Here is a 288,358-nt window from a genome sequence, read left to right on the forward strand (position 1 = left end):
GACGGAGAGGAAATCAATGGCCAGGCCAGAAAGACAAACATTTAGAAATGAAGTGCAGTCGCCCCCCCCCCCCTCCTCTGTAGCGACAGTAAAAAAGCCAGTCGGCCAGAACTTCCGCTGACATTCACAGTCCGGTCACACAGCGAGCTGCAGCAGATTACACAACAGTGAGGAGCGCTGTCATAACACGCCGAGCGCTGAAGAGCTTCTTACTCAGGTGGATGTAAACAAATATCAGCAGCAGGATGCGCTGAAGTATTCAAAAGGTAAAAGTTTGTAAGAGTTTGTTTGAACAACTTCCTGTTAGAACATCACTTTCTTTTACACCGAGGATCAACACAACGAGCACGACAAGAGAGGAGGTGTTGGAAGGTATCGCAACTGTAATGTAGCAAACCAACTCGTAAACTAAAGATGGAAGGACTCATCTATCAATACGGTCTTATATAAAAGTGTGAGCTGGCTAGAGGGAGTCTGTCAGAAAGCTGAAAGTAGGAAAATAGGTCTTAGCAAACATCTGATCTCCAGTGCACAGCTGGCAGGCACGTCGTTCACGTTCAGCGGCCGACATCATGTCACATTGGACGCTCACATGCAGTTCGGACAGTAACTGTAGCTGCTGTTACCTCAGTTAGCCGTGCAGCTAACGCTCCGGTTGAGGAGTATGGAGTGGCATAAAGAGACAGGACTAGCTGGTTAGCTAACTTCAGTAGACATTGACATAACACCAAACTTTGGATACGATATTGCACCTTTAAGCATAAATTAAACTGTCTAACATCTCATCTGGACTGAATTCAGGTTTGAAATACTTTAAATGAGGCCATAGCGGTCATATTGTACCCGTTGAGGTGTCCTCCTTCAGCCCTTGTTGGCTCATCACGGTGCCTAAAACTTTATAAGCAGCTATTTTTCATTCGGGCTAAGTTGTGTTCAAGCCACTCTCTCCTAAATTGGGACGGACCAGCTGCCCAAACAGGGATCTGTCCCCACAAAATGCTCAGAACTTCCTCCTCTGATCAGAAGAGTCTGTTCCCGCTCCTGAAATGAAAAGTGCAGCTGTGAGCTCGGCGCTGCAGAAAAGCATTACATCACTCTCCGGTAACATCAAGTTTGAGAGGAAACTTGCAAACTTTATAATTAGTGTCAGACCAGTTATCTGAAATCACAAAAGGATTATAAGGTTGTCCAAAATGAAATTGGACCAGAGGATTTTTTAGCAACAGCTCTGTTTGCTCCTACAGCCCCTGAACACCCCACGATGCACCGCCACAGGTGGGCTCCCGTTATTTGGGCTGCTTTTTTTCTCAGGAACATCAAGGTGTGAAAAAAAAAATTAAAAAAAAAGCCTGACTGACATCTCTTTAAATGCACTGGAAGATTTGCTGCACCTCTTGCGTCAGGCAGGACAAATAATTTCTTCAGACCTCAGCAGCCAGGACCGGGCCCAGGTTTCAGCTGAAAGATGGTCTGATTAGCTGAACACCTGCAGCACCTTTCGCAACACATCCCGATGGATTTCATTGTAAACGCGTTTTATTCTACGTTTTCTCACAAATGCATTTACTACCTTGACATCATACAACATCAACCCCCTCAAGCATTAGGTTGTTTAGAGAGAGACAGAGATTTACGTGTGATTTGTTTTTCTTCCGAGCGATATGTAAATGCAGTTCTATGGTATGTTGTCTAATAAAAAAACACAATGCTTCAGAACCGCTTAATATTCCACATACATACACAAGCTCAAATGTGTTATGCAAACGCTGACTCACGCTGTAATAAATGCACCATAATGCATCTAATTTTTCTGTCCTGCCATTGTTACATAAGTATCAACATATGCAAATATGTTTGTTGATCTAATCAATCCGTGACTCATTTTCTAACCTATTCCTAGTCGTGCCCCCTTCATCTCACACACTTTCCAACGTCGTCAGCCGGGTTAGTCATACGAATAATAATAATAATACAATGTGAACTACTTGAAATGAATCAACTAATATCAGTTTCTGTTTCTGTTCTCATGTGCACCAGAGGAGCCGTTTGAGTAATTAGCGGGTAAAAATAAATCTGGAACAGAGTTTGAGCGCCTCTAATGAAGAGCAGCACTGTGGCCCTGATGTATTTCTCTAAGTGCTTAAGCCATGTAGTTAATACAAAATGAAACAATTTAATCGTAATTAATTGTAGGGGGGATTAATTGAAAAGGTCAAAAATACCTCATGTGCCCCACAATGCATACAAGCAGTGACACCATCATTTTACTATCTGAACATGTGATTAATTCTTTGTTTAATAGAGCTCATGTGCACTTAGACTATTAGGCATGACATTAAAAACACTTTTTTTTTGCTCTTGTGTCATGTCCCCGCCCCTTTTTGGGTGAATAGTTGCATATTGCATATTGTGCTTTTTCGCCATTAGGAGCCCAAAGCCTACCATTAAGACACTTTATTTGGCTGTTTTGGTAATCTTACTATAAACTAATTAAATCACTGTGGCAAAGCAGGGCCACTGTCTTTTTTTTTTTTGCCGTTTATGCAGATTTCTTGAGCTTTTACTACGAGTCAAGACGATCAGGTGGGTTTTAGTCCCACTTCCTTTGTTAACTTAACAAGGTCCATTATTAGCAGCATTACAGCTGAGTTTATGTGAATTATTATAAAAAATAGTCTTTTGAGTGGACAGACCAAACTCCATTCTAAAATCATGTATTTTAAAGTAGGAAATGTTTTTTTCACATCAAATTCTGTAGTTACACCATCATAAGACTTTTATCAGATTATTTACGGTGTACAAGCACAATCGGCTCACACGTAATTTACTCAACATCATTAACAAACTTTTTATGAAGCCACAGACAAGTATTGACACAAGTAGTGTCGTAGTGTTACCCATTTTCATCCTCTGTGCGGGCAGCCTGAAGCCACAGATCTCTTCTAATACGGTCCTTTGTTGTTTTGAAAAGGAAAGGAAACTGTGAAGTGTCACCCATAATGCAACACAGGAGCTTTTAGGCACAGTATTTCTAGCTTTTTTTCAATTTGAAGACAGCACTTTCACTGACCATGCTGCCTTTTTGGGTGAAAACAAGTGGCATGCCTCCTCTCATCTATAAACTGCCATCACAACTTTAAGACGTAAGTGATTTTGAATTTCCCGTGCATTCAAAACCACTGCTTGAATTCCCATGAGTGTGTGTTAAATGAAATAATATGATAAACAGAAATTAAGCACAGGAAAGGCTGGAACCAGGCAAGCTTTATTGGCTTCAAACTTAACAAAACACTGCTGGCAGATAAAAAAAACACACTCCTGCAAATAGCTTGTTTGCCGGAATGATGAAAACAAACTCTATTTAAACACACATGAATTATATGGTCTTTTTTTTGACAGGTATTGAGTCAGTCAAGTGTCATTAGACTCATAACATATATGACCATGTAAACTTCTCTACCTTTATAGTGTAAACACGTCTTGGCGGACTGCGTACAGCGTGTTCAGTATGAATATTTACACCTTTGATTCACAGTTTGAAGAAATGTCTGGAAGCAAACACTTCAGAAATGGTTCACTGCGTCAGAGCGCTGCTTCTCTGCTGTGACGGCTCTGATTCATTTGTATCAGAAGTCGGCTACATAAATATATCTCTGCGTGTGTGTGTGTGTCTGTGTGTGTCTGTGTGTGTGCTCACTACACAGCATGAATGCTCAGCTTTGGCAATTAAAATAAACATCTCAAAAAACATCAGCGAAAGCTCTCATACTCAGCTGCTAAATGATTCCCTAGTTAATTTCCACATAGCAAATATTCATAAAAGATGCTAACACCGCAGTTAAGTTGCTACACTGTGTTTTCTTTAACAGTACCACAGGTTGTAAGCTTAAACACTGTTTCCCTCTATGTCTAAAAATGGCTACAAACAATGCCCTACGCGGGGCACCATTTTATTATGCTACAAAAACAAGCAATCTTTAAGTTTGTCACGTTAAGTCACTGTGCAACTGTGAACTTCATGGGAGTCGAAGTGAAAACCTTGTGTTGTCTCTCTGTGGAGATATATGTTAACGTATACAAAAGTATTTTCCAATGTCATTGTCAGTGTCAAGTATGACCTCAACTTTTGCGTTAACAAGGACAGGAGGTGCCAGGATACATTTTGGCATTTTACATTTCTGTCGTTTGTGTTGAAAATTGACATATTTTTCGTTAAAATTTTATTTTGTTACAATGACAAACTACCAAAGGTTTGGAGATGATCATGTGTCCAGGAAGACAGCTGGAAAACGTGCAAACGGTTTTGTAGCCGCACACGCAACTGGAAAATGGCCTCATGTCTCTCTAAAAATACCCGTACCTCTGTTGTCACAAAGACGGCGGGCAAAATGTCCCGGCATCATGCTACAAGATCCAGTTTTTTGTTGGGACACACACACAGCTGGAAAATGGCCTGACATCTCGCTAAGAATACTCAGTTTTGTTGCCACAGAGATGGCTGTAAAATGTCCAGATGGTCGCTAACATCATGGTCTCGAACTGTGTGCTCTCGCTAGCTGCCACGGCACCTCCATCCCCTCCTCCTGATCAGAATGTCAGCTCACATAAAATGTAAATGTGAAATGTTGAATTTAAGTTTTGATTGAGCCGTGGTTTACGGAAATGTAAAATGCCAACATTTTTTATTCTAGCGTCTGGGCTGTGAGAATCAGAATCATTACACTCCATGGAACCAAAACTTAACTTGCTAATGAAGGCCAAAAAAGACTTAACGACTGTGTGAAATTTTCTGGAAAAAGATGCATAATCTTACTCTAATTAATGGTAAGCTAAGCTAATTGCATTAATAATTAATAACAGGACGTAAATTGGAATGCAAAGCCATCTGTCACGGCGCACTCAGGTTTTCAGTTTGCCTCCCATGTAAGCTCGTGTTCATCAAAGTGCTGTATCTCTACTTCCTATATAGTCTTTATATAAACCTTCTTTTAACTTGTGTAAAAAAACCAGGAAGAATTGGATTCCATTACGAATCTGTCAATTCAGGAAGCACATCGTCACTCAGATAAACAGAAATTAACTTTAGTTTACGCTGCAGTGCTCAAAACCTGAAACTTTTCACCAACACTCTACTTTCACTCTCATATATTTTGTCTTCTGAGCTGTAGAGTAACATGTAAGTCAGGTTAATGTAGAATTTTATTATATTTTCTGACCTGAACGGATTCAAATGGAATCAAATCTGAACCTGGCTTTTCAAACGTCCGCGCTCCTCGTATCTTCATATATCTTTATGTACACGTGGCAACAACATCACAACTCCAAAGGCATCCATTTTGATTGTGCATGGGGCGGAAACAGACAGTCCCTGCTCGGTCAGTGCTAAATGTTACAGAAACCTCCTGAAGCTTCCCACCAGAGGCGTTTTCGAACTGCACTGGAAGAAAAAAGTCTCTCCGTCACGTTTTTCCCGTTTCATTGCACGAAATGTTTAAACATTCATCCCCGAAGCTTCCCTCTCAAAATACAAACAGCTTAGAAAATCCAATAGCTAAAACACCTAAAACATACTGTAGTATTTACACCCCATGATAGTCGTACAGGATAAAGTTTTTGTAATATTCTTTTCAGGAAGAGAGAGAGGCGGGAAGGAGAGTTTCTATACAGCTGAAGTATAAATCTCTATGCATGTACAATTCACCTCTGGTTGTGTATATAGTACTTGTGTTTGTAGGTCATGGTACATGGGCAAAAGTTGTAAGCAATACTGATTATTCAGAATATTTATATCATATTGGTATTTTTACCGTTTCTTTTCGAACACGGTTTTCCATGAACAGGGTTGGGAAGTAATAGTCACACGGGGTTAACTTTGAACCACTGAATATGTGCTAATTTGTAAAAATGTCCGGGACAGAAATTTGAACGACAAATCGACTAAAAACTTTACCAGCACATGAAAAAAAAAAAATTATGCTTTCACCTGCAGCGTCTCCCATAAAAGTTAATTTTCTCGTGGTTTTGCGCTCTCACTTACTGAGAAAGAAATACAAAAATAATGAAAATGTAGTGAACCTTCCCAACCATGTCCAGGAATCACAAAAAAACAACTTCTTAAAATTATTTCCCAAGAAAAGTAGGAACTCTTAGTCCTTGTTTGATGACAGGATTATACATTAATATCCAGATATACAGTTTAACTTGTTTGTTCTTTTTTGTGAATGGACGGCGTGTTTGGAAATGATTCATCTTCCTGTTTCCCGCGCTGCTTCACACTGTCGCCTGTGTATCACGGCCCTGATGATGAATGTACCCGTCAGAAACCCCACAAACGTCTTGTTGCTACTAATCATCGTATCCCTTCACTCCTCCCCTCCCATGTTCCCTCCCAGCATGTCAGAAGTTTTGTTAAGTGTCTGTCTTCGTCTCGGCCTCGACATCGGCAGTGAGTCATCCCTCCGCCCACCCGCCTCTCCTCTCCTCCCCTCTTTTCCTTTCTCCTCTCTCCTCTTTTTGATCTCCATAAACCTCTCTCCTTCATCCACTCTGCTGCATCCCTCCTCCCACACACGTCGAGGATGCAGGATTTGTGTTTGTGTGTTTGTGTGTGTGTTGTCTTGTGGTGTGTAAGAGCTGTAACGGAGCCAATCTAATCTCCCCCCCCCCCGGTTGTGTTTTCCCTCCCCTCCACTTGCGTATGTAGCCTAGCATGGCGAGGCGCTCATTCGCATGTGCGTGTGATAGCGGGGAGGAGGCACGGCTGAGGGCGGCCCCGCCATGGGCAGGGACTGGGGCGGGGGCCCGCTCGGATGAGGGTGAGGGTGGGCATGGGCATGGGAGGCCCTGGGTAGGGTGGAGGTGGCGGCCATGTGGAGGGGGTGTGGGTAAGAGGAGGAGGTGGAGGAGGAGGAGGCTGGCTGGAGCTGGTAGCTGGCCGCCGATGAAGGCCCAGAGGAAGAGGGCGTCGGCTGGGAGCTGCTGCCCCCCTTGGGTGGAGCCTGCGGCGGCGTCTGGTTGAGCTGGATGGAGATGTCGGAGGAGACTTCAGAGGCGCTGCGGCCCCGCTGCGGTGGAGGCCAGGAGTCTGGATGGAGGAACTGGCCGCTGTAGTCGCTGCAGTCGGACATGCGGGGGCGGTAGAGGGCGGGGTGAGGCCGGTACAGCTCCTCCTCAGCGTAGCGCTTCATGAAGAGGTAGACGGACATCACTCCTGCACCCTGAGACAGAGACACAGCACAACATGATGAAGATAAATGGTTACTGCAATCTTACATAATCAGCTATACATGTCAAGTTTGGTTCCTTAGCCTGAGCATTTCCATTTTTAGTCCAATTTGTTTTGCTTTTTGTAAATATTTCTCTCAAACTTCCCATGAAAGTGCTGGTGGAGTGCTTCCTGGTTAATTGGCGGTTACAGTAGCCAATAGCACTGATTATGTGTTAAACCCCCCAGCGTGGAGCTAGCGGTGCGCTGACTCTAGCCGGTCTGCCGGCTCCAGTGAACGGGGCCGGACCAGGACCGAACAACACAGCCTCTGAGAAGACAGGAGGCCAGTTAGATGACAACGTGGTCGTCTTGTGCCGTTTGGCTCCTGGCAACCTTGAGACTGAGACCTGAAGGCGTTCACTAGGCGGCTGCTGGTTAGCAGTAGTTAGCAGTAGGTACTTTAGCAACAAGTAGAGCTATCTTTCAAGGGTCGGGCAGACTGAAGACATCCGAAGATCAGTAATCTGTGAGGTTTCTGCCCCAGATACACTCCGACTTGGCACAGTCCTTTTTATAAATGCGTAGCGACATCTCACAAATTTAGAAAGCGTTTACTGGAAATTAAATGAGTTTACGCCCTTGAGTGCAGGATGAGTCATTTACATTTAAAAAACAATTTTCCAGGAAATTGCGAACTCTAAAATACCATTAAGAATACATTCAAATGGCTTCTTCTGGCCACAGGCGCCAGGTGAGCTAAACATAAACTTCCTGGTAACAGATTAAGAGTAAGTGCAACACACCTCATTATCCCCTTACCCTGCAAACTAGAGCTGACAACAGGCTTTTTTTCCATGCTACTGTAGTTATCAGCAGCTGTCGTTGTGCGCCAAGAAACGTAGCAATGTGCTTACAAAGTCTGTGAAGAAGACTGTTAGCCAGTGAACGGGCATGTAAACAACTGAAAAAAATGTTTTTTGTTGCTGAAGGAAACTCGGTAAGAAACTCTGTTGTCAGGAACGATCCACAGGGCACCTTTAAGGACGATTTGGCCCTTGTTGCATCATCTTTGACCGATCGTTTTCTAACTCTTCACTCACAGATTGCCCAACTTCATAGAAATGCAACACTCATTTGCTGGAGTAACACTTTCTAATAAAATAAGGTGCTGACTTGACTGAAAGAAATCAGCCAAATTTATGCAGTCATTGCATTTTATCTGTGTATGGTCGAGCAGAACCGGATCCAGATGCAGATTATAATTTTTCATGAATAAAAAGTTAAATATTTCTCAAACATTTTTCCGTTAATTAAGAAAGCTTAATGGATTATGAAGCCCCAGGGACGGTCTGGGCGCTTTCTAGTTTTTATTGCTAATTTCGTGTTGCTTTTAATGTGTTTGGCTGTACGCCTCTCGTATTTTATTACTGCTGGCAGGCGCTTCATCTTTTACAAAACATTTATTGCTATGTCGTGCTCTTTTTTTGTTTTATGTATATTGATAGCACATTGAGATGCAGCATGGGCGGATACTCAAGACAAATTCCCCAACATGGGGGCCGAGAAGTTATCTTCTTTGTAAGAAATACACATGCTGTCAAATCAAATAAATAATTCGACTCGTTTTATCTTCTGGCTACAGTTTTATTTGTGTTTAGACATTTTTAAACAGATCTGGTTACATATAGTTTCTGACGGACAGTCGTGCAAATAAAGTGGATCCGACAGATGAATAAACACATCACACAGGGCTCAGAGTGTCTGTTGGGAGACGGAAATTGAGACGTAGAGAGACGAGACCGTCCATGAACATTCAATTTGTGTCACCAGAGGGAATCAAAACGAGGCTTTTCAGCAAATTCTCCGACGCAAAAAGCTTTTACAGAAACATCAGAATCAGCACCGTCCTCCTAAACTGCAACGCGGAGCCATTAGGAGGAGACAAAATTAAATCAATCTGTAGTAATTTTTGCAGCGAGTTGACAAAAAAGAGCTTGGCACTCCTCGGTGGAATGAGCCATTATCAGAAATGTATTCATGTTTTCACTTCGGGCATCCGCCGGAGCGCTCGCAGCTCATTCACTATTCATCCACAACATCAGCGCGACAACCGCCTTTAAACTTTAGGATGCTGATGAATGTGAGTGTGAGTGTGTGTGTGTGAGTGTGTGTGTGTGTGTGTGTGTGTGTGTGTGTGTGTGTAAAACCCCATGTTTTGCAGTGCTGGTGCAGATTAGAAACAAGAGCTGGGGGAGAAAAACAGAAAAGGAAGGAGGAAGAGAGAGGAGGAGATACAAAAAAAAGGACACGAGAGGACAGGTGGGAAGAAAAGGAAACAAAAGGATGAGAATAGGACAGAGGAGATAAGAGAGGAAGATATAATAAAAGGATTAGAGAGGGACAGATGAGAGAAAAGGAGGAGGAAGAAGGGAAGAGAAATGCTACAAGAAGAAGTGGGAGAAGAAGAAACAAAGAGGAGATAAGATATGAGGACAGAAGCCGGGAGAAGAGAGGAGGAGATCAGACGAGAAGGAAAGAGAGAGGGGAAGGGACGACAGCGGATTAAAGAAGTGAAGATGAAAGTGAAGGACAGATGCAGAGAGAGAAGAAGAGGAAGGAGAAGGAGAGGAGTGAAGGATGGAGTGGAAGGAGCAGCAGAGCCCCTCCCAGCGAGGAATATTTCTGATGCATATGAAGCTGTGCTGCGACAGAGCTGCTGCCCTCAAGTATTCCAGCTATTAACATTTATGAATATTGATGCAGGCAGGATGACGGGCTCCTACGCAGGCACTTTTTAAATGTGTGTGTGTGTGTGTGTGTGTGTGTGTGTGTGTGTGTGTGTTTAGCTGAATAAGTCTGCATTTCGGTAAGCTACAAGCGATTTGTGCGTCTGTGTTTATACACATGCTGGAGTGTGTTTAGCTAAACGGCGGTTTGGTCGACATCCAAGACCGATTTCAAACAATCTGTGTGTGTGTGTGTGTGTGTGTGTGTGTGTGTGTGTGCACATGAGCTCTATTGCCTGTTACACACATCCTGCAAATGTTATGCATCAGTACATATTAGTGTCACTATGAACTCTGTGTGTTTGTGTGTTTACTTGAGTACATCAGTGTGTGTGTGTGTTTGTTTGCATGCTGGCTTCTGCCTCTTGTCTGTGTGCAGTACACTCAAATGTTTCAAGCACGACTACATCGGAGTGTGTGCGCGTTGGTGTGTATCGTTTTTCTTCGATTACCTCTTTGAGCAGGAAGGAGGAGGCGGCGAAGGCGAAGGACCAGCCGTAGCGGTAGTGGAAGAACTGCTCCGGCTCTCTGGGTCGGTTCATCACCTCGTCATTGATGCTGGAGATGTACAGGACCAGACCGACCACCAGACTGAGACCTGCACACACACACACACACACACACACACACACACACACACAGATAATTTATTACCACAAATACATTTACAGTCATATACTGGCTTTAAAATGGGACACAAGTTCAACCCAACCACCAGAACAAATGCTGGCGATGTACATTTCTGCAAAACCACAGATAATTTAAACTTTATGTTCTTAATGTTGGAAACTTTTTGCTTGTTAAGGTACATTTATCATTTTTTCTCTTGTCGTAAGGCTTTGCTCATGCTCTGGTTAGGTTTACGCACAAAAACACACTTAAATAAGATTAGGAAAATGTCATGTCTTGGCTTAAAATACCACAAACGCAGCTTCAGATAAATCAGATTCAGATTAATAATCGTGACTCCACTGGCATCCAGGAATTAAAGAGGGGCACTTTCTCCAAGCTTTATTTGAGGGAAGGCACACAAAGAGGTTTTAAAGCCAAAGACAAAACAGATACAGGAGACGTCAGACCAGCTCAACGGACTGAGGATGACATTTAGTTTTATTGTGTCCTCCATCCTTCACAAACGTCTGACAGTCCTACAAAACACAAATAACTAGAAAAGCAGGAGGTGCGAAGCTAATGTGGCATTACCCCCGCTACCCTGTAATACCAATCCTGTTTGAATGGGGCTTTAGTCTCTTTGTATTTCTGTATTATTGTGTGTGTGTGTGTGTGTGTGTGTGTGTGTGTGCACTCTGTAGCTGGAAAAGCTAATGATAACGTGTCCTCGTTGTACAGTAAATAGGCTGAGAAAACCCCAACAACAGGCTGTGCTGCGGTTCAGAGATAAACAAGGACATCCACTCAAACACACACACACGACATGCACTTCTGCTCGCGGTCAAATTTGTGCACAACACACACATAAATGCACACATCCTCACTGACACACACACACTGTGAACCCTCATTAGGAGTGTGTCAGTGCTTCCTCCCCTGTCGACAGACTAACCACCGCAGCTGACCTCCAAAATCCTCCAGCAGTGAAACTCTGACACTAAACACAACCACGATGCTCCCCTATACAACTCACCACACACACACACACACACACACACACACACACACACACACACACACACACACACACACTGATCACTGACACGTCAACATACACCACTGTGCCGAACAGAAAAAAGAAATAATTAAACGCTGCTCTGGTCGGACTTTCATTCGAAAAACGTGTTAAGCCGGATTTAGGCTTCTGTGTCAGGGTGTCGCAGAGGCTCTGTGGCTCAGCGGAGCTCCTCCTCAAACATGTAGCTACGAGTCAGAGCTGCAGAGATACGACATGTTCACCGCAACGAGGCCGACTGGTCAGCCTGCTGCTCGTGGTGCCTCCTGTTCCTGCGCCAGTAGAGGCAGCTCTGTTCACAGAGGCTATTTTTTCTCTACGGATTTTAATTTACGATCCGGAAAAGCAATTTCCAGTGCAAACTTTCCCTCAGCACCTGTCACTCTCCGACAGAACTGAGAGAAAGGATGTGATGATTGCCGGCAGTCGTTATTCAGGAGGTAATGCGGTGGCGGCCCTCAGAGAAGTGATCATTTCTGATAACGTGCAGTCTGTACAGCTGCATCAAAGTTATCTGTGGCCATTTTTCAGCCTCTACATTGAAATATTACAGAAGCTGTAGGAAGAAGACAGTCCTGCTCTTAATCACACCTCTCTACAAGACTCAGAATGCAGAAACAGCCACCAGTGGTCAAAATACCGGACCTGCAGCGTATGGAGCCGACATTTCTGCATCAGCTTCAGTTCAGTCGGTTCCCGAGGAGCTAAATCATGTTGATGGAGAAACATCTGGTGTTGATTTGTTAAAGAGTGACGTGTGCTTCAGGATATTTTTGATACTCAAAGTTAAAGCACCCATAGGATTTAGTAGCAATAAGGGTGCAGATTGCGACCAACTGAACACCCCTCATCTCGGCCTCTTTTACAGTGGCAGCAAAAACACGAAGGGCGCTCTCTGAAGCCAGTGTTTGGTTTGTCCTTTTACGGCTGCTGTAGAAACACAACGATGCATCGTGGCTGACTGGTTTTTATCTCATTACCGACTGATCTGATAAAGGCCCTGAGGTAGGTTCAAATATCCCTGCATCTAGTTTTGAAGCCTGTCTTGTTCGAGATAAGTGAAGCATATGTCAGTCTAAATTTGTGTTTAGTAACATGACCACAAAATAATTGACACACAGCAAACTGGGGGCTGATATTTGATCGACAACAACACAGAAAACCAGGAGAAAACACAGAGCCCTTATCTGCAAACAGACCGACAGAGCGCCATCTGCTCCTGATTGGAAATACCTGTTCAACAGTGAGACTGTTTGGTATCACAGCTGTGTAAAACTGGGACTAATCAAAGCAGAGAGACAGGAAGTCCTCGAGGAGGCACGCAGGAGGATTTGTTGGAAAGCTTCAAGTGATGGCTTGGAGAGACCTGGCAGAGGATACGGACACATTTCTATTGTTCTGCTCCAAATTCAGACAATGTGATGTGCTGAAAAATACTGAAGTGGTGCAGCAGATATACAGCTGCAAGAAAAAAGAAAAAGCCTCCATGGTTTCTGGCAGTAAAACAAATCCTTTGCATAGGAAGGACTGAAGAAGAAGAAGTGGGACAGCTCCCAGCCTCTCGAATTTTTGGCCCATTATAAAGTCCTTTTTAAAGATTTGTTTTCTTGCACTGTGTCTTTAACATAATCTACATTTTATTTTTCCTTTCAATCAACGTTAGACGATGTTACAAATAGAAAACCAGGCAACAAAAAGAGTGTTATAATAATATATAATAATATAAATAGGACTATGTAATAAAAATGTAAACGTATTCTCACGTCTACTCAAACTCTGTGTAATTTACATCGTAGAAACTACAAAGAAAACATCAAACTGGTCGATCTAACTGTGAAATCAGGGACAGAACATGAGACAGAGTGTTGTACTTTCCCATGTTGGCCATCAGATGGCAGCGTTGTGGCTGAATGCTCATCTCAGCGACAGCCGCCTGGTCTTAGTTGTGTGGACGGCACATGTGTGTAAATGTGGCACACACACACATTCACACAGAGGGTGAGGGGGAAAATAACCAGAGAGGCAACAAAAGAGACAGAATTGCAGGAGAGAAATTACTGGAGGATGGACAGACAGCTGGTCCACGGCCTCCATGTTGTCACCTCGGGCTGCACGAGGACCAGCAGTTTTTCCACGATGGGCAGTTTTCATGCTGACTGAACCAAACTGTGCTGTGTTTCTCCTGCAGAATCCCTCCACTGATTCCTGTTTTGTCCTCTCCCTGCTGCTGCGTGACATAATTGCAGCGTCTCTTTTATGGTAAACAAGAATAGAAAGAGAAGAATAGAAGAAAAAAGTGTTTCAGATGTGAAGACGCCGATCATCGATTTCTCCGTTCAATTCTTGTCTTCGCGCTACGATTTCTCCGACAGCAGCTTTGTGACTGGGAGTCACAATACGTTTTTGTTTTTGTTCTTTTATTCTCAGAAGCTGCGCACAGATCTGTGAAAGATAAAAGGTTTATCCTTTAATTCTGTTTTTCACTTCATCTGTAAGAATAATGCTCCCACATCTGTTATCATTTATTATTGTCAAACTGTAACCTTCATAAGATTTCTATTATTTTAATTAAGCTTTTTAAACAGAAATAAAAACACGTTCCTTTTTTTTTTCCATTAAATGTGAAATGTCTAAAATCAATGTTTTCACATGGGATATAACTGTGATACTAATGTTATGTATTAACTAAAAAATATGTAACATAATAAATAAAGTGGAATAATTTGGAGTCCGAGGCCTGTGAGTCACTCTTGAGGTAGTTTGTGCTTTGAAATATAAAGAAATGTCAAAGTGTTCATATGATTACATTCAGTCTGAGAGGAGTGAGAATGTCAATCTATTTTTGGTTTTAACCTCTAAACATGCACTTGACAAAAACCTGTTTTCAGAAGTGCCGAGATATTAGAAATCCACATATTTGAGCTCTGAACCATGTAAACAAAAGGTGTCAGCTACACGTTGGTGATTAGATCCTTCAGAAATGCTCCTCGTATCCAGCGACCTCACAACACGTATTATGAATGAGGTGTCAGCACACTGTGAATGCTGCAGGACGATCACTGTGCTCCTGTTTATCAGAATCAAATTGGACGTTTTCACACATTTCTGGCCTCATAATGACCCGGTAATGATTTCTGTTATCATGTGAATAGCTCTGTTTGTAAATGCCTTCAAGAGCTGCTTCCTGACTCTCAGGCAGAAATGCTACAGTTGTTCTCTACAAAAGAAATTCACTTCCGAAGTGGACTCTTGTAGGTTTCGGTAGATTTTTTGCAGAGGTTTCAAAGCAGTTTGTCAAAATTATTGTTTAATACCGCCGGCAGGACTGCAGACCCCAGAACTTGGATGTACAAAACAAGACTGTAGATGTTGAGTCTTGATGGTAACACAATGTGAATCGATGTGTTCATCCCTGGAAACTGAGTAAATGTGCATCGCACGTGTCTCTCCGTCTTGGCTCGGTGACATTTCTATGACACCATAGTTGTCACGTCTGTCCAAATGTCCAGTCAGCAGTCCACCATGCGAAGCTAGCATCTGTGAGGTAAAGCTCCCTCATGCAAAAAAAAAATAACATGGAAGGTGAAGTCATCCTGTCTGCTCAGAGGAAGAGAGGGAGACTAACGAGGTCCAAAAAAATCCCAACGTCCGCTTCATCAGCGAAACGCTCGACCCTGCACTTGAGGTAACCGACCGGAAAACGTCACCCCGCCGCGCTGCAGCGACACGAGGGAGTGATGTCACCCTGTTGGCTGCAGAGACTCTCCGTCCCAACGTGACTCTGACGAGCTCGGTGACGGATATCACAGCTCGAATGTGACAGGAGGAGACTTTGTTTAGCTAAATGTTAATCCTCAGCGAAACAGGAAGACGGATCACAGGTGCAAACTCTGACGCGAGAGACAAACTTTACTTTCTTTTGTCGTTTTCACTGAGCATGAACACATTGTTGTGACTAGAGTGAAAGTCCAACCTCAACAAACGTAGCTGCAACATAAAGAAATGTTCAGTTTTAACATAATGTGCCAGAAACTCACTGTGGTCGGAGAGAATTCAAAAAGCTGTGCGCAGTGAATAAAACTCATCCCGCAGGATCGGACCTGAAGGATTCTGATTTGTGCAGGACAGTCAAGTTCATCCTCAGCAAACTGGGAAAACTGTCTCTGCACAGAGCTGCTTTGTTTCGTGCCGACGTTGTTTTGTTGAAACAGGAGGGAGACAAACACAAGAAGCTCAACTGTTGTTCAGGATTCAAGCCAAGAGACCAAACAAACAGCGCTCCTGATCAGTATGTGGACGGGAGCGTCTATAAAAAGAATATGATCAAACATCCCAGCCGGTAACTTTCCACTTTCAGCTACGTGTCTGGAATAGTGTGTCTGCACTGAAGCCTGGTGTCCGGTCCACTTACTGCATCCGGAGTATGGGAGATTTTTGGGGCTCAGACCAAAAAGATGTCGTCCTGAAGAAAAGCCGACCTCCTCATTACAGACTTTCTGATTGATATGTCAAACTTACAACAAAGCAGCTTTCCAGACTGTTTGGTTTATGTTCAAACTTTTTTTTTTTTTTTTTTACAAAAGCCTGCAGCGAAACATCCAATCAGTGCTGCCCTGCAGCTTCCTCGCAGAGAGCAATTATTCGGAATTAAATCCCGTTTCACTGTTCAGCTAGCAGTGAGAACAAGGTGAGGTCTGACAGGCCGTCAGCTGGGAGAAGGGAAGAGGAGCTGCTCCATCCACTGAGCTGTCTTTTTATCATTAACCTTGAAGGATGTTGACTTTTAACAAGCTCACTCCTCTTTCCTCTGCTCGGCTGCTTCTTTAACATCTTATTTAAGCCGGCAGGTGAGGGATGAGGTATCCAGTCATACCTCGATCCTTTTGTCTGCTCCTACAGTCGTGATGAACCGACGTCCTGCAGCGACGGTTGTTTAGGCAGCGGAGAGAGTTCATCACTCAGACTGACAGCGTTCGATCCAGCGAGTTCTCATGCATGACCGGCTCTGTCTCCTGCAAAATACTTTCATATATTAATTTGATGTACAGTCTGGAGGAAACAGACTGCCGCCTGGCAACGGTTCCTCAAATCAAGACAGTGTGACCGCCTGCACTGCATAGAGGAGATAAAGAGGAGGCTGAGCTGGACGGGTGGATGCACACAGCACAGACCAGAGTCTGAAATCAACGAGACCTTTTCTTTATATATTCTGTTGAGTTGTGTTCTTACACTATCCCGAATGTGTCCAGCCATGTTTAAACCCAGAGTAATCCTACGTCAGAGAGTGAGGAAGGAAGTCAGCAACCGTGGTGAAACATAGAGATGTAAAACTTCTTATGTGAACATTTTTGCCTCAGTCAAATTGTCATCCGCAGTGGTGGTTGTCAAACAATGAACACAACAAATCCCATGATACCTTGCAACATAATCAAACTACGTCTTTTGTTTTCAGTTTGGATTGATCGAGGACTACCGGCAGGAATGACTCGCTGTACGTCAACGCATCCCATCAGAGTGAAACTGTCTTATGTCCATGTGCATCCCAGCCTCACTCTCACTGCATCAAACACAGCCACACACTTCGAAGTCTGACGCTGCAGGTACCCCGCTAGTGTCAAGTCCAAGTTTGTGGGGAGGTTGGGTGGGTCCTACGATGGAGTCCAGATTGATTTGTTTTGTAGTTTTGTTACTTAAGTAAGCAAATGTATGTAAATAACTAACGTTTACATCATCTTACGCAACGTGACGTGGTTCATGTATCTTTCATAACTCACCTTACGAAAGTTTCGAGATTCAACGTAGTTATTTTAACCCAAAGTATGATCTCTTCCTGAACCTAACCAAGCAGTTCTGGTGCCTGAACGTAAACCAAACAGTCCAAAAGTCATAGCGTCATAATATTTGAACTGTTCGTCAGGAAGCTTTATTTTAAATCGGATGTTGCGTACGTATTAGTGCTAACTTTCACTGCGTTGCAAATCTGAATTTTTCAAAGTTTCTGATGTCTTAATGTTGCTTGACAAACAACTATTGCTTTTGTTTTTATCTACAGACACTGACTGGACAGTATTTATGCTGTAAAATAACCTTTTATTGCATTATAGTAAGACTAGTGTTCCTGTTTGACTCTGCGAGGTGTTACGAACTTATCTTTGCAGACACATTGTGGTATTAAAGGAGTCAGCTGTGATGTAATCTGCTTTTACTTTTTACAAATACATCCTGTTCTTCAGGGACGAACCAGCTTTAAACTTTTAGTGTTTGTGTTGCTGCACAATGTCAAAGAAAATACTTTTTTTCAACAAGGCAATAAAAAGTTTGGGGACATGAAGGTCAAACAGTAATAAAAGAAAGTGTAACCTCAGCCGTTCTTAAATCTCTGCTGCAACGCTGTTCTTTAAGTTTTTTTTCATGTTTTGAGTCTTTCATCGTCGCCGTGCCGAACTGTAAAGCCTGCAATTTAAAAGCGAGGCAAGAAGAGTGACCCGAGAGCAGCCGAGGAGAGTTCGCGGCCGACTTTTTAATCACTCGCTCATAAACCTTCTGAGAGCGTCTGGGAGAAAATACTCCTCACAGGAAGTGCACCTGTCCCATTAATTGGACGGAGCTCACTTGATTTTGACTTTTGGCATAAATATACTGAGCAAGACGCATTTTGTATTCCTGGAAAATGTGTTTGTTTTTCCACAGACCTTTCATTTCACAGATTCTCCCACAGCTGAGGTTTGTCTCCCAGGCTGCTTTGCTGCGACTACAACACGCGGCGGAGTAATTGGAAAATATGGAAACAAACCGTGACAAGAAAAAGCCTGGAGACAGAAGTTGTTCCACAGGAGTGTAATTTGTGTTCTGTGAGTTTTTGATTGTTTGGAAAAACCTTGTCCCTGTGCACAAAAATAAGTACAACTCCACTTAATTAACAAGACTCGCCGTGCACGTGCTCACGGTACCTGACAGTATGAAGAATATCCCGGAGACGAAGGCGAGGATGGTGCGCTGCGGCCGAATGTGTCCGATGTTGCTGATGACGAAGGCCGTGAAGACGAAGAGCAGGGACACCATGGGGAAGGGAGTGGCGGTTCGGACCATTTCTTTGATGAGAGGGAGGATTGTGGGAGAGCACAAAGACAAGGACGGACATGATTAAGAACAGGATGTAAAGACAGCTGGACTCATCTCAGAGAGTTTTCCAACGATTCAAATAAAACATTTCCCCCTTCAAAGAGTTTCTTCTTCTCTGCTGTGAGTCCAACGTGCAGGAAACACATCATGAATAATTCAAATTGTTATCAGCTCGCTTCTCGAGTTACTTCCACTGTGTTTAAACAGTTGAAGGCAAAGATGTAAGTCTGATATGACAAACTATGACTATTAATATTGAATCTGCCTGCGTTAGTGAGCAGAGTGCCAGGAAACCAGCAAAGTCTTTGCTTGTAATCTTTTATTTATTCATTATCTTAAAAGGCATTGAGATGGTTATTTTGTGTTTGTGGTGCAGCAGGTGTTTTACTTTTACAATGTTGTTGGATTTATAATTATTTGCCTTCACTGGTGGTCAAACCCAGTTCTTTGTTCTAGCTCTTGCAGCAGCGATAATTCAGGTTTTCTGTCTTTTTCTATTCGTTATTCAAAAAGGGGAAACTGGAAGAACCCAGTAAGTGGCTATACAAACCATTGTCATGATGAAGCTGCGTTTGCCACCGTCGTCACCACTCTGATCGCTGATGTAGACACTTCTAATCGAGACAGTGTTTGATCAAAGATTAAAAATGTAACTGGCGAAGAGGTGGAGGTGAAGAGCAAGGAGAAAATGGTTTAAATCACTCCTCTTTTTGCTCTGTTTTGGTCTCCACCAACTCCTGAGGTTATATCAGCTCCCTGATAAATGTTCCAGCTAGTTGCTAATGTTTTTTAGCCATCATTAGGGCTTTTTTTTGTGCCTTAAAACACTAACGAGAGAACAAAGACTGAACTGTAAAGTTGCCGGGACGTAGAAAAACCAAAACAAAGGACTCAAAAACACTAAAACCTTCCAAAAAGCTGATGGGAACTGATCATTTCCTGTGGGTTTATTACTACAAGGGAACACGATTCACACCACACATACTCATTTGATCAGTTATTAATATGAAAATATTCATTAGTGCAGCTTTAAAGTCAAACTCAGATCAGCTGCAGACATGTTTGGTTTGCTGTTGTTGTATCTACATTATGTTTTCACAGTTTTTGTGTAAATCTGAGCTTTCAAACATGAGGATCTGTATGTTGCTTTGTCCTCCGTTGGTTCTTAGTTTTATAGCATGCTTGTGTGAAGACACTGACCCGTCCTTGTCTTATAATTCTTGCTCTTACTCTACGAAAACACGTTTTGTTTCTTACTTACCCGCACCGAGGGACATCCCAAGTGTTTTTCTTGCAAATCATGAACACAATATATAGACAATCTAACAGCGTACCCATATTTCAACAACAGAAGACGTATTTTCTGATGAAACACTCGTTATAAATTCAAAGTATGTTCAGAAAAAGTTCATTTAAAATTCTCGCTGCACACTTCTAAATAACCTGCGGCCTGCTGGAGCCCACGCAGGGTTATGCTGAGCGAGGCGGTGTGTATGATTTATTCAGCGAACCTCTCCCACTGTGCCACTACAGTGTTATGACTTGTGCACTTGTCTTGTGCACCTGAGGACATTTATCTAGCATTAAACGGACCAAATGTCTCGCCCCCTGGTGTCCCCAACAACACTCAGTGTTTCACTTCAAAGAGACAGAACAAACGGAGCACTTAGAGGCCGGTTCGCAGTGTCAACATCTTAAATCATTAAAACAGCTCCGAGACTAAATAACTCTGTGGGGAACTTCAGCCAACTCGACGTTCATTTACTGTTCGAGCAAAGAGACGTATGTTCAGCATTCACAGGGCTCCTTAAAAATAAATACGGCTCATCACAGGTTCTTTGGCCTTTAGGAAAGTTCTGGTCGTGTTGATACTTTATTCAACTTATTTTTAGTCTGGGTTTCTTCTACGAATATTAAGATTTTAAGCAAATGTGAGCAGAATCAAACAGGGTTGGAGTAGATTTGTTTTTCAGACAATCAGAGACACCTGATCCTTATTAAGTCTCACCTGCTAGATGCAAAGTTCAGTCCTGTCAGTAGGTAGAAGATGGACGAGGAGTAAAACACAAATACTTCGGTGTTTCCAGCTTTCATAAAGCTCTTCACAGGTGATTTTATACACAGAGAACCTCAGTCTTCTTCCTTATCATCACTTGTTTGTGTTTTACATTTGTGCTCATTACGAGATCTTTCAGGTGTTTGTTCATTCTACGTGTCTTGTATGTCTGATGAGATTGTATGAAATTAAATGCGATTGTCCTTCCAGCACCTTGTAAACACTTTTCAGGTTGGGCTGCTGATCAAGAAGGCATCAAGAACCTCACTGACATCGTTCAAGAGGTGAAGATATATTGTGTATTTCTTAGGATAACAGGTGACGTGCAAACATTCAGTTAACAGGTAACAGGTCTGGTGGACCTTCCAACTGCTTGTTTTTCGAGCGGCCTTTTTATTGTGACCGGTCCAAAGCACACCTGTGCACTAATCATGCTGTGTAATCAGCATGTTGATGTGCTGCACCTGTCAGGTGGATGGGTTAACATGGATTTTAATATATTTCTCCTCAAAATTTGAAGGAATTAATCCTGATCTTTTACTTCATGTGGTGAAAAATGGGAAGTGTTTTTATATGTGTAATGATTTGTATGTATGATTTATCGTTTTCTTTCATTTTAGATTCTACACACAACATTTTTTGTAAGTTTGACTTTCCAACTTTTTAACTTTCCCTGCAGACATGAAGCTGTTAATAATAAACCTGTGTAGCTTCCCCCCGTCAGTGACATTATCTTATTCAGCTACAAACAGTGATGATAAAATGTAAAGCTGAAGGATACAAACTTTAACTTTTTATTTTGTGTGCTGGCAGTCGAGCAAAATCTTCCACAGGAAAAAAAACAATTACGTATCAACGTTACATTGTGAGAGTATCACAGAGAGATCCACCATCTTCTGTATATCACATTTGGAAACATTTAAAGGAACAGTTCATCTCAAAACGAGAACTCAGTCGTTATTCACTCACCTCCATGCTGATGAAAGTCTGAAACTTCAGAGTCGCAGCATTCCCCTAAACTTCAGTATCTGGGGGCCTATATATATAAAATGGCTGATTTGAAAAGACGTTATTTGCATCTTTTCAAATCAAGTTGGGCATCAGGAGACATTGATTCAGCTTTATGGAGCCATTTTATTACATTTGCATTTTAAAGTCTCCAGCTGCTTCAGTTGTTGAGGAGTTTTGCAGGACTACGATGCCTCACGCATGCAGGTGAGCAGATGATGGCTGCATTTTTTCAGGTTTGGGTGACCTGTTCCTTTAACTCTTACATGCACACACATGTTGTTTGCATCTTTAAGTTCGCCAACATCATCTTCTATAAGTGCAAATTGTTAGAAATTGTGTGGATGTGACTTACTGAGTATGTTGGCCGTGTTTTCTGTCGTGATCTCTATCTCTGGCTCGGTGAAGTACTCTGACGCCACACATCTGCCCTTCTCTGGTCCTGAGAGGGAGAGAAAAGAGAGAGCGGACTGAGAAAGAACGAATGGACGACAGAGGAAAGCAGAGTGATGAGAGCGAGAAGTTCGGGTCCAGCTTTGGGTCAAAAGCAATATGGAAATGTGAGCGTATGAAGAGGAAAAAGCAGAATAAACAAACAAACAAACAGACAAACAAACCAGAAACAGAGATAAAGGGCAGACAGAGATGGAGCGACGACAAACAAAGAGGTTCAGAAAAAAAAGGACGAATGGAACGAGAGGTGAGAGACGATGGAGAGACCCCGAAAGAGATGATGAAAGAGGAGAGCGAGCGAGGCGGAGAGTGGAAGTGGGAGAAAAAGTGAATTAGAGGTAGAGACAGATGGAGGTCAGGAGGGTCGGGAGGAAAACAAGGTCTGAGCCGAGAGACGGAGGAGCTGAACACACAAGACGATTAACCTCACACACACACACACACACACACACACACACACACACACACACACACACACACACACACACACGCAAACACACACACACACACACACACACACACAAAACACAAAAATGACATCTATATATACACACACACAAAAACATGTCAACAAATTGATGCATACATGTACAGACAAACACGATTCCCCCCCTCGCTCTCACCCACACACACACACACACCCACAGACACACACACACACACACACACACACACACACACACACACACACACACACACACAGAGCCCGTTCCAAATGCCACCAGCGTTTTCCTCCAATGACCTTTTGTACCAGGCGTCAGACAACAGGGAAACACAAACATGGCCGCCTCCCCAGAGCAACACCATCATGACCCGAGACACAGAGACAGCCACTGCAGTAAGGACAGTTATTTGTATCTGTGCTGTCCACCCGCCTGTGTGTGTGTGTGTGTGTGTGTGTGTGTGTCTGAATGCAGGCATGAATGAAAACCTTTTCATCTTTTTTTGTTTTTAGGGCTCCGGGATGTTTAAACGTAAAAAATCCAACCACGTCTTCACCGACTGTCTCACTGTCTTTGTGTTTAAAACATGAAAAGTTCAAATTTAAACACAATCTTTGGATATTAATCATCCAACATGAGATCTGTTGTTGAGGTCAGGGGTCAGGGTTACAATGACGAATCAAACCAGTGCAGAAAATCATTCAAAATACAGAACATCTTCACACAATCACAAAGTCGGTGACGCTGAACAGTTCCCGACCTGCCACGAAGCAGACCCTCCAGAGGCCGGAGTGCAGCGCCATCTTGACCTCGGTGGTCTGGTTCTGCTGCAGGACGATCCCCTCCTCCATCAGCAGCCAGTAGTCCGTCGAGACGGCGACGCCGACCAACAGCAAACCGCAGGCCCCGAAGATCGACGAGAGCAGCGTCAGAGCCCTCGTGCTGAACGAACTCATCTGAGGAGAAACAGAAAGAAAACAGCGAACCTGTCAGACGTCGGCTCAGCCCGGCATGCTGACGAGGACGAGGGAGTTATTTCAGTAACCAGAGGACGGACGGGGACAGCAGGACAGACGGAAAGTGTCCGGTTTGTTTGAGGATCAGAGAGAAGAAGAGGCGACGTGAGGACAGACAAAGATTTAATTCATTGATTTATACTTCTTAAAATATGCAGCAGCAGATCACAGAGGCAGGAAAACAAGGCTGAAGGGCTTTTGACTGAAATCTCTCTTGACTTTCATTGACTCGAGCTGTTAAATATGTATGTTATATTGAACAGGAGAAGAGATGAAAGAAGACAGGAGGGAGCAACCTTGGACCCAACTGAACCATTTTCATGTTGAAAATATAAAACTCAAAAAAAAAAATCCAGCTCACGTCATCATTTCAAGTATAAGAGCGCTGAACAGCCTCTTCATACCAGCACAGAGGACTCAAGATGTTTCTCTTCACGTGTCAGGGGATTCAAGCTGAAAGCTTTTTATAAGAAGCAGGAGAGACCAGTAAAACTCAAGGACTGGGAGAGAAGATAAGAAGTGAGGCGGGAGCGAGGTCAGGAGTAATAGAGTACAGGCTCTGACATGTCCTCAGAGTAAAAAGTCTCCCTCTGAAGGACATTTGTGGTCAAAGCTAACTGAAGCTCACGTCATATTAATATAATTCAAAGACTATTAAATTTAAAGGTAGAAGGATAGTAGAGTAGTAAAGTAGGATTTGTCCCAGCTGTTCCTGAACGCACCACAAAGATAGTTGATTGTTGAGTCTCATTCCCAGGACGTCAAATAGCCACATGTTGGGTTGGTAAAGCGTCCCGAGCAGCAACAAAGAGAGAGAATAAGAAACTCTCTGCAGATACGAGACACTAACACGCCTTTTCTCCCCGTTCCAGCCTCCCTCTCTGTCTGTTCACGTCTTCTCACGTCTGCCGTGCGTGACGTGTGCTGATAGGCTGAAATCAGTCTTCTGATGTTGGGAAATAAAAATAATTCAAACTAAAGTTACGAGCCTGTTTTGAAAAATGTGAGGGGAGAAAGTTCAGATGTTTGTGTTCAGATGTAGAGAGGGAAAGTCAAAAGCTGTCAGAAAAATAAATACTCAAGTGAAGTACAGATACCTGGAAAATGTACTTAGTTACAGTAATGAGGTATTTGTACTTTGTTGCTTCCCACCTCTGAAAAACAGTCAGCTCAAGCCCGACCTTCAACAGGACATTTGGGAGGTTTCACTGAGAGAGGATCAATAATATATATATTTTTTAATAAATCTAATGTAACTGAGCCTGGAAGATGGGAAAAACAATAACAATGTAAAACTGTACAGGCTGGTATGCTGTGCAGTAATGTAAGGCAAACAGAATGTCCATTAAAATGAACAAATTATGAATGGACCCTGGTGTAAAATATCTTAAATCAACAGGAGAGATTTTGGCCGTGATCAAATATCAACACGCTCGTCTAACGAGCTCCTGCTGAGCTCCAGCAGGCGACACCAGCTCATCAGAGCTCCAGGTAACATGCAGTGCAGCTCGACACTCACTAGGTGGCAGAAACGCCGCCTCTGCTGTGGCATCATATCAGCTGTTGACACACTGAGAAACATCCTCTCTCTCTCTCACACACACACGCACACACACACACACACACACACACACACACACACACACACACACACACACACAAACGCACACAGAGTCTCATCCATCCAGTCAAAATGGAGGTCACATTCAACCAGGCTGTGGTCTCTGTGATGTTTCACGCCTGCTTCACTTCCACCCTGCTGGAGACACACACACACACACACACACACACACACACACACACACACACACACACACACACACACACACCAAGACGCTGCTCTGCTGGTTAAACACAGGCGACTGAACAGAAACCACAAGTCTCCTCTCAGACCGTCCTCTTAACTGTCTCACATTAAACCTGTTTTCATATGAACACACCTCCGCTGTGTGTTTACAGCCCCTCACCTGCAGCAGCTGCAAACTGTTCATTAAAACTGGAGCTGAAACATGTTCGATTAAACCTGCTGCTTCATGTGCATTTATAAATACTGCACTGAGGTGAGTTATGTACGTTGTATGTTATCAATATGATGTGCTGAGATGTGACTGTGAAGTCATCTGTTCCTTATTTTCCTGTTTTTTGTCTTTCTGTGTCTCATCCAGGTCACTTATATGTAATAACTGACCTACACCTACAGGAGAGCGGAGGAGTAAAAACAGGAAGCTGAAGATGAAGAGAAATCATTATTGTTGAAGATTATAGGGCAGATTTTATGTCACATCTGTAGACACAACCTTTCAACGCTGCTTTCTTTAAATGAACTTCAACTTCCAATTTTTCTGTCTTTTAAAAAAGACTGAACCTATTTCAAAACACTAATCCTTGATTTAATGTTAATGCAATTATCCTTTTCATGTAAATAACTAGAAATAATGTATTATTATTATTATCATGACAATGTACAGAACTGATCAAGCTCAAACCTTTCTATCATTTAAATACAGTTGCAGATTTGTAACATTCGTCCAGGATGTGACTTTATAAAGCTTTAAAAAAGATACACAGCGAAGAAGTGTTCTCTAATACGTCTCTGTGTTAATTCAAACATTTTAAAAACCTCCTCACAGACGGACGTGAAGGTCAACTTCTTATCTTGAACTTAACTCAATGTGACAAAAGGTCCCAGCAGGAGAAACTGCGTCAGCTTAAGTGCTTCAGGTTAAAACTTAAATGATTTATAAAGAAGCAAATCTGCTGCCAGCTAACAGAAATGTTTTTCTTACTGTAACGAGGGACTAATGTGGAAATGTATCACAGATGTGAGTAAAAGGACAGAGGTTATATAAATAAACAGCACAAGATCATAAATCATGTCTGAATCAAAGAATAAGTGACAGAAATATTTGCAGTTCAAGGATGTACACATGTGAATACATTTAAAGCACAGATATTTATCCTTTAAAGTATTTATACAGTTGAACTGATGATTGTGTTTTACCACCAATAACTGACATTTAAAGCAGGACGTTGAAGGAGGTTCAGCGACTTTTAAAAACCGTGTTTATGAGGCTGACAAAAAAGAGGAGCGAGGGGCCGATAAGAGAAACCGCCGAGAACAAAATGAACTCAGCAGACAAGATCAGAACCGAACAGATAAGAAGCCAAAAAAGAAAGTCGCTGTCAGGCAGGAACGAGAGCGAGCGAGTGACCTCATCACTCAGGCGAAAACGCTGCAGAGCACATTCAGCGGTGTCACAGACGATCCGCTCACTCACACATGAGTCACACGGTGCACATCTTTGATAGCTGTGGTGAAACACCTCTCGCCCCGGGTGAGCCCCGGCCAATCCAAATCCCCCCGCGGAGATGACGGCGGACGCGTCAGGTATGTGGTGGCGTACGTGCCAAAACTCAAAGCGCAGACGGAAAACGAGGCCTGATCCCTGACAGAGGGTCCTGGAAATATTTGAAGTTTCTGGTCCGACCTCGACCAGAGACCGTGCATTAATCTCCCAAAACCTGAGCTTGTGGACGAGTTATAAATGTTTAAAACTAGCAAGAAGGGAATGTGTGTGTGTGTGTGTGTGTGTGTGTGTGTGGAGCCAGACAGTACAACTTGTATTATTTTTTCAGGCAACACATGAATTTTAAAGCAAGGGGCCTACAACTCAACCCCAATCCCCTGAAATATATCAGAACAGCAACAGATCATTCAGAGTTTCACAAGTTGGCCCGGAGGAGGAGGAGGAGGAGGAGGAGGAGGAGGAGGAGAGAGTCCCTCTGCAGTGACTTTCTCACGTCTGCAGAGTCAAACACGAAGACGTCACCGAGAGACGTCCGACACTCTGAGAGAGACGTCAGCGCCTCAGGAAAGTCGCATCCTCCGAACGAGACAAAGGTGATTTGTGCTCGGCTCGTGTAAATAAGCATCAGTCTTAGTGCTGGAAATGTCAGGGCTCAACGTGAGCGGCAGTCAGACGCCGCTGAGTCAAAACACACAAATCCGTCCTCCACTTAGACGAGAGGAGACAGAGCCGAGTACCTGCAGGACTCAGATAACTGTCTCGCCCGGCGGGCTCTCAGATTGCTTCATTCACGCTGTTTCTCTTCACTTAAACAAACATAAATCTCAGAGCGACTGAAGGACACTGCGGACGGAGGAGGCTGCTTTATTTTGAAATGTTAAATTCAGAGATCCAGTCGTTCCTTTAATTACTGTAGTAAAAACTAAAGACAGAGCAGTTAATTACAGAAGCGGTGACTTTGAGGAGAAAAAGGCTTTAAAGTTTCTTCACGCTGCAAACTGTTGAACACATAATCAGGGTTTAACGTCTTATTTTTCAAGATGACTGTTTCTCTCTGAACAAATCAATGTCATATAATCAACACGCTGTGATGCAGCCTGTCTGTGCATCATCGGGAGGGAATGAGAGAAGAAAATACAACATCTACAAACAAATTACATTTTTATTTAATACATTACATTATTATTTGTGATTAAAAAGTACTTTAACACCAACAAACTGCGTAAACATCACTACTATGCAGTCACACGTGCCTGTTCTCACCCGGACCCCAAGAATCAAAATTTATTTTTAAATTATGTAACGTAAATTAAGCAAATGTATGTGACTGACATACATCACGTAAGCGACAAAAGTACATCACGTTACGTTAGTTACAAGACTAGTTATTTTAACTAAAATAAAAAAGGAGGATCTTTCCCTAATCCTAACCGAGTAGTTTTTGAACCTTAACCTCAAATGTTTAAAACATAAGGGAACGTAATAATCAGAATGTGTCCTAATATGTGAACTGTTTGCCCACAAGCTCTTATTTTGAAAGGATACCAGACCAAGCTGCTGTTTTTGAGGAGTCGGGAGAGAGGACGTGTTAGGAGTTTAGCTAGCTCAGTCTCCATCATGATTTAAGTTATTTGGCCTTTCAGTTCATCAAAATGGATATTTTTAAATTATAAATCACAAAGTTAATTTACCTGTAGCTTCACCTGAGGCTAGTGGTGGCCAGCTAATTTAAAATTAAAACTTTACCCTGATACGGAGCCATTTCTCTAACCGTCTTGTTGGTTTTCTCAGCAGCAAAGATTTGGATACCAGAGAATACCAACATTTTCTGGGTCAGTTTGATTCTTACTTAAAGTGTTTAATGATCACTGTCAGTTTCTCACAGAGATCTTCAGTTATTAAAATGTGTTTGGCCGACCTGCTCCCCGTTTTCTTGTTCACAGCTTTATCTTTTTGTAAAATTACAGATAGTTTGTCTCGGCATGTGGTGAATGACGCAATATCTGCATCTACAAACACCAGAAATAATCTCCAGTCCAGATTCAGTCTTTTTAAAAAAAAAAAGAGTTATTCTTAGAGCTGTGGCTTCGTGACTAATGAGAGACGGAAAGGCCGAAGAAAAATGTGGGTTTGGAGGACAAGAACTGTTGTAATGGGTCAGCGCACCAAATGTTGTAGAGAGCTTTCTCTCTCTCTCACACACACACACACACACACACACACACACACACACCGAGGCAGGCCTGTGTTTGCTGAGATAGCTAACAACAAATGGGCCGGGATGAGGTTCTCTTTGTAGTTTAAGCCTTGAGAATATAACCACAATTCCCAGGTCGCACCAGCCGCTAACTAACTGTGTGTGTGTGTGTGTGCTGGGAGCGTCCGGGAGCAGAGGCGATGTAATGAATTACAGATGAATGGAGCGCCGGTGCTTAGGAACAAACAGTCAGAGGTAATGATGTGGGGAAGAAGAAGGAGTTAGTGAGGGAAGGTGGGACGAGAAAAAAAGTAGAAGGAGAGGAGAAGGTGAACGCTCGCAGGGAAGGATTAGGAGGAAAGAGAGGGGAAGGAGCGAGACAGTGGTGAACGAAATGGAAAAAATTGGGGTGAAAGGAGGTGAGGAGAGATAGGATGATTGAGGGAGTAAAGAAGAAGAGGAGATCAGCAAGAGAATTGGCGAAGGATTTAGGAAGGGAATGTGGATAAATAAAGGGCGTGAGGCAGAAAGGAGGAAGGATATAGGACGAGAGGATGAAGAAGGGTTTGGTGAAAAGAGACCAGAAGGAAGAGCGTAAAAAAGGTGAAAGAAATGAAAGAAGGGAGGAGAAAATGGGCGGTTGAAGAGCTATTTTTGGCATTTCAAGGGACTTTGTGTCAGCGCGCACCTCCACCAGCGCCCAACAGTCCCTTTTATCCGGATCAAATTGCTCTAACTCAGTGAAACCTAACAGACATAAAAATATACCAAGATCCACGTGTTATTCCCTGAGAAGCACCGCATCTCGCAATGTTGAAGAAAGCGAGGTCCAGGATCCGTCTCCTTATCCGTGTCCACACCAAACGTTATCGGGCTCTACTCTGGGCCGAGACACATCCGCCATTCAAGTCTCGTGAAAATGCGTTGTGTAGTGTTTGTGTTATCCTGCTGACAAACCAGCGACCGACAAACACAATGGACACATTGTGAAAACAGGAGGAGCTGTCCACCACCGTGGTGCTGAAGCCCTCACTACACCCAACAGCCCTGACAAAGACACACTGCCTCTGTTACTCATTCATCTTCTCTCTTCACCTCCTCCTCTTCAGGCCTTTTTTTTTTTGTTGGTGTTTTACACATGAGTGTCTTTCAAAACGTCCCCTCCTGATGTTTCTGTTGACCCAGTTTCTGTACGACGTTGAGACTCTGCACTCTTAGAACAAACAAGGTGGAACAAAGTGACTGTTGACGCTGAGAATAAAGCAGATGTTGTTACAGCACCATGAAACCTCTCATGAAGTATTTTTGGGGGGTGGATAGTTAGGTCAACAAAGCTGCTGACTCCAACACAGGAGACCACGAGAAGCAAACATCTGGTATTTACACTCTTCTGTAACAGGCTCAGAGAGGAGACGAGTCACTTTAAGTATTCTCTATAGAAAAGTCTGCAGCTCCAATGATTGGGGAACATATCAGCCAATCCTGTCGCTGCACTGAAACCTGCAGATGGACTGGACGCTGATACACAGGATTACCGAGAGAGGTGAGGCGATTCAAACACTTTAAAACACTCACGTGTTGTTTGGGCATTCAGGGGCTCCGTAGTGAACGTGGTTGTGCCATCATGTTCAGCCGTTACGTTTCTTTCTCTGGGCCAGCGGGCAGTGGCTGTAGTCGAGGTACTGGATCATATGTTGCTTTCAAATACACATCTACATGGTCAGTAAATTAAATATAGGATTACACCTGATTACAAACGTCCGCATGGTGTAATAAATCGTTGAAACTTGCTTAGGAAAGGTCAGATCTGGAAAAAAGAGTGTTTTAAATCTTTCACAATGAGCAGTGAAAATGAAGTTATGTCTCTCTCTCCATCTATTACGACGGGGACCTTTGTCTTCCTAAGCCGAATGAAGAACTGCCTTGGGCGTCGCCAAGATGGCTACTGAGTGGCAAGACTTGCATAAAAGGACTCTGATTAGCTGAAGGCGAGGAGGGACGGGGCAGGTCGGAGGTTGAGGTCAGCTCCAGTTGCTGCGTTTTCTTGAGATAGCAGTGCTTATTTTTTCCCGCTCAGAGGCACCTCAGCAGGGCAAACACACGCTGTCACTGATTTCACTTGATTTATCTTTTATTCCCTCCGCTGCCTGTCATCTCGTTTTATATCAGGGTCTGAATACGTGTCTGTTTTCCCTGTTGAATGACTATAAAATGGAACATTTAATGACTTTACATAATCACAGACCTGAAGCGTTGTGCGTCGTCTGCGCCCCTTCAGCACAGTTTCCAAAAGTAAAAACTCAACAATCGCCGAGGGGTTAAATTTAATCCACTTCTTCATTACAACACAACAGGCTCGACACGATAGTCTCCCCCCCCCCCCGCACGATTTAAATTTTTTATTTGGATCTATTATTAATTCTGTTTAATTTTATTGGAGGCTTAAAAGCATCCTCAATGAAGTCCAACTTAATGAATGAGTGTGCGTTGCTAATTAAGGCATTAAAGCAGGGGTGTCAGAGTGGGAGTGATAATAAGTTCCCTTAATCAGGAGCTTTGCACGTATGAATTAATTTCCGGAAATAGGCCATTTACTTAATAAAGAGCCCATTGTGCGGTATATAGTCTGAGAGATGGTCTTTATCTGCCATCAACAAGCCTCTTCACTGGTGATCATTGTGACGGGTTTGCGTTGGATTATTCTGCGTCTCACTTAATGAATAATGACACAATTGTAACTGTGTCTGTGGCAGAAGAACAATGTGGACTGAATTAAACTGGTAATCAGATAAAATGTAGAAAGGAGAGAAAGAATTTGGACATATTAAACAAACTGTGTCCTTTCATTAAAAGCCCCTGACATGTTTTATCTTAATCAGCTTACAATGAGTGAAGTGATCCGACTTGAAGACACTCATTTCTGCAAAAATTTAAACATTTATGTATTTCTTGGTTCTTCATGCTCTTCTCCAGGGGTGACACATGCTCACACATTGTTTCCTCCAGGAGAAGTACAGATATTTGTGTAAATAAAGACTATATCAAAAGTAAAAAGTCTTCCTCTGAAGGACATTTTCTGAAAATGTGAGGAGGAGAAAGTTCAGATATTTGTGCTCGGATGTAGAGAGGAAGAGTCAAAAGTGTCAGAAAAATAAATACTTTTCGTTATTCCCCTCCTCTGCTCTTCTTCTCAGTAGTTTGGATTTGTTTGGGCTCAGCTGGAAAGAGTTTTAAACTTTTGACTCATGCTCCCAGTATCTCTAAAATCTTGGCTGCCGCCTGCTCTGCTCCAAAGGAAGCCAAGTTTTCTTAAAGGAAAAAAAAAAGCCCGACATTAATATGGATCAATATTTAAGTACATCTCCTGCGACTTCGAGGAAACCAGCTATACCATACGCACTTCAAGATGGTTTTGAAATCTTGGCTCCTAAAATTAAGAAAAGTGGCGAAGATTCAAAAAGGTGAATCAGATGAAACAGAGATGAAAGACTCTGCAGCAACCACGGGTCAATATGGAGCGGCGCAGAGCAACTGCTGAGCATCACGAAAACTACGCGTCCCATGGTGCCGGGCGGGGCTCCACAGATGGCGTTCCCAGGTTAGCTTGCTAGCGTTGGGTGGGTGGGGGTGATGAGGGGGGGGGGGGTTGTTTTCTGTTGAGAAGGCAATATGTCCCTCTGTCAGCAGCGAGAGGCTCGTGCCAACTGGCAGGAAGAGAGATGGATATTTAAAGATGGGAAGAATGGAGTCATGCAGGAGGGGATGATTAAAGGGAGGACAGAGGGAATAAAAAAAAAAAAACGATGGAGAGAGGAGGGGTATGAGGTCAAATACATGCGCTGGATTAGATAACCCCCGAAAATCATTTGTAAAAGGGAATGAGAAAGGAAGAAAAGGAGGGGAGGGCAGGACGGCGAGTGCCATGACACATAAGAAAAAGGGATTACGGATGGAGCGATAGAACGAAACGAGCTAAACGCTGAATGCAGTTAAGTTAGTAAGGAATGAAAGGACGAGCAGAGAACGAAGAATTGAAGGACATTTAGCTCTTAAACACCAAAAAAATAACAAGTTATCTTTTTTAAAAATAGCATCAAATTCTCCAGACGAGAACTGAACCACGTTCTGCGTCTCCGGGAGCCGCCAGAAGACTCTCGTTCCTCAAAGCGGTACTTAAGACGATGAAAGCTTTGGGAAACAAACCCTCGTCCTGTAGTCTGTAGAACGACTGCTGGACTGATAAAGATAATTAGCTTATGCGGCGCGTAAGAAAACACACACACACATGCACACACACACTGGCAAAAAGGAGGGAATGCCTGTGTGTTAATGTGCCGAGGAGATAAAATAGAGGGAGAGATAAGCAGAGATACAGTCGGAGAATAAAGGAGGGGAGAGGAGGAAGGGGAACGGGAGCTTACAGGGAAAGACCTTGGCCCAAAAACAGAGGAAAGTCCTTGTTCATACGCACATACTGTACGTCACACACACACACATGCACCACGGCTGGCAGGCAGGCAGGCAGTGTTAAGTGTGACACATCCTACACGCCTGTTCATGTGCAGTATTCATAAAAACCCTCCACCACCCGGTCTCACACACAAACACACACACACACACACGGCTTCATTCACCTTCACTCAGTTTGAATGTTGTGTAATTTGAGGTCACATTTGGCTTCGGCCAGAGGGGGAATCGACCTTAACTGTGCATGATCCGAACACTGAAAATACATCACTGCTGCTGGGTGGGAAGCTTGCATCTCCAGGATGTTTGCCTGTCAGGAAAAAACAGCTTGAATGCTTTGATTTTTTTTTTTAGATTCTCCGCTTTGACCTGAAAAGACCCTACTCAATTTGTGAATGTGAGCTGGGTTGCAGCAGATTTTGAATATTGCTGTTAACCAAGTGAGGCTGACAGTAAACATTTCTGCAGACCTCAGATACGATCACATTTGTACATGTCATACATATCGAGTTTTATGTCGAGGGAATGGTGCCGGTGTTACAGCTTTGAGTGATGGCTGCCAAACCAGAGACCAATGGTCGAGATGGTGTTTAGACATTCGTAAGTGTGAAACCACTGAATGGTTTACGTCAGGGTAAACCAGATATTTTTGAGAAGACGTTGGGACATCTCCAGCCTTGTTTGTAGCGACAAAACCAGTTATTTTAAGGCAAAACAAGATTTTTTCCCGAAACATAACCAAGTGGCTTTTGTGCCTAAACCTAACCAGAGCATTGTCACAACATGGAGATATATTTGCTTTTGGCAACGTGTTCACGTATGCATGATGGGTGCCTCGCGTATCCTGGGTCAGTTTGGAGCGTTGGTTGTGCATATCATCAGAAATTAATGCTACATGTCCGAAAGATGTGCATATGAACAGTAGGAGCAGTGTCGACCAGCATACGCCCTTTGGCGACTCCTCAGTGTGCTCAGTCGGCCTCCTGGATCCACACTCTTCACGTATATTTCACAATCTACTTGCATCAGAAACTTGGTAAACTTGTAATATGTATAATCTGTGATTTGGTTGGACTGTTCTGTTCAAGTTTGTCCGTCCTCGGAGAGGGATGCTGCCTTTATTGCTCCGCCTCAGGTTTCTACAAAACAGAGTAAATTCTGGCCCAAGTGATGTCTTCAGAAAGGTCTGTGATTGAAACACTGACCTTTTTTAACAAATCAATCAATGCTGAGGTGAAACGTGTGCAGGAATTTGCTCTTCCTTGGGGTCCTAATACTTTCCCAAACCAACAGTCCCATGAGAACATCCTCATCATGCAGTGACTGACCATCTTTTCACTCAAGCACTCTTTTTACACTCCTCACACAACTACTTATGTCACCTTTTGCACGAGCAACCGAGTGCAACAGCATGAAAGCCTTAGAGGAGATACTGCACGAAAGTGTGTTCCCTTGTCCTCATTTGTAGGATTAATTGTGCTGAGACAACAAACATGCAAAACACACAGCTCTTGGAGAGAGATCGGAGAGACGGTGTGCTGCAGCCGAAGGGAGACGGTGGTGACGGGCTTTGTGCCTTCAACTGCCATTCAGAGCAAAAAACACTTTGCCTCTAGATTTAGTTGTGTCAAGCGTACTGAACCACTAAATCCAGAAAGTACTTCAACGTTTGCAGCAAAACAGGTCATCATGAGTTGAGTTTTGGCTGAAGTTGCTGTAAATCTGCAAATCTGAAGTCTGAAGGAATTAACATGACAGCAGAAACGTGTTGTTGTCTCTCCGCTGGACAAATGTATCTCAAGGACTTCACAGTACCTCCAGTAACCCGAGTGGGAAATGAAGCACTGACCCTGCCATCGTCGGTGACTCACACCATCAATCAGCCGTTTAAACAACTGAAGTTAGTGTGTGATTCATATCCCTTCACCTCAGAGGGCTGCGCGCCATCTGACGAGGATGATACTTCACGTCTCATACGAGCAGTGCTCAGATCTGTAAACAGCTCTGCAGTCAACTAAACGTTTGTATATTTTATCAGAACCTTCTAACCCGCTGTGCCGGGGATTCTGAGCTTTCATAATTTCGCCCCCACTCCGACTGTCGAGAGGAACTAATTATTAATACAAGGCATACTGCTGCATTTTAAGAATGGGTCTTAAACGGAAACCCGCTTTCCCCTCAACCGACCTTGACTAATTCTACCTCGGTTTATGGTTTACTACGTTTCCTTAATTGTACTTTTGTTGTCATTGTGCGTTTACTGCAGCTGGGCTTCATGCTGCAGCTGTAGCAAAAGAAAGTACTGACAATGAAAAGCGGGACAGCAAGGAAGGTTTTATTTTCAAGAAAACCCAGAAGTGACCTCTGTGTTCTCGTCTCAGACAGCTTTGGTCTTTTTGTTGGATTGGATCGTTGATTGTGTTGGATTGTCTTTTTGTTTTGGAGGGCCGACACCAATCACTGACGGTTTGTTCTCTTGGACATACAGTTAAGGCGAAGAGTTTTTTATGTCTTTGTATCGCAAGTGGCATTGGTGCAAAGCATTTTCCAAAGGGATAGCCTCTCGACAATGTGAGCCGGACTATAACACGGAGTAATAGAATCTCCCATTGTTAGAAAAGCTTTGATAAAAATCCAAATATGTTTTTAAAGCCAACGGCAACAACTTTAATGCTAATGTAAAAAATGTACACCATCTTACATCCGCCCGTGGGACCAACTCTGCCCATCATCGAACCACAGCTCAGTGATTAAAACACTTTCTACTGGTAACACTGACAGTCCATCATGAAGGTACGATGGCTTGAATAAACTAATCTTTTCTGTCACTGTGTTTCAGTCCACGTGACATGAAAGCTGCATTAGAACAACTAATGCTGAAGCTTTCACACACTAGCTGAAGGTAAAGTCATTCCAGGGTGATATACAACATCTGTAGGTGGGTTTCCATCCACCTGAATAAACCTGAGTGGAAACAGAAATATCGCGAACAAGGTGCAAGCAGATAAATCATGACGTAGATGAAACGTGAGTTAAGCGCCCGCTGAAGACTTTCTTAAACTAATACGTGAAACATAAACAGCGTGTTTCCATCGCGTTCTCAACATGTTTTTTTCTCCACCATTTGAGGTTCGAGTGTTGCTCCTTCAACTACGTCATCTCATTGCACTCTCTTCTTCTACGCTTGGATAACGGCACGACAGGAGTTTTAGCTTCACCTGTTGCTTAAAAACAAATCAGAACATGTGCATGAAACACTAGTGGATGAAAATGTGCATACATTTACTGATTTTCGTAAAACTTTGGTCAATTAAGTTTTGTTATTCGTGCTTTAACGAACGTCAAGGCCGCAACCACGGAGTCAACGTTGGGGGCGGAGGGCAAATTCTCCCAACTCGCTTGCTAATGCATGAAGTGTAGCTAGATAACGCTCTGAGAGGAATTTAGCTTATTGAGACCGTTCATTAGATTAACACTTTCATAACTAGAATGGCACGCAGTGGAGCGCATACCTCCGCCAAGGCACAACAGTCCACTTAAATCCAATCAAGCTAATCCAATATCAAACTCAACAGCCCTGTATCACTCTACATTTTAAACCACCCATTATTTATGCTCTGCAACAGATTGTACTCGCTCATAGATACCAGCCACCTGAACACATCTGAGTTTTTCATCGTTTATCTTGCAATTTTATAGAAAGCGAGATATAAATTCCTGCACCAAAGGTTAATGGGGTCTGTTCTGGCCCGTGACCCATCCTCCATCCAAGCCTCGTGGAAATCTGTTCAGTGGTTTTTGTGTAATCGTGCTGACAAACCAACCAACGGACACGGGCACAGGTGAAAAACATAATCTTGACATGTGACAGTATATACAACTGTTGTATCATCATATGCTGCACTGATTCTTCCTTCCAGGAGGAACATCTCTGCAGATTGTCCTCCGTCTCTACAGCAGCAGCAGCAGCAGCAGCAGCAGCAGCAGTGTGTGTGCAGCGGTTCACAGTTATCACCAGATGCAGGCTGGAAAAAAATAGCTGGAAATGAAAAAGAAAAACAAGGAGCTTCCCCTGTGTCTCACTCCTGTCAGCTCGTCATCCCTTTTTTTTCCCCCCTTTGCTACAACACACACACACACACACACACACACACACACACACATTATGCATATGTATGTAAGTAGAGAGAGAGAGAGAGAGAGAGGGAAGGGGCGAGGGAGAGAGAAAGATGGACCCAATAAGAAGTGCTGCAGTCTGCTGGAACAGTATCACAGGATGGGTTCCCCAAGAAGGAGCCAAGAGTTTTTTTAGAGCACGCACACACACACACACGCACACACACACACACACACACACACACACACACACACAAATGTGCGCACTGTCTCACCCTCACACGTTTGCCTCACTCCGGTGTCTCCTCCCTATCCTCTCCTCTCTCTCTTTATCTGACACACACACACACACACACACACACACACGCGCGCGCGTACTGTAATGACACAATCACATCATCCACACACACTTCGCCCCCCCTCCCTCACCTCACCCCCCCTCCCTCCCTCCTCCCCTCCACGCGCCGCTGGGAGCGCAGCGGCTTCACTGAGCTCCTCTCCAGACTCTGTATTAACTGTACGGTGTTTCAGCGCGCTGCCTCCCAAATGCGCCACACTAATCACTGTACAGTACATTCCTCCGCTAACAGGCCGGGAAACAGCCGTGCAGACACACTCATCAGCGGCTGTCAACACAACAAAATAAAAAAATAAAAACCCCAGCGCACATCTCCTCCCTCCTCACACCGAGCGGGGAGCAGGGAGACTTCTCCTCCTCTCTTACACAACATCCCTGGCTTTCTTTTTTTTAATTACATTTTCTTATTTAATGGAGGAGGACTGAGGCTGAGGCGCGTGTCAACACACAGCCACATGCATGATGAAGCGTCGTTTCCTCAAACAGAAAGTCCCTGAACGTGCGCAGCCAAAAGAAGCGGAGCTCGCCTCTCAACAAGCCCCAAAGAGTGCGAGTGGCTCCGAGACAGATGCGCGGAGGGGAGGGGAGCGGAGCGGAGCGGAGGGGAGGGGAGGTGGAAGGATGAGGGATCCACGGGTGGAATGAGGAGCTTGTTGTTGTTTTCGTGTGGTTGCAGTAAAGAAAAATCAGGCAGCAGAAGCTTTACTCACCCTGCGGAGCGGAGAGCTGCTCGGACGGTGCAGCCGACGAGAGATCTGTGCGCACTGGGAAGCCTGGCCACCAAAATCGCAGTTTTCGCCTTATCTCTCTCCCTCTCTCTCTCTGTCTCTCTCCCCCTCCCTCTCCTGCTCTCGCCCCACACACACTCTCTCTCTCTCTTTTTGCGTGTTTCCCCGTACTCCCCTCTTTCCTCTCTCCCCCTCTTTCACTCCTCCTTCTCCTTCTTTACTTCACTCTGCTCTTCCAGCACTGCGGAGAATCGGTTGAATGGGCTTCACTGTAGTTTGGGTATAGGGAGGTGGGACTGGTGTGTGTGTGTGTGTGTGTGTGTGAAGGAGGGAGGAGGAGGGGGGGGGTTACAGTGATGTAGGCTAGAGGGAGAAGACACACACACACACATACACGCACGTGCACGCACGCAAGGCAGCATGGCATGAGAGCGTGCATGCTGGCTGGAATTGAGGACACATCATGAAAGCTGACAGCATGACTGATTCAAACATACAGCAACAATTAGCATCGTGTAACTCGTTAATGAGCAAAACATCCAAACAGGGGTCTGTGGTGGGAGCGTGCATTCAAGTCTTTTCCCACATTAATCTCTGAGGGAGGAGGAGATGACTGACAGCAGCGAGCAGATCTCCAGCAGAGAGCCAGAAGAATGAAACGAACTCCGATTGGTTTTGATTCGACTGTTTTTGTATCCGCGTGAAGCCGCCGAGATCAAAACTTGACAAAGTGCTGGAAAATGGTGTGAACCCCCTCGAGATGGACCGTCACGTTTTCAAGATCCGCACAAATGTACACAGAATACATTAGGAAAAATCAACGTGAGTACATTCACACGTTGGGGTTGGGCCGATAGACGAGACCAGATCGCCAGAATCAACTACAGATAAGTTAGAACTGAACGTTTCTTTACGTTTGTTTGGGTTGAACGCTGTGTTTATGCTCTGGTTGGGTTGAGGCACAGAAACATCTTGGTTGGGGAGAGGAAAACACCATGGTTTGGCTTAAAATACCTGATTTGGTCATCACAATCACAGTTGGAAATGTTCGCAGTTCTCCTTAAAAACACACCCGGTTCGGATGCCAGGAACCAGCAGGAAATGTCCCCAGGTCCCCCTAAAAAAACACTCGCTTTTGTTAGCGGTGTGATTCAAACTGTGGTCGGCCATTTGGCAGCTTTGCCGGCTTGTAATAACAGCGCCACCATTTTCCTGTCCTCCTGAGGTCCATTGCCGATGGCTCACAGTCGTCGACTGCTGAGCCCCGCGCCATCGCAACATTGTGATTTAAATTGCCTCTCGCTAGAGAGCACAGACGGAAGTGTGTCCCTTCTGAGTTGCCGTGCAGTAAGAGTTGTTTGTGTTGGCGTGACATGTGGGAGAGAATAAAAAAAGAAGTAGTTGCTGCTGGTCGATACATTAACGTTACCTCTCCATGTCCCGTGTAGATCTGCTCAGGTAGACAAACCAAAGACACTCTGAAACATTGATGACAGTGTTGCACCATTATTTGTGTTCTTAGCTTAACTTCCTCTGTTAAATTAGCCGGCTAACTTTGTTTCAAGCTTCAGAGGTTGAATATCATAGAGGTTACGGACACGTTTGATGCGAGGGTTTATCTGTGTGCTCCCTCCACTGGTGAGGGGAGGCATTTTCTCTGCTGGGGAAAACACGATGACCACAGTGGTTCGGCTGGTAAGCAACTTAAACCACTACCTCATATGCAGAAAAACATAGTAACCAACCCCCTCCGAGCCTTAAATACAATGTCATCGTCATCACAATGTTTCACTGTGTTCACACCCAGACACACATACAGACAAAAGCTCTCACAGGCCTTGTTATATCTCTAATTAGAAAAAGGAGCAGGTTGATTGAAGATAAGTAGAAAGAGATGCATTAAAGAAATGGTGAGAAACAGATCTGATGGATAGTGTGAGTTCAACTACATAATTTTAGATAATAAGCGATGTAACATAATAAGAAAAAAGTGATGAATAATGCAATCGTTATTCATAACGAGGTATGTACAGGATACATGATGAGAATAATTGTTATATGAAAGTCCAATTTAATGGACTCTAAACGGACGTCAGAGAGCGCTGGCTGGTTCTGATAATACAGTTAATCAGGGCTCTACAGCAGAGGAACACCACGACTAATTGAAAGGTACAGCAGTAATTAGCATTGTTTAACTAATTAATGATCAAAACGCCTTGAAATCTCTCTGTACCATAACGTACCTCATGAGAAAAGATCGATCTATTCTTCTGGAAATAATGAACAGAAAGAACTTTATTTTAATTATGTCATTTGAGGTGTTTTGCATGTTTTAATGTGATGATGTTAAAATACTGAACATTAATGGAATATAGTGAAAGAATAAGCTGAGAGTAATACCTCACATTTGTTTTGTTATTATTACATCACATGTTCAAAACATATATGAAGGAATAATTGATTATCATAGGATTATACAAAGTATTTGAAAGGCAACCAGGCAAAGCACCGGTCGTCCCGGCTTCAGGTTCAATCTCAGTCTGGACCCACGGCTCATCTTTGATCAGCGAGTTAATCTGGTCCGGTGAGGTATGAGTTAAACCCAGTCGGGCTGCTGTATAAGCAGACAGCATGGATTTATAAAATATTAAGGGAGCGGTTTGATTCGAAGGCTCCATAGTATTCGTTTTCAAATCCTGGCAGTCTTCGACCCCGACTGGCCAACAGCAGAAATGGAGAATTTCAAGGTAAAGTGCCTCAGACTGATCGGACTGGACAGCTCCATCTCCCACAAGATTTGTTCATATACCACTAAGATGCTTTTTTCCAAATTATTGCTGCCTGGGTAAGATAGAGGTGGAAGACTGCGGCACCAGGGACCAGAATTCACAACCTGCATCCTGCCTGTGGTGTGATGTTGCGGCCTCATTCTCACTCCCAGCAGTGGCCCTACAATTCGGAGGCTGACGCCGTAGTTATCCCTCCAGCGTCACTTCTTCAGTGACCCCCTAGTGCAGTATAAATAGAGCAAGAAAGGTCCGAGTCAGGGGGTAGGGGTTTATTTGACATACACTGGACTTTCTCTCCAGAGACCAGGGTTCCTGTTCTGTGCCTTCAGGCCATGTCACCTTCACAATACATGTTTATTGACTGACTTGACTTCCACCTCACAAGGTCCAGAGGATGATGGCGCAATTACAAACCACGAGGCTGCCGAACAGGTGAGTGCAGTTTGAGTCTGCATTGCGCCATTTGTTAGCGTGTCGCCACTGGTTATTTGTAAGGGAAGCTGACCGATCCAGAGGTATTTGTGGTGACCAAAACCGGACATCTATGATGGGAAGTCTGGCCATCTCCAGCCGTGTTTGTGACGACAAAATTGGGTGTTTTTAATGAAACCTCAGGACATCTCCCGCCCTGAGTATCAGCACAGCGCTGTGGCAAGGGAGAAATACAAAATTGAACCTAAACAAATGAAAAGTTGCAATATAAAGAAGCTGTTTTGTAGAAACGTAACATTTTATTTTATTCTGTCGATTGGGTTGGTCTTTTCCTGAACCTAACCAAGTAGTTTTGGTGCCTAAACCTAACCAAACCTCAATTGTTTCATAATGTTTTTAACAGTCCAAAGGTCATAATATGTCATTATGTGTTAACTGTTAGCAAGGGGTACAGGGGTAGAGTCATTGTTTGAAGCTTAAAGTGGGTTTTGGTTAATTGTTGGAAGAATGAACACATCCAGTCTTGTGTTTCAGGTCAGCCACAGGGACCACAGACGTTCCCTATCCCATTAAAATGATCACTATGCTTTAATTACAAGGGAAAACGCAGCAACTTCAAGCCTAATTATAGACATAAAGCAGCGTTATCACAGAACAGCTTATGTTCACGTTTTATAGACATTAAGAAACAATCTCAAAAACACACATGAGAGAGGCAGAGAGAGAGAACAGGATGTCACATATTTACTTGAGCAAGAAAAAAATGCATGTGCATGTGTCTCCCCGTGCTTTTGCATGTGATATTGTGTTTGTGTGTGTGTTTGTGTGCTTGTCTGTTATGCCTCCATACCCTCTTTCATGGTTGAGTGGCCCCATCAGCCCCTGGCGACCCACAGACTGATACAGTAGGCTGTGCTGCCCTGTGAGTCACTGTGTGTGTGTGTGTGTGTGTGTGTGTGTGTGTGTTTGTGTAAATGCAGGGGTGTATGTGTGGGTAACAAGGGAATTCACCCCACCTGCCAACTTCACACACTCACACACATTCAGAGGGCCTACTGTTTGTAACCAGACAAAGATTGTTCACTGGTTTGTTTGTTGGTGTTTATTTAAGCAGCATCCCCGGCTAAAACTGTGATTGGCTGATTATAGAAGAAAAATCATATGACAGGAGCATCCTTGAAAGTGTCAGTCGTTCACAAGCACAACTCCTCGTAAAAACACATGATTGTAGAAAGGATATTGCTATGGGCGCACGGAGACTTCATAAAAATGTTTTTCAAAACACGGTTCATTTTGCAAATGACTGCATTCGGTTTTTATTCACGTTTTACACGTGTCCCAACTGTATAATCAGGGTTTAATGACTGCATGGATGCTGTTGGAGGACTCCTGCAATGAGACTCCCGTCGAAAGCAGCCAGTGATGTAGTGGAAAAACCATGAGGAAAGATCCATATCATCTTAAAAAACTGCATGCCAGGGTCTGTATATCATCATCCCTTCAAGTGCAAGGAGAGCCTAATGTGAGCTGATGTGTGCCATGTGGCCTCTATAGGATACAGAGTCAATCCCTCAGAGCATGTTGATGCTTGCCGGCCACTGGCCTACATTCTCACTCGCGCTTCAATAATATCTGCCTTCCAGGAAAACAAAGATCAGTTCAGCTTGGAAAATGGGTCGTCCCAACTTCAGGTGGGCTCTCATCCCTCAGTGCTACAGGACGAATAATCTGCATCCATAAATCCTGTTTCCAGGGGAAAACTCTTAACTTCTTATCCAGGGCTGGAAAAGTGCTTGAGGATAAATGGCTTCATCATCTGCATGGCTCATGCAGTAGGTTTTGCACAATGATTTATTTTCTTTGATTGATGATTTGTTTAGACTACATGACTTGGAGTACCACAAGTTTCCAGTTTAGGTCCCATTTAGTTATTTAATTTAATTATATTACTTTAGTCACTGGAATTACCTTTTCACTGTTACGCTGATGATACTCCGCTGTACCTTCCACTGAAACTGAGTGATGTTTTATGTCCTGTGGTGATCACCTTGAGGACTTTAAACGTCAAATGGCTGAAAAACTTTCAAGGCTGAATGAGAGTTAGTCCAAAATCTTCACTTTGAACCCCCCATAGATTCCCATCCAAAGTTAAAAAAAAGTACAAATGTTTTTGGGATCATTTGAAGCTTCACATCAAGAAATCAAGGTTGAATTTTTGAACTGTGTTAACAAATAACTAATTACTATAAAGGTCTGTAAAAAGTAACTAGTGTTAAACATTTAAATTGTTTCTCCTATGAGGATCTGATTTGAGCAGATATGAGCCTCCATGCCCGCCCTACAGCCTACAACAGCAGATAAGTGATCCGGTAGACAAGTGACACACCCTCCCCTCTTTATCCGCCCTTACACACCAGCCTCCAGATGATGATTGCATCATGTCGCCAATGAGATTTAATAGTAATATATAGTTTATATCACTTTTTAAAGCTCCAAACTTTATGCAAGTTTATGTAGTTTTACGTGTTTTGCTCTTAATATAGGCTTTTTTCTTCACCTAAGCACTTGGTTTTGACTATTTTATATGCTAAAGTTAGTGTAAATAAGGAAATTAAGAACCCCAATGAGTTTTTACCCCGTGACTGTCATGCAGGGGTATTTTTAGGGGGAAAAAAGTCTCATCGAGGTACCTGGATGATGTTTCTCCAGAAAAACATGCGGTAAGTGTTCCTTTTTTTAGTGATATTGTTATTAATTTGAACTTGTACCATGCGAGACTATAAGATGTGGCCCCATTGTGTTTTCCATTTAATAGGGGCAGTTACAGGTCATCTGCAGGCTTATTTTTGCATTAAAAAATGTTAGGCTAGAAAAAAATGAATAATTCAGTGTGTTCAAACTCCTAAAGATAAACGCCAGAAGCACTTACAGAGCTTCTGACAGCCTGGTAGAAAAATTCAGCTTATAACCTTTCAGAAGAGCCAAAACCATGCCTGTGCTCCAAGTGGTTCAACAACTGCAGACTCGGATGGGCGTTTTAGGATCATTTTACAAACATTTATAGGACTGAAATCAGGCCAGAAAGTGTTATACATCCTTTTATCAAATCTACAAAATATAATTTGTGTTTGTATTTGATCACATGTGTTTCTGTTCTGATCCGTCTGATCTTTCTATGTATATAATGTCAGTATGGGAAGTACACTTTGATTTTTGTTTCTTATTTTGGAATATATTACTTATTGTCCTTTCATTGCGACCTGCTTTGAATAGAAGCATTAGATATAGAAGATTATAAATAATGTAAACCTCAATGTTTTACAGTGTCCTAACTTGAGTTGTTTCGTGCTTTCATGGTGGAAAGCACACAGTGGAACATAAAGTGAAACTTCCCAGTGAAAACATTTCTAATGAGGCCCAGAAAAACAGAGGGTTAAGGAACCTCCTGCCATTTATGGTGTAATGTGTGACTCATAATCACAAACATAGTAATAGCGAGGGAGCACATGGCCTATTTAACTGGTTATTCCCGAGTCAGGCCAACTGGTCCTGAGTCAAATTGCCTTCTGCTGCTGCACAGATCAGGGAAAAAATAACTACTGATGCAGCCATCACACTTTGCTGCAGTCTTACTGTTTCACAACTGCCCCAAATCCAACGTACCTTCACTTTTATGGAGTATTTCGATATAGCTGAAAGCACCCAGCTTCTTGCAAGCAATTTTGCAAACTGACAGCCAGAAATGGAAGTGAGAACTCATTGTTTGACTTGCATTTGCAGAAATAATAGCCAGTGGTGTCACTGAACTGTATTGTGTTTTAAAAGGCTCTATTTCAGTTTCTAGGGATGAGGTCTCAGCTGTTGGAGGTGAGTTATTTCTCTTTGGATCTGCTTAAAACAACATGCTTCATATCAAATATATAGAAAATATCATGATGCAAAATACAACATGTTGTTTGCTGTGTTGTATTGAAAATCTACTTATTGCCCCTTTAGTACTTCCATTTTTCCTTTCCTCAGGCTCTCTTCTGTACAGTTAGAGAGTTAGAGAAAGGGCTGCTGTCAAGTGCAACAGTAAATATCACTGAATCAATACTTATATCCCTTCAGAGAGGCAGAAGTCTATTTTGAAAGACAGAGCGATAATCAATAATTATACAAAGGGTAGAGTTCAGAGCAGGACGCTGTATTGGATCAGTGGGAATCTTAAAATGGCTGTTTACAATCGATGCGTTCATCGATCCAAAGCTAATAAAATCAGAAATGATACATGAGAAAGGTAACTAACATGTCAGCATCCGGAGAACTGGTTTCCGGCAAGAAAGTGCCCCACTGTTTGAGAAAACATTAAATGGATTTAATGTTAATGTTAGTTAGTGACTTTCATTTGTCTTTTTGATATTTAACATTGACTTGTTGATTAGCAGGTAAAAAGATGCCTGAATGTTTTCATATCGCCCAGTTTCAACAGTATTTTAATTGTAAATCCAGCAGCAGTATTTAGACTTACCTTTAATTTTAAACCAAATTCAGCCCAGTTGTAACCTTTACTTGTCTGAGTCTTCAAGATGAACTCTGGGTCTAAACACAGTGTGATGGCCCTCTGGCCTGCCTGAGTATACCTTGTTGGTTCATCCTTTCTGTCTTGAAGATAACTGGTAGGTGTGGTTGTCCATTCAGTTTAATCTTTCCTCATCTTTGGCCACTTTATTATTGTTTTCTCCATTCAGAGCCAGTCAGAAATGGAGTCAACTCATGGCACGTATTGGAGTTATGGTAATTATGAGTTTAAATTGTAATTATGGTTGGGAAACAGATTTTTCTGAAATCTCTGAAGATCTGTCTCAACACCAAATGTTGACGCCTCACATCAGTCAGAGTCTTTCCGTGTAATTATACCCAGATTAAATGGATGTTGTGTCGTATTGTTAAGGCACAGTTTATTTATCCTCATCACCAACTCTAATCAAGGAACTTTCTTGATGGTGTGTCACAAGTTGTAAACATTGAAATCTTCCCCACATTTACCATCAACACGTTATGATCAGAGTTGCTCTTTATAGGTTGATGTTGCAACTTTCACCTGAAGTAGCTTTGAAAATATTGTTTACTATTTGTGTATAACTATTTAATATCTCGTTACTGTTTCTACTAATTATTGGTAAGAGTTTCTGAGAATGTGTTTTTCAGTGAGGCCTCTTGTGATCCACTTGTTGAAACTGTTGGTCAGATTGGGTTGTGGATCAACAAAATAAAAATGTATTTCGGGTCCAACTTGGAACTTGGGAGTAGGACAAAACGTATGTTTAAATATTGTCACTTTATGCTCTGTAGAAATCATGTAGCCTATAAACCATCACAAAATATAGCCAAGACTATAATCTACAGATTAAGTGATAATTAAAATAATTAGTTACAGGCTCAATCTTTACACATACGTCCACGTCAAGACAATTTGTCTCAAAGAAATGATACATGGTTGACTATCACTTCTGAGTCCATGTCATCCTGATGCCCAGATGAATAACATGAAGCTGAAACCCTCGACTGGCAGACAGGGAGCCTCAATGCTGCGGCAGCAGCAGCTCGATCAACGCTGAACACAAGCTTCTGCTTAGCACAGCTCGTAAAAAAACCTCCCAGTGGACGCAGAAACCTACTACTTCTGCCTAAGGCATCGCTTTAAGAGCTCCACGGTAGAGTAACTGAAGTAAAACTCCCTCAGCACCGAGGTGCTAAAGGGATAAGTGGCCACCGATCCACAAATGCGACTCTGTCCAGGGGTTAACAGCCCCGTCACACATCAGTGTCATTCACAATTTTATTGTTTTCTCAGAAAAAACATCAATGGCAGACAAGAGAGGAAAACTGTGATGCTTAGATTTTTAAAAACAGGCAGTTCTGAACTGTATTTTCACTGTTTAACTTCCTCATATGCTTTGAACTGAAATGTATCAACAGAAAATCTTGGCAGGGAGGAAAAAGGTAAAGTAAAAGCTGCATAGCAAGCACAAGAGTCCATATAGATCCTCCCCCTCCTCCTCCTTTATCCTTCTGTGTGTGTCTTATTCCTATGGGGTCCCTCTCGCCCCCTCTTTCCTCGCCCCTCGCTCTATTTTTAGCTCTCTGCCAGGGAAATCCAATACGCCAGCGCTGCTATATATAGCCTGCTGTACATTGATCTACACATGTGAGCGATTGTGCAGAAATGAGGGATTTCTACATCAATGGACTGCAGACACTGGTGGTGTGGTAATGAGGGACGGCTGCATCTGCAGTTTATCGGTGTGGTGCAGTGATGTACGTTTACTTGTGTGGGGTTTATTTTTCGAAATGCTACATGTATGTTGTATATTACCCTGTTTCAGTGGGTTTTAAGCTTTGTTTGCCATCTGGAAAGAGTTCAACAAACACTTAATCGTCGGTCACTAATCACTCTGAGTGGTCATTTACGTGTTGTATTTAGAAATCCATTTGTCTTCTCTCGTTTTCAGACTGTTAATTTATTACTTTGCTGGCTCGTTTGTCTACCACCATTTACATATTCATTCATATATTGAGTTTTATGTGATATTGCCATCTCCGAATATCCTTTTTCAAAAATGCAGATGTAATGAAAAACATGCACTGAGGAAAGATAACATTTCCAGCAGAATATGGGATCATAACAAAAAGTAAAAAAACAAAAAAAACAGGCACACACTCCAATTATTGAGAATGATTAATGTTAAATATTTATTCATATTTCCAGCACTTCTGAGCCATTATTACTGTAGTTTGGGGTCTCAGTACATGGATAGCAAATGTCACGCTAAGCTACATGCACACACACAAAAAAGACGTGACAGCAGGATAATTTCACTAAATGTCAGATGACTCAAGTGTGCCCGTGTTGGTATTTGCATGTGTACAGTATATGAAAGGAGGCTCACACATCTTTCATATTCATACTGCTGACTCCTTTCCCCACAACAGACAAGTCCTGTGATTTTCAGGCTGATATCTTTAAATTTGACCATTTACAACAAGGGGAACGCATCCTGACAGCTTGTAGTATTACTGTCAGATACTGTTCCCCCTCTGTTCAATATGAAAGGAGGCTCACACATCTTTCAAATTCATACTGCTGACTTCTTTCCCCACCACAGACAAGTCCTGTGATTTTCAGGCTGATATCATTAAATTTGACCATTTACAACAGGGGGAACGCATCCTGACAGCTTGGAGTATTACTGTCAGATACTGTTCCCCCTCTGTTCAATATGAAAGATGCTCACACATCTTTCAAATTCATACTGCTGACTTATTTCCCCACAACAGACAAGTCCTGTGATTTTCAGGCTGATATCTCTAAATTTGACCATTTACAACAGGGGGAACGCATCCTGACAGCTTGTAGTATTACTGTCAGATACTGTTTCTCTCTGTTCTACTGTACATACCGCTCTCAGTGTCTACAGTATTTGTGCTGCACTTTCGTGTGTGTGTGTGCATGTGTGTGACTGCCTGCACGTGGCATTAACATGCACCCTGTGGGTGATCTGACTCTATTCAAGCGGAACAAAACGCATTAGATCCTTATGTTAAACCACCCAGGCTCGAATGGTTTTTACCTCCGTCAGATAGCATACATTTCCCAGAATGCTTTTAGAATAAGTCAAAATAATAAAGGGTTTCGAGAAGCATTCTGTGCAAGGTTTTATTTGTTGATGCAGAAAGAAAACTGAGGGTTGTTTTTAAGCCATAGCTCATCATGTCACACAAACCCTCCCTGTTAGTGTCTGCACTGCATTCTGGTGCGTTGAGGTTTCTGTTGGTGTGGAAATGAGTCTCTTCTATCTATGCAATAGTACTTTAAAATCGAGTAGAGTGCATACCTCCACCAAGGCCCAACAGTCCACTCTGACTCAAGCCAGAGCCATTAAAAATTTTTAAACCATCCATAACTCGTCAAATACGACGCTTTGGGTTTCCCAACTTGTCAAAAACTGAAACTGACCTACAAGCCCAGTTTGTCAGTATTTGACCAATTGGGAATGAGACTCAAAAATCTTACGAATAGCATCTTTAAGCATACAAATATAAAAAATATATAATTTGCATTATTCCCTGAGAAATCAAGGAAAATGTGGAAAAACATGATGTTAAAGAAAGTAAGAAAACCTTCTTGGATCCATCCTGTTATGCGGATCTGAAACAAAAGTTAAGGTGGTCTATTCTGGGCAGGGTCCCATCCTCCATTCTGTTTTGTGGAAATCCATTCAGCAGTTTTTGCCTAAACCAACAGACAGACACAGGCAAACACATAACCTCTTTGTTGGAGGTAATAACTCTTCAGCTTTCAGGAGCTTTTTAGCCTCTTTACGTCAATTGTTTGTGTTTTGTGTGTCTCAGCACTCTTGTGAATCCCATTTTTAGGAGAAGCTGGGAGCTGTTTTCAGCCAAACCACTGCGTGCGACCTGTCCAGCACCAAACAGCAGACAGACAAAATTAGCGACTAGCTGGTAAAGACGTTCTGTAACATTTAGCAGCTACAAAGGCTAGGTTTGTTTGTTGTTTGAAACCAAGAGAGACCTAAAAGGAGAGAGAATATGCATTCATCAGGCCGGCAACTGTCTTTTTTATGGTTCTCTTTATGGTTCACACAATTCCTTGGTAACACGTCATCCAAACAACTTTCCAAGGGGACGGAAGACGTGTCAGATGTTTGTGATGTCTCAAAAAATTCAGATTGATAACTATTATAAATATGGAAAATAGCACTTGAGTCTGACGCTGCATACTCCAGACGTAGTAAACCTGGGTGCAAATCACAACCTTTGCTCCTGTAGGAAGCTTATTTTGAAAACTTCCACTATCTGGTTGCTGTGACAACAGCGACTTCGGAGAAATTTCCACCAGGAAAAATAAGACCGGGTGGAAGAGGTGAAGGACGGAGGGGAAGAGGCAGCGAGGGTGAGATTACTAAATCAGAGGGAGAAGGTCTGACAGTGAGCGAACAAGGTGTTTATGTGATTACGGAGAGGAAGGAGAAAATTATGTTAAACAAAAAAGGGAAGTGAAGAGTTTAGAGAGAGGAGAAGGAGGTGCTGTGTACGGAGGAGGATGAAGTAGAAAACAAAGAAAGGAGGAGAAAGAAAAGAAATGGGAGGGAGGGAGGAAACTGAATTAGAGAAAGTTGAACAAATGAACGGAAGAAAGTCGGGGTGATGCGAGGACAAGAGGAGGCTGATGAGGAACAGTTGGGGAGGAGAGAAGAGCAGCGGGAACAACGTTCAACAAAACGCTGAGATGAAAACATGAGCCGAATACTAACAGAAGAATTAATTATGTTTATTAGACACGAGTGAGGCTGACAGACAGATGTAGAGAGGCTGAGTGATAGAAAGATGTAGGAATTATGAAAAATCCATTTTCTCGTTACTGTGGAGGGTGATGTGTTCTCAAAAAGTCTTCAGTCGTAGTTCATGAGGTTAAATAAAGATTATTAACTTTTCTGAAACCGAAAGTCTGACAATCACACCGATTTCACGCAGGGACCGGCCGGGTTAGCTGAGGTGAAAGTTTGCGGGATTCAATTTTACTTTTCTGTCTTCAAAGACCTTCTTCTGTGTTCTGCCGAGCCCGACACGGTGAAAACCTCTGAGGAGAGACGGTCGGCCTCTCGCTCCACCGTTCAGTGTGGCCATTCGATCAGGTGTGAACATTTCTGTCTTTAGATGCATCGTAGTTTGTTTCTAGCACACTGAAATCTCAACACTGAAATGAATCTCCATATTGTATCAGATCAAATGAGGCGACGTCGAAAAAAAGCTCCACATCATCCTCCGTCCTTTTTAAAATGCATACTGTACAATCCTGCACTGTACTTTCTGAACTGGCAAATGAAGTGAACCGCTTAAGTACAGGACAGAGAAATGAGATCAAGGGGAGTGAGGGATGACAGCGGCAGATTGGGAGGGATTCTGCTGCTCCGACAGTCTGAAACAGGAAGGTCAGCGTCTTCAAAGGACGGTCGGGGGGAAAAAAAAGAGAAGAAACGTGGAGGAGGAGAGAAGATAAGAAGAACAGAGGTGCAGGACAGGGAGGTGGTTCAGTGTGTGCAGATTACACCATGTTTACAAGCACAGACAGGTGAGACTGTGCAGGTACAACTACTACAGTACCTGTAAATACTCGATCGAGAACAACTTTGTGTCGCTGCCATTTTTTTGTACATCGAAAGTAAAATTAATCTTTTTTGGTAATATCCGTTAAAATACCCTCACTGCACCTCGTCAGCGTCTTGGTCATCGACTGTATAAAATATCAACGGAGCTTCTGGGTCTGAAAAGCAAAGCCAATGCAGAAGTTGGTTACATTTTTTTCTGGTTGCAAAAAGAAGTCGAATTATCTGGAAGCTTATGAGAAAATGAGCCTACTTCTCCTCAGTAAACAGTTTCCTCATGACTTTATGGACTCTGGTCTCTGAGTCTCTGGTTTCAAGTCTTGTCAACACTTCTTAGACTTAAACAGACGATAGAGCAAGATATGCTTTCGGGCGTGGCCTCCTTGTGATTGACACGTTCCTACCTGTCTTTTGGTTCTCCATCGGATCCAATCAGGATATCAGGATATCCTCCCCAGCTCCACCCTCTCGTCCAAAAAGGTCACTTCTGGCTCCAAAAACCAAGATGGTGGCGGCAGTAAGGGTAGTCCACACACTCAGTACAGGACTGTCCTTGTTATGTTACACCCTTTGCAACATTTGAGATTATGTAAGTGCACAACTAAAAGAAAAATATATATGAAAAGGTCATTTTCAGACTTTTTAATGCAGGATTCTTACAGATTATATCTTTAAGCATTAACATCACTTCTTATTGTCAGAAAAACACCAGTTTTAATGGAGCAACCAAGCTGGAGTCGATGGAGTCGACGTGTTGGGTCACACAGATTTCTTGAATGTTACCTTGGATCACCAGGCTGTGATTGGCACCATTACTGCACCATTAGAGTCATTGAAAACACTCGGGGACACGGGGCAGTGTCACTTCTTATGTAACTACGGCCGCGTCAGCGCGCCTCGTCTCTCCCTCCGGTCTGATCGCTGCCATATTTCACTTCAAGTGTTTGCAGGCTCTTGGACAGAGGCGGCCCGAGGCGGCTCGCTGCCGTCTGTGACAGCGTGTCCTCGCACAAACACACACCCAAAGTTTGCATATTAGAGCTCCAGCAGTAGGGTATCTGTACATGCTCCATGCTTTGACTTTTGCACCATTTTTTCTCCTATTAAATCACTGCTTTATCAGCGAGGCTCCTAAGTTATAAGATGATAAGAGGCGCCGACGCCATAGTGTGAATAAATTAAGAAGAACCTCGCTGTTGTTTCTGCAGAGACCTTCCCCGCTGTGATACAGTACATGCAAGTTGGAAGGATTAAGAGAAAGAGAAAAAGCCTGAGCCAACACATAATGCCTCTTTGAAATCCTCCGCACCCTCTGCAGACGACTAATTTCCCTCTCTGCTTAAATCCACTCACCCTCTGTGTGTCGTCCTCCCTCTCCATCTTCCTCTCCCTATCTGTCTTCCTCCTACGGCGACTCCCTCTCTCTCTCTGCCTTCATCTCCCTGCGCCGCTTTTTAATGTCAATGCTAAATCGTGTTGACATCATGTATATGATGTTTGTGTTCCTGTGACTAAGCTGATCTCGCCGGCTGATTTCCTTCATTTAAACTGTACACAAAATGTTCTGCTCAGTGAATGGACGAGGATTTGTCCTGAGAAACGTGTGACATCTTTACACATCAGCACATTTAATGTAATTATCGCTTGAAAAATAATGGATTTTCTTGCTCTGTGAAAAGGCTTCGAGACTTATTAAAGACTTTGGGGGATGAGGAAAATGAAAAAAACACTAGATGCTGTTCTGCCAATGTTTTTTTTCTTTGGATGATTTAGCCTCACCTCATCTCTGCCTTCATTCCCTCTCTCTCCTGGCAGCCATTCTGCCGTCTGTGCTTATTGTTCCCTCCGTCCTTCGCCACCTCCCTTCCCATCTCTCCTCTCGTTCACCTCTCCTTCATCCTCCCTCCTCTCCCGTCCTCTCTCCTTCGCTCGACAGCAACAGTCATAATTGGCGCACGGACGTACGACACGGTATTGACAGCTCACACAGTGGCAACAATGATGCACATTGCTGACACGCATTTTTTCAAGGACGGCCGGGACTCTACATATGAATGTATCCATAGATCTGACGTTCTCTGAGGAGGCAGACAGTAAGTAAAGCTTATGCTTCACTAATGTGGAGAAAATGACTGTGAAACTAAAAAGTCAAGTCATATTGATTTCCATTAATCTCTATTGGCCACCAGTAGAGGTTGACAGCCAAAGTTCTGACGTCACTTCAGGGTTAATAGATCCTGTAACCCCGATACGATCTTTACTACATATTCTTTCACAGCAGTTGTTCTTAGAGTTTCAGCCTTTAACATCGATTAATTACGTCTGAAAATCTAAAACAGTTTCTTCTGTATCCTCTTTTAATGTCATCTAACTTTGCAACTGTAACATCTGCACCATTCGGCCCATCACTGTGCACTAGTGTCTCTTAACTCTGTACAGCTGCTGACATATAACACACACACACCGGTGACATGATTGAGTCTGCCTGATATGTGAAATGTATATTCATCCGAACAAATGTAGTCACCAGGCTCTCCATTTGAGGTGACGGTGTATAAAGGAGACTGTGAGATGTTAAGTTAACTCAAAGCTGCTGCTTTAGCAACATCTTTATCAACTGAGAATGACTTCAGTTGAAGAATATGTCAACGCTAGTGATCAGTCAAAGGTAAAATAACCCACCTGCTGATCAAAAGAGGAGGTAAGAGGAAGCTTGTGTTAGTGCCGTTGTAATAAAAGGGCAGTTTAGTCTGAATGTCATCACTTCTGGGTTGAATCGACCAACGAGTCCATCTCCACAAAACGTGTGTTCCTCATATTCTTGAGAAGGAAAAAAACAGTAAGCAGATGTCCGTGTTTTTATGTTTGTCAGAGTGTTTTGATTTACATGAAGAGAGAAGTCTGCTAAACAGCAGCTTCCTCTTCCTCGCTGCTTCCTGTGAGAGAAACGCCGTGAGCCGCGTTCAGTCGGCAGACGCTGCCGAGGCCCGAAGGGACCTGAGTCCTGCTAACACACACAAACACACACACACACACACACACACACACACACACACACACACACACATACAGAATGACAGACCAACATAAGCTATTCATATTAACATATATATAAAACTAAGCTTGCTAATGCTAACATTCATACTAAACCATGATGACGTGCTGTTATCTGCCTTAAATTACATGAGAATGTTTCATCAGTTCTGCAAAAATAAGACTTCAAATGTCTTAAATGACAAATGATGATTTCCAAGGTCACCTCCCGAAGAAAATTATGAAATGTGACCTATGAATACTAAAGTGTGTGTGTGTGTGTGTGTGTGTTCAGGTCTGTGATGCCTCTGACCCATTTAGGGCCTCCTGCTCAGCCGGATGAGAGACTGAATGTCTGAGCAGCTGAATGTTTTTTTACCCTTCGGCCACTGAGCTCTGGCACATCTGTGACAGACTGCAGGACTGGAGGCTGGACCTCCAGTGTGTGTGTGTGTGTGTGTGTGTGTGTGTGCATGTGTGAAGTGTGTGGATGATGTGAACTTGAACTTTTGTGAACTCCTGTCCCCTGTGTCCCCTTACGTTTACTTCTGTGAATGTTTAAAGTATTTTCGGCCTAAACGGCTTCTCATAGATTTCTGTACATTTGTATGCATGCTCTTTTATTTACAAAAAAAAACGCTGCATATTTAATGTGTGTGTGTATAAGTGTGTGTGTGTGTGTGTGTGTGTGTGTGTGTATAAGTGTGTGTGTGTGTGTGTGTGTGTGTGTGTGTTTACCTTGCAAACAGAAACAACCACCGTCATTCACATTTCACATGCATTAGGGGGAAAAAAAGTTAATAAAAGGTGTAGTAGCAGTGTGTTACCACTAGCTGGCAGCAAACTATTTTCCTCTCGACGTGCTCGTCATGTACAGTGTACAGTATTCTGTCTCATAGCGAGCAACACTTTCATTATTTATACACCTTTTTATTTGAGGTGCAAACACAAAGTGCTGCACAGAGCGTGTTGCTGAATGGCAGCTGCAGCCACTAAAGTCAAGTAGATACATCAGACACAAATAAACACAGTTATACACACATAAATACTACATGTGAGTTTAAAACCATTAAGAAAACAAATTAATGAGACTTGCAACGGAAAAATGGGAATTAAAACCATTAAAAAGTAAGAAGAAAATGAAATAAATGAAATAATAATTACATCTAACAGTGGAAAATAAAAATAATAAGACATGTGACGGCTAAATGCACCTTGTGGATGGATTCTTGTCTCAACTTTTCATTGTCAATGAATCTGTTGATTATTTTCCCGATGATTTGATTAGTTGTTCGGTCTATAAAATGTAACATAATGGTGAAACTGTCAATTGGTGTTTCCTCAAAGCCCAACACGACGTCCTCAAGTGTCTCGTTTGTTCCACAACCTAAAGATCTCCAGTTTTCTGTCAAAGAGGAGGAAAGAAAGCAGAAAATATTCACATTTATGAAGCTGGAATCACACAATTTTGACCTTGACAGATAATTTGATAAACAAAAATATTTGGTGATTAATTTAACAGCTGACAATTCATTGTATAAGCGATTAATTGTTGCAGCTCTACATTGAACCTTCTTTTTATTTTTCTCTTGTGTTTTTCAATGATAAATTTTACATAAGTCAATTAATTTCAAACTTTTTATTTCAGACTCACGAGAGGCTCCAGCCCATAATTATCTTAAATGAATTAGTGAAAGAGTGACTGCCCTCGAGGCTTTTAGAAAGAAACTGAACTTCACTGCATGTTGAATAAAGTCCACACAGACTCTATTCAAACCTTCTGCCTGCCTGTTCCTCCTGCACCGTCTGCACCGTGTTCAGATTCATTTCTTGACCCTCTGAACTTCCCCTCAGGATGTTTTTTACACAAACAGACCAGGGATCAGGTCTCCGGTTCACAGCAGACCTGCCGACACTCTAATCTCCCACTTTCATAGTAAAACAAATCAAAAGGGTGTTTCACAGTTTCTGTGTGGATCCAGTACATCAGCATGTCGTGGTTACCTGGTACGCAGAGGCAGAGGTGAACGTGCACAAACGGCCGAGCCTGATGTGCATCGCTCTGAAACTTGGACTGATCTGCTGAAATGATAAAATTGATTTAAACGTACTTTAACTTTCCTGTCGCGTAGAAGTTAGGGAGAATCCAGTTGGACACTGAAAATGGATGAATGAAACTCTCTTCCTGTTTTCACTCGTCTTGATGCGACACCCTCCCATGAATTGAGATGAATTTTAGATGTTGACCTCTGATCACTTTTTGGTATCATTTAAGACTAATTAAGTCATTTTACTTTCACACCATATTTATTCTAATCTGTGGTGTCGGGTTGTGGGGGCACTGAGGGGAGGCTGATTTGCTGATACAGCAGAAAATCTCCCTCTTTTGCAGTTATGAAATCAGTCTGCCCACCAAATCTTAAACTATGCAGCTGACAGACAGTATAATGAAGCTCTTGCAGGTCCAGAAGCAGCCCCCCCTGGTGGTCAGAGCCCACGACACTTTACCTTCTGTCAGGTGTCACTGCGAGCACCCCGCCATCTGCTGCTCCAGGTGAGGGTGATCATGTATGATGTGACGTGTACAGGGTGGCCGTCTTATCACCCTAACGACCTTTACACCCTTTAACACACACACACACACACACACACACACAAGCAAATGCACACTGAAATAGCAAGTCAGTCATTTTTTACTGGCCCGGATGAGGCCGGTTAACGACCCCGTTATGAAACCCGGAGCTTGTTAACTCGTCCATTAATTAACATGTTTTAATTGCTGTGGTGATGTATGGTCGTGTCACACACCTAAAAGGCAGGCCTGCCCTTGAGATGAACTTTCACAGGAACATTCATTTATTAGTTAAAGCTGCGACCCGGTGCATCTGTCAGCAGTGAGCGGATGATGAGTCGACTCCGTCACACACTGACGCCGCCGCCGCCGTCGTCGTGCTGCTGCAAATTGGCATCGTTTAGTGTTGGAAGTGTTTGTTTTTCCTAAAACTGCATTCACAAGAGGAAATCTCAGCTCCATTCTCTTCCAGGTTCGAACAATAAACCATTAAAGCAGACGTGAAGCGGTATTGAGTAACTGCTGCCTTCACTTCCTGCCATTTTGAAATCATTATCTGTAAGTAACGTGTCTGCAGGTCTTTTGTGTGAAGAAATTCAACGGGCTTTGTTGAGTTTATCAAAATACAGACAGAACAACAACGCTTGAGTTCATCGTGTGTCTGCTCGTGTGCTTCCTATTGTGAAATTGTTTTCCGACGGCGTCCAATCAAATTGGTTTGTATTCATCACCGAGGACGAACAGATCTTGAAGTTTGTTTCCCGTCGTCATCACAAGTTTCCTTTCTTTTCTTGTTTCCATCCTTTCTTTGAGGAGGCCCTTTAAGAAAAATGACAACCTCAGTCGAGATGGAAATGGGAAATGAAAAGTGGCCCTGTGCTCACTTTTGGTTTTGTCTTGTCATTTCCGAAATGTCTGATCATCTGACTGCTTGTGTTTCCTGTCCCATCGAACGAGCAGCGATGTCACGTCTATTTCCAAATCCCAGCATTTCTCTCGGGTGGTACAGCGTTGTCATAACTGATAAAGATGAAGGACACAAAGCAAGAGCAAAGTTATAAGTCACCAGAGTTATCCTTTAAATGTCAGAGACTGTCAAGACCGTCCCCATGAGAGGAACAACAGCATCATTTCACTGTATAGCCAAACCAACACCCAAAAATGACATGTTGAGTAACGACCAACTCTCGGACATCTGTAGGTTACAGAGTCCATCGTTCCTACTCACGGTAAACACTGGTTTCTTTCAACAGCCTGTCCTCATCAGGAAAACAACCACATATATACGAGTTGACTGTGAAAGGAGCTTATTACGACCCATTTTTACGTTTCTTGTTAGGCAGTGACCTCTGGTGGTCGTGGTAATTATCCGGCAGCAAAGGAAGAAGTCAGCTGAATTAGTATAAAGAGCAAACTCCCGTCTAGGGACGAGGACGTGCATCGACGGAGCACAGGACTTTCACCCAGGAGTTACTGAGTGTGTCCAGTGTGCAATCAAAAGTCAACGCTGAGTTGACGTTTACATTTACATAAGTAATATAGTTATTTTAACCCAAACCACGATGGTTTTCCTAAACCTTATCAGACGTTTTAGTGCCTTAATGAAATGTCCAGCACGCTGAACTCTGCAATGGTGATACATGTTGTTAGGAGTCACTGGCAACCTGTCAGCTGGTATGAGGATGTGTTGCTTTTACATTAATACAATGATCAATCCCTGACCGTCACCAAGAAGAAGCTGTGCGTTTGTTATCGGAAACACGTCTTTCTGACGTGAATGCCGTCTCGAGTCAGATCAACAACAAGGATAGTCAGAGAAAATTTTGGTACACGAGTTGCCGAGACATGGCGGATGAAAGTAAACACTGGTTTCTCATCCACACACACACACACACACACACACACACACACACACACACACACCTTCACCCCCCTCCATCTTCCTCATTGCTGCTCGGCTCCTCGTCTCTCTCTGATGGAGTCGGGCTCAGAGGGGGAGCTGGATCTCCTGCAGACTGTCATCAGGCAAGACTTCACCTACACACACACACACATGGACACACACACACACACACACACACACAGTCTCTCTCTCTCTCTCTCTCTCTCGCCCTCCTGCAGACGCCTATATTAGGCAGCCAGCTCTGACTTTATTACCTCACCATGAGATCAGATTAAAAAGGAGGTTTATTGTCCTTCCTCTCCTCAAGGTCCTTAAAGTCCTGATCTCCGTCTGACTCTGCTGCATATTTTAAACATCAGTTAGAGATGAGAACGAGTTGCAAACTGACAGCAGCTCCTCGTAATAAAGACCGAGCGACGGCAGTCACACTTCACTCATCTCGGTCGGGGAAAGGCTCGGCGGGAATCTGTTCGGGACGGACATCGTTTCGAGGAACTCATGATTGGAAACATCAGCGCGAGTCCCCTCGGTGTGATTGGACAAATGCAGTGCTGGCCGGACTGTCATTGGTCTTTGCTTTAGTCAAGTTTGTGAACAATAAGCTGTTCAGACACATGAAACACGGCAAACGTTTGCATACATCTTGATGTTTATAGAAGAATCGTCCATATTGAAATGTTCCTGAAGCGTGATGCATAGAAGGTTGTGATGTTCTCATATTCATGTTGAAACTCTCAGGTCCTACAAGGTGACTGGTGGTTTTCTGCACTGATCCATCTCCTGCTCCTCCACCTGCAGCCTTTTTTTTTTTTTTTTCAGTGAATTGAGAATCATGAGCCTCGTTAACAGACGGCTCCATCGATGTAGCAGGGAAATTTACCTAACCCTCTCCTCCTAATTGACATTTAGAGGCAGGAGTACCGATGGCAGATCAGTCAATTTATTCAATAAATCAGCGCAGCCAAAGCAAGGAAAACCAATTTCAGGCAAGAAAAAGTGGTTTATTACGACTCAGGTTTTTATTTTCATCAGATCGGGGGCGACAAACTCGAGCAGTCTGACATTCACAGAGGTGAAACAAACCTCCGGGTTAAACACATTTATTCAGAGGAGAAAACAGAGGTGAAGATTACAGCCCGCTCCGTTTGTAAACAGCTGCGACTTGAGCTGTAATAAACAGTAATCTTCCTTTAACCTCTCTGTGACTCATCTCTACCTGTCTGAGGATCTCTCTCCCTGTGTCGGTGTATGACTCAGCTGTCAAAGCCTCGTGTAGACTGCACGCTGTGGCATCGCTGTGCTGCGGGAAAGTGATGTTTCTACGGGTTAAATCTGTAAATTAAGTTTTAAGTTCGGGGACACACACACACCGTCCTGTTCCCCCTTCACATCCCTCAGTTTCAAACCTCTGTATCTGACCAAGACTAAGGGTAAAACACAGGCTTTAATACACAGGGACTAACTAAGAAACGAAACACAGGTGTACACAGCGGGAAAGCAACAAAAGGTGGGAAGGAGGTGGGAAATCACAACAAGACATACAGTACGAGGATGAACCTACAAAATAAAATAGGAAACGACTAATAAAAAAAGACGACTCCCCGACTCAGACTCTGTTGGTTCCCTGCTGTCGTCCCGACTTCTGCTGACACCGGTCCATCATTGCATCCATCCATCCATCCATCCATCCATCCATCCACCCTCCCTCAGGTCCCTTAATCCCTCCCTCCTACATCATCCTGGCTCATCTCATCCAAAACACACGATAAACACTTCTATCTTCATGTTTTTATTGGTGTTTTTATTGACTGGTTTTATTGTCAGTGAAGTCTGGCTTTGAAAACTAAGTGAGTAAGTAATTAATTAAGGAATGGAGATGTTGGGGGGGGAATTAGTCATTTGAGTCTTGATTATGAAGTTGCAGGATATTTGTCGGTAAATAGTAATTTATGGTGGCAAACTATTATTATTTAATTATTCCGAAGTTGGACTGATCTGCTTAAATGATGAAAAAAAAAAAAGTACTTTAATTTATTGTCGTGTAGAAGTTAGGGAGTCGATTAAGTGCTTATTGGAAAACAGCAGAATATTATTTAAAAAAAACACTTAGTTGATTTTCAATAAATTTTGAGGTAATTACTGTGATAATTTGGGAGTAATTTAAAAGAAACGTGACGAATATGTTACTAATTACTGCCAACTAATCATGAAATTTGCAGACCTGTTACCAAAAGTATCGCTAAATGTTAAATTTGAGGTATGAACACATTTAAGTGCTTTACCAAAGGCCCATTTTCTTTGGGGATGTATGATGCTGCAGGTCTTTGCTCATGTCTGATTCATTCACACACACACACACACACACACACACACACACACACACACACACACACACACACACACACACACACACACACATACACACACACTCACAGTGACAGCACAGTGCAGCAGTCATCTCTGCTGTGGAGCTGCTCATTCTCTCTTCATTGTGACAAACCTGCATCCTGCTTCAGTCCGCTCCATTGGATTTCTGTCCGTTCCACTCGGCTGCCTCTCCTGCAGTCCGGTCCGCACAGTCCGGCCCCAGAGTTAAAAAAAAAAAAGAGACGCGACAGCTGGCCAGTAATTACACTGCTGGCCCCGGTAATGTGATTTATTAGGTCAAGCTGCAGCAGTGAGTAAGTCACTCAAGCAGGTAGTCAGACAGGATTCATCTCTGGCTGGGAAAAAAAAAAATCACTGCAACTGGCACCCTCTAGTGGAGGGAACGCTGGAGTGCAACTCCCGGTGCCTTTGAATGAGAAAGTGCCTTTTAGGTAAGGTGGTGACATATTGATTACTGATCGGAGTGAGAAAGCTGAGCTGCTACAGCAGTCAACATTTCAAATATACAAATATCACATGAAGGATGAAAAACTGTAGAAAAAAGTACAATAATAAACCAGGAAAAAGGAGAATATACCACTGCAGGGCCGAGGCTGACGGTATCTGTACACACAGCATTAGTTTCTTGTGTCAGCAGCTTTCCTCAAAGTGATCTGGTTCATGTTTTGGTTTCATACCAGATGCATGTTTTAAAAAAAATCTTTACAATATTCTCTTTGTTATTGAAAGATAAAACTTCAAGAGTTTATCGTCTCGTGGATGATGATCAGGATTCCTGTAAGTCAACAGAGGACGACTTTACTGATGTAAACAAAGTGAAACAATGAAGTTCTGCACGTTTATGCAGCTTTAATGCAGCTTGTTAAGCAGCAGTGCTTATGCATTGCTCATCTGTCTTTGTTTATAGCTCTCTACAAGGTCTCATCTTTGCTTATTCCTGAGAATTACCCCTCGAGCGTTGTTTCTGGAGGCGCCCCTCTAGTGAAGTATATAGGAAGAGAAAAGTTTATATCAAGGGTTTCTACCCAGGAGACCTGAGATTGAGTCCCGTGCCACCAAAAGTCAAAGTTGACTTTTTTCAAAACTTATGTTATACAAAGTTGCATACAGATTTTACTAAACCTAACTGAGTTTATCTTTGTGAGGCAGACAGATTTGCTCGTGTTTTCAGAGAGTGCCTGTCCTTTTCTGAACCGTTTACAGCTGTGACCAAGTAGTTTACCTGCACTAAATCTGATCAACATGCCCGTTTTTCAACGTTAACAGTCCAAAAATCATAATATGTGAAAGCTCTGAACATGCAAAACTGCCTCTGGAGGGGTGGGTAGAGCGTCGTAGTTTGAAACTTAGTGCCACTGACCAAAGCTGCTGTATGTGAGTTACGTTGGGAGTGAGAACACGGTGGTTTTTTCAGCTGTGTGGCAACAGTTTGTGTGTTCGTCTCTCTCCTGTCAGACGTGATGATAATCGAACAAAGCAGCTCCATTAAGAAGTGGTTTTCCCCAGTTTGGTGTGGAAGAAGTTGACCTCAACCCCCGTTCAGCACCTCTGGGATGGACCGTGAGCTGAACCACTGTCAGTGTTGAGTAATACTCCTGTGGATGAATCCCTGCAGCTCGGTTCGACCATCTGGTGGAAAAGCGTGGAGGCACTGAGGGAACGGCAGATTAATGTTCGTGCTGATACGTCCTGAGTCTCTATTTTTTCTTATTGTTTTGTTTCCCTCGGGCCTCTCCATCATCGCATGTTCATTTCACGTCGCCTCGCTGTAATTAGAGATGGATCATTCATGGTGCATTTGCTGTACATCTCAGGCCACCACACCCCATCAGCTGCGTGATACTTCAATCAATGTTAAATCAGCTCGTAGCTTTCACGGGAGCGGCTGGGGTCGGAGGTCACGCTGAGCTCAGTGCCTGTATAAGGTTTTCAATCACAGCCGTGGGATAGGTGGCCGTGTATGATGAAGATAAGTATGAAGCGCGGGAGGCTGTTATTCATGTGCAGCCTGCGTGTGGAGGTGTATCATGAGAGGATTTCAATTACAGGTTTGAAGGAGGATGTCTCATGAGGTTTTTCATCAGTACATGAGCAGGTGTGTGTGTGTGTGTGTGATGAGTCTGTCACTAGATGCTCTTCTTCGTTTCACATCCCTGCTGCAGCTGTGTGCCGTCACCCAGAGGCCAGCGAGGAGCTGATAGGGATCATGAACTCAGAGCACGCTGCCCTCATCTGGTCAGTGTGGGGATGATTATCTGGTCGGCTCAGTTAAAAGGGGAAAATGTAAGGTCATTATTGGACCGTAGCTCACAACGGCAGTGCTATTATATCTGCAGCAGCTCGATGGGTTTATTGATCACTACAAATGCTTTTGAAACTGCACAGCATGGTTTACTGTCCATGTTGGCAATAAAAACAAAACTGCTGTCATGAAATTTCTTTATGGTCTATTCCTATTAGATGCCTGCTGTAATGGGATTCATTAGTTTCAGACAATGCCATCTGTCAACTCAAACACTGTTTACGTTTTGAAAATATAACAAGTACATTTTCCCTCAAAAAACGACAAGAAAATAGAAATCAGTATGCACGAGGCTGTGAGAGCCCCGAACCTTGTACACCTTTTGTCTTTGTCCGTAGCTCAACATTCAAGTTTTTTTTTGTGGCGACTCAAAAATGGGCTCAGGGACGGAGCAGGTTGAGGTTAAATTCGAGGTAGAGGCAGACAATCAGAAAAAGCAAACACATCCAGAGAGGCAACAGATATAATCTAAAAAAACAGGCAAACAAGAACAGAAGCTGGACCGCTGTGGCTAACAAACAACTGAGCCAGGTGCTCGTGAAAGACGGCTCAGGGATTGATGAGTGAACGAGGTGCAGGTGTGCAGGTGAGTGTGGGCATCAGGCAGCGGTGGTGACTGGAAGTGGTGGGAACACACTGACGGCTGCAGCCAGCTGAGAGTGACGGGAGATGTTGGAGACGGCACAGATGGAAAATGGAGGGAGAGAAAAAAAAATGCTGCAATAAAAAACAGAGACTTCTCCAACACAGCAAAAATGGAGGGTAAGGAAGGTGAAGAAGCAGAAAGTTTAGTCGAGTTTTAGATAAAGTTATTCTCACCATATTCCCACATTAAAGGAATTATCGCCTTCGCAGGATCCCTGACACACAGAAAGGAGCTTGATGTTTTTGAGGAAGGAAACATTGTGAGAACGCAGAGAAACTGACAGAGTTGACAACTTTCACTCCAAAAAGAGCGATCCCACTATTTAACAAATGTAACACCTGCAGTTGCTGTTATGAAAGTCACACTTGTTGGAGTCATCTTCAGGTGTTTGCAGATTAAATACTTTAAACACCTTGGAAGAAAACCTGTGCTGTCAACTCGAGAAAGAAGAATTTCCTCACGCTGTTTTTTAATTTTTAATTTTAAAGAGAATTATACCATCTGAGCCCTTTAAAGACATAAAAACTCCTCTAAACACTCTGACTTTGACTGTTGTTGACTTTTGACTTTGAAAAAGGAAATTAAGCAAAATTACACACCACTGTCTGCTTCATACTGCGTTAGGTTAAAGTGTTAATGATACAGCTTGGAAAATATTTCTGCCATTAAAAATATCAATAAAATGTTAACAACTTGAACCGACAGTGGGATGAGGGTCATATTAGACCGGACCTGGATTTGTTCAGGGTGGTTCAGCACCATGGAGAGCTCCTGCTCAGAGCTGAGGCTGGAAAATCAAATTACCAACATGACGGACTGTCTGTCTGGTAGAGATAAGGATCGCACTGGGGATAATCTGCTCAGACATTCGTGGTCCACAGAGGATGAATCCTACCGACTTCTGTGATACAAACTTTTCCACCAGTTTGACTAAAACTTTAGTTTATGATCAAATCCCTGCAGACTAATGAGATTCAGCTCAACTGTGCATTGTGCTGAGTGTTAATTGGCACGCGTTAACATGCTAACTTGCTGAACTAAGATGATCATGGTAGACGTACTAGTCTGACTCACAGGATGTAGATTGTTGGTATATATGGAAACAACAACCTGCAAGACAGCAACCGCTGAAAATGGGAAGTTACTCGAACAATAACATGGTCGCAAATAAGCTCGATGTTACCTCTTCTTTTTAGATGATTAAGTCATTTTAATGCTAGCGCACGGACACTGTCTCGCGCGGGGCACCATTGCTGCATCCTGTATCCTATCCCTCAGCGTCGCCCAAGATGATCGTGATTTGTTTAAAGAAATGCAAACAAGCCGGAGTCGTTTTCCCTCATACCGGATGCAGTGGAGGTCCGCCTCATTTTGAGACTAATTTCGTCCTCATTTAGCATCAGTATGTTAGCATTGTCATTGCCAGCATTAGTATGCAACCATTAGCATTTAGCTCAAAGTGAGACGGTGTCACTGTGCAGCCTCGTAGAGTAGTTAGCACGGCTATAGACTCACTCTTGTTCTTATCTCGTTAATTAACTCACAACCCGTCAGATTTATCTCATGACCGCGGGGAGTAATAGTCTATATTATATTATATACATGGAGACTGATGTACTGTAAAATAACTCTTTTAGGTTCTTTCTTCAGGGACAAATTAACAGGAACATCAGGGATAACATGAATTAAGGAATTATTATCTGCACAGGCCTGGTGATCGATCTGACCTTCGTGGTTCTCAGCCTAATAAGGCCCCTCGATACACATTTAATAATATATCACATTTCTCTATATATTTTTCTTTCTATTACAAAACTACAAATACTTCACAGCCACTCCGCACACCTTGATAATAAGTTAAAGACACAACCTGTGTGGTATGAGACAGCAAGTTGAAGTACACACTTCTTTATTTTAAGGATACAGAAGCCAAATGGTCAGAAAACTGACTCTGACAGGTACTTTCCTTCATGCCAACCTCAACTCACTCCATGTTGAATGCTAATCAAACAGTAGATATTGGATGAAATCTTTCTTAGTGCAGAGGTTATCAAGTGTTTGTCCCTGTCTCAAGAGTCTGACGAACTTCTCTGAGAGTGTCCAGTAAGTAGGACTCAGTTAGTGAAATGCAAACCTCTCGTCCACCAGCAGGCTCACAATGTTAGTCATTAAACTCAGGTAGAGGCTCTGACTACAGCACTCTCCAGACATCATTAGTATTATCAGGCGAGGTCAGCCATTTGGTTTCGGGTCGCGCACATTAAAAATTACAAACTGTCACGCAGACGATGAAATAATTTAGCGGACGGACGCAGTAAACCGGGGACGAGAGGTCACGTCCCCTTTTAAATTTATATGACTTGTGTAATCACGCTGGGTGATCAAGTGCATGAAATACCAGATGTTTATCTGGCCCGGAACTAACTTTGAATTACTGAAGGTCACCAGTGAGTCATAACACAGGAGGCAACGCGCCGTAAATATTATCCAGGTATAAATCAGTGTTGTAGAGGATGTATTCATGTGTTTCTGGGAGCATAAAAACAACAATCAAAAGACGTCCTTTTCTAGAAGTGGTGTCAAGACAAGGTTAAAGAGAAAAACACTCAGATTAAGTCCATCACAATCAAAACAAGTCGAGTAACTGTTCTCCTGTGAACAAACCAAAGGTTTTCTGGTATCAGGGAAGAAACTGGATGATTCATGTCTGTAAAAGATGCCGCCACTTGCTGCCACACAAATGGTGATCACAGTTGACCATTTAATGAAGAAGTAAAATAAAACAAAGTCGAGTTTTCAACTCGTTTTCAGGCAGATGCCGCAGAGGATTCAGTGGAAAAACAGAGACAAAATAGCCTACAGGTTAAACACCTGTTTCGTCCTGCACCTGAATATTTTGCCTGGACGTGCGCACACTGGGTCCCCACACGGACATGCTAATAAATAAAGTTTGTATGCTGTGCAGAATTAATCACTCCTCTCACTTGTATAACACAGTCTTAAATAAAAAATATCGTGTAAACAGTAGCAGAGACATAAAGGTGAAAGAGTATCAGAGATCTGAAACATCTTTGGTCTCCGATCCTGTTTAAACATTCAGGAAATCAATCATGGGAGAGTGTTTTCTCGACCCAAACATAATAACTTGAACACAATCATCACTGGATTGACAACACAGCACAACACAGACGTCAATGTTCATTTAACATCTCTTCTCTCTGCCCCTCCAGGTACCACGAGAAAAACCTCAGCACTTTCAGAGTGACACCTTTATTTGACCGTGCACCTCGCTCCTGCTCGGTGTTTGATTTATGATCTCCTCTGCTTATCATCAGCCAGCTGCCCCAACGTGAGGTCCTGTCACCCCCCTCACCATGTGTCACCGCGTATAGTGCTCTGCTGTCGGATCACTGATGTGTCTCCGCTCTCCTGTCGCCTGCACTCGGCGAGTCGAGTCTTGCTTTGATTGCTGGTTGTTCAGACTTCAAAGATTGTGAGTCATTTTTTTTTTTAGCCTGATACTTTCATAGCCATTATTTCAAGGTGGAAAAAAAAAAAAAAAAAACTGAGAGTGGCCAGAAGATGAAAATTTAAATTGTACTGCAGCGAAGAATTGGGACATATTGCTCAATATGTATTCAGTGTTGTTGAATGAGGCAGCGCTGTTTGTTCTGCTCTGAATTTAAAGAAGAGGAGAAAAAGGGAAGAACTGAATAATCTTAAACAGAAATAGAGCTCAGATGTCCAGCCTTTAAAAAAATATTAATATGTAGTCAGAAAGACGTTCCACCACAGCGAGCTCTCCATAAATGATACAGCAAAACATGTCATTTTGGCCACTTGAATACAATTTATAAAAAGAAATGAAGTGGTAGAAAATGCAGTCGTGATTCCAGTTATTACAAACAACAAGGCCAGCTGCAGATTGAGTCACACCAGTGGATCATCTTGAGGACACCTGGGTATATTCTCAGCCCTTTAACCAAGTTATTTTTCACAGGAAGTTCGACCGTCACCACCTCACAGACGCTCTTATTTTGCACATTGCAATATCAGTATCTGCTGCGACCTTGAACAATCTAGGTCAAACTTTTTGCACCACTGGATAAATCTGGACACTCTATTTATGGTTTTATTATGTCTTTTAAGTATTTTTATGTATTTTAAGTCAAACCATGATCTGTTCCTAACCCGAACCGGATGTTTTTGTGTCTGAACCTAACCAGATCAGACTGAGCTCAAAGAGGATGGACCCTCAGTAGATCTGTATCTCAGCATCCTCAGTGGAAATAAAGATCAAGACATCTTTTGATCTACTGTTGATATTAGAAATATATCTTAAAACATGATTCAATGATCTTAATTGCCTGCATTAAGTATCGGACTGTAAAATGTGAAATTCAGATACGATTATTTTAATCCGTACACGTTCTGTCTTTCAGAAATACCTCAGTCGGGCGTCGATGTTTGTCGCTGTCTGTCTGCGGTGCTGTTTAATGTTCAGATCAGGTCCTGGTTCAACAGAGTTACCATAGAGACTAATAGAAAAAATAAAAAAGATGAAAATCCAATGAGGCTGAAAGAGTGCATCCAACCCATCGCTCTCTCTCTGAGTCTTAACCTTTTCACTCTCCGTCTCATTCCTCCTTTCATCTCATCCAGTTTTCTGTACTACATTCATCTTCTGCTCGGCACCCTGCACTCGCTGACCCTTCACCGTCTCATCTCCTCTGCTGCAATAAGTTCAGTTCATTTTCCAGCTCTTACCGCTTTAGTTGAAAACTAGCTCTGAGGGAGCACTTTACTTCCCTGGTCGTTAGGTATTTGCGCCAACAGTCCGACTCAATTGTGCATTTACGTGACACCGGGTCAAGTCGAGCGATTGCTGGCAACTGGGAATCGTATAAAAAAAGAGTTTGAAGCTTTGAGCCGTATGAAAAATATCATTTTGACAGGAAAAACAGAGAGTATCTTTAATGTTTACCCAACACATATTACATCAGCTCTACACAGAGCATACATTTACTTGACAACGTTGACAAGAGATCACAGAAAAAAAACCTATTGATGAGACAAATGATTCACCTGCAGATTTCGTTGACAGTGTAAACCTGGTTCAGTAGTAAAATATGTTTAAACCAAAACTGTTCCACTATCGCAGTGATTTTAACGTTTCTATTATTGCAGTTTCTGCCCGACAGCTTTTGGATATCTCAGTTTTTGTAGATAATATTTTTTAATCACCATTTTTTTTCATTTTCATACTACAATAGTGAAGTCTCAAAACGATATATGTGCCAAATTGCCTCATTATTGAATTATTTTCTGGGTGGACCCTCGTGCCCCTCTTCTTGAGCTTATTAATCAGATCGCAGCGCTCGTTTCCTTCGGTGGTGCAAAATGTTTCTTTCTTGTTCAGGGACCATGTTTTTTAGAGCAGACTATGACATTTGCCATATTTTGTCTTGAGACTGAGACAAAGACCCTCAAGGAGGACTCATGACAGGTCCTCCAGTTCGAGTGGTTCAGGACGTGTTGTCAACTAGCGAGTCCTTCAACCCCCAGGACCTGCCGACCGGCCCGGCACTTGACGCTGACACCTTTTTCTTGTAAGTGGTTTATTTTTGGATGGAGCGAGAGTCAGAGATAAAGATTTACCTCCTACAGTAAAGAACAACTTCTGCACACCATGTTTCTGTAGCTTTATTATGACTATGGACATTTTTAGTGACCTGTGAAATGTTTTTCCTTTATTTGATGATTTTCTGATTTGAGTCTGAGTCTCATTCCCAACTCGTCCAAACTGACGTCTGAGTTCTCAGACTCAAAAATCTATTTTTCTTACAGCATCTTTAATGTTTTTATTGTACATCCATGGTGCCGTGAAGTTATCATATAGCCTATAGTGGTATTGTTAGATATCAGTCATTGACCTCATTGGTCCTCGTGGGTCGACCAACCTTATCCAAGTTTCTTTTCTTGTAAAATAACCTGATGAAGGTCTGTGTACCGAAATGTTCTGATTGAAAGTGGAGGACAGAGGAAGAGGAACTTTTTTTTGTTCTGACCTTCTTCTGTAAACAAATTAAATCCTCTCACATTCCTGATGATCCGAGGCCTGCAGCGACGTCTGTTCAATCCCGTCTCGAAATGTCCCTTTTGTCACTGCGAGCACACTGTGGAAACTAAAGCAGCTGCAGTGTGATGTTTTAGTGAATGACTCGCGACGTGACGACAGGATGAGTGGCTGCTTGGTATGCAGGGACATCTACGTGCATTATGGCAATGTTTGGATCATTATTGCAAAAATACACCTGACACGTGTGTGTTCTCAGGTGCATAACCTTAAGTTACGCCTCTAAATGTGCAGTTTAGAGCAGTGCTTCAAATATTTTCTGCTTTTGACACCTAAAACAGAGAAATGTCTCATGGCCCATTGTCATAATTCACATAAATCAAGTATAGAAAAAGGCAAATAGAGAAATGTCTGAAGAGATAAATATATACGCTTGTGTAGCGTCAAGATGTAATGTACAAGAATTCATACCCCAAACAAAAAAGGGGGCAGCATATCACCAGAGTAACCACTAACTGCTGCTAGCTGTAGCTGCCGGTAGTTAGTTAGCACAGTTAGCTTTGCAGCTAGTGGTCTGGACCAGGAGCTGAGAATAGTTTTGCAAGACAAGACAGGCGGGACCAGCTGGCTTACTTGAGTAATACACGTCTTTGAATTAACATCAAACCTCTTCTTTCTTCTCATTCTGTTCATATTTGTGGTTAAATTTAGATTTTTTAAAAAGCTCTTTGTTACGTATTGCACATTTAAAGGCTTCTTTCTTTTTTCTTCTCCTGTGCATCATTTTACAAGCCCTCACATTGCTCTACTTACAACCTAATCCCCAGAATAAATGATAAGTTAAGACAACATTTTTGGGTGTCTGGTTGGGTTTATGCACCAAAAACCACCAGGTTAGCGTCTGACTTCCCCTGAAAATATCCCCGGGTATCCTTTAAAATGTCCAGGGGTGTGACTCAAACTGCGGTCGGCTGTTTGGTGGCGTTGTCGGCTTGTAATAATGCCACCGACCATCCCCTCCACCTTCGATTTGAACGGTGACACTGTGGATCAATTCCCACATGATAATAATCAACTTGGAAATATATGAAATCCAGGTTATGAAAAAAAGATTTTAAAGTTTCCATCTCTTTCGTCATTAAAAGGACACAAACAGCGGATACTTTCAAAGTCATTGCTGACATTTCATTGATTATAAAGGATAAAGAAATAAAAATGCCGCAAGACAAATAGACAGAGACGTAACGGAGAAGATGAGAGGAAGGGCAAAGATAAGGACAAATAATAGCAATAGTGGGAAAAAGGGTTTTAAGAGATGATGAGGAGAAAATACACGTCTTAATCTATCAGCCCTTTCCTTTTTCTTTCCGCCGTCCTCTTTTCCTTGTGTCTCGGTCTACCTGTCGTCCTTCTCACTTTGCCTCAGCCTATCTGTCCATCAGCCATTTCTCACAATCAAAAATATCTCTTTTCACTTCCCTCTGACTCTCCGGGTCTATCTCGGTCTCTTTATTTCTGCTATTCCCTTTTCTCCCGTCGCTCTCTGACTCTGTCGATCTATCTCAGTCAGTCTCTCAGTCTCTGCCGTGGCCTGATTTCCTCTCCACTTTGTCTTGCAGCCGTCGTAAAAACAAAGAACAGCATGTTTTCTTTGTGTTTTTTAAAAACTCTTTGCTGTGGCACCAAAACCATATCCAAAAAGAATACATAATATATCTTTGCCAGCAATACATAATCTCAGAACGGCGTTCATACGCTCAATGAAGGGAAAAGTGCAGCACGGTAGTTGTCGTCTGTTTTTAGCTGCACATGTTGTCGTTGGCAGGCAGAGCCACGGCGGCAGAGTCTCAGAGAGGATGTGACAAAACTGACAATCGTATTTTACAATGGTTTACCGAGGTCTTGTGTACTGTATGTGCTGAGGAAGACTTGGTGTGGAGCAGTTTGGTGTGTTAGTTATACAAACATGTTTAGAAGCAGAACTAAAGAGCTGCAGATTTTTCCAGGACAGGTTTGTTGTTTTTCTGTTTTTTGTGATTCAGGAGAAAAAGTTGCTTTGTGATCCGAAACAAAGCGTGTTTTTGTCTTTTCTTCCTGAGACCACAATTATTTCCTCCTGACTGCAGAATAGATTTTCAACTCAGGATCACGTTTTGTTTTGTTTTTTATCACAAAGGAACTGAGAGAGACAGAAGATGCAGGAGCTGATTTTCGTGATCACAGAAAAGAAAAATACATTTGTGTCCATTCTGAGCTTCTGCAAGGAGGTAGACTGCCGACTGTTTATTGGCAATATGACACAATCATAGCAACGTCTTTACCCGATGGGGTTGAGTGGTGGGTCACATACAAGTCCTTCACCCAGGAGACTGAGGTCCATGTCCTGCATGAAACAAAATGTCTTAACTTTTCTTGAACCTAACCAAGTACTTTTTATGCTTAGACCTAGGCTAAGTAATGATTGATGAAATCTGTTTCTATCAGCGAGGCTTTGCACATTACACACAGACTCTAAAGGTGCCTTATGTGTCTGTATGAGATGCCGAGGGGCATGAACATGCAGGGTTGGTATTTGAAAACCTGAGATGAGAACGTGTTGGAGTATGACACCATTTCAGAGGATTCATTAACAAAGCTAGCTAACTGGTCAAGATTTACAGCGAAGTGGGAAGCATGAGGAACAATCTATTTCTTCTTAATTTAATTATTCATCTGGCATGCATGTTTTTGACAGCTCAACTTCAAGCTCAGTTTTTGTAAGTTTAAACGTTACCATGGATAATTCTAACTCTGGCAGTGAGCTAAAGTAGGAAATGGAAACAGGCGCTCTGTTGTGTCCGGGTGGCCTTGGCATTAAGGTGCTGACCTTGAACAGGAAACATAAATTGCATAATAAATCTACATACGTCACTGCATGGGGTCGTTGGAGTAATATTTAACGAGGTTAGGGGTCGTCTTGTCACTGAAATCTGAAACAATTGGACTGAAAACTGTATAGATGATGTGGATCAGTCACTATCCCAGTGTTCGTCATCCTGCCCTGCACATCTTAAATGTTTTGCACCTGATTCAGATAAACGGGTCATCATGAGGCTTCAGCGGTGTTTGATAATAAGCCGACGGTAACATCTACAACATGCAGGGCAGGGGGAGGAACACCGGCCTATCGGATCGGTGCATACCCAAGCGGAAAAGTCTGATGCACCTGACGACTATTTAAACCTACAGAGAATGGATGATTGCTTCTGCCAACATCCTCGTATTTTCCTCTTGGAAGCTGGAAACGAACACAGATTGGACAAACTGGGAAGAAACAGAGGCAACACACCGAGCGATAAGTAGTCTATGATTGCAGCGGCTTCACGAGGCAACGAGCGTGAAAACCTGTCGGAACATAAACATTCATACATTTCACAGAAACTCAAAGAGACGCAGAATTGCCAATTTTCTGTGTGTTAAAGGGGAAGAAACAGAGGAAACATCCGCTGTACACACAAATGGACTGTGTGAAACAGTCGCTCCTCTCGCAGTCACAGCACATTGCACCAGTTTTCCATTTGCTTCCGTTTTGTTTTTTCACGTCTGTCACCTTCACTTGTTTTTTTTCTCTGTTGCTCATCGTTTACATCTGCACAATCCTGAAGGAACAGACTTGATCCGATTAGTCATCATGATCAAATCACGCTTATAGTGTAATCAGCTCAGCGAGCGGGACAAAAAATAACAACATAACAAGCTTTAACTGCATCAGTATGGATACCGGAGTTCGTTACTCCTTATTTCTTTCTTGCTTTTTGTCTAGTTCGTTACAAAGCATCCTGTTCCTCTGCCAACTGAGATTCACACAAACCCAAGAAACAAGTTTATTTTGCCTTCACAGCATCCAGGAGCGCTTCTACAGCTGAAACCTCGATGGTCAACACATCTGGAAGGTGACAGCGAAGGTGACAGCGAAGACCTGATCTGTTTAATATTTAACTCTACAACCTAATTTAATATTCAGGTCCACGAGCACCTGTGGAACTGTAGAGGTTTCCAGGATCTCGATGACGAGATATGAAATTGTGAGTTATGACTTTTAATGAATCTGTAACGACTCGATCATAAAAAAGTGTTTTCTCCAGGATTTGAATTTATGACTTAATATCACGTTGAATATATTAAGGTGAAAAATCAGAGGAATTTGGAAGAAGTGCTGCAACACCTGAACGAGAAGGGAGGTAACAGGAAAATCTACTTCTTTTATGATTAACTGCTGTTGAGGTAAAATGCATGCAGGGAATATTATAACTTATATCTCTTCCGATGAATCGGACCTCCAACAACTTTTTCTTCTATCTGTTTCCTCAGTAGAAAGTTTGACTTCAACTTTTATGCCTGCAGAGTTTTTTTTTGGTCTCCTGTGTGAATCTAAAACTCCTTGTTAAGTTTTTGAATTATTGTGGTGACAATCAAATGTCTCGCTCATCAAAATCTGAATGCATTTACAGACGACGTTCTCCTCCAGGGCTGAGAAATGAAGCCCATGTGGTTAGTACCAAACACTGTCCAGCTTTGACTGACAGCTAGCCACGAGCTGTTTGTCAGGCCTCATCTCAGCAAATTTCAGTCACTGATCTTCAGTTGTTGTCGGTGCCTTCTCTGAGAATTTTAAACAGAATATCGGATCAAATAATACGGCTTGCTGAGCGGTTAATTGTACTAACAGACGGTAGTGGAGGGACAGGCGCTGTTGTTTTGGATTAACTTTGCTGAGAGCAAAAAAGTTAGATGCAAATGCAAAAGACGGCAGATCAGTTGCAGGACTTTATTCCACAATAAACCACAGGAACACTGTGTACTAACTAAACTAAACTAAACAAGGGGGTGAGGTGGTGATAACCTGGGAAAAACACTGGGAGCAGGGCGGGGCTAATGAAGCTGATGGTAACTGGTAACACAGGTGAGCAGGAAAAAGGGCAGGAAAACAGCCAAAGACAGGAAGTTGAAAGTTAAACATGACACACGAGGAGAGAACCCACAAAATTGAACAGGGAACTAAAAACCCAAACCTAGACACCCTGTTAGCATTGACCAGCAGACAGCTGCTGGAGCTGGCGAGCTCTGGAGGAGACAGAGTCCAGAGCCTCTGGAGTCAAGGGCCAGCACAGAGGATTAAACTTGTGGGATTAAACAGTGGATTTATGTACTACATGGTTCTCCTTCATAAGCATCAACCTGTGCTGGAAATACTGACTTGAGAAAATCAGCTGCCACTATGAGGGAATTATTCCTGGAATTGGGTCCAATTAGCACGAGCTTTCAGAAATGTCTTTGTTTTTCTTCCTTCATCCCTCGTTCAGCCGGGCTCATACTCCCACTCTCGAGTCTTGTCATTGATACTGATACTTCTGCGTATGCGGCAGCAAACAAGGTCAAATCTTCCAAACAATCCAAACAGTTCCTGAAAACATTTCCTCCTCTGTTCTCCTCAACTGTCAGGACAGCAAACAACCTGACATCAATTCACCTGGAAGTAGGACGCAGCGGAGGGACAGAAAAGGGATTTGCGGAGCTTTCAGACACACCCAATGGGTTCTCATTTGTCAATGTGATCCAGCTCGTATCCTCAGAGTATAAAGTGTTGTAGTAGTACCACCTCAGTCCACATTCGTCAACCGTGTGACGGCTGGGGGGTTTTGGGAGTTCGGTGACAAAATGAGACATACAGCGTTTCAAACAGTTAAAACTGACTTTAAGGGTGACTTTTAGTACTTTTTAAAGTCACCTTATATCTCCATCAAATAGAATAGATGTATTATAGCTGCTTAACCTTTACTTTTGTTCTTGTTGTTAATGGAGATAAAAAAAGTTTATCTGCAGTTTGAACCTCAATCATTGTGGTCCAATACGTAAGATTCAAGCCGTGTTTCCCTCCCCTGTTTGGTGGATCTGCTCTCACGTGTACCGGTGCAATCGTTGTCTCGTAATCAGGATGTGTGCTTTTAATATATATATATATGCTCTACAAACAGCTCACACCGAGACTTGTCAGCTCATTACTTAATGAAATGTACCACTTGAAGTTAAACTCGTTTGTTTTCTTTTTTTCGGGCGTACGACAACATTGCTGTCTCTCCTGGAGGCAGATGGTCCACCTGAGATGAAGTGCAAGAGGAGCACACTCATAAACAACTGTTATTTGAATGCATTTAAATAATTAGCATGTCAGATTTTGGCACAGAAAGACAATTTGTTGATACCATCCCCCGAGAGCCTGAAAACATTCGACACAACTGTTTGCTCTTCTGCACTGCGGTTAGCATGAAACATGAATCATTTGTCAAAATGAAGTTTGGAGATCAATGAGAAATGCGAAATTTTAGCCTGAGCAAAACAAGCAAACTGTTTTAATCTGAGAGTATAAAGTACAACACTCACTGTTTAAACATTTTAGATATTACATCACGTTCACGTTACTACAAAACTTTAGCAAAGATAAAATTGACAGCCGAACCTCCTTTCTAAATACTTTTTATATTAAAGACCGTATCTGAACTATTCCTCACACAAAACTCGTGTAAACCTCCCTCGTATCTTGTTTTGATGAATGAGATTATTAATATATTGGGAGACCACAAACAAAACAAACACAAATGTTGTGAGATGCATTTCAGATGACCTCTGGGACGTTAGCACCGGCAGAGGAAGCACTGAAGAAAAGGGACGCTGCAGTCTATCAGCTGATATCACAGAACGCCAGATGTATTTGTAAAAACGCGGGAGTAGGAGTCTGTGCACCATCCAGACGTGGGACTCAGTAAGTGGGACTTTAAATTTAATGGGCAGTGTCGAGGAGCTTATATCGAGCTGTAATGTGATGCAGCGATGTCTTCGGTAAGCTCTTCGTACATTTCAGGACAGAAAGAAAAAAGGCCTGATCCGGTTCACTTAGGGTCAATAATTACTTTCTCCGTTCCCTTGAAAATTGAACTAATGAGCTTTCACAAGAAGGTAAAAAAATTGAATTTAAGAGACGAGGATGAAAAGACAGAGAAGAACAATCAAATGCATTTTTCATTTCGAGACGATTCCAACTGTCTTCTGCATCAAAGAAGAAGAAGAAGAAGTGGAAAAGGAGAATAAAAGAGGAGGACCATCTCTGTTTAACAACTCGGGGGACACGCTGGGATATTCTGAGGACGACTTCCTGTTCTGACAATTAGAGGAGAAACTCTGACTGCTGTATTAATCCACAGGTCGTCTGGTCCGGAGACAGTTTCAGTGATTGACTGGAAAACACCTGAAGGGTCATTTACGGAGTCTATTCAGGACAAACCAAACACAGTGCTGTTGTTTTATAAGTGTGAGCTTTTTTCCGACAGTGATTAAATCTATCGTTTCCTGCTTCAGATCGAAAAATAATTACTGCAATTCTGTGTACGACTTTTGCATTTCTGCAACTTTGTGCACAGTTTCACCTTGATGTTTGGAAACCTGCGAATCGATGCTCACTGGAACGCGTTCGCTCCCGCGGGAGGGAAAAGATTTTGTGTTGAGTGAGAATCGCTACGAATTTATGAAACTGTGTCATTACCGCATTGTTTATGATTGGGCAATCATGTGTCGCAAAGTGACAAGAATCCTCAGCTTTTTAAACTCCCAACTCATCAGACCACCAGGTGATTTCACTGATTAACGCATCGCCAAACCAGACAGGATGAACTAATCAGTGAAATCAGCTGCCGGTGTGTGTGTGTGTGTGTGTGTGTGTGTGTGATGAAAACCTGTGTGCAGACACCGTGGTAACCGTTTTTCTCCTCTGATTTTATGCAAATCTGACAGACAAATAAACCTTTTTTCATTACGTGTGTGATGCAATGTGTTTTCACGAAGCTGTCAGGGCTGTGGAAGTCTTCCAGCGTGTCCCGAGGCTTAAGGAACGCAGCAGAGAGGCGTCCTCCGAGTCGTCGTCGCTTATCCTCCTGTTACCTGCGTTGCCCCTGGATACGGGAGAGATCTCTTTTCTTCTCCTCCCATCATGCCCTGCCTCGTATTCCAGGCACGCAGGAGTGTGTGTGTGTGTGTGTGTGTGTGTGTGTGTGTGTGTGTGGCAAGACAAGGGTGTGCACACACAAACGCAGAGACAGTACAGTCACATACGCACAAAGGTTTAAATACACACACTCACCTGAACACAAAGACACAAACACACACATACAGAAAAGAGGACATATAGTTACACACACACAAAAACCAGTGTCAAGACTGTCAGGTTGTTGCATCAGAACAGAAAAACACCCCCTCCTGCAACTCATGCTGCTGAAGTTAACTACATTCAGATGAGGGAAATGTGTGTGTGTGTGTGTGTGTGTGTGTGTGTGTGTGTGTGTGTGTGTTTGTGTGTGTGTGTGCGTGTAGAGGCTGTAACTGCTGAAAGCTCAGAGCATGAATCCTTGATGGGCACACATCACATGTGTGTGTGAAGTGCTGGGTTGTAGTTGAAATCCCAAACCGCAGGGCATGAGTGTACACAGCAGCTTACACGTCTTACACTGTGTGTGTGTGTGTGTGTGTGTGTGTGTGTGTGTATGAGAGAGACTAAAGTTTAAAGAGCAGAAACATGAGTATGAGCGTGTGAGATGAACAGATCATAGACATGAGTGATTCAGATGTCATGTTGTGTGTCAGAGGTGGTTAAAAGCAAACAGCATATTCAGAGCTCATTATTTTCCTTTTCATGAGAAACAACATGATTGTGAATTGAATGCTGATGAATTCAACTCCTTCTTATTCCCAGGTCGTCACATACTGACAGTGTTTTGTTGACGCCCCCTCGGTGTCTCATGCAGACAAACACGGTATGAGACGTTCACATAAAACAGTCGCAGTTTGGTTGGGTTTAGGAAAATATCATGGTTTGGGTTCTTACTTCCAACTCATCAAATACAGCAGCTTGGTCAACAGCCTTAAGCTTCAAAAGTATGATACCCTAATGTCACAATGACTGCCTACTCATACAGGGTCAGTTTCTCAACTGAAGGGCTTCGTGGTCACGTTAGTAAATACATAATATTCAACTTCTGGTTTGTCTTTCAAAGTAAAGCTTGCAAACTGAGAGTTAACATATGATGGCATTGAAGACTTTTGGACTGTTGGTCAGGGTTAGGCACCAAACTACGTGGTTAGGTTTAGGAAAAGATCATACTCAAGTTAAGTAACTGCGAAACTTAGGCAAGTACAAAAATTACAAGAGTTACAAGTGATGTTAAATGACATAAGTACGTCACTTACGTAGCGTAAAGTAGTCATTTACATGCCTTAGCTCAATTATGTAACGCAACTTTAAAAACGTGAACTCTCCAGAGGGAAATTGCGACGTAAGACCAATCGAATGATCCCAGCCTCCCCTGACTTAGACTTTTCTCGCACTTTATACTACTGCAGTCGAGGGGCGCTTCAAGAAGTGACACTAGAGGGGAAAGCTACAGCATCAAGCTCAGAAGCATACAGCCGCTGACCAGGCTGCTGTATTTGACGTGTTAGGAGTGAGACTGGCCTGGTTTTGTGACGTTGCGTTATGTAAGTAAGCAAAAGCAGATGAGAATGGTCTGAACTTATTTACTTCAAGTGAGTGAAAGTAGAATAATAAATCAATAATACACAGAAAAACTGTGGTAAACAGCAGACAGAAAACAGTTTGACTTCAACCATTTGTTTTGTAACTCATATTCAAAGGTTCATTTGCATTTTTGCCTAATTTTTCTCAGCACTTTCTATCACCAGCAGGATTTTCTTACACGTCAGCTTCAGAAGAAGGCTTTGTTGGTTTGTGATCAGACAACATTAAATATGCAAAAGCTAAATATCGTTTTGGCAACGCTTGGGGCTGCAGAATAAGCTGTGAATACAGCCCTGACGAATCATCGCCCTCTAAGTAGGTAAGTTGAGACGAATAGATGGGTATAGTTACACATCCAGCAGCATTTGGAGGCCCATTTGAGCCCAGTATTAACTCGCTTTTAGCTCGGTTTTTGGTCTCCGCAAACTCCAGAGGGAGATATCTGGCTCTTTAGCTGCTAAACGCTCCACCATATCTTCACTGTCTAGACGCTAACTTGTGTCTGTCTGCTGGTTTCTGCTGAGCAGACAGTGTGCAGAGCTTTTTCACTGAAGAGAGTAGCTGCCTGCCGCGTCTTTATACAAACACTGATACGAATCAACTGAAACACGCTGTTATTGCAGTGACCGCAATAATAAACATTAGTGAGAAGAAACACCTTTCTGACAGTGCCAACATAAAACTGAACATGTAGAAGTGTCATAAAGTTAATGCAAGGCAGAGCTGCTGTATCTGATGGCATTACATTGTGCAGATGTGCCTAATCATGTTCCCAGTGAGAGTTTATTGACACATTTTAGACTCAAAGTTACAACATTACGAAATGTCCAGTTTTAACATATCCGTGGTGTTACAGAAACATACTTGTCTCTGGTTGGGTTTAGGCACAAAAAACACTTGGTTCGGGTTTGAAAAACACCTGTTTTGGTCACCACTATCACGGATGGAGATGATCCAACTTCCTGTGAATAATGGTTTTGGTCACAACAAAAATCCTTGAAAAAAACACCCACTTTTGACGCAAAACGGATGGAAATGTCCTCAGGTGTCCTTAAAAATACCCAGTGACCGTTTTGAAGACTTGTTGGCTAGAGAATCGAATCAAGTTGTGCTGGTTTGGACAACATTTGGCTGCACAGCATGACTTTAAAGACCAGCAACAGGTCAGTGAGGATTGAAATCTGTTGTAGAAGTCAAAGCATTGACTGTGTCGTTATTAATGTCTGTGAGAACGTGCAAAGGGAAAAAAATATAGATAATAGATGCACATGTGAACATTTAATGAGCTTGAAGACATTTCCAAACAGCTGGCAACACAGTAGCAATATAATTTAACATGTGCTGTTTTCATCAAACAGTGTGCGCTCTTATTGTGATTGCACCTATTGAGAGAAGATGGCGGTTTATTAGGCCCTTTGGGCGCATCACGGAAAATGCATATAAAAGGGACGAGACACGGTAAAAACAGATTTTATGTGTGCAGACATTCAGATAATCCTCACATGTGTTTGTGAGAATGTGCACAGAAAAGAAAAACAATAGATTATGAATGCATGTGCAGACGTTTAATGAGATGGCTACATTTACAAACAGCTGGCATCACAGTGGTTTTATAATGTGACATACGCTTTTACCATCACGCCAATAATAAGTGTGTGCCATTATTGTGATTGCACCTATTAAGAGAATATAGCGGTTTATTAAGCCCTTTGGGGATGCAGTGGGAAAGAGTAGAGATTTTTAAAGGTAATGCATGTCGTGTTTTAACACCAATACATCATTATAACAATAATTATGGTGTTAGTATGATTGAAAAGAACACATTAAACCATCATCACAAACCTTATCAGCCACTAACGACCACTATATTGCATTTACAGCACAGAAATTGTCTCCCGTTTAAGAGGGAAGGCAAAAAATACAGGACTATTAGCTTGATTTTATTTCTGAACAGACCACACTGACCACCACGGTTTGTTTCCATCAAACATTTAATAAATATTTTTGACAAAAAAAAAAATCCTGTGCATCTCAAAGTCTTCCCCCGAGACCGCCCTCCCCAAAAGCGTCCTAATAGTCTAATCAACTCCTTAGAGCATTCACCCATGCACACACACATTCAGACGCTGAGTCCACCTGCTCATGAGGAACAATAACCATTCATACACACACTCGGGCTTCGATGGACGAGCCACCGGAAGCAATTTGGATCCAGCATCTTGCTCAGGGACAGTTTGACAAGCAGGTGGGCGACCACACAACATCCCGAGCCACAGCTGCCCCACTAAAATCTAAACTAGTTTTATGGTGCAGTGGTGAGGGTGAATTAAGGAGTCTTGTTAGTCAGCTGGTATGGTACATCTGTAAAGCAAAGTTTATTTACTAATGTTTCGATCCGTCCACTGAGGCCACCAGAATCAACAAATAAAGACAGCACCTTGTAGCAGCTTTAACTTACATAAGCTTACTCGTGTTTTACTTATTGTCATGTACATACTTTAAGTAAGTTCGGCACATAACTTAATCTGAACCTAACCAAACTGCGACCACTTCCCAACGTTACCCATGTGTTTAAAACTGTGACCGTTAAATAGTAGTCACTGGATGTAACTCCACTTCTACAAGTATGAGCGTCTTTGGCGTCACTTCAGTCGTTGTGGGAGTCACTGGCAAATAACCTATTCTGTCGTTAAGGTATGAGGACGTCCAGCTCAGCTGTTTTTCTCAGCATTTGACCTGAGTAGGGAACTCTCAGTAAAGAGCGTGAGGTGGAGGACCTCGAATTAAGAATATTTTAAGGTATTTCCATGGTCAAAAATGAACGTTCATGCCTGCATTTCCACATGTTTGTATCTTATGGCTGACATCTAGATGATTGAATATGCTCAGCTACATCTTTGTGGCGGTAGTAATTATGCTAAGTGCAGTCTTGGCTTTGAGGACCACTGCTGCTCTATCAGGATAAAACCTGGACTGCAAAAGAGAGCACAACTCAGAGTGTATTTATCTCTATTTCCTGACCATCTTCATTCATTATAAAGCCTTTATTAATATAAACCTTTATAAATGTAAGCTGGAGTACCATCTGTCTCAATGATATAACCCCACTGATCACATGAAGGCGTTAGTGTTACAGGCTCAGGTCATATGTGTTTGTGTGTGCACATGCATGTGTCCTCAGAGAACTGGACCTGAACCCACCACACACAGCAGTAAATCAATATGACCCCAAGATCTCGCCTATAATATATCAGACACATACACTCCTGCTAATGTATGACGCTCTGAGAGGTGTTTCATACATCAAGTTAGTGTGTGTCTGTGTATATGTGCGAAGCCATTTTTCTCAGAGTGCGTCTTCTGTACCAGTGTCTATCTGACCATTCTTCACTTTAACTTACACTGTGATAACCGACCCCTCCTGACACTGATGGCAGATGGGAAAACGTCCTCTTTATGAGTGTGAGTACGTATGGTGCGAATTGCTGGTGAGCAAGGTCGATACAGGAATATCACACGTGTGTTCCTGTGTGTGTGTTGTAAAGAAACCTTGATATCTACCATAATGCCAAAAAGACATGCGTTAATCTGCCGCTCGAACGGCTTCTTGGCCTCGTGATTTGAGACTCGACAGAGTTTTGAACCTGGCTGCAGGGATTTGCTCCCATCCAGCCGCAAGAGTATCAGTGAGGTTGGCCACTGATGTTGGCTGATAAGGTCTGGCTTGTAATTGGCATCCAGTTCATCCCAGAGGTGTTTGATTGGATTGAGATCGGACTTCTGTGCAGGCCAGAAAAGTTTTTCACAGTAAACTTGGAAAACCATATTTTAATGGAGATGCTTTGTGCATGGAGGTGTTGTCATATTGAAAAAGGGCTTCTGAGGAATATACATACACATATTTAGTATTTTATATTTGTAGCTAACTTAGATCCCAGAGTTAATGAGTGTGTGCTGTTATTGTGATTGCATCTATTAAGAGTAGATAGCAGCTGATTGTGCCCTTTGGGGATGCAAGGTGCTACGTGGCTTGTTTTAACAACAATTAATCTTTACGACTTTAACTTTGGTGTTCGTATGATTGAAGAGAGCACATTAAACCATCATCACAAACACTATCAGCCTCTAATGACCACTATATCGCATTTACAACACTAAAATTGGACAACTCTCCCAGTTAAGACAGGAGTAGAAAATACTTCACAGGGACTGTTGACTAGATTTATCTCCGGTTGTTTTAGCAGTCTGAAAATCATAATCAGTCTTGCAGTTATGTAGCCTAATTTTAGATACTAATGTCTCCCCCCTTATCGAATTGTTACTATTTTTTTTCATGAAACGTTCTTCAAATATTGTTGAAAGTCAAAGAAACCTGCATCACAAATCAGCCGTATGTTGGCCGTCTATACAAGCAGCTTAATACAACTCATATTTTAGTTTACTGTGAGTCTGTGACCTCTAGTGGCTGTGGTAATTATTACGGGAGCAAAGGAGGAATTCAGGTGACTTCATATAAAGACGGACAAAGTCAGCATTGGGGTGAATAGATGCCACAAACGTTCACAGAGGAGACTTCTGTTTGTTTCCTGTGTGAAACTTAAAGTCAGCGTTCTCACTTTAACTGAACTAAGCACTTATCTCCAAATTTTGTGTTTTTGAATTTGTGAGTCAATGCTACGATTTACTTACGTACTTTTCTTTTGTTGTACTGCAAACTGTATTAGGGGGTTGAATACTTTTTGACATGTGCTGTATCTCCTAAAGTATATCTTAAATAGTGTTTAACTGATGAAAAGAAGGTCACATATACATTTTGTAAATCTTTTGGTCCCGGTGTCCAAACATCTGCTAAGGTCAGCAGTGAATGCATTATCTCAGGGTGGCATTTACTGTATGTGCAGTATAAATGACTGTCCCAACACGTCCATTAAGCAGTTTAACGGTGTCGCCTCGTAAAACGTGACACTGAGTGCTCCGGGGGAAGGAGCTCCCATCCTGACAAACTGTAACCCTGACATTCACATGAACACAGGTATATACACCCCAGGAGAGACATTACAGGAGACATTAATCAAAGAGATCACGACAGCAGGGACACAACGAGATGCCTTTCATAAAGTGTGCTTTGTGGTAAAAGCTCATTTAGAGTTAACACGTTTGAACTCCTGAACCGGCCGTCTAATTATAGGACTGTAAACCGGCAGGCAGAAGGAGCATTAGAAGGTAATTCCTGCTGTGTGAGAGGGAGAAACTGTGTGTGTGTGGCTGATTATGTGGCCGCAAGATGTTGGAGTGAGGGAGTGCAAGTGAGAGAAAAGCGGGAAATAAAGGAAAATGTGTGTGTGTGTATGAGATTTATCCATATCTGCAGTGTTCCTAATACAGGCGGCGCTCAGCGGTGGCCTTTTGTTGGCAGAAATGACAACCGGCTCTATCTTGCCCTGCAGACAGCACGAGAACTGAGCGCTGTCTCCTCGCTTTTTATTTCCTCCTCCACACCTTTCTTTCTTTCTTTTCTCCCTCTGTCTCTTCTCAGAACTATCAGTGACGCTGTCTTTACCCGACTCTTCTCTTCGTCTCTCCACCGTCACTTCTCGACTCTCTTACTTTCTCTTTTCTGCCTTTTGTGTCCCTCTCTTTATTAATTGCCTTGTTTAGTAGCCGGAGCCCATTTCCTCTCTTTCCCCACTTGATTTTCAGCCTTCACATCATTTCTTGATGGTTAAATTTGACTTCTCACTGATGTTCACTTATAATGTTTGTAATGTTGGATTTTAAAAGGCATCCATCTGGAGTTTCATTAGCTACACTGTACAACACATCAGCTTCTAAAACCGATTGAAAAAAAAAAAGTCTCATTACGTCTAATGAAGCCACCATTCACTATAATTGGGCCAAATAAACTTTAATTAACAAGTAATTGAATGATGACCTTTTTCTAGTTCAGAAGTTAAAACGGGTCTGTGTACTTAAAAAGTCTGTTCTGTGTGCTACGAAAGGCGAGCGAAAGCTTCAATAACGTAGAGAAAATAGATTGTAAAAATCCCAATTATGAATATATATGGCACCGTATTTTGTTCACAGCTACAATAACAAGTTATTTGCTCCTCTGTCTGGCTTTGTTTTAAAGCTGTTGGACTGAAAGATAAATATTATTTCTGAGAAACAAACATTAAATAACTGTGGTAAATTTGAAACCAAAATAAATGTAATCACCAGGATCAGTGGATTTGCTCGAGGAGTTAATACACGCAGACGTTTCTCAGACTAAACTTGATTAACTCTGACACCAAAGTCTTTGCTTTGACCAATTGCAGCCTTGACAGTGTTGACATTCAACAACGCTATGGTCTGATTAGGTTCAGGCGCAAAAAACGCTTGGTTGCGGTGAGGAAAAGATCACGCTATGGTTTAAACACCTGGTTTTGTAGCCACAAACACGGCTCGTCAAAAATACCCAGTGTGCTAACATTTACGATCATTGAACAGGACAGTGGTCACTGGCTTGGCAGCCTTCTCCTTAGCTGTAACGGCACCACCATTCCCGCAACTTTCCAACATTAAAGTATACTCATACACATGTTATATGAACCTTATATGACACGTATTGTAGAAATACCAATACGGTACATATGACGCTTACAAATTTGAACGTAACGAGTTGACCAGGCATTTTAGTTACTTTCCTTTACATCTTGGTGTTTTTTTCTCTTTTTTTTTAGTCTCAGCAAAATAAAACTCAAACACTTGTTTCAGTTCTTTATTAAAATCATCTTTTTATTTCTGTCCTGCTTGCAGTACAGCACAGTATTGTCACGTCCTCACCGGTGGTATCCACCATCTTACCTGTGTGTGTGCGTCTATGTGTGTGTGTGTGTGTGTAATCATGTGAATCTGTCAGTGTGTGCATGGGTGTGAGGTGCTGACAATAAAGTGTAGCACAGCTAGCCATTATCTCGTACAGTCAGTCAATACAGCAGTATTAATACAAGGCCTTGAGACATTGTTCAGAGGTGTACAGGCAGAAACTGTGAATGTGTTTCCACTGGAGGCTAAAATTGGGCTCAGGGCCACTAAATGCTTCATATATCCCCTAAAGGCTTCACTGAAAAAGACTGACCTCTTACCTTACCGACTTACATTAAAGTATCATGAGCACGTAAAAGTGTGAGTTGGCCAGGAGTGTGGCTCTCCTATCTCAGGCAGTGTTGTTTCCATGTTCTACTCCGTGATGTGTGCAGGATCATCGTTACACATTTAGGCAAAACGAGGGGATGCTGACTTTCATTTGTTTGATGTGATTATCAAAAAAAAAAACAGAAGAAGAAAAAAAAAGCCCATTTTTGGCCTCAGTGGAAACCACACTAGCGAGCAGATTTAGCCCGCCCCTGACATGTGTCATATTAGCTTTACCAGTTTTGGAAAATTAAGAAAGAAACAGTGTGTTTGTTGTGTATAATTTTTTTTTCTCTTTTTGTTTTACAGCACAGCAGCTTGGCAGATACAACACACTATGTACGTATATCAAAGTCCTTATATATACCGTATAGGTTGGTTGGCAGGGGTAGCTGTGCATGTTTTTGTATAGTAATACAGCTACTAAGAGATGCAAAAAAAAAAAAAAAAAAAGCCTGTGCTGCTCGCTACATTGTGTTTCAAAGAGGTCACCTTACTCTACACTGTGGTATAAACTCCAGGGTCCGATATGAACCTGAAACAGGTTCGAGAGTGTGACCCCTACACAAGTGAGAGTTGTGATAAAAGCTGCTGTATCCATAAAAGGTTTAATTAGTCGTTGATCTGTAGCCCAAACCAAAAATAAAGGCCCCTCTGGGTAGACAAACACACGCCACCACTGCTACAGTGACATGGTCGTAAGACACTCGCACACCCCTCCACTTTGTCACTTTGTTGAAATCTTAGCGTTAGCTACAGTAGATAGCTAATGGAGGCGGATGGTTGGTCTTAAGTGAGCAAAAACACAGTTACATACTGGTCTCTGTTTTCGCTGGGGGGTAGGGAGTTGGGCAGGAGGTTTCGAGACAAGGAGAGACGGACAAACGGACAAAAAAGACATATTCATTGAGATAAATAGCGAAAATTTAGTAGACAAACTTATATAACATAGATCTTAGCGCCTTGAAATATACTATCATATATATTTAGATATGCTATTTTTTTTTTAAGATGAAATAAATATATCCACAAATACTCTTCTTTTTTAAAAACAGACCAGCTTTACAATAGCAGACACGCACCAACACAATGGATAGACATGAGGAAAAAAAGGCGAGGGAAGAGAAGGAGAGAACGGTGGCTCATGTCTCTGATGAAACACCCAAGCTTTGTGTTCACACCGCTAGCAGCTGCTGTGCTGCACGAATGTACAATTACCTGTTTATGCGAGCTCACTGATGCTGCGGTGTTCAGGGAACAGGTTCAGCACACAGCAAGACAAATGAGCCCAAATGGTTTAACTGCAGCCAAGTTTTCAATGGCAAAAAGCATAATTTTCTTATGTCATGGTGATTGTTTTGGGGGTAACAAACGTGAGTTGCTTGCGGTGTGAATGCACAGAAACATGTCACACTTCACGCTTTTCCTGGTTTTATTGAAATCTGTATAAGCTGTTGATTGCTGATTGTAAAAAGAAAAGCACTGACCTGCCTCCAACTTGGCTTAATACAGTCAATCATATTTAAAGTATATTTGAACAAAATATTTCCCCTGCTGTCAGGAGATATGAGGGAATAAGTGTTTTAAACACATGTAATACTTATTATTACTGTAATGGACTTGGAATGAGAAAATATATCCCCAAATATCAAGATGCTAAACAACAATTTTCTCTAACGCTACCCACCGCCACAAATATATATATATGATATATATATATATATACTGTATATAGAATTTTTCATAATGAAAGGCAAACAAACTTTACACAACAAGTTAATGTTAAAAACTTAAGTTCTCTTTTTGTTTTCTTCAGCTGAAGTAAATTATGGCTCAGATGCAGTTCCAGGCAAACAACGAGAGCTGACCAGACTGTTATGGGAAGGATGGCTCAGGCTTTATGACCAACTGAAACACACAAACAGTGTTGTGCCAGTGGTTCTTGCCTCTTCTCCGAAACTTCACCGATGTCCAGTGTCCTGATGCTAGATTCTAATGTTGATGGATAAAACTAGCTACTCTAGCTAAGTGCTTGACATCTGAGTGTAACTGCTGGTGTCAGCTCGGTCATCATGGATTAAAAAGCTATAGCTCTTGGTTACACATTTACAAGGTGAGAAATACCTTTTAAAAAACAAGATTGCACAGGATGTGCTACTATGTCTTTCATACACCATCACTCAGATCCAGCACTTTTTCCAAACTGTCTCAACCGCTAGCTAGCATCCAACATAGGCACAGTCTCTTTGACATCAAAACGGCACTCGCACTAGATCTAATTTCACTCCGATCAAAATCCTCCCATTCCGATCATACTGTCTCGTTAGCATGAAGCTAACCTTAGGCATGTTGATTCAAATACATACTCATACTTTACACCAAACATATGGCAGGAGCAATTAGCATAAGGCTTTAAAATGTATTTCCCTGCAACAATCACTTTTACTTTCACCTTGTCTAACTGTGTAGCTCCACCTAGCGTGTTAGACACACATCTCCTGCTTGACGGCAAGCAAACCTGGGTTGATTGGTTTTAGTTTTATTCGGCTGTATTCTCGTCTTGGCACCAATTAGATCACTTGAGAAAAAATGAATAAAATGAATTTAAACTGTATCCCATTACAGACCTTATCCTTTACTGAACTTACCCTGCAAGGGTAGCATACCTCTGCTTACGTCAGGCTACATAAACAATGAACTAAAGTTAACGCTCTTCAAATGCCTTTACTTAGTTACACATGCTAGCCATCAGAAATGCTACAATTTCCATCTCCAAGTGTCTTAATTGGTGTTTTTGCAGCACACTTGTTCGGCGGCTGACTTTACATTCAGTCAAATACAGGAAGGGAAAAGACACTGCCTTCGTTGTCGTAGTTAGGTAGTTGAGAGAACGTTTCGTGTGCAGCTCGAGTAGAATGGCACAGTGCTTACATTGTATTAGACTTAATACATGTTTTGATATATAGAACACCATCAATAACAACAAGAACAACTACAACACAGAAGTAAAATAAAGGTTTCAAAGTATAAAATCGTAACATGAACAGAGGGTGAGTAATGTGTGGCTCAAGAAAGAGAACAGATGAATGGATTGTATGCAGGTTTTTGTGTGCACTTTTATGTGTGTGTATATATTCGAATGTGCGCATATTTGGGAGATGACTGCGAGAAAACAGGAAACACAGCGGCTAACGTTGTACAGATTGATGTCGAGCTCTACTTAAGTTTGGCACTCAGCTTTTCATTAAGCCAGTAGAATATCAGTCACAGTTGACTTACCCTGTTGTCAAGAATACAAACACAGAAAAGCACAGACACACAGAATAATCACATCAAGGAGAGGAGCCAAGAGGGGAAGGACAGGAGAGGAGATGACAAGGGAGATGAGAAGAAGATAGAGATGTGAATAAGGTGGGAAATGAGGTAAAATAGAGGAAAAAATAGCAGGAGAAAATAAGGGTTAGGGGAGGTGAGAAGGAAGAAAAAAGAAGGTAAATAGGGAGAGAAATAAAAAGAAGAAAACAAGAGAGGGTGCATGGATAACAGAGAAAACAAGGTGGTTATCACCTTCCTCTCCCTCAAAACAAGAAGGTATTGATCATACACAACAAACGTGCCTCGGGTGGGCGTCACAGTTCTGCGGGGGTGTAAACAGTTTGTTAAGGGAAAAGGAAAGTAGGGGTAAGCGATTTGTTTAAGGGAAAAAAAATAAGAACACTGTTCTGTGTTAAAGGCTTCTGAGAGCAGCAGGCATACAGTACTACAAAGTTCCTGAGCCCTCAGTAAGCATTAAGAATCATCTGAATACAAACTACGGCTCTGCTTCAACATCCAAAGCCCTTTACTGTCTATAGCAAAGGAGTCTCCTTCGGTTGTACCACTTGTAATGTCTGATTTGCTTTTAGTGTGTTGGTTAACCCAGTTCAGAATGCAAGTTGTTGCTGTCGTGGTAGTCTTTCACATACTGAGAGGAATCGAAGGAAACAGTAAGCACAAGGTTGCTCCTGTTTTCCTTTGACCTGCCTCATTGGGTTTGTTTGGCTTTCTGGTTTGTTTGTTTGTTTGTTTGTTTGTTTGTTTGTGCAGAACTTTAGGAAAGGGCTCAGTGCGTATACTGTACTGACTTGGCTGTGCAGCTATGATTGCTGCCAGGCAGATTCAGATCCAGATCACCTGCTTAGGGGTCAGCCTTGCAGGGCTCTCTTATGACTTTTGTTACCTTGTTGAACTTCAGACCTCACTCTCCACACTGGAAAAGTGGGCTGAGCCCCTTCGCGAGCAAAGGCTCTTGGCTTTGAGGGGTAAGTGAGGAGACTGAGGAAACCTCTGGGGCTGAGGTACAGAGCGCAATCTCTGGTACTGTAGTTTAGCACTTGCCGAAGCCATGGAGGAGGGCTGGGGTGCTCCCGGAGTGGATGAGACCACAGAGGGAGAAGATACAGAAGAGGAAGAGGTAGGGGGAGGAACGTGGATAGGATGAGATGAGGACGGAGGGGCTGGAAGGGCAGGGAGCGGGGGTGGCAAATTAGGTATGAGGGTCGGAGGTGGGGATGATTGCCGTCCTCGATCTCGATCCCTATCTGTTCTCTGTGTCCGCTGTTGGATACTGAGGTTTGACTGGCTGCCAGATTTGGATGGATTTTGTGAGCGATCAGGTTTGGAGGAAGATGAGGAGTCATGTTTGGGCTTGAGGGGACCACCAAAACTCTGGCAGTGTTGGTACAGCTCTTCCTGGCTTCGAGATGTTATGCGTGCCCATTTGGAAGAATGGGAGTGCGGATGGTGTCTGGGGGAATGACAGGAGGAACAAGCTGCGTGCCCTCTTCCCTTGTCCTTTGACTTGCGTTTACTCTTCTTCTCATCTTGTATGTGGAGTTTGTCCACCGACCAGTATCGTCGAGGAGGGGGTGGCGTGAGAGGAGGCGGGGGCCAGTGTGAACCTGAGCCCCAACCTCTATCTCCATCTCCTCTTCCTCCTCCACCACCACCTCCGCTAGACCCCCATCCACTTTCTGCTGTCCCCCACCTCTCTCCTCGCTCGAGGAACAGGTCATCTCGACTGTTGATGCTGCCGGCTTTATCTCTCGAGGGGTAGGTGCTGAAAAACCAGCCTCCCCCTCCAATTCCTCCAACTGCCCTTCCTTCATGATCCTCCCAGTACCTCTCAAACTTCCCAAACTCTCCTGAAGAACCATCATCATCAGAATATATACCGACTACCTTATCACGTTCCCGCTCCTCATCGGACATTGTCCTTCCTCCTCCACGCCTCTTTCCACGCTCAGCTTTCCGTCTCTCAAGCTCAGAATCTTCTTCCTCACGCTCCACTTCAGACTCCCATTCATGGAAGGACAATCCCTCCTTGGAGAGCATCTCACCTCTCCCGCTCCGTCCCAGCAATGGCCTCCTCTCTCCTTCCATTCCTACAGCATCTCTGTCTGAACTTTTACTCTTCCTCCTTTTAGAGGAGACAGGCAACAAGGGCAGAAAGGCAGATGGAATAGTGTCAGAGGACGGGTTGCCCCCTCCCCAGAACTTGACAGATGAAGAGGGCTTACTGCTAGAGCTCTGATAGTGCTTACTGTTCCTTCGCCTGTGGTGTCTTTCTTTCCCTCTGCTGTCTTCCCCATCATCCCTCTCTTTTTCTTCTCTTTCCTTCCTGTCGTCTTCACCGGGGATGTTCCATCCATAGCTTCTGATTGAGCTTTCACTCTTTTTCCGAAAAGACTCTCGTCTCAGAGGCGGGTATGACGGGTAGTCTGGTGTCCCTGACTTGAGTTCCTCTCTCTTTTCAGCATCTCCTCCCTCCTGCTCAGACCTCTTCCGCTCTCTCTTCCTTGTCTTGTCATCTTTTTTCCGTTTCTTCTTTGTTTTGCGGCGCTTTCGCTCCCTCTCTCTTTCCCTTTCTTCCCTTTTCTTCTTCTTTCGGCCCTTCTTCCTCCTCTTCCTCTCACGCTCCCTCTCTTTGTTGTGCCTTTTCTCCTCTCTACCCACTGCTCCATCTGCCCGGCTTGTTGTTCCTCCTCTCACTCGTTCTCTGTCGCCCCATGATGCCCACCACTCCTGTAGTTGGGCGAGCTGGCTGCCTGTTCTCTCTCTGCCAAAATCTCTCTGAGGGCGTGGCTTTCGGGGCGGGATTGGTGGAGGCGGTGGGCTGCATGGCAGTGAGCGTGATGACATCCGGCGTGAACGAATCTTCCGCCGTGACCCCAAGAGGAGGCTGGACTCCTCTGTAAGCAGATCTGAGTCATAATCATCATCCACCGTAAAATCCCTATCGCCTGGTCGATACCGGAAACTCAGCGAGGAGTTGTAGGAGCTGTCACTGGAGCAAGAGGAGGGGGAATTTGACCTAGAGAGCGAGACAGATGATGAAGAAGAGGATGAGGACGATGTAGATGAGGAGGAAGAGGATGAGGCACTGGTGCAGGAGGAGTAGAAACGGCATGGGGAGGAGGGCGTGGTAGGGGTGTGTGTTGGGGAGGAAAGGGGGACAGGCAGAGGAGGAGGTGGAGGAGGACGTCGCCCTCTCCTTCCACCTCCATCACCTGCTCCATACCTCCCACCTCCTCGCCTCCCTAGAGGGAGTATATTCTCATACAGGGGACCTCCTGAGCCTTTTCTTCTTGCCTGAACTAGGCTCCCTCGTCGCCAGAAAGGTGGCCTTCGTGGGGAGGATGGGAGCGGTGGAGGTGGCTTGGCGATTAAGTGCCCTGGGCCTGGTGGGGGGCCTTTTGGAGGCAGACGTGGCATGCCTGAGGCTTTAGGGCCTCGAGGATTAGCTTTGGGAGTCTGCTGGGGGCCAGCTGCCTGTTGGTCTGAATTAGCTCCCAGCCCCTCTGGATCTATAGGACCATAGTAGCGCTTATATTCATCTAGTCCCGTGTCACCTGCTCCACTTGCAACACCTCCTTGCATGTTCCAGTGCTGTCCAAGGTTTTGCTGAAACTGCTGCTGAGCCTGGAGTTCAGTGATACCTCCTGCTATTCCCCCAATACCCACTCCTCCACCACTGCCTGCAGCCATGACTTTCTCTGGCTTTGGCCTGTTCCAGCGATCAACCACAGCAAGTCTACGGTCATGCCGTGGCAAGAAAGTGGAGCAGGGCATGGGGCCTTCCAGTAAGGGGCTGTTTGAGGGTCCCAGAGCCATTGCTGAGTGTCCTGTAGTTGGTGGCGTTCCAGGTAGCATGGTTGTATAAGTCTGCCCCTGTTGCTGTTGTTGGTGGTGCTTCTGCTGCTGTTGCTGTTGCACCATGGCAATGGCAGTCGTATTATTTATCGTGGCTGTGACGAGGTGTTGTTGGGGTGCTGTAGGCATGCTGGTCATTGTGTGGTACTGGGGCAAAGAGCTTCCCCCTGGTGCTGTCTCATCCTCAAACTGGCAGCAACTATACATCCCCTGGGTGGAGAGATAAAAGAAAGATTGTAATTAGACCAGCAGGCTGCCAAGTATGATAAGCAGGAACTGTGTGTGAGAGACAGAGACACAGAAAGAGAATGCCCAACATCCCCAATTTTGAAAAGAAAACCTATAAAGCAGTTTTGATCTGATACGAAAGCTATCATCAGAGAATTGCATGTGTACTAAGCAAAGTATATAAGCCTCATTGTGTCTGATTTCACCAGTTTCGTAAATCAAAAATCCAGATCTTTTGACAGTAGCAGATCCATTCAAACACTCACTTTCACTGATTTTATTACGATTTTCACGAAAAGACACACTTGGTTTAGAGTTTAAAAAAATATTATGACCTACAGCTAAGTTTCAACATATCCATGGTTTACAGAAACATACATTGCCAACATTTATGCTGGCGATTGGGATGACAAATGTCAAGATTTGGATTCATACTGTTAGTTAGTCTTGATGAAAAACAAAAAAATAATATGAATGCTGTGCTTAAGAAAGTCTGTTTAACAGCTACTATGGATACCGTTTACCATCCAGAGAGAGAGACTTAAAATTTGTCTCGACTACAACTTGTGTATTCATATTTTTCTTTATTCAGTGCATTACATAACCACTGACTGTGTCGCTTGTCGGCTCAATATGTTTCACAATAACATTTTGAAAAGAAGAAAATAATCTACCTTTACTCTCTCTCAACATGCTGGGAAATCGCTCTAGGTGGTTTCCCCCTACTTCAGGTTCTCTGAGTCACCACATCTCCAATGAAGACAAACTACAAGGAGTACTGACCATTAAATATTGATGAGAGTTTTGGAGAAACTTTGGACTGAGTTTACTAAGGTGCTTGGAGTGTCAGTTTTCACACTATCAAACCAAACAAAGCTTTCAGCAAACAAAGCATCACTCAGCTGGAGCAGGACTAGGTTTTTCTCCGAAGACACTGTGAAAAACAATTGTTGAGAGCACACGGAGTATAAAGCTTCTGGAGAAGAGTCAAAACAATGGGGGAGCAAAGCAACAGAACCTGTTTTGTCACTGTGCAAATAAAACAACTGGTGACAGATGGTGCATTTTAAGAGAAGCACCTCTCCTCCTAGCTGCCATCTTACATACTTAAGCAAAACTCAACGAGCTTCAACGTCTCCTTGGACTGCCTTTCCCAGTGCACACATCACAAATTAAATAATGAACAATGATCTAAACTAAAGTAGAGCTCTCCTATCACATGAGGTTAGAGATTTTAGTCACAACAAAAAAACAGACCCATTTCCAGGCCCTTTGGGTGGACTGCACCATTCCTCACTGGTGTTTATATAGAGAAACACTTTCCTCTAGTCTTATTTTCCAGGTGATACGTGATCTGCCAGTCAAGTAAGTATATTCAACACAGCTCCAATAGAAATCTACCTGTTTGAGGAATATTCAAGAAATGAGTGTCTATATCTTGAAATAACAAAAACAAGAGGTCAATGTACACAAATCAAGAAAAATTAAATCTGATCTTAAAAAACACAGCACTTAAATACATATTTATTTGCTTCTTACTCCACTAGTGAAACATATTTTAAGAAACTGATACTCTGCTGCGTTTTGCTCGCTATCTTTGGCTATAGCCTTACTACCGTTAGCTAATTAGCTCAGTTAGTTTGTGGGTAATGGTGCTCAGCTCAACCGGGCTCTGCAGACTCCCAGTGAACACAGCTGGACACCAGACTGGAACTAAACACAGACCGATGAAGGCCAGTTTGACAGCAGGGAACACAGTACAGAGGTGATTTACAGCACTCTCACCAGGACTCTGGGGCAGAGACAACACAGTGGGTGGGGACGGGAGAGGCGTGAAGCGGGAGAGGAAAGAGACAGTTGGGCATCTGCAGTGGGCGACAATGGTTGACTGTTTTGATGAATTTAATATCATTTAATTTAAGCTTAGATTTGGTTGAAGATGAGTTAACGAGACAGTTAAGCTTGTCTTAGTTCGGTGAAGAGAAGCTTGAATTCAGATGGTGGATGGTTGTATTTTTCTTTTTAGCATGGAAATCGTCATAAGGGTATTTACTTTCATACATTTCGTGAGTTTATTTTGTTCATTAATTACACTAAAAGTCAAGAGAACTTGTAAAATGTACAAGAGTAGACATATCTGCAAAACAATATGAAGATAACTTTGACATAATGCCAATGCTGCTGATAATGTGAGTTCATTTTTTTAACATTTGAAACCAAAATTCTGGCCATATCTTACAAACTGCCTCTAAAAAGAGCCATGCAGTCCTTGAAAGGGCAATTTCTGTAGTGAAAGAAAACCTAATGATGCAGAAGAACTACTGTTTATCTGATGTCAAGATTTTGTTTCCAGCAGTTGGTTCTGACGAGGACATATCAGGACAGAGACTCTCATTTTCACATTCATGTTTCATGTTTTGGTGGTGTTGTTTGTTACCACTTGAGTTTAAATATGATCGTTCTCACTTGGATTTAATGAACTGCTCCAACCATGCTCCTGTCGAGCTTTATACATCTCAGCAGCAACTTTCAACAATGTTTGCTATGAATAAAACATGAGCTGAAAGAGTTGGGAAAAAGAGAAGATTACTAGCTTCTTGTGACATAATTTTATGTTTTAAACCCCAGGCAGGAGCAGTTAATTTAAAATCGTGTCACAGAAGCAAATCTGTCTCTGCAATGCTCCCTTACCTTTGTATATTTACACCTCCCTGTAGATAGATGGGACTCAATTAGCAGTACTGAGGAGAGCCATGTAAATCACAAAGACTCTATTATTCCTCATACGTGAAGATGATTCATAATATCCATTGATATCTGTCACATCTTAATGACTAAATGTGTGGGGCCTCCTCTAAATCTCTGTTCCCAGGCCGTGACACAGATCTGATGGAGAGACTGTAATAATGGCCCTTCCGGACACATGAATCAGCAGTCCCAGTGGCAGAAATGCTATCACAGCCCCCAGAGCATGGGGTGCAGCATACTGTGAAATTGAAACTTGGGTCAGTCGCTGATTGGGTTAAAGCAAGCCACAGAGGCTAGCTGCAGAGGCTTTAAGGCAAGCACAGCACATAGCTTGGGAGATAGAAGCTAACTGGTCTTGGGAGTGCCCTTTCCATGGAATTGATGTTTTTACTCTAAGAATGGGGAAGGCTACAGATAAGAGTTGTGTTTGCCCATGCAAGAAAATATGCTGCTATGCTCTGAATGTGTGAAGAGAGGTGAAGTTGCGCTTAAAAGAGTCTACAGGGAAGCCCGTTGGGGAATATCTGGATATCAGACACTGCAGGGGGCACAATAGGTTTTCATACATGAGCCATAGAAATTATACAGTAGTGTGTTCAGTAAGCCAATGCGTAATGCAGGTTTTGCTAGGCTTTAAGAATAAATTAGAAATTACTATGAAACATTATCACATTGTTGTGATTGATGATGTGATTGAAGTAGATATTTGGAAGAAAACCTGCAGCCTTAAAAATTTGAGTGACGTGTTCTTTGAAGTTTTCTATTTTGTGAAACCAATTGTTAACTGAACTTGAGAAAACATGTTCAATAATTAAGTTATTAAGATATTAAGCTGATTCCACAAATTAATCTCCACTGACAAAATAATTTGATTTCCTCAGTTTGAAAACAAGCAGAGAACAGTCGCAGTGCTTTGTTCCACCACTGGCACAGAGACAATTTGTGAAACTGCTCCCAGTTTAGCTTTTCAATTTTAAGCACAAGGGGGTCCAGACTGAATTAAATGAATTCAATTATTGTCACAAGTTTGTGGTGGTATCTGTAACTGCAGAGGCTCTGCCATCTGCCTACATTTTCTTTTTTTCCAGTATTTTGCTGTGTTCAGGAGGTGTCTGGGCGTCTATCTTGGGGCAGTGGTGTGAAGCCCCCAACCAATAACAGCACAATGTCTGGACATTAGCGACCAGGTTACATCGCTGTCTCTGTCTTTCTCTTCTGCCCCCTATCAAGAGGTAAATGTCTGTTTGACCGGGAGCAGAGCTGAGCTACAGACACACACAGAGCAGAGAGGCTGACAGCAGACAAGATGAACTTTTGTATTCACACAAAATCCAGCCATGTGACTGCGGTGTTGTGCTCTGCCAACACACCATTCAAATACAACTCAATGAGCAGACAAACAGTAACATATCCTGCATTGTACACCTTTAATTGACTTGCAAGCATGTTGCATGTTTCTCATTTTTCCCCACTTTATGCTAAATGTTCACTCATCTCATACTTTTATTAACTTGTATTGAAATGAATGTCTTATATTAACTATCAAAGTAATTATAAACACTAAAATGTGCTTTAAGATTGATAGCTGAGGTTCTATATAGTGCATAGTCTGAACTGTAAAGCAATAATTCTGTTTTTGCGGGTAAATTTACAGTTTTTCATTTAGTTGTACTGGAGCAATTTCCTCATACGTTGGACGCATAAAGTCAGAAGTAAGAGCTGTAATGTTACTTCCTCCCACTCCTTTTTAATAGTGCAATTAGAGCACTCTTCCGCTGTGCATAAATTTGCCATTTTCCCTGCTTTGTCAGGCAGGAAGGGGTAATAAATCACAATCTTCTGTCATCATTCCAACACGATGGTGTTCCTCTCACAGCTACTCAGCAAGTATTGTAACACAGCGCCTTCTGACAAACAAGGATATCTCCCTTACTGCTCTCTGAGGCTTGTTTTCTACTTCAACAGTCACCCCGCCCCTCCACCTCGCCTCCATCCTCCCTCCTCCTATCTGTCCCCGTCGTTCCTTTCCCCCCTGCACCTCCTCCTGGCCTCTCCTCCAACACCTGCTATACTCCACTGCCTCCGCCATCCAGACCCACAGCTGTCTTCTCAGCCAGCTCTCTTCTCTTCTTATCTCAAAGTTTCCCTCCCCTATACCTTCCTACTTCTCCTTTCTTTCCCTCCCCAATCACAGCATTCATCTCCTTTCTTGATACTTCCACTTCTTACTGTTCCATCCCCACTCTTTACTCCTTACTCTCCTCTTTGTTCCTCTAAACCCTCCTTTTTTTCATGTCAACCTCTGTAAGTCTCTCTTTGTACCTGTACTTAATTATCCAGGACCCCAAGCCAAACTTTCAGAAACTGTTGTCACTGTAAAAGGGAACAGCTGCACATCAGCCAAGTGATCAGTCTAGCCTGCAGCCTTTGGCCTTTTCCTGGTGTGATGCCAAGGATACTATTGAAGTCCCTCTTTTTGGCTCTACCTCCTTGTCCCCCGCTGAGTGCCAGAAACAAATACCAATATTGAGTGTCACTTACTGTTGTGCAATGCATACCTTGATTGTATCTGAAAAAGGTTCATCATTATCCATCTTTATTTTCCTGGATGAAGTGGCCTTCTATGCAGCAATCAGTAAGTTTTCAGTTTAATTTCACACAGGAAACAGGAGACCCTAACAACTTTTCAGTCAATCATAACATCTGCTCCAGCATAAATCGTTTACCAATGCTCCTTAACCACCGCAGGTTATTTCACTGATTGCTTCTCAGGTTGAGAGAGTGCAAATCAGGGAGATCAGCTGCTGTAGTGTTTGGTTGAAATGAAAATGAAGATTTAAAAGCTGTCACGCCTCAGAGTTCACGTCCTCCAGTTCTCACCAGCTGGCAGAACTTTTGAATTGTTTTATATCTTTTGTAGATTCTGTGTACCAACATAACGAACTACTGCCCTCGACTCCAGAAGATGGTGTGATGTGCATTCTCAGTAAGTGTTGTACAAAAGCATCCATTTCTCCAAGTGATCTATGTTTTAATTATAAACATCTTGCCATGTTGCATCCACTCTGATGAGAAATGGCTTCATAAACCTAAGAATCAGAGATAGTACACATGGTTTACTGGAGCATACACTGTTACTGCTTGACCTCAAGAATTCATTTACAATGTAAATAACAGTTTTTTTTAATGAAGGGTTGGCAGCATTCTTCTCTGGCTCCACAGGCTGCCATTAACTTTGTGCATTTGCATTTGTTCTTATGCAGATGACATACAATTCTACATTTCTTTTCACATCTGATTGACAGCCTTGCTGACTAAATTTTATTCAACAAATGAGTGATGACAATACAGAGATGTTACAGTATGGAAACACCAAATTATTGGGGAAGGATTTAAAGTGAGAACCTCCATTTAAATCTCTTGTTTCATTTTGTCTGGCTTAATTTTTAATGTATTTCTGTTTTTTTTTTGTTTTTTTTACAAGGATAAAATTGATTTTTTTCAAACGTGCGGGCAAGTTTGAGAGGCATGTTTTCTTTTTAAAAATATCCATGAACTGCTAAAAAATACTCATTTTCAGATTTTCAAATTTCTGTTGGTCCCTGAACGAACTATGGCCATGTACTACGAACGCTTCCAGCAGGAAAAGTAAATAAGTCTAATTCAAAGAAACATTATATTTTATCTGAAATCAGTGTCAAAATTTCTCCAAAAATAAACCATATGCACCAATCAGATACTATTCTGCGTAACAGGGAGGCCACGATTTACTGAGAGCACCAGTGACACAATGAGAAGTCAGTGCGTCTAGCTGAAGTGCAGGATGGCGAGCAAGCAGCCAGGAAGAGTCAACAAGTTCAGATGTTTCTCCATAACCCTTACAGGTACTTGGAACAGTGTTGTGTATATTTCATTTGTTTTACTTTTTCAAAGAAATACACCATGATGCTTGTTAACGTGTTTGTGGGGTCTTTGTTGCCTTCACCCACCCTGCTGAGAGCCAAGAGGAAGTCCATCCCACCGGATCGCTTCACACAGTGCCGCAGCTTCCAATACACCAGGTGCTCCCAGGCAAATACCAGGAGGCTGAGGCCCATGGCCACCAGCAGCATGTAGAAGACCCCGGCCATGTTGTCTATGTCCAGCTTACTGCTCATCACCTGGAGGGGAGAGTGGATAAATAGGGGGAGACAGGAGGGAAGGAGAGTAATGGGAAGCATTATAGGAGGTGAGAGCAGAGAGAAGAGCCGAGGAAAAAGAAAGCGTGAAAGTGAAAGGCAGAAGAGGTAAAAGGAAAGCATATGAGAAGGGAGGGGCAGAGATGAGACAGCAGAGTGTATTTATTACTAACGAGGGCCAATTTGTCTCCTAGACAGCAGATAAAAAGTTAATTACAACCAGCAGTAGGATAGAGAATCCTTTGCTGTCACTGGATGTCAGAGCACCCATCTGTGATATTTTAGAGCCCCTGCACTCAGAACACTGATGCAAAGACCAAAACACGTCAGTCACCACAAAATATCTGGTTGGGATCAAACAAAAAGCTTTTCAGGCTATTTAATTAATTCAGTTTCAACATAAATAGCTCTCATCTGCAGCCGGGCGGCATTCGCACTTGAATCAATAACTATTATTGTTTTGTATCAAGGGTTTTGGCTCCTGTTGGGGCATTTGAACCCAATATGTGTGCAGACATTTATTCTGAGATGTGTACGGCTTTAGTTTGGTTTGTTTCTCCAAGCGGCACCCTTCTGCAAGACCTGCAGTGCAGTTTTGTTCGGTTTGTCTTTGAAACCAACTTCACAAAACAACCTCAAAATGCAGGGTGATGTTTGAGAGGCAGCAGTTATTTGTGTTTGGAAATCTGAGCAAAACAATATTAACTGGCGGGTGGCAGGAGCGAGGATATAGAATAGAAACATGACTCAAACCTGGAGAGATGACTACTTTTTGATTGCATGTAACTACTGCTGACAAGCTGTGGTTTGCTCCGGACTGTGTGACAACTATTTTCCACAGGAGAAACCATTCTCTCTCACACTGTCAATATCAGTATCAGGTTTATCAGTGAAGTTGTTCATAAGCTGGCAGACGAGAACGATAAAATTCACTCTGCAACCACAAACTGAAAATTGGCTTCATACACTGAAGTACTATCACTTTAAACCTGAAGATAACAAAGAAGAGTATAATCTGGTCAATAGACTTGGTTGAAAATGTTTCTCAACTCATCCGATCGGCCTTGTACTTCATGTCTGAGGTTTTGTTATCAAGGTCACTGATTCATTAGTGCTCCTGCCTGTCGTAACAGCAGTCGGAGTCAGAGTCGTTGGAGTCACCTGAGGCCAAGTGTGAAAAGGCAGTTGGAGTAACATGAGGGCCACATAGGGCCAACTGTGAACGATTACAGTATTGTAGGTGAAGGAGAGACTACTTATCTCCCTTTATTCACATTGGCCAAGTCAAGTTGCCCTAGATTCAACCACCCCTGGATGGAAACGTCACTACTCATGGCAATGGCAGACTTGTTGATTGTGTGTCATCGCCTTGTAATATATGAAGGATATAGAATTACAAGGACCGGACTGGAGCCCCAAGACAGGCAGCTGAGCCCTGGTAAATGCGTCATTGCTTTTCAACATGTTCTCACTCCCAACATGTCAAATTCGGCAGCTCGGCAAGTTCACTTTAGCTTCAAACGATGACGCGCTACCTATCACTATTGCATTTTGCACGTTAAGGGCTCTGTGGTCAGGTTCACAATAATACATAATATGCCACCGGAAGGTTTGACTTTCAAGTATGACATATTATGACTTTTGGAAATGTTATTAATGTTGTCAAATGGTTGCAGTTTGGTTAGGTACCAAAACTACTCGGTTAGGTTTAGGAGAAGATTAACTTATACAACAGTTTGGTTGGACAACTATTTAGCTTATTCAGAAAACAGAGCAGAAGCTGATTGTGTAACAGGTTAATGAAGAAAAGCAGAGAAAGGTATAAGATGCCATACCTCGATTTTATCATTGTGGCAGATACCCGACAGCCAGAGACGCTCCAACATATCGATCTCATCTGCAAGAGAAAAGATGGAGGGAGAACAAGGAGGTCAGAAAGAGGAGAAGCTGAAAGAAATAGAGAAATATGGCAGAGAGAAGCAAGTTTATGAGGTACGTAGGAAAGAGAGAGTAAGATTATGGGGCAGAAGAGCTGATGGGACATAAGAAAGACATGGAAGCACGAAAGGAGAAGACAATAAGGGAGAAATAGTGCAGCACTGGAGGAGAATATAAAAAAGAACAATTTTTAAAAAGGGGATTACCGCCCCTTTGTTATGAGAGCGAGGTTCTTGATCCCCCGAGGGAGAAAAAAAAAGGAGGAGAAGGAAAGCTTAGGAGGTGAGGAGAGAAGGAGGAGAAGGGCTGAATCTGTTGTTTTACACTGAAAAAAAGAGAGGGACATATGATGAAATGCAGCAAGGAGGAGAGAAATGAGAGGAGAGGGTGAAACCTCATTTGTAAGATGTTAAAATAGAAGAGAAAATTAGATTGTTAGGAGAGAGACGACCAAAGAAATCGATACAGCTGAACCAGAGATATCACCGTTTTTATTCGACTTGTTATTCTTCAGCTTCCTCTGGAGCCACAGAAGGCTTTATACTACTTTCCTCACATATGCAGTCGTACTTCCCATCCCAAGACTTGTAAACACACTTTAATGCGTACAACTGGTGGAGCTCCCCTTTAAATTTAAAGTGGAGAGTAAAACGTTACAGATGCCATAAATTACAAGCACAGCAATATAGTGTATGAATGGAAATTTATGAATAAGAACACAAGAGAGAGGAAGAGGATGCGTGACAAAGAATAAGAGGCCATTTGCAGAGAAAGTTGTGAAACTGGGAATTATAAGCAGTGACTGGGAGTGAGAGAAGCCCTTTGAAGCAGTTTGTGAAATGGTCTGGCATCTGAGGCGGGCACGCTGAGGGCAGAGCGTCGCGACAGTGCGGGGGGAAGATGAAACGCACGCAAATATCACACTTTGCGCTCAAACTGTCAGAATCACACGCACACATCTGACACACACTCTCAGCTGCAGCGTAATGGGACTCTCAGCGCTGCCCATTAATGCATTAATCACAAAGAATGAGGCAGTGGGAAGGAAAAGCAGGATCAAATGCACAGAGAGACTAATGTAGACAGATGTGCACCGACCCGGTCGCAGAGGTCTTTTAACACCAGCGCACACACACTGTCATGCACACACTCTGAAGATGTCGCCGTCAAAAGGAAGATCCAATTCCCATAGCTCGCAGTTACAATATTAATCAACCTCTGGGTTAATTATTGCAGTCTGGAGTCCCCTTCCGTAAAGCCCCGCCACACGGATTAGACCACCACGACTTGGCCATGTTGACTGAAACGTCAAATCGGTTCAAACCAAACACAAATCTCACTCCGGCATGAATCACTGTGTGCCACATTTCACTTCCTCAACAGTCATGTGTGGGAATTCAAACGTTCCTTGACAGCTGAATTATATCGGGCTGCACTCCCTCCCGCTCCCAGCACAGATCCTGACAATAGACGCTAAATACGCATGTTCATTCTGCGTGCCGCTCACTCCCATAATCTAATTCATCTGGTTTCAATGAGCACTCAGTTGATTTCTCTCTCCCTGTCCGGCTCTCTGCCTCCCTCCCTTTATCTCCCTGTAAATACGTTAATCATGGCAGTCAGTGGCGCGTAAAGCTGCTCTTTGGGAGAAATCTTTCCCCACAAAGAGCTGACAGACAGGCAGAATTTCAGCTATATCCTCTCTCACCTGCTCCAAGGAGCTGAAATGCCATGGAGCAAAGAGGGGACGAATGCACAAATGAAAGGAGCAGATGTGCAAACATGGAGAGGGAAAAAAAGCCAGAGCTTACAGTTAAATTTATATTCCATTCTGTTGATTTTTGACAGTTTAGTAGAGATTTGGGAACATTTCTTTCGGGTCTATTGTAACCCCGAGAATGCGCCCGTCAGCCCTTAATAGCTTTACATTGGTCAGCAGTGAGGATTTAAAGCCCTCCAATCTTCAGTCCTCTCTGTGGCATTATAAATAACGTCTCCTTTATCCAATCTGTGCAGAAAAAGCAATAAGGGAAAAGGTATTACGACCTAGAGCAGTTTTTTTTACATCACCTGGAGTACGTTCACATGCAGGCGAGCAGATAAGCAGATGGCATAAGCACCTCAACGGCTGTACAGAACATAAAATAGGATTTGTAATTTGTTCAGAAGATTGAAACCTTCTTTCCCTCTCCAACAGCAGGAGCATAATGTTGTTATGCAGCTACATATACATCTCTTACTGTGGAGGTCAATGTGGATGGTTTTCCATGACAAAGCATGTGACTGTGAAACGAGTCCGCTTCTGTACCAACAGTGAACGATGTGTTCTTCCAACCAGGATCTTTACCGAACATAAAAGGAATACATCTTATCTGACCACACTTAACCAACGTCGAACCCGTCTTCATCAGAAAAACAACCAATACAGGAATGACTGTGAAAGCATCTTATTGCATCCCATACTTATGTTTACTGTTCGGTGGCGACCTCTACTGGCAATAGAGATCACTATGGAAGCAAAGGTGGGAATCAAGTGAAGTAGTATAAGGAACAACAAAGGGGGAGGTTGAGTTGGATGGATGTGTCAAACAGACATTGGACTTTCTCCCAGGAGACTGCTGTTAATGTCCTGTGTGAAACCAAAAGTCAACGGTACTAACCTTGTTCAGTTACATCACAAACAACAAACGTACATACTTAACCCAACCAAGTAGTTTTCTTGCCTAAACCAAACCAAACTGCGAGCGTAAGACGAAGGTCTGGTACACCTGTCTTGTTATGGGAGTCACTGGCAATCGATCTGTTGTTTAGGTAAAAAGGATGCGTTGGTTCAACCACAGGGTTCAGAGAAGACTAGTTAAAGTTTATGACCAGTCACATGGACACACAGTTCACTTTGAAGAGTTTTTGCATTTGTTGTTATTATTGAAACCTCAAGACTACAGGTGAAGACTGAAACCATGAGCTCACCACCCTCTTCATCAAGCCTGTTCGGTGGAGTGGCCATGTTGTGTTGGTCTAACATAATGCTTGTAATACTTAGGATGGGTTGACTTCTTAAGCTTGCTGACAAAAGAAAACCCGCGCGAAACCACAGACTGATATTTAATTTATTAATGAATTTTATATGCAACACAAGAAAGCTTTTGGCTACCTGTGCACCAAACTCTGTCAGTCGAACTTCCAATAACCATTTTGTCCTCACTGTGATCAAGAGCCTAAGCTACCTTCTCTCCTTCTTCACTTGCTCCCAACCTGCTATCCACAATATCCCCAGACTGACTTCATGCATACCTGGCCAGAAACCCTCCACACAGCACAAGTGTCACCATCTGATTAAACAAAAGATCATCATCAGCAAAGAAGCGAAAGACATGATGGCGAAGTCACTGCAAAATGTTTCACAGATGGAGCCTCACTTGCAAGTAGATTGTCATCTGTTTCAATTTCTATCAACCAAGATGCACAATCTACAAATGTTATTCAGGAATAAGCCTTTATTGTACTTTAAAAGCTTTTTATGTATAATGGAAATGGACTTGCTTGTTAAACAAAGACTCTGCTTTGGTCTAGTCCTATTTCCTTCAGAGTTGTTCAATTTCATATTTCATAAAGTTTATTTTACCTGTCGTATTTAAATTGGATTTTTCTCAGTGACACTCTGAACAGCAGCAATATTCAGTATGTGAATAACTGTAGATGAAGCAAAGCTGAACTTTGCCGGGAGAGAAATATTGGACGGGACAGAAAACACAGCAAATCATTTAAAGATATTGAGGCAGCTGTTTTGTGAGTGACAGAAGTAAATTATGAGTTTGTTCCCGCTGTCGTGTCGTTGCACAGTTCCCCTATCTCTGAAAGAAATTGTTTTGTGCGAACTGAGACTGTAAAAGCACAAATAATAATTGGACAGCGAGCCGGAGAGATGGCGCATGTTTTCATGGTGGGAGAGGTGGTGTGCATGTGTGTGGGAGGTGAAGAAGTCTAATTAATCTCCGAGGAGATGGATCCCTAAAAAATATTAATCTTTTCAAGGGTAGCTCTGCACGGCACTTGGAGTTATGAGGGTTATCAAACCTCCCGCGAGCCAGTGCCAGAATATTTTGTCCAACTGCCAGAGCAATTTAACTTTAACAACCCTCCCATCTTTTATTCTGCCCTCTCTTCTTCCAACAAAAACGCTCTGTGAGAGGACCAGAGTGGAAGAGGCTGACGAAACATTGACGACTTATTAAAATCATTTGTATCAAACGAGCCAGCGGAGGTTAATGCCTGAGGCCTAGGAGTCTTTTAAAAGGAAATTTCTCGTGTTTATTTAGTCGTTCTTTATTTGTTTCTAGACGTTGGTCCCAAATGATCGGTGGATTTTGTTTGACTGTGGAACTAAACATAAAAAAAACAAAATTGCAGGTTCAGAGAAATATCCACAGCTTTGTTCTCAGTCTATAAAATTAAAATCAACATCTGGGTCTCTGCAGACTTAAAGCCATCCGAACAAAAAAAGGATGTGAAGAAAAATCAATTTCCCGAGGGTTTACTACGCTGCAGCAGTATGTTCCACCCTCGGCGCCAAAAGCTGTTCGCATTCACATTTTCCTTTTTTTATCACTCTTTTGTGTGCGAGGTGTGCTATTGGCTTTGCTCAGTCAGCATGAATCAATGTGAGTGACACAAAGGAGTAGTGGAGTGGAGGCAAACTTTGGATACACGCTGCTATGGGATTTGAGACTAGGTGCAACATCAGCAGTTGTATCAGTACATGTTCCTGCATCTCGGCCCTTTGCGGCGACACTTTGAAGACGGTTTGTTCCTTTGCGAGTCTGTCGGAGCCAAGTGGGAGTTGACACGCCGCTGCCTCTTCTTCAAAAGCTTTCCTTTATCAAAAGTGCTGCCGTGCGTCTGCTCTGCAACTGGGTCTCTTCTTTATGTTTTAGCAAATAGGGTCAGCAGTGCTCCAAAAAAGGGAGTTCAACATGGAGTAATGACTATTACAGCTGTTAACTAGAGAAAAGAGTTATCAGTAGAGAGAATTAATTAATTTACTTTTGAGGATAAAACCAACACATCCTCATACCTTAACGACAGGAGTTTTTTGCAGCCCATAAACTGGTTCATTTTCTATAACAACACTAGGCTGGTCCAATCACATCTCTCACTAGGCCGGGGACCACCCCTCCCCCACTGTCCTCACTGTCTCTCTTGTCGGATGCAGTGGCTCAGAGCCAAACACCTGCAGATGCAGGGTGGTAGGCATCTATGGATCAATCCATGCCAGCCCAGAGTTCAGAACTTTAAAGAGTCACACTGTGTCTATAACGCTCCGTTAGCTACGGAGTCAGACATCTCGCCTCTGTTCAATCTTTGGTGAGGCAGGATGCAGCCAATCAGAAGCAGAGTAGGGCGGGTCATGCCGAGCAAGGTAGTGTGATCCAGAAAAACAGCTGGTAACTATGGCTGTGGTTAAGCCGTTTATATTTTATGATAACATGGTTACATAGTGACGCACATCATGCACAGAAGTAAAGGCTCGACTCTGGACTTTGGACTTTTTCCCTTTGCAGAACTTTTACAGGCATAAAAATGCTTCATGACACAATAAAGGAAAGGCATCCAAAAAGCAGAATATGACCTCTTTAAGAAAACAACCATCTTAAAACATATTACAGTCAGTGAGAAGTGGAAAAAAGTAGTAATAAAGCATCTTTGGATATTTTTTTTTTAATATGTAAAGAATATTAACACAATACTGTGGCAGTACTGGCAGAAAAATTGCCTACAAACCACAAATCATAAAAAAATATAAACAGAAAATATTTATATTCATGGGAAATGCCAAAGGTCACTAATACTTGGATAAGAATCAAAAAATGCCTCTTTGGGGAACAATGAAACTGAAAATATATTTCCCCCCATGAAATGAAATGAAATGAAATGGGTAAAAACCGAAGGTGTATAGAGGACCTTGAGTATCAAGACGTTCAGTTAAGACAAACAACAAAAGAAACCTGCAGGCGCAAAGCTATTTGAAGCAAGCAACACTCGCACAAATAAAGCTTCTGGTCGTCACTCGACCAGGTTGTAGAAACACTCACAATGTCCCTCAACTAGAAAGAACAGGGACAGCAAAGAAATCTCAACGGGGCCGAGACGGAGCAGAGGTTCTGGCTGACAGTCTGTTCGGATGAGGTCCGCAGTGAGTCAAGGACAGAATCAGGATGAGAATCAGACGGACGTCACGAAAGTCACATCCTGATTGGCTGAGAGGGGAATGCCCCAAGCTGCTTTCATTCATAAATCAGGAGCCAGTCGCCACAGCCTGCACACAGGTGATCTGAACCCACCGCAATCAGTCCAGACAGGTTCTGAAATTCAGCCAATATAAAAAAAGATAGCGAGGACTACACGATGGGACTGCTTCAATGTGATGAAAATATTTTCAATAAAATAGAAATAATCCTTATTCGGAAAAACACAGTTAAAATATGATTTCAGCTCCAGCTTCAGCTTTCACGCAGGACCAAATAACTTCTGGCTGTGATTGAACCATATTAATATTTCACAGAATCAAAATTTTTCGAGGAAAGTGAAAACTGGAGGAGATATTAGTTTTTGAAAATTAAAGATTCTTTATTTGGGTAAAAAAAAAATGATTGAATTTGATTAAACATTGTGCAATAACTATTCAAATGAATACACGTTGTGTCTTTAGGGGTTTCTAGGATGTTCAGGACAAAATTCAACCCAATCCAGTGAAAAATAAGTGATTAGTGAGACACATAAAGATGATGAAATGCAGACCAGAGGGGTCAAACTTAAAAAATAATTAAATTTGGAGATTTTTCTGGGTCCAATGAAAGTTTAAACATGATTTTCTTCCATGGTATGAAGCTGGTTTGGAATGAGCCTTAAAATTGATAGAAGGTTGGTGCTGAGAAGTTGTGGGCCATAAAAACATGAGGAACTCTTCTGTTAATGCTGCAAAATGTGCAAAAAAATATTGCTGATATTTTGCACCCGCCATTATGCAGCAGGTGAAAGTGAAGCCAAGGAACAGAGCGAGCAGGAGGATCAGCGGGGAGTCAGTCGAGAGCGAGGGTACACCGGTCCACGGCACTCGCTTCTCAGCTTAGTTCTGGTTTGAGGGAATGGCACAGTATGTCTATTTAAGGGGAAGCACAAGAATGATGTGGTGGTGAGTGGTGTTCAACCACTTTTGGGGGACAAAAAAGGTGGATTCTCCCTTCTCTGATGAGCGATGGAAATACCAGCGACAGGCTGCAAACATGAGGTTAACGTTGTGTAACAGCTGGAGTTTGGTTGGATTTAGGCAGCAAAAACACTTGGTGAGGTTGAGGATAAGTTAATACTTAAGTTACATCAATTCAGTTATGTATGATTAAATTAGATTAAATAAGTCAGTAGTACTATGGCCCCTAGAGGTCGCCTCCTAACAATAAATGTAAATATGAGTCTTAATATCTGCTTGCACAAATGATGTGTGCATCTGCTGTTGGTGTCACCCTATAAAATAACCAGATGTCTCATTTTAAGGAAAAACAAAAACAAACCTCAGTCTCTCAGTTTTCAGTCTGAACAGTGTCAGTAACCAGGCGCCGTGCTCCGCTGTCGCTGTCGCCACTGAGGCATTTTCCACCTCCACTAATTGCGAAACTGACTAAATTGCTCCCCAGAGGAGCCAATTTTGTGACTGACCAGTCGAGCTAAAAAAAAAGAAACGACGGCGCTCAAACAAAGAGACGTATTACGGGGAACAATTACAGGACCTGTTGAGGGCCATAGTGCATGGGCTGCAGATAATGAATCCATGCGATGTCTTCGGGGGCTCAGTGTCACCGTCTGGGTGAACAATACAGAGAGCACGATCGGACTGAACAGTATTAACCAAAAACATACAATGCTGTTTACAGCAGATCATTCTGTGTCGTTCAAAATAATTACTTAATTGAGTTTGGGGATTATCACATTGAACAAGGAGTTCATTCACAGCTGCGTAATGATCACAGCGTTATCAAAGCTCCTGATCACTGTGTGTTTCAGTACAGGTGTGTTTCTGTCCTCTTTGTCTCCTCTCTGTCCTCTCTGAGCTGTTCACAACGAATCGATTTTGTTTCATGGCTGCCTTTCCAAATGTCACATTTAAAGGGACAGTTCACCTAAAGATAAAATCTACTCACCCCCATGCTGATGGAAAGTCATATTTCAGAGCATCACGATGGCTCCATGCAGCTCGTCCAGTTTAAATCCAAGTCTCAGGAAGCCCAGAAATCATTAAAGCTCCCAAACTGACTTGAAAAAACATTATGTATACCCTTTTTTTAAAGCCGAAATAGCTGTAGCTGCTAAGCTAAAAGAGTTACAGTGTTGCGAGATGTCTGATGATTTGAAATTGCTTCTAATTTAGTCTCAGTGTCTTTGTCTTTGAATGCAGATTGATCACTGCGGAGCACTGATGCCATCAGACGTTAAAAAAAGCAGCTGCCATTATAAAACATGGAGAGTCCCTCTGACTGCTCCAAACCACATTACTGGAAGCTGTCAAGGTCACTGTGTAAAAGTTATTCTCCATCTCTCTCGGCTGTGTGTGCCTCCTCTGCTGCTCCTCCTCGGTTCAATAAGGGCTTCTGGCATGAGTGGAGGAGGGTAAAGGAATATAGCCAAAACATTTCAGTCGATCAAAGGGAAATCTGAACATTGTTACATTTGCTTTAGACGTTGGCAGCAAGAGAAAAACTTAAATCCTTTATTAAAATGACTTTTATTCATTTAATATTTGTATTTTATTTGACAGGTTTTTGAAGGTTTGATGTGCGACCTTCCTTTCTGTGGATACAATTAAACAACGCTCACCTGTCTGTGGGATTTAGTCAACTTGTATGCTGTACTGACATTTATAAGCACTGTTAAGAGACGATATGCAAAAGATTCAAGCTTCTCCTGTCTCATATCTGCTGCCATTCAGTCTGTTTCAATCTGTTTTCAGCCTCCTCTCAGACGCATTAGAAGCAGGATTGTGAAGCGCTTAGAGACCATGATTGACACGAACCGACGTAAACAGACTGGCGAACAATGCCATCTAGTTAATTATGCTATTAAAGGAACCAGAAGGAGCTGTGAGCACCTTCACTCTGTCTTTGTCACACCTCCTGCTCCTTTTGTTTTACCTCCTCCTCCTTCTTCTTTCTCTGACTGATCTGAATCATATTTCTGCACATCTCTTCTACAATTACTCACCACAGCCATTACCGACTGGTACAGACATAAAAATGCGATTTACGTAACTTGGTTCTTTGAAAGGAGAATAACCCCCAGAAGTAATATTCAGGCAGAAACAGTGCTGTAAATGACTGAAACAGACAGTTGAAAGAAAAGTCTGGGTTTGTATCATTCAGAATATGTGACGTGTGAATGGACAGTACTTGTGTGTTACGCATGTAAGTCCTTAACTGTGTCCATTTTCAAAATGGCAGCCTGCTAAGAAACTTTCTCATATTAGAGACATTTTAAGAAACAAATAGACTGTACAGTAACAGAACTTTGAGTCTTTGCTCAAACTTCATTCAAACTTTACTGAGTGAACGATGTTTCGTTTGGTCCAACCCAGCTGCCAGGATAAATATACATTGTTGCAACGTACATTTCTGCAAAACACTTTTATGTTGCAACTTAATATTCTTATGGTTTTTTGTTTTGAGCATCTTTGGCTCAAAATCCCTGTTTTTAGTTGCCCCAAACACGCCTGGAGACGTCCTGACTTCTTGCTGAAAACATCATTTTTTTGTCGTACCAAACATAGCTGGAAATCGTCCTGAGGTCTCTTTAAAAATATGTCACAAATGTTGCAGTCAATAATAATAATAATAATAAAAACTTTATGTTGAGTTTATGCAGTACTTTGACAGAAGAAGAGCAGGACACTTAGCGGCTCCACCACCATCCACTTCACCTCCTGATGCGAAAGTCAGGACATAAACAAAAACAGACAAAACATTGAGTAAAGTAGCTCTTTAAGGACCAAGTGGGTCATTTTTATTAAGAATTATTGGGTGATACAAATATAAATGACCTCACCATCAGTCCACTATTATCATTATTTTATAAAATGTTACCTGCCATTGAACCTTAAGGGAAAGTCCCTATTTTCTGCATCTACATTCACATAAAAATCTTGAATTCTGTATGAACACAATGTACGTTTCATTTCCCACAGGTTGTGTGTGTTTGTGACTCTGTGTGTGTCTATCATGCTACCAGCTGCAGCTTAGGATCATAATCTTCCAGCACTTTCTGACATAGAAAAGCAGAGCTGAAAATGACTCTGCAGCTCTGTTGTCAGTTTGTTCTCGTCAGTGGTTAGATAGATAATCATCGCTGCTCATTGTTCAGAGGCTGAAATCTTTTATTTTCTGGTTTAAACTAAAAAAAATCCATCTGACTCTATCAAAGTTTTCTCGGATGATGGATTATAAATAACGCATTCAACAAATAGACTTTTGTATCCTCCAATCGAAGAAACCCATTCTTTGAGACCCATTGTTGTTGGCACTTTGCAGCGTTATGTGATGAAAACAGCCATTACTGAACTGCATTTTCTGTCTCTTCTGAACTCAGTGAATGATAAATAAATGTAACGCTCACTTTTACAGAACTTTGCTGATGTAGAAAGTGCTTCATACTTCTACAACGTGAATATATAGCAGCGCCACAGACAGACTTACTGCAGTCACCATGCACACTTAAACTGAAGGAAATCTGCAGCGCAACGTTAGAACTCAGCTCGCCGGCAAATCAAACAACCTCATCTCGAACGGTGCGCACAATTTGTCAGCAGAGTTGTGACATCAGTCGGGAGATGGAAGAAGGATGAGGTGTGGAGGTGAAACTGAAGACCTCTGAGGAACTTCTAAATAAATCTCAAAGCTTCAAGTCATAACACAAGTCATAGCTCTCAAACAGAAGGTGACTGGGACAAAAACAGCGACATGCATAAAAAAACAAACAAGTTAATTAAATTCAGAGGGAGTCGGGCTGTGTGAGCAATCAGAGACGTGCTACTGAGTGTGTGAACAAAGAGAAAGAGAAAGTGTGTGTGTGTGTGTGTGTGTGAGTAGATCACACCTCCCTTCTTCTTCCTCTGTCTGCTCTTCCTCCCTTTAACCCTTTGTACTGATCTCCCCACTGATCCTCACCCCTCCCGTCTCACCCCACCTCCTCACCCTTCGCAGCTTCTTTCCTCTTCCTGGTGCCTCTCGCTCCACGTCTCCTCCTCATCTTTGACTCCAGCCTAACTTTGAACCTTGTCCTCTTTTATCCCACCAGCACCTGCATCCCACCACCGGCTGATAAAATCTACCTTTGACCTCGTCCACATTAATATCAAATGTTTTCTGTCTTTACTGGCATCACACTTGCTTTCCTACAATCCTGGAACGATAGAAGGTACATGAAGCTTCCTATCAAGTGGAGGAGACATTAGCGACGGCTTTACACCTGATCATGAGACAAGTATTAATGATTTGTATTCGTCCACATTGCAGAAGAGGACCAGCAAAATAGTTTTGTGAAATGAGCACAGCATGTTTCCCCAAGCTAGTTCCGGCAGGTTCTCACCATCACTGATCCTCCTCCGTCCTCCTCCAATCCACCACTCGCTCTCCGAAACTTTCCCTCACAGCTGATTTGGTTACACTCTCATTCACAGACACATGCTCTCGCCATAATGTGACAGCCAGACGTATTTTTTATGTAAGTGCATGCACCGAACCATGATGGTACATGCGCCGTTACACCCCTGCAGTTATCACCAGCTGAGACAGTGTCGGCTGGCGATGCTTTCCTCTTCTGGGTATGTATGTGTGTGTGTGTGTCATAATGGCAAAATGGCGAGAACCACCACAGAAGCACCCCGTAAAATGGTCGGCTTAGTTATGTGCATAAAAATGTATATATTTTTGACTAAATTGCAAAAAAAGAAGACCAGGAAAAACCCCTCCACCTCCACCTCCACCTCCAGCTTAGTCATGGCACACAATGCCAAATGAAATACAGTATTTTTCCACCCCAAAGAAAGGTTCACATGGAAGAAGAAAATAAGAAAAAGGAAATAATTTGAGGCCCATTACTGGAACTAAACAACCTTCAAAGATGACCCTGGTTAAATTTAAATATCAGATGAACAAAAAAGTTTGTTGAGTTGCGAACATTTTTGTGTAGCATACATTTCTGGGGCGCATGCGGCTGGTCTTCTCTGACCTTTGCGGCCTTTGGTAGATTACAAAACGTACTTTAAGTCGACCGTTGCAGCTCTACGACGTGAAGATTTCAGGGTGAAGAACTCGCATATAAAAAAAGGTAACGCCTGCACACAAACCTTGCACCTACGTGATGTGTGTATAATTACTCCTCTTCAACTGCGGAAGTCACACGACCTTCAACCCCGACCTCCTTCATGAGTGGTTTTCTGCCTGACAGTATAATAACATCACAGACATTCTGCCTGTTAATGAAAGAGTCCATCTATTCACCGCCGCAACACAGGATCCACAAAGCAGCGGCGTACAGTGACTCGTGGGCAAATGAGTCTTTTTTCTTTCTACTTTCAATTCAGAAGTGTAAAATTGAAAAATTATTTTCTGAACCTTGATGAAAGACTTAATGACTCATGACTGAAACCTTCCTTTTCACTCAACCACAGCGTTTACTTGAGATGACCTAAAGATTAGACCGACTTCCTCGAGCAACAAAGTTGAACTGCTTCATCCTCCCCCTCCACCCTTTTCCGCCTTACCGTCTCCAACCAGCTGCAGCAGAGCCAGGTCTAGTGGCCGTTTCCAGCGGGAGTTCTTGTGCAGGGCGATGCCGTAGCCCGTGGTGGCGAACACCTTACCGGAGCCGATGGTCATCACCTTGTGGAGTAAAACGCAAACATGTGAATCACACGTACACACGCAAACACATGAATCCCTGGACGAGCTCAAAGAGACCGATGGCGATGAAAGATGAGAAATTTCTGCTGTAATTTTTTCTTTCCGCCGTCGCTGTCGCATACATGCAAAACAGTTGGCTGGGCTCTAATATCGACGTCCCAGAAAGTCCCAGAGCGGGAGCGCAGGATATTGTTTCGGGATTAATATAGATCCACATCAGTTGTAATAATTACTGCAGCAGTGGCTGTTGTATGAGGCTGCTGGGAGCTCCGGCCTCCCACAGACCTTATTACAAATGATCACTGGGTAGGATTTTCATTCTCGCTGGGGGAGCCGTATCAAATGCACCCTTATAAATAAATCAACACCGGAGCTGTCCAAAAATGACAATATTAACTAGCTACAGGCCGCGAGGGACAAATATGAATGCACTGGACGTGTTTGATTCATTTAATGCAGATGTAGAAGTGCTCATTTGCCATGCGTGTTGTGCTTCTGCTGCAGTTCCCGCAAGAAGAGGCCGAGTGCGCTGCAGTTGATAGTTTTGTTGCACTCAGTAGCCGCAGGGTGCAGAGACTTCAGCAGTAGCTGCCACTATGTATGAGCGTGTCACTGCGCAGAGCTGTGAAATGACAGAAATCTATTTCTTACCTTGCAGCCTTCGTCCTTTCTGGCCATATAGTTCAGCACCGCGGCGTCATAAATGAAGGCATCCAGTTTCCTGCAGGGAAGGGAGAAAGAAAGGGAGGGGGAAAAATTACAACAAAGAAATGGAAATCATTGACCTGGAGCTAAATGACAACAGAGGAAGTGCAACTAGTGAACAAAATGACAGAGATGATGGATAAACCAGCGGTGAGACAACGACGGTCTGAAGAGAAAACTGGGAGCGGGGGAGCGTCTTTTCAACAGTCGCACAGAGAGCAATTCATCACAGTGGAGGCAGAGATGTCAATGTTCCTCCTGCAGGAGCCTCAGCAGAGCAGCATACAATGCAGCAGCAGGGGAGGCTGTGGTGCAGGGAAAGGTGTGATTCTCACTTCTGCAAAGCTGGAGCATTTTTACAACTTCTGTCACCGAATGTTGTTTCTTAATTGCAAAAATAAAGTAATAGTGAATATTCAGGAGATTATTCAATTAGCTTATACAAATATGTGTCATCCCCTCGTCACACCAGAAACTGAAGAGAGAGACACCCTCACCTCCACCTCCTGACACTGATTGAATGTGTCGGTCGTTTGCAGAAACATTTTTCACATTTGACGGATGAAAAAATAATGCAACGACTGAACCATAATTGAAAAATATATTAAGTCCCATCCGTTGATTTCATTTTGCGAAGTAGAAGCAGAGAAGGCAGGGTGAAGGTTGTACAAAAGTGAGCTTGAACACCTCATCATAAAAGAATAATGGGCTGAATGTACCGGCTCAGCTCACACTGATGATGAATATCTGAAGATCTGATGATGAATTTGTAAGTACACCTGCTCTTCCACTTCATATTCATTTAAATTCACACTTGGGACGCTGCGCTGTACAACCAAAGTCTTCCCAGAAAAAGAACGAGTGGGGGGAACGACTGGTGAAACATGAAAGATTGAAAAGAGGTGAAGAGGAGGTTAGATGGTGCAGGAGGGGAGGAGGTGGGAAAGGAGGGGCTGGAGATAATGTTAACACAGGAGGGAGGTGCAAAGCAGAAGCGAAAGGGAGCTGATGAGCCAGGAGCGAGGAGTTAATGAGGGAGGCTAGAGAGGATTATGGAGAAAGAGGGAGTGAGGAGAGACCAGACGGAGATGGAGAGGTGACGTTTGGTGCCTCGACAGCCAAATCAAACAGGAATCTTCCTAACGCTTTGCTTTGTCGGTGTAAACTAATGTTTCCTTGGTGAATAATGTCAGGATGAGAGGTGGAGAGAGAGAGAGAGAGAGATGTCGATAGACAGCGATAATGACAGAGAGAGAGGGTGAGAAGAGACGGAGGGATTGAAATGAGATAGAAACTGATGTGAGAGGAACCAGGATGAGTAAGGACGATAAAGAGGAATGCATCAAGGGAGTTTTAATAACACGGTACGTCAAATCTGCTAAAGACTGCGGCCGCTGCTTGTCTGGATGCCAAAGTGTGAGTGTGTGTGTGTGTGTGTGTGTGTGTGTGTGTGTGTGTGTGTGTGTGTGTTTGCTTGTCCCATTAAACATTTGAACCCGTGTGTGCATCAACTAACATCACCCCCCCACTCCTCCTCCTCCTCCTCCTCCTCCTCCTCACCTCCCTCCCACTTCAAACTCGATGAGCAAGTGTATATTTTATGGCAAGTGCTTTGTGTACTTTGTGGCCCCACAGGCGGATAATAACCCCCACAAACCCCCCCGGTGAAGACAAGAGGCGCCTGAGTGGCAGCCGGTGCTGAGGTGGCGGGATTTCTCCCCCCCCCCCCCCCCCCCCTCCTGCACTGCAGTTGCTGCTAGCATGTATTATTTAAAAAGTACTTTCTTTTTTCCCCTGCTCCTCTCTCGCCTCGTTTAGTAGCCGTGATCCTAATGGGACCGCGCAGATTACAACGGTTAGCCGGGGCTCCAGAGGCGAGGCAGATCAATGAGCTAACAGGTCGAAAAGAGACAAGGGGGTCCTGTAATTGAAACAAGGCGTAGATGACAACGTTGCCTCAAGTAAAAGAAATTATAAATAAATAAAAAGCAGAGGAGAGAGTGTGGGTTGTCAAAAATGTGCACATCTGACTTGTGAATTTCAGGAGAAATGCAGCAGAAGGCTGAGGGAGAGTTCGGAAAAAGGATTGTGCAGCTTTCGCGGACACTAAACCTGCCTGAATAAAGGCCTCGGACCGCATAACGTTTCTTTTTCTGAGCCAATGAGGAGAGAGCGTTTACAGAAGCCGCCCTCAGAGCTGTCCGTCGTTTTTTGTGTACGACCACTCCGAGCGTTTCTAATTGAAAATCTCTCAATTTTTCAGATCAGCGACGGGGTCGTCGCCGTAGCTCTTTTTTCAGGCAACCAATAAGATATTAGATTGAGCAAGACTAATCACCCGTCGCCCTGGTAACCAAGAAAATGGAGGAGAAGCTTGTTCTGGCTGTCTTTCCTGAGCTTTATCAGACAGAAAAAGCCCATTTGTTGGCGCAGATCTGCCTTACACCGATTGTTTCTGGTGAGTCACCCTTCAAATTGTGAGCTTGTTATCAGCTGTGTAGTCAGCCCTCCGTTACCATAGCGTCCAATCAATCCCAGCCAATGTGAAGCGTTGTCTTCTCTCACTGCACAAGTACCTCAAAGCGGCGCTCCCGAGCGCACTGCCAACGCTTTTCTGCCGGAGAGAAACAACATGTGGACACGTGTAATCCTCAAAGCACCTGCAAGGGGTGAAACGTACTCTGACTGTGCTGCCGAGCAGAAAGCGTCCCAGTCCTCCAGTGCTATTTGCATGTTTTTAATCTATCTACGCTGTTCTCCAGCTGTCTTTTCAGTGTTCGTGTTATACTTTGCTACATGGATAATTGCAATCAGCCACAAACTTTTGGGGCTGCCACATCTTTAACAAATATCTTCTGTGAATCGGACCTTAACACAGGGCAGAAAGCAGCTCCAAGTGATGCTCCATTCATGGTGCTATCAGCAGCCTTTTTCTTTTCTCTTCAAACTACAGCAGACGACAGTTGAAGTTTATTCTTAGAAACAGGATTTCTGTGGAAACAGCCTCTGGTTGTCTGACTTCTTTTACTTCAAGGGCAATTCACAGCGCTTGCAACTGTTTTCAGAGTGTTTTAGACATTTTTTTTATATGTGATATGCCTCTATTGCAACTGACCAAGTTCAGGAGATACATGAGTTGTAATCTCCATAAAAGACAAATCTACTACTGTCTTTATGTTGAGACATGGGTGACAGACTTATTCTTATGGTGTTTTCCCACCACGCAGTGTTGTAGTCAGGACCACACAAACTGAGAGGAAGTCATGACCGAGACTAGGGTGTATCAACACCGAAACAAGACCAAGACTTTGAGGGTTTGAGACCAAGTCGAGACCGGAACCAAGGCAGGGCGAGACTGAGTCAAGATCAAGAACAGACCAGTTCCACACTCACGTGACTCACCGACGTTAAAATGTGGACAATGGAGCTGAAATCAACATGACCATCTTTATTCAACACGTCTTACCCATAATTTGGACACAACACAATTATCGTACAACCTTCAGGTTTTCCGGGTGAAAAAAAAGCATCTTCAAGTACAAAATACATCAAACAATGATTGAAGTCTCTTCAGTTGCGGTCTTGACTGTTCTTGAAAAAAAGACCTCTGTTTTTTTCTCAGATCGAGAGAGACCGAGTTAAAATGCAATTGATTCCACGATGAGACCGAAACCTTAAAAAACTACTACAACACTACCACTGAGAGCCTCCTCAACAGTTTCTATGCTCACAGACTCTGAGAGTCTGTTGAACTCAGGGTTATTATCAGCGTAGAAGAAATTTCTACCATCTGAATAGAAACATTTCATAGCGGGAGAAAGATTAACATTCAGGGTAACTTTGCACTGATTTCCAGAGACCATTCTCTCTAAAGCAACAAGTGAACCCGGACTATGGCAATAAATGTTTTCCCCCATGGAACGATCTTGGATCGTCATCTTCCTTCACTTCTTTTCTTGCAGTATTTCCCATCCGTACATGTGTGATGATCCCAGAGGGCCTCCACCATCCCTACAACCATGTACTGCAGAGCTACAGACAAGACTATTTTTTTGTCCGTTGAATTTCTGACGTCAGTCAGCCGGGGAAGATAGTTTGTCTGGAGTGACAGTAAATAGAGTTTGAAGATGATGTACCCTAGATTGAATGGATGGATGGATTTTTTCGGGGCTTTGAGCACCACAATCCGCCGGGCATCTAGTTCCATCATATTCGAGAGCGAGCCAGACATCTCCACGGCTGATATCTTCAAAACTCGGCCACCCACACCAAAACAATCAAACCTTTAATTCCTTTTACTTTTCTTTCCTTTCTTGCTTATCGCTGCTGTTCCCTCCGTTCCCCCTCATTTTCTTTCCTTACCCAGTCTTGAGGTTGTCGATGGCCTCCTCCACACCCTTCTGGTTGTTACGGATCATGTACTGGTGCATGTTGGGATAGTTAGAGCGGATGTTTTCCTCCGTGCTGCCGTTTGGCACCGTGCCGAAACGCAGCGGCGGGTACTGCTCTGTCGGCTGCTGGAACTGTAAAAGACGGAGAGGTGGGTGGAGATTAAAGCAATAGAAAGGAAAGAAGAAAGTTAAAGAGAGAGGTAGATGAAAAAGGGGGAGGGGAGCTGATCCTCGCTGCAGGATGAAGTGCGACAAAGACTCACAGTCTTCACTTTCAAAGAGCGGCCTCTCTTTTCTGAAGAGCTGATAAAACAGAAGATGTTTTAAATCGTCACAGCAGCAATGACTCAGGTTTGTGGGTTCTGCTGAAACTGCACTGAGAAATAAAAGTAGGCAGCAGGGAGAGAACATTTTGATGGAGTCTATAAAATATTATACTTCTTTCTTTAAACGCAAGGTTTTCTGAAGTTTGACACGACAAGATACAAAACAGTCTCTGCCTCTGCCTCATCTGTTTCTGTTTATTGTTAACAAAAGCTTTTCATTTGACATGATGCAAACTAACACGTCATTCTGAAGCCTCGCTCAGCTACATTTGTTCCTCATCAGTCCATCTGGCCATCCACCTGTTCATGCATGCAAGCATCAGTCACCCCATCCATCCATCCATCCATCCTACCTTCTTATCTGACAGCCCTGACACCGTATCGATGTACTCCTCCTGGATCATGAAGGCAGCCAGGTTGGCAGTGTAGGAGGCCAGGAAGATGACAGCGAAGAAGGCCCACACCAGCACCTGAAGGAGTGAGCGAGATCAATGAGGGCTCGTTCTGACAGGTGTGGAAGTATTTTAAGGCTCCAGTAACACTGTTTCCACTTCTTGGCATTTTATTGCTAAAGCCACGGCTGAGGCCCTGTCTTGCCTGGAAGGTAGAGTTGTATTTGTCAGAATGACATCTCAGCCTCCCAAAGAAAATGTCACTGCAACCTCGACAATTGTTCTTTTCTCACTTTTAATGTTGAAGTGACACACTGATGAGTTCTGCTCTTCTTTTTTTGGTGCCTTCTCCTTCCATCATTATACCTCATTATATCTGTCACACACACACACACACACACACATATGAAGAATGAAAAATAATGAACGTTTATGCATGCACTTGATTTCTGTACCATTAAATGTTGGTTTCACACTGGACATGAACAGTTGTGTTTGATCCTTTTGTCCAACCTAAACTCCTCCTTACGAGGCCTTTTTTACTCTTCATACAACATCACCTGACTTCCCACTTTGGACTTCCAGACTTGAGGTCACCGCCTAACAATAAATGTAAATATAGGTCATTACAAGCCGCTTGCAGTCGACCAACATCGACGTTTTTCTGATGAGGACGTGCTGGATGCTGTAGTTTCTAGCGAATGTTATTCAGACAGGAGTAAAAACCTTTAATTCCTGGGGACTATTTCCGGCTGCGGATGAAAACACATTGGATGGTGTTGTCTTGGCAACAGTATTGTGTGTTGGGGGATTTTGTCGAAAGAAACTACAGTGTGTGCGTGTTCATGGTAAAGAAGCAACGTGTCATCCAGTGCAACAGCGTGGCTCATCGATGTGTTTTGGAGTATCAGGGTTCCTCTTTGAATCGGTTAGTTTTTTGAGAACCGGACCTTTACCTTGGAGCCTTTTTACACTGCACCGTTAAGAAACAGATCGGAGCACAATTCCCACTACTGCATAATACCAGCTGACCCAAATCATCGCAGCACAAATAAAACATCCTTTGAAATGTGATTTAAGGACTTGGCGTGAAGACATTCAGCTGTTCAGAAGTGCTCCTTTTATTGCTGTGAGACGCTGCACTGTTGACATTCAGCCAGGGAGCGAGTGAGCGATGGGGATTAGCCTTCGCACTAAATTTGCACTTGCAGTTGGTGATGAACGGGGCTATTCGCTTCCACGGTACTCTGTGTTTATGCCAAAAGTTCATTAGCATAATTTTCTTAATGAATAAGATGAAAAATGTACTCTGGCAACTGAGGCATAATTTGAAAAAAAAAAAAAAAAAAGTAATCTCAGTGAATGGGGATTAAGGGTTTGTCTCAGAGACGCTGCGGCAGGATGATTTGTCCTAACGGGAAGGTTGAAGGACGGACTCCTCGCTGACGATGACTCACCGGGGAGCTTCATGACCCGTGGGTCAATATAACACCTATTAAACCTTCAATGTATTATATCAATAATACATGGTTGTCAATTATGCATGCAGTGCATGCTTGGATAGACACTGATGACCCTGAATGGGTTTAATAAAGTATAATAAATGAAAAAATGAATGTGGTTTAGAGAATAAGCCTTCAATTAAGATCAACTTTATCTTTAATTCCTTTTGTTGTTGTTGCTTCTGATCAGTTGTCGTTGTCTGATAAGGGAACAGACCGTGGACCATAAATCGTGCTCTGTCTGCAAGGTGATGCACAAATCCACAATTTAACGAAAAACTACAACACTTCCAGAGAAAAAGGACCAAACCTCTCTCCTCTGACCCCCTTTTGTAAAGCTTATTGAGCAGCTAATGAGCTTGTCAGATGATTCTGGTTTTTTGTCAGAAACACTCGGGCAGAAAAGTGAGGAGAAAAAATACACCTTGAGTTTTTAACCTCCTGTTGCTCTTCACTCTGCAGTATCGGGGGCAAGCCTTTCACTGATTTTATTTTTTTTCATTTCACGCCGTGAGGGCAGAGAGTAGGTAACAGCAGGTATTAAAAGGACCACCGTGGTGAAAACAAGTGAATGAGCACTCTCAAACTGATTGCACTGGCTCATAAAGCTCACAAATTGTAGTTTTTTTTCTTGAAAATGCAAATTAAGGGTGTGCCATTGTGTGGGGAAAAGAGTCAAGATAAAGTTGTAGATAGAGTGGAAGTGTATTTTATTTTCTACATATCATAAAGTTCTCCACTCTTTCGTTGGCACAGTTTTTGCCCTGGAGCTGAGTTAGCAGATAGGGCTGCTAACTAGCTAATAGCAGCTACATTGAGCATCTTTTAGCAATCAGTTTAGCAAGAAAGTCCATCAGGAAACTCCATAAATGACCTCAGTATTACAGCTGGCCTCCGTTGTTCTCTGAGGTTGCATATGACCCCGGTCTGGAGGTGTTCATTAGGAGGTAGCCGATTAGCAATAGCAGCTTCTTTAGCAACAAGTACGTAAAGCTATCTGTTTTCATTAAATATGAGCCAGTTTCACTCGAGTCTAAAGTTGAGTTTTTCTGCAATATCTAAGTTGTGTTTTTGTCCAGAGAGTATCCTTCTCTTTATTCATTCATGGCAGCGTCATAAAAATTAATAGAGCACATGTTGGACTTAATATACGCCCCAAGCGCAGGATGACTCATCAACATTTTTTAAAATTGTTTTTAAGGAAATTACAAACTCTGAAATACCAGAAAAAAAAGAAACACATCCAAAAGACATCAATTCAACATCTTTGACAACGTTGAAAAGACACACTAGAGACCCAGAGTGAAAATTTTTTCAAAGTTCACTATTGATGTCCAAGTGACGTCCTTACAATGTTCAAAATTAAAGTTTTAACAATGTATTTTAAGACTTCTTTTCAACTTCAGTTACAGATTGCGGTTCAAAATTAAGGTTTTTACGAAAGCCAAATTTTAGTCCATGCAACAAAAGCTATTGGGTGGATTTGAACCCCAAGCCTCGATCTCAGTAGCCTGCATGAAGCATGCACTTTACCTGGTGAGCTATTAATCAGCTTTATTAAATATCATTTTAATAAAGCTGATTAATTTTGGTCGTCTAAAATTCATCAGGAAGGCTAATAATCCAAGACTGGATGACCAAACTCGAGATTCAAATATAGCCTGTAGCTTTCGCTGCATGTAGTAAAATTTGGCTGTCAGAACTCATTTTGAATCACAAGTAGTTTTTTAGATGTCTGTCACTTAAAGGTCCCATATTATGAAAAACAAGTTTTCTCTGGTCTCTACATATATAAACTGGTCCTCCCTGAGCCGACCAACTCCCAGAATGAGGAAAGCGAACGAGTCCTGCATCGTCTCTGCAGCCCACCCACTGGTAAAACAGGGCTCCTACAGGCTGTTCAGATTCAGCTCAGAGTGATTTTCATTGGCCGAAAACACTCCCCCCTCTCCCCGGAGATATCCGAGAGGGGGGCGTTCATCCCGGAGGTGAAGCTCGGTGTGTCCAGCGGTAAGCTAGCAGTGTTTCGCAATGTCGTCGCTCAGAGCTAGACACGCACATTGCTCTGTTGTTGGTTGTAAAAATCAACGTAAGTGCCTTTACTCTGTCCCAGCTACAGAAGAGACAGTGGTTGCGTTTCATTTTTAACGACAACGTGCCGGCTACGGTTCGTGTAAGTCTGTTAGTGTGTGCTAACCACTTCACACCGGACTGCTTCAGTAACGAGGGTCAGTACAAAGCTGGCTTTGCCTCGACACTGACCCTCGTAAAAGGATCAGTCCCAACCATACGGACCCAGCAACTGCACCCGAGCCACAGGCGAGTGTCGCCACGTGTTGATAGTATTTACAGTTGCCTACGAGTTTGGTGAAGTCAGCTTGAAACTGGCCAACTAATTAGCTCCGCTTCGGTCCGCTATGCAACGGCGTTTGAAGCGAGTTTAATGTTGATAATATTACGAGGGAGCTTGGTTGTCACAGTAAAAAGTCTGGAAACGTGCAGACTGGAGACAGAGACTATGCGGACAGTGTCCAAGAGTTTGGAGACTGTGTTGGAGACAAACACAGCTTTCGCTAGCTGTTTTTAGACGTTACCTGTTGCAGGTCAGTGGGGGATGGGAGCCGGGTGGTTGTGTTGGGGAGTCCTGCTGCAGCCGCAGAGTCTGTATTTTTCTGAGCCTCTTCTTCTGGGTCCGATTCTGGGTCAAACTGGTGCGGTTGAACGACAGCATCTCGGCGAGCCACAGTGATACATCCACCGTAAACATTAGCGCATGCTACCGACGGAGCTCATTAGCATTAAAGGTGCAGGCACTGAAACAGCCTGCCCTCAGCAGAGCGACTTTCAGACAGCTGAAATGCAGGACCACGGATGGGTTTGGGGCAATACATTTCGAATACAGTGTTGTTGGACCTCTGACAGCTTTGTGAAATTGATGAAAAACAGTATAATATGGGACCTTTAAGTTGAAAAGTCAACAATGTGTGACGTTAACAACGTCACTTGGAAATCAATGGTGAACGTTCAAGCGATCAGCCAGTCAGTCATCTAATCCGTCAGTCAGCGAGTCAGCCAGAGTGCTCACCATGATCTTGCTGGTGGTTCCTCTGGGATTCTCCACCGGCACGGAGTTGTTGAAGACCAGCGCCCACAACAGCCAGACGGACTTCCCGATGGTGAACTTAGATCCACCCGACTCTGAGTAAAAGAGACAGACAGAGTGTTATAGTGTGAAATATTGACAGTAAGAACACTTAGCACACATGTGAAGAGTGATAATAGGCACAGTTGGCGCCTCCAGAGCGTCAAATCTGAATTTAGAAAATGAGAATATATTGATAACAGCAGCCTGTGTGCTCTAGGTGCTGGATGGGGTTGAGATCAGGCTTCTGTTCAGGCCAGTCAAGTATTTTCACATCAAACTGGGAAAACCATTTCTTTCTTTGTCCACAGGAGCAGTGATACGTTGAAACAGAGAACAGACCTGCACCAAACTGTTGCCACACAGTTGGAAACTAACTATAGTCTGAAATATTATTGTATGGATGTTGCAGTGATCGCAAGGACAAACTGCCCTACAGTGATCTGAGAGCTGTCTGATGTTGAAAGATCAAACGGGAGTTAAAACGGAGTTGCAGGGAAAGACCTATATGGAATTATTAAAGATTAAAGCTGGCGGCTTGTGTTGAGGACAGAATCATCAGAAGAGGGAAAAGGATTAGAGACAAAACTGAACAACGAGAGGAATCTGGGATGAAAGGTGGAGGTGGTGGCGCACTTCTCACTGGAAAGCCATCAGACTGAAAGCATAGAGCGGACGGTTGTGGGTCGAGAGTTTTAACAATTTGAGTTGTCGACTTTTCAGGCAGTTAAAGTGAATGTATGAATAAAAAGATGGAGGGAAAAAATGAGTAGAATAATCTATTAAAGCCAATAAAAGACTTAATTTAGCTCGACAGCAAAATTAAGAATAAAACTTTAAACTAAAAGAGAGCTGGACTGATCTACTTTTACTTCCCTAGAAAGTAGTCACTATTACAACCGGACCAATCATGTTCTGACATATAATGGAAACTCTGATATATTAAAAATGTTCAGAATAAATTTTTTTGAGAATATATTACAAAATATAATGAATAGACATTTTTAAAATACACTGGTGATATATTCTAATTTCTATTTTAATAAAAATATACCTAAGATATATTCTGCATGTATTACTCGATGATGTACTTCTTAAAATATGGTCATATTAGATAGCGAATATATAATTTGATGTATTCAATAATACATTGCAAGTACATTTTAAGCCTGTGTCAACCCTTCATATCAGAGTAATATGTAATTACGAGGTGAAAATATTGTCGTGACGCTGTTTAATTGAGCCAAATAAAGAAAAGACACCCCAGAATGCTTTTATCCAGGCACAAATCAAACGCCACTTACCTCCATTATTTTGTAGCAGTGGGACAAATCTGAGATAAATGGGCGACTTGACCTTTAAAGGTATTGATTACCATGACTAACAGTGCTAAAGTGTTCATATCAGGATGCTTTGGGGATGATTTCCGATACCTGATGTGAATGAGCACCTTCAGCTTCGTCCGCCTTCTTAGATCCTAACAGATTGTGATAAAATGTGAATATGTTAGCACTGATTTTATCCTGTTTAATTTAAAAAGTGCGGGTTTATTCAACTTTGAGACGAGGACTGGAGTGGTGTATGAACTTCCTCACTTGCTAAAATCTTTTGATCACCTACCTCTGACTCTTTTAAGTAGTTTATTACAATAAGTAGAAAAGGAAATGATGATCAGAGGATAATAAGCTACGGACACCAAGTGATGAATAAGCAGCTGCCTATCACTCCAGTGCAGTACGACTCCACTTGTGTCAGTTTATTAAAAAGTAATGAATAACATTTCCCAGTGATTATTTGAAATGAATGTAGCAGCAGAGAGAAGCAGCGAGGAAACAGTCGGAATAAATGATGAACTGACGAGTACTGTAAAGATGTCAAAATCACCCACCACCACCGCGCCGCCAGTGTTTGTTTCATTAAAAATAAATAGGCTGGATGGTGGGTGTGGAGTGATTGTTTTGACTCGTGCGCAGACAAAAAAAAAAGAAAAAAAAGAAAAGTGGGACGTTTTGCATAATTTGAGCAAACACCCTCCTCAAATCAGCCCCCCCTCGCTTACATAACTGGTGAAGTGACAAGTTGGTAATAATGTGATGAAATGAGCAAGTGGCGGTCGGGTTGATTGGCGCGCCGGCGCCGGAGTGACTCCCGTCTCTTACTCTTGGCGCTCTGCAGGCTGCGGTTGTATCCCACGGGGCTGAAGAACTCGAAGATGAAGACGGTGACAGCCACCACCGACAGGCACATAACGAACATCATCACCCACACCGCCGGGCTGTAGGGCTCTGCAACACGCACAGAAACACACACATGCAAATATCAGATGAAGTTTTCAAGAAGTGTGCCCGTCATCTGTAAAAAAAAAAAACCTGACAGTCACGACTGGACTGTGAACAAAGACTCTGTGTTCTGAAAATAATGCTGTCACGCACTGTGCTGTTAAATAATTGTCGGGTAGGAGTCAATCAGAGCTTCCACTCAGCGCTTCCTGGAGGCCAATCAAATCAGGGCCTAATGATAAGCTGCCTGTTAAACTGTGTTCAAGTGTGCTGACGCTACAGCAGGAAAACAGAAGCCTTGGGCTGCCCACTCTGCTTTGGTCTTTGCAGTACTTTAACCACTTTCGCTACGATGCTAACGTTGCATTAGCAGTAGAGTGCCATGTTTAAGAGACTCAAACAGTGGGTGAGGGTTCAAGTCGACCCCTCTCTGCTCTGAGTCATTGCAACACCCGCATACTCATAAATGAGGCGGCACGCACATAAAACATGTTTACCGTCGCTGCCTTCAGAGCGACCACTGTTCGAGGCCCCTTGAGACAAAATGTCCTCTTCGACTAACAACTTCTTGCCGGCTAATTTCTAAGGACCATTGTGACATTTTGCAGCCACGTTTGCCGATAAAACCAGGTAACCGGAGACATCAGGACACTTTTTAGCTGTTTGTGGCAACAAAACAAGGCGTTTATAGCGAAACTTGATCTTTTCCCAACACTTACCAAGTGGTTTCTGTTTCCTTACAAGTGAAAAATGATTTTAACAATGTTGTATATTACAACACACTGTCATGTGTTACTGATGAACTGTGCTTTACATGACTGATTTCACACAATCTTACAGTCAGTGTATTTCTGGCAGAAAGGCCGATTAGTTGCATTTCATTCACGAGACAGTGATACTCAGTCATTCACGCTTCGTTTCATGTCGGATCAGATTGAATGTTACCACAAGCTACTGAATGACACAAACACGACTCAGAAAATCCAATAATTCATTTAACTTTAAAGATTTTGCGGTAGATAATTGATTAATTCATTGATTTTTCTTTAGTTTGACAGCTGAAAGTATGTTTTAATGGGACATTGGTCCAATGTGTAGAAGATGAAAGACCAGCTAAGAATGAGGAAATGTTCCCATGTCCGATGGGAGAGGCAGAATTGCTTTTTATTATGCCAACTATGTATTTCACGAACAGCAACACGTTGCCAATTATCTTAATTAAGTTCATGCAAGAACATGAAAAACTACATCAGTAATAAACTGTGCTCTTTTTGGAACTCAATATCTCAAGTTGACGTTCATTTGGCTTTCACAAAACGAGTCTTTGCTCCACGACGGTCCAAATGAGCGTATTAAACAGTGGAGGTGAGAAGCTCTGTGTGACGACAGGAGGAGATTGTCTCTCCACATCTCATCCGTCTAAAGAAATGGCAGCGCCGGTCTAACTGCTGTCTGAGGAAATGAGCCGATACTTCTGAGATTTGCCAAATTAGTGAGGGATTTTCTGTCGACACTGACAACAGCAGCGGTGGCAGCTGTAACGCTAATCGAACAGCACCGGAGAGACGAGCCGAGCTGCCGGGTCGACTCGTCAACACCTCCGTCTCTCAGTGTTACATCCAGGAAGGGACGCTCGAACCAGCTCGACCGTGTGCTGATACACCGAAGAGCGGCGGGCTCTGTTTACATATGAGGCTTTTAGCCGCCGCTCCCCTGCAGAGAGACGCACGGCGAAGGGCGCAGGTGGAGAGGCTCGGGATTTATCCATTAAACTTACTGTCAGACAGGGTTAATATGCTTTTAAGGCTGAGCTGTCAAACTGTACTGCACCGTGAGGACTGAGAGGCTGCAGGTTTTTATCTCTACCCACGTTTGTCGCAGTGGAAAACGATAAAAAAACAGATATTGCCGAAAATTGTTAATTTCTGTTCACACATCATTTGATTTTATTCTGTTTCATGATCAATTGTTTTATTAATCTACCGTATTTTTTTACTTTAATAAAATGCCCCCCAAAAAGTGTTAGTTTGAAAAATGCTGACTTCTCATGAGGATTCACAGAAGACGTGTCATCATTAATGATTAACGATCATAGTGATTCAGAACAATGTTAACAGAAGAGATACAAGTAGAAGAGAAGTTAAGATTTCAGCTACAGGTTGTTTTTGCTTCTTTCCGCTCCGTTCTCAAAAACCCAGCAGAACCAGTATGTTGGCTGGTGTTGACTTTCTCGGATTGGTTAAGAAAGATCTCACCTCCTCCTCTACGGGTATCAGTTAGAGTTAGAGCGGAGGCGATGTCAGACTGAGGATGTGAAGAAGTGTAACAAGTTGACAGTTCAGTCTGAAATCAGGCAAGTGATGGACAAGACCATAACTCCTGATACTGATTCTGGTTGATGTGGCCCGTTTCAGGTGACTGGAAACAGCTATATTACCATCCTGTTGTTCCATTTCTCAAAAACGGTTGATTATTTTGTGCCTTGTGCTTATTTTTCTGTTTTTCAGCGTCATAGAAACAAGAAGTGGGTCGACAACAAAAACATATTAAAAGGCTTTTTCCGTCTTTGGGCTCCATCCTTCAGCTCTCGCAACTCACGAGCTTTGCGCTTCCCAGAATTTCCACCTACAACGTCAGAAGTACCACATCACAATAATATAATGACCGCACTCAATGCTGCCGACTGCAAATAGCTGTTTCTATGATTTATTGCCATCCACTGGAATAAAGCAGTTTAATTCAACTTTATGTATTATACTAAAAGGTCTATTTTATGTTTGTTCAGCCACATTTATACACACGAGGGGAAGTAATTTAGGAACACTTGTGCGGTCCAATAAAACATCCCCACAGTCAACAATGACCACAGAGTTAAATCAACATCTGTCTCAGCACAGTGTGAGCAAGACATAAACAGTGTGTGTCTCCTAGGGCTTGTGTATTAAATTGTACAAATACAAGAACAATTTATAACTGGCTTCTGGTCTGGAGCGGAGAATTTGTGTTGCCAAAAATACACAACTGCACCACTGTGGAGGAAAATTAACATTTTTATGGCCTGTTTGACATTATTGTCTCGAACTTTGTTCTTAGTCCTTAACGACATTTTGTATTAACTTTATGATCAATCTAAAATGGTCGTGTGTGTTTTTCGTATCTTTTCCTTCCTCTGTTTGTGTAAAACATTAAAGTTTGAGTGCAGTGCCAAGCTTTCTTGCTGCAGTGTAGCCGGAGGGAGGTCATTTAAAAGTGATTTAAAATGTCTGATTCTTTTGGTCTAAAGTTTCCAACCAAAGATTACAGCAGCTCACTGAATAACACAACATCAACCAGAGAGCAGCAAAAAAAAACAAAAAAAAAACACCCCCAAAAGGTCCTTTTTTTCTAATTTACATCATTTTTTTGTTGAACGTTAATTTCGCTGAAGGATGAAGTTTTTTACGGTGGCCCCCGGCTCTGGACACAGCACTGATTTATTGAATTTCTCTGCTCATTCTGATTTGCGCTTCATTTAAAATTGCCTTGGCAGAGAAAGTGTGTAAATAATTACATCGTGCACTCAAACACTGGAGGTTGTGTTTGATTTATCTGAGGAGCGTAAAGCAGCTGCATGTTGTTTTCAAAGTCAGCCTTGAGTTAAGATCTGAGGAGCTCTATTGTGTGTGTCGGTGTTTGGTTTTCCAGCAGCTATATATCCATTCTGGACAACGGCGGATCTATTTTTATAGCCACATTTAATCAGGGAGAGTCAAGAGAAGACGTATGCTCTTTGTCAGTTCATCAATTCACACCTGGGAGATGCCAGGTCCAACCACAGTGTGCATGTACTGGTGCCAGTGGGCAGATCCACTGGAGCAGACGGGGGTTAAGGTCGGGGTTAATGAGCTTTACGTGCCCTTCCTCAAGGGCATTTAAGCAGCATTTGCTAAGTAAAGCGACAACATTACTTATTCGTTGAGCTTGCCAACATGTTCCCGGCAGGTCCGGGGGAAATCAAACACTTTGAGTCCGACCTCGGTACTCAGATACAGAACGTAGCAGCAACACAGAAGTCGACTGATGTTCATAACCCTAACCCTTCAGAGAGAAGCAGAACCACAGGACACAGTCTGTACGACATGTCACTACAGCTACAGCTTCATGAACATAATAATGTGATTATGGACGGTAATTACAATGAGGTTTTCTCCAATTAAGACGTCACATGAACCCTTGAGTATACAGTTTCTTTATGGAATATGACAACATGAGTATTTCCACACGCAGTCTCCCTCCTCTTCCTGTCATAACTCCAGCATAGCATGTGCTTTGAGTCCTTATTATGCAAATATTATGTGCATATATTACATAATCTAATGCACACCTGGAAGACATGTGCATAGGAAAATGGATTGTGTTACTGCACTTAGGTCACGGGCGCTTTGTGAGGCGCTGATGAAACCATTGAAACGTAGCCTCTTGAATGATTTCTTTGCAAATATCGCTGTAAAGGTGCAGTTGTTTGTCTGGTGGTTCGAACACAGTACGGCGTGTACAAATGTATTCACCCATAGAAAAACACCTCACTTGTTAAATGTCACCACTTTTTTTTCACACCCTCCTGAAAGCATTTTTAAATGAGAATTCAGTGGAAGCGAGAGTGAAGCGTTTTATCGTGAGGACAGAAGATCTTCGGCGTGTGTTGAGTGCCACGTGAAGTGCGAAATGTGGTGATATCATTGTTAGACTGAGTAGTTTTACACAGAGCCCTTCAATAATGTGACTATAACTGAACTATAACACCATCATACTATACGAGCGTATGATGTTTAACTGAGCTTCACTTTATTCAGCACAGATACACAATAAAATGTTGGCAGTTTCTGTGTCGGCAAACCACGGATACATTTACATTTGTACCTGTCGTACCTACAATATCGATTTTTCAACAATGCATTTAATATCACATTCAGATTACACCAAGGTGGAGGGGATGGCGGTTACGTTACAGCTAGCCTAGAAGGGACCGCTGTTTGAGACTGAGTTTAATCATTTATAAGCATGAAACATTTAAAACGAATTATTTATTTTTCGAGGAGACATTATCATCTGTGTTGTGGCACGGACGTCCGCACATATCCAGCCATGTTTGTATCGACAAAAGCAGGTATTTTAAACAAAAACCTGCTCTTTTTCTAACCCTAACCAAGTAATTGTTCCGCCTAAACCATAAGCACAGCACTGTAACAACATACAAATTGAAAAGTGAACATAAAGAAACACTGAGCTGCAACAGAATTTACTGTACATACGTTTCAACATGCAGAAATGCACACTGCCAACATATACTCTTGCAACGTGGGTGCTTTGTTTGTTACATTGTCTTAACTGTATTATGTGTGAACAACTCGTGTTGCTCCCGACAGTTTTCAGAGCGTCGAACAATCTAAATAGCACTTAACGAAAAAACACTTTCAATCTCACAAAGTTAGTCACTTAATTAAATGTTAATAACAATGTTAGTCACGCTCATCTTAAGACAGAGCGTTCATTTTCACTCATAGATATTGCTTTTAATAATCCCAGAGTATGATCACAGCAGATGGCAGTTTGAAAGATGTTTTTACCTTCTGACTGACGGCAAATTAGTCAGCAAAGGTGACGAAATATTGACTCCATAGACAATGTTTTCACCGGCTGATTACACCTCTCAGTTACAAACATTTTATCCCTGACGTATCCATCCTAGTTGGAAGGTTAACCTGTGAGTAATCTCTTTTGGTCTAAAAGGTTGCACTGACTCAGACACAAAACATGTGGGGTACGAAGATTTGGATAAAATGATGCAAACTGTGACCCGACATCTGAACAGTCCTCTGTTGTGGAGAGAGCTGGCAGCCAATGAGAGCCGAGTCTGCTTGTCTGCTTCCTCTGTTGTTCTGATTAGATTCATGTCGAATCACATCAGTTCCTGTGAGATCAGAGGTCCGGCACAATATTATGTTGTTTTGTTTGATCCTTTTATTACAGGGTGAGTTTATTAAGAGCAAATTTGTTTTCACAGTCCCAACATTACAGGAGCCAACACGCTGCTGGATGATGACACGAGGGAATGAGGGGGAAAAAACTAATAAATAGAACAGCAACAAATACAAGAAAGGAAATAGACGGAAAGGGTGCGGGTGTATAAATGTAGTCTGGCACATTAAGTTTTAAATGAAAACAAAATACAATCATGAGATTGACAATAGGTCCTTTTAATAGACGGCATTTTGACATGTCACAACTGGAAAAGCAAATGTGTGAATAATAAAACATTGTTCATGCCGGCTCTCTCTCTCACTGTCATGACTTTCTGGGACGCTTGAGTAGAACAAAACCACCATGTTGTCAGCAACACCTTTTGTTTTTGTGAATTAATATGTTTCCATCTACTAATGTTATGCAGCTGTTGGGGGTCGGTTCATTGAGATAAACAGCTGGAGGCGCTAATTCAGTTGGGGGGGCAATTAAACCACGGCAGAGGAAGAGGGCGCAAGAAGATGACATCATTTGACGTACTTAAAGGAGTTTTTATCTGGTTATAAAACGGTCTCAGTTAGTACTGATGCCTCTGTATAAGCAACAAACCATTAGCGAGATTTTTTTTTTCTTTTTTTATTCTTAATACCTGTCGCTGGGTCGGACTCCTGGAGAAAACCCAACATTATTTGCAAATGTAATAACTTTATTCTCTCAACAAAATTACTTCTACCGGCAACTGAATCTGAATCTTACTGAACAGTAATGAAAAGTCCTTGTAGCTGCTTTAAATGAGCATCCGTCAAACCTAAGATGTTGAAAACCAACAAATCCTTACATCTGAACGACTGAATAGGTGGATTACCACTCGCTCCCAAAGCAATATATATGACCGTTACCAAAATAACACGAGCTTCGCAACCTTCACCGTACTCTCGCAGTTTGGTTTGGTTTAGGCGGGAAAACGACTCGGTTAAGTATGTTATGTACGTAACTTCAGTTACATGATAGTAAGTTAAAAAGTCCTGTGCTTGTTTGACCCAGTGACCCTACTTTTCCTGACTTTTCTCCTTTGCTGCCGTAATAATTACTACGGCCACTAGAGGTCGCCGACTAACAGGAAGCCTAAATGTGGGTCCTAATAAGCTGCTTTCACAGTTGAACTACATATTTGTTTTTCTGATGAGGAAGGGCTGCAGAAAACACAAAGGAAATCTGACATTTATGTTTGTTTCATGTAGTAATTTGTACATATAAGTCATGATTAATTAAGTCTGTTTCGGTTGTACTTTGTGCCATTTTGCTTTTATTTTTTATGGTGACACCAAATTTTCCATATCTGCTTTTGTATGATGTTATAAAATATTTTCACATTTTTGCTGTTTCAACTCTGAAGTTGACTGAAAATGAGCACAACAAAAGGTGGATGGAAGGCAAACTATCTTCTGCTGTGATAAATATGCCCCAGTCCTTAACATAACATTAAGAGCACATTTTATCAATCTACCACAGACTTACTGACTGGTCACGTGCCACATTGACCACAGCTGAATTCAGAAGGGGCTCACAGAAACTCTCGTAGAGGCACCAGTCGTTGGTTTGGCCTGAGAGGTTTTGCTGCTCTCTTTTGTTGGCAAAGGCTTTTATCTCTGAATTGCCAATATGAGTGACAGCCCTGCTCCTGCAGCTGACCATCCCTTCCAACACACACACATACGCTGTCTCTCTCCTTTTTACTTCTCTGCACTTGTTCAATTTTCACGTCCGTCTTTACTGGCCCCCTTGACAGTTTAAGTGTTTGTTATCATCCAGGCTTACACTTTGTGTCCTGCCTGGCTCGCCAGCTCCGTGCTCCGTCTGGCTCGCTGTGTTTTGTGACAAGGAGACTCTCCGTCTCTGTCTCTGTCTCTGTCTCGCTCTGTTTCTCATTCACTGGGTGATCCAGAGGGGTCAAGGTTTTGATTGAGCTTGAATTTTGCAGCAAGTTTAAATAATATATAGAGATGCATAATGTTTCAATACAACTAGTCTGCACATTTTCTGATGGACACAAAAACACAAAACAACCAATGTTGGGCAGGATCAAAGTCTGATGAACTTTGAAAAGAGTTCCCTCGGCTTCCACACACATTGCTTGCTCTTGATTACTACATTTCGGTCCATGTCGGCATTTTGCCAGCACGAATCTTCTTCAGGGATACTTTTCTGGTGACGCACTGGTGGAAGTGACGTGGCGCTGATAAATTCTCACAGAAAAACATCCATAAACACTTTCACTAAACCTGATTAGAAAACGCGCTGTATAACTCCATTATTTAAAGTAATATATTACTGTAACAGGTTACTTTTGTAGCACAACACTGAAACAACAGAATTAGTACTTACCACACTGCAGCACACACACAGACTCACTCTTGAGCACAAAGCTGAAGGTTGAGCAGCAAAGTAAACACACAAGGCTTGACATGGATTACAATGTCTGAGCGTCGGTCCTTTGTCTCCTATTTTTCTTCCAAATGCTCGATGAAAAACTGAAGGAAGACTTCATATTGTTTAAATTGTACTAAAAGTAAAATGATGCAGGACTGACTGACTAGAAACAGTTAAAAATGTGATGATGAAATGGTCCTTTTTTAGCTGTGCAACACTGTCTTTGATGTTTCCGAATAAATAATTGTGTAACCTTTTTTTATACTTATTCAAACTGAAAACTTAATATAATAAAATATTGATGCTGTGCACATTTCTGTGTGTTCCCAGTAAGCCCAGTTCAACCTGCAAGAGTTAATGGGAACTAACATGTGTGACATGAAAAAAAAAATGTCCTTTGTTAACAAGCGTCCTGACGGCAGAACAAGACCAGACAGAGTCATCAAACGACTATCCGTTGGAAAAAAAATACAGTGTCACAGGATGTCAAGTGAGAAGACAGGGAGCCGAAAAAGACAGTTAAATATTTAAACAGTCATGGAAAATGTTTTCATGCTCCGAGAGCTTGACAGGAGAGTATGCGACTGAAATCAGAATCTGAACCAACGAACACTCGGTACCAGAGCTGCTCTCCAACTCAGTGTGGACCACTAGGTTCAGTTTAGATATTTACAGTACGGTAAATACTTCTATAAATACAATGACACGTCTGCAAAATAAGTTCAATCATGGTATATCTGTCTACTTTATCTTTATCCATAAACAAAGGAAGTTTGTCTAATAATCATTTTAAAAATGCTGTATGTGTTTTGTTTCCTCGGCCCGTTAACGCAGAGAGCTGCAACAGGATGCTGCTCGTTGTGAAATAAACCCAGAAAAAAAGATGCTGATGTTTCCCACCACTACTTATACAGTCCAAAAGGTGTTGAAAGGAAAGGTTTCCGCTTTATTTAGATGACCTTTAATGCACAGGAGAAGAATATCAGTGGTGCCTTTTTTCGATCATCAAAATCTGAATAGGAAAAAGAAGATTCATACAAACTCAGTTTCTTACTTTTACACCTAGTGTTAACTTTGTCAACAAAACCTATCAACCTATTTCAATGACAACTAAGCTAAAAGTCAATATAATGTAACCTTTGACAATGAGTCATGACAAAATGCATTTTTTTTCAACCAATTAAAATGATGAATCAAAGGAACTGATAACTGTTAATGTTGCCTTATTTAACAACCTGCATGCATCTGCAAAATCACATGTTGTAGCTCACGATGAGTACAACAGTGTCCTCCACCTCCAGAAACACTGACAGCTGGAGCCAAAAAACCTTAGATAGACGCAAATAAGACTAAAATTTCACTGATGAAAACTGGATTAAAAGGTCTGCAGATTTCTATCTCATGAACAAAATGTGGCTAAAACTTGAAGTGTACAACTTTGTGGCCTTCAGCAGAATGTGCTCCTCCTTGTCTCAGTCTTTATTCTTGATGCTTTATGTGTAGCTGATCAATTCCTGTGAACATTTGAGCATCACCGTGCGTATCCATCGATTCAAACCGCTGTGTTCACGCTTGTTTTCTTAATATCTCGCCCGTCTTCCTCTTCTTCTGTAACCAGCTGTAGTTAAACTGCTGGGAGGTTTTTTTGGACGCACCTCCATCAGAAACGATTACTGCTTCCTCTCTTGCTTCACTTGATTGTTTCTTTCACCTTTTAACCTTTCTCCATGTTTCTGTTGCCTCATGCCTCTCTCTGGTCTTGCTTACCTTTTATTTTTCCATCCCAACAACCCACCCACCCATTCACACACACACACAATCAACAGCTACAGTACAGAGTCAGCGCCGGCCCAGTGGCCCGGCGGTGTTAGGATAAAACGGCCTTGGGAGCCCTGCTCCTCCGACCAACCGTGACGTGTTTCAGATTGTCTCCTAAATCTCCTCTGACAGATGGATAGATGTACTACTGCAGTTGGTGAGTATGAAATAGACCCCTTAAGGAGTACAAGGAAAGATCAGGTCCATGAGGTGAGAATATGTCGGCTGCCGGAGTGGACTTCGACTCACGTGCCTTAAAGATACGTTTCGTTAGGGAGGCAAACATGCAGGACGCTTCAGTCGGCTTTGATTGTATGAGGAGTTTCCAGGTTTGAGGCGACTGTTCAGGCAAGAAAACAGCCTTTAACAACAGCCAGTCTATACATAATCATTCAAAATAAGAGTCTGACATTTGGGAAGTATTCTCATTTGCTTTCCTGGTGAGAATTTGATGAATAGATCAATATAAGTGTCATGTCTATTGAATATCAAGCTACTACAGCAGCCAAATGACTTAAACACAAGACCGCCAACAGAGGGGGAACACCAGGTCACCTGGGCACAAGTAAGACCATATTGACGACCCTGTATAGGCATAAAATCCCACCCACAGATTGAACCAACTATTTATTTATTTTTTTTAACTTTTGGACCGAGCCCCACCAGCTGTTTCACACTGTTTAGAGTCTTTATGCTAAGCTAACTGGCTGCTGGCTCCAGCAAAATGCCAATCTGTTCCTTTCAGCTGCTTAATTCTTCTGAAACAAAGTATAACACATTTTTTTTGTGTGTGTTTTTTCTACTGATATCAAAACAGCTAGTTTTTACTTGAGTTGCCTTTTAGCTTTCATATTTTCAGCAATCTAAAATTAGCACTCAACATGAGCCGGAGAGTCTTTTTAATTTGATTCAAGATTTTTTTTTTCCATATTCATTGTATTTAAAGGTCACACATTATGCTCATTATCAGGATCATGTCTCATTTTAGGTGTTTAAAAATTAATGAATGAATGAATGAATGCAAACTTATTTCGGACGTGTGGGGGAAAAAAAGTTAAATTAGTTCGACAAATAAGCATAATAAAATATTAAAATAAGTATACACTTATTTAATCGTTCTGCACAACTTCTTTTTTTCAAGTTCAGGTTTTCATTAGCATTTTCTACAGGAAGAGCAGAACAGATACTCAGAGCAGGCGAGCGTGTTATATAACATTACAAACTGTTGAACAGGAGACTTCTTATTACTGCACGAGGGTTGAAGGTAAATGTCACTGAACTTAATTATTCGAAAGTTTCTTTTCAACGAAAGCCAACACTCGATTTTTCAATTTTCATTAACTGCTATAAAACTGTTATATAATAGTGGTACAATATATCTGAGCTTTGGCATATTAATAATGTATGTGGGTTCATTTTCTATATTAGTTTTTAATCACTTTCTTCTGCTATTTCAGTTTTTCTCCATATCTGTGTTTAACAAGATCTCTGATGTTAAGAGAATATTTACTTTTTAGTATAAATAACAAATATTCCTCTATTAACTTATTATCACGGGAAATCGGGTCAACAAGTAAAACGGAAATCAGGATTCATGACAATCAAGCGCTCTAATTACAAACTAATCCTGCCGATTTCCTGATGTTTTCTCGTCTTTGATTGACAAATTCAAACGTTTGAGGTTATGTCACAGTTCAAAGAGGCAGCCAGCGTGTCCTGCAGCAGAATGTACTCTGTGGTTTATTCACACCGGCAGCTTATTTTACAGCCCAGATGGAGGGGTTCAGAAAGTAGTCGCCCGAGACGCTGCTCTGTGCTAACAAGTCATTTTGCTACGGGTTATCGTCTCATCTGGCTGGTACAATACATACACAGAGAAACACACACAGACACACACACACACACACACACACACACACACACACACAGCAGCAGCATGTCAACCAGCCGCTGCTCAGATTAAAACATCTGAGAACGTCTGAAAATATCTGAAGCAGCCCTATCGCTCTCTCTATCAAAGCCACTCAACCTCTCCCCCAGTTCTTTGTGTTTATATTGGTACATAACAAGACTCTCTCTCTCTCTCTCTCTCTCTCTCTCTCTCTCCCCCTCCAGCTCTCTCTCGCCCTCATCTCTCCATCTCTTCATGCTTGGAAAATGTCTGGAATTAGTCTAAGACGATTTGTAAATTAAGAGGTGTTATCTTTAGGAGAGGCCAACTTTTTTCTGGAGCGTATACTTTATTAAAAAAAAAAAGAAAAGAAGCCGCTTCACTGCGGGAGCTCGTTTGGATACTGAGAATATTAAATCTAAAGTCCGGGGAGGCAGCACTTTTTTTCTTTGAGATGCAAAGTCATGAGTGCGAACCTTTTTCAAGTGGGAGACAAAGCAAGTGGGAAAAGGCCTTTCACATAATTTAGGATCATTTACACACACTGTACAGGGTTATGTAAGTCATCCGGGCTGCTGTCGTACTACTGTACCCCTTCAAAGGCCTACATCTGCAAATTAAAGGACCGAGATCCAATCTCTAACACTTCAACGCTGCTGATTAACAGCTAGAGATAAAAGTTCTTCCATTTTTGGGTCAATTTTGCTCACAAGTGAAGTGTACTCTATGTGCGTCTCTACATCTGATACCCTTAAAAGATATTTTTGATGTGAAATGTCAGAGATAACAATAAGCAGTTTCATGTCACGGCAGCTCACACAGATCCATGTGGTTTTTGGATATTTTTAATGTGTGCAAACATTTAGCATTTGTCTTTTTCGTTACAGCTGCAATGCAAAAGGCTTTAATGATTTTGAACATGAATACAGGCCAGATCCTGAATTTCCACTCTCTGTCTCCTCCGTGTGAAAACACACAATCGTGTAGCGTTCAACAAACAGAAATCCGTTGCAGAGACCATTTTCCACAAATGTATACTAGAATACAGAAGAACCAAAAGACAAGCCGCATTTTAGGCGAGGGATCCGCTTCTTTAAAACCCTCATTTAACCAGGGACACTTAGCTGAGAACAATGCTGTCTTTTTTAGGAAGGACTTGTTCACACTCAGCTGCACATTTACACCTGGGAGCTGTCCTGTACACCACAGTCTGATGTGTTGGCCACTGAGCAGCTCCACTGGAGCTGTTTAGGGTTGAGCGTCTTGCTGAAGGGCATCTTAGTGGTGATAACCGACAAGGGGCAAGTGTTGGTTTTACTCCTGCTGGTTCAGGGATCAGGGTCAACTCACACTGGACATTTTTAACACGCTTTTCTGCAGACAGGATCCTGCAACTTTTAGCAACAGTCGAAAAATATGGCTGCTCGCACTGAATTTAAGAACTCAGCCCAATAAAGTTTATTCACAGAAGAAGCTCCCGTCCTCAGCAATGTCGACTAGAGGGGGAATGAGGTAGCGTTACTCCGTGCAGTTCTACTGTGAACACAAAGCAATGAGCAAAGGGAACAATATGGAGCTGCAGATGGCTGGAAGATGCAGACAGTGTGGTGTCTGCGCTGCACAATCTCAGCCAAGGCTACAGTTAGAGCCACAGCATGTCAGATAGAAACTCCAATAATATTAAAACAAACAGAGTTGTGACAGCAGCCAAATCAGAGCATGGAGCCGCTCAAACTGCAGACAGGCGGCCAAAATGTAATGTGATCCGACAGTGAGGTCGTTGATCATTCAGGCAATTCATTTAGGCTTTGTGACCCCTTTAAAACTGCATGTCCCAGTTATAAAAATAGTCGGGGGGCGACCAATTTCAGCTAGACTTAATCCGAACACTATCTTTCGGTTTAGGTTGCCACTGTGAACTGCTTGGAGGAACAATCACCGTCTCTTAAGGATGATATTTCATTAATAATCGAATCTGTTAAGTCTGAACCACCATGAATGATCGCCTCATTTAGACTTTCACATTTACATAATTTGGTTAAATAGAAAGACAGAAACCCTCTGCATGACCGGAGGACGCTGCAACTCTTTGGTTTGGTAATGATACAAGTTGTTTTAGATATAAATGTACAACAGGTTGTGATTTTAAGCTTGTTGTACTATTTTGTACTTAGAAATCTTTGGTTCTTGTAAATACTTGGGCAATAAAGTGGATTTGCAGACAGCAAACTATAATAACAGCAGGTCATCTTTTAGAAATAGACAGCAACTACATCAATTTAAGTTCAAGTTGACTTTGCAACATGTATTTTTCAGTAAAACTGTCTCCACTGTGCCAATATCTGAGAGATAATCCATGTATCACAATATGTTATTTTAGTTGAAGTAAGTTTTGACTATGTACCAAAGCTGCATGGGAAAATAACAACAACCAGGGAAATAAAACCATGAAACTCCCTTTTGGTTTGATTCAAAAACACAAACACTTAAAGTAGGACAGCGAGAAAGAGAACAACATGTGAATCATCTGACTGAGACAGAAATCTGAAATAAATACACCTGGATCTATATCAAGAGTACGTTCTTTGTGCTTTATATTGGTCATATTGTATAGAACTTATATTAAACCTTATACTGAACTATCGTCCATCGACATGTTAGATTGTTTCACATCTGTCCACAGCTTTTATTCCATCCACAGGTGACTATGACTCTTTTATTTTTTCCATTTAGGTTTTTGGCCGAGGTTCACCTCGCCTCAGAGAGCCTGACGGGGGTCGGCAGCAGTTGATGTGTCAGTAAATCCATTTTTGGTACTTGGAAAAATAATGTTTTCTTTGAACTACTACTGACCAATGTTTGACACACAAGCAGCTAAACTAATTACTGTACAGGTGCAATAAGATGTATGGTTTTTTTTTGTAACTACACCATTTGTACATTTACCCAACCATTGAATACTGCCGATTCGAGTCTCTGCAGATAAACATGTACTTCATTAAAAGGTACAGTGACTCACCAAGGAAAGCAGAAGGGGATACGGTGCCGTTGCTGCGAGAAACCATGACGCTGATTCCCGTCTCCACGAAGGGAACGGAGAACTCTACGACCTCCGACCTCTCCTCGTTGATGGTGAGAGAACCGATGGCCATGTCTGCCCTGTTGTTCACCACCTGGAAAACAAGACGACAATTTATGATCTCTACACCCTCCACAAAGCGTTGCCTTAAGACTGTGTTGTGCATAGAAGTGGCGAACACAGAGAGAATCTTTGAAAAAAAATAAATCCAAAGCACTCGTCGTCAGTGATGTTTGAAAATAAACACTTCATAGGCTTTGTCAATGAACTGGATGAATGACTGACTGAATAAATCTGAGTGGGTTTCACTTTTATTTTGTCTCGGCGTGTGGCGTGAAACTGGGCTACGTTCCTCCTCAGAGCTCCTCTGACAGCTGTAATTGAGGCTCAGGTGGTCAAGAGGTGAGGACGTGAGGGGATTCACAGCTCTGTCGTGTTTCACCTGGCAGGAAACAGAGGTTACTTGACTGTGGCTGAGGGACTGTGGAGGTTAGAGAAGCTGGCTGCAGACCAAAAGTTCATTAGTCTGAGTCCTGGCCTGGCCCCAAATCTCTGTGAAGACAAAAGACTCTGCGGTGCCTCACCAGACGCCACTGAGACGCCTTTCAGCAGCTCTTAAAGACACAATCCTTTAAGTCCTCTTTTTCTGTTGACCACTTAAGTGTTCAGCGCTCATCGATTCATTGTTGTGTGTGATGTACTGCACCATGCAGTTATCAATTGTCAATCAAAAAATAGTAGCAGCGTGGTGATGTCTTTAACTTTGGATTTTTCTGTTGATGCAATTTGGGATGAAGGTGCCACTTTTTTCTTTGTTCAGCCATGAAAGCATCTGCTGCTCAAACCTGTGCAGCCACTCAATAGATCAGATATGTCTGAAATACGGCTGTAGTGATGGCAGAACACAGGGGGACAAAATGGTGCAGTCATTTTCCATAGAAAGTTGGAAGAGTTACAGAACTTAAGCTCTCTATGACTGCCTTCTTCTGCTTTCAATCGCAATCATTACACGCGGCGCAAATCCCAGGATGTAGTGATGGTGACCCTGCAAAATAGCATTGGGGACACTTGTTTTGGTAGAAGATTTAAGTGGAGAGGTGAGTTGTGGCATTAAAATGAGCTAAATCACCAGAAAAGTTCAGGGTTAGGGTTAGGATAACTTGCCATTTTCAAGATTCAAGATCGTAGGTTGTTGCTTTTTCCAGCAGCACACAGCCTGCCATCGTCCACGTGAAACAGGCGGCCAACGGCAGGCTTGTAACCATATCTGTCGAGTCAAACTACTCTGTAGTCGACAAGGAAGCCAGCTAGACTGTTAAGACATCAACATTTTACACTGCACAGATGTTAAACCACTCTGTGCTCCAGATCTCTGAATCCCTGCAAGTGTAAGTGCGAAGACATCGACTTACTACTGGCTGTCATTAGCTGAATTACAGGAAAAACAACAATTAAAGTCAAGAGTAATGTTAACTGCTCCCGACAGCTGCCACTGCAACTTAGTGTCAACTGAAAGTAATGGCCGTGTCACAGATCAGGACCAAAGAAAAGACAATATTGCCCATTCTGAACATGAAATCAGCGAATGGGAACACATCACCGATTTCATCACACACTGAAAACCTCAATAAGAATAATTATTTCTTGTGGAACATTTAAATTGTGGTGGGAATCTCTAAAAGCTAAGCTAAAAACTGTTGCAGTAACAGGCGATGTTGTTAACCGAGCATGGTGAAATGGATTATGACCAGTTTGATTTTCTCTTACCATAAAGGCAGTGTTGGGGGTAACGAGTTACAAAGTAATGCATTACTACAATCACATCATACTGAGACCAGTAAATTCAGTAATCACATGACAGCTACTAATCCGACAATTATACCATTACTTGTGTTACATAAATTCTTCAGTCATCTGCGTAATGGGAGGTAACGACTGTCTGACACAAGATCTGAGAGACTTCGTCGTCTGCTGCTGCCTTCTGACAGTGACAGCAGCATGGGTAAGAGGAGTAAGTCCAGTTTTTTCCAAAGTTGAAGTTTGCCACTATTGATGGGGCAGCTAAGAACGGCACAGGTTCTTCAAAGATTCCTAGACGTCACTGTAAATAGCATCATCAGATAGAAAGTAAAGGTAAAAGTAGAAAATGGTGCACTTCTCAGGATGTCAGAGCTAAAAGTTTCCTAACAAATTCATACTTCCTGGTACATTGCTATGAAATGACATCATAACATAATTACATTATATAATTAAATATATGTTCAACGTGATGGATGATCTATATTAAGCAGGTTTCAAGTCTTTGCATGTCATATCATTATTCATTATAATACCACAACATAATACAATCATGGGAATTAATGGCTGGCTGAGAGGCAGGAAAGGAGAAAGCCGTGCAGCTGAAACTCAACGCGCTCAGTTAACCTTCTCATGATGAGCGCAGGTGGAAACTTTTTGTGTTTACTTTGCAAAATCAATAGTTTGTCTTTGAAGCCTCCAGAGACGCTTTAAAGTTTCTACAAGAGTGTGATGAAGCACACGTTTTCACACTTTCGGTACCGTGTTGATAATTTGCTTTTCTGCCTGTTGAGATCAATCAATCCATGATAATTATTCCATTTCATTCAACGAGGTAATTTAAATTATTTGAATACAGTCTGAAAGCAACACCTGTGACACATTCAGCAAACGCTTAATCACTGCACTTTATACTGGGGACAAAAAATATAATACCAAGGTGATTCATATCGTAGGAGGAGAAAATGTTAAGGATGGAAGAAATTACAACCTCATTGGGAGGCATTCATGTGATGAAGAAGGACAAAGAGTGCAAGGCTGAACGACATTCTGCGAAATAGCAGAAATGATTGTCCAAGCGTAGGGTTTCACTGCAGAGACAAGGACACGGCACAAGTCTGAGGAAGATGGGCCCATTAGCCTTGGAGAGATTTTACTTTGGATGAGACAGGAGTTTAGCTAATAGAAAAAAAAAGACAATGAAGGTAAAAAGAGGAGGGCAGTCAAAGGGAAAAAAGTGCTTCTTTTTTTCTGTTCACAACAATTACTGCCACAGGAAGCAACAACAAAACAACCAAGGACTGGAAGGGTGTGAGCTCTAAATTATCACAAAGACTCAGCTGTCCATCAGCACACATGATCGTCTGCCGCCACGAATGAGTTACGAATAAGAAGCTGGGCAAGAGGTGGAGACACACATATATTACCTTCATGCAAACACACATAAACCTCAAACTTCCACACATACATGGTTTCACGTAACGTATGTGACCCTGCAAACCTCTAACCCTAAAGCTGGATTTAAACTTCAGAGGTTACGTGCTTAGCATTTCTAATATACACTATGCTTTTGCTAGCTAACGCTCAATCCAACTATAGTACCATCTGGGTTATGGGGACTAAGCTTGGACTGTGATCTCATAGACCTAATCTTCCTAAGCAGATATCTGCACATGAATGATGAATATGCAGGAACAGCATTTGGTATTGGAGGCATTTTTGTTTGCATTTGTAGTCTGAGTAGTATTGACCAATAATGTTTGAGCGGCCTTTGGTTGCATGCTGGTAAACAGTCCGTGTGCACACTAAACATAACGTCTGAACCCATCGGCTATGTCTGATCCTGATTTAGCTTTGGATTAGAATCAGAAAATCTTGGTCCAGATATCCGTTATCTGGATTTCCACTGGCTGCACCAGAAGCCCTCAAACATTGGCCGTGGGCCCCAGAGGCTAAATCGTCATTAGATGATAAATGATGAGCTCCAAGATTGGATATGTTGCAAAGTCATTTATGGTGAATGATAGAATGTAAACCAGATTATGATCTTATTAAAAGTTGTTTGTGAGAAAATTGATTTTTAAGTCTCATTTCCAACGGCCACCCTCCCAAAGCGTCAGTATTTGATGAGTTGAAGATTGTTACAGATTGGATTTATGATCATTACACAACAAAAGTTTATTGATGTGGTGCAGATGAGACATCAGATTTGATTCAGGACGTCCAGGTCTGTGCTACAGTGGAGATTTCAGTTTGAGAAAGGGTGTAAATAACATCTTCTCAATTCAATCTGGGATCGTTGGGCTTCCTGGGACTTATTAGGGTTATGCTGGACAAGCTGTATGGAGCAATTTTATGTTTTCTTTCAGATATTTCAGATTCTTTCAGAAGATTTAAAACAAGTCCCCACCCAGCCAAAAATGCTAGTGGAAAAACAGCATATAAAAATAAAAATAGTAGAAACTCAGTAAATAGAGTTTTAAGTAAATTATTATCAAATAGGAGGCAACCATTTGATTTGCCTAATCATGACCTAAACCTAACTTTAAACATATCCCTTAAACAAAGTCTGAAACCCTGAACCGTTGAGGAATCGAGCCCCTCCGTCACTGTCCTCTCCAATAATGTCTCCACTCTAAAGGTCAAAAACTGAAACTGGTCCTCACAACGCTAGAGGCACAAGACCACGCACACACACACCATTTGCATCCCCCGTCTAACCCATGTTAAACCAACTCCATTAATCCAGCCACCAGAGGGGGATTGGCATCATAGAAACAGCAGAGGATCTGCCAACACACACACACACACACACACACACACACACACACACACACAGTCATGTACAAACAGTCTGTGTTGTCCTCTCTCTCTCTCTCTCGCAGTTTCTCCAGCACTAATCTTTCTGACAGCCTCTCTCCATATTTCCTCTCCTCTTCTTCGATTCGGGCCCAATCCTCTCTCGCTGGGTCGCGTTTTAAAGGATTTGAGGCGGGATAAAAAGAATTTCACGGGAGCACTTGAATCAAGCCCCCTTTTTTGTAAACACAACAAAAGAAAAAAGAAAAGCAGAATGAGTAAAAAAAAAAAAAGACAATACTACTGTACAGCGAAAATGGAGAATTAAAAACATAGCTACAATATCTCACTGAGACATGCGCCGTAAAAAAAAAAGGGGTCACGGTGTGTTTGTGGTCTGAACACGAGAATAAACTCCCAGAGGAAATGTAATATGCAAGCTGTGTCTTCTTTCAAGACCCAACTGAAAACAGCGTTTAATCTCTCACCCAAGCTGCTGTCGCTGAGGTGTTTATTTGTTTGCTGTGAGTTCTGTGTGGCTTATTAATGTTTCATGATGGCATTTTTTTTGCATTTATCTGTAACTTTAAAGAAATTGCCTGACATTTTGGGAAATATGCGTGTTTGCTTTCTTATAGTGAGATGCTTGATGGCAATCTTAGGTGTGTGAGCGTTAAGTATGGAGCTGGTCCGTCTCTGACACCATGACTTGTTTCTGCACTATGTACATAACTTCAGTGAGAGGGTTGGATCACAGTGTTACATACATGTTCACTTCAAGATACACGTTTTCAACACATTGTTATGAGGTAATGAGTTGTGTTTGTAGTTAGCACCTTCATTACATCTGACAAATAAACTGTGGGGGGCGCCAAACTGCAATGTTGCTTTAATGTATGGAATTAGAGCTGCAACCACTAATAGCTTAATGGATAAGTTGTCAAGTATTAAATTAAATGCCATTTTTTTAAATTATTGATTAATTGGTTTGACACATTTTTAAGAAAAGAACGTCCAAGTTCTCTGATTTCTTTTATTTACCATATAATATGTTTAACACCAGATAAAACCTAGAAAAAAGCCCCCTGAAATACAATCATAGTCCTAAAAGTACCAAATTGATATTCTTACAACAACTGTCATACCATGTTCAGTTTAAATGTTTGACCTGACTTTCAAATCAGGAGAGATAGCGAGAAGGCTCCCAAGCCGACGGCTGCAGTTCAACACAGCTTTCATTTGTAAGCGTAACACCACTGGACATTTTTAAGGAGACTTCGAAACATTTTCCAGCCGTGTTTGTGCCGTCCAAAACAGGTATTTTAAGCCAAAACATGATCTTTTCCTAACTTTAACCAAGAGGCCTTTGCCCCTAAACCTGAACGTAAAGTTGTAGAACGAAATTTATTCTTTGGGTTGAAGAGAAGGCATTTTTATATTGCATAGATATGTAATAATTGTATGTTATTAAAATATCGAAATGTACATGAAGATCCTCACCTCTCCGACCATGCCATTCCACTCCCCATCAATGTTCTTTCCATGCCTCCCGTTGGTCACCAGGTAAAGGTCGTAGGTGAAACCCACAATTTTTGCCAGTCGCTTGAGGACGTCGATGCAGAACCCTTTGCAGCAGTGCTTCATGGGCCCGGTGGCATCCACCACCAAACTGAGGAGATGATGTGAGAGAAAGACAGATGTGCAAAAGTAGTGAGCGTGATTTTTTAAGATGTGTTATCAGGTGCGCTCTGACCTGGATGGGCTGTTCGTCTGCTAGGAGAGATTTAAAAACAAACAGATGAGTACAGAGGAGACGCAGGGAGAATGAGCAAGAAAAGGAAGGAAGGTATGAATTATGGGCCAGGGACTGTGAGTGGATCGATACTGACAGTTTGGGCTGTTGGGTTTGAAAAGGCAATGCTTGACAGGTCAGAGAGCTCTGGGGGAAAAGGGTTGCTTTATTAAAACCGCATTTTGTTTGTTCTTTTGGACGCCTTCTAAATTTGAAAAACTCGTGCCCTGGCCTCTGACTGCCTCGTTCCTGTGAGAATTCATCCGGTGAACACTTCAGCCTGCGAGCCTCAAGAGCAGGTCGCACATGCAAGACATTCAGATCGCTATCAGTCAAGTGGCTGCAGTGTCCTCCATCAGCTGTCCACACCAAGTGCCTGTTTGAGACGTAGCTATGACAACCTCTCGCCTCTGTTACCTAGCAACACAACACACTTGCTCTTTTGGTAAATTGTTTTTTCTACTAATAAACTTATGGGAGTGGGACACTTAACTCCTCCGTACTCATTAAACATATTGTTCTACACATGAAGTCTGGTCTTTTTTTTTTTTTTTAGCAAAACAACAGGAAGTAAAAGTTGTGTTAATGTGAAATTTAGATTTTTCACGGTTGTGATTTTTTTTTTAACCATAGTCTTGATTCTCTTCTCGGGTGTGTGCAATTACATTTTGCATTATTGGCATAATGTATTTCTGCGACTCAATCACGTTACGTCTCCATGTCTGGTTCGTTATCGTCTTATAAGTGTTTTCTTTTCTGTGGGCCGCTGTGAGTGTGTTTCTCTCAATCATGCCGTTAGAAAACAATTTCTTGACTTTGCGTTCTCATTATAGCTAGCCAGTTAAGTCAACTCTGAGGGGTCACACTATGTTAAATTCAGAAACACAGTTATTTCTCTACAGTGATGTCGTCCCCATCACAATGTTTCACTGTGGACATTATCATTTGCCAATTCGGTAGACATAGCCCAACTGTAACAGTAAGCGGATGCATAATATCATAACATTTCTTGTCACCACAGAATAGATGAAAGCAGGTAAATCTGTTAAGTCTGCTATACTGTATTTTTCATTATAAGGGTATTCATTTCAGTTCTGCACATTTGCACAGGATGCCTGGAAGTTTGGATTCATACAATATATGAACTCAGTTACATTTGAAGCCTAAGAGATTAGTAGGGTTTTTTGTGTTATCGTGTGGTAAGTGATCGTTTGAGATTCAAACACAGCACATGCATGTCGTGGTCCTCATCAAAGGTGGTAAATATTTATAGCAAAAGGCTCAAAAGGTTTAAGTGCCTGGTTGTGTAACAGTAATTTATATGCATGTTTAATTCAAGCACTGAACAAACAAATCATGACCTTGGTTGTGATGACAGGAGGAAATAAAAACAATAACACATCTCGCAACATCAGAGGACGCACGCGGTGTCAGGTAAAACAAAGACGGCAAATCAATTAAACAGAGCAGCATAAAAAAAATACAAGTCATTTAATTTTTTAAATAGAAAAGGATGTCAAAGGAAGACGAGCACCACAGGGAGACACGCGGGGTCAAAGTCGGTTGATTAACAAGAGACCAAAACGTCTGTCTCAGCCAATGAAATTGATGGAGGATGAACTCGTTATCTTCCTATTGGCCAGGTCATGTGCTGGCAGGAAGGAAGCTTATCTGGGATAGAGCAGGAGCCCAGAGCGCACACACACATGCACACACACACACACACACACACACACACACACACACACACACACACATGCTTTGTCTCTCTTTCTCACACTGATTTATTTCTCCAATGAACCTTATAAAAACATAAAACAGGAGAATAATTGATAGAAGATTCTAGTAATTATATCAGTTATTAGTGTCATGTTGTTCCTATGGTTCGGTGTACATCATTTATGTAAAGTCATGGGGATGCAGCAGGGATCTTTTGCTCCATGATTAAAAGTACATTGATAATTTATGATTATATGGATTAATTAAAATACAATTAACCTTACTTTGCTGTGTGGTTTCAAGTTTCTATAATAACATTATGGTCTATCATGTTCATAATTGCATGCTTTTAAGTGGCAAAATAGGATTTTGCCAGAATACACACTGAAGAAGGGTTAGATTTCTTCTGTTTATTCGCTACAAGAGGGACTCAGCACCCTGTACTGAAGCTGTATACGTGAGTTGAGTGCGTTGTCTCTTATTTGCATGCTTTTCAGTGGCACCATGTAACTTTTTAATGTGTAGCTGCTGTGGGGAAATTTCCTCCCTGAGATAATTAAGTCAGTTTGTGATGTTTCAATCTATTGATCCCACACAGGGAGTCTTTCTTTAAGCCTTCCCCTCCCTGGACACTGCACCTGCAGATGGTAAAGATTTAATGTCTTGGTCACGGATGCTTGGCCAGACATTTCAATTTCACAAAAGATCAGAGCGGGCAAGTTCTGGTTTCAGGATGTTTTCTATTGAACTACTTTTTGAAACTTTTTTCCCACTTTCCACTGAGGTTTACAGGCTGATAAGGGTTTAAAGGAGAAACCAAGAGGAGACATCAAGGCTAGAAATCACTTTTATACCAAACCGACTTCTTTTATGCGAAACTGCTTCAGTCCATTCTCGGACAGAAAAATGTGACAGATACAGTATATTATTTTGTTTCTGTCTGCTTGTGGCCATAATAAACTGCAGGGCATTCTGACCTGCCACTTTTTTGGGGGAGTAACAAAAACAAGTTGTTAACGCTCACTTTCATTGCAAAATTCCTTCTTCTTTTCTGTTTTTTCTCTTATTTTTGCTTTTGCTGAATGATTTCAAAACTCTCATCATCCTCTCAATGAGTCAGATCAAAATGGATTGTACAGATGTGTGCAGGTGACAGTTGATTTGCTTTGATGGCTATAATAGACAGATTGGCTGTCATGAAAAGCCAAGAAGAGCCAAAGCTAGTGTTGTGAAACTCTCAAAGGAGCTCTGCTGTGCAGAAGTGAAGGAATACTTTCTGTTACTAAGAATGCAATTTCCTTTGACCATGTGCTGTGTCTTTCGGAAGGCATATAAGTGTATTAATTCCCCAGTTTCACCACCAATCAATAGACTGCCAATCAACTAGTGGTCGGCATGTGAGTGTGACAGTTTGCCTCGTCTTGAGGCAAAAAGTACACGTGTGTATGAAGGCACAGTACCTGCAGGGGGTAAAAATGACAGGAACAACAGATGAACGTATTATAAAGAGCTAAAGTCTGTGTCGGGTGGAGTAGAGAGGAGAATGGCGGTTCATTCATAGGACTTTAAAGCTGTACAAGTGTAAAACCTCTGGATATCTTTAACGCAAAGTGGCTGTTTGTGATCATTTGTCAGTATTTAAACTAACCTTGCCGTGTTTGGATACAACAAACAAAAACAAAACAAAACAGAATGCGAGGTAAAACAACTCCATGTTTTTTCCTCCAAACTTGAAGCCTGTGGCGTGTTACCTGGTGTTGACAGGCATTCGACAGGGTACAGAGTCCCGGATGCAGGAGCTGGTGCCTGGGTCGGCCGGTTCCACGATGACAAACGGCCTCTCCTCCAAAGTGACCACTCGGAGGTGCTGGGCGTCATCCAAAGGCTTCAGGAAGGAGCCGTAACGTGACCACGGATGGTAACGCAGACGCAGATGGCCGTTCTCCCACCAGCCAACCTGAACGGATACAATGGAAAATTTGGCAGTTTTAATACATATCTCCAGTTTCTTATGTTATCACTAGTCTATGTTTGAAAATACAAAAAACAGCTGGTGCAACTGGACCCAGCACCTTGTCCCCAGATGTGAGGTCAGTCCCCATAATGTGCTGCGGAAAACAATGTCCCCGCAACGTGATTGACACAAGGACTCACACACACAAAAGAACAGACGTGAGCATTAATACTTTAACACTTCCCCAGCACAACTGCATTCACACAAACACACACATAAGCAAGTCATGAGAACACATCAACCCACACAAACTGAAAAATACAAATAGGTTCACACACACACACACACACACACACACCAACATTCATGATTATTCATGTTGGCCACTTTAACACATTAACACAAGGACCTGAGATACAAACAAGAGAGCGCTGTAAATAGCAAATTCACAGCACCTGGCACTTTGGACCAGACCCACTGTATCTTTAATGCACTTTCTGTCTCCCTTCCCTCCCTTTTTTTTTTTTTTTTTTTTTTTTTCCTGTGTTGCTGCTCTCCTCTTTCACTCTCTCTGCTGCATAAATAATAATAGCCAGAACCAACAGTTCATCCTGGAACAATATGATAATTTGCTCCTCTATGCTCATTTGTCCTTCAGTTTACCCCTCTAACCTGTTTTACATTAACTGGGATAAATGCTTTTCTGCCGCTCTTTAAACACAAAAAAGATATTTAAATGCACACACACACACACATACAGAGATCCTTGTTTTCATCATTTGCAGGGACATTAAATAGACATATTAATTTCCTGGAGCCTAACCCTAACTACTACTTCCCTAACACTAACCTTCACCCAAGTCTTAACCCTTAAATCTAATGATATACGTTGTGGGGTCCAGCATTTTGGTTCCCACAAAACTGTTGGACCCCATACCGTGAGTGGGCTCCCAGTTTCTTGACACCACAATTATAGAAAAACAAGACCACACACACACACACACACACACACACACACACACACACACACATATACCAGACAGGGGCTGAATCCCTGGATTTTCAGGTCAGCAGAAAGGCAGGAAAATAGCATGATTTGGTATTTTCTGGTTTTTGTTACCATGGAGCTCAGACAGACCTTGGTATTTTTATCAAAATTTTCAGACTCAGTCACAACACCAACATTCAATCCAACTTAAAATTATATATTTTTTAAATCATATTCATCTATTACAATGTTTATTGACCACCTTGCCAAAATGTTGCAGTGAAAAACCAAAGGAAGCTCCGGCACAATCAAAATGCGCTTAACTTGCTTTCGATAGTTAGGGATGAGGCATTTGGAAGAATAAATAATGTCCATTACTTTATTTTTGCTCTCAAATTGTTCTGTATGATCAATAATCTGTTCTGCTACCCTCCATCTGTCAATAATTCAATATTAGTCATCCCAAATCAGCCAGTAGCTGCTTTACAGAATCCATCACTTTGAGAGGAGTATTTGATTTTCTGTGTATTTGTCTTTTCTGTTCTGCCGCGGTGGCTGCGATGGCTCATTGTTACGCAGCTCCTCTTCTGTTTGTTACAAACACATCTCTGCTGCTGCTGCTGCTGCAAAGCTAAAACCCATCACTCTCTGAGTACCAGAGGACCTTTTCATACGAAGAATAAACACTCAGTGATGAGAATGGCAATAGTAAGAACTGTTCTATCCGAGGAACATGCTGAATTACTGTTACAATAGTTTACTTTGAGAAGCTAGCAGAACAGATTAATTCATAACAAAAAGTACTTTGAACAATGTTCTTTAGAAAAGTTTTTAGTGTCAGTTTCAATCACTGTGCATACGTCTGCCTCTGTAGATGCACCTTTATTTTGTTTTTCCAAGTACAAATTTTCACAGTATATAAGCTTAATATAATGCAAATTTTCCTTTTTTTCCTTATTTATTATCTGTGATCTTTGGATCGCTTTTAGTTGAAGGGCATGCTGCAAATATTGTACTGTGAAAAACGTGTATGATTCGTCTGTGGTCTCCAAAATGTAAAAAAATTAATAACCCCAGTGATGTAACAGTGATATCATTAATGTAATATCATCATTGATGTTACAAACTGATGGCATGGAGTTTGAAGGACATGTTTACCAGGCAGGAAGAGACGCTAATGACTGATGCTACAAGTAGCATTATGGCGATTGTATCAAGTGTTTTCATATCTAGTCTCTCGGCCTATGCTGCTTTGATTTTGGCATGTTTCCCCTCTTTCTGCTTCTTGCAAGTCCTCCAACCTAATCAAAATGCAAAACTAATTTGCTGCAGTAGCCCTTTAAATGCATTAGGATGATCGTATGCAGTAGGAGGACGTGGAGAGCAGTTTACCTGATTATAAAGGTTGAAAACAAGACATCAGAACCCCCGAGTTAGACTTTTCTTCAGTCTATTCTTTTTTGTTGTTGTTATTGGTTCTTTTGTAAAAGTTAAATTAATTTGACAATAAAGAAATATTTACTTCTATGCCATTATGATTTGTTTGTTTTTTTTCTGGCTGATTTATTGTGCTCACTTTCTGGCCTCTGTACCCCTGAGACCTTAAGTTTCCAGTAGGAATGATACATTTTGCTCATTATTATTGTGAGTCTTCGTCCGTCTCGACTTTCTGTCTGCCTCTGTCCTTCTCAGTTGTTTCATTATTTATTATTTTGCTCAGACTCGGTATTTCCTTCTGTTTCCGAGGAAGAGTCAAGGCTCTTTAAGTACCGATAGAACTAATACACGTATCCGACCTTGTTGTTTTCCTGAATGCTAAAGTCACTGCTCCAGTCTTAACTCCAGTATTAAAATGTCAGGGGGGAGAACCACTGGGAGTTGCAGCCAAGAGTTCCTTCCAACAGAAAGAGCGAAAACACAGCCGTCCTCACCTGTTATAATTACTGCGGGACTGGCATCCATTTTATGGGCGGCTAAGTGTCAATAGGTGTGCATTCATCCATGCGACTCCTGCCAGCAGTGGATTCATTGCTACTTTTAAGTGAATTCTGGCTCCATTTTCACTCACTGAGTGTAAAACAGTTGCAGATTGTAGTAAACAACTGAAGTATCAAATTGCCACAAAAGCCTTTTAAACTCCAGCTAGCTGCTGAAATTGAATAGCTCAAAGAGCAGGACAAAAAAATGGTGGCAGCTGAATCGGAACAAATAAAGTTTGTTTAATAGTTTGATTCAACATTGACCTCAAAAGGTTGTTCCTCACACCATGTAGCACCAGAACCAGGGTCCAGCCTCAACCAGGCTTAGCATCCGGCTCAAGTAGAAGCTACCAAATAGTTTTATTCTTGATAAATATGAAAACTTGAGTTTAACGAGCACTGGATGTGGACTTGGGGAGGTATGGGCAGTTTAAAAACCCAAGGTCGCACCCTCTGGCTTAGCCCCAGATTAAAAAATGTGGAGCAATGGACGGGATTTTCACAAATTAGCATACTCCAAAAACGTTGTATGATAGGGATTAACTTTGCTCATTTAACACCAATTTAAAAATCCCTCCCACACTGCAGCTTTAATGATGTGATGTAATGAGAAGATAAGCTGCTCAATTTAATATATGTGTTTAATATACAGTATGTCTCAGATTATGTCTGATCTCTGCTGATTACGTGTGTTATCATTGATCATTGAAACCATTATCACGCTGGCTCATCTATCTTCTGTTTTTTTTTTGCAACCTGACTTGGTCTCCATGATATTCTGATATTTTACAAAAAACAAGCTTTTTATATTAATATTGATCCTTTTTTTAAAAACAAAACTGTGGATAACATCTACAACCATGGTCGATGCAACAGTTACCTTCAGAAAAATGATCAAACAGAAACTTAGAAGGTAAAATGCTGCAGAGACTGACTCACTGCTCAGTCAAGATTTTAAACATGAGAATGAATAGTTTTTTTGTTCATGTTATTTGCCGGTAGAAGAGTCTTCTATTGGAAACTACAGTTGGTTGGAAAGTGAGAATTGAGAATTGATCTTTAAAGCCTCCCTTCCTTGTGAAGTACCTGCTGAATTATTGTAATCGATTAACAACTCTCCATCAAACTCTTCCTGAACATACTATGTGATTATTCTGTGTTGTTAAGTCGTAAAATCCTTTCTGCGTCTTTAAACTGAACTGAAATTGGATTCAGCTTTGTGTGCTTTAGGATTCCAGCTCTCTTGTCATGATGATTAAACAGACGCTGCAGCTTTCTTGTCTTATTCGCTCATTGATCGACTGTGTACTTCTCTGCTTACACTCGAACAACAAACAAATGGAGGACGACTTGCTGTATGGTTGCATCACGTAACATCTAACTTAATAAAACTCACAGATGTCAAACAGGAGAGATGAGTTCAAAAGCTTGTGTGAAAGGAGGCTCAGTTGGCGGCAGAACAACAAAAATCAACACAGGGAAGAACCCCATAATTTCCAGTATGATCTGAAGCGCAGTTACACATAATAACAATCTAACGACAACATAATTTGATGCAGGAAAAAATGGCATCAAATCGTTTAAACAACATCCTTTTATCACAGCCCGATAGCCCGGATAAATGTTAGCAGTTAATGTTTCTGCATAGCAGAGACTCGTCAAGGGTTGACATTATTATATGTATATACGCTGACTTTCACATTTGGAGGTGGAGGGGGAGGTGATGCTGTTAGCACAAGTCAAAGGCTGCCGACTGACGCAGTTCGACTCCATGGGGAGACTTCCAGACGTTTTTGTGGTGACCATTTTTGAGGTGAAGGCGGACCGTCTTCAGCCGTTTTTGTTGTTATATAACAAGGTGTGTTTTTGTGGCAGCCAAAACAGGATGTTTTCCTAACCCTGTAGTTACTTGTTGCTGATATATTGGTGGCACACAAAATTGGTAACAGCTGTGTATGTTTCTTTACCGTCTGCTGGGTACTCCAGCAGGAAAGTGTGGTTAGAGTTATTCCAATTCCTGGTAGAGGAAGGTAGGGAGGTAGGAGGAAATTACAAAAGCATGCAATTTGCCTCAAGACCAAATTCTTTGCTGGACCAAACATTCATCTCTCTGTGAATTTTCTGCCTCTGAGAGTCCTGACAAATACAGTACCAGATCTCCCTACGAGCGCTACGGCCAGCGCTCGTTCCGCTGCCCTAAAGGTTGCTGTGCACGGCAAATGCACTTCATGATTCAGCTCAGGAGAGGTTAATTCAGCAGATATACGCCTGGGAAATGGGATGTTCAGATAAATGAGGTTGGAAAGAACCACTGGGCAGTTAGGGTCAAGTGCTGGTCTCTCAGGGAGAGGTACCGCACTGTCTATCCTGTGCTTGGCCATTATCCCTCAGATCAAAAGCAGCCGTACGACATTCACTTCAAATGAGGCTGAATTAAGGCCTTTGTCCATTAAATATGAGAGTCCTTGGCTCAAAGAAATAGACTAAATGTTAAATGACATAGCCCAGGCCATTGTATTTATTTTCAGTGCTCTCATCCTTTTAAAAGTCTATGAACCAGAGAGGGATCATAAACACTGCAAAAAGTCTAAATATTGTTAAATCCTGCAGCGGGATTTCATGTTTGAAACATGACATGGGTATCCTGATGACTTCCTCCTCGTCTCACACGAATGTCAGACATAAAAGAGGAGCCATCTTTAGAGAGCAGCAGTGCAAAGTGAACCCTTATCTGTCAGTTTTTCTGCCTGCTGTAGCCAATTTTTCCTCCTCTATCTTTCCAAACCTGTGGAGTACAAGACAGCAACCTATCTCCTCTGTCAGTATCTCAGGCTTCATTCAGTACGAATTCAATAGAGTAATGTTGAGGTGCATCAAAAGCCGGAAAATGGTAAAATGGCACTATGAATCCCACAGACGGAGTAGCATGTGTTGCTGCTTCTTGCACCAGGCTCTGCTTTACCTCCCTGCTCCTCTGTGAGGTTAACTACTGCCAGAGGAATCACAGCCTGGATGTGTTGAACTCAAGGAAAGACTGAGTGAGACATGAATAAAAGAGCTGACACGCTCCCAAAATAAATGCCCCTTGTTCCGCAATCAAACGATAAGAGGCAGCGCTTTTTATTTTTCATGAGCGCTGCCGATTTGCCAGATTTTAAACTAAAAGTATCACCAGTAACTTTAATATTTCCCCTGATCTGAATCTTCGCTCCGAGGCGTGTTCATCTTCTGCAAAACAAGATCGGGGTCAATTTTGGATCATAAGCATGCATGATGTATGAAACTCTGCAAACAGCAGCATTCAGTCGAAGGGTTTTCAGATGCAAATTGCCGACAGTAAGTCAGAATTTTATAGAAAGTCCAGAGGGAGACACATTATGCAGCGCAGTGACAAGTTAATGTGTTTCATCATGGATGTTGACAACTGAAAAAGGGGGATTTAGAGGCCGATTCAGATCAAAGATTCACTGTGCGACACTGAGAAGGATTGAAGCTGGTGACAGCAGAACGGCAAAATGAGATTTTTAGGTCAAAAGTGTCGAGCAGAAACTGCTGTAATGTTACTAGTCTTACTACAGTAGTTCCCTTCTGACTGATTGTTCACCTTATACATGTGAAGACACTGCAGCCTGTCTGATCATGTAATCTGCCAAAGAGAAAAATGTAATGTAATCAAAGTATGCCATTCTGCTTTTTAGGATTTAATCAAAAGTGAAGAACATTGTGTCAATTCATCTTATTCTGAAACGATAGCATTAATTTATCATCCTGTAACCGTCTCTACTCTCCTGGTGATCCTTGAACCCTTTCTTTATCCGCCTGGCTTTGTTAAATCGAAATAGAAAAGGGGCTTCCACAGTTTGATGGCACAATTACTATATTTACATGCACAAAATATTCAGTTTTTGCCATGAATAATAAAAAAAAACCCTTCAACCATTCAACCACCTTCTTGAAAATGTCATTGTGATAATTATGCATGTCCAAAAACCAGTTGATATCCAAGTCTTTTATTATTTTTAAAAGTAGGTGTGTTTGTCCTTCTGACCAGAATTGTGGACTTTTCGTTCAGTAAAACATCTCCAGCTTTACAAACTGTTGGCTAGGTGTTACAGCCTGTGGTTAAAAACCCCTTATCAAATTGGGTAATATTGTCATTTTCTCAACAATGACTATTAAACCCAATCACGATCCACCCCTTGTCCCCACCACTTAGCACTTCCCCTCTGTTTTGCACGTTCAAACCTAGCGCTAGGTTGTTCTGATCCTTGTTACGATAGAGGGGTTTTTCAGAGGTCCACAAACCAAGGGCTATAAGAAATCTCTGTTGTTTCAGTGTATGACGAGCATAAAATACTCCCTATTAGTTTGCTGATGTCTCCGCTAGCTAACGTGACATTGTTCTGGCTTATTTGTGCCCGACAGTCCCACATTTTGATGTATTTCACATTTGAGCCTCAGTGTACATGTAAATGTTGGAAGAAAACGAGTGCCCTAAATACCATTTTAGGATGTAGCAGTATGATGTAACTCATCTGAAACTATCCCAAACCATGAAAAACAGCCCCGGAGCGAAGATACATCGACAGGGGCCTCCACATAATTACACAGGTGTAATAAATCCTGCTCAGATTAACTTCTGGCAATAATTGAGTTTACTTATTGCTTAAATCCAGCTTAATGCACTTTAATCTGTGTCCTTCATCCATCTTTCTCTTCCAGAGCCGAGCTGATAAACTGTTGAGCACTGCACCTTTTCGGGAGGAAGTTCAGCTTTGACAAGATGGTGAAGAACTAACACTTTGAAACTCAAGGACTCGTAGAGATGGTGCATGTTTAATGCAATGCTTTCTCTTTTTTTCCCCCCAAAGGTCGATTTTTCGTCCTTCAGATGAGTGAGGCCTTAAAGTCTGCACTCACCAGTAAACATATTGAGTCAGGAAAGGTCAGGAGCAAATGGAGCACAGCGGGATAGAACAAAAAGGTTTGCTTGTTTTTCTCAGGTCGAACGAAGTCCTGAGGAATTGAAAGTGCCCTCACAGGGCGGCGTTGTGGATTTGGAGCTATTACTGTACAAATGCTACACATGGCCCCCGACAGAGAGAATATCGGACTGTGAGTTAGCGCGGGCTACCAAGGCTGACAAACCCTAACGAAAGAGTGGAGGGTGAAGAGGAGAGGAGGAGGAGGAGGAGTGGAGCGAGCTTTGGGGGAAAGTAATTACATCTGAGGGAGAGAGACAGAGAGAGAGACAGTGAGATAGCAGAAAGGTGAAACCGAGCAGTGATGAGTTAGCATGTTTGATGGGCTGTGAAATTGCAGTTAGCCAGTCTAGCCGCTGCGCTGTGATAATTAGTGCCAGTTGCACAGCTGCGTACTGACCTCCTCCCAGCCTCTCCCATTGGTGTAGGAGATGACATCCAGCAGCGGTTTGGACAGGTAGCCGTCATTGTTGAAGGAATAGTCCCGCCCACCGATGGATATGTTGGTGAAGTACCTGTGAGAGAGGAGACACGAGAGTGAAGTTATTTCATGGATGGAGACCATGTAAGCGGAAAAGGAAACAGGTGTGCCGGGATCTCTGTGTGGTTATTAGGGCACCATGTCCTGCAAAAGTAGCTCAATTTCAACTGTGGATGACCAGTGGTACAAAAATCTACTCATATCATTCTCCTCATATCAGCTGGTTGTATGTTACTAAAATTCATTGGAGTTGCTGTGTCTGCCGAGCCTGATACTCCGACTGAACTTTCTGTGTTTATTTCATCTACTCATCCTGATATCAGATGCATGTTACTGGGATTTATTCTGTTTTGTTTTGCCCTCATGACTCAGTTCCACCTACATCAACTTCAGTAAACGCAGGAGCTGCATTAGCGGTTCATCAGAGCACACAACACAACACCCTGTGCAGATATGTCGCTCTCATCCACAATAATCACCATTTTTCCAGATGCTATTTTTCATGGATATAGCTTAGTGAGGCAGCTTTGTACTGTAGAAATATGACCCCCCTTTATTAATCACCTGAGCTCTGATCGGTTGACTGTCCCTCCCACCACTGGAGTCATCCATCAGTGAACACCAGCCTCATTTGAATCATGCGAGCAACAGTTCAGAGGTCTGTGACCATGCTGATGTGCTACACTAACTGTCCACTGGAGTGTAGCTTATTACTTTCAACTATATGCATTTGGTTGAATGCATTTGGTGTCTTGTATAAATTCACTGTTGGACAGAGGCTTCTTCCAAATGAATATGTAATGCATGTTAATTTAAAGACATAATATGTAAACATTTCTGCATCAAAATGTCTAAAATCGAAAGTTGAAAATCCTCCTGATCTACTCGTCCCTCACCTGTCTTATGAAATAGATGTGCAAAGCATTTTTTCTATTTTACATGCATCCCAAAAGTTTCTAAAAATGTTCAAACCAGGAGAAAACATCAAGTCAAGAGAGTGAATGAAACTTTCAGACATGACCTCGTCTGTTAACATTTTATCAGTAATGGTGGCTGTTTAACAAAGAAGAACAAACTCCCATGATCCCACACTGCTTACATCTTTCTGTTTTGTTTTGATTGAGAGACCTCGAGCAGCTGAAATGACATACTGTGTGTTTAAGCCACTCTTATATGATAATGACGCCCATTTTATTATTTACAAAGTCAAGTGAAGTCTTTCTTTACAGAGGCTGCTAATTTTGACAGCTCTTTTAAAGGTAAGACGAGGTCGGCTAATTATCTCCCTGCTTTGTGTTTAAATCAATAAACTCTCAGAAGAGTTGAACGAAGGCTGAGAGCGGACAGCAGAGGCTGATGTGAGCACGGCTGAAGCTAAAAGAGTTGAGGAGAAGCCGTTGGACGCCGAGCTAAACCGAACCAACCTGATCTAAGTTTAGGCTAATGAAAGAGCTGAGCCTGACAATCTGAGTCTGAAGTGTCCTGCAAAATCCATGCAACACCGTCAGTAACTCTTACTGGCTCATTTCAATTAATTGAAATTATAATGTTTCAACGCACAACCATAATACTTAAATACACCACATTATTATCTAAAATATATACTTTTACTAAAAAGAAATTGTGCCGTTTCAGACAAAAAAACAAATGAGAGAATAAAAAAAGCTCGGGGAAAAAAGGAAATCGGGTAATCAGAGCTGTGGAGGTAGAGCCGAGACCTTCGCTGCAGGGAACGAACATCAGGGGCCGGAGACAAAACACATTTCTGTTGATATGAGTGGAAATCACATCAGGGGTGTAGAGACCGAGAGGTGGGAGAAACAAAGAGCTGAGAGGAGGTGAAGCAGGGAGGGAGAGATGAGATAAAGAGCAGGATTCACTAAAAAGTGTTCTTCCACGTCTTCAGCTGCACTCTGGTGCCACACAACAGCGGGAGGTTTGCAGGAGGAGACGAAATACAAGAGGAGAGACGCTGAAAGAGGGTCGACATCGCAGGACGGATACTTGAGAATACTTTTAAAACCAAGAAAGACAAAAGCAGAGAGAGAGAGAGAGAGAGAGAGAGAGAGCTTTATCTTTGATGTCTTTTAATGAAATATCTACCTTAAAAGCATCGGGACCAAAAAGCACATCAAAGCTTCATAATGAAACCATCCCAGACACAGAGGCGACGGCGCTGAGAGAAAACCTCAACAACATCTCAAATAACACTTAATCAACCGCAATCAGACTTCAAACCTCCTCACACTGCAGAACCCAGCTCAGAAAAAAGAGATAAGCTCCAGTTACTGCGGGGAGTAAGCAGCTAAGAGCACAATTAAAGACTTCTGAAGTACTAATACATCACATTTTCATATCAAAAAAGAAAGATTCATCATTTAGATTCTGTGTCCAAGTGCTCAGATCTTATCCGGAGGTAAATGTAGCGATACCTCAGGGTAAGAACACAAGTGAAGATCATTCAAAGTCTGAAAGTGCAAAAGTATTTATAGTAATATCAATCATTATTATTGATGCATTGTTGTGTCATCACTTTGATGTTGTCGCTGGCAAATGTGGAGATCATTTTATCTACTGTATATACTGCTGGATGGTGTAACTCAAATAATACATCGTATGTATTAAGTAATTATGTAGTAACAAATATCTGAACTCAGCTTCCAAACTGTAGTAAATGGAAGTAAAAGCTTAAAATGGAAATACTTCCAATCCTGTCAGTAAGATAGTTGATTTTCGAGTCTCATTCGAACTTCAGAATTATTATCTTTTTCGAAAAAGGGGCTTAAAGTAAAGTACAAATACCTCTTAGTTGTACCTGACTTCATGGTCCAAACACAGTGAGCATCTCAACACACTCTCTGACAGCTCATCTGTGAAGCGGTCGTTGCGTCGCACCTGGTTTTACACATGAAGAGTTGTGGAATAAGTTGCGTGAAGAATGAAAGAAGAGAGCCGGAGTCAGTGGCTGCGTAGAGACGGTGTGATGGTTCAACTGTCTGTTGCCAACGTAAATGCCACAACGCCAAACTCATCAACCCGACAACTGAAACAAAGACAACATCGCTCAGCTGGAACGTCACGATGACTTGATTTGTTGGCAGGACAAGCGACAAATAACGATCTATACACACGGCTTAATCACAAACCAGTGGAGTTGGTTTGTACGTCTGCAGGTTCATCTCTCAGTCTGTCATTTCACTCTGACTCATATCAAATAAAGGCGGTCAGGGGTTAGAGGGGTGAGCGTGACACTTCTTACACACACCTGTCTCTTTTCTCTACTGGCAACACCCTGTCCATTAATGCACCATTGATTATAAATAAAAATATATTAAAGTTGTCAGACACAGTCCCCTCGTAATGTGTTGGGACAGTGTGCACATCTGCACAACGTACAGTAAAACTATTCTACTGTATTTACCATCATAATCCTTATTGGTCCGGTCATATGTTGGCTTTAAGGTGTGTATCAAATGCAGGATAAATAATAAAGCAGCTTATAGATTATATGCATGCTCCAGTTATCATATTCTGCTTTCTAATCATAAGTACATTAGCTCTTATCCCTGCTACTGTAAATGAAATATGATGTTAAGTATTTTTAAAGGTACATTTCTGTAAGAGGCGTCGAGCAGAAGCTTCTCCTCAGAGTTCAGCTGACGGAGCTGCAGCCGACTGGAGAGTCGCAGTCTTTACTGCACTGTTGATTCACTGTGGCTTCAGCTCCCAGAGGGGGAACCGGTGGGCTCACTCTGAATTTAAAAATAAATGGTCAGCTCACTAATTGGTTGAGAGAAAAAACCTGGCTTTCCTTATAGTATGCTAATGCGGAGGGGAGGACTCACAGCGCCGCTGATGTGCAGGCGGATGTGAACAGTGACTGCTGCTGTCGTTACAACAGTACGATCCAGCAGACATGATGAGGCGGAGAGGCTGAAACTGCAGCACGAACGCAGCATCGACAGGAGAGCTGAACCTGAATTGCTTCCAGGTTGTGTTCATGTACATTTCTACTCTATAATCATACTGCGCGTCTCTCCAGCAACCTCCTGTAATCCAGCGATGGAGCGTTCAGTAGGTAAGCAGTGCGATGATGAACACTACAGCAGCCATTATATCACAGTGTTTCTAATCATCTCGGGCTGCAGCCGAAATAAAAAAACAATCCACCATGTGAGTACAGATGTAGCACAGCATGCAATCCCCCAGAGGCACTCTGACATAAAAGGTACTCGCACCAACTCGTGTCCACCTCCATCGTGGCTGGAAAGTGTTCGGCCTCCCTGGCAGCAGCTTTGTAAGAGGTGACCTGTGACCTGCGCACGCGAGCACCTGATGCTGCCGACATGTGGGAGGTCCCTGAGGACTCCAGAGGCTTTTCTTTCACCTGGCTTCACCTCTGCAGAGAACAGAGAAGTCTCAGCCTCGAGGCTCAGAGCGCCTGCAGGCAGGAGTGTCTCCATCCCTTCGGCCCGGGCAGCGCCAATCTGCAGCTGAGTGCAGGGTTATATCCATCCTATCCTCCCTCGTTTCCTCTCACCTCCTCTACCCTTTTATTCTTCACCCACCCTCTCTGCCTCCCTACCATCTCAAAATCCGTTTGATTTTCCCCAGGCAGAAAGTACAGTTCAGTACGGGAAAGCAGCGAAGCAGAGGCCGACAGTAGCGAAGGAGCTGGAAGAGAAACAGCAGGAGGTGGGGGAGGAGGCGGAGAGAGCAGAGGAGAAGGTGGAGGAGAGAGAGAGAGAGAGACGGTGAGACAGCGAGGGGAGAGATGGTGGCATACAGAGAAGGAGAGAGGCAGAGTGAGCTGCATGGCACAGAAACATGAGCTGCTTCACCGAGAGGGGAGGCTTCAAACAGCTCGACAGCCGCTGCTGCAAGGAAAAACCCAGCAAACACACAGCAGAGAGTGTTGAACAGCCAGCGTCATCACATTAATGCTAAATAACTGGTCATAAACAGACAAGATCACCAGCCAGGAGTCGTTATTGTGCATTGAGAGGTTTTGTGGGACTGAGTTGTTCGTGGTGAGATCACTAACAAAGAGATCATGATGATACTAAATACTAACTTTGGCAAACTCCATCTCAGAGAAGCTGTTACTGTTAAAACAGACGGACGGAGCAGGTGGAGGTGGAGACGGTGTTACAGGGATGGAAAACTCAAGAAAAAGTTGTAGTGTCAACACAAATCACAACATCTGTCCACAATTTGCTTATGTTACCGTAATCAGACATTCAAATATACATATATCCAGTATATTAATGTTTCAGACTCCAGCCTGGGGCATCTGCCTGGCAGAAATATGAAAAACAGACACGTAAGTGGCAGTAAACTTGTTTTTCCTTCCTTCTCATCAGGAGGAGGGAGGTGGTGGTTTGTGGCCACAAAACCTGTATTTTGAACCAAAACATCATCTTTTCCTGAACTAAGTGGTTTATGTCCTTAAACCATAGTTTCAAGTATATCTTTCTCAAGTTTTCAAGTTTTAACACGTCTGTTGTTGGCTGATATTAAATGCACAGTCTCGACTACACGATGCATTTTGTTGCATAAACGGATCGAACGCCGACGTCGCCTCTTATCCAACACAAGCAGCAGCCCTGCTTCTGTGGCAGGAAGCAGCAGGTTTTATGGGAGACTTTAGGAGGTGTTTAATATCGAAGTGTCGTTGTGAACTACGCTTCTTTTTTTGGATATTTTTAATTGAAAGCTGTCAAGTGTTTTTTTCTATTAACCCACCCACCTGTCAACCAAACAATGAGCCCACTTCGTCTGAGTTCCTCGGATCATTTCTATATTATTAACAAGTTTGAAGTTTCTGTCAAGTTCTTCTGCTTTTCTTAAACAAATCATTATTCAAACATGTTTATGAAGGCACTGAATAATGAGCTCTGTCCTGTTATGGTTAGTTTATTCTCACCTTTTCTTTGTTTATGGCAAGAAGTGGTTGTTGACAGTGGACAAGTAAAACTCACCCACTGTCAATGAGAAATGAGTCTATTTCTAGCAGGTTTACCAGAGTTTATAAAACCTAAACACACTTATTTATGTGTAAAATGTCATTAAATCATTTGTTCTTGACAACATGGAGCCGGCTGTTGTTTAAATGTTGGAAGAAATACCCCTTTAATTCATGAATGAAGATTGAATTGACATCAAAATTGCTATCATGTCTGCAGCAGAGTGAAATAAACCCAGCAGTGATGTGGGAGGTTTTAGTTTTATTCAGACGGCACAAAAACACACGATGCGAGCCTAAAAACGAGTCTGTCTCAATTTTAATCAGTTCCCTGCTTTTTTTTTTTCACGGATGGTTTTTCTGGCTGGATTTAGGGACTGTGAGACATCGCTGCAAATTAGAGAGATGTGAGCAGCAATTAAAAAAGGTCTAACTGTTGAAATGCATCACTTGCTGCAGTGTGCAGCAGAAGATGTTTCCCAGAGAAAAAACCTTTTTAGGGATCCACTGCTTCCAGTAACACACGGAGGAGTTTTCACCAGCTGCATAAAGGTCAAAAACCTACTTTTGGCTGCATGATCATTAACTAAACTTGATGTATATTTTTGTGAAAATGTCACAGATTATTACTGTAAACTCCAGCTGCAAACCAGCACTGTAACAGCAGAGAGCGGCGGGAGGGGCGAGCGAGAGAGGAGGATAATACAGGGTGAAAGGGTGAGAGAGAGAGAGTGAAGCAGGAGGGTTAAGAGTGCCTCTGTGGGAGACGCTGCTCTCCGTCTGTATTATACCTGCACAACAGCAGAGCCGAGGCAGAGCCTGATTTAATCAATGAATTCATTACCGGGGCACGTGGCAGCCGTGCATCAAACGGGGGGAGTTCCCTGTGGAATTACTACCTGTTTTATTACTTTATAGAGCGCGAAAGAAGAGAGACGAGAGGAGATGAAAACAGAGATATCAAGAGGAGAGATAAAAGAACAGAGAGAGGCAATAGAGACCGGAGAGAGAGAGAGAGATGGATGGACCGGTTTGGGTTTGAAAAGCAACGATTCAGAGATACAATTGAGGGTAAAACTCAGCTCACCTCAGTTAATCCACCTTTTCATCCGCAGGAATAAAGTTTACTCAGCCCACAGAGTCCCTGGTGCAAAAACCTTGTCACAAAAAACCTCGGATAATGAGGTCTGTGGGAACCTCGGGGTGGTCGCAGCTGGGTGACACATACAGCTGGAAATAACACATCTGACTGGGTCTGAATACTTCTTCTTTCAGTTATGGCCGACTCTCTTCAACACTCTTTTTTTTGAGCAGAGTTGCCAAACACAGATTTTATTTTTGGAAAGCAAGAGTTTAAAAAATGTTTTTAAAAAAAGAGTTTGGTTGAGTCTCCAAATATTATCCCTCTGCAGCAGGAGGGTTGACTTGAACCAGCTTCATACCTTCCTCGATTACAATGAGCTGATCGATATCATATCTAAGGAAATTGATGTTATATAGAAGCAGTGGTGCCCACAGGGGGTGGCCATGGGGGGCACAGCTACCCTGACATGATTGAGTTAAATGAAGTTAAATATTTACTGTCCTTTTAGCTCTTCTCTTTTAGCTAGTGTTTGCCATCTTATAATAAAAATATGTTGTTGAGCATGTAGCATACAGCTGGATTTAAGAGCTTGTTTGCTGAAAACTACTGAAAGCACTGAGATTGAGCCATAACTGCATCATAAAACCAAAACTATGAACTAAAATAGGCTGAAAAACAATATAATGTACGTAATAATCTAAATATCAATTAATCAAGCTTTAAATAACTCTTTGGATTTGGAGTTGGTGGGTGCAGGCCAGCTGATTGGTCAGTCAGTTTCTATTCTCCCTCTCTTGGTGATAAGCCTGTTGTTTCACCTCGCTGCTCTGCCATTGGCCAACTCTCCCCTCCGTTGTGTCTCCTTTCTAACCGATCACACCGAAATGCCCCCTCAGCCTGGAAACTCCGTGTGGAGCCGACAGCAGATACTTCAAAGTAGACACGAGGAGAAAAAAAGCCTGTTGCTTTTTGTCGTGCGAGCAGCAGATTCATCGACATCTTGTGTGGAAAATGAATCGATTCTGCGTCGTGCTCGCTCAGATTATTGGTGATTTCAGAAGACAACAAACAAGACTTGGGCATGATAATTTATTTATTTATTTTGTGCTAGCGCTGATGATGATTAATGACGAGAGCCAGCAACACTGAGCTTGTATGTTGGCAAAACTGTTGGCTGGCCATCATTTTTATTAGCTCTCATTAATGTGATGTGATAAACAGAAACAAATATAAACAAACAGACGAGCGGCGTGGATTCCCTGCAAAAGATTTTAGACATCATACATTCATCTCGTGAGTGCTAAATTATTTTAAAGTACTCAGTTCAGACCAATCAAACCATACAAGACCCTCTGCTCCTAATATAAACAACATTTTTATATGAAAGGGGGAAAAAAACCCAAATATTTCCATTACCTTTTGTAAACAAATTGAAATGTTCTAGCTATGAAGAATCTACTTAAACCGACCGGTAAAGACGAAATGATTAAATAACATTTTCCATTTCTATTAAAAACTCCATAAAAGACTCTCAGCTGCAGCAGAGATACAGAAATCTGGACTATGGACACACGGATAAAAGATCCATCAGGGCAGAGAGGACGGAGAGTGCATGTGTGCATGTGTGTGTGTGTGTGTGTGTGTGCATGTGTGTGTGTGTGTGCCTGAAAGTCTGTCTGATAAGTAGGAGTGTGTACTAATGGTTTACAGTCCTGCTCCTAATAAGCACCAAAGATCTCGCCGGCTGATGTGTGTGTGATTTTCCATCAGTGGAAACATTTCAGCCTCTTTGCCGGCTGCCGCAGGAACGCTTCCTGCGTAACCATGACAACTTCTTCAAAAGGGGGAAGAGAGACGGGAGTCGGAGAGAACATGATACAAAAGAAAGAGAAGCGACGGAGAGAGAAAAGTTAGTTCGATTGATCAAGAAACATTTCACGCTTCTGAGAATGAAAGTCTGGGATTTGTCAGAAATGATCCGCCATCTCTCTCCGTCTTTCTATCCTCTTACCTGTCACTCTATTTTAAATGCAGAGATGCTGCATTAAAGTTAAAGTATTTAGTGTTGAAAGAGAAAATAAAAAGAGAATAAATATACGCAAGATGGGTGCAATCCTCAACAGTGGTCGCCAAGCGAAGACCACTCCTCGTGTCCACATCCTGTAAGTTAAGAGAGATCTCATAATCACCTTTATCTTTATATATTTTAACTGCATTATGCTTTGACTGTGGATACTCAACATCTTATCGAGAAGAAACTGCAGCAGTATGAAATTAAAGACTATCAGACCAGTTCAAATGTGACGTTTGAAAGAAAAGAGCAGATCTCAGGCATGGCCGCTCCTGAGAGCAATCACGGCGTATGAGTGATTTTCCTGTCAAAAGGACGGAGCTTTAAAAAGGCACCGTTAGGCTTGATGACGTGTGAAGGTGTGCTGTTTAACCGTAAGAGACCAGTCTACCAGGCCTCCCTACAAAAATGGAAATGTCATTTGCTTTAACCAGGTTGAACAGAATAAAGAGAATAATGACGGTTTTGGACTTAAGTAAAGGACTACATTATGATTGTGATCCCTGCAAATCTAGTGAGAACAGGTGGTTTTAACTTTGCTGCAGGTCGGCGCCGGCAGTCCAAAAAAAAACTAAAAACAGCACGACCTGGGATTCAGCTGGTGCTAGTCTGAAGGATGGAGTCAACAGCTGCAGTTAAAAAGATCCCAGCAGGTCGTTAGGATACAAAAGTAAAGCAAAGGCAGGTCGAACCTTCGGACGAATTTCTTAGCTTTTCCTGACAAAGATCGATCGCAAACTCAATGTTGTGCTGGTTCGAAAAGTCCGAATGTTTGCGGCTGGAGGCAGAAATCCAGCGGTAAATCCTCGCACAGGACTCTGGACCAAAAGGGGAAATTCAATCATTTATCATCAGAAAAACTAAGCAGCAACAATTTTGATTATCAATTATCAAGAGAAATGCCAAACATTTCATTCCTTCAGCTTCTCCGTTTGCAGATTGTCTCCGTCTGACACCACTGTTGATTAAATATCTTGTGGTTTCTGACTCTTTTGGATTATCTCTCTTATTCATTTTCCATGCACCTCGGGCGTAGGTTAGTGGTGCCCTGAACTCCACTCTGGTTGGATGAAACAAGAGATTTAGAGATTACCTTGGGAAAATAGTGACAGCCAAGTAGAAAATAGCATAAAAAAATGAAACAGTGGTTCCAATGCTACATTTAAAAATGTGAAGGTTTAAAAAATGTCTCCACACCTTTAATTTCCACCTCGCCATGTTAAAAGAAGCAGGATGTCTGGCCTTGGCACTAAACGTCGAGGTACAGAAGGAATCCAGTTAATCCGTATCCATCCACTATGGATATAATTTACCGAGCAGTTCCTGTAGCTGCTTCGCAGTAAACATTTGTTTTGCCAGCAGAAAGCTGTTTTATGTAGGACAGCGACAGCAGGAAGTGATCACTCATTTTATATAACACATAACACAACACCATTTTATCTGCAATTGCCATTAAATATATTAAAATCCTGTAATTACCTCTTTATATAGGGGTCTTTATTGTTAGTTACCTCGTCTGCGAGGTAAACAACTGCACTGTGCCCTGCTGTGGTGTGGAGGACTTCTCACTGTGCGCAGCAGGAAGTCAGATCACAGCTGTAATTATTATTGACAGACCTCTTCATTAAAACAATGTCAGTGTGGTCGGCTCGTCTGGAAAAGAGACGCAGCTGCTACTCTGTGGTAATCCTGACAAAGTAGCTGCGTTTGTGTTTGCTGTAGTATTAAACTTCTTGCTGGTACCATGGTAACCACGCGTGACGCCAAATCAACCAGTACCGAAAGCTTAAGGATTTCAACTTTTGCACAGCTCTGATACAGAGCATTGATTACATTAATGTACATTAAAGTACATTGACAACTAAGAGCACATTGAGCGCTCTGGTACAGTGTCAGCGTCCTGATTTCAGCCGGGAGTTCGTTCCACCACCGTGAGGCCGGGACACTGACGAGCCCTGACAAAGATGACCTACCACAGACCACAGCGTTCAATTCTGATCGCTGACAATTATCGAATTATCTTTCGACTGAAAGGTTTTTTGTAATCGACCTGGAGCCACACAAAGATCTGTGAGTAAACACTGATCGATAGGCTGGGGGACCCCTGCTGCAGAGGCAAATTACAGAACGAAGGAGCACCAACGAGAATAAAGGAGGAGGTCTTGTGGGTTTTCTGTTTGTTGTCGGATTTCTGGACATACAGTACAGCTGACTTTGTGCTGGAACTGCTCTCTTAGATCAGTCTCAAGTCTTCAAGCAGCGACGTTTGCGATCATATGTTAGGAGCACTAAAGGAAAAGGCTGACTTTCCAAATTCAGACCATGTTCGGGGGATCACAAGCATTAAACTGAGAGGGAAATGGCCTCAACAATCCTCTTTCTACTGATCATCGGGAGGCTGGTTCTGTTTCTATAAGAGGTTTTGACAAATTATACTCACAAGATTGTCAATATGGTATTTAAATGTACACTTCTCATATAGCCAGATGCCGAGGTATTTTTTATTCAGTTACTCTCACAATGTTTGATCCATTCGCGGTGGTTGTATACACACTGCTACGATCAATATCTCCGATTCTGGTGAACAGCATGAAGTTTGTTTAGTGTTTAGTACTAGATTTAATAGAACGTCTTGTAAAGGGAAGCTGCTGTGGTTCGATGGCTCGTTGTACAGACTGACTCACTGTTGATTGACTGATTCAACAGGCTGACCGACAGAATAAACAGTACAGCAACATAAAGACAAGACTAAACTACCATTACTGGATAGGATTAAATAGTTTCCCAGTCATTGCGAGGACCTTGCTGTCACATTTCCATTTAAAATAAAGTGAATCCACTGTGTCTGACATCCTCAGATGGGAGCAGATGAAGACCCGTGTGTCAAATCTTGCAGACAACAACAGAGCGTATGTTTATGACAGCAAGGCTGCCAAACGGACGACTGCAGTTCGAGTCACACCAGTGGATATTTTGCTTTTGTGGCGACAAAAGCAGATATTTTCAGCCAAACCATGATGTTCTCCTGAACCTAACCAAGCGTTTTTTGTGTGTGAACCTAACCAGAGCACCAATCACCATCTGCCTCTGTTATCTGCTATAGGGTTATTTACATCCCAACAGTTTGTGTCATAATTGTGATCATTTCTGTCCGATCTGTCTTCTCTTTGAAACGGCCTGTTGGTGTTTTAAACTGCTAGCTGCTGTAAAGTGTGTGAATATAACTCTCCCACTCCATCTCCCTCTCGGCTGCTCTCTCTGTCTGTGTTAGCTTGATGCAGTGGATACAGCCGATTCAGCTTCCATTTTTAAATTTCCCCCATTTTCCTTCATTTATAACGAGGCTAACCCATTAGAGAGTTAGATAAATAGATGGATGAATGAATAAATAAGAGCCCTCTGCAGCGGATAGTCAATGGGCTTCTCGTCAGCACCCCTTCCCGCTCTCCCTGCCTCTCCTCTTATTGACTACGATGATTCATAGTTCATCACTTTCCCGGACGGAGTCGCAGCGACTCTGAGGCCCGTCCTCTGGAAAGGAACGCACCGGCAGAGCCGTCTCTGCTCTAACACTGTGAAGAATAATGTTCGTCTCACATGCTGTCGAACACACACACACACACACACACACACAACGTATGAAAGAGAGAGAGAAAGGCCTTTGGCTGAATCACACAACAGAAATGAAAGGCTTGGAACCACGAACACCAACGGGGGGGAGGGGGCGGTCTGACAGCGATGTAAAGGCTATCATGACTCCTGTGTGACTCATAGATTCTGCAGCGAGGGAGCACAAGTCCGCAGTGTGTTTTAACCGGTCTACATATGGCTCTTTAATATTCATAAATCATTACAAGCTCCATCAGGAGGCATTTTAAGTTGTTGTCAAGAGGACTGTTGGTCTGTCCGAGCCTCAAGTGCTGCATCTTTGAATAGCAAGTCACTGGGGGGAGATCTGAGGAGGCATTTGTTGGAGGACCACGGGGATAGAGGAGCTCAGTCCAGTCGAAGACGTTGTCCCGACTCTGTATTTTCAGGCCCATAGAGCATGAGAGTGTTTATAGATGAGATATTAGCAGCATGTACACATGAAATGTGCAGAAATATTTTAGCAAAACAGTCTTTGAGAATGTTTTATTTGATTGAACCTGATGACTCAAGTTTTGACGATAACTTTGGCGCATTTGCAAAACTTAATAGAAAACAAACTTTACACACCATAAATGTGTATGAGAAAGTCATGTGACCTACAAAAGATGGTGAAACAGTTGTTCTGAAACAAAGGAGGAAAGTATAAATGTCTTTTGGGAACAAGAAACAGCAAACGTGAAGCTACTACTTTAATATAAATGACGCTGTCATTTGCATATTACATTATATGTTTTGTTTTTGTTGTTTTTTTTACTACTTTTTTGAACAAATGAGCAGTGATTCGTTGGAAGCCTTTGTGGGTCAGTTCTGGACCATTAACGGCCACTGATGGACAGTATGTGTCCACAGTGGTCAATAAAAAGGTTGGAGAGCCTTGACCTTCAGTCAGTAATTCTCCTGAGTCATCAAAGGCCAAAACAACAGCAATTGTTGGAAAAGGTTACTCAGAAAAACATTTTCTCCCTCAGAAGATCCGCCAAGAAAGTCCAAGAAAAATGAGTACATACTTCATGATAAACAGGCGTTCTTAAAGATGTTGATGAAGGTTGGCTGTCGAGTCTCTGCGCTCAACACAGCCTGTCCTAACAGCATCCCTGCCTCCAAATAACACACTCTGATCCCTTCAGGCTGTAAACACTGAGGCAGTGGATGTCTCTGTCCAGTCAGAAACATAAACCAAAAATCCACATCTGTTCAGTCGCTCCCTTTTCTGAAGGCAGTAATGGTCAACATGGGTGCAGAAAGAGAAAGAGGGTGTCCATCAGAGAAAACACAAAATGTGTTTTGTTGTTTTCAGTTTTTTGGCCGTTACAGCTCAGAAACTCGATCAATTCAAATGGAGGCACTCTAGTTTTCTACTTGAAGCTCAGTTGGTATTCTCCCTATCGGGGTATGTAATGGTGCACACAACATATTCAAGGACGTCTCGCTGACTACAGAGGTATTGATTGGAGTCATTTTTTAGTCGTCATCATCAACAGCCTTCAGTCTCCATCGCAGGGTTGGAGAGCTGTTCATTGGACACAGAACTGGGGGATATTGATGAGAAAACACACATGCTTTCAAGGGTAACCATTTATCTTTCCATAAACCTCCAAGGATTTCCAGACCTGTGTGAGCTTTCACAGAATAAATGCGCAGCATAAAATGTTGGCATTGAACAGTTCTGCAAACTTCAGGTGTATTAAAATTTGTACACGTGTGAGCTGACTTACATGTCAGGAGGCGGAAGGGATGGTCGGGGCCTAACAGCTAGGCAAGAAGACTGTTAAGCCCGTGGCCACTGGTCAGGTTTTGCATTTAAGTATTTAGAAGTGTGAAACCACGACAAAACAAGGACATTTTGGGTAACCGTCGGGACATCTCTAACCATTTGTATGGTGATAAAACATACTATTTTTGAAAGAGGAGTAAAGGAATCCATCTATGTCAAACCGGGACGACCGTCTTTGAACAGAGGAGGTGGTCTAAGACATTACTAACCCACCTACAAGGAGTTCACTCCCCAGACAGCTTAACAACCATCCACACCTGGGCTCACCTAGCCCTAGCAACCCACATGAAGGCCGGTTGGGTCAACGACCCACCAGTGGCCCTAACGACTCTGTAAGGACACTCCCACACAGAGTTTAAAACCCTGCGACTCCCCTCCAGTTAGTGAGAACTGAAGAAGACTCTTGGATGAGAGGTGAAACGTCTTCAAGAAACTGAGACTGATGACTGAGAACCTTCATCAATTTTTTTTTTTGGGGCAAGTTTTTCCTCACTCGAATCGAGGGTCGAAGGACAGAGGGTGTCGTCTCTGTACAGATTGTAAAGCCCTCTGAGGCAAACTGTGATTTGTGAATTTGGGCTATACAAATAAAATTTGATTTGATTTGATTTGATTTGATCAACAATATTTTTGACAAGACATCGGGACATCTCCAGCTGTATCTGTGGCAACACGACCATGTGTTTTGAGCCTTAACATGACGTTTCTTTAGCTCTAACCAAGTTGTTGAATATGTAAAACTGACTGACTCATTGCCAACATTTATTCTGGTGAAGTTTGACTTTGCTTTGAGAATATGTTTCTTCTGCACACATGATGCATGTGTGTATCTTGTAAGCCCGTGAGAGTTGGGCACTGACGATGCGTGACACTGGAATGAAATCAGTATGATCAAAGATGTGCAGCTCACTGCTGCAGCCCTCACAGTCTTATGAAAGAGGAGGAGGAGGAGGCGCAGAGAGGAAGCTGTGCTCGAGAAATTAAAGGGAGAGAATAGAGAGCAATGATGAAAAAATAAAAAGCGGAGATGTTGAATGAAAGGAATATGCCCTTGGTCTCTGGTCCGTAGCAGAATAATTATTTCATGCTCTGGACTCAAGTAGAGATGGAGGATAGAAAAAAAAAAAAGATTCCTGCTGACAAATAAGAAATTATTCATCCAGCCGGGGCTTTGATTCCTCTGTGGAGCAAAAACGAAAGAATTTGGCTTTTTCAAACAGGATGAAAAAGGTGCAGCGTATCAATGGACGCTCTCAGTTCGGCGTGCTGCTCTCTTATTTTTCTGATTTCGACCTCAAATTCTCTTTTCTCTTGCTCACGCTCTCCTCTCGTCTCTTCACCCCTTAGTTCTGAAATTTCCCTCGAAGTCAACCCACCTCTTTCATCTTTCTCTCACTCGCTCCCCTCCTCTTTGAATCCCCTTGATTTCTCTCTCGCCTCTTTGCCCTCCTCCCTCTATCCGAGTCCATCAATCTCCCTCTTTCTCCGCGTCGTTCGTTTCCGTCTCTCTCCCTCGTCCCGACAGGGTTGTCATGGTGATGTGGGCAGCTTGGCATTACATGTGTTTTCATTAACGCCGTACATGGCCGGGGCCTGCAGGATGCTACAGTGCAGCTCCGTCCTGACGGCGACGTTACAAATGGGAAGAGATGCAGTGAAGAGGGGGAAAGTAGGGATAAAGTGAGTAACAGAGGAGGAGAGGTGGATGCAGGTGAACAGGTGATCGTGAGTGTGTTCAAGTGCATCTCCAGCTGTGACAGCTAACAGGCGAGTAATCTGGAGAGCCTCGGCAGGAGGCACTACAATATTTTGCTGATATCAGCGGCGGAAATCACCTGAGGAGCTGCAACAAAATGTCATTTTGTGATTCGATCTTTCTGAAAGGGATCACAAAGAGGTATGAATGCAATACTTACGACAGAGAGGTAGGAAGGAGGAGCGTACTCATGAAGAAATGTTAAAGCATTCTGTAATCAATATTTCTTTATTAATAATCAGACTACGACACACACACGACAGTTATTTCCAGATTTTGTGGTTCCTCTCAGCTCATCAGAGCGTCTCAGCATCTTTCAGTGTGTTGGTTCTGGTTTCACAGCCATCAACACTTTATTTGGTTCACTCTCATCTCTCTCAGCTGGACCATTTTCAGCCACAGCAGGCGCTGCACACTACCACAGCACCAAACAGCTGAGTGGGAACAGCGGAGCCCCCCCCCCCACATTTACAAATGGTAAATCGAGCCATTCATACGCACTCACACACACCAGGAGCAAGTTGGGGTTCAGTATCTTGGCCAAGGACACTTCGACATGAAGACTGCAGGGGTCGGGAATCAAACCACCGACCCTCCGAGCCACAGCCGCCCTAACATGGTCAAGTTAGCGATAACGAACATGCAGCATCTGGTTACACAATGACTGCTGTCTTCACTAATCATACTTCACACACACATAGTTTAATTTTCACGCCTCGGTGAGACAAACACTCACGCTGTCCTCTCATGGATCGGCTGGTCTGTTACACAACACGAGGCTGGGCAGGTTTGTTCTATCAATACATTGATTAATTCAATAAATAACTGTGTTAAATGCTCCAATCGTATATAAACAAGCCAAACAGCCATCACAAACATATGATTTGCAAAACTTTTTATATCCTCCGAGCAATTACAGCTCACTCTCTCAATAACTTGCTGTCACAGTCCGTCTCGCTCGGTCTTCGGCTCAGGGAGCTGAACAAACCTTCAGACTCAGAGGGGACTCTCTGAAATGGAAGTTAATGTGGCTCTTATGCACAACTGTGCATACAGATGCAAGATTTCAGACTCACATTTGCTTGTTTCGGGGTTATTGACAAAGAATGTTCATTCCCAAATCTAACATCAGAAGCTAAAAAGCCACTAAAGACGTAGAAAAGTAATTTGATGGTAGAGGAGACACATTCCTGTAATTTCTACTTAAGCAGCTCAGGATTTATTGTAATTCCATCTTTCTTTTCAATCCTTCGACTTCCAGCTTACTTTCCGCCAGCAAATACCACCGCGCTACATATTGGTATGCAACCGGAGGCCGAAAATATGATAAATGTCAAAAAGTTTCACGATGTAACCTTTAATAAAATGTCAAGTACAGAGCTGGGTAATAACTCCACATTTTTTAAAATAAATCCAATTACTGGGAAAATAAAAACTAAATGAATTAATGACTGTTAAAATGGCTGTCACTCAGCACAAATTTTTATAATTAGCCCATCAAGTGCTTGAAATACAGCAGGGAGAGGATGGGAGGAATGAATGTCAGTGAGGGAGAAGAGGAAGGAGTGAGGGGGAGACACATGAGGATAACCAGAAGTAAATATATGGAGGGGGTGATTGGAGAGAGGCAGGGAGAAGGAAGGATGTGAGCAGGGATGAAGGGAAGGAAAGAAAGGGAGGAAGAGAGAGCTGAAGAGGAAGCAGCGAAATGAGAAGTGAGACAGACGGAGGAAACAAGAAGTGATGGAGAGGCAGGAGGAGCGGGGAGACAATTAAAGATGGAGGGGAGGAGGGGGAGGACGGGACAAGCAGGGGAGGGTGGAGGGGGAGAGCAGCTATTTCAACATCAAAAAGCATCGAGAGGAATTTAATGTTCCTTTTACAGCTCCATTTGCATGTTTATAAGCAGGAGTGGCAGCTCTTGTATTAGACACACATGCACAAACACACACACACACACACACACACACACACACACACTCATATTAGCACTTCACTCCCATCATCACACTGATGTGACTGCCTTCATTAGCGCTGATAGGACAGGTCGCAGCGAGGATGCAGTAGGGTGTGTGTGTGTGTGTGTGTGTGTGTGTGTGTGTGTGTGTGTGTGTGTGTTTGTGTGTGTGTTTCAGAGTTGACAGCTTTCACGCCGATTGGCAGCAGAAGTCACGGAGACCCGAGGAGATCTGCTCGCCGTCGCTGACAAACTGGTGATTTAAGCATGCGGCAAATGCGGCGAGTCGACTGCACATCAGGAGCGCCTGCTGTCTGCTGTCGGCTGCGAGCAGGTGAATCCAGCGGAGCGCCTCGGCCCCAAGCTGATTAAGTAACGACGCAGGTAATGTGGCTGTTTGTGACGCCGCGTGGAGAAAGGCGTCTTCTTTGCTCTTCCTCCTCCACGGGGGAGGTGACAGAAAAGAGGCAAGCTGTGGAAACGATCGCGCGAAACGAGACGCAGCGATAAAGAGGCAGTCTGACAGTCAAAGTGGAGGGAAGGGATGTTTTTAAAAGACTAATTTGCCTGATGCTTTTACAGAAGTCTAGACTAGTGGACTGGCCTCAGAAAACAGTCAAAATTGAGCACGAGGACAACGTCACACAAAAATAAAAATCTATGCATCTCCTCATCCTCATGTGGATCAACACTCGGGTGAAGTCTCCATCAGTGCGTCGCCAGAAGACGTCGCTTTACTGCAAGTTGAGCCTGTGTCAGCTTTTTTTTTTGCCATCTGTGTCAACACATCAGTCTTATTTAATTGGAAAAGGGGGCCGTTGTGTGTTCGGACCATTGACTGTATATGAAGACAGATGACATGGCTCCTCTTCTAGCCTAAATGTCCCAGAGACAATCGCTGCCATATTGCAGTGATGGCGTCTCTTGAAGCCAGAGTCACAGCAGTGATCAGCGGTTGAAGCTGCGCCAATCGAGTTCCCGCCCAACTCAACCGCTGTCAATCTTGGGATCACATTTCCTTTGTATGACATCAAATAACCAATTAAAACCAAACTTATCAGACAAATTACCACTTTGACACACATCAGTGTGAAAAGAATGACATCATTTTTGGGGAGCTGTCCCTCCATCTTTACAGAAACAGACAAAGTTAGATCCCATGTCCACATAATGTTGTTTTCTGAGCGCCAGCATCTTTGTTCAATCGTTCCCACTGAGGCCTGATGAAAAAGCGCTGCACCCAGCATCTCTTTTCAGAGCGCTACGCATTTTTTGTGCGGCCGTTCCAAGCCCTTTAGAAAAGCGCTGAAGATTTCACCATCGCTCTTTTTTAAGGCAATCAATCACATGTTAGATTGGTTGCCTGGTTTGTCATCCGTCACCCTGGTAACCAAGAAAATGTAATCGCAGCATGTTCTGGCTGTCTGTCTGTCCTGAGCCTTCTCAGACAGACACGGACACAGAGACAGTGAGCAGATTGTGTGTGCACTGAGTGTTGCTGGTGAGTGTTATAGGTTTGTTTTTAGCTGTGTAGTCAGACCACTGTTACCACAGTGTTAACTGATGTCAATCGAACCAACGTGCAGCATTTTTGTCTTTGCTCCCAGTGCTTTTCTGATAGGGATACAACTTTATGTGGCCTTACATTAAGAGGTAAAACTGCGCTGCACTTTCCAGAAAAAAAACATTTTGAATCGATGAGGTTTGGAGTTTCTCTTGTCACATATTACCAAACACTTTTGCTGCAGCAGAAGTAAAGGAAAAACCTCACTAACAACAGATGCTGAGAGTGAACTCAATGCTCATGCACTGAATAAATTGTAGGCTGAGTCAGCGTTGTTTCACTGAACCTTTTAAAAACAGAAAGAAAAAAAACTCAGATGGAAAAATGGCAAATCATTACTTTAATACACACTGTTTGTGGGAGTGTCTCACCCTGAAACTACAGTGGAAGAGAAACCTTTCTCCAGGGATGCTGCACAGGATCACACACACACACACACACACACACACACACACACACACACACCGTCTGAACACAGTCCGTGATCGTAGTCCCTGTTTGGTATTCCCTTGTTGGCATGGTGATGTGATTCCTGTCACCTCGAGAGCAGAGCAGCACACTGCAGAGAGAGCACGATCAATTGATTAAGCTGCCCACATAGTCTATGTCCGTGATGCATCTGTGTCTTATGGTCTTTGATGTATCGGAGTCTATCTGTGTATTGACGTATTTATGCATTCTCATGCCTCTGTGTGTCTCTGAGTGTGTGAACCTGCAGAAATCTTTGACTCCTCCTGTCTCTTTCGATGCCTCCACCTTCCCCTTCCTCCTCCCGTCTTTCTTTTTTCTCCCTGCCTGCCACCGTGCAGTATATGCGTCCGAATCCAATTATCCAATTTACATGCAAAGCGACGCATCAGATGCCTTTGTGACCGCGCTCCCCGGAGGAGCCGAGATGGGAGACAAAGATGGGCAGGAGAGCAGAGCAGAAAGGTAGATGGATGGATGGAAGGAGTGCTAGATGGAGTGAAAGGGGAAGGTGGAGGGGTTGATTTAATAAGTGAGGAGGGGGAAATGACAAATGAAAGAGATGAAGAGTAGAGGAGCGATGGGAGGAGGGGAGATTTGTATATGAATGGAGGAGACGGAGGGAGCGTGAGGGAGGAAATTGATGGAGAATGACAGATTGAAAAGACAAATAACAAGCTAACCGACTGAGCTAATGGGTGATGGAATGAATGTATCAATCACACAGTAAATCAATTAATCAATCAATCAATGGGAGATTCTGAGTACATACAAGTGGGCTTTTCACTGAGGCTAATTATAGAGGTCTTGCAACACAGCGACAAGAAAGAAGCGTGACAATAAGAACATTAGACAAACTCTAAAACATCTGGATTTAATCGATATTCGATGGGAAAGGGTACTATTGGCATTTATTCCCGGGTCAAATGACTCTGAAGTGATCACTTGTGGTACGAATCAGCTCCAGCTCTGATCGGCTGTGATGGAAACATGACATCAGGGTGGACACGCTAATTTTCCGACACCTGTTGAAGCTCTGAATGCCGGCATGTAAATAGTTTTAATCCGTCTCCATTCAGGCTGATGACGGCGTTGAGACATTGACAGGCGACCACGGTAACCCTGCTCCTTTCTAACGTTCCCTGTTTCCCTGTGACGGACATTCATGATGTGAATGTGACACACCGGAAGAAAAACACAACACAAGAACAGACTTGTGACCTGGCAATGAGACAGGAGTCCAGTGCCTGTTGTTAGTCTGCATTCATTTGGGTGTTAGATTGTATTATTTAAAAGAGAAAATGGAGGCACAGCGGACATTTGAGTTCACAAACTCAGTTTCTGGTTCAACATCGATCTGGTTTTGCATAGTTGTCTATGTTTTCCTGTGCAAAGATCGTTACCAACGTTTCAATTAAACATCATCGCCTCTCTTTTTCTTTTTATTTCCCGCCTGACCATTCTGTGTTTCTTTATGCCTGCCAACTTTTCCAATCCGTGACTTACTCATTATGAGTCTAATTGGTCGGACTCAACAATTGACTGTCTTCCTCCAGAGTCTCAGCCCACTTTCAAAGGGTGTAATTCAGATTGTTGCAGAAGCACGACTTCGTACAACAGTCGCATTCACTGTTACTGGTGGCTGCAATCATTCCTTCGTCTTCCAACAAAATCCTCAACTTGTGTGACTCAACCCGCATCGTAGATTAGCAGGGAAATTATTTCCAGGGAATCTAAAAAGTGAATTCCTATAAAAAAAAAAGTGCAACTTTGGAAGAAACCCACTTGCTCTTGCTAACTCAGACTGCTGCAGCCTTGGATTAGCCTCGGCTGGACTTTGAAATACATTTATGCATGGAACAAGGATTTTGTTCCCCATGTCTTACATCGGAGCCATGCCTGAAACCTCACCTCACAGCTAGTATAGGAGAGGGAGAGTGATTAAGAAGAAAAGGGAATGGGATTAGATTTATTGAACTGTGTGAAGTAGTGCAAAGAAAAAAAAAAGAAAAGGCCTCAGATTCTCCGGAGAGAGAGCAGGAGAGGCAACTCAGCAAAATGAAGCCAGGGAAAAAAAAGGATGTGCTTTTATGTGGAAATGTGTAACTAGCAGGCATCTCTGCTTATTATTCATGTTGATCTGACTTGTTTTCTGTATCAGGGCCATAAATTAAACAGCAGTTCACTCAAACACAAAAACATACCCTTGAAAGTTCAGAAAAAGGCCCCTAAAACTAAAATAATGGAGAGAGAAAAACACACTTTAAACAAAATGGTAATTTCTATAATTTATTACTCGTGTGTGCGTACTGCATACTGGACGTAGGAGGCGAGGTTGCTACATGTTTTCTGGAGGCTCGTCACATAATTGGTCGGAGCGGAGGGGGGGGCGGACATTAGAGCGTCCATTACCCTGGGCAGGACCATTAACAAAGCCTTGGCATAATTAGGCAGTAAAGTCAGCCCTCCTTTTTAAAACCCCCAAAGCACACATTACCAAACTCATTGTAAGCCTGCCCTCCCATTGGCTCTTACCAATCTCAATAAATTGTCCTGATTGTTGAGGACACGAGTCATGCAACTTTTACTCGACTCCCGGGGACGCACTTCACGCATGTTTGAGGCGGGAGGCACAACGTGACGGCTGGAGGAGGACAGAGGGACAAAGAGACAGATGTGAGTCTGTCTGCGCCCAGTACAACACACAACACATCGACTGTCAGCTTCAGGTTTAGGTGTCGGCTCTTCAAGAACATTTTGTACTAACGCTCAGCAGCCACACAGGTCAGAATCAGAGAAGGTAAGAGCAGGCGGACGGAGAGAGGCGGCAGCTGACGCCTCAGGAGAGCAGCCTGACAACACGCCGCAGTCAGTTAGGGGCTGAAACACTGGAGACCTCGTTACTCTATTCTCTGGCCGGTACAGCAGAACGACTCAAGCTTTCTACGACTTCATACGCTGAATTCAACAAGCTCCCCAACTGTACTGCATGTGCTCCTGTACGGCATCCTGGGAAATGTTGTAACCGAGAAGAGGACCAAGGGTAACAGTGACATGAATGTGTACTGCACTTAAAACACCGGTGTTGCTAAGATAATGTAAAGGTGCAGTACTACTTTGAACCTAAACCTATCCAGACCATAAGCACAGAGTCGTCACGATATACAATTTAACATCAAACTTCAAGAAACAGAAAAATTGAGAAAAGGAAAGTTTCAATATACATTTGAAGAAATGTTTACTGCCAACATTTATCCTGGTGATTGGCGTTTTAAGGTATGGTTTTCTACGGGTCTATTTTGGATTAAGCCCCAAAATGTCTTACTCACACTGCCATACAACAGAAAAGATCATTTTTATAAGCCGAGAGGGCTTTTTTCCATCTGTTCCTCACAATAAAAGATCATTCATTCGTTCGTTTTATTCATATTTGGAAATGAAGAAATTCATGTGATTGGCAGAAGTAAAAGGCACGACTGAAAGGAAAGCAAACCAAGGTGCTTACCTCATAAAGGAGAGAGAGAGAGAGAGAGAGAGAGAGAGGAAACACGACAGATGGGAAGGTGACAAGCAGACATGTTGATGAGCAACGAGGGAAGGTGTGAAAACACGAGGGAGAGAAAGAAGAAGAGAGACGTTCAGAAGTCCGGATGTAAAGTCCTGACTCTCCTTGATCAATCCTCCAACCTAACAGTGTCTTTCAGTTCCTTATAGAGTCGACTGGTGTTAAAACATTTCACAATGCTGAAGGCGATAATGAGCATTTCATCAACGGAAACTGGCAAAACCTGATTTTGAAATTAGATTTTGGGCACAATAGAATAAAATAAACTTAGTTAAGTGTGATTGCAATTGCTGTTAATACTAATTACCAATTTGCTTTAATGCAATCTCAGGTCTCTGGCGCCCCAACTGATTTACTCTGCTCGGTAAGATGAGTCAGTGTTCTCAGACTGAAACACTGGCAGTCCTGACATTCACAACACAAATTTCACCTATGTTCTTACATGTATATTTAATGTTTACACCAGAAGAATATGGCCGTCAGCTGTTAGCACTGCGGGTTCAAGTGTTGCATGAATATTTAATGCGGTTCAAACTGAAATGCATCATTCTACATAGACAGCAGCACTGTACACACCGAGCGACTGCAGCTAATGAAAGCAAACGCCGTCCTGCTGACACGATATGATACGATACGATACGATACGATACGATACGACACGACACGATACGATACGATACGATACGATACGATACGACACGATACGATACGACACGACACGACACGACACGATACGGTACGATACGATACGATACGATACGATACGATACGACACGATATGATATGACACAATACGATACGATAGGATCATCAAAACATAACAGAAAAGAGGGATTTGGGAGATAAAAAAAATGACCAATGAAGGACAAAGTGACGTGTCTGAACTTTTAGAGAGCTCAGAGGGAGAAGTCAGGTGCTTCTGCTCGTCCTGGATGAGTTTTGGCTGCTGAGGATGACCGCGGTGTGGTTATTAAAAAAAGTGAGACAGAGCAGGCGGTGTGACACTCCTGCACTCCAGATGAGCAGTCGGTCCCCCGAGGGTTTGAGGTGACTGGCTGAGCTTCAGTCTGACTCTCCTCCTCCTCCTCCTCCTCCTCCTCCTCCACGGTCTCTTTCTGCCTTATCTTCTTCCTTCTGCTCCCTTATTCCTCCATCTCCCTCTTTCTCCTCTCTCTCTCCTCACCTTCAACTTTCTTCTCCTCCTCTCCATCTCCTGTTTCTCTCCTTCTTATCCTCAGTTTCCTCTTCCCACCTCTTTCACTCTCCTCTGTTCTGTCTCGTTGGGTTTTTACATTAAGCTTTATCATCTGGGTAAAGAAATAAAATGCAATATTCTAATTAACTGTTAATAATAACATCGTCTTTTCTTCCCTGTCCTACATTCTGCGTCGCCATTCTTCTATGTTTGAGCTAATGCTTCAATCCGGAGAGAGCTACAATATGCAATTTTAAAATACAAATAAAACAGTCGGATACAAAAGACGTTTCCCTTTTTCTAATTCCAGCTATCGTCTGTCCTGTCTTCCCTCTGTTTGATGTGTCTCCTGACTTGCTCTCTGCGTTTTTTTCTACTCGTTCGGTTACAATGCACTGTGTCTCAGCTGTCTGAGGGCATTAAATCCTCCTTAAATCCGTCTCTCCTCCCTCTTCTGCATGTCTGAAGACTGAAGTGGCTGTAATCACTTAAATCAGGGTGTGACGGTGGCTTTAACCTGGACCCGCATGATCAGTGACTTTGAAAGAAAGAGTAGGAAGTCCTGGTGTTTTGTTCAGAACGGTCTCCTTCACCAGAAAGATTTTTTGTTTTTACATTATCCTTAAGTGGTTTAACCTGACGCAGCTTATGGTTCGTTTCACAAAAGCATCTGGAAAGGAGCCGCAAGAAACTGTTTAGAAAGGGTGGCGGTGATCGGATGAACCATCTATCTATCATCGTCTATGATGGGCTAACTTCAACCAATCAGATCGACAGTAGAGCCAGTTGGTAAATCAAACTCCTACTAACGTCAGTCAAGAGAAGAGCAAAAACACATTTTCCATTGAGAAAAACCTTCTGTTGCTCTTCCTTTAAATGAATATGCTCTCCCGTTGACTCAGGTTGACTTTTGAGACTTCTGAGGCAGGGATGGATGAACAGCGGCTGATGTGACTCAAAATTGCACAAATAGTAACGAATGTAGGTCAATAATGGCCGCGGGTTTTGAAGAAAGTACAGCCTTCCTCACACCCATAAAGCGTCTTGAACCGCTTTGGTGGCATAACCTCCTTTCGGTCTGTTTATCTGAACGCTCAGCGCTGCTCAGAGTTTTTCACCAACATGTTGCAGCATCGCCCTCCTGTCATCCACAGCTCTGGGAGTACAATAGGTAGCAAAACTGCCAAGAACAGGAACATACTGAGACTACAGATAGACTTTAGGGAAGCAGATTTTTGCAGCAGGAGTGCTTTGAGACATTTCTAATGATATTTTGACAGGTTTTTTTCTTCCCCTCCATGAATTTGTGTCACCGCTGGAATCCACTGGAACTGGAGGCCTAAACACACTTAATGCTGCTGGTGCTCCTCTCACAGTTTAACAGTTAACAGGATGCATGTAAAAAAAAAAAACATTAGAGGCACTGTTTTGTTTGAAAGTCGTCGTTATGTGATGCGCTGTGTTCTGCTGTGCTGCATGTGTTAATTGATTTCATCGCACTGGCTCACGTCGTGCTCTGCTGCTGTTGTTTGTAATCTGATGGCTGGAAGCTGCTAAATTTTCCAAGCAGACAGCCAAATCACCGCCATCACCATCCCCATCATCGTTATCTCCAGCTTCCATTTTGCTCTTTCTCTCCATCCTCTCAGCTCTCCTCCAGCTCTGCCTGCCAAAAACCTCCATCTCACACATTTCCTGTCTTTCTCCCGTCCTCACACACGTTCCCCTTCCCTTTCCCCCTCCGTCGACACATCCTGACATTTGTGCTGCCACAGTGTGTAGACGTGAGCAGCTGGTTGTTCAGAGGATTTCTGGCTCTTTTTGGGGAGTGAATGCAGTCATGCAAGCCATGCCGACGTTTTTATGTTTGTCTTTGTTAAATACACATCTGTCTCAGCTGTCAGTGGGGGGCAGAAAAGACTGACTGATGGAGATCGTTAGGAAGCTCTGAAACGCGTTTTGTCTCATCTGACTTTTTCCAGCGAGTGGATGAAATGTCTGCCGTTGTATAAAAGATGATCCATGATGTCCGTGTAAGGTTGTTTAACTATACGTTACATCTCGGCGTCAACGATTTATGGGCTGTAACATACAACCAGGTAAAAGCTTCGTCTCATATTCCAATGTTCAATATTTCACGTAACATAAAGTCCATTAATCCACACGATAATTCATAATATCAACTTAGTTTTGCTGTCTTTGGATGATTAATTATTCAGGGGGGAGATTTGCTGAGCATGCATTCGCTCTGCCTCCCACTCATTCAGTACTACTCATTCAGAGGAGCACTGCCGGCGAGCATGTAGCCCCATTATCCAACAACCATTTTACTTCGGTGTAAAACAGGAAAAGGATGTCGTGGATTTGAAAGGCGTAAGTACCGAAACACTTCCTCACGTTCAAACCTCAGTTTTTCAAAAAAACAAAGCGCTGCACGGAGTCGTTTTTCAGTAGAAGCTTCACAACAGGTAACGACATCAATCGCGTGAAGTGTTTCAGCTCCATAATAACGAGCTGTATGTGAGCTCGGAAACAAAACAAGGTTAAAATCAATCAGCGTTTCAAACAAAACTCTCAGTTAAAGGAATACACCTGCTCGGTATCAAACATGCCGGCCGTGTTAAAGAAGCCGCTCAAAGGGATGCATCGGTTTCCTTCCCGGAGGAGCTGCAGAGTCGTTATAACGGACTGCGATCGTACTCCCGAGTCACGGCACAGAAACAAGATAAAACATGGATGGATACTACTTCTCTACTGTTGCTCCAGCCCAGTGTCATTATGAGGGACGTCCATATTGGACAATTTCACAGATCTATGGACAAACTTCAGCACGGTGCAGGAAGAAATGTGCCCTTTATGTAGCAAGACTCAAAGTAAGGGTGTGGGAGTGAGGGTGGTGGACGGGTGTAGCACGTCACTGCAGTTAACACTTTCATATGAACTACGATCATGAACTTTCCCTTGACCTTTTAGTTGTGTAAGCTTTAGCTCAACTAAAGTTTATTTGCCATAATCACAAACATTTCATATTCCTGTCGTTTAACCGTGTTGACATGCAGAGAGCGCACATTTAAAATGTTGTAGAAGAGAAAGAGGAATGAGGAGCTGTTGTTGATATTCAAGTAAAATATTCAGTAACATATGAGGTGCTGTTCAAGGACAGGGCCAGTTTATAATGAAGTCCATGGTATTGGTTGGCAGGCTGAAAGGAATCCAAGGCTCTCTGATTATAAGTTACAAGAGTTAAAAGAGAACAAAAAAACAACAAGGTTTTACAGAATCAGCTTAAATTGACATTCTTGTCTGCAGGATCAGGATTTGGGACGAAAGTCTGTCGAGTAGTAGGATTAATAGAAGGAAAGTCGACCTTTCTGTGGATCAGATTCAACGTCTTGGCTCGTTAAGTGGCTCTGAAAAGTTTTTTTAGCTTGTTTCTTTGTAGGGTAATCCAGAGCCACGACAAACATCCAGCGACTTCTACAAACCAGTCTTGCAATATAAAAATCAGTATGTTTCAGACAATGGTCGCCTCACCGATAACTTGGTTCAAGAAGGTGAAAGTTTGACGTGTCAGGTTGTGAACGAGCTGCGAGTGTTTGAAACATACAGATTTTTGGTTTTAATGGACGTAACGTCAATATTTTACACTCTCCCACTTTATGCCCTTTGGCTGCATCAGATATCAGATATCTAAAGTGTAGATGCCAAGAAGCATTAGAGATTAACTGACACTCATCTCAAACTGCCTCCTGAGGAGCCACTAAAGCTTGTTGTTGAAAAAGAGTTGAATGCCACCAACTTTCCAAGCTGCAGCTTTACTCCTCTCAAGTGTAACTACGATGTGGTTACTTGTCTTCTTCTTCTGATGATAAATCTGAATTTAGCACCTCATTCTGAGACGTTAATGCAACTAAAGCTGCTCCAGCAAATTAAACATATGTGGTCAAACAGAAGGTGTTCTAGCATGTATCTGATCCCTGATCAGTGCAAGCAGCAGTGAGTGGGTGCTCAGGATGGTGAGCAGATCTTCAGTCTCGCTCTTAGTTTATCTTTGCAAATCATCCAGAAGTTTGTTAGCCAGCGAGCTAAACTGTCGACCAAACAGCTTCAGGTGCACTGCCACAGGTGTTTTGTTCAGACTTTGAAAATATCTACTCTGAATGTAGATTTTCAACGGAGCAGTCATGACTCATTATAAATTCAGAAGCACCAACTGTTCCCAGAATAAAGATGTTTACATGTGAACGAGGCCACGCCGTCGTCGAAAAGCACCAACCGATTGATTCTTATTTCTGCGTCAGCTACACTCTCAGTCAGAGAGGAGCCATCTTTCTGCGACGTGTTCATCTCCCTGGAGAGTAAAAACCCTTCACGTGTTACAGGTGTCATTCATGCTGCGGCAGCGAGGACTATCACTGCCACGCAATGAGACTCCCACGAGCCCCGGCGCCTGTCAGCGTGACAGACAGCCCTGCTGCTGATTGAGAGCATTCAAAAGCCAGATTCTGAAGGGCATGAAATGTTTTGCCGAGTTGAAAATGAACCTCCTCACTTCATTAAAGAGCGGCAGGCAGGCAACCTGCGGTAACCATCCATCTGCAGTCGCACTTGTTGTCTGTGCCGGGAAGATTTCTCTGACACCGTCATCAATCTGTCATATCTGCACCAATCTGTTATGTTCTGGTGTTAACTGTTTCTAATTGAGCTTTCTGTTGTGGCTGCTCTCACTCAAACTGCCTCATCTGCAGCTATTTCAGGAGGAACTTCGCTACATTTCTCAGACTGTCGTCCAACACTCGTTTAATGAGAGGAGACGGGTGCAAAGATCCAGTTTTCTCATCCAACGTTAAAGGGAGATTATGTAACATTTAAAGGGAAAAAATAACATTTTCTTCCCATTAGAAATTAAAGTTGAATTCAGAAGATATTAATGCAGATTTGTTCAATTCAATACACCCAGTGATTTTACTGATAGAGCCCTAATGGTATGATATGACCAGTAGCTTATGGTGGCTAAAGTAGTTCACTGACATTGTGACTCTTCTCTGTGCGTGCTGCTGTCACTCTTTGTCACTACTATCCTGTAATAACCACAAGTTGCCACAGAGGACGCTGTCCATGAAATAGTACATTGGCTCACTTTAAACCTGCAGTGTGCGACCGACCTTCAGCTCTGGCAAACCACTAACTGCTTGTTTGACGTTACCCGCCAACACGGGGAAGTCACCACAGCCAACACTTTCAGGTATACTGCGAAATTCAAAGAGATTGATCTGGTGGTGTTACGCTCAGTGGACAGAAGAAGATTTGGATAAAAGAAGAATCAGAAGAATAAAACAGAGCGTCATCTGCCTACAGGTGTTCACACTCAACACGGACCCAATTTTAAAGCAGAGTATGATTGAGTATAAAGTCAAAGGGAAGACGCAATAAATACTTTGTGGCTACAATAGAGACAAAAAGTCTTAATCTAACAGGTTAACACAGACTGCAAAAACACTTCAGCATTCAAATTGGTCAGAATCTGCTTGTTAAGTCCAGGAACCAGACAAATTTGCTAATCATCTATCTGCAGATGTTTCTGTCTGGCTGCTGCGCCATGCAAACAGATTTCCCTGCAACTTTGTGTTATCTTATCCTGGGCAAGTGTGATTTGATGAGGTCATTGCTATTAAGTTTGTGTGAACCGGTCAATCAATAAGAAAACATCACCCCAGACACTCATCATCACAATCATCTGTGCTGCCGCACACGAGCAAAGAGAAATTTACCAATTTCAGCTTCAGCTGTTTCCTTTTAAAATCTAAATTAAAATGCCAGTTAATGTCATGCTAGTGTTTCACTTCTGTTTGTCCTGAGGGTTCGTTTCTGTTTTCCTTATCCTTCCAGAAACATCTGTCTTCATATTGAGTTCAGTGTGAGGTCTGTGAGCCAGCACAGCTGCAGTCCTCGCTGTTCACAGGAAGCAGTGAGGGATCCAGTGCCTTGCTCAAGGGCATTTTGACGTCAGGAAAAAAGGGTTTCTCACTCACTTGTGCTTCGGTCTCCTGACACAGAGGTTTTTCCTGAACGTCGACACAATGGAACACAATGTACGAATACATTCTGCATCCCGTCCTGCAGATAATTCATTAGCGAGTGTTATTCAGTAACAACGGCACGAGAAAAGAAATGTGAACACAATCCTCCAGAGCCGGTCTAGCAGCAGGTTCCCAGACAGCTCCTGTAACCCTGACAGCTGAGAAGAGAGAGAAACCTGACTTCTCCAAACAGTTCCCAGAGGGGGTTGTGCCAAAGAGCAGCAGCAGTCAATCAAGCATGCAGTCGAAACTTCTTCTGCTGTGCTGCTCCTCTGCTCAGCGTCCCCTCCACCTATCTGAAGTCCCTCGGGGGTAAACGGGCAAATCGTCTAAAATGTAAATTGGACGTATCGGTGGTGCTACACACGGTTCGTAACAGTGACACAGATAGAAAACTGTCTGGAGGTTAAATGAAGTGCCTGCAACAATGTGTGGTTAAATGTTTGCTCTGTCTCTATTCAGGCTCCGCCTCATGAAACACATTTTAACATGCATCATCGCGCAGACAAAATAATGACACCTCTGATTTTGGACACAATAAGCATTTTCCTTTCTGATTCTGAGTAAACCACAGTTCATTACGCACAATTTTGTAGTTGTCAGCACATGAAGAAGCCAAAAAATGGTGGATTCATGCACAAAACTAGACACTTTGATTTATTAATTCAAATAGTATCTTACAGTTCAATACTATCACGATACTTGGGTGCCTTTTCTACAAGAATTGCGGTTCAGTGTTGTGCTTTATTGCGAGTTCTGCTTGCTTTTTAACACAAAGCTGTGGGAAAAGATGAATCACACAGCTCCAGAGACTGGATACCATGACTCACAGTTTCAGGAACAAATGCACATCACGTCGGTCACAGGGGTGCCCCTAAAACCAGAAAACCAACGCATGCCAACAGAGAAGTGATGTTTAAACAATAACCCTGCAAAATACATTGTTCAGACATCTGCAACTAGCACCAGTCCTTTCCTACAGGACATGAATGCACCACAGTGTTGGCGTGCGTTTTGTGCTGAATGTGACCCTGAACAGCGCTGCTGAGTTTGCAGAATCAATAAACTCTCCGTGTCATGGTCTCGTATTATGAAATATGTAGAAGTCCGATATGTAAAGCCAAAGCAACCTCATATTGTAAACAGAAATCAATCCTCTAAATCCAACAGCATCAGCGAGTACGAGACCGGGAACACACAGAAATCCGAGCCTCCGTCAGCAGCCACCATGTGGACTCTCACCTGTATAACATCACTACAGAAGCAAACCAGGATGACTCAGCTCTCTGGATTTGCTCTGAATGTGGAAGCTTCATTAAAAGCTGCCTGCCGCTGTTTACTTTTCCATGCTGTTCACTGTTTGCTCGCTCGCTCTGCCGTTGTGTTTGAAGCCGGTGTGAATGACATCGAAAATTCAAAGTCACCCTCCGTCGCCTCCTCTTCCCCTCCCTCTCACCTGATTCTGTCTGGCACTCTGTGGGTCTGGTTGCCGTCGCTTTGGCAGTTGCCGGCGTACTGCGACCGGCTGGTGGCCCCCTGGTCCCTCCGCAGTGCCATCGCCCCGTGGGTGAGCACAGAGACACCTTTGGCAATGCGCCTGCAGGATTAGGGGAAAAAGAACAATGTGAGACGGAGACAGTGGGGACATTTTCAAAAGGTCTTTTCTGACACTGCTGAGGTCCAGGAAAAATTCAGGAAAGAGAGAGACTGTCAGGGCTCCTCACTGCTTGAATAAGTGCATACCCACTGACAATGGAAATGCAACAGGGCTAAAAGTTAACAGCTCTGAACTTAGGTAGAAAAATGAAAGAAGTCCTCTCCTCGATACCTTAACGCTGAATTGGGCAAAATTTAGAATAACTCTCATCTCAGCAGTTTAAATTATGTGTGACTTCAACAAAATGAAAAGTAATTACATCTCCACTGACTGAAACACTGTAGAATTGCCCAATTTCTACAAATGAGGTCCTGGTGGTGGGTGTGAGCGCTCCTCTGCTCAGAGGAGAAAAGCGATGAATCGGACTAAAGAGCAGAATCCAAACTGTCTGATCATCAGCTCAAAATTGGACTCATCAGAACCGGATCTTTTTCCTCTCGTCTTTGCTTTTGTGTAAATCCAGACCGGCTGAGTTCAGTGTGCTGAGAGGATTTCTGGGTATTAAAGGGATACTCAACGATTCTGGGAAATACATTTGTCTGATGTCTTGCTGGGAGTTAGTGACTTGATGTCTGTGTGGTCCAGTGGAGGGAACAGAGCAGGACGTGTTAACTTAACTAAGCCCCTGAAACATGTTGTATCTTGTTAGCTAGCAGGATGGTTACCTATACATCCAGGAACCATCTAGGTTTCGATCGACCTAGTGAAGGTTTAAAGAGTAAAGCAGAGACTTCAAAAGTGTATGGAAATGTGAAGGACTTCTTAAGAGCTGATCAGGTTGTTCAGGAAGAAGGTTCAGGAGATTTGGATGTCTTACGCTGAAACATTTATTGACGCTTGACCGAGGAATTAGCTCTAAGCATTACAAGTTACAACACTGTAGCGCCAGACGGATTCTGAAGGCCACATCCTGAACAGGGAGTATTTAAACCCTCATCAGTAGTCGTCGATGGCGTTTATGTGAACAGACATGACCGCAAATTTCCAATATGCCGTCTTCCATTTGGACCATGAAGCCCTGACACTTCACCCTATCAAAAACAAAGGGTTAGGGGTAAAAACTGGAAATGGGATTGAGCCCAGATGTCCAAATAAGGTTGCTCTTTACATATCTATACATGTGTTAGGATTCTTACGGGAATCGAAACAAAAAAAACACTTTGTGATCATCAGGTCGCATGTAAAAACACTCTAATAGGAGACAGTCTGTCAGTCTGAGTACATAATATCTATTAGAGACTAATTGTTTGGGTCAGATTGAAGATTTAATATTTAAAGCCCAGGGATTGGATGACTATAAAATACTTGTATATGTAAAGTGTACTTGTATCTGCTCAACCAACCACGTATCTGTATCCGTGTCCATTCCTGAATGGACGGAGCTTAAACAGGAAGTTGTATTTTTAATATCTTTAAGATATATTTATGATACCTTCTTGCAGAACAGCCTTATAATTGAGCATCAGGATTATATTTCTGATCACAAGGGGCAGAAAACTACTTAAAGTTTATTATGAACCTGAATGAATGAACTCCAGTGAGCTTTAGTGTCATATATTTTGTGCATAGGACAATAAATAACATAACTAGCTAACTATAGCGAGTGCGTATATGAGGTTATAAAGGCCACCTTGCACACCTGTATTTATATGATTGGACGTTACTGCAAAGCTGATAAATGATTCCTTGATGGTGAATCATAAATAAAGCAGCTGTTGCCAGTAAACTAATGCGAGCACAGCTTCAGTACAACACTGAACATCCAGTTTCAAGATGTATTTATGAGTGAAGCATCTTCCATATCCAATAAATAAATATTAGCAGACTCTCTTGCTGTCTGTCTCCGAACAATTTAATAATAGATCAGGCTTTGATCTGCAGGAAGCTTTCGCACAAGCAAGAGACCATTTAAAAGGCAGCGCTTCTTAATGTGGCAGTAAAAGTCGACAGTGATTTGTTATTCACCGCATAAAAACAACACCAAACACTTCTCACATCTAATTATATATGTCGCTAAGATTAATTATGTAAAAATACACATTTAGGATCATCAGTATGTTTCTTGCTGTAGTCCTGATAAGAAGGCCGGCTGCTGCCGGGCAGGAAACCCTGTCTAATGATCTCATATCATAAAGCATTTCAATGGAGTCCTGCTTTCATAATTCAGTGCATTACCACTTCAAACAAGCCAACAGGACAAGACAAGAAGTGAAGCAGGACTGCTGAGGGGGGGTTCAAAGGTTCAAATTCTGTCGTCTTCACGGGGAATTAATTCACAGTCGTGGCGTCTTCAGGAGAGGAAGCAGGGCGTTCACAGCTTCACACATGTTGCTACCATTTTTAAAAGTTGTGATATCGCTGGTACAGTGCTTGTTCTGATGAGGTGACGCTGCTGTCCAGGAGAGAGAGAAGTAATGAAGTTGAGATATAAATAAAAAATGTTCTCTTGCATGCTCTGATTAGTTTAATTTAATTTCACGTGTGACTTTAAAAAAAGCTGATAGCGGTGCAGCGGAGTAAGACTTTCCTCCCGACACAGTGAGCGTGCCGTTTCTCTAATGTGTTAATAAAAACCACTCGTCCACATTAAAAACAGTTTTTTAGTGTATAATACGGCTCTCAGGAGTATCAGTCAGCAGCAGCAGAGACGTGATGCTGCTAATTTTACATTTACAAAACCTGCATGTACATACATGCTAATTCTGTTTGGAAAATGGCATAAGGGGAGGCCGGGATTACTACGCCAGACTCATTGAAATACTTAATTGTAGGAATTTGGAGGACACAGCTGTCCTGTCCTCAGTATCCAATAATCACTGTGCACTTGTCAATTGCGTAATGGTGCGTTCAGGCGATCCTTCATCAACTCAAGTTGGAAAATACCATATGACCAAGACGAAGAGCCAAAAACCAGTCTGTGTTCAGTGGGAATTAATCTGGGACTGGGAGTTTAATGGGGAATATCTGGGGAGACGGCGGCAGACGATTCAGCTTCAGCTCGACACGACTGTGAGTAAAATGTTCGCTCCATCAAACGTTATTCATAAAAGTGTTTCATCTCCCATTGAGCACATTCGCTCTGTTATTGAAAAGGCAAAAAAACCAATTCAACTTCCTGCAAAATTATTGCTTTTAATTTTGACATTTCCATGAAAGGCTAGACTTCATTCATTTGGTGACGAGGGACCCATCTGCACCGGTCACATCCCTTTAACTGTCCACCCCCGGAGTCCATCTGTGCTTCACAATGAACCGTGACGCTCTGCATGGTAGTGACAAGTGTGCTGCTTTATTTGGGCTTTCCTTGTAGAGCATGGACGCTAATTTCACAAGCACAGAAACCAGATGCCTTCTTCATGCTGCACCTCAACGACTGCATGATGGCCGGTGGACAGCGATGGTTTCATTAAGCACAGAGAGGAACTGGGGATGATGTAAAAAAAACCTCATATCCTGAAGTGAATAGTTTGATTGATTGTACCACTTTTTTGTGTAATAACTGAAAACTTGGGAGTACAAAAACACCCCTAAAAATCCCTCTACTGGTTTGGATTTCTGCTGGAATAAAATTCAACAACATCTCAAGAACAAAATGTTCGTCTTCAACCTGCATTATTGAACAAAAGTATCTTCTAACCTGCCTCCCTCTGTTTTCTGTCATGACTGGGCTGGATATAACAGTAAAAATCAATAAATGATTCTACCTTTCACCTGGATTCACGCGGTCAGTCTACTTAGATTAGATTAGATGAAAATTTAATGATCCCGCGGTGAAATCAGGTCATCCCTGCAGCAGGGCATACATCACGGAGAGAGCAGGTGGTCGTAAAAGTTACTGTGTCTCTCTGCAGGAAAGCCACACAGGAGGTGAACAGTGTGTGTCTTATAGGGATGAAATACAGAATGTGTGTTTTCTCTCTGATGCTCATGTATTTTTAAAATCATAAGGTTGGATTCTCTGCAGCTTTAGGGCCCGGCACTGCAGAAGTCAATTCAACTGAGAGAGAAGAAACTACAACACAGGACACGGACGGGTTTACAGTTAGAATAATCACACGGCATCCTGTAAACTTGAGCATCGGTCAAAGTGGGACTGTTATTTTTTTACATTTTACATGAGAAAAACAAAGATTCCCTGACTGCATATCTGCAGGTTTCAGAGAGACGAGCACTGCGGGTTCAATGAACACAGCTGCGAACGTTATGAGAGCAGGTGCTGTTGTAAAAGAGTGAAAAGGCCATTAACTTTAAAGCAAGGCTATGTTATTTTTTGATGGAATAAATACTACTGGCTTCGTTTCAGGGGGGAAAAAAAGACTTTCTAGTCAATAGAAAACAACCCTGATCAGTTTAGGACACTGAGGGGTTTTGTTGCTGCAGCCTTGAGGAGTCCGGCTGATGTTTGCAAACTCAAGGTTCACTTACTTAGATACAAACGCTGGTAGTTGGGCCTGGCCAGCTCCTTCTCACTCCTAAATACAACGGTTGCCTTACGCTCGTAAGTTTGAGGCTGTAGTTCCCCCTCGAGCATCACTTCTTGAAGCGCCCCTCTCCAGGCGAATCGTGGTTTGTGATACTTGGTTGCATAAATAAAAGAAATTGTTCATACCGTCGTGGCTCGTCCCTCCAGCCCTGCGGCCGGATGGCGAACAAGGCCTTGGGCAGCCCCTCCAGGCCCAGGCCGGACAGGGCCGGTCCCACGGCGAACCACATGTGACTGGGCCCGGCCTGACCCGCCGCCCAGGCTGCCTTGAAAACCAGCTCGGCCTCCTCCAGGGAGCAGTACAGCAGACGGACCTGCAGGGGAAGAGGGGTGGAGGGAGGGAAGCAATCAGGAGAAAATTAAGCAAGTAAGAAAGAGGAAAGCAGGAGAAGGAAAAGAAGGAATAGACAAGATGGATTTGGGATCAATCAAAAGAAAGACAGGAAACAATAAAATGAAAGAGACATAAACGATTGATTGAGATGTCGAAGAGAAAGATTTAATTAGAAAATAATGGATGTAACGGAAGAACAGCACAGAGAGTTGGAAATGAAGGGAAAGTGGAGCAGGAAGACAAAAGAGAGACGGCAGAAATAAGACAAGATTAGAAAGAGGAGAGTGAGGAGAGGAGGTGTTGAAGGAAAGATGCAAAAGAAAAGGAGGAAGGACGGGGAGGGAAAGAGAAGAAGCGATGGAGCGAGGATGATTACAGGAAAAGAAAAGGAAGGATGGATGCGGAGGACAAAAGAGGCAAAAAAGTGAATATCAATCTCATTTTTCAGCCTCCCCGGTCCTTGTTGTATGGTCACGTAATGTTCTTCCATGATTTTTTTACAATTATGGATTATATTCATTTATACATCAAAACACTTGGTGCACTTATAAATTAATGATTATTTCTTCTTTTTTTTTATTTCGACACAGGCAGCTGCACTTGAAAAATGGTGCCTCTTGGACCGTGTGCATTTCCCCTTCATACATTATTAAAGTGGGGGGATTGAATGTGTGTGTGTGTGGGGGGGAGTTAGATTAAAAAGACAAAGTGAGTTAAAAAACATGGATCCAGAAGAGGCTGAGAGAGGAGGAAGGAGGCTGCAGTGTGTGTGTGTGTGTGTGTGTGTGTGTGTGTGTGTGTGTGTGCTTGCTGCTGAGGGTACTTCAGATGATTACTCAGAGGAAGCACTTGAGGGAAAATTTGCGCCACAGTTTGTAAGACAATTGCAGAGGTTATAAAACTGAAATTTGTCAAAAACCGACAACGTGAAATGCCTCGCTAACAGCGCTCTGATGGCAGCAGACGTGCGGTGTGAGGATCCTGTCTCACGCTTGCACATTCACTGGCCGTTACTCGCGTCAGAGGGGACGGCGAGATGACGCCGATGCCTCCCACTCAGCCGACAGCAGATGGAATCGGGGTCGGCGTGAGGTCCAAGCGAACGCTCGATCCCTGTCAGCCACATCCTCTGAGCAGTCAGGGTATATTTAGACCTTTTTGGCATATAGTGATGGTATTTGTTTGGCTTGAAGTTTGTCACTCTGTGAAATAAAGCGGATGCAGTCTGTCAAAGTATTCCCCTCCTCTCATCCAGAGGCAGAGGAAGCCCTGCTTTCCTCTGAAACGGGAGTGATTTGTTATAATTTCATGCCATCAATCACTTCGTCAGTGCAGGTGTCTCATTTCTCAAACGTCGGACATCTCATTTAGGGAGAAAACATTTCATTTAGATCCTCGCGAGTCTTCATATTTTATCGTGACAGAGCTTAATCGAGTCAACATCCAGGTTGAAATGATGGAAGTTGAGAAACCCATCATTTAATTAAGGACTAGGATTAGATCTTTATTTGTTTGCATGTTTTTAAATAAGAAGACATTCAATTTCCCAATGGAGCGCCATCCTTTTTAACCCTTGACAGTTATCAGTAATAAGGATCTTGGATGTTTTTATCCGTCTAACTCACAGTAAAGACTGCAAAACATACAATATAACTAATAGTCAATAAAGGGTGATTTTGGCTGAATTATTGCGCCGTGCTCCGGCATCTGGCAGAAATAGAGGTCTTACGTATCTGCTACGGAAGGGTCCGGACTGCCGGAGCTGCAAAGGAGTAGATACGCAACGCAGCGGAGCCAGTGGAAGTAAACACATAGACAAGAGTGAAGCCTATCAGCTTCACTGCCGTGGCGGATCGGACACGGACCGAACACGGATCTGGGGGAATTTGGGGGTAAGGCCGCTGACCGAGCTGACTGGTCGGGAGTGAGAACGTGTTGACGCTACCTGCTCAGGACCAAACAAGACGGACAGACAAAGTGAGCGATCTGCTGGTGAATGTATGAGCAGTTCAGAGAAATGTTTCTGAGGCGGTGGAATCCAAAACAGAACTAAGGTATTGGGCCTAAATGCACCATGTGACCAGAAACACGCCTCTGAGTTAATGCTAATGTTGCGCCGCGTCTGTTGGATGTGTAAATAAGCAACCGCTTGCTTGCGAACGTATTTGCTTTACAAAGTGATAACATATCAGTTCATTATTGCTGCTTATCAACTAGACGTTAATATCAAAGTCTGAATGAAAACATAAAAGAGAGCATTACATAAAGTAGTCTCTGCGCTGCTTGATCCATCACACATTTGTTCTGCTGTGATGATAAACTCAAGTCATTCAGACATGTAGAAGAAACACAGCACGCCTGCTATCTTGCTTACCAGTTGCAACACTGAGATACGAATCATCAGCTGACGCCTGCCGTATGCTAATTGGCGGCGGCAGTGCTTTGAAGTAAAATAAATGGCCCATGCAGCACTACGGCCTCCCCGGTGACTCCAACATTATGCATAAAAGACACGTAAGATTAATAATTCTGCATGAGCTGGGACAGAGAGCTGTCAGGTCAGCCAGACATGTATATGTTTTGCGAGGGGGCTAGAGGAGGTCTTTGGGGGGGGGGGGCGTACGCTGAAAGGTAATTTTAATTTCAGGTGTAAATGAAACACAGATTGTTCGCATCCAGACGCTGCTTGTGAGACATGCTAATGTATGATGAGAGAGGGAACAGGGGAAGAAGAAAGAGACGATGAGAGGGAAGCAGAGATGGCGAGATGGGGAGAGCAGCAGAGAAGAGTCTCGGCGGGAAACCGTTCCCTCCGTCTGAATTATAGTCACATCACAGAGCGGCCGAGGCTGAACCAAATTTAATCAATGATTCCTACATCAAGAGTGTGCTCGTGTGTGTGTGAAGAGGGGATTTTAGCATACGCTCTTCTGTGCAAAGCTTGTCCAATTCACAAATGTCATTCAGCACTAAACCGACAATATTATGCCTCTATAGATACATTATGAGACACTATCCTGTGTTTTTCATCAAAGGCCTGAGCATCATGGGAGGATTATGCAGAAAAATTGGCATGCAACCCCTCTAGACTGAAACAATGACGAGGTGTAAGCTACACAGTGATGAAAAAAAAAAAACAAGCGGTATCATAGTACAATGGTGGGATAATTCACTGCGGAGGTCGCTGGCAGCAGATGTGCAGTCCTGCAACCTGAGGAGCAAACACAACCCGAGCGTGTGGATAAAAGTTTTCTCCCACCGTCAAGAATATAAAACAACCGGGCTCGACGGGACCCAAAAACAGCAGGTTGCATCTTATCCGTCTTAAACGTGGTGTAATTTCTGCGGCTGCACTTTCTCTTCACCTGGTGGGGGAGCTGGATTAGCGAGCTCATGTGATTATGTGATCTCAAATGTCCTTATCGCCAGGCTTCAAGCTGTGTGCCCGTGGCCAAAAACACAGCGGTGTAACCGATCAGCGTCTCACGAGGGACAACTGGCGAGAGAGGCGACTATTGGTTTGAAAAACAACAATGGTGGCCGGTTAGCGTGTGCTGCTACAGCATCAGCGAGGCTATATCAGAGCTAGAGCGGATATCTCAATGAAAGGAGGGCAAAGAACGGCGCTGGGGACTTTTCTCAATGAAAAAAAGATGGTTTCGCTCGTCTCTCTCTTCTCACTGAGTTTAACTTTGTGTGATTTACTGTTAGCAGCGCTCCCCAACTGTTGATCTGATTGGTTGAAGTTAGCCCGTGCAGGACGGTAACAGACAGATGACCTGTGTGTTTGCCTTTTCCTGATGGTTCTGTGTGTAAAACCATCCGGCACATCAGGTTAGGTGTTAAACAAAACCACTATTGCAGATGAAAATCTACCTCGCATTAACTCAGGTTAATGAGGTGATGTATTACAGCTTTATTCACATCACGTTTGTCGACATCCTTTCTCACCCTCTCACATATCATCTGGTATTATCACAGTAAATCATAGCCACCAGAAACCAACGGAAACGCTGTTCCCTGACTAAAATGACAGATTTCTCTGGGTTTGACATCGTTAATGTTTAGGATAATATAAGCGTAAGTACACAACAAAATGTATAACAAAGTCTCGTCGTCTGTAGACATTTTACTGTGGAAATTCTACGTATTATACCTTTAATCATCTCCATTATAGTTCTTCACATAAGTCTGGAAAGTGCTTCTCCATCTGTATACTTCAATTTGGAGGATAACAGTAACGTTTCCATCTTGAACTCGACTCACAAGATGAAAAACCAAAGGAAAAAAAACACAAGGAAAAGACGTGAGGAACAAGAAAAAAGTGGAAAGACGTGTTTAGTAAAACAAAATGACGGTTCCTCTCAATCTCTATCAGAGGAAACATCAGTGATTCTGTTGGTAGAGCTACATCACCTGTCAGTTTAACTGCTCCGCAGCATCTCTTGGTTCCCTTGGATCCAAAACTGAAGATGCATTTTTCATTTAATCTGACAAAATGTTCTTTGAAAAATGTCCATCCAGTAGCTGCACTTAGGCTTTTTCGAAATGAGATGGAGTCTGGCAGGTGTCACGCCGTTTATTTTTATTTGTACAGATAAAGTAATGTTCTGTCCTATTCCTGTTATTAGGACGAGGCAAACACAACAACGCTGTCATTTTTTATTGATTTTAGCACGCACGATAAAACAGAATGTGATATACAAGTCTGTGCTTGTTATCCCGTAAAATAAACAGTTTGACGAGTGTTAGCAGACACACAACAAGCTTTTACTGAGACTGTGCAGGGAACCAGTGTAACGACAGCCGCCAAAAGAGTCTCTTTACAATGATTAAATACACGGGTGGTGGCCCGATGCAGTTTTAAAGCAGCACAATCAGCCGGTGCGTCCGATCGCCAACAGATTTCCAGTAAGGCGGGATGCTGATACGATAACAGACTCTTGCGCTGGATGCTCTGATACTTCCTCACCGGTGCCTGCCACTTCATTGATCTCTGCACCTCCGAAGCAGACTGAGAAGCACTGGAACGTGTTTTATGACACAGCAGCGGACCAGATTGATTTTCCCGATCACCCAAGGATCGAGTGCAGAGACAGAAATGAAACCTACTCCAACCCTGACTCGGGCGGATCCCAAGGCATGCCTGTCCTTAAAGGCAGGAAGCCCAGGTGCAATAAGCTATTTCTTTTCAAGGACAAGCTCATATATTGTTGTTAAAAATGCCAAATTCAGATAGATGTCACTGACCTCGACCCCCATCGGGCAACGTTTCATTGAAAAAAGCCCAAGAAAAAAAAAAATGCATTTTTGGAGACCGTCCACAAACTTGTCCTGCGCATGACTTCCTGTTGTTTACAGTCGCTGATGTGGAAGTGGGGAACATTAAATAACAGTTCAGCAGCCGCAGCAGTTCTCAGCTGACAAATGAGTGTTAGCATCGGCATATTGAGGTAGTTTTAAAGTACCGGCTGACATTTCCAGTACATGGTGTACCTTTGACAACAATCAGTGTGTTTGAAACATAAAATCTGACACCTGCAGCTGACTATGGATTCGAGGCAGCCTCTCTCTCTCTCTCTCTTCAGTACTCTGTGTCCGAACTGTAGCCTATATACTGTGTACAAATGGCATTACCAATTAAAACACTCACACTTAAAACAGATTTTGAAAAAGACTCAGGCTCAATCCCATTTCGAGTACCCCCTTGACAACCCTTCAAGATCCTCATACGTCATCAGCTGTTGTCAGAGGTGGGACGTAACGAAGCTCAAATACTTTGCAACTGTACTTAGGTAGATGAAGTAACCCCGTCACGCACGGCAGACGCAGCAAGACGAAACAAAGACGTAAGAGGACGTAAACAGACAGAGAGGGAGGCTGGAATGGGGAGAAAAGGCGTGTTAGTGTCTCGTATCTGCGTATTTTCTCTCTTTGTTGCTGCTCGGGACGCTTTACCAACCCAACATGTGGCTATTTGACGTCCTGGGAATGAGACTCAACAATCAACTATCTTTGTGGTGCGTTCAGGAACAGCTGGGACAAATCCTACTGACTCTAACTTTAACTTTAATAGTCTTTGAATTATATTAATATGACGTGAGCTTCAGTTAGCTTTGACTATCCGATATGTCGTATTCAGCTGTGGTGATGGACAATACCATTTGCCCTTTATCTGACGGAGACAGAAAAGCATGGCCGCTGGCAGTAAAGCTTTTTTCAAGCACAGGTGTAAATAATAATATTAATCGTGGCTCCATTAACTGTCCTGGAGTCCTGGGACTGGCTCATCAATGATGCTGAAAGACTCCTGTCTGTGCAGCTACACCTCCACATCTAAAGCCCAGCACAGCCCATTCAGTCTTCTCACTGTTCAACATTTCATATCACGTTCATTACATTACATCATGTTCACTCTGGGCCTCTTTTTTTTTTTTTTTTCCTTTTGGTCCATTCTCCCCCCTCTTTCTTTCTTTCTCCCTTTCATGGACTTCATTTTTGACAAAGGTCATTTAGGCTGACAGCCGTAAAATGATGAGAGCAAGGAATGAATACGAATCAAAAGGGGAACAGTGTGAAAGAGAGACATGTGAAAGCAGAGAGACGGAGGAGATATTGTTCACGTACAAAGCCGAAGGCCGGGGAGAACGAAGAGAAAAGATCCTGTGGCACCCACAAAAATCCTTTCGTCTCTATCAGATGTGTCAGACCACAGCTGGGTCGCGCCAGATAATAACGTCCGCTCTGCCTTCACTGTCTATTTCTGCTGGACCACGTTGTTTGTCTGCAGCTTTTATGTTTAACAGCAATTATGAGGAAAAGGAGTCTATTCATTTTTAACCTTTCGAGGTGTTAAAGGTTAGAGCAAGTTTGCTCTCAGTGGGTCACTGTACAGTCTGAAGTCCGAAGGTTGTTTCACTTTAAAGCTGCACTTTTAGGGCTGCTAATCAACACCCCAGAGCTTTATAATGCTCATCTTAAAATAGGTTCGTAGGGATGGATACTTCTTTGTGTAAGTGCAGTGGAAAACCTTCTGCTAAAACAGCAATGAGGTGCATCCATGAGCAGCCTTTAGGTATGAAACCGGTGCAGCTGCCACAGGGACACGGGCGAATACAACAACTGGATAAAAAAACAACCAGAATGTGCACAAAAAGGAGTCTTCTTGCTCTCTTCCACTGCAAACAACCTGTAAACCTTCCCCCTCCTTCACTGTGATTGATCTCATTATGAAAACTATCGTTAACAAGTCAGAACCGCTCGAAAAAAACAGCTGTTTTCTGTTTATGTTTAAGTGCGGTGACGTGTAGGTTTAGGCGGACGTATGGGCGTACGAAAGCGTCTTAATGTCATGAACGCCGCAGAGCTGCAACAGTTAAATGCTGCAATCGCACTACTAAGCTCCCAGGTGTATGTGGTAGTGTGTGTGGGTGGGTGTTTGTGTGTGAGTGGTCCCTCAGGACGTCACTGTAAATGAATAGCGTGTCCTCAGTCAACCTTCTTCTAAACAAGCCTTTCACTGCGAGCAAGGGGACAATCTTTATAACTTCTCCTCAAAACCTTTCCTCGGGTTAAAACGTTAACTTATAAATGTCATAACTGTGGGTGCAAAGAGGGCACTTCAAATATATTGATCTGACAAAGCAGATTAACCTGGTATCGAGTTATTTTCTAAGAGCCCGACTGAAATTGCATGTTTTTCTTTCTGCAACAGCGCAGAGAGGAAAACCAAGAAGGGAGAAGCTTCTATTTACATTTCTTTTAGTTTCATGCATTGACTGTTTCGTTGGCTGATGCCGACTGTGTCACAGCCAACGAAGACAATGCAAAAAGTGCCTAAAACTTCAACCCACATTAGCTTTCCTTTCCATTAGCTAGAGCCGATCCCAGCTGACATTGGGCGACGGCGGGGTACACCCTGGGTAAGTCACCAGTTCATCACAGGGCTGACATATAGGGACAAACAACCATTCACGCTCACAATCATGACAAACAATTAAACCTAACTTTTTGCATGTCTTTGGATTGTGGGAGGAAGCTGGAGTACCCGGAGAAAACCCACGCAGGCACGGGACACTAACCCAATAAAGATTATTACGTTTTATATTTATTTCATCATTATTGTTCGAATCTCACAGCGCTGCCATTATACACGTCTCGCACTCCAGTGGGTGGCTGTTTTTTGTAGATTACTTTGTGCTGTGAGAGTAACATCAGAGTCTGTCTGTGATCCTGTGAGTACAGAACAAAATCCTCCCGACTGATCCACCAAAACTCGGCCGTATAGGTTGTTTGTGCAAGCAGCTTGAACTGTTTGAACTGTTGAAGTCTGGTGACAGAATATAAAGATATAAACAACTTCCCACTTTACAATGGAGTATCAGTATCTCTTCTATGGGACCTTTAATGTACAAGTCGCAACTTTCCAGGTGAAGCTAGCAGCTGAGGGCTGGAGGTCACGGTAACAGTGGAGGGAAGGGTCTTTATTTCACTAAAGATTGGTTCTGTTCACCAACTGCTCCTTCCAGTCGTGTGGAGCCTTCACAGATGTCGTTTGGCTGAGCCTCAGGCTTAGAAAAAATACGTTGTTTGAGGGTGTATGGGTTGTGGAAATGCTGAATATTCTAGCTTTTAGAAAAATTAATTGACAGAAGCAGAAGTAAGCAGAGTTTATTCGTCACCTGGGCTTCGTTGTCTTTGAGTAGCCGCTTGGTCCGGGCTCCGCCGGGGTCGTCCGTCACGTTAAGGATCACCACGCTCTTCTTCTCCCAGCCAATGAACGAACCGTCCGTCATTCCCTCCACCATGGCCAGGAAGTCCTCGTAGCCGTGGTGACGGGTGGTCACCACGGAGAAGGCGGTCCAGTCGTACTCCTCAAGCACCTCGAAGATGACCTCGAGCTGGAGAGAGGTGGAGCAGGTGAACTGGAGGTAGATGGAGCCGCTTTCCTGAATGCAAGGAGAGACACATCGAACTGGTGAGCACAGTTGGGCCCTCGGGGTTGGTAGATATCAACTCCAACTACAGTAAATGCTACAGTTTTTTAAAGATATGGAGAAGCATAAGAAAGCCTGATAACAATCACTGTTATCTGTCCTGCTTGTTGCTCCACTGGACCCATTTCTCACTGTCACATTCTGAGATTTCAGCAATTGCTTTTCTGGGCTTGAAGCTGAGATATAAAAAATATAATGCAGCTATAATTAACCATAGTTTTGCTTTAAGGTTAGTACAAAAAAGCCAACATTAAAATCTGGGACAGGAAGCAAACTCCAGTCTGCAGCCTGAAATTCAGACACTACATGCACATATCTACAAGCCCCGAAGAAGCGAGGAGAGAACACAAGTGTTAAATATTCTTATATGACATATATTTGTATATGACCGGGCACTTTCTTTCTCCCTTTCTATCTTACGCAACTCTCTGCACTGGCACCGAACACCGCGATTCACTGTTAGCTGTCATTAACGTGACTCAGGGACTGCCGGGTGCATACTGTAAGACTTCCACTTATCTTCGAGCGTGGCGGTATCCATACAGTAGCAGTCTGAACTAGTTCTCATTCAGTTCAGCTCTTTTTCTTTGGTGGCTGACTGACTTCAGTTTTAGTGAGAGGGGAACACTCGGAGGGATAACGCCGTCTGTCTGTCAAGAAAAAAAGTCCTTGGCTTCTGAATGAGGCTTTCAGTGTCAATGAAAGAAACAATGATCGCCTTCCTCTCTGCTGCTCCAGTCACATTTAATCTGGATAGATGAGCCGCTCACTGTTTGAAAGAGGAATTCATTTCTTTTGGGCTCTTTTTCTTTTGTGTTTTTTTTTTCTTAAAACTTGAACAAAAGGGAACAGGGTGGAATAATCCATATAGGTTGAGAGTTGGAATGAATACTGAAATAAATGATGGGCTTATCATGACACTGTGCATGCCTCTGCACTTTTTTTGACACTGTCCAAACTTTCCAGCCGCGCCGTTAACAATTAATTATTCATCTCCGTCTGAACATAAAACAAAAGCGGCAGCGAGCATGTGTTTTAAATTAATGATCAAGAAGAAAACTTCAGGGAGTATCACGCTGCCTTCCCACGTCGACGGGGCTCACCTCGGGTTACGCTGCGCTGAACTAGGTCAAATATCAAACCGGCAGCGGCCTGATTCATCATGTAAGCTTGTCTGCGGTTCTTAACGCAGGTTAGAGATGAGTGTACAGGGAGGCGTGCTGGGAGCGAGTGTGGTGTCGGCTCAGACATAAAACGAACTGTTTCTTGTCCCCTTGGAAGTTGGAGCTACAATAAAATCACCAGAAACAGCGACTGGCTGACGTTGTGTCCCAAGTCTCAGATGTAGAAACACTATTGACACAAGCTTGATAGAATTTTTTGGTGTGTATCAGGAAACAAGCTCGACTCTACATCCCAAAGGCAATTAAGAACCGATTAGAGTTAATTTATACAAATATTTCTCGAATGCAGAGCCGCCCTGGAGGGAAAAATGCCAATTAGTTGTGGTAAACCCCAACGGGCAAGGTCAAACAACCGGAGCGTTTCTTAACATAACATTTGACTCAAACACAGTGGAAAAGACCAGCAATCAACCAAATCACAGCACACTGCTGGTAACCATCTTTACCCAGAACACCCCTTTGATTTTGAGTTTGTTTTCCAGCCCAATAAAGTGTAAGTGACCCTGGATCGAATCTGAATGAAAGTGGTTCTTGTGATGCACATAGGACTAACAGGTAATCTCGTTATGATGCTATTTTTTTTGCTGGGTCCTGACTTACACAACTTACACAACAGTTGTGGGTCGCCCCCAGCAGGACAATCCACCCTGCCACACCACAGAACCACTCGGTAATGACCCGAAAGACTGACAAAGTTGACCTGGTCACCAAAGTCTCCTGATCCCCACCAGATCGACCATCCTGGGGATGTGGATCTGACTTGGATCTGACCCATTGAGGTAAGGACACCAGACCTCTGGCAGTGTGATGTCTGGCACCAGGATTTTGGCGGTGGATCCGGTCGGTTGCAACGTTGGGCCTCCGTGGATCGGACCTGTTCTGGCACGTCCCACAGATGCTCAATCAGATTGAGTTCTTGGGAACGAGGAGGTCAGGTTGATGCCTTGAGCTTCCTCGGCCATTCCTGAGCAGTTTTTTGTGGTGTAGCGGGGCGCATCATCCTTCTGGAGAGGCCAAAGACATCTGGGAGTGCTGCTGCCAGGAGGTTTACTTTGGTTTGCAGCGTTGTTTGGTAGTTGATGATTGGTGTGAGGTGGCCTCCACACGAATAACAGCAACCAAGGTTTCCCATTTTATTTCAACAAGATGATAAATGTTTTATACTTCGCCCATTAGTCCTTTTAAAGTTGTGGCTTTTTCTTTTCTTTTTGCTAGTCAGGCTGGCAAGTAGGTAATTGGCACTAGCTCATTCTGGATATAACTCTTTTATCCCTCGCAGTTTTTCTTCTGTGATTATGGGACCAAAAATAAGCCCTAAAATCTGTAGAGGCAGATGCACATTGTATAACTGTAATCAAAGGGACTTCACTGAGTCTAAAGAGCAACAGTAGTTCTGCACCTCAAAGCAAACTCCCTCCATCATCACAGCCGCTTCTGATAATGAATATTTTTCAGATGCCGTGAGAGTTCAGTGCCAAGCTGACTGTGTTACATCAACTGTTAGTGTAGCTGAAGTTACAGTTATGAAGAAATCCCCATTAACTGCATCACACTGTCAATATGAGCCACTTAAAACAAATTGTCCCACTTATTGAACATCACACCTGTCACGCTAAACCGCTTTGTTAGCTTGATCTACTTATCATTAATGTCTGTCAGCAAAACATTACCTTTTGTCACACACAGATTAGCCACTTGAAGCGCTGATACCCGTTAATTAGTGTGTAACAATGGGGCGAGCAGATCATTTAAAAACGAGGTGACGCATCAGCCATTTTGATTAAATGGATTGTGGGTTTTGACACAGAACTCTGGTTCTAGTCCTTTTTTGAAAAACAAAAATGATAAAGTTGACGAAATGTAAAAATATGTTGATTGCAGTTACTGTTACATCTTTTCTGCCACACTAGAAAACGTCCAGCGCGTCCTCTGCTCAGTCGTTTTGATGCTGATGAGCTTAGCAGCAGTGACAGAACTAGAGCGATTCTGACAAAAAATTCATTTTCCTCTTCTTCATTACTGCTTAGAGACGAGGTCAGAGCAGCACATTTCCTGATATCTTTAGCATTTAGAAATGGACTATATCCTACAAGGGACTTCAGTCTGAAATAAAATATAGATTCTTCACTCAGCTCTATTTTCTGGTACCGAAACTATTAGCTTTAGTGCTCTGTGGCAGAGAGAGCAACTGTTGTACATCAATTCTGCTCATGGGCCTAAAGCATTTGTCACATCCAGAGCTGATATGTTCACTTTTGTGCAGAGTAATGTCTGGAAAGAGGAGCCCAGTCTGTGCCAACGCTATGATGGGAACCTAATGTGTGCAGTTCAGAGGAACTTCTGCTCATTTTCTACTGACCTCTATAAACAGATATTTGCATATGAAAGCAGAACCTGTAAGTAAAGGACTACTCTACCGTTTGTAGTCTGAGTGGTAATGACCCACCCCACTTAACTGAGCTTTGGTTGCATGCAGGTAAACAGAGTGCATTGACTGAAATCTGAATCAATCTCAATGCAACTCGAGCTCCAGTCCCATGTCTTAAGTTGCTAATCAGACTGTAAACAATGATCGGTGCATGGCAACTCACACGCCAGAATAAACGTTGGCAATATATGTTTCTGCAAACCACAAACATGTTGAAACTTTACATTTCTTTTATGTTTCTTTTGGTTCAATTGTCAATTCTCTGTTGGGACAGTGCTGTGCTCGTGGTCTGGCTAGGTTTAGGCACAAAAGCCACTTGGTTACGGGTTCGGAAAAGATCAGGTTCTGGCTTAAAATACCTGGTTTTGTTGCCACAAACAGCCAGAATTTGATATGAGGTCTCCTTAAATCTATCCACCTTGGCAGCCTTCTCTCTTGGTTCTGACTCCACCACCGAGCCCTACACATCAGCTCATATACATGTAATGTGAATGTTATATAACACATATTGTAGAAATGTGTCAGATGTTTGCAGAGACGTTACCTGCCACCATCTTATTCTTGCAACTGAGCTGTGCACAGATGAGGAAGTTCACTGTGTACACCAGAGGCTAAATCATTGTCAGATGATTGCCGATGGGCTCTGGGAGTGGTTTTCTGCTGCTGCCAGCCTCCTAAAGGTCCCATGTTGGTCTTAAAGCTGCTCTAATTGATATTTTTTATATTGGATCCGACCAAACCAAAAAGCTGACAGACAAAATTAGCAACTAGCAGGTGAACATATAGGAGCGTTTAGGATCTAAAGACCCAGACGGAGCTAGAAGAACGATATTGTAAAGTTCGACCAATAGTGGCTGAAAAAAGATTAATGGTCCAATATCAATATTTAAATGTCCAATCTCGCTGTTTAATCAGTTGAACTTGACTATAAAGGACCAACATGGCCTAATGCACAAATATAATTATTGCTACTGTAGCTCTGTGTCTGATGGATCGGTAAAAAGGCTAACAAGTTCACCACATCAACTGAAATCCTAATATGTTAATATTGTGTTTGCAGATTGTTCCACTGCCCCTAATTGGTCAAATAAAATTAATTAATGATGCTTTAACTTTGAAGGAATTGTATTATTCCAGCCTTTGTTTCTCGTTTGAAAATAAAACCTTAATAATTTATAATTCAAATTAATTATTCATTATAAACATGCCCTGTCAAGTGGAGTGTAAGTCTCATGAGGACTCGGTCCAGTAGGAAACAGTTTCCATCCACTACTGGACTCAAGGACACATGAATTTCTGCCCACTTTTAAAGAACTACAAAAGGGACAAAATGTCCAATTTTGACAGAAATGCACACGATTGGATCGATCGCAGGGTACCCCATAATGGTTAAGAACATTTCAAACCATATCCAAACCATAATAACCACTGAAATAGAACAAAAGGTGAACATTTTTGTAATTCCACTGAAACAACATGTCCACTTCAGAGCGGTCAGCAGAGGTCTGGAGGTAAATCTTCAACCACACGGCTCTTTATCTCTTACAGTCCGTGTTTCATCCTCTAAGCCGCAGATATTCTTGCTTTAATCCAAATGAAATGAAATTAAAAATGCTTGATGATGCAACGTTAAGTAATCCAATTTCTTTTTTTACCTGTGGCTCTCGTCCCAGGCTGGCTCCTCCCCCTACGGCGACCACGGGAACCCCCGTCTGGGCGGAGACAAACTCCAGCATGGGCGCCAGAGGGGCGCGGTTCGGCGGCGGCGGTCTCTCCTCCTCAAACACCAAACCCTGGGAGTGAAAACCAGGTCGCACAGTGAAACAAAAGCAGCGCACACAAAAGGCATTACATCAGACTCATTTCATAAGCTTCTGTTATTCATCAAAGCTGCAGTTTCTTTTATTCTCACGCACCACGAGAATAAATTAAAGGCTGAACAAGCGAGCAAAATGTCCTGGGACGATGTGTATGTTCACGTGCTGCTCACAGCTTTTCAGATAACATCTCACTCTAGTAAAAGACTTTATTTTCTTACACTACTAACAAATATCTGAAGAAACTCTTTCTAAAGAGTTTAATGGAGTAATGAAACAACCGTTGGAGGCTTTTACCAAACGGGACTGTTGGGCCGCTTTGATTGCCAATCAATGTTCACAGAGATAAAATCGGAGTTAAGTCCCTGCAGTGGACTGGCATCCTGTCAGGAGAAGAGTGTGTGTTGTAGCTGTACAGCTTAAGCTGCTTTACACCACAGAAACAACAGATAAGCTCCTGGCTTACGGGCCACCTCAGCTCCTACACGGGCTCACTAACATGCTGGAAACATGCTGAACTACTGCCGCAAACGAGCAGAGTTTCGGATGAATGTTTTTGGTAATTTTGACGTGATTACTTTTCGAGAAAGATCCGTCAGCGGCGGTGATACATTACGGATAAACGCGCGCAGTTCTGGCAATTGCCATTACTTTTCTGTAATGACACGAGGCGGAGCGATCGTGATTTGAGGCCGGCTTGATGACTTAACGCTTGTTTTCCTGTTGCAATTCAGGGGAAGCAAATTGAAGTTAAGTGTAGCTGACAGCTCAATTCTCGCAGGGAAGCATTTGATATGCAAATAGACAGGACCTGGAAATAAGATTGCAAGTGTAACTTTAAAGAGTTAATATCAAACATGATCTTAGAGGTTCAGTTATGATGTTCTGCTATGGAAACAAATACACAGCTACATACAGGCCATATAAACAGATACATACATAATGTAAATGCATCCTATAAGAATGAATGAAGAAATAAATGAAGGAGTGAATGAATGAACAGTGGTGCGTTCAGTTACCTCTGTCAGCATCACATGCAGCTCTCACAGCTGAGGCTCAGATCTGCTCCTCTCATACGATGAATGAGTGAATGAATGAGTGAAAAGATGAACAAACAGGACAATGAACATGAACATGAATAAATAAAAGACAGATTGCATTTTTGGTAAAACAGCTGAATTAACAAAAAAAAAGCAAACCTTGGCAACAACAATATGCTGAATCTCTAGAGCAGTGCTCTTCATTTCTGGTCCTCAGGTCACCGCCCTGCACGCTTTAGATGTTTCCACACCAGATTCAAATGAATGGGTCGTTACCAGAGCTAGGTGACGAGGTGATCATTTGAATCAGGTGTGTTGGAGCAGGTAAACATCTAAAACATGCAGGCCCGAGGACCAGTGACGAAGGAGAATGCACTAGAGTGAGCTTAACGTGAAAGGTTTGTTCAGTGAGTTCAGTAAGCACTAACATGCTGTTTTGCTTGGCCCAGTCAGTCAAGCTGACGTAGCGTCGATGCCATCCAAAAAACAACGAGCAATAATTAAGGGGACTGGATAAAAATGCTGTTCAACTGAAGCTGGGTGTGTCTGTGAAAACACTTCAAACGTGCGGCGTTATTTAAACATCATAACCTGAAAGTCTCGATTAGTGAAACGAGACTACGACAGCGTTCAGGCAGCCTCTTGGGTTACAATGGCAGACTGCCATTTGTAATTTACTTTTTCTTATTGACAGTGTGAGCTTTAGTGCCTTAAGATTAACGGCACGTCTTCATTTCTTCAAAATAAATGACAAAAATGTTGTTTTATTCTCCTTCTGTACGGAACATGCACCGAATCGTGACCCTGACACAGAGGTACATACCAAACTGTGACTTTCGTGTAGTCATATATAACGATGGGTGACACATCTCCACTTCCTCTCACTGTGCAAAAAGGAAGCCAGCATATAATGGATATGAGCGCTGCCATACTGTGCTGATGACATATTAAGAGCCAGAGTCTGCAGCAGTGATCAGGGCTGGAGCCGTGGTTATGGAGATCCTGCCAGCTCATTTCACGAGCAGGGCTTAGCTGTCAATCATCATGTTTCACCCCCTTTTTATAGCATCAAATAACTAAATACAACCGAACAGCTGAACGTACATCAGCATGACGAGCTGCTTAAAATGACAGAAACCATCTTTGGGGAGAAATGTTGTTTTGGCTTCGTCCATTTTTATATACAGTCAATGCATTACGCACATTATTGGGATGGTTACTGTTCATTATTCATTGTCTTTTTTTTGTGGTTTGGCACATTTTAGAGTTTTTAATGTTGATCTTTGTCATCTTTTACAAACACTGAATAAATGTAGCAGTGAGATCTTGGACAGGTGTAAGTTGTATGCAGTCTACCTGCAGTGGCGTGGTGGCTAGCAGCTCACACAGCTGCAGAAGCAGGCTGCCTGGGCTGCTCTCATTCACAGTCAGGTAGATGACGTTGGCCTGTCCCGACGGCGTCATCACCGTCTCCCCCACGAGCGCAGCCAGCGACAGGGATGACGAGGAGGAGGAGGAAAACGAGGCCATCGCAGCCGCTCCTTCCAGAAAAGCTGAATCTGTTACTCCCTTTCCTCCTCCTCCTCCTCCCGGACCGTTTCCCGGCCCCGGCCCCGGCCCCGGCCCTGACCCCGGTCCTGACCCCGGCCCTGACCCCGGCTCACCAACCCCCGCACCTCCCACCACCGCCGTCTCCGGGAGCAGGGAGGAGCCCGAGTGGACCACAGCGATGTTGACGCCACCAGAGTCCCTCTCTCTCTCCCGGGGCCGGAGCAGCAGGGGGGGCGAGGGGCGTGCAGGCCCCGTGCAGGCCAGGACAGCCAATAGCAGTGAGAGGGCGGGCCTTGGGGCCACCATGGGGTAAAGGGAGGGCCAGTGGCAGCTGTCGGATGGGGTTTGGCAGGTGAGGCCAGGTGGGATTCGGGGATTTTGGGGTAGTGGGTGACGTCTGTGGGGGAGGAGGGAGGGAGGAGAGGGGCTCACAGTGCTTCACCTGATGAGGACAGGAGACCCTGGAGAGACAGAGGAGAGGAAAAACTGCGTCATCATTCTGCCGCCATATTTCATCAGATGAGTTTCAAACAGTCACTTCTTTTAATTGTTATATATCTGCGTGTTAGTTACCTGGAGTGAGACAGGTGATTAATGTAGCTGTTAGAAAGCACAACTCTCCAGTTAACAGTGTAAATAAATGACACAAACTGCACCTACTCATCCCTGTATGCTCAGACGTCTTAATTGTGTTTATTTTCCTAATAATTAAATCCTGCTGACACGAAGGATTAAACGGGGCAACTATAAAAGTTAACAGATAAGGATTTGTTGGAGCGCGGTGCACAAACTTCAGAGCGATTACTGTTTATCAACGGAGATGTCGTCAGAATCAAAATGAGGATCTCGCGGATTAGTACTTTAAACACACTGATGATGTTGTAAATACGAGATGGGTCTGAAGCCTCGAGAGGAGCACGGCGGCTTTTTATTCCTCCAATCTTTTACCGAGGTGTCAGAATTAACCTTTTGGGATGATTTCAGAAAATGACGATATGAACAGCTTCAGTGTTTGGGGAAAATGTGCAAGTCTGCAGAGCAACAGGAAGGTGAGAGAAGTGAGATGCATCCTTTTTTTCCCGGGACAGTGATACCATAACGGGGTTTGTGAGGTAAACGTAGTTTCAAATGGTTTCTTATTGTGTGTCAGGTGTAATGAATACTATGCTAGATTGGCTAAATTGCTACGAAACCCCGATAATCCAACAAATGTTCCGTTGGATCGAAAGTCCATTTGTCCAACAACCTGTTGTCCTGTAAAATGAAGGGCCACTGCTCTGACAACACACTCTGTGTGTCGGCTCTGTCTGTGGTGCTGAATCTGCAGGGGTTTTGTCTTTGATAGGCCGTCGTTCTGTTCTTGCACCGAACCACATACCCTAAATTAACATTATTATATTAATGGCAACAAATCCAAAGTTTTTGGGTTTCCGAATAATGGGCCATAGGAACAATGGCTTGGGTCAAACACTCTTTTGCAGTCAATTGCACAATGATGCAGAAATGCATGAAGAAATGTAAATAGATCATAGTGAAATACGTTTTTTGGAAGTAAATATGGAAAATGCGAAAGAAGAAATAATACAGATATCAATACATGAATAAGTACATTTAAAAGTCAAATAGCAGAATTAATACAAAGGTAAATATATACAGCAAATGAAAACTAGTTCAACTCGTGGAAATTTATTGTGTGTAGTATAGTATTCAGACATTGCGAGTGTCTCTGGCTGAAGAAGTCAACAGAAGAGAAAAAGAGGACAGTATGCAGGTCAGGTCACATCCTCTGAGAGATGAAGTTCAGAATGGTGGTATTCATTTCTGAAAATGTAGGTTTTTTTTTGTTCCACAATCCGACTCGGTCTGAAGTCTGAGTCGCAGCACGCCAGCGCATAGATGGACCCAGAGGAGCAGGCAGGAGCAGGACCACGGAGAGTAAAGTGGTGAGTACAGGCAGAATAAAGAAGCAGAGAAAGTCCTGCAGGTGATGAGGGGATAGGAGATGAAGGAAGGCGTGGATGGAGTGTAGGTTCAGCTGCAGCCGGAGGAGAGATGCAGTGTGTGTTTGTAAGGTAGAGCAAAAAGGGAACAAAATGAGACCTGAATATGTATGAGAGTGAGACCGAGAGAGAGGGAGGTGGAGAGTGTTTGTGTGCAGCAGAGACTCAACAGGACAAGCAGTGTGAGTCCGAACAATGAGACTCTCACTACAGTATATAACGATTCCCGGGGATGGAAAACAATCTGTGCACAATTTGACATAATCGCCAACTCCAAATGTTCTGGCTGAGCTCAAGATGCACTGAAAATAAAATCACAACAAAGAAATTTCTGCAACAAATTCTCTCCACAGCCGGCCGACTGTATGTTTCAACAGGAATCCTGCAGAGATTTTATGATTCTCCTCTTCATTTCCAACTGGTTGCGTATAACGATGATGTAACTGCACACGCTACACAGTCATTATTCTTTATGACCTAAGCTTAAAGTGTAGAATGTAAATGTAAGAGGCTCTGCCTTGTTTTGATTATTTGATTTAAAGTCTACATTATTAAAACACAGAGGAGTCAGTGAATATTTTGCGCTGGTGCTTTATTTTTGCACAGCCAACCTGCACACTGCCAATTACTTTAGATAATTGCAAAGTATGAAGATTGTTGAGGGAATTAACTCTCAGTCTTTCAAATGAAAGTATATTTTTTGCAATTATATCACCACAAGCTGTAATACAACATTAAATCAGTCTATATGCAGATGATGAAACCTTTTCGGTGTCTTTTCTCATAGGAGGATGTAAGTGACGGATGATCATCTTGATTGATAATTCAAATCTCAGAGTTAGAGACTAACTTTAAAAGGCAGTGTGGGCTGTTTAATTGTGTGGGCTTGTTGAACAGTGTTGACCAATCACATTTGAGCAGGCATAGGTGTAAATGCAACACTGGAAGCGATTGGCTATCATCTGCGATTGAATGTCCCGAATGTTATCTCTTAGAGGCTGGATGGATATCAAGATTAGGTTAATATTAAATGTATGGTGTCTTGTGAGCTCATATCAACTGGACAAGTTTGCATGCATCAAATTGAACTAACTCATAGATACCAGACACCTAAATAAGGCAGATTTTTCAAGCAAAATTCATACATTATTAAAGGTCCTATTTGTAAGAAAAGTAGATTTTTCAGTCTCAATCCCAACTTGTCAGAAAAATGGCGCTTTGGGACGCCGGCCGACCCGTCCTACAATCCCAAAGCATAAATGTTTGATGAGGTCAAAAATCTACTTTTCTTACAAACAGGACCTTTTGACGAAAATGTTGAAAAACTCCCTTCTTGCAATATAAAAGAAAGCCAGAAAACAGTACCTGGATCCGTCCCCTTATTACAGATCCACACTTAAAGTTAATTGGGTCTATTCTGGTCGAGACCCATCAAACCAACCAACCAACAAACAAACAGTCATTGGGGAAAACAACATCCGAGGCGGAGGTAATAATGAAAGAGCCATCATCATCACCATCATTATCATGTAACAACGATGTGAAAGTGCACCGACCATAACCTGGGTGTACCTCTACATCACTTCTGCACAGTGAGGACTTTAACCACTGGAGCTCAGCAAAAACAAGGTTTCCTGCTGAATTTAAGTTACCTTAAGTGGGGAACTTGACCGTGAACACGTCTGTGTGGTTGGAAGCTGCAGTAGCCTGAAGGTTTCCACACGTTCACACATCTGGGAGCTGCCCAGCACTCACACAAACACCTATTGACTGCCAACAGTTCGGGGTTAACCATCTTGCTTGAGGGTGCCTCCACAACAGAAGTTGTTGAGGAAGTGGAGGGAGTTTTTTTTTTACTCTGCTCAGCTCTTCTGAGGATGCTTTATACAGTATACGTTATGTTATAGGCTGCAACAATAATGTTGTTTTGGTGGCAGTGATATTTGGGAGTCACCGGCAACGACCTGCTGAGTCGTACGAGGATGTTAAAATCTCAGTGGCTCATTAGGAGGAGGTCGGGGTTATGGAAGGAGCTGGGCAGTAAAAGCTGTTGGCATGAGCATGTGTCAGGCAGTAATGACCATTCTGTACACCTGCACGCATATGATTGGACGATGTCAGTCAGCTGATATTCACACAGCTGAGGAAAGAGACTCTTGTAAAGCATGAATGGAAACAGCTGATGAAAGCAACTTTCACTGCTGAAGAGCTGTGCTCAATTTGTGGTTTTGTCTCATCAGGTACTATTGAATGAGAGTGAACTCACACACACAATGTGGCTGCACACTTCATGAAACCAACTTCATCTTTCAACACACACTCTGCCAGCACAAGGCTGATATAACAACCGACTGATGTCATGTCACATCATGTGTCAGAAAAGATTCAGCGGCTGGAAGACCACACCGACAAGCAACATCGTCTAAATACGCTACACAGGCAGGACATAGCTGTCAAATTTGTGACAAGATATCTTATCTGAACAGCTTCTTCATTAGCTGTCCTGAAGAAGCTCTTCGTCTCGCTCTTATCTCTCCTTGTACTTTTTTCCACTGTTCAAAGGCGTTTAGTTCAGAAACCTTTCGCACAGTTGACAGGAACCTATCGACTTCAACGGAAATTGCTCGATTTACCAAGACAGAATAAAGAGTGCCAAAACACAGAGTCAAGTAAGTACTTCAAAAAGGTGGCAAGTTGATTCTGGAGACAGGTGGTTTATTTCTGATTCGCAGGTTGTCAAACACTTTGGGTTGGTATTTGAAAATCTTGACTTTACAGATGATATATTATTCTATATTGACTTGGATTACACAAGACAAGTTTCTTTTCAGTGGAGTTGTAACGTTTTAAAAGCAGTCCCCATCTATTTCAATTGTTTATTGGGGCCATAGGGGTGAATTGATATTTTAATTCTTGGATGAACTGTTCCTTTAACATACCTCAAGAGCACCAATATGGGCTCTTGAAATCGGTGGTGACCCATGTCCTAAACAGTAGGTTGCTAATATTTCTTACAACCCTCACTGTGAGGAGCGGACTGTACATCAGTGCAGTATTGAATTGCTAAATTATAGGAACAGACTTTCTGTGATAGGAAATGAGAGCAGGAAAGTTCCAGTTGTATCTTGAACACTTTCAATAACCATCAGTCTCACAAGTCCAGTCCCAGAAGGTTCACGTTGTATTTTTACCTTCCCTCCAAATAACCTCATCTCCGTCAGTGATTTCAGCAGTTTCCCTCAAAGTTTTCATCAACCTCCAGAAGAAAAAGGCTTGAAATGTCTTTTCAGCTTTAAGTTGGGAAATTGGGGGGAAACAAAGTGTCGATAACGGCAAGAGAAAGACAGCAATCTGGTCTATTACTGTCGAGATAGAAATTCTGATTTCTGTCGCTGAAGTAAAAACGGACTCATGTGCAATAATGTTGGTGACGGAAAGGGCAAAGTCTAATGGATCGTGGAAGTGAATGACAGCTTTAGAAGGAGCCATATGTTTTTCTCAACGGGAGGAATTGACAGAAGCCGGGTGACTCAGCGCTCATTGTTCATGTACAATATGGAGAAAATCAAAGACCTGCAGCTCTGCTCGGCTCAGGGTAAACAGTACTCGTGGCTGCCTGTGAAGATACCATGGTGGTGTTTTGGAGCACAAAACGAGGCATGCAGGAAGTCTTCCCTTCCGGTGCCAAGAACCTGCCAGCAAACAGGAACTTTCTTGAAGCCATACTTGCCAACTCTCATTGCCTTTCTCCCGGTTTTCTCCGGGGGAATTCATTTTCCTGTATTTGTCCTGATTTACGAAATTGTTTTCACACCTTTCGAGTTATCACAACCTGTTTCTGGCACTGTGCAGCATGTAGTCTGTTGTTGCTCCTCAGTGAGTGAGAGACTGAAGAAATGAAATACTCAAGCAAATTTCAGACGACCTGGAAAGGAGAACTTAAAGGGAAAGGGTCAAGCTTTTTGTAGAAATCTGTCGCATCATTTTTGATCATCAGTCACCATCACAAGGTTGACAAACAAAGGACAGTGACGTGCACCAACCCAGTGGCCTGGATATGACATCAGTTAACGTTTTAAAACCACAGATACATCCAACATTGTACCAAATGTGGCAAATCAAGTTCACATTTAATGCTTAATAGCCACCTTTCTCATCAGGAGGTGGAGGGAATGGTGGGGGCGTTATTACAAGCCAACAAGGCTGCCAAACGGTCGACTGCAGCTTGAGTCACACCACATTTCTGAAGACACCTGCGGACATTTACGGCCATTCAAAAAACCATCTATTTCTCACTGGAGGTTGGACCATCTCCATCTGTGATTTTGGCGACCAAAACAGGTATTTTAAGCCAAGCCATGATGTTTTCCCAACGCAAACCAAGTGTTTCTTCTTTACTTATTCCTAACTTATTATTCTGCATATTCCCTGTATGTCTATGTTTAACGTAAAAATGCAGTTGCAGTGTACTTATTATTTTGTAAATACATTCTCTAAAAGTCACAAGAATGCAGAAAGTGATGAAAGTCAAACAAAAAAACTTGGTTTTGGTTTCAAAATCCTGCCAATTCCTGATGTCTCAAGGTGGGCGAGTTTGCTCCAGACTTGAGTCACGCTCTGGCATCAGCAGTCAAGTTTTTAAATTTCTTTAAAGGTCACTCCTCTGATAAATGTCTTTTCACAGAATAATATGGGGATGAAACATAAAGGCCTTCTACTCCACAGGCTCCTCAACTATCTGCGTTCCAGGGTCGCTGAATGAAAAATGCAGCGAAACAAGCAAACCGAGGACGTAATTTCTTCTATAAACAGCTGAACCAGTGCGTTAGGAAACAAGGAGATCTTGCAGTCTTGACCTATTTCAAGGTTGTCAAAGCTCTTCTAATGCAGAGAGAGAAGGCAGTCTGTAAAAACTGTACGGAGCAGTACGTTCCTCCTCGGTGGCCAACTTAAAATACTCCATTCCGGTATTAAATGGCTTTACTTTCTCTGCGTGGAAAAGCATTTCACGGACACATAAATGGCTCAGTGATGCCAGAGAACACGTGTTTGCTATGTAATCAGACATATGCTAAGCAGCTACAGACGTCTGGCTCCATTCAACGCAAAAGGTGCATTTGCATGTTGAAGAACGGAAGATCAAAACGAGACAAGATCTGCAGCAATTCCCATAACTGCTTCACGCCTCAGCTGACTGACGCTGAGGACTATGGATGATTGGATTTTTTTCTTCACCCCTCACCATGAGGTTGCTGAATTTCTCATCAGCTCGTTGAACTTTAGGCAGCCCTGTTTGAAGAGGTGAGTTTTGGATTGTCGGGGGAGCAGGGGATGGCTCCGAGGCCTGCAAAATATGCACTTTAAAAGATTCCCATTCAGCACAGCGTACCTGAATGCCTCATTCATGAAACAGACTCCAGACTGGGCACACAGACCCTGGTGCTTTGTCTGTGGAGCATTAACATCCTGCAGCTTCGAGTATTTGTGTCCTTGGTGTGAGGCTGTTTTTCTTGGTTTGGACGACAGTCGGCTACTCAAGCTCAAATTAATCGGAAACAAAAGTGTTTTACAGTTTCAGCAAGATACTGTGCCTCTGTGCTTGATAATGGTAATGGTCTTGCAATGTATTATTGAATATATGCAATTTAAATGGTATTTTCTCTGTATACTGTATATCAACAAATATCGACTTTTTCCGTATAAAGTGTCCATCTATATACATAAAATCCATTGTATTTATAACGATGTTTTGGTAATCTTTGGGTCAATATGAGAACAAAACAAAACAAAATCAGAACTTATATATTTTACCAATAAACCCCAGAAATAACACTGTAAATATACCAAAAGTTTGCACCCATTGTTTTCATGTGACCAGCGTCAGAGCCGCTATAGATGGAAATGTAATGAAGGCTGAAGGGTTGCACAGAAAGCCTGCATGTGAATCATACCTGTTATGCTACATAGCCTTAATACCAGCCATTAGTCATGTTGTTGGCCTTGGCTGTGCGCTCTGTGCAGGCTCAAGCTGTTGACACTCATCAGCCTTGGATACAAAGAGAACGGAGAAGCAGTCTGAGCGCTGCAGGCTGCCAAACAGCCGAGCCAGACAGCTGGCAAGGTACTGGCACGCTCTCTGCCTTCAGTGGTTGGATGTCCATTTGGAGGAAAAGCGGTAAATGCTTCGACCAAGACCGTCCACGTCTCATTTAAACACCGTCCTGGCTGCCTGGTGTTGACAGGCCGCCTAGATCCCTCATGCCACCTATTCATGTATTTTTATACTTTTCCATAAATAAAAGGCTCTAAATAAAATATATTCTGACAGATATTTTCAGACTGATCAATGATGATAAAGGTTGCTTATCATCTTTTGCTCCAATTACCTTCTCTTCAAACCTTGCTGCTACATTGACCCACTTTCCCATCAGCTATTAAAATCTCATCTTGTTTTATGACGTCTTATCTTTTCACAGGACAAGATTATCTTCTCTGTATCGATTAAAGTTTACATGTGTGCCGCGGAGAGTTGTCTGAGCTATTGAAACGTTTTCTTCTGCCTCTAAGCTGCCGTTTTCTGTCCCGAACCTGCTTTCAAACCGACGACAAGTAGTGAGTTGTGAGTTGTGAAAATGAAAGTACTTTAGCGCTGACCCCTGCGACCTCAGCATGTACCACTCTCTAAAAATCACTTTTTGAACTTTGAATCTTTTTTTCTTGCAAAGACAGGCTCTGCATGAGGCCTTGGGTGATTGTGCACTCACCAAACACTAAAATGAAAGTACTGAATGAAACACATTGAGATTTTCAGACAGCGTTGCTTGTTAACATGTTCACTCTCTTTCTTTCAGTCACGGCTGATTTAAAGATGCTTGTTGTTATCAAGTGTAACTACCGACAGTGTTAGGACGTGTTCCTGAGCCCACGTAGTAAAATCCTTTATACAGTCATGTGTTTCACAAAGTGTTGAACCTCGTCTCATCCCTGATTGTGAACAAACCTTTCGAGGATGCCCCTTACCCCGTACTCAACCATGATACTATCACCTGTTACCAATGAACCTTTTGTGATCAGGACTGTAATACAACTTCTTTCCATAATAACACAAGTACTGGTTGCAGAGCATACAGATCCCTTCTTTGTAGAAGTCTTTCTCCTGGACCTCCAGAAAATTGCTCCACAGCAGTATGAATCTCATCATTACTGTCAAAATGGCAGCAACTGAGCACTTCCTATATGTCGGGGAACAACAGTAGTCTGAGTGTGTTGGATGAGTTCAAATCTGCATTCCTGGGTGGCAGCCATTTTGTTGGCTGGAGTGTTGCCTCAGATAGTGCTGAGTTGCAATTTTCAATTGCCCGAAAACAGCATTACGACAAAAGGTATCAGCTTCAAACTTTGTGCATAATCACTCACTCCATGAATCACCTCTCGTATGAAGCTTCTTCTATTCAAGACGGTTTGTCAACACGTTTGTTCACTAAAAGCTTACTAAAGCTGGACTTAATGAGAAAGATCTCCAAATGTTTACCTCACTCTGGAGAGCAGATCTGTTGATCTCTGCAATCCCAGTAACAGATTTAACTGTGAAACTTATATTTTCAAATTCTGGTGTGAGATACCGGCTATAAATAGTATCAAAAATCGTCATTGATAAAAGAAATATTATTACCTCTTACTCGCTGTGCTATCTAGCCATCCACTGTAGATTGTTTTGGTGTTAGTCGATGAGTTTTGGAGATACCAGCTGTAGAGATAATCCACAGACAAAACCCTGTCGATGTTTGCATAACATGACAGGTGAGAGGATAAATGATTGATATTGGGGTGAGCTGTCCATTTTAATGTTTCCAGCTAAAGCCGAGATGGGATCTCTGAGCGTGATTGTGGCCTGAGGTTTTTATAATCTGGTCTGTTGGACTGGGATCGCTTAATGGGCCTTAATAAAAAAAAAAACAGTGTGAGGAATCTGGAATGAGCAGCTGTGGTGATGGAGGAGAGTGTGTCAAAAACCTTCACGCAAATTAAGCTGTTGTTGGAAAAACAAAATGCATCCTACACAAACACCCTCCGGAGGGATGAGAGCAAGGAAACACGGAGAGCACGGCTGCTTGTGGGGAAGACGCTGGAGCATATTGAGAGTTTAGCACGTTGCAGTGCTGGTGAGATGGATTTTTTTTTTCCCCTCTCTGCTTGTGTGAAGGCTGCTAATGCATGATTGATCATCAATCAGTATTCTGCTGCCTGAGACGCATAGGGATGCACCAGACCTGGAGTATTTGAAACATCTGCAACTGTGAAAGCAAATCGCAAAAACCTTTGTAGGAACTGTCACACGGCGTACATTTAAACGCCTCGAATCCGCCATATCAACAGCTTAACGGCTGCACCAAACAAAGCTTTATAGGTGCACGTGTTGCTCGTATGCAAAGTCGATTCTCTAATGTTCCTGCATGTGATGTGGTGTGCGCGAGTGGTTAAAGTGATTTGTGAAGGAAAAAAGGAAGTGATGGCCTTCATCAACAGTCTCTCAGCAACAAAGACGAGGGTTAATAGGCGCAGAAGAAGAAGAGCGAGAGTGAGGGAGTGGGATGAAGACATGCAGAAATGCAATGGCAGAGATATTCCTCCAGACAGGGGGTAGATGAGGTGGGGGAGGAGGGAGCAGTCGGGAGTCTACACTCCGATCAATCAACATCAATTTAGGTCGGCTTACCCACAAAGCCGAGTACAGTACACATCCTCGGGAGCTTTGAGCCTCCTGCTCTGAGGGCAGAGCGAGCGTGGCCGCTCCCCCGCGTATTAATTACATCTACTTATGGTGCCCAGGAGTTTCATGTTACTGTAGGTTTTTCTTTTTAATGTGTTTTTTTATGGAACTGGATGCTCTCACGCTGGCACTACCGCCCGGCTCCATCCTCCCACCGAGTGCTGCAACCATGTGAATTACCTTCACTGTGTCCTGCCTGCTTTTCTTAGCATCGTCATGATGATTTTCAAGGGTTGTTCGAGTGAAGCTCTCTTGTATTTCCTTTTAGAGCCCTTTGTGTTGCTCCTTGGAAACATGGAGCTACGAGGGTTTTTGTTTTCATCATGTTTTCTTCATCATGAAACAACCGTCTATATACTCCATACTACAATAGCCATGCTACAGTCTATTATGTTTTGTGGAAACATATAAATGTTGCCTTGGTTATGTGTCCTTGTGCATTATTTTCTAGGAGGCGCTTTCATTTATGAACAACAAACTACTCCTGGTAAGGAGGCTGAGTTTGATGGTGACGAAGTGCAGGACAGCAGGGACCGTAGTTCTTTGTGTGGTGAGCTCTGATTAGAGTTACGCATCTTGTTTTTATTCAGATTTAATGAACATGTCTTGTGTTTTATTAAGTTCACCTCGAGAAAATGAACTTTTTACATGGTTTTAACAAAGAAAACTAACAAGCAACATGGTTTCCGTTCCAATAACCTCAATGATCAGTCAACACATCCTCACTCCCGACTTGTCCATTACAGCAGCTTGGTAAGTGGCCTTGAGCTTCAAATGACCCTCCACCTCTGCGGTCAAGTTAGCAGTAATATGTAATATGCAGCATCCGGTTAGACGTTCAATATAAAGCTTGCTGACAAACAGTTCACAGTAGGTTACTTAAGTCTTGACTCTTTGCATCACTCTGGAGGAAAAAGTCCAGTGTGTTGCTGAGGGGTAACTACAGCGTCACTTCCTCGAGTTGGAAGTCAGAGCCGGCTGGCCGTGTACACACATGGATCATTTTCCTGTTAACTCCTTGTGTTACAGTACACTTCTTAAACTCTGTGCAGGACGGACAGATTACTACCAGTAACATCTGAGTTGCAAAATAGCTCCCTAACTTACAGTTGCCAAGATATTTATCTTGGTTTCTGATGGCAAAAGGAGCGTACGATACTTCTAAAACAATTATTCTGACTGGTTGCAGCTTCATGTGTTTATCAAAGACGCCAAATGATGAATAATGAATACTAAAAATAAAATCATAAAGTTATGAATCGTGAATATAAAGAAACGATCAGCTGATACGGCTATCGTGTAATCACAACGCCTCCCTTCAGCTCTGGTGAGGCGCCTCCTTCCCGCCTCTCCTGACTGCACATCACTGAATCTCTGTCATTTCCTGTCAGATTTGACAAGATCAAGCCGAACTTGACGTTCAGTGTGAGGGATTAGACATCTCTTCCTTTTCATTTTGATGCAGCTCGGACCAGCGGTGAACGGAAACTAACAGCAATGTGGAGAGAAACCTGAGGAGAAGTGAGGCGAACTGAATGAGAGCTTTTCTGAATAGGCGCATTCATTCAAGTCTGTGTTAAGTGGGAACCAGCGCGTCTCATTCATGTTTTTTATGAAACCTGGCAAAAAAATGTAGATGCAGTTTTCTGCTTTGATTCAAACACAACTCTCACTTCACCATCTCTGGTGTTTAGATATACAAGTGGCGTGACGACGGGAGAAAATGGTGTAATGTCCCTTTAAAGAACGCTGCATGTGAGGACTGAATTGTGTTTCTCGCGATCAATCAATGAACCCACAGCTCCACTGTGCGCTTCCTTCCTCCTCTCGTCTCTCTTCATCACCACTTTGTCCTTCCTCTCTTTCCCTCCCTCCTCCTCCTCCTCCTCTTCCTCCCTCCCTCCCTCCTCCTCCTCTTCCTCCCTCCCTCCTCCTCCTCCTCCTCTTCCTCCCTCCTCCTCCTCCTCCTCTTCCTCCCTCCCTCCTCCTCCTCCTCTTCCTCTTCCTCCTCCTCCTCCTCTTCCTCCCTCTCCTCCTCCTCTTCCTCTCCTGTGGGCCATCAGAATTCATTACAGGCTGAGCTGATTCATGGCTCAGTCCCACATCATTGGAGAGCATGGAGGCATGCCTATAAATCTGCGGCTACACGTTACTGCGCTCGCACGTGCACACACACAGACACACACGCACACACACACATGCACACTCACATTCACACACGTTGCACCACCAAAAACACACTGCCTGCATACATAGCATATCAAAGACATGGATAAATGAACATAGTGTACGAAGCAGAGCATGAAGGTGGACACACACACACACACACACACACATGCAGAAGGCCCTCAGCAGTGCACACAGCATCCACCCTGCGAACCATCATTACAGGCAGCGACCTGCTGTGCGTCCTGCTCTGTGCGTCCGCGGCGAAATGACTCCTGGCTTTATAACGAGCACGGGGGGGGCTGCAGTCCCTTAACTGTACTGACACTCTGCAAATAATGATTCTGCTGTGTGTGTCTGTGTGTGTGTGTCAGTGTGTGTCTGTGTGTGTGATCAAGGGTGTCTTTTTAAGAAATCAGCTGCTTCATTCTTTCACCGTCAGGCTCACGATTATCCGCTCAGCTTGCAACGTTCAGTCATGTTACGTACAGGTGTTTGTGAAACCTGACAGCCCTCACCGTGACCGTGCTGTTGGCCTGCTGCTGTAGCTGCTTCACACCCTCGTCAGGTGTCGATGCTTTTGTTCAGCAGATCTAATATTTACGTGTTTGTTAACGAGGGATCGCTTCTTACAGGATTCGCGCCCGTTTGATGTCGAGTCAAACGGTCAGCGTCTCGACAGAAAGGTGAAGAAGCTGAAACGCTCGTACTGTCTCATCATCATATATCAGTGAATGCACTTGAGCTCCAGACTGTGGTGGTGGTGCATTATATTAAAGAGGGATAAACATAAAACTAGCGGTGATACTGATTCATGCACTTCTTCAAAAGATGAGAGAAGTTTGGAGAAGTTGTCATCTTTTGAAGTTTATTCATACTTCAGTATGAGTCAACCTCAGATGTCCTGGTGATCGTCACAGAGCTGCAGTAAGGACAAAAGTAACGTCATGAGAGTCTCACTGAGAATCCACGATTTGTTTCAAAAAGGATCTTTTTATGGTTCTCGTTCTCGGTGTGGTCGGCCCTGAAGGCTGCTTGAATGAAGGGACTGTAAGTACATACGAAGTGTGCTTTAAAGAACATGTAATTATACTTTAATTTGAGTTGGGTCAAATGTAGACTTCCTCACGGTGACGACAGCATTTCTTTCTTTTCAATCTCTGAACTTTTCAGGAAGGCGCCGGTGTCGCCACGGTCGATCTTTCTCAGGCGACCAATCACAGAATAGATTGGACGAGGCTTTTCACCCCGTCTCCCTGGTAGCCAAGGAAATGGCGGGGGAGCTTTACACGTCTATTGTGAGCTTTTTTCTGACGGTAACGTGTCGGTGAGTGCTGTGTGCTTTTATCACACTAAGCATTGTAAGCTTGTTGTTAGCTGTGTGTTCAACCCTCTGTTACCATAGTGCAAGGCTTTTTTTTTCTCTCAGCCAACGAGGGCTTACATCCAGTGCTGCCAGTGGTTTTCTGTTAGAAAGAAACATTATCTAGACACGAACCCTTTAACTGCATTTCCATGAGTTTGGACTGGATAGACTAGGCTACACAAGGGGTTGGTTGAATCGAAGATGGCGAAACGCGTGGCCGCAGTACACAGAATAATAAAAGTGTAGGTTGTGAAGCTGGAACAAAACCAGTTGTTTGCAAATCGCCCAATAAACAGACCTAAAATTATGCTGTTGTTGAAGAAGATGAAGAAGGAAGAAGAAGAAGAGGAAGACCTTTGCCATCCACAGTGGACACGACTACATCTTCTTCTCTTGGAGCGGAAACTGTTTTTTCTTGTGTCCATCAACCTTTTCCAATGTGATCTTCCAAATGCAAACCTAAAATGATGTTGTTGTTGAAGAAGAAGAGGAAGAAGAAGAAAGGAAAAAGACGAGGAAGACAAAGAACAAGGCGAAGAAGTAGTAGAAGGAGACTAAGACCAGTCACCTTGGCCATCTATGAGGGAATGTGGGAATCAATCTGGGAAATTTATGGGAAGAAGTCCTCAGTGGACACGGATCTTCTTCTCCTGGAGCAGAAACTGTCCGTCAACCTTTTTTCCAATGTGATACTTCCCAATGTAAACACGTTGCAGCTGCTGACTTACTGGAAACACGTCGATGGAAGTGACTCATCTCTAATTGTATTAGTTCCACCTGCGCGTCTCCTGCTGTGGCAAGTCAAAATGTCCTCCACGGGGACGGTGGCGTGCCATCGACATGACTTTTTTTTTTTTTATTACGAAACCACAGGCCGCTGGATGAAAATGACTATTTACCATTTTTCACTTAAAGGTCAGTCATCTGTCACCGGATAATGGAAGTGGCCGCATAACTAAAAAAAAAAGCGCGTGGGCTGAGCGTCAGGCTCTCAAACGAATCATCCTCGGAGACGGGAGGATGATTTAAGTATCCGTGCTCTTGTCACTTAGCAGGTAACTTACAAGGATGTTGTGCATTTGGGTATGTGCTTGTGTTTTTTAAGACGTTGATGGGCGCGCGTGTGTGCATCCATCTCGACGTGTGAATGAAATATGGGCCAGGAAGTGAGCCAGCTGAGGCCTTGACTGGGCGTACAGGAGCGTAAGGAGATGTAAACAGCGCGTGTCAATGTATCATCCTCAAGTCACTGAGCTCGCCAAATGTCTCTCACACACACACACACACACACACACACACTTTTTTAACATTAGCTACACACACAAACACACACACTCCATCTTTCCTTCCTCTCGCCTCCACTGCCCTCCGTTACACACTCCCTCACTCCGTTCACTCTCTTTAATTAACCCCCCTCCTCCTCCACACCGCTCCCCTCGGGCTTGCACAAATGAATGCCAAGGCACTGAAACACACACATTTTTCTTGCATCTGTGAACACACACACACACACACAGTAAAAGCATACAAACGCACACTATGCTGCAAAAAAAAAATCTCCAGTAATTAGCACCAGGCTACAAAAAGATTATTTGAGACTCATCCAAGATAATTAATCATGTCATGCAACTCTTATAGATCATTAAATGTTTCAGGGTAACCGGTCCTGGTGTGTATTAGTAATATATCCAATGTGTTCTTCAATCGAAACTGAAAAAAAAGGCAAAAAAACAACATTGCTAATAATTTTGTCTGGTGGTACGACAGTGGATACTTCTGTATCTCTTGCCTGGGGCGGGTGTTATCTTTCAGTTTCCCTCAGGCGCTGCACAGGCGCCTCACAGATATGAATAATGCTCGGTGGATGTGTGCTAGAGCGTCAAAATGTGTTTCGACTTTCCATTTTAAAGGTCACGATTGTTTCAATTTTCGATTTAAACTTTTTTTTCAGCACGGACAGCTCTGCCATCGTTGTTGTCAGTCGCATCTGGGTTTGTTAATATCAACAACTTATTGGTTTTATGCCCCAACAACTTTTTAAATTCTTCTTAAAAAAGATGGAGATATTTTATAACAACAGCGTGACTTTATCCACCCTTCAGGGACTCAACAATCCCTTTGTTGTTACAGAGGATAGATATTCAGTCGGTCACATATGTCCTGGGTAAATCCTCCTCCCAAACAAATCAAGGAAAATAAACCCTCGTCTCCAGCGCTGTCGATCGACTTCGTGCACACAGGATAAGTATTTGGAAACTGCAGCCGCAGGCTTCCAACAAGCTTACTGTGCCCTCTTTGAAGCGAGGAACATTTAAGTCACATGCTTAACGGACCTCATGTTGCACTTTGTTTTTTATCAATGCACCAACTTTCAGTCTTTGTGCCAATTTAAAATGTGCACAGAAACAGATTATTGAAATGAACTCAGTTCTCACAGTAACTGAAAACACCTGTTGCACTGTAACATGGGGGTGTAGGACTTATAAGATCAGATGAGGTTTCAAACACCTTGAGTTTATCTTGTATTTCATATTTATTTGTAGAAGTGATGTAGTTACAGGGCAGTATTATGATTCCTGCACTAGAATCGAGAAAAACTTGAATAATTATATATAATCTTCCTGCGTTTTCATGAGCAGAAATAGCCTGACGACATGAGGGATACTCTGAAGTGTGAGTCTCAGTAGCAGGTGCAGCACAGTCCAATATATACAGAACACCCACCACTGACAAACACACGCGTATGGACAGTCTGTGCACTCAAACACATCCCCTGCTAGCAGACTCAACGATGACACACACACACCGACACACAGTCGATCCAAAGCTGTCACTCTTTTGCCAGATTGGCTGCTTTTTGCAAACATCACTTAGTAATGTCACCGCTTTGAACCAGAAGGCTTCCTGACGTAATGCTCGCCCTCCCTCCCTCCGTCTCTCCGGTTTTTCTGCCTCTAATTTCATTTTCACTTCGCTCCTGTCTGCTCAGGAGTCTTAAGAGCGAGGGAAAAACAGATGGGGCGGCGGGATTAAGATGATGAAAACTGCTCTTTCTGGGAATGAAGAGCGCTCGACTCAACAGAGATGAGGAGAAATGGTTCTGTTGGAAATATAACCAAAAAAAAAAAAGGTTAATATACACACCGCCTCGGAGCAGGAGAGTGATTGAGAGAGGAAATCAGACTGATGGGGAAGCATGTGCACAAGACTTACATTTCTATTCACACCTTCTTGTAGAGAGGAAGGAGTGAGCCCGAGAGCCAGAGAGAGAAAAGGGGGAGACATCGGAGTAATAAACTACAGTAAGTGCAGCGTATAATGAGCGGAGCAGCGGGGGGAGAGAGGAGTGAGATGCAGGAAATGGAGGGCAAAGAGAGGAAAAAGGAGAGAAAAGAGATATTACGGCGACAGCGGGGAGAAAAAAATAAATATTCCTGATATCTCTTGCTCGGGCTGCAGCAGGCGGCGAGGCCTGGAATGAGCCGAGGAACGACTCCTGGTTGGTGAAACGCCGCTGCATTATTCAGGCAGATATTAAAGGGCTCACATAGCCGTCGGCCATGATGGGAGGTGATGTGTGTGTGTGTGTGATTGAGTGTGTGTGGAAGGAGGCGACTTGTCATCCCCCTGCCTGGCAGAGACGTTGTTGACGACTGCACTAAATGGAAGCAATTTTCAAACAACATTTCTTCCATAATGTTGAAGTGCGTTTTATTGGGAGCGTGTTGCATTGTGATTATTGTGCAGGAACAGTGCTTCAAGTACAGAAACAGCTTTTGGAGACATCAGCTTATCCACGCTCCGGCTTTCTTTTCTCTCCACCATACATCATTTGCTTCCTAATGTTTATCAGAGACTCGTGCACAGTCGAGCGCTCCTCCCCTTCGTGTTTGAGCTACACAATGGATGATGCTTAAAGTGCTTAAACACTAACTTGTGCCAAAGTGAGATACCCATCACTACTAGCCAACAGTGTGCAGTCGGCGGTCATTACAAAAGCCAAGTTAATTAGGCAGAACCACAGTAATTGATGGATTGCAAATGCAGACCTCCACAAACTGCAGAACCAGAACCCGTCTCAGGTCGTTAAATACTGAGGTTTGGTTGATTTCACTCCAATCAGCGTTTCACGAGCCCCTTTGTAATCGAGACAAAACCCCTCTGACATCTAGCTTTTGTGAGTACAATCAGCATTCAGTCGCAGGTCGGGTGAGTCTGCAGTGTCACGAGTATGAAACTGTCCAATACCAGTGCTAGGATGTGTGAGGTTTTCATCCGCCTCAATTCAAACAGCACTCGCACATTGTTCCCTCAGCATCTAAAAGAAGGACTGAGACTGTTTTCCACTGTGTTTGAGACGCTGAACGTGACACAAAAAACAGGAACAGAAGCAAACGGAAAAGGAGTCAATCGACTATTTTTAGCAGGTTTACCCGCGCTTAAAGACTTGCATATAGATGCTTACTTTGATGTAAAATGGTAAACCAGACATAAAAGTTACCTTTTAGCATCTACGACACACAGGACCTTCAAGTAACTCTATTATACGCTCATAACAACAGCTACAGCCATCCATTAACAACCAGATTAACCTGATGTAGTATTAACAGTAAGAAAGTCCGCTCAGGGCTGGAGGTCAGGGTGGATGGACGGGTCCAACACAGGACTTTTAACCAGGAGACCACTGTTTGTGTGTCGTGTGAAATCAAAGATCCACAGTCTTTTCCTAAACCTATAACCAAACTACCTTATCTGCATGTTTCTGGCAGAAAGTCCTGGAGGCAAACACAACACAGATGCTGAGGAGTTTCTGTGTGTGTGAGACGTCTCGGGGTGAGATGACTCAGACCAGGTCGGCTGTGAAAATACATCTGACTTCCACTTCCAAACATCTCTCGCTTTCCTCCACCAGCAGAGATCTCGTGCAGCGCTGTAAATATTTCACTCTGTGGCCGTTTTTTCCTGCCGCAGTCACTCTGTCGACCCGACGCACTGTAAATAATGAAAAACAAGAAGCCTGACCGTCTTTGTAATCTTTGTTTACACCGAGGCCACGGAGGATACTTTCTGTTTCTGTTTGAGCTGCCAGGACTCCACAGAAACATGTCAGGACACGTCAAACATTTAAAGAACAACATCTGAATCGTTAAACTGTGAGTAACCATAGCAACAGTACTGATGCTTTAGTTAACTGGAGTCATTACTGGTCATAATTTATCATAAAATAAAACAGAAAAATACGTTGAAAGTTTAATTATTGGACTTCACAGATCACAGATCATGAATCTCTCCGCGGTGTCCGTCCCCATCATGTCAGCGGCTGTTTGAACATTTTCTGTGTTTTCCCGTTGGCTCCGAAAAAAAACCCAGAAAGTGGGTCAGCTAATCAATACGGCAACATCCCTTAGGCTGATGAAAGCAATGATAGATGTACCTGCCAAAAACGCTGAGAATCCCAACATAAAGGGTTTTTTAATAGGACGCTGGGCTAACACGAACCACCCATATGGCTTCAGCGAGTCCTGACAGATGTCATCTCTGATGGCTGCCTTCAAAAGCTGAGCGAGAAGGCCGGAGATATCACACAGGCCGATGAATCAAACACCGCCAGGACCCCGTTTCTTTATTAAAACACACCTTGCACTGATTGTCAGGCTGTTTAAGATGAACTTGGGTTTATTGATTTCCTTTTCGTTAATTCGGGACATGCTGTTCCAGCTGCTCCTGACGAAAACAACAGACTTTTTTTTATCCTTTCCATCCTTTTTAATACGGTGAGGAAGTTATGACGATGATATCTGACAGATTTGGAGTAGCTTTCCTCCAAAACAGATTAGGTTAGTTATAAGATTATACTTAATTTTTAAATCTTTCCAGCACGTGTTGATGAAAACACTTAGAGCAGCTGCTTCCCAGCCGGAGAACCACTGGAAGACTTTTATTTTGAAGCAGCAGCTGCATTATTAACCTCCCGCTAACTGACAGGCACATATTGGATTTTTGAGCGAACCTCAAACTTCTACGATCGTCAAACAACACAGCCCCTCATGTGGTTCAGTGTTCAGTGCACACGCACCAACAGATCTTTATTACCGAGTCCTGGAGCTGAGCTGTGTGCACTGAGTCATCAGCGTCACTCACTAAATGAGTGGGTTTTTTCTTGCTCTACTCACCGGTGACGCCTGTTTGTCGGCTCAGCTGTGATGAACAGAGCCTCACTTCTTTGGTTAGACGCTGACTGAAAGACGGAGTGATTACTGTTGCAGACAGGTGATGCAAAAGTCCTTTAAACACTAAATCTATAAAGGTTTCCATTCAGTAAATCTATTCACTTTACCATCAACTGATTCTGGTCCAGTCCATGTATTCACCGCATACACAACAGAAACTGTATGGATTCAGGTCGTCCAGAGGTCATGGCGCCACACGTTGCTCACAAGAGGAAACTAAGAAGAAGCTTAGTTACAAAAGAGAAGTGTACTTCAAGTTCATTTTATCAAGCAAACTTAAATACGGTTCAAGTGCACTTCCCCACTCTACTGTATGCAGTAAGTGCACCAGTATCAATGTACTTGTAGCACACGTCAAAAGTCGACATCTAGAAATTTACATCACAAAACATAGTGTGTTTGTGTTTGTGTGTGTGTGTGTTGAGGAGCTATCATTGCCAGATAAAGCTTCAAAAAAGAAGAAGAGGAAGGAAAAAATGATGAAGGACTACAGTCTGCAGAGTGAAGGCCGGAGGATGAGCGAGTACGTATATTTCTTCTTCTGGCGCATGTTTAATCCATTTTCAGCCACAAACGAGTGACACCCGTCAGGCAATGTTGTTTCCGCATGCTCACCTCTGCCTCTGGGTTGGGTTGGGTTGCCAGGTACCACAACATACATCCCAAAATAAAACGTATTTGATAGCTGTTTCTATTTCTCTGAAATCAGGAGATTAAAAGGGAGAAATGACCAAAGCCAAATATTAGACTTAGACTTTCCTGTTTACTTGTCAGTATAAACTCTTCAGTATGAGAATGTTAGATATATGTCGGATAAGTGCATAAAAAGTGAACTGAAAGCAACCAACTGAACACCCCTCGTCTCACCATCCCCCTAATGTGGCAGCTTCAAACACAAAAAGCTCTCTGTAGAGTCAGTGTGTGTTTGTACAGTAACCCAGAACAAACAAACCAAACATGGCGGTGCACCGTAGCTACCCACTCCCTCTGTAGTTATGAAAGGCTCATGCTACACACGAACGATTACATCATTATGAATATCATATGCCATTTCTGCCGATAGACCCCCTGAATCCTACACACTGGACCTGTACGATCAAAAAATGTCAAACAAACTCAGGAAGAGGAGGACGAGGCGGGTTGATAAAGTATTTAATGAGTCCTTTAAATCATTGTCAGAAGTGGGAATCAACTGTGGGTTTTATGACCTTCCTTTCCTTTCACTGTGCCGACACACCACACACGTTGACTCTCTCCTTCTCTCTCTCCCGTCGCTCTGCAGCGCGCCATAAAAAAAAACCAAACCCCAAAACAAAAACAGCCAACAGTTACTCGTCTCCTGCTGGCTGTCAACTGCAATCCATCGCACTTTAACTGTGAGGTCTCTCCCTGACTTGCCGGCACGATGAGACACTGTAAGCGAGTGTGTGTGTGTGTGTTTGTGTGTGTGTGTGTGTGTGTGTGTGTGTGTGAGTGTGTGCATCCCTGCTGCCGGGCTGGTGTGTGTGTGTACGTGTGACTGAGAAGTTTCAGCATCATGCTGTGGGTTGTGTGTCTCTGTGAGAGCTGAGATCTGTGCCTGCGGTGAATCCTGAGCGCACGATCTGCGCTCGTGACTTCAGTGCTTCTTGAAGGAGGAGCTGCAGCGAGCCGGAGAGCTGAGCGCCAGCCGCCGGGCGGGGGGGGGCGGCTGCGAACAGGTCAGGAGCTGAACCGCGAGCAGGCTTTCACACAAACAAACACATTACAACTTGTTAAGCACATAATTAACTGCATTCATTGTCCAACCTGTGACCACGAAAGACTGCAGCCCCAGATTTGCCGTTCATTCTCTCTATCATAACATTTGAATGGCTTAAATCTCCTTAAGTGGATTTAAATGGAGGTACTTGTTTGCCTCGGAGCCACTCTGCAGCAGAATAAGCAAGAAAAGCCAGCAGAAAAACAGTCCAGTCTTCTACACTGCAGTTTATGTACGAGTCAAACCACTCTGGTGATTTGTCGAACATCTCGTTGCAAAACTATGATTGTGCTGCTGTAACAGCCTCCACTCTTCTGTAAACCTTTGCTCCCATCCAGCCACAGGAGTATTAGTGAAGTGAGGCACTGACGCTGGTCGATACGGCCCGACTCACGGTCAGCGCTCTAGTTCAATCCCAAAATTTGCAGGACGGGGTGGAGGTCAGGGCTGTGTGCAGACCAGTCGAGTTCTTCCACAACAAACTGGGAAAACATTTTTCTTAGAGACCTGACTTTGTGCATGAAGGCTTTGTCAGGCTGAAATGCTGCACACTACTCTTACAAACGTAAGAAGTCTATGAAGTGCAATGCTGTGTGACAGCAAAGGAAAAACCTGAATAAATAAGTGGAGAAAGACAGCAGAGTCATCGGGATACAATGTTAGTAGTTTCTGCAAAACACAGATAAGCTCAAGTAAGTGCTGTACGTGCCAATGCTAAGGATAGCCTTGCATGTTAATTAACTGACTTACACATGGGAAGGTGGAGGAGACGGGGCTGCCAAACGGCTGGCCGCAGGACGAGTCTGTGTTTTGTTTTGTATGTGTGAACCCACTGGATATTTCTGAGGCGACCTCGGGACATTTCCAGCGGTGTTGGTGGCGACCAGACTATAAACACAAGACATTGAATATTGGACCTGAACAGATGTGAGGTTGCAACATAAAGAAACATACAGCTTGAGCGTATCTGTGATTTTGCAGAAATGTACTAAGCTAACATCTATGCAGTGGCTGCTCGGTGGCATTTTGCCGCCCTTTTTTGGGTCCATTTGTCCAAGAAGAGGAAGCGGTCTCTGCAAGTCAGTACAAAGTGTTCACCTTCATCCTGTGATGAAACATTTCTATGCTGCTGGGAGTGGTGAGTCTTGAATGTCCAGAATGACAATGCCCGCTTCGAGAAGGGCGCGAGGGGGTCGCTGAATGGTTTGATGGTTTAGGAAAATGATGTGAATCGTAAGCTGTGGCCTTCACGGTCACCAAATCTCAACCCAATTGAACCTTCATCGTAACACAATCCATCCATTCATCCATTATCATCCGCTAATCCGGGGTCGGTTTGCAGGAGAAAGACAATGCAGGCATCGTGACACTATGGGTAAACATATAGTACCCTCAACCTGAGCACTTCCTATACTCCTATACCCAGGAGTCCACCTGTGTCGGCTGCCTGACGAGCGTCACACGAGGCCTCATCTCACCGGCTAGCTAGAGTTTCCCTGCTCGAGTTCAGGAGATCTTCTCTCCACGGGGAGTCTATGTCTCGCTCTTTGTCTGCCCTTCTCCCTCCAAATACATTCTCCTGGGAGCAGCTAACGCTTCAGGCCACACAGCTTTCAGGGTCAGAAAGCCATGTAAACCTCTCCACAGCGATAAGGTATCCTTTAACCCACTGTTGCATTTAAAGATGAGGGAAAAAACTGCTCCCACACCTACCGCTTGTGACTGACGCCTGGACGCCTCACACAATAACATCCAGGTAGAAAACCTCTGCAACGATAGCTTAAATACAATTTAATTGCCGTTGGTCATGCTGTTCTTTCAAAGTGTACGCATCTCACTCATTCAGCAAAAGACAACAGAAATAAACAAGTTTTGGCAACATCACCTATCTCTGCAATTCAAGTCAACCACCAGTCGTCCGCCTCGAAGTGACAGGTCATCCAACAAGAGGAGACAACAGGGGAGACCCACAACAGGCTGCCGGACCCTCCAGCTAAATTGTAGACAATTTAGTGATTCAACAAGCGTTCACCACCACCTGCTGAAGAAAACCACCCTAATATATACCTACAGGAGCGACCTGCAGCAACGGGGGGCAAACAAACGGAAAGAAGCACCGACAACAGCACCTCTTTTTCAACACTTTGCACAACAGTGCTACACTCACTTGAAGGCGTAAATGAAAGTAATACTCTGTTGGACCTCCTAACTGCAGTTTTGATCCTTAAATCTTTTCTTTTTCACCATCGACAAAGTAACACAATATAAAAGATATGAAAGGGTGCCACGTCTCACATCTCCAAGTCAAGGAGGGCGAAATACTCACATCACAAATAAGCAAGTGAAATGTGAATATGTCGTCTTCCTTGACTTGGAAACTTGAGATGTGGTACCCTTTCACAATTTTGGGAATATTCTCCCAGGATTTAGCCCAACCTCCTTTCTAATTGTGCAATTTATCAGCTGAGCATGTCTTGTAAATGTGTTGATAACAAACATGAGGTGGACAGTTATTGGAGAGTCGCTATTGACAAACCGTTGGTCAAACTGTATTTCTCCTTGGGGAGCATTGAAAGAAAGCACGTTGTAACCATCACTTATATTATTAGATCTTAATGCATACTGTACAGTGAAGGTTGGTTAAATGTAAAATATTATGACACAGAATACAACAGCAGAACAGAGCTTTTAATAAAAGAGTCAATAAAAAGGTAAAGAGCTCAATAACAGAGTCACAGGCAGTCAGAGGATAATCACCGAGACCAGTATTTAAGTTTAAAAGAGGTGGAAGTGTTTTGATATTTTCATGACACATTCCCAAAGCCGCCTTTCATGAGTCCGCTCTGCCGTCAGAGTCCTGGAGCATACGCTTTTAACTCGAAAGCCAGAAAGTGAAATGTCTTTTGAAAGCAGAACAGCTGCCGCATAAAGGCCGTATTCAGAAACCGTGCTTTCAAAATGGAGCCTTCAGGACGACCAGGAGTCTCCGCCCCCAGCACGCCTGCTCAGGCCTGTGTGAGCCGACCAATCAGAGCGGACTGGGCTTTTCGGGAGGGGGGGGCCTTAAAGAGACAGGCACTGAATAGGAGCGTTCAGCAACAACAAACAACAAATCATAAAAGTTTGAACTTAGTAACATAATTTTGAAACTTTATCCACAAACTACAGGCATATTCTCACTTTATAGATAAATTAGTTAATAAAATAAAATGAAGAGACGTCAGTTTGACCCAAAATGGCTTTGGAAATAACTTTCTCATTATACGCTGACACAATCGTCTCCAAACGGATTCTCATTAGGATATAAATACTCACACGGCACCCACAGTTTCACATATTACAATTACCCTTTCGGTTATGACGCGCGCCACCTCCTCCTCGTCTCTGCCAGGCTTGCCAATGACAGCTGAGATATCTTGCCAATATCTTGCCAGCTGTCTGGCTCCGGGCTGTGCCAGCCTGCGGTCCGAGTTTATGAATACATCGGGGGGTTTGATGGATATACCAACATTATGCATTCCATTTGTCACAGTGCTGCACAATTGATTTGTGAAAATGCAAAGTGTACGTTTAGTTTGCATAATTGGCAATTTCACAATTCTGCCTGATAGAAATACTGAATGTGATTTCACTTGACTCACAGCTGCTGCGGTGGATAACTGTTGAGATGTGGATGTTAGTGTAACACGTTAATGTTGTGATAATTCAGATATGAATAATCATGGTTGAAGCTAAAGCTGTTCAGTTTAGTCATAAATGTGTAGCTTGAGTTTCTGGAGTCATCAGCTGTTTCCTCCATCAGTGTGAAAACCAGCCTGTGATCTGACATTTCATCACGAAGGCCTTTTGTCTGTGACTGGAAGGTTGCAGGTTCAATTCTCGTGGAAACAACCTTCATTCCCAGAAAATCAGACAGCACGTTCTCATCTATGAACCAAACATGAAAGTCCAGACGCTAAAGGCAAAACATTGTTTATTCATCAGCTAGTCAGATCTGAGATTTGGGCTATTTTGCTTCACACTAGTGGGAAAAAAATACATATTTAGAGGTATTTCGGCTCAGATTTATCGTCTGGACTTTTATGAAGGGTCCACGCCAACTCACACCAGAATTCAGAACATTTTCCCAGCTCATATCATAGATTTTCTTGAAAAAATTAATGTGTAAACTAATATTTAATTAATGGGACCGTTTAAAGTCTTATCGCTGTACTCCAATTACTTTTTCGGTTATTTCTTCTGTCAGACTAGTGGAAAGTAAAATGTCCAAATGAGTTATAAAAATATCCAAAGTAAACAACTTTAAATATTCTAAAATGAAATCATATTAATCTTTCGGCCTGCCACTATGAGCAGATATGTTAAAGGCCGACACCACTCCTACATAGGAGTCATTTTATGCAATTTTACATACTCTTGTGGTTGTTTTGTGTCATTTTTCATCTCATTCAGGTTAATTGTGTCCTGTATGTGAATATCTTACCAACCAGACAACAGCCTGACTGAGCTAAACGCCTATAATGATACATTTTCTACCTGCTGTTTCTGTGTATCTGGCAGCAGGACGTAAACTTCTTTAGTTTGTTTACAGTCGGCTTACGTCTGAGTGGATTAATACATTCAGAGACGTCGGCGGTGAATACCGCAGAGTCGTGTTTACACGACTTGTTTCTGACTGAGAGCTCTGGAATTATATTTCCAATGCCAGCTTGTGATAAAGACTTATTTTTTTCATTTAACCGATAACAAGTTTACTGTATGTGTGACAGTGCAAGGATGGTTATAATGGGTTTTTTTTATGTGTTTACATTCGTTTACACTCCCGCATAATTGGTTTCGATGATTTACCCTGAACCTGTTGAAACTCTCCCGGCAGCGCTCTGAAGGAGCTGCACCGAGCGACACCGTGTTTTTACCTTCCAATAATTCAGCCTGATTGTGATAAAAGCATGCATTAGTCTCTCAGAGTCCTCCGGGGAGACAGACGGCCTGAACTCTCCCAGCTTTCTGAGGCAAAAACTAGTTGTTTTGAGTCTCGGGTGAAATGCAGATTGAAAAGGTTGATTCCCCAAAAACAAAATACATTCCCCGACCAGCAGCAGGTCACCCAGCCCTCTGTCTTACCCTCCAAGTTTGGTTAGGTTTAGGAAAACATTGTTACATATTCAACCTTAACTACATTAGTGAGTTATGAGAACTGTGTCTACTCACACAGTCCTGTGCTGGGTTGACCGGCCGTTCGACCCCCAACTACCTCCCAATGCAGACTTTGTTTGTCTTTAGAAAATCCAAAAACTGTTTTAGTCATTTATTATGGAAAAAAAACATTTGCAGGCTTCAACTTCTGTGTGAGAATTTGCCACTTGTCTGTTGTTTTGTTTTATTTGGGATCATTGTGACATCACTGTTTGTCTTCGGCTTTTGGACTCTCGGTGAAATAAAACATTTGAAGACATCATCTAGGGCTCTGGGAAAATTATTTATTATTACTGATTAAAAAAATCTCTCAGTCGTTTAGTCAATAACATGTTAGAAAATAGTCAAAAATGTGTCGCAGCCGCAGCCAAGTCCAGCTGTAGATGGAACCCCTGCTGTGCTGGCTTTACAGGCCGTGCTGCTCCCCAAATATTGACCGCTACACGGATTTGCTCAAGAGCGTTGTGTGTTGCCGGAGTTAATCTACTCAGTATCCAGCCAGCTGTTTGCATATGAGCTTCATCAGCCTGGCAGCGGCGACAATTAAGTTAACAAAACTGCTGCACAGTCATGCGCGACACACACACTCCTGCAAGATACCCAAACAGAGAGCAGGAACCCGGAAACACTGGTATTAAAATCTGTCCTGAGTGATCCGTTCAGTGTACAGCTCTAGTCCGTCAGTACACACCTCGCATTAACATGCATCTTGAGTGCCCACGTATCGGATCTCACTTCCCTGCTTTATATGACAATAAGCTAAACCTAGATATCGCTGGGACAAAGAAAGAACTAGCCGAATAAACATGAAGGCCCAGATAATAATAAATGTGTCATAGTCAGTGTTTTAAAACATTTATAAAGTTCCTCTGAACTGAACAACCTTCAAAATTGTGCGATTTTTTAAGGGAGTCTGGAGACTTTCTCCATGGTCAACACAGAAGTTGCCTAAATTTGTTACCGTTTGCCGTATATGAAAAATTATACATGTTTACCATCAATAAAATGTCTTCTCTCATGAATTTAGTGTAAATGGTGCGAAATGTTGGCATCATGAGTGATTTAGGAATTTGCCGTTGCCATTTCGTGAACTTGTTGATACGTTTCTCTTCACTCAACAACTCTCAAAATTGTGCAATTTGTAAAGGGAGTCTGGTGTTGTTGTGGGTACTGGTTCAGTGCTCGTCGGTTGAATCGGCGCTCCTTCACCGTGGGGACTTACCCAGGTACACCCTGGCTCATGGCTGTATTTCACTTAAACAAGCCCCCGCACACACGTTCACTCATCTGACAGCTACTCCGCTGTCTCCCAAACACATTCGCACACACACACACACAACCAAACACACAAAAGTGACAGTGGGAGAGTCCCTGGAGGACCACTACCCGGCTATAAACCGAGCACACACCTCAGCAGCAGAATGGATTAGGGCTTAGCAAGCAGCCTGGCCCTCCATACGCTGAGGCAGCTGTTTCTGGATCTGCATGCATGTGTATGTGTGTAGAGATTTATAGCGGTGAAAAAACCATAAGTGAAGCTTTACGCTATTGACTAAACAATAAAACGTGTGTGTAAGCGCGCGTGTGCGTGGTAATGTCCAGGGCAGGCACGGGGCGAAGAGGCTCCTGTTTGCAGCGATCATATAGAAATCAATGATTCCCTGCATGCCTTGACCCCCTATTACCTATCAAGTGATGGTTCAAAGAAATATGGACACCCTTTAATGGGGGGAAAATCAATATCCATTTTGCCGATTGATTCATACGGACAGTTTGATAAAAACGGCGAGAAGAAAGAGGGCACGAAGAAGAAAAGCAGCTGCCAACACTCTCACTGACTCTTCTTATAATTATAATTTTTTCCTAATTTTAATTCAAATCACTTCCCTGTATGGTCTCATTTGAACTGAAGCCAAAACTCTTGGAAACCAGCCTCCAGGCCGCAGCAGATTTATCATTTTACTGCATTTGTTTATTGGCAAGGGAAAGAGGGGATCGGCTGTTATTTGGGAAGTTGATCTTGCGTGACAGTTCAATATTAAATCCTCTGAGAGACACATTATTTTTATGGTTGGATTGGCTCCTGGAGCGAAAGTTGACAGAAAAAAATAATACACAACTCTTTGTCACAGCAGAGAAAGGATCAAGGCACCTGCAGGAAGACGAGTTCACCGAAAGCCTGCGGGGAGATAATCTGACCCGATCGGCTGAATAATGCGCCGAAATCCTTCCAGCTCTGTGTCCCCGAGTCTCTGGAGATCTGATTGGTATGTTTAACGTCTCTCCTGACCTCATTGATCTGTTTCTTTAAGTCTGTGGCTTTCAAAAAGAAAACCCATGAGGACTGTTTCCACAATGTGGAACTCTTCAGATGGATTTTGAAAGAATAAAGTTGTTATTCAGCCGCCTGCTCGAGTCCTCTTGGAGGCACATTGTTATTGTGTTTTCTGTAAAAATATTGATGTTTACCTTTTTCAGTCCAGTTTAAAGTGGCTGAGCGTATTGATTTTAATTTCAGTTTAAACAGCTCAAAATCAGAAACGAATCTAAAAACGACTCCGTAATCTTTACAGTTTATATAATCTGCACAGTGACAGGCTGGTGTTTACAGTGTCGGGTCGATAACTGCATGATAATGTAATTAAATGAAGCTGCTGTTTGTCTCACAGCGCCTACATGTGGATACAAATCACACTTTTCACTCTTGAGTCTAATGAGTCGAACATATTCTCCTCACACCTGAAGAACACCTTCACTACGTCAACACTGACGTATCTGAATATTTTCCGATCTGCCAACATCTTCAGGACTCTCAAACATCTCGGTGAAGGTCTAGAAACCACTGTCTTCGTGGGTAAAAGAAACCGCTGTTGGAAAGAGCGGGAACATAAAGCTCAGTCTGCTCTGTGGGCGTACGAAGCATGTGTTCGACACAGGAGACCCGTCCTGACCTCTTCTCCCACAGTCTGTGGCAGCATAACAATACGCAGCCTCAGTATAACAACCGTCGTTAGCGTCTCGACCTGAGCAGGTTATTCACATACCTACTGTACCGCAGGTCACGTTAAGTGTTTGATCAAATCAGGGGGACAGTCTCTGTAACGACACCATCATTTTTAATGACCTGAAGCTGAGCTGAATTCTTCGATAATCACCTCAGGACTGTTTTTTTTTTCTTTCTGCAAGGAATGCGCTCGTCCTTCAGCGTCGATGTGTTTGCCGGTGGTGCACCGGGCTGGGGGATGAGCCAGCTGTATCCTTGACCCTCTCCTGCTGCATGGCCATCCGTCTCTGTCTCTGCTAGCAGCAGCGTCACTGCCAGACAGGCACCAGTCAGGCGGCTACACTGTACGAGCACATGAACGCACACACACACTCCCACGCGTTCAGTATATGCAAACACAAGATTGCTGTTAGGATTATTGCTCCACAAACGGCTGTCGGATGGTTTCAGACGCAACATGTGTCAAGCTCTTTCTGTTAACAGATAACTAACGAGCCGTCACATCCCACTCGAGGACCTCTCTCCTCCCCGAGGCCGGTGGATAAAGACAAGTCGAAGGATGGAACAAAAACATTCGGCCAACCTTTTAAAACTGCCATCTAATGTCTGCTGCCCTGACTGCGGGCAGTTAAACACACAGAGCCAGAGACACATGACGCCGAGGCCCCGAGCCGACGCACCCAGACGCCGCGATTACATCCAGTATTTCTCCCAGCGAGCCTGTCGACACACTGGCAGACGCTCTGCTCTCGTCCAAAAGAGCAATAGGAGCTGTCTGCCCTGTCTCGCTGACTGCTGACACACACACACACACACACACACACACACACACACACAGATGCATGCATATACCCTCAGGCAGGGATGGTTGGCAGCGTAAAAGCACTTAATAATGTGTGTACAAACACAGATATACACAAGTTCACGTCTACTCAAACATGAACACACAGATACGATCGTGTGCACGTACAGACCTCACTGTGGAAGTGTCACAAATTAGCATCTGTTAATACCGTGGTAACGGAGAACACTGACTTGTGATTGGCTGCAGGGTATCAATCATAGTAATGAAACCAGAAAGCCCGCTCAAAATAATAGTCGTGCCTGCGAGGCTGTTAGGAGGCGACGTCCTCGTCGACTTGTTAGAGTGGTAAACAGTGTTTCCATGCACAAGCAGACCGCCTCAACATACACGTCAACAGTTCTGATGCTTTGACACACACGCTTCGGCCGCGGCGTATAGAAACGTCCACATGTGACCAGAGATGATGCTTCAACCGCAATCAAGTCGAGTAACAAACAGCCTCCTCCTCCTGCCAGTGGCCTCTGTTATAAACTGATCTGTGAGATGCAGGAGAGTCATTATGTTGCACTGTTATATGTTTATATGGCGAGCTGTGCCGCTCATCTGGAAATCAAGATGAACTCTGAGGCCAATTTGTTTTCCTGCCAAACTGTTGGTAGAGATATTGTGCACATATTCAATAATAGATACAAACAACGACAACAACAAAGCACCTGTTTCTTTGTAGAAATCCAAATCCAGTCCCCCAACTTCAGAGAGCTAAGATTCATTAGCTAGCTAGCAACAGCCTGGTGCAGGGCTTTGTCTTTGGGTGTTTGCCACCTCAACATCCAGCAGATACAGGCCCACAGTCATTAACTTTTTCACTGTGACAATGCATCAGAGCATGCAACTGGGTTATTCATTTCAAAATTCAAATCACATTCTTCCCAACTTAGTGGTGCCTGTCTAGTTTCACTCTGAAATATGTCACAATTCAGAAGCTAGTTTCATCTCGACTTTAACATTCCTCATAGGCGATGAACAGAGGACCGTGCACACCTTCGTTTGCAGCGTTGTTACGTGCATATACATCCAACTGAATTAAAAAATGTCCTCAACTGACCAGATAATGCTGTCGTCATTTGTAAAAAGGTATTAAATTAACTTTTCAACTTCATTGACGGAAAGTCTCCAACACAGCAGCCACAGTAGATGTGCCAGTCTGAGCATTATCATGTTGCAGACCGGATGTTTGCTTCAAGCTACAATGATTTTCAATCACACACACACACACACACACACACACACACACACACACACATACACTCACACAGCCTGTAACAGTGCAGAGACGGACAGCCATCAGTGCTGTGAGCTGATGGGAGGAAAAAACACGCCACGATCCATCATCCACTTCCCTGATCCCCGAAACTCACACGGCCTCGTCCGGCCCCGCCTCCTTAATAATGTATCAAGACGACTCCGAGCCGCCCCTCCCCCACAACACACAATCACACATAACATCACACACGGAAGGTCACACAGTGATTCAGACATCCAGCCTCACACACACACACACACACACACACACACACACACACACACACACTGACAGATGGAATTCAATTTTGTCGCAGCAAACTGCTTCTTCACGGACGCTCGCGGCTCGGCGTCTCTGCCGTAAATGGAAATTTCATGCGGTTAAAGAAGTCTTCCTCCGGTTTCAATAAGACACGTAATGACATTTCTGACCCATTACAGACTTTTTAAAAAACCTTCATTTATCCGAGACGGTCGACAGAAAAACAGATACGCCACGTCAGCAGCAAACTATCGCTGAACACTGCAGCGCGTGGGGGGGTTAGTGCTTTGCTCAGAGGCACGTTGGCAGCTTTAACCACAGGAGGAAAGAGTGTTGGCTTTCATTTTTATAAACATGATGTTGTGCCTACGTGCCACTGCTACAAATGAATCCATCTGACCACTGCCTGTCTCAGTGTTAAAGGGTAACTCCACCAGTTTGACTAGTTAACGTATGTTTCCTGGGGAGCAGTTCTTTATATGTGAAGAAAAACATATTTTTGGTTTCTGCTTTGATCATTTGTTTTGAGGACCGTCCATAATGAGTCAAACAGTATCATAGGAGTGCTAAATTACCCACAATGCAACTTAGCCACTGAGTGACATCGCTGGCGGTCATGTAGAGGCCTCAGTATCGACTTGAGACTGTGTCATAATCAGCAAATGTTCCTTGCGGTATGTTTAAATGTTAAATGATGATGTTACAACACGTCCAGTACTTTGATTAACTGATCTCCTTCTCATCGGCCTCAGCTGTCACTTGTGTTTGGTGCTAATCAGCCAGTGTTAGCATGCTAACATGCTCAACTAATGCATGTTAACCTGACAGAAGGTAGAGGAAATTACATACGCATGAGCTGTGAACTCAATTTACCGGTCGCCTGCAGCACAAATGTCTGTTGTATTGAAACAGCTCGACAACAGGTGGATCGTAGGTGGAGAAGATATGTCTATCTCTGCATCACCTACGTCTCAGCAACCAGCCACAGCGTCTCTGCATCACTGTGATTAAATTAATTACACATCTCTTCCACAGTCAGCAATAATTAACGCACCAACTCCGTCACTTCCATCACTCAAATCATCCTGCGCTTGATTGCTTCCTACACACAAAGTATCTTAAAGAAACAGCTAATGAGCCTGTCAGCGGTGATCCCAGCCTGCAGGCTAATTACAAAGTGCAGACGGCGTTTTGTTTCACTTCCACGCTTCAGGTCGCCTGGCGGTTACGACAAAAGGTCAGAGGTTGCTCTCGTTCTCTTGCTTTACACATCAGAGTGTAGAAACAGCAGATGAATGTTTGCGAAGCCCTCTTGACCTCGTCGCCATGAATACCGATCATATTCAGCCTCCGTCGTGAAACATCTCCGCACCTCAAGGTTTCACATTCAGCTGGTGTTTCAAACATCATCGCTTCCTCATTGTCCTCAAGGTTGAACTTCAGCTCAGTCACTGGAGTAAAATGTTTGTATTTTACATTTCTGTATTGACATTTCAACAATATGTGTCATATCACATTCACATGACAAGTATATGAGCGGATTTTCATATCAGTAGGTCGATGGGATGGTGGCGGTGTTACCTGACGGCCGCCGAGCCAGAGAGCGAGCACTGTTCAAGATGGAGTTTCAACTTTTGTAAGCGTTATATGACTGGATGTATTTTTAGTGGTAAAACCCGGTATTTTAAGCCAAACATGACCTTTTCCTCAACCTAACCAAGTGAGTTGTGTGCCTTAACCTAACCAGACCATAAACACAGAGCTGTCACAACATAAAATAAAAAAAATAACATAAAAGAAATAATTAATTTTGAGTTATTTCTGGTTTTACGCTGGCAATTGGATAAAATGTACCTTAAAAAAATAAATGATCAAGGCTTTTGTAGAATAACTTGTCATATGTCTCAGAGTTTTATCTGCATCATTTTTAAATATTTAGCAGAGACAACAAAGAAGCTCCGTCCTTGACGGGGACACGTTCTTCATCTCACTCTAATCTTATGACTGATCATAATTACAATGTCTGGATACAAATAGGAGTCGTGTCCCGGTCGTGATTTGCTTCTGTAATGTGTGACACCTGAAGCTGATTGGCTTCCAGTAGCTTAAAAACTAACCAATGGCTGCATGTAACCTCCTCCTGACAAAACCACAGAAGAAGACACCGGCACCGATCTTTGTTTCCCCATTTCGAGAAAACGCCACTTGATTTATTACCAGAGAAGCACTAGAGGCTGCAAATGCTCATTATTTGACAAGCAAATAGGGTTTTTTCCACAAAGGATGAGTGCATATGAGAAATGTAATTTTTCACATTCATTAAACAATCTTTCGACCACCCAAAACCATTTAGCGTCTGCAGGGTGTCGAAGAGCCCGGCGAAGAATCACAGCGAGTCTTTTCTCATTATAACATACTGTATATGCAGGTCTGTATTATTTCAGAACGCCGCCGGGTTTTCCTGCTTGATAGCGATGATAACACGGTACTGTACATGAAGAGAGGGTCTAAATCATAGAAAACATCAACATGCAGGAGCAGTCTCGATTGCATACACCTCCCATCACTCCAATAATGACAAACAGTGTGTGTGATACATTTCCCCCTTGAGTAATCTTGCAAACTGATGCTCAAAAAAGTGAACGTGACACAAATGTGATCAGGTTTGTTCTCATTAAGTCCGTAAAAGCTGTTTTTTATTCTACGTATTCGTAACGTCGTCTTGTCGCGCTCGTCGCTAATGCTTCCGTTGTCCTTGGGAGGCTGCACACAGACGTTTGAGACACCTGTGACTTCTTTTCACTCGCCTGAGCTTCACTGGGAGGTTGTGACACATGAGGGAGCATGCCGTCCCCCCCCGTTACACCCCTCACTCTGCAGGGGACATGAGCAATCAGACGGAGGTGGTGGTGCAGAGACAAATATGTCAAAGCACCTGCTACGTAGAACAAACTGTTCTTGTACTTCATTTATTTTCAATCCTGCGTACTTTGATGAGTAGAACGTGGGACAGCGATATTTATTAGAGGTCTAAGGGGCTCAGTTTTCTTCAGACTGGTTTGAAGTGATGTCCAAACTGAGGGGAGCTGTATACGACAATTTTTGCAACTTTCCTCAACAGATAATCTGGCAAACTTCTCTCTCAAGCCGTCACTTGTCATTCCTCACACAATGCATCTCGTCACTTTTGTGAGTACCGAGTGCAACAGAGAGTCTCAAAGCGTAACATTCATTGTATCATAATGCCACAGATGGAAACAAGACAGAGTTCTTGGAGAGAGATCAGTGAGACGCAACCAGGAGGAGGAGGCTTTTTGTCCTGCGTTCCAGCGTAGCGATCCGCATTAGGTATTAAAAGTTTGGCCTTTAGACGATGTTGGAAGGCACATTTCACAAAGTGTCGGCTGCAGTGCAAATTTGGGTTTCTGCATTTATTGTTGACGATGATGGGCCCTTCTCAGCCTCATACAGATGTTCCACAAATCCATGGAGGTGAAATAGCATTGATTATTTAAGACTTGCTCCATTTCAATGGGTGAACCGGCAGAAAAACGTATTTTATAACCAAATTTACAAAGACTGGAACCACAGCACACTCACAAGAGGAACAACCAAAGTCCTAAATGCTCTTAAAATGGTCATAAATTACAGAGAAGTGCTGACAAAGAAGTAGAAACTGCACAGCTGGACACTTCTGCACTATTTCACACTACGCTACAGATATTAAAACTACCAGTCTTTCATCTGAGCCAACGCATGGACCTCCCATTATTTTACATCGCTTCCGTTCAAACTGCTGACTGAGTCCAAGAGCTCCGTGCCCGAAAGGCAATAAAAAGGCTTTTAGCAGTGAAGGACAGTTTAAACACATATCACCTTCTCGTTCGTGTCCACTCTGACCGCTCGCTGCTTTGCTGATTCGTGCAGTTTTTTTTGTTTGGTCGCCACAGAGATCTGATCACGTCGCCCTGAAACCTTCCACACAGCCGTCAGCGTGAAGCTCCTCCTCAGACTCTGACATCTTTCGATACGGCCTCTCTTCTTCTCACCCGGAGAACACTTCCAGCCCCTCACAGGCAGGGCAATTAGGTAATTATGTAATTTCATCTTAAGTGGAGACACTGCAGGTGAAAAACACCACTTATTCTAATTCACTGGTCAATGTTGAGAGTTGGGGCCATAAAACGTCTTCTTTCAGACCGGTGGCATCAAAACCTCTAAAATTTACATTAAGGTGTTTATTTTAGCTCAGATTTAATTTATGCAGATTGCTTATATTTAATTAGAAAGCCTCGTTTGCACATTTAAAGAGATAAACACCCTGAATGACATTGAAAGCGTTACCTTGAGTAAAACTTGTGGGTTTGAACGTCGTTGAAAGTATTTAAAATCATGTATGGAGCGATAAAAACAGAGAAAGACATTCCCTCTGTAAAAACCTGATTGTCCTAATGGAAATAACCAGCAGGGGAAAATGTTTCTGCGCCATTGTTTCGTCGTCTCCGTCGTGCCACTCAATGCTTTCTGGGATAAAAGCCTGAAATTCGAACTCAGGTGCTTTGCAGATCCAAAAACACCCAAAGAAAAGTCCAAAAAGCTGTGAAAACCAGCAGTCTGAGCTGCAATTTTCATGTCAAAATACGACCGGTTAAATCGACTTTGCAGCGTCACAGACAGAAGAGGCCATAGTGGGCACAGCACTGCTGATGGAAAAGCACACAGAGCACAGACCGGAGAGACGACGGAGGGCTTTTCTATGGCGGCTGCTATTGTACTGAAACACAGCGCTGTGTGGAACAAAGGCAGCACGGCCGACAATGAACACACTTCTATTACATTTAGGTTGTTTAAACATGATTATTTGGCTTTTAAATAAATGCACGAGCGGTTCTCTCTAATGAAAATACAAATTATCCAAAAATATGACTACACTTCTGCTCGACAGTGACACAAAGTAGCTTCAGTTATTCGCCTCCTGCTTTCTTCTGGCTCCGTTTGGAAACTCGTCGGTCTCGTTTCCCCACAAAGCTGCGTTTTCCCATCTGACCGGCCGGCGACTGAACGCATCAAACGCAGTCCAGAGGGGGAAACAATGAAAAGACAAACACCGAGAGACGGTTTGACAGCTATATGAAGACGAGAACATGTTGCGACATCTTCAATTAGTCCAACCGATGCAGAAATCATTTTTTATAAGTTGTCAGACAAGAGCAGAGCTGATTGTTGTTAATGAGACATTCAGGGAGCGAATGTTGTTGAATAATACATCCGGAGAAGATCTCGTGTGGTTTAACTCCAAGAGGTCAACTCTGAAATACTCGGTTTATATACTCCATCCGTTTCTTTACAGGCACTTAATTATCAAAGCGTGTATGAATAAAGGTTTCATTTATTTTCGGAAGTGACAGCTGTTCTCACAAGGTCGTACGCTTCCAATAAATATTCAAAAGCAACGACCACGGGCAACAAACGCATTCAAATTCAAAAAATAAACATGATGACAGACGAAGAGAGTATTTAGATGTTTTTGACGGCAGCTCGTGACTCAGCCGTATTGTATCCAACACCTTCTGCCGTTACTGTTTCCTTTAGCTCCAGTTCATCACCTGTGCTGGTTCACCCGGCTGCTCCGGCTGTAATGACTCATTACTTCTCCCCAGTTTTAAATGCAGGGATCAATTTCAGTTGTGTCGGTGCTATCCAACCATGCCCCCGACAAATTAACTTTGTATACAACCAATTTAAAACAGGAAACTTCTGCCTCCTGAAATGTGTTAATAATCTTAAAATGCAAAAGTGCAGAAATGTTTCGGTCCCTGTTGGACTTTCCTTCAGTGCAGAACGAGGCGAGCATGCTGGGTAACTACAGGTGCACCTAGTCAGTCATCCAGGGCTTAATTAAACCCATGAAGCTAATTACCAGCAGGTCACATCATTACGAACACAACCAAACAATACGACTCCACAGCGCTGACACAGCCTCACACATGTACTGATATAAATACACACAATGTTGGAATACACAGTGGAAATGGGACCAACTGGTGCAGACAGACAATAAGACGAGTCACAGTCGAGCCATCAGGGTTTAAGGTAAAAGATGCAAGTGTCTCACAACAGCTGATTAGCAGCAGACAGCACTTTTTGTTATGATTGGACTTCGTAGCGACCTGTTTTGTGGTGAGTTTCTGTGCTTGGTTGAGTCTTGGTTGTGGCTTTGCTGCTGGCCGGAGCTGTGCCGGTCCACAGCACCTGCAGTGCCATTGGATGTGATCAGCACCTGCTCTTTATGCCCAGACCTTCCCTCTGCACGGTGCCAGGTTATTGTCTCCAGCTCCAGTGGTACTTGGTGTCTCCCAGTGTCTCTAGACTATACGTTTTTATTAAAGCTTTCTTTATGTTCACTCTCCAGTGTTTTTATCCAGCTTCCCTCCTCTTCCAGTGTCAAGTCTGCACTCGTTTTTAGTTACGAAGGTGGTTTTTGCAATCATACGGAGGGCAAGTGAGAATTATTTTATTTATTTATCTAGTTATTTTTTCTGTTGCTCCATTTTCTGAGTTCTACATTTTCTTTCTGATGTGTGTCGGAGGGAAAAACGCAAGTGAAGGAGAGAAAACATTTTGAAAATGGAGCACCAGGAAAAAGAAAAAGTCTCACTTGTCCCTCTGGGCTTCCGTACAATCAGGACATACAGAACAGTTTTCTGGAAGAAAAAAATAAGTTTAGACACAAATATGTGATATGTTTCATATGTTTATCCCACATGTAGTGTGTGTACACATATGTTTAGGCATGAAGACGTTTCAAACAACAACCTGAAGACGTGCAGGACTCAGGATTCAACCCGACTGTTACTGAACAACCCTGTCTGAGAAATGTTGCTTCAAAAGTACTGTTATCATATTCTTTACTACATGATACTTATCTGCAACAGTAACTAAGTTTTGAATGAAACAGGCCAACCGGTTTCCAATAACGTGATCAAATGTTTCAAATGTTCACTGACAACTCGTTCATGTCGCAACACAACCTCCTGTCTTAGTGACTCCAGTATTTCTCTTTAAATCAGTTTGTATCTTTAAGTTAAGGCACTCGCAGGTTAACCCTCTGAAAAGATTGTCTGAAGTGACTTAAATCATCATTTGAACCGAAACCGCCATCTTTCCAAACTTTTAATCAAAGTGATTCGGTGCCTAAACGTCCTTTTATGGTCAGGTGAAGCGTTTGTGCAGCCACCATCTACCTCCCTCCTCCCACGACCACTGCGCTGCATAAACCTCGTTCTTCATATACTAGAAAAAAATACCCCCAGAGAACATAATCCAAGCAGCAATTATAACCCCCCTGCCACAAAAACAAATTAGCAGAAGGCCATTTAAATGTCATTTTCTGCTAGATAAAGTTGTTCTTACCTACAAAAGTTTTAGTTCAATTAAACTGCACCTCCCTTGTTACATTTCCAGGTTTCTTTCTTTTTTATTTATTTTTTTTTCCAGACATTTTGACCTGAGGAGGATCAGTGGATGTTTCACAAATGCAAAAATGTCCAACAGAACATTTTCTGTCTTCTTAAAAGTTGCCTGCTTCTTCAGCCTTGCACAGAATAAAAGAATAAACATTTACAAAAAGAAATGAGAAGAATTGAAGTGTGTGTGTGTGTGTGTGTGTGTGTGTGTGTGTGTGTGTGTGTGTGTGTGTGTTGCTGTTTCTATGCTGTAATCAGGAGGATTGTGGCCAACGACTCGTTCTGGCTGTCGTTGAATAAACAGGTAGCCTGAGGACGGCGTGTCGCAGCAAATAAAACTGATTATGAAACATGAGTTCATTTGCTGTTACAGACAGAAGCCTACATTATTAAATATCTGGTGAATATTTAACGTCGTGCCCCATGGTGCCATGTCGTTGTAGGTGTGAGCTTCTGCAGCAGCTGTGTTCAGCGTTCAAACATCTGAACCCACTGACGCACATTTTCACACATATCTGCTCAAGTTTTAATGATGTGGACGAGGTTTCGTGTGCATTGCAGCATCACGGTTTGAACTGAACACGCTGCATATTATCCAGAGGTAATCTAACTGTACTGAAGATGAGGGGAGGGAGTTGTATGTTGCTTTCTATTCTGCTCCTGTAGCTGCAGAAAGCTCCCTCGTTGTTAGCGGTTGATGTTTCTGCAAACTGCTGATACGTTCATATCAAGAGGTGGAGGCAATCGCAGTCCGAGACTGCGTTCCAACTTTTGTAAAGGTGACACTGGGTGGGCCAGTTTCCAGCCATGTTTACTGTACCGAAAGCTGGTGCCTCGAGACATCTCCAGGGGACGTAACCGTGTGTTTTTGGGACAATTTTAGCTCCATTTGTGTCAACAAAACCTGATGTCTTTGACAGGAAATCAGCACATCTCCAGCCATGATTCTGGTGACAGAAAAGTATATATTTCTGACAGGAAGTTGGGACGTCTCCAGCTGTGTTTGTTGTGACAAAACCAGGTGTTATTAACAAGACCTGTGGACAATTTCCTGCTGAGTTTGGAGTGACAAAAAGTGATATTTTTGACAGGAAGTCGGGACATATCCAGCTGTGTCTGTGTCGACAAAAGCTGAATGTTTGTGATCGACAGCTGGGACAGTTTCCATCTGTCATGATGAGAGCAGACGAGGTGGACCCACATGCAGGAGACAGGCAGATCAATTGAAGAACTTAATTCCAGGATGAATCACAGGAACAGTCGAATACAACTTCAAGACAGAGAAAACAGAACAGATGACTCGACAGAGACTCAACTGAAGACTGGACTCAAATACAAACTGAGCTAACGAGGGGACGAGGAGCAGGTGGAGAGAGGTGGAGGAACCGAGAGAAGAGAGGAGGGAGAAGGAGCTGAGGGGAAACAGCAAAAGACGCCAAAAACAAATGAAACACAAATGAAATGAAACTGAAATGACAGGACGAAGACAGCAGCCTGGTTTGTGGGGACAGAAACTGATGTTTGATTGGTTTCTGAAAGCGGGTGTTTTTAAACGGGGACCTCTAGATGTCTCCAGCTGCGTTTTGGTCGACTGAAACAAGTATTTTAAGCCAAAACGTAATCTTTTCCTGACACAACCGAGTGGTTTTGTGCCTCAACCTAACCGGATCATAAGCACAGCATCGTCATGAGAACTGAGCCTAAACAAACGTTACGTTGAAGCACAAAGAAAGTGACAATTTTCAAAGATATTGCTCTCGTGCTCTGAAGGATGGATAACAAAAAAGTATGATTAGCGTTAAAGTTGAACTGTAGCTGCAGGAGATGCCTCCATGTGAGGGTTAAAGCTCCAGCTGCTAATGCTGCTCTTTCAATAATACATCGTGTTCACCCTCGAAAGGTTTCCTCACCAAAACCAAGAAGAATATGTGAGCTGAACAGTCGTAACTGAAGAAAGTAGGTCTTCAATCTGAGGGATGAACGGACAATATCTGAAATTCATTCATGAGGCCGGATGATTTCTAATCCTCTCCATCAACAGGCGCTGCAATGCAGAGGCGCTACTTTGAGCCATTTGAGCGGAAATGCCACCCGAATTCATCTGGATGACAGCCGATCATTAGTTTATGGGCTGAAACTCCCTGCAGGTGTGTTTCACCCGCTGACTTAAACACCTCTGCTTCCTCCATCTTCTCCCTCCATCTCACTGCTGATTATTCTCCAACGGGGGAACGCCGGATTTCCTATTTCTCTTCAAATAGATGCTTTCACCCTTTCATGTTTTCAACATATTTGCATGAAACCAATTTTGGCACTGGAGCCGCCGCCGCCGCCGCCGCCGTGCGTGCACAGACAGGCATGTATGTATCAATCAGATAAGTAATTGGCCAAGTCTGAATCTGCGGCTGACAGCGAGGGTCAGCGGGGAGATTCTTTATTTTGTGGTTTGCAGACAACAAGGCTGTCGGGCTGATTGCAGATAAATTGATCTGAGAAATGAAGTGGGGAGGCACTCGAACATGCACACGTACAAATCATAGACACACACAAGTCACACACACACTCAGCCCTCCGAACAGGACGAGCATAAACAAACACACACACACACACAGTGTGGTGACACAATAACAGCACCACCTTATAAAACAGCAAAGTAGCTCGCTGCTGTTAGTTTTTGTGTTTGTTGTTACTTTGGAGAAGTTTCCACACGCTGTGTCTCATGTGCTTTATTTGTATAAAGTGGTGATAACGACTGCGACAGAAGCGAGTCTGACACACAACATCTGTCAATATGAAGACGCACTGGAGAAAGTTCATCATCGTTCATATAAACAACAGAAGTGTTTGAGACAAAGCTGCTAAAATGAACACAGCTCCAGTTCAACTTACATGTAGGTCACACACACACACACACACACACACACACACACACATGTCAAGACACACACACACACACACACACAGACACACACAGAGTTTCATTCATATAATTCTCGCACTAAATTAACAAATCAATTTAAATATATTTCTCTAATGTTTCTTTTCTTTTGCACAAATGTCATTTGTGAAAGTTTATTTCATATTTTCTCTGTTATTCTGCTCCTGATTAGAAAAAGTCAATCAAAGGTCCTAAATGACGATATGAGTCTGTCTCCTGTGTATCTGTGTCCAGTGTGATTGCCTGACCTCGTTTAAAGCCAACACAGGCTGCTCATTAACACCGTGCACACACACACACACACACACACACACACACACACACACACACACACACACACACAGGTGTTTTCACTTCATCAGACCTCTGCTCCAAAAACCCCGACGATCAAACCGGCAGAACCGCCTCGTAATCGAGCCAAGAAAAGTCGGGTTTGTTGCGAGAGACGAGCGTGCGAGTCCGACAGATTGCAACGAGGAGACTGTGATGAGATTAATGAGACGCTCAGAGCACTTCTGCCTCCTGCAAAGTAATTAACAAAGGCTCGTCACTGACCTTACAGGTGCCATTTTCAATGGTCATTACCTTAATTGTGTTTTAAGAGACGGTGCTGTGGATGGAGGAGGCGGAGGGGGGACAGGGAGGAGGGGGATGAAAGGGAAGTCAAGGTGAGGAAATGTAACCCCGCTTCGCTTGTAGGAGGAAAAACTAAGGAAGGGTGGACGGGAGGAGGGTGTTTAGCCGCTTTTCCGCTTCAGACTCCGTTTTCTTAATGACTCGGTGTTTATGCGGCTCAGGATGTTAAACTTTGACCTCGAGGGAGCCGAGATTACAGGTCGCTGAGAGCCTCGGCCCTCTGAGAGTGTGTGTTTGTGTGTTTGTGTGCAGCCGGGGTTTAAATCACTGACGGTCCACTCGCTGCAGAGGGCTCGGCTGTTAATGAACTCGACCGGAGTCTTTAAAAAGTAACTACAGTCATCACACCTAATTATTTCACAATCTCTTATTAGTGGGACTTTGCTACAGTCTAAGCTGCAATATGCATCTGCTTTCATATTAAATAACAAAAAAAACAATAAATGATATTTATTATCACACTTTTGTTGTTTAACACACTAACGCTGCTGTTTTCTTCGTTCTCATTGAGCAGGAAAGTAATTAAAATTAGGCTGTTGGGTCCAAAATGAGTTTTACATGCTTGTTAAATAATTATTAAAACACTCCTGAGATTCTGTCTGTTTTAATTCTTGTCTCATATGTTTTGTAGTCAGTCTGTTTTCCGGATGTGGGCAGAAGTGAAGTGGGTTAGTCATGAAGAGGTTAATGGCGGCTGGTCACAGCTGGATGTACATGTGGCAAATGGCTTTGACTGGTGTTCTGAAGCACCGGTCGCCTAATCTCCCACTTTCCTCTCCTGCCACTACGCAGGCCGTGTCGCCTGATGGCTTTCACGTTTCATTTGTGCTTTAAGTGCGTAGCTGCGACCTGAAACTCTTTTTTTTTCGTCTTCCAGTCTATTTTTCTTCCATTTCAGGGATCGCATGTTGGGTTTTGAACGCTGCTGCTGACGCTACGAAGCTGCTGGAGACAAGGTGTTAATGTAACTCGCCGCAGAAAGATCGTTGTAGTTCGGGTCGGACACCGAACCAAAGCGTTGATATTTGACAAGCGGAGGACGAGACTAAAACGTTATCTGAACTCTTTGAACAACCTTGTTTTCCAGAGTTTGAACTTTTGACCAAATATAAAACTCATTATGAAAGTTTCTCCTCTGAAAGCAGCAGCAACCACTTCTTCACCTAATGCTGATGTTTCCCACAGTGTCAATCTGCACAAGTGGAGCATTTAACAGGTAAAAGTCCAGAAAGTTCTCAGGAGAATTGGGGGGAAAGACAAACACAAAGTTTAAAGTGAGTAATTATTGGTGTTACATTCATCAGGTGGGTCATAACATGACTCTGAATGGATGCTAATGTTGCTCTGTGGCTGCTGGATATGTCCATTAGCTTCTGTTAACCAGCAAGTCTTCTCCACAAAGGTGCTCGTATGTGTTGTCCTCTTGCGTTGAAAGTCCGTTTGGTTTGTCTTCAGAGCTGCAGCCAAGTCAAACTCAAAACCAACCATTCAAGACACGTGACTGTATAAAGGATATTACAACGTTTTCACTGTTTACATGGATGAATTTCTGTAACATTTTATTTCCCAACGCGACGGTCTACAGTGCCGAGTCTGTACTTTCTCAGACACACACTGTAGTAACAAGCTACTTATTATATTTTCTCCCCCTAAACTCACAAGTTTTATGACATTTTGCTGACAAAATGTTAAATACAGACTCAGAACAACTCCATTTGCATCTGTTGACGCTGCAGCTGCCTTCGCTCACAAGCCAAAAACTCTTTGTTTGTTTTTCCTCCTGCAAGTTGAGTGTCGAGCGAAGTCTCTTTTTTTCAGAATGAATGAAACTATTTGAAAATGCAGATTTCTCTGAGGTGAATTGTCCTGTTGAGTCTGCCTTCTTATATTTGTGTTTTGTGCTGTTTTTCCCTCCACACCTGCGCTGCATCTCCTTCGTCGGCCCAGCCGTTGTTTTTCCACTCGCTCCCCTCACCTGTTTCTCCACCTGCACCCTCACCTCCTCCTAACTTTGGTCTGTATTTTAGTTTGTCGAGTCACCTGCGCTGTTTCCCTGATCCTGCCGTCATGTCTGCCTTTTCCTAGTGTTGCCTTCATCCTGAATAAAACTTCACCCACTGATCTTCCTTCCTACTGCACCTCGTCTGCTCCCACATGACATGAATACCTGCAGTACAGATTTCTAAAGGATTAATGCTGTATATATTCATATATTATAGGATTGAGGTTCGCCTAGAAAACATTCGCTACCAGGCGCATTTTAATTGAACTGTGAGGGCAGCTCATCAGTGACACCTTCAAAAAATAAACTGAGAGCAACTTTGAGCTCTAACAGCCTCTTAATTATCTTTATTATCGAGGTTTACTCAGATCAAAAAAACATCGCTAACCTTTCGGACTTCACACACACGAGTATTTGAACTCACAGCCTCGTTTCCCCCGAGGGCAAAAATGGAAATAACCAAAAGTGTTGCTTAGATCACCAGAACAACATTATTGATGAGTGTTTTTTTAAAAGGAGAAGGGCTATTAAAATGTTAACTGACAGAGAGATGGATCAATTAGCTTGTAGGCATGTCTAACGTTAAATAGTGAGCGGGATGCCGGCTTTCCATCGGAGTGATGGGGTTAAAATGCTTAAAGAATAAATCAATAAATAAAGGACATGCCCTGCAGCGCTGGATAAATATTCACAGCCATCACGTTGCTTCGTTCCTCCGCAGGAGATTAAACACCTGTTGAATCACAATGAAAAGTTCCCCAGTGTGAACGAACGTGTCGCCGCTCTTATCTCTCCTCTTTTTTTATTTTTAAAAATAGCCGTGTCTGTGTGTTTGCATGTTTTTGGGCAAAAAAGGAAAAAAGAAGAAGTATGAATTGCAAATAGCTGCTGAGCTCGTGTTAAAGATGGTGAAGTGAAGCAACGTGTGCACGGCCGGGCGCGCTTGTGCTGCAGTGAGGAGGCACGTCAATACAGACCGGGGCTGTAAACACACCGAGAGGCTGGAATAATTTGTAAATCTCTGACATCCACTGCAGAGAGAGGGAGGGAGGGAGGGAGGAGAGGGAGGAGAGGAGAGGAGAGGAAGGGGTAGAAAGGGAAAGACGTGAAATGTGGCTTGAAGGAATGGAAGAGGAAATAAAGCAAGATTTAAAGGTGGGAGAGAGGAGCTGAGTAATGGAGAAATAAAGCAGGAAGAAGAGTAGAAAGGAAGGAAATATGGGAAGTGTGGAGGAAAGAATAAAAGAAAGGGAAAGAGTTTAATTATGTATTGATTGAAATATGAAGAAAGAAGCAGGAAAGGCAGGGAAGGGAAGATGGATAACAGATGAAGGGATCGAGGAAGGGAAATGAAAGGGTGAAGTTATTATATTGAAGGGAAAGGAAAGGATGGAAGATGAGCTGATTGAAGGAAAGGAGAGAAGAGAGAAAGGGAAGGAAAGGAGAAGGGTGGACAGTGAATGATGGAGGTGAAGGAGACAAACGAAGGAGCAGGAGGAGATGAGTTAGTAGAGGGAATGAAGGGAAGTGAAAAAGGAGGGAACGAGGAAGGGCAGGAAGGAAACATGAGGAGTCAAGAGTGAGAAAGAGAAATCAAACAAAACAGGAAGGGAAGAGGAGTTACAAAGGGAAGGAAGTATGGGAGGGATGTGACAAGAAAGTATGATGAGAGTGAGGAAGGAAGGAAGGAAGGAAGGAAGGACGGACAGCAGGAAGGAAGGAATGAAGAACAGCAGGTAGGAAGGAAGGATGGAAGGAAGGAAGGAAGGAAGGAAGAACAGCAGGAAGGAAGGAAGGACAGCAGGTAGGAAGGAAGGAAGGACAGTAGGAAGGAAGGAAGAACAGCAGGAAGGAAGGAAGGACAGCAGGTAGGAAGGAAGGAAGGACAGTAGGAAGGAAGGAAGAACAGCAGGAAGGAAGGAAGGATGGAAGGAAGGAAGGAAGGACAGTAGGAAGGAAGGAAGGACAGCAGGTAGGAAGGAAGGATGGAAGGAAGGAAGGAAGGAAGGACAGTAGGAAGGAAGGAAGAACAGCAGGAAGGAAGGAAGGAAAAGATGGAAAGGAACCAGCACAATATGAGTAGTATGAGTAAGGAAAGAGGAAACAGGACTTATGGAAAAAGGTGGAGGAAAGAAGGAGGCGAAGGAAGCATAGACAAGATGAAGAGATGAAGGAAGGAGGAGACGATGCAAGTGAAGGAAAGGATGCATAGAAGGAGTGAATCCAGCAGAAAAGGGGTTAAGGAAGGATGGAGGAAGAGAAGCTAGGAGTGAGGACAGGAAGGAAGCAAAGAAAGGATGGAAGGATGACGGGGGGAAGTGTGCAGAGAGCGATGGAGAGGACGAATGAAGAGGAAAAACAAAAATAATCCTGAGGGGGAAAACAACAGCTTTGCTATTTCGGTTTGTGTAACACAGTCGCTGCCTCCTCTCACGTGTCCTCGCCGTGCTGCTGCTCGTCTGTCTTTCAGGTTGAGGAAGAAGAAGAAACCCTTTGGAAACTGACTGATTCATCATTCAACACTATTCATCGTCCTGCTGTCAGATTTGCCCGCGAGGCTGCCAGTCAAAAAAACAGGCAGCCAATAAACCACCTGGCACTCGGCAGAGGAGGGAAGAAAGGAAGCCGGCGTGCCATAACAAACCGCTCTCAACTCTTCTTCATGTCGGAGGAAACAGGCGGTTGATCCGGGAGGAAGAGTGATGAGACAGCTGTGGTAACGCTCTGCAGAAGGTCGAGTCAAACGCGAGTATCTGCCAACGGGAAGTGATGCTGCTCTTTTTTCCTCTGACTGAAAAAGAAAAACAGCCATCTTTACACCATCGACTACCAATGTCGCCAAACACCAAAAGGTCGTTTTTAAACTTGGGAAGAGGAGAGCTGGAGGAGGAGGAGGAGGAGGAGGAGGAGGAGGAGGAGAGGCTGTTTACAATCTTTAGCCAAATGTTCAAACTGTGGCTCCGATAAGCAATTTACAGCCCTCGATTAAAGCGCAGTGTTCAAACAGAGGAGGAGAGCCATCTGCTCGCCGCTCTCCAGACCTCTTATGTTCACATGTGTCAGAGAACAAGGCCATTAGAGGCCATACGCTGCCAATCTCTGGCACAGACGAACAACTCGAAGCTGATTGTTTGAATAGGAGCAGTTGGTGGTTTTCGGTCGGGGCCAGTGATGGAAGCGCTGTTGGGCTGATGAACGATCCCTGGATGAATCTGAGCGGAGAGGCAGCACTGTCCAATCACCCAAATTTTGGAAATGTAAGTAAAGAGGACTGCAAGTGGTCGATGTGCCCTCTCATCTGGACTATTCACATAAGATCCCCTGTATCTGTGCCTATGAGTCAGTCAAACAGCTGTAACTGATCACTGAGGCTCGGATCCACTCGTGGGCTTGAAGCCACAGAGCGAGATGTAAACATTAATCGTTTCCTTCTCGCCTGAGCTTTACCGGTCAGCTGGCGTTTCTCCTATTAGTCGATGCTCACTTCCTTCTGCACATCGATACAGAAAGAAAATAGTTCTGACTTGAAAGCAGGTAGGAAGGAAGGACATATATATTTTTTGCCACCACAAGCGAGAGTGTAATCTCATCTCTACAGCCCATAACTCCAAAACTCAGCAGCTCACAACAAAACTATCTAGAGAAATAGCGAGACAGATGAGAGGAAAAACATTTGATTCTGGGGTCAACTGTCCCTTTAAAGCTCATCATAGATTTGTTTGATTCCTGGTTTTAGACTCTGTGTGAACAGGAGGTCATAAATCCCAGTTCAAACTCTTTCATGAAAAGAAAAGTGTGTTTTCTGTGGCGACCAAACACGTCACCACTGCTTTGTTATTAAACCTGAGAACCGATTTTCTCCTGTAGCCAACACTAGAAAGTATCACAATGCTACCAGTTCACTGACTTGGTTAGGTTTAGCCACAAAAAGTACTCGGTGAGGTTTAGGAAAAGGTCCTTGCTTGGGTTAAAATAAATAAGCTATGTGAGAAAGTAAAAGATTGGTTGGTTTCTCACTGGACAGGACCAGCAGTCTCCTGGGTGAAAGTCCTGCAGGTGCACTTGTTTGGCCAGACCACCATCTTTATTCTCCTTGTACGGACTTTGTCGCTTATATACGTCACCTGATTTCCTCCTTTGCTGCCATCATAATTACTGCAGCCACTAGAGGTCGCTGCGTAACAGTAAACATAAATATTGGTCTTACTAAGCAGTTTCTTGTCTCTCTGTCTGGGGCCAGCAGTGTGAAAAAGCAGACTGTTAAAATTCTGGTCCTTTTTTTTTGCCACAAAAACTTTTGTGGACTTTATAAATCCTCGCAGTAAATACCGGACTTGTGCCTTTTGAGCAGCTGTGGAGCTGGATGCACTTCCTGCCCTCACATCCTCCACCGACCGGTGGGGGGGTTAAAGCTTCACGAGCCCCCGAAGGCTGCAGCAGAAACCATCAACCACATCCTTGAAGATTGTCCAGCCGCCATGTTGGCAGCCGGCTGGCTCGCCATCACAGCTGAACCAGATGGTAAAGGTGACAAAAGGTGCCAGAGGGGATTATGCTATGTGTGTGTGTGTGTGTGTGTGTGTGTGTGTGTGTGTGTGTGTGTGTGTGTGTGTGTGTGTGTGAGGGGAGAGGATGAGGGCATATTTTCACAATGTGTTTTGTGTTTGCTCCTGTATGTGACACCTGCTTTAACAACATAATATTCATTCTCTATGCGACCCATCTGTCCACCTGTGGCGAGGGAAATTTAATTTGGTCGCCGAGGCACACGCGCTGTAAGTAACACCGACCTAAATGCAGTAATTTTGGAGGATGTTGCATTTGCATACAAACAAGTCGAACGCAGCCTCGATCCTCCTCAGCAAGACAGGCCGGAAAATTAACGGCAAGACAGCAGCTGAGTATTCTGCAGCTGTGCTCCGCTGGTAAATAAGGCTAATCTAGCAGCCGCTACGACACCTCGCCATCCATCATCTACTCGTTCTGTTGTAATAATCGAGTCAGAGGGTAGAATAATAAAAACAAGACTGCTCAAATCTCCATTTTATCAAGTTAATTTGTCCCAAAGTTGTTTTTTTTTCTTTCAAACCAAGCGTAAGAAATTGTGCAAACAGTGAAGTGATTAACTGCAAATCAACCTGTTTTAAGAGATTTACAGAATCTAGTGTCAATGTTTTCTTTATTCTGGAGCGTCCTGCAGGCAGAGACACGTCAGTGACTGCTGAGCTGATTTTAAATATATTCGTGCGTGACACACAAAGCTGCGTCAGGTCACTTCCAGTCTGGGTCAGCAGATACAATCATACACAGTGGGACGTTTCAGGGGTTAAAACTTTCAGGGGTGCGTTTTGGCTGCGGTGGCGCAGACGAACATGTATATTTGGGAGCAAACCTTCACGAAACATACGTCTCAATGTGCCTTTTAGCTCAGATGGAGTAACAGCACCTCCAGTCTAGATCATGATCGTGTTGAAGGTCATATTTCAGTCAGTAATGCTATATAATTTACAGATGCACTAATTTTCTATTTCCCCAAGTCCAGATGTGTACTTTTATTTTATTTTCATTACATCCAACTGAGCTAACGTTTCTAATAAAAGAAGAGGAAGCCTTTTTTTGTATTTGGCAGTATTTACACTCAATTGCATTCACGATCTTGTCAATCAAAAGACATTTGGATGGATCAAGAAAGCACAAAATGCTAATAAACACAGGCACCACTGTGAAACAACCAGATAAAAACCATACATGTAGGTTCCTGTTCAGCCATAAGGCATGAGAACACGGTTAGCAGCCTGTACTGTATCTTGCAGACGTGTTGGGAGGCAGAGCAGGTTTAAACATGCTGTAATACGACAGGGTCACAGTCCAGTGGATGGAAACACAGCAACATGAAAACATGATATTGGTTGTTGAGCTGGAACAGAAACACAGGAGGGAAACAGGTGAGAAACCCTCGGCTCTTATTTAATTTGTTTTCCACCGCTGCAGAAGCATTTCAAGTCTTACGGAGAATGAAGATGCTGTTTTTCAGCAGTGCACCGCATTGTTGGTGGATTTCTACTAAAAACTACTAAGTCGGGTTTTTCTGGCTGACGGGAGGCTGTCACATTTTCTGAGCTCAGTCCACCTCTGGAAAATTACCCATGTGGCCGCTGCCACCGATGCCATTTCACACAAAACACTAACATTCAGCCGCCGTCGCACAGGAAGAAAATACAGCGCTGAGGCTGTTATTATGTGTCCTGCTGTCAATGTCATACACATGCTTAAATGTTCCTGTAGACTGACTTTTATGTTTGTGGCCCCTGGTGGTCTTACTAATGTATGCCAGTGTAGAAATAGAAATATGCATGAATGTCATCAGATTTACAGTGCTGTGTGCACCTGGTGTGTGTTGTCAGTCTCAATCAGTGTTGAAACGCTTTATTTCCATTACCACAATTATCCATAAACAGATCCTAATATAAAGAAAACAATAATGAAAAACCCAAATGAAAATACTGAATCCTTAGGAATAAATACAATTAAATAACGTATGCATGAACAGCTGGAAGTGAAATGATTGCCCTGAGGATTAAAAATGAGCTAAGCTTTAGATTGTTCTGTATGTTGTTTACAGGCTGCAGGTGCACTATAGGAAAAACTAGATTAAAAAAAGCACCTGCGACACAATCATGCTCGTCTGAGTGTGTTCAGTGAGGGCCCGCATTAAAGACAGGCTGATATCCTGGTACTTTACCTCATCACATCACTTTGCCGAGTCCTTCAGTGGAGTAGAAACCACTGGGGATAATGTATTTTCCTTCTTTTGTATTTATTACAGTCTATACTTCAAAAAGACGTGCTTGTATGTATGTAAAATGAAGTTTATAAGGTTGCCTCTTCTGCATTGATGCGAACCTGCACATGATATGAGAGTTTTCTTTGGATGATGAGTCTCTGTATGTGTGAGCAGCAGTCTGCAGGATCGCCTCAGGCGTTCGACGTGATGCAGCAAATAAAAGTCCTTCAGACGGGAGCTCTTTGGTGTGTGGATGTCTCTCTTTTTCAACTTTGCCACTCACACCTGAATATTTGACAACTAGTTTGAATAAATTACATGCGCGGAGGAGCACTGACTTCGCTTTTCATTTCACTTAGATTTATTAACTTTCGATGGCACTCTGGGTCAGAGCGTCGAGCTGATTTATTGACTTTCACGGCATTATGATGAACCAGCGTCAAAGAGACTTTGTTTTAAATATAAGTAACATTATGAATTTAAGAGAAAGCATCAGGACGTTAAAACATTTGTATCTCCGACTCCGGACTAATCATCAGAATAAATGTGGGCTACGTTTCTGCAAAACCACTGGAGCTGAACACTGTGCTTATCCTCTGGTTAGGTTTAGGCACAAAAGCCACTTGATTAGGGTTGAAAAAGATCCCGTTTTGGCTTAAAATATCTGTTTTTTCAGCTGGAAGTCGTCCAGAGATCTCACCAGAAACATTCGGTTTTGTCACCCAAAAAACAAAGCTGGAGATGTCCCAGCTTCTCTTCAAAAATATCTAGTTTTTGTACCACAAACACGGCTGGAACTGTTCCTAAAGTCTTTCCTCAAAATCACAGCTGGAGATGTTTGAGGTCTTGTTAAAAAACCTGGTTTTGTCACCACACACACCTGCAGATGTCCCGACTTCCTGTCAAAATATCCAACATGGCTGGAAATTGTCCCTCGGTCTCATTGAGAACACCTGGTTTTGTCACGTTTTTGGAAAACTGGAGATGTCCTGAGATGTCAACTCCACCATCACCCCCTTCACCAATGTGCACATGATAAAACACCTTTTGTTGAAATGTAAACACAGTACGCAGCCTACGACACATACAAATGTCAGTGGTTTGCAGGAACATTAATTGCCAACATTTCATCCTGGCGACTCGTCTGCCGACCCGATACAAGATTATATACCCGTGAGGAACCGCAGCAGATGTAACGTAACCTTTATTACTTGCAGTGGTCCTCTCATGGACCCTTCCTGTCTCAGCATGATATCTTTCTCAGCCCACCACAAAGAGCTTCCATCCAGGTGTTTGCACAAGACTTAGAAAAAGAGAACGAAAAAAATCAATAAGCAGCAAGGTTATTTGTTCTGGGTGGGGATGGAGGCCTGTGTGCACTGTCAGACAGCCGGATCAACCCCACTAGGAAGTAAAAAACATTAATGCAGGGACATGGAGTCCTACTGTAAAGCTCCACAGCATCATTCAGTGCGTGTTTGTGTGCTGCTGTGGCAACAGTTTTCCCCCAATGCACCTCAGAGAACCTGGTTCACCTGCGAGCCGAGCGTTGGACTGTATGACCGGGGAAGTGACGGCGAAGGTGTGAACTGTAGTTATGAGGGGAAATTTCAGAGTGTAAATTTAAACATAGCTGACGACGAGACAAACTCCAGGAGCACAAGGAAGTCATATAGGGGGAGATGTATATAAAATAAAAAAGTGAGTGCGTGGTTTTGTGTATGCGAGTTTCGCCTCCGAGCCGGTTATCATCGCCAAGTCCTCCTGCATTATTTACGAGCCTGTCAAAGGACATGGAGGGAGGATAAGACAACACAGGAAAACAGCTCGGGGTACTTCAATGCATTTGCAGAGTTAATCTGAGCCTCGCTCGCTCGATGCTTACCGAGACCGGCCACAGCCGCTCAGCTGATTGCACCGATATTGAGAAAGATAGGCGGCTGTGTACACGGGCTGACACCGGGGCTGGGTGCAGGTATGGTAATATAGTGGAGCTCCCGCTGAGCCGAGTGAAGATTCAATTTCTCTGGGTGGTTATTGAACGGAGACTGCGGCGGCATCCCAAGCAGGTCCGATCCTCGTCATCACAGAGGCTGCGGCGCCCTGTTTGATTAGCGTCACTGTTATTAATAACAATAACAGTAATGATGCGCACAACTCCTGTTTTATTTGTACGTCGCTTCTCTCAGGAGTCTGAGCTGCTGCTTCAGTTTGGTTCATTACGAAACATGGCACCAACATATGTATAAAGCTTTTGCTGCTTCTATCTGTAACGTCTCTTTAAAAAAACACCTGGTTGTGTCCCCACAATCAAGGCTGGAGACGTCCTGACTTCCTGTCCAAAATATCAACATTTTCCCCCACGAACGCAGCGTCATGTTTGAAAACGTTACAAAGCGGTCTCGGGCTGAGGTCACCTGCTTGCCAGCCTTATCACCTGTAACGTGAATCTCAGAGTCTGAGGTGCTGCTTTAGTTTGGTTCATTACGATGAGAACAGTGTCACTCAAACTCAACATGGCACCACTATATATATATATATATATAGCACCAAGATCCCCTCCCGGTGAGAAGCTGAGTGGTTGCTGCTTCTGTCTGCGACGTATATCCAATCTAACGCACCCCTGCAGTGCATTTAGGCTCTTAATGCTTCACCGTGCCCGCTGATGCACTGCTCACCTTAAAAAGTCTGCCGTAACTGCTGGAAACACTGCTGATGCTCTTCATATGGCATTTCATATTACACCCCTGTATGCACATGCAGATTAGAAATTATTACTGTCACTCCCCGGTCTCTGCTGTGCGCCACGCACGGTGCATCCTTGCGGGGAGTGATGAGGTAGGAAGCTGTAGATGATCTGTGCTTATTCCACATAAATAGGATCAGTAAACTGACTAAACAGTGTGACTGACTGACTCTGATGAAGACACACATGGCGTCCAAGCGTTTTTTAATAAAAGCCTGTGGTCCCGTCTACTTCGGACTTTGTTTTTCACGTCACAAACGTGTCCTGCACTGAGAGCACCGGATAGGATCCAGCTCCATGTGAAGCGTTTGAAGAGCGTTCAACTCCTGCCTTAAATAATTGAAATTATTCAGGTGTGTTCAGACATAAGGCCAAGTTTCCGGCTCCTCTTGCTAATATTGCCACTTCTAATTGTGAAGATGTCTGATTAAAAAGTGGCAAATGGCACAGGCGAACAAAATGAAATCATGGATGGTGCAGGGACAGGTTCAAGGGGCTTTCACTTTCTTCTCTGCTTCTCCCCTCTGCTCTGCTGCAGAGTCAACAAGCTCAACCGGCCAACAAGCACCAACAAGTGCCAACGGTGCCGGACAGACCGCCAAACCTGGAGCCACGGACGCTCAACGACAGCAGACACTGGCAGACGGCCGATGGTGTTTCATGTCCCTGACGCTTAATCAATTAATTAGCATGAATTTCACCTCTGCAGTGTTTTCACAGTCACAGGTTTATTAGCCACAAGCAGCCATTTAACTGTACAGATGTTGGCTGGAGATCCTGACTCTGACTGATGTGTGTGTGCTAGACCTGCCAGGTGAAGTCATACAGTTTGGGATAAGTCTTCGTTTTTTTCATGCAAGTTGAAAAGTTGAACCGACATCATTTCCTCATGCAGCAGCCCCAGTGTGTACAGTGTTCATGCTGCTCACTGCTGTCGAACACTAGAGGTGGCGACTCACAGCAGAGAGCAAACAGAGAACTACTTAATTTGTTCCGACTTCCCCTCCGCCACCAAACTCTGTAACCTGGCAGGACGTCGGGTCACCAAACTGTGTCCGGTACACAAGAGAGTTACTGTGAGTGTGGTTTACTGGCCCTGGCCTGTTTGTAATCAGTCAGTGTGGACTTAACAAACCCAACAAAGAAATAAAGCAAAGTCAACTCTCCTGGTTTGAGGACGTGTTCACACTAAACTAAAAAAGAAGTTTTCTTTTTGCTCCTGAAAAGTTTGAGGTCAAGTCAGTTATGATTTGACAGACGTTGTGTTGTGTCGGCCACGTTATCCTGGTTGTCTGACATGGAGAGGCGTTCAGGTGCTGCTTCCAGGCAGGAAAAGTTGCACATCCAGCAGCAGCACAATTAATACGTCAAAAAGATGGCTGTAAAAAAAAAAAAAAAAGTCTGAAACTAAAGCCGGCAACATGTATCATTAAACTTTAAAAGGTCCGTCTGAACAAGAGCCAAAACTGTCAACAGCTTTGATTTTACAGAGTCGCCATGGGGGGCATCCACAGTGAAAGCTGAGCTGTTTGAAGTCAGCTGATACCCCGGTTGTGTTGTCGTCTAAACTTCCCCTGCACACCACTTCTGTCCAGTCGCTGCAGCAGTTTCAAACCGGGTCTCATTTGGACATTTTTAAAAAGAGGTCTGGACAGCTCCTCAGGGGTCTGAGCGAGTACTCAGCTGAAACAAGTATCCAGCACAGTTAATGTACTTTTTATGGTTAGTCGGAGTAAAAATGTGATATAATAAAGACACATTTCTGATCAAGACCAATCAGTTTCAGGACTTGAATTAGCAACTTCTGGTCAGTCAGTGACAAGAACTTGGGATGCTAGTACCATTTAGCATCTTAACAATACAGTCAGTGTTTGATTTTGGCATTGGGTTTCAGTTTTGGCCCTCCCAAGGAAAAACGTTTGGGCACCCAAACCCAGAGAAAATTAGCAACGCTCCGTTAGCCGTAGTGTTTCTATCTATCCGTTACAGGCCTTTCCTTGTGTTCAGCACTGTGGAGTACTGATACAGATAAAGGTGTAAACAGTAAATGGACTTGCATCCAACACTTGTCACACTCACCCATTCATTCATTCACTGATGGCAGAGGCTGCCATTCAAGGTGCCAGCTGGTAATCAGGAGCAATTTGGAGTTCAGTATCTTGCTCAAGGATGCTTTGACATTCAGCCGGGGATTCGAACCAGTGGCCTTTCCGATTATTGGATGACCTATTCAGCCCGCTGTCCATCCCAGTTGAAGGACAATGCTAGATGACGCACTTAAGTTGGGATTTTAAATTGTAGTTTTTACTAAGATGATCATTAAAGAATGGATGATAAGACAAAACCCAAAAGAAAAGTCTACAGGAAAAGAGAAGAAAAGCAAGAAGCAAAAAAAAGACTGCAAATCAAAGTAAGCCTATTAGCCGCGGTCGAGTCAGAGTACCACCAATGTTGCTGCTTCTGAGCATGTTGAGGCGACACGAGAGCCCAGAGTTCAGCAGCAGCTCCAGAGAGACGAGTAAACAAACCCAAAACAATTATCCCAATTCTTATTGGACTCTTTACTCCGAAACACCTTTGAATAGTGTAGAGTAAGCAACGGGGGAAACAAAATGCTAATTGTCTTTTGTCTGGCCCAGTCATTTTCAATAAGGGTTGTTTAACTCCCCCCCGACCTCCCCCTGAAGAGAAGCTACTTTCCCGCAGTACAACCATTCATTGATTTGCAGCACCGTTACACTAATTAGGACAACACACTGAATCTGGGATGGTTCGAGCTTGACATTCACAAAGGGAACGCCACCAACACTGGCGGGGACTCACGCGCGAGCCGAGGCAATTAGCTATATAACAAGATTTGGGACTGGAAACCTTATCAGCACCACTTTGTTAATGCATAAGGTGACAAAACAGAGGGAGTGCTCCAAAGAAAGCTTTTCCTGCGTCTGAAGTTTTCTGATCGAGTCCTCAAAGGCTCGCGGCGCCTTTAACTTTTCATGTCAGGTATTCAGCTCGCATGTTCTGGTTGAGTGTTACAGTGGAAGGTCCAATTCTTACATCAGCGGCATTACAAGCATCGAGTAGAAAGGAGCGGGTAAAGGTCAAAGCCAACAAGAACATGATAATATTCCTGCTGCCGTGAAATGATCTCGGAGTAAAAATAGTCCCAGAAAGAAGCCGTCTGAAGGTTCAGACCACATGAAGAAGAGACGCGAGAGGGAACAGGTTACAGGTTCATCAGAGCTGTTTTTGTTTTATTGTGCCCATAAACAAAAAACGTATCTGAAACTCCTGAACAGCACTGGGAAATGAATATAAGCACTCACTTCATGCCTGAATAAAACAGGCAATTTAAGCAAATTTGAATGATGGAGGCTGGTGCACGATCTGTTAAATTGCTCGAGAACGACTCGGAGTTCGTGAATGTTGCCACCGCTATTGAAACAGACTGCTTTTAAAGGCACCTGAACAGCCGGCGTGACACATAAAGTGTTTTGTGTTTGTGTCTAAATTACAACTTCATGGAACAAATGGGAGAAATACTATTTGTTGTTCGAGCTCGCAAACAATTTGTGATTTCACATTATATCACGTTGCATCTCTTCGATTTCATGGTCTAATGATAATGATGTGATAATGAACACGTTTGGCTCGTTCGTCTGTCTTTCAATCATGTGGTTAAATCCTGTGCGACAGAAGACGTCTACAGGTGGTGTCGTCCTTCTGACGTCTGTCGGTGTAAATCCAGTGTCGGTCACAGGTGTTTCCAGCAGATAGTCTATGCAACAGTTGCCGGGGGGCGTTCTCCAGGATCTTGTGCCCGGGGGGCCTCTGCATTTTAAATCAGCGCCTGGTGGCAACAGAGCCAAATGAGACCAAACACAATTTATTTATTCTTCCCAAAGTGGTCTCTACGCTATAAAATTACACCTAAAGCAATTGCAACATCAAGAAAATGTTGAGTTTAAACGTATCTGTAGTTTGCAGACATTGCAAACTACAGATACGGATCGAAACGGGTTGGAATCCTTATAAATTAACAAGACTTTAAAAACAAAACCTGCTTGTTAAATTCATATTATTAGATAAAATAAATGTGACAGGTGATATAATCTGTCAGATAACACCTTGTTCTTGTAGGACCTGCTCATATCAGCACAATTAGTAAGAAGCTGGTTGGAAAAAAAAGTCTTTCAGGGGCCTTTAACTCTGAACAGATAAAATGCATGAGAAGCGGTCTGTTCAGTCAGCTACTGCTGAGCTTATGTACCCTTGAGCAATGCGTCAAACCTTCAGCTGCTCTGTGTGGAGCTGCTCTTCGCTCTACAGGAGATCACCGTGCAGACACGAGCACGAGGAAGCGGGTCGCTGCTGTAAAAAGAGGCAGTAAAAGGCAGAAGTTCCTCCGGACACGCCGGAGTCTTCGAGCGCCTGAACGATCGCAGACGGTGTCGCTGTCATCAAACATATTCCAACACCAGTTCGCTCCGGCCTTCAGGCTGACGAGCGCTGATGATTAAAAACCCTCCTGCATGCTCATTTGTAGTTCGGACGGATGGGTAACACATGCATGTTTCCTTGGTTATGAGCCCACAGCACAGCCCACACGGCTCCGTTTGAGTCTGGATCTTACGTCTTTGAGTCGAGCATGAGTCAGCAAACTTACCACTAGCTGAACTGTAGCATATAGCTTAAACATAAATCTCTCAATACAAAAAACAGCTGTCCTCTGTTTCTTTCACGGAGCAGCAGTGGAGCGATATATCAAAAGCATTTCCTGTTTAACAGCATATCAGTATAATTAAGCCGAATGTCCCCCGAAAGCAAAAGTAGGTCGAATTCTACTATTTGAAATTGATGTTTTTCATTATGATGAAATATGAAAAGAACAACAATTCCAGCACTGAAACCTACAACTGGGACCAGAACTGGCAGAGATGTGGGACAGAAACTGGAAGTACCCTCGAGCAACTCTGCTGCATAAATGCTACACAGCAAAACCACTGATCATTCCTCTGCAGTCGTGCTTCTACACGCATGCACCGAGTCATTTTTCACATCACTTCGGGGACTGTTTAACGAAGAGGTTCTGGGCAGCCCGCAAGGACAAGAGCCAAACAAATTACTCTGTCTCTGGCAATCAAGTCGTGTCGTCTTTTAGCGTGACCTTGCAGCTGGACGCCGCCAAAACCTGGGCCGACGTTTGAAAGCTGACTCGGATGAGTCGCTGTTGCGCTCATTGTCTCCCGTCTGGTCTCAGAAAGCAGGATGAACATCCTTCCTGGCAGGTAGTTTGGGCTTTTTATTTATCATTCATTAAATCTGAGAATAGGGTTTCACCCCGAGCCAAAAATACTTTAAAGTCAAGGAAGACATTTGCCAGCGAGTTTGACAAGAGAGGAAAAAAAATACGAACTCAAAGCTGCTCTGACGTCCTCTGAAGCACTTTGAGGACTTCTCAGCTTTAAATTTAGAGCAAAGTCAATCTTGACCTTGGAAATATATCACTTCAAATTTAAGGTCCACTTACTTACAAATTTAAAATGCATTTACTTACACCTGCTCTTAAATAAATTCAGGGACAGATTTTGTAGTTTCTCCACAAAAAGTCAAAGAAACTTTGCTCCACATGTAAAAAAAAAACCTCCTGAACTGAAGGTCAACACACGAACACAAGTGTTGCCCTTCTTGTTAAAGGTCTTTCTGTCTTATTCCAATGTGATGACAACAGTTGGACCTGGTGCCGGGGTCACAGAGGACGTCCGATAGATGAATAATGTTTCTATTAAAAGGAAAACGATTTCTTTGGGGACATGAATGTGTTGAGGCTGCACACAAAACAGCAGTGTTGACCTCTCTCCCCTTTAAAAGTCTCTCGTCTGACATTCAGCACTTAAATACTGTGTAGGACACACCGCTGCTGCTGCTACATACTTAACATAGTGACGTTTAATTACTGTACCGCTCCATTTAAGTGCAAATTTATGAGGTTAGCTTGAAACACCCACTGGGAGCCTCCTGCTTTGGTGCTTTCCAGGAGTCTTTTAACTGATGATTTCATCATGAGGACGCGTTTTAGAGATGTATCGATTATCTCATAAGTGATGATCTACTTATGCTACAGCTGAAAAAACTGAGTAAAAGGAGGACCTCTGACAGAAGAAGAGATATAGGACAGCAGGAAGGAGGCTGCACGGAGACGATTTGGACAAAACTGAAGAGGAGTATTTCAGGAACAGCAGGCAGACGGCGGGGTCGTCTGTGCATCTGGAGGTGAAATAATAAGTCGTGAGGGCGAGGATGGTGTGGCGTTTGTTTGCACTGTAGTAAACACGAGGAGGGGCTCGAGTTTAGAGGGAGGTAAAGGTGAAGACGCGAAACTGACAGAGACGAGATAAGGTACACAGAGAGGTGAGGGGAGTGGGATACAGACGGCTGACATTTTGAGTTATAGCTGGTTATTTCTGTGCGGCAGACAGTTCTGCAGCAGTCAGCTGCTCGGGTTGTTTTCATGAAGTGGCAGTATTTTGCAATTTGTGTGTTGAAATCAGAGGCACAGGTGGCTTCGACTTACTGGCTCTTTTTTACAGAGAACGAACGGAGGCTCGATGTTAACAGTGTGCAGGAAATGAGACAGACATTTGTGAGAAGTTGAAACAAGAACTGCAGATTTTATACTGAGAATATACAGTTCAGGGAGTCAGATGGTTTCCTCCAGACTGGAAAAAAGGTTATAGGTTGACTGATAAATCAATAGTACAGTAAAAGATTTGAAGTAAGATTGCATTTCCAAGGGGACGTGGCATTTCCTATTTTTTTTTCTCACTGTCAGCAAATCCCATGAAAAGATCCGATCCTGCAGTTTGAGTTTATCTCTCGGTACTTTCCAACTTCCTCTACTCCGTCTGCGGCTCTGAGCTCCGAGACAGTAATCTTCAAAACACCTCTCAAATATAAAGCTTTTTTTTTACATGTCCTAAAACAGACACTGTAGTTTCCTTTTCAAACATTCCTCTAAAGATCCCACGTACACAATCCTGCTGCCACAAATACTCACTGAAGCACCGAATGTGGATTAATACCCCGCTGAAAATAGTCCCTCTATTTTAAGAGCTGTTGGACAACAGTGGAGCTCTGTGGTGTTTACTGAAGGTTTTATTTAGGATTTGTTGACAATAAGAAATAAATAGAATATAACCTTATTCTTTCAGGTTACAACCAGTTTACTGTTCGATTTAAGTGTTAATAATAGCATCTTAAACATGTCAACTTCCTTGTTAAGAGGAAGCGCAGTTAACTGCTGTTAAATGAATAATAAAGTAAGTATTAATCCAAACAAAGCAACAAAAAAACTCGGTAAAGGTTTAATAATGACATCAGAGCTACTCACACTTAGATGTCTCAGTAATGCTTTAATAAAGCTCACTATGTTTTTATTAACATTCCTAAGCATCTATGAACTGTTAATAATTTATAAAAGTGCTCATAAATGTCTCATGATTTAACATAAATGTGTGTATGAAGATCTTAATAAGCTTATATGGTGTTATTAATAATGCATCTTATTACCTATTAATGCTTTTCACGAGAACCTTTATAGAAACTGTGATAATGAGCTGAGACTGTTTCACATGTACTCGTTTAAAGGTCCAATTTATAGGAAAAGTTGATTTTTGAGTCTTATTCCCACCTCGTCAAATACTGACACATACGAATGCAAAGTACAATAACAACACATTTAATGTCTGAACTCATCAACTTCATTGATTTTTGTTCACTTATTCTGGATTTGATGGCAGCGACACGTCTCAAACAAGTTTGGACAGGAGCCACAAAAGACGTAAAGTTGTAGGATGCTCCATAAAAACACCTGTTTGGATCATTCAACATTGGAGGAGCATCCTTGAAAGGCTCAGTCGATCACAAACAAGGATGGAGCGAGGTTCAACACTTGATTGTATAAACGATATTACTCCACGGACTCAGGAACACTTTAAAAAACTTCCAGTCTTCCAACTTTTTAGGAATCAAAGTTGGAAAAAGAGAGATTATTTCCCAAAGAGCCTCCTGAGCGTGACAACATGCAGCAGGGGTGGAGAAAACAACAACAGCACACCGCTCACTGGTAGTTTTGCGTCGGGAGTAACAGTAAAGCTGAACCCAGCAGAGAAAATAGACCTAATTTACCAGAAATAAACTGCTATGTTTGTCCAAAATGAAATCTTTTTAGGTCAGCGCGATCCAGATTCTGCTCAGGAGCTGCAGGAAAATCACCAAAAACACAAGAAGAGGGGAGCGAGGAGAGGCGGTGTTACTGTAAGTGTGTGTGAAGGAGGAGGGGGGGGGTATTAAACAGCTCCACGCAGGGCCATGCTGCATATATCATACAGATTTCATACATTTATTGCTTCCATCTGCTTAATATGCACAACCGGTCTCACTCCTGGTTCACGCGTGTGATGATTAAACCTAAAAAAAACACCGTCTCCCCTCCCTCCAACACACAGGAGCCAATTAGCTGCAGCTGTGGCATGTTGCTTGGGATGCTGACCACCACTTCCCAGGGCCAAGACATGATGCCAGCTAGATTAACACTAATGATGACCAAGCTGTTAGCTGATGTTACCGGGCCTTTTATTGGGTCATATCAGTCTAAATATCCACAAACTGATTTCTCCAGATTGAACTTCCAGTAGGAAACAGACTTGTGATAGCAATTAAATTCATCCAGCTGCATTTCTTTCTTTTTTTTTCTTTCCAAGAGTAAACAGTCTCTATCCTGACTTGACTCCAAATTTAAATTAGCGGGACACTGACTACGACTAAAAGTATGAATGTTCCTGCTTTCAAAGTGAAATTACTCATAGTGGAGAATATTAAACAGTGTTATATTATTCATGTGTTAACCCGAAGGCTGTGTTTTAATACTGGAGCCAGTCCAGGTGGAGTAACTGCTTTATACCGTTACAGGGTTAAGACGGGTAACCCTCCATCTTGGCTTTACGGCTATCACCATTTGGAGGAGGGGGCAGGGCTGGAGAGGTTGTCCTGACTGGATGTTACGTGGTAGCATCTTATCATTCACAAGGTGGCGACGCCCTGAAGCATACTCATACTCATACTTCATTATTAATGGGACCCTATCGTACAAAATGAACATCATGCTGTGTTGAAGAAGACTTGAAACTATCGACTATCGAGGTTGTGATTGGGGGTGTATCAATATACCGATGATGACGATATTTAAAGATGAAATACTGATATTGTGATGATAATATTGTGCAAATACTCTAGCATCTCTTAAATCATTTCCATTTATCTCCTTTCCTGCACTGTCATAGTAGGTGCTGGTAATGCACCACGCCACCCACCATAAAACGGAAAGAGAGGACGCAGTTGCTATAGCTAGCGTGCTACTACCACATCGCGTGGTTACTGTCAGAAGATCTGACAGACGAGAGCAAGACATGCCACCCACATTGTCGGTAAATATCACAATAATATGGTTATCTTGAGTTCAAAAGCTGATATTGTGACAGTGTCAGTGGTGAAATGATCAGTTTCCAGCTAAAAAACATCTTGACACCACCATGCTAACAGCCATTGTTGCCTCCAGTACAACAACTTCAACTGTGGCTGCCACAAGCTGCCTTACGTCACCGAAAAACACTTGATTTCTTCAGTGTTATCGCTGAATCCACAGAGGGACAAATGAGCCCTCCAAAACCAAAAGGATGGCATGAAAAATGTGCAACTATTTGAATGTGAAACAGTGCGCTGCTTAAAACAGAGCATGCAAGCTCAGCGAAACCCGCCCATGGATAAATAAAGCCTAAAAGACAGACTGGGAGAAAAAAAAACAGTAAGCCAGACTCAGACATGAAGAGGGAGACGCAAAGTTAGAAGACAGGCAGACAGGTACAGGCAGAATAAGGAGAAAGATTTGCCATGGGTGATTTTGGGACTGAGATCTCCTTTATGCCGTCTGTTGTTGTCATGCAGTGTCTCTTGCTGTCAGAAGAGAGAGGGAATAAAGAGAAAAGAGGGGGAACAGTAGCAGACGTGAAGCTTTTGAAAAACAAGTCTCAGAAAAATAGAGCACCAACTGAAAAACTGCTGTAAAACACAACACTGGGAACACACTTTATATTATAGTGACACACAGGGAACACGAATATCATGCTAATATCACTTCAACTAGCGTAAACTGTTGCAAACATGTTGTCTTTTCTCTGATTCCTCATTAAGGCTGGGAAGGATATCGTCGGGCATCCATGTTTGTTGGACAGACTGTTGGGTTTTCAGAATAACAGGCTGTCTGAACAATGGGCAGGCCCCAGTTCGCCAAAATAAGGAGCGGCAGAGCTGTTTCTTCAGTCGGTAAAGAACCAAAAATGAATTTGCCTTCAAATGCACAGCTTAAATGCACGAACGTCAGTTTCGTAAAAGCAGTCTGTGTTACTTTTTAAGTCACTCACGCTGCTTGATCTCACACAATAAGTGCCGTATGAATTAATTCAAGAATAACTGTGCTTAACTTTCTTTCTATCTCATTTGGTGCAGTACATTAAATTACACACACATTTAAATTTCTCCCTACAGGAGTCAGTAAAGCATCGCACCAGTTGTTTAATTTCAGAGTAAATCTTGCATCAAATGTTCCTCTCCTATGCAGCGTCGGTCTCGCCGAGGAGCTGCCCTACAGCCGCTGAGCTGCTCTGCCGGACTGAGAATGTGAATTATTTACCTCGCGCACCAGATAATCACACTGGATCCTCTCTAATCAGGACGCAGGACACGTCGTGAATGCACACAAACTCACAAGGTCATTTTTATCTGAGGTTACAAAATGGGAGCTGTCGGCTGAGGAACCTTGAAAACAAACACCAAAGAGAGACTTGTGAGAAGATGGAGGGGAGGATATGAAAGCTTTGAGATACGTTTTAGCTTTAACTGTAGGAATGTTTTTATGTCACAGTGATGAATGCATTGTCTACGTCTCCTTTGTTCTCGAGCATTTTATTCATGTTGTCGGTATGTTTTCTGAACTTTTCTTCTTCCTTCTACTAATATCAGCAGTTCGGATGTCTCTGGTGGTGCATCAATCATTATTCATACCTGTGGGTAAAGCCCTGTGGTGTATATCACTGGAATAGTAGCAGTTGCAGTCAGCTGGTATTTGTCATGTCAGGTGAGTAAAGTTTGAAGACCTTCCACTCCTCACCTGCCCACTATCTTTTGAGTTTTTCCGTCTAAGCCCATCACTTGTCCACCAAGCTTCTTCTAAATCCCAGATCAGGGGTCAGCAGGATTTTATTTCTGGTTCATCTCAGCTGTTTGTGTCCAGACTGTATGTTTGCCAACTCTTGTTCTGCCTGCCCCCGGCTGCCCTCCCTTCTTATAAGCCTGTCACACCAAGTCATCGCTCTTTCAATCCTACAGGGCATTTCCATCCACCTTTCAATCAGGTCATGTTCATTTCCATTCAAGGGAGTGATGATCAATGAGAGAAGTCTTTAACTGGGCATTAAAACCCACAAACTGCTGGCCATGCACATGGTTGAACACTCGTGGTATAGTGGACTCATCAATTTATATCAACAATCAATCGCAGGGGAAGGCGAGGCAGTAAAAGGGTCTTAAGACATCTTTTAAGGGAGTCGAGAGATTCTGCTATGCCTGAGTCTTTGTGCAGCTACTGAAAAGGTTTTGTTTCTTGTTTTTTCTTGTGGGATGGATAATAGCCCGAGGTCTGTGGATCCGACTGGCCGAGCTGTACTGTAAAGGGGCAGAAGTTCTGTAATACAGCCGGGGCGAGACCATGCAGGGTTTACACACAAACAGAGGAGTCTAGTGAGGAATTTGATGCCGTATGGGGAGTAAATATAAGGATGCTAGTGCAGTTGTAATGTGTTCCCTCTCTTTGCGTCTGCATAGGAGTCTGACCAGTGTTTTGCACCAGTTGTAAGCAGTGGTTAGAGGCCTGGTTGATACCAGATAGTTGCAATTATCAAGTCTTGAGGATATCAAGGCAAGCAGCTAGATTTTGACAACAGTGTTCACTTGTCTATCAAATATGAACAGTGAAATGAGATACAGTGGTTATGAATAAGAAAAAGTCTTTGACTAACAATACAATGAGACGTTACAGTACATTGGATAGACCACTGTTGTACCTGATCATCATTTTTGGTGCCATCGCTCAAAATGTTTCATATACACACTTTTCAGCCAGAACATTATAACCTCATCTAACTCATCTCATGACCCATTGAGGCATGGACTCCACGAGACCTCTGAAGGTCTGCTGTGGTATCTGGCATCAAGACGTTAGCAGCAGATCCTTTAAATCTTTAAAGTTGTGATGTGGGGCCTCCATGGATCGAACTTGTTGGTCCAGCACATCCCACAGATGCTCGATAGGATTGAGATCTGGGGAATTTGGAGGCAAAGTCAACACACTGAACTCGTTGTTGTTGTGTTGTGGTCATGGGCACCCATGACCCTGTCGCCTGTTCACCAGATGTCCTTCCTGCCACTTTTGGGAGGTACGAACCACTGCCCAAAAAGACCTGCAGTCTTGAAGATGCTCTAACCCAGTCGTCCCAGTAGCCCTTGTCAGACTCGCTCAGATCCTTACACTTGCCCATTTTTCCTGCTTCCATCACATTAACTTCGAGGACATAATGTTCACTTGCTGCCTAATGTATCCCACCCACTGACAGGCGCCATTGAAACGCGATAATTAATGCTATTCACCTCACCTGTCAGCGTTTATAATGTTATGGCTGATCGATGCATATATCCCATTATATTGTGAGGCTGATATCTTGCTGGATCCTGTCATCGGTATATTCAATAAATCTGTCTGCAACAATTCTCTCATGAAATCAAACTATTTCCATGATCGATTTATTGTTGCAGTCATTTTTCAAACAAAATTGTCAAACCAGCTTCTAAAATGCTTTTTTTTTTTGTCATTCATGATTTTACATGAAGAGTCTCTGGATTTTGGACTGTTGGTGGGACAAAAGAAGTAATTTGAAGACGTCACTTTAGGCTATGAGAAAACAATTAATCAGCAATTAATTGTGAAAATAAGCAGCAGATTAATTGATAATGAAAATAATCATTAGTTGCAGCCCTGGGACATTTGAATCCACTTTTAACATTGTGCACAAAAAACCAGAAAGAAGTTGAAATACTGCAAAATAAACTGTTCACATATTGCTGGTTCATCTCATCAAGTCTACAGAATGAGCACTGTTGGATGGAAAGGTGCAACAATTCACATTTTCTTTGGTCGATTTCACAAAAATTTGATTAAAATTTGTGCCACATTTGGATGGAAACATGACTAGTGTCTGTATTCAGATCCAGTTATATCAAACCAGTCAATTCGAACTTGACACACATCAGTGAGGTCACATTATATCGTGTCATCCAACACCTGTAGCAAACACCTGTGCCTCACAGATAGAAGAAGTAGTCATGGTACAGAAGCCTGAATGTGCCAATCTTTGAAGCAAATGCGATACAATTCTTACTTTCCTGGAGAGGCGACGTGCTACAGACGCTGCCAGTGTGTGGGATTACATAGAAAACAAAGAGCGTGGGTGTTTCGACAGTTGTAACATGCTGCAGATGTGTGCCTTCCTTTATAAATCCAGTGGTGATGATCAGCTGGGAGACTTGCAGTGGTAGGCATCTTCCTCAACAACTTCAGCCGGGGTGCTTTTGAGCAACACACTGAGCACCAACATGCTCCATTGTCAAACAGCAGATGACTGTGTGTGATTCAAGGACTTGGCTGGAGACAAAACAAACTCCTTGTTCAGCAAATCTTCCCTGTTTACACAGATTTTGAAGGAGAAGGCAGCTCAGCAGCTGACTTTAATATCTCTATCGCAAGCAGAACAAGCGGCAACTATTGAACACTTGAAGGTACTGTATACGCATCTAGCTGAATAATAAGCTTATTATTCATTAATTTTACAAAGAACAAGTTAAACCGGAGTGCAAGGGTCACGTCAGCTGCAGGGAAAGCAAAGAAAGCATAACCTTGACTATCCTTTTTCCCCTGCAGAGACAAAATGCAGAGTGTGAGAGGCAGGGAAGCCTCTGCCTGGATGCAATGATCAATTGTACACAGCTGATTGATTGTGCAATACCATTTTCATCTCTGCCTCCAGTGAACAAACGAGTGTTACTAAAGTGGGCAAAATGAGCAAATTAGAAGGGATTTAGGTAGAACTAAAGAGATCTTCTCAAGCGAATGGTGCTTATCATCCTATTAGCGTGCCGGACTGTTGGCAGATATGGGGGCATCTGCAGAAACTGCTTTGGGCAAAAGACTCTGAAGCTGCAGAGGAAGAGGTCGGTGAAATTAAATTACAGTTACGACCAACAATGTCTGCAGGAAGTCATTTTTACTCCAGCAGGAGTGAATGAAATAATCGCTCCGCAGCTGCATGAACACTGTTTCTCCGGCGTGTCGACGTTCTGCTGCGTGAGAGCCGTGAACTCGAACATACATGATGTGAACAATACTGTTGTTCTTCTGTGTTTATGTTCACGGTGGCAACAAAAGCTATTTATGTGGTGTAAATGTC

At 43.0% G+C, this 288,358-nt stretch overlaps 2 protein-coding genes across 4 annotated transcripts; both read right to left on the reverse strand.

The window, feature by feature from the left end:
• Window positions 1–3,246: 3,246 nt before the first annotated feature.
• On the reverse strand, window positions 3,247–39,212 carry cacng7a (calcium channel, voltage-dependent, gamma subunit 7a). Its single transcript, XM_084379674.1, has 6 exons — window positions 38,935–39,212; window positions 23,523–23,718; window positions 22,222–22,308; window positions 18,631–18,771; window positions 10,446–10,591; window positions 3,247–7,217 (listed from the first exon to the last, which is right to left on the reverse strand). The coding sequence occupies exons 2-6, from the start codon at window positions 23,716–23,718 to the stop codon at window positions 6,705–6,707; spliced, it is 1,083 nt and encodes a 360-aa protein (XP_084235800.1). The 5' UTR covers window positions 38,935–39,212; the 3' UTR covers window positions 3,247–6,704.
• A 48,397-nt stretch (window positions 39,213–87,609) lies between these two features.
• grin2da (glutamate receptor, ionotropic, N-methyl D-aspartate 2D, a) lies at window positions 87,610–218,351 on the reverse strand. Of its 3 annotated transcripts, none has more exons than XM_084379501.1 (19): window positions 218,138–218,225; window positions 216,761–216,803; window positions 215,580–215,717; window positions 209,998–210,264; window positions 201,109–201,296; window positions 196,299–196,439; window positions 163,632–163,746; window positions 155,080–155,285; window positions 151,318–151,486; window positions 145,162–145,315; window positions 129,884–130,009; window positions 127,668–127,780; window positions 123,042–123,158; window positions 122,334–122,494; window positions 117,918–117,987; window positions 117,128–117,245; window positions 104,220–104,281; window positions 102,196–102,366; window positions 87,610–95,440 (listed from the first exon to the last, which is right to left on the reverse strand). In XM_084379501.1, the coding sequence occupies exons 2-19, from the start codon at window positions 216,770–216,772 to the stop codon at window positions 92,270–92,272; spliced, it is 5,499 nt and encodes a 1,832-aa protein (XP_084235627.1). In that variant the 5' UTR covers window positions 216,773–216,803; window positions 218,138–218,225; the 3' UTR covers window positions 87,610–92,269. The 3 variants fall into 3 exon arrangements, with proteins under 3 accessions (XP_084235627.1, XP_084235626.1, XP_084235625.1); XM_084379500.1 differs by having other exon boundaries at window positions 216,761–216,809; window positions 218,138–218,188; XM_084379499.1 differs by lacking the exon at window positions 216,761–216,803 and having other exon boundaries at window positions 218,138–218,351.
• Window positions 218,352–288,358: the final 70,007 nt, after the last annotated feature.

This window comes from Pagrus pagrus, assembly GCF_965226575.1.
Source record: "Pagrus pagrus genome assembly, chromosome: 17".
NCBI classification, from domain to species: domain Eukaryota; kingdom Metazoa; phylum Chordata; class Actinopteri; order Spariformes; family Sparidae; genus Pagrus; species Pagrus pagrus.

What these genes read in the sequence shown, in the direction of transcription:
- cacng7a (XM_084379674.1), bottom strand. Translation starts at nt 23,718, where the DNA reads ATGAGTTCGTTCAGCACGAGGGCTCTGACGCTGCTCTCGTCGATCTTC. An exon ending in GAGGGTCTGCTTCGTGGCAG is followed by an intron (nt 22,309 to 23,522) that starts GTCGGGAACTGT and finishes TCTCCCTCTCAG; the next exon opens with GACCAGAGAAGGGCAGATGT. An exon ending in GATATTCTTCATACTGTCAG is followed by an intron (nt 10,592 to 18,630) that starts GTACCGTGAGCA and finishes GTGTGTGTGCAG; the next exon opens with GTCTCAGTCTGGTGGTCGGT.
- grin2da (XM_084379499.1), bottom strand. Translation starts at nt 218,311, where the DNA reads ATGGCCTCGTTTTCCTCCTCCTCCTCGTCATCCCTGTCGCTGGCTGCG. An exon ending in CGAATGCCTGTCAACACCAG is followed by an intron (nt 151,487 to 155,079) that starts GTAACACGCCAC and finishes TCATCTCCTCAG; the next exon opens with TTTGGTGGTGGATGCCACCG. An exon ending in ATCGACAACCTCAAGACTGG is followed by an intron (nt 117,988 to 122,333) that starts GTAAGGAAAGAA and finishes CCTTCCCTGCAG; the next exon opens with GAAACTGGATGCCTTCATTT.